This window comes from Phallusia mammillata, chromosome 4, assembly GCF_965637545.1.
Source record: "Phallusia mammillata chromosome 4, kaPhaMamm4.hap1.1, whole genome shotgun sequence".
In the NCBI taxonomy this organism is placed as follows: domain Eukaryota; kingdom Metazoa; phylum Chordata; class Ascidiacea; order Phlebobranchia; family Ascidiidae; genus Phallusia; species Phallusia mammillata.
In genome coordinates this window covers 23,679,107-23,940,760 of record NC_137255.1, presented here as the reverse complement: position 1 = coordinate 23,940,760, position 261,654 = coordinate 23,679,107, and the positions used below count along the sequence as shown (strand labels likewise).

The 261,654-nt window shown below is 37.1% G+C and overlaps 21 protein-coding genes, 2 long non-coding RNA genes, 2 other non-coding genes and 1 pseudogene across 42 annotated transcripts; 12 read left to right on the top strand and 14 right to left on the bottom strand.

Annotated features, from left to right (window-relative positions):
* The first annotated feature begins 16,769 nt into the window (after window positions 1-16,769).
* LOC145223985 (organic cation/carnitine transporter 2-like) lies at window positions 16,770-22,563 on the top strand. Its single transcript, XM_080090399.1, has 9 exons — window positions 16,770-17,043; window positions 17,698-17,800; window positions 18,138-18,226; window positions 18,507-18,610; window positions 19,213-19,367; window positions 20,807-20,975; window positions 21,149-21,744; window positions 21,816-22,001; window positions 22,124-22,563. Exons 1-9 carry the CDS (start codon window positions 16,834-16,836, stop codon window positions 22,282-22,284), a joined length of 1,773 nt encoding a protein of 590 aa, XP_079946525.1. The 5' UTR covers window positions 16,770-16,833; the 3' UTR covers window positions 22,285-22,563.
* A 5,010-nt stretch (window positions 22,564-27,573) lies between these two features.
* LOC145223657 (organic cation transporter protein-like) lies at window positions 27,574-30,260 on the top strand. Its single transcript, XM_080090058.1, has 7 exons — window positions 27,574-27,623; window positions 27,957-28,111; window positions 28,482-28,650; window positions 28,813-29,414; window positions 29,494-29,679; window positions 29,805-29,943; window positions 30,009-30,260. Exons 1-7 carry the CDS (start codon window positions 27,574-27,576, stop codon window positions 30,076-30,078), a joined length of 1,371 nt encoding a protein of 456 aa, XP_079946184.1. The 3' UTR covers window positions 30,079-30,260.
* An 84-nt stretch (window positions 30,261-30,344) lies between these two features.
* On the top strand, window positions 30,345-32,122 carry LOC145223983 (coiled-coil domain-containing protein 152-like). The gene is made up of 6 exons (XM_080090397.1): window positions 30,345-30,467; window positions 30,546-30,720; window positions 30,780-30,947; window positions 31,193-31,320; window positions 31,506-31,601; window positions 31,662-32,122. Exons 1-6 carry the CDS (start codon window positions 30,414-30,416, stop codon window positions 31,842-31,844), a joined length of 804 nt encoding a protein of 267 aa, XP_079946523.1. The 5' UTR covers window positions 30,345-30,413; the 3' UTR covers window positions 31,845-32,122.
* LOC145223984 (DNA polymerase epsilon subunit 4-like) lies at window positions 31,637-32,807 on the bottom strand. Its single transcript, XM_080090398.1, has 3 exons — window positions 32,510-32,807; window positions 31,980-32,064; window positions 31,637-31,916 (listed from the first exon to the last, which is right to left on the bottom strand). The coding sequence occupies exons 1-3, from the start codon at window positions 32,714-32,716 to the stop codon at window positions 31,861-31,863; spliced, it is 348 nt and encodes a 115-aa protein (XP_079946524.1). The 5' UTR covers window positions 32,717-32,807; the 3' UTR covers window positions 31,637-31,860.
* A 322-nt stretch (window positions 32,808-33,129) lies between these two features.
* Window positions 33,130-44,146, top strand: LOC145223982 (NACHT, LRR and PYD domains-containing protein 3-like). 2 transcript variants are annotated; one of them, XM_080090396.1, is made up of 12 exons: window positions 33,130-33,297; window positions 34,454-34,649; window positions 35,354-35,486; window positions 35,556-36,698; window positions 37,159-38,810; window positions 39,107-39,268; window positions 39,585-39,746; window positions 40,075-40,236; window positions 40,450-40,611; window positions 40,785-40,946; window positions 41,263-41,424; window positions 43,395-44,146. In XM_080090396.1, exons 2-12 carry the CDS (start codon window positions 34,464-34,466, stop codon window positions 43,572-43,574), a joined length of 4,266 nt encoding a protein of 1,421 aa, XP_079946522.1. In that variant the 5' UTR covers window positions 33,130-33,297; window positions 34,454-34,463; the 3' UTR covers window positions 43,575-44,146. The 2 variants fall into 2 exon arrangements, with proteins under 2 accessions (XP_079946522.1, XP_079946521.1); XM_080090395.1 differs by having other exon boundaries at window positions 35,354-36,698.
* Window positions 44,147-67,110: 22,964 nt separating this feature from the next.
* Window positions 67,111-67,805, top strand: LOC145225031 (uncharacterized). Its single transcript, XR_013859788.1, has 2 exons — window positions 67,111-67,219; window positions 67,423-67,805. It is a non-coding gene; the product is annotated as an uncharacterized LOC145225031 (long non-coding RNA).
* LOC145225030 (uncharacterized) lies at window positions 67,522-70,208 on the bottom strand. Of its 6 annotated transcripts, none has more exons than XM_080091673.1 (4): window positions 70,161-70,198; window positions 69,267-69,456; window positions 68,936-69,033; window positions 67,522-68,837 (listed from the first exon to the last, which is right to left on the bottom strand). In XM_080091673.1, exons 2-4 carry the CDS (start codon window positions 69,308-69,310, stop codon window positions 68,656-68,658), a joined length of 324 nt encoding a protein of 107 aa, XP_079947799.1. In that variant the 5' UTR covers window positions 69,311-69,456; window positions 70,161-70,198; the 3' UTR covers window positions 67,522-68,655. The 6 variants fall into 6 exon arrangements, with proteins under 6 accessions (XP_079947799.1, XP_079947801.1, XP_079947803.1 ...); XM_080091675.1 differs by having other exon boundaries at window positions 70,175-70,191; XM_080091677.1 differs by having other exon boundaries at window positions 67,522-68,853; window positions 69,267-70,208.
* Window positions 70,209-71,520: 1,312 nt separating this feature from the next.
* LOC145223872 (uncharacterized) lies at window positions 71,521-76,304 on the bottom strand. 2 transcript variants are annotated; one of them, XM_080090274.1, is made up of 3 exons: window positions 74,157-76,304; window positions 73,744-74,095; window positions 71,521-72,859 (listed from the first exon to the last, which is right to left on the bottom strand). In XM_080090274.1, coding segments are annotated over exons 1-3 (585 nt in total). In that variant the 5' UTR covers window positions 74,388-76,304; the 3' UTR covers window positions 71,521-72,857. The 2 variants fall into 2 exon arrangements, with proteins under 2 accessions (XP_079946400.1, XP_079946399.1); XM_080090273.1 differs by lacking the exon at window positions 71,521-72,859 and having other exon boundaries at window positions 73,498-74,095.
* Window positions 76,305-76,376: 72 nt separating this feature from the next.
* Window positions 76,377-83,811, bottom strand: LOC145223871 (toll-interacting protein B-like). Its single transcript, XM_080090271.1, has 7 exons — window positions 83,742-83,811; window positions 83,155-83,328; window positions 82,179-82,361; window positions 80,737-80,889; window positions 79,650-79,764; window positions 79,127-79,212; window positions 76,377-78,069 (listed from the first exon to the last, which is right to left on the bottom strand). Exons 1-7 carry the CDS (start codon window positions 83,796-83,798, stop codon window positions 77,950-77,952), a joined length of 888 nt encoding a protein of 295 aa, XP_079946397.1. The 5' UTR covers window positions 83,799-83,811; the 3' UTR covers window positions 76,377-77,949.
* Window positions 83,812-83,844: 33 nt separating this feature from the next.
* LOC145223873 (tax1-binding protein 3-like) lies at window positions 83,845-85,269 on the bottom strand. The gene is made up of 3 exons (XM_080090275.1): window positions 85,054-85,269; window positions 84,685-84,798; window positions 83,845-84,513 (listed from the first exon to the last, which is right to left on the bottom strand). The coding sequence occupies exons 1-3, from the start codon at window positions 85,093-85,095 to the stop codon at window positions 84,262-84,264; spliced, it is 408 nt and encodes a 135-aa protein (XP_079946401.1). The 5' UTR covers window positions 85,096-85,269; the 3' UTR covers window positions 83,845-84,261.
* Window positions 85,270-85,991: 722 nt separating this feature from the next.
* LOC145223086 (ELAV-like protein 2) lies at window positions 85,992-95,398 on the top strand. Of its 2 annotated transcripts, none has more exons than XM_080089404.1 (10): window positions 85,992-86,843; window positions 86,919-87,081; window positions 87,569-87,757; window positions 87,827-87,930; window positions 88,193-88,346; window positions 88,555-88,795; window positions 90,901-91,404; window positions 92,406-92,601; window positions 93,068-93,193; window positions 93,945-95,398. In XM_080089404.1, exons 2-10 carry the CDS (start codon window positions 86,922-86,924, stop codon window positions 93,984-93,986), a joined length of 1,716 nt encoding a protein of 571 aa, XP_079945530.1. In that variant the 5' UTR covers window positions 85,992-86,843; window positions 86,919-86,921; the 3' UTR covers window positions 93,987-95,398. The 2 variants fall into 2 exon arrangements, with proteins under 2 accessions (XP_079945530.1, XP_079945531.1); XM_080089405.1 differs by lacking the exon at window positions 90,901-91,404 and adding an exon at window positions 89,802-89,855 and having other exon boundaries at window positions 85,995-86,843.
* A 7,939-nt stretch (window positions 95,399-103,337) lies between these two features.
* On the bottom strand, window positions 103,338-107,704 carry LOC145224824 (proton-transporting V-type ATPase complex assembly regulator TMEM9-like). Its single transcript, XM_080091411.1, has 4 exons — window positions 107,541-107,704; window positions 106,705-106,857; window positions 105,121-105,300; window positions 103,338-104,035 (listed from the first exon to the last, which is right to left on the bottom strand). The coding sequence occupies exons 1-4, from the start codon at window positions 107,667-107,669 to the stop codon at window positions 103,916-103,918; spliced, it is 582 nt and encodes a 193-aa protein (XP_079947537.1). The 5' UTR covers window positions 107,670-107,704; the 3' UTR covers window positions 103,338-103,915.
* Window positions 107,705-108,262: 558 nt separating this feature from the next.
* On the top strand, window positions 108,263-116,769 carry LOC145224576 (leucine-rich repeat-containing protein 71-like). Of its 2 annotated transcripts, none has more exons than XM_080091112.1 (13): window positions 108,263-108,439; window positions 108,521-108,615; window positions 108,777-108,932; window positions 109,185-109,276; window positions 109,499-109,635; window positions 109,896-110,042; window positions 110,606-110,765; window positions 111,154-111,327; window positions 112,923-113,088; window positions 114,274-114,297; window positions 114,892-115,110; window positions 115,819-115,940; window positions 116,470-116,769. In XM_080091112.1, exons 2-13 carry the CDS (start codon window positions 108,540-108,542, stop codon window positions 116,593-116,595), a joined length of 1,599 nt encoding a protein of 532 aa, XP_079947238.1. In that variant the 5' UTR covers window positions 108,263-108,439; window positions 108,521-108,539; the 3' UTR covers window positions 116,596-116,769. The 2 variants fall into 2 exon arrangements, with proteins under 2 accessions (XP_079947238.1, XP_079947239.1); XM_080091113.1 differs by having other exon boundaries at window positions 108,264-108,439; window positions 112,923-113,028.
* A 966-nt stretch (window positions 116,770-117,735) lies between these two features.
* LOC145224574 (uncharacterized) lies at window positions 117,736-161,405 on the top strand. 6 transcript variants are annotated; one of them, XM_080091104.1, is made up of 21 exons: window positions 117,766-118,031; window positions 118,466-118,524; window positions 121,791-121,921; window positions 135,796-135,913; window positions 136,341-136,691; window positions 140,025-141,609; window positions 144,046-144,183; window positions 145,955-146,083; window positions 146,410-146,554; window positions 151,626-151,777; window positions 153,799-153,936; window positions 154,546-154,572; window positions 156,093-156,358; window positions 156,957-157,065; window positions 157,603-157,957; window positions 158,183-158,296; window positions 159,060-159,219; window positions 159,547-159,659; window positions 159,998-160,166; window positions 160,541-160,641; window positions 160,940-161,405. In XM_080091104.1, the coding sequence occupies exons 1-21, from the start codon at window positions 117,844-117,846 to the stop codon at window positions 161,036-161,038; spliced, it is 4,647 nt and encodes a 1,548-aa protein (XP_079947230.1). In that variant the 5' UTR covers window positions 117,766-117,843; the 3' UTR covers window positions 161,039-161,405. The 6 variants fall into 6 exon arrangements, with proteins under 6 accessions (XP_079947231.1, XP_079947233.1, XP_079947232.1 ...); XM_080091105.1 differs by lacking the exon at window positions 154,546-154,572 and having other exon boundaries at window positions 117,736-118,031; XM_080091107.1 differs by lacking the exon at window positions 160,541-160,641 and having other exon boundaries at window positions 117,764-118,031.
* Window positions 118,418-120,527, bottom strand: LOC145224575 (alpha-1,2-mannosyltransferase ALG9-like). Its single transcript, XM_080091111.1, has one exon. The coding sequence runs from the start codon at window positions 120,450-120,452 to the stop codon at window positions 118,686-118,688; it is 1,767 nt and encodes a 588-aa protein (XP_079947237.1). The 5' UTR covers window positions 120,453-120,527; the 3' UTR covers window positions 118,418-118,685.
* A 2,186-nt stretch (window positions 161,406-163,591) lies between the features above and the next one.
* On the bottom strand, window positions 163,592-165,411 carry LOC145223354 (uncharacterized). Its single transcript, XR_013859467.1, has 2 exons — window positions 164,957-165,411; window positions 163,592-164,828 (listed from the first exon to the last, which is right to left on the bottom strand). It is a non-coding gene; the product is annotated as an uncharacterized LOC145223354 (long non-coding RNA).
* A 113-nt stretch (window positions 165,412-165,524) lies between these two features.
* On the top strand, window positions 165,525-167,887 carry LOC145223353 (iron-sulfur cluster assembly 1 homolog, mitochondrial-like). Its single transcript, XM_080089767.1, has 4 exons — window positions 165,525-165,818; window positions 165,899-165,952; window positions 166,066-166,171; window positions 167,150-167,887. The coding sequence occupies exons 1-4, from the start codon at window positions 165,738-165,740 to the stop codon at window positions 167,296-167,298; spliced, it is 390 nt and encodes a 129-aa protein (XP_079945893.1). The 5' UTR covers window positions 165,525-165,737; the 3' UTR covers window positions 167,299-167,887.
* A 191-nt stretch (window positions 167,888-168,078) lies between these two features.
* On the bottom strand, window positions 168,079-176,655 carry LOC145223352 (cytosolic carboxypeptidase 6-like). Its single transcript, XM_080089766.1, has 12 exons — window positions 176,514-176,655; window positions 175,746-175,868; window positions 175,560-175,684; window positions 175,211-175,305; window positions 174,673-174,895; window positions 174,076-174,205; window positions 172,444-172,558; window positions 171,662-171,773; window positions 170,391-170,593; window positions 169,405-169,517; window positions 168,998-169,097; window positions 168,079-168,553 (listed from the first exon to the last, which is right to left on the bottom strand). The coding sequence occupies exons 1-12, from the start codon at window positions 176,641-176,643 to the stop codon at window positions 168,409-168,411; spliced, it is 1,614 nt and encodes a 537-aa protein (XP_079945892.1). The 5' UTR covers window positions 176,644-176,655; the 3' UTR covers window positions 168,079-168,408.
* Window positions 176,656-177,086: 431 nt separating this feature from the next.
* LOC145223102 (2-oxoglutarate and iron-dependent oxygenase JMJD4-like) lies at window positions 177,087-180,874 on the top strand. Of its 2 annotated transcripts, XM_080089437.1 has the most exons (7): window positions 177,087-177,436; window positions 177,758-177,895; window positions 177,953-178,087; window positions 178,662-178,902; window positions 179,328-179,480; window positions 180,288-180,626; window positions 180,685-180,874. In XM_080089437.1, the coding sequence occupies exons 1-7, from the start codon at window positions 177,138-177,140 to the stop codon at window positions 180,706-180,708; spliced, it is 1,329 nt and encodes a 442-aa protein (XP_079945563.1). In that variant the 5' UTR covers window positions 177,087-177,137; the 3' UTR covers window positions 180,709-180,874. The 2 variants fall into 2 exon arrangements, with proteins under 2 accessions (XP_079945563.1, XP_079945562.1); XM_080089436.1 differs by having other exon boundaries at window positions 180,288-180,874.
* Window positions 180,787-189,839, bottom strand: LOC145223101 (sodium- and chloride-dependent taurine transporter-like). Of its 2 annotated transcripts, XM_080089434.1 has the most exons (13): window positions 189,606-189,839; window positions 188,965-189,096; window positions 187,372-187,657; window positions 186,776-186,908; window positions 186,082-186,216; window positions 185,569-185,672; window positions 185,079-185,172; window positions 184,669-184,812; window positions 184,218-184,355; window positions 182,918-183,121; window positions 182,228-182,398; window positions 181,449-181,551; window positions 180,787-181,112 (listed from the first exon to the last, which is right to left on the bottom strand). In XM_080089434.1, the coding sequence occupies exons 1-13, from the start codon at window positions 189,736-189,738 to the stop codon at window positions 181,093-181,095; spliced, it is 1,797 nt and encodes a 598-aa protein (XP_079945560.1). In that variant the 5' UTR covers window positions 189,739-189,839; the 3' UTR covers window positions 180,787-181,092. The 2 variants fall into 2 exon arrangements, with proteins under 2 accessions (XP_079945560.1, XP_079945561.1); XM_080089435.1 differs by lacking the exons at window positions 188,965-189,096; window positions 189,606-189,839 and adding an exon at window positions 188,232-188,291.
* An 8,198-nt stretch (window positions 189,840-198,037) lies between these two features.
* LOC145225132 (chromosome transmission fidelity protein 8 homolog) lies at window positions 198,038-199,561 on the bottom strand. The gene has a single exon (XM_080091779.1). It carries the CDS (start codon window positions 199,435-199,437, stop codon window positions 199,060-199,062), a length of 378 nt encoding a protein of 125 aa, XP_079947905.1. The 5' UTR covers window positions 199,438-199,561; the 3' UTR covers window positions 198,038-199,059.
* A 123-nt stretch (window positions 199,562-199,684) lies between these two features.
* Window positions 199,685-203,428, bottom strand: LOC145225131 (uncharacterized). The gene is made up of 6 exons (XM_080091778.1): window positions 203,120-203,428; window positions 202,851-202,934; window positions 202,396-202,659; window positions 201,877-201,979; window positions 201,493-201,620; window positions 199,685-201,053 (listed from the first exon to the last, which is right to left on the bottom strand). Exons 1-6 carry the CDS (start codon window positions 203,355-203,357, stop codon window positions 200,956-200,958), a joined length of 915 nt encoding a protein of 304 aa, XP_079947904.1. The 5' UTR covers window positions 203,358-203,428; the 3' UTR covers window positions 199,685-200,955.
* Window positions 203,429-220,089: 16,661 nt separating this feature from the next.
* On the top strand, window positions 220,090-220,163 carry Trnas-gga (transfer RNA serine (anticodon GGA)). Its single transcript has one exon. It is a non-coding gene; the product is annotated as a tRNA-Ser (tRNA).
* Window positions 220,164-220,444: 281 nt separating this feature from the next.
* Trnas-gga (transfer RNA serine (anticodon GGA)) lies at window positions 220,445-220,518 on the top strand. The gene has a single exon. It is a non-coding gene; the product is annotated as a tRNA-Ser (tRNA).
* Window positions 220,519-245,540: 25,022 nt separating this feature from the next.
* Window positions 245,541-249,739, bottom strand: LOC145223890 (uncharacterized; annotated as a pseudogene). Its single transcript, XR_013859517.1, has 2 exons — window positions 249,644-249,739; window positions 245,541-247,439 (listed from the first exon to the last, which is right to left on the bottom strand). The product of XR_013859517.1 is annotated as an uncharacterized LOC145223890 (transcript).
* Window positions 249,516-250,870, bottom strand: LOC145223891 (uncharacterized). The gene has a single exon (XM_080090297.1). The coding sequence runs from the start codon at window positions 250,838-250,840 to the stop codon at window positions 250,124-250,126; it is 717 nt and encodes a 238-aa protein (XP_079946423.1). The 5' UTR covers window positions 250,841-250,870; the 3' UTR covers window positions 249,516-250,123.
* Window positions 250,871-261,654: the final 10,784 nt, after the last annotated feature.

Genomic DNA, 261,654 nt, shown 5'->3' with positions numbered 1-261,654 from the left:
GTTTCAAACTAACACTTTTCGTAACAAAATTTTGTTTCATCTAACACTTTTCGTAACAAAATTTTGTTCCAACTAACATTTTTTGTAACAAAATTTTGTTCCAAATAACACTTTTCGCAACAAAATTTTGTTCCAACTAACTATTTTTTTGTAACAAAATTTTGTTCCATCTAACAGTTTTCGTAGCAAAATTTTGTTACAGCTAACACTTTTCGCAACAAAATTTTGTTCCAACTAACATTTTTTGTAACAAAATTTTGTTACAGCTAACACTTTTCGCAACAAAATTTTGTTCCAACTAACATTTTTTGTAACAAAATTTTGTTCCAACTAACTATTTTTTTGTAACAAAATTTTGTTCCAGCCAACACTTTTCGTAACAAAATTTTGTTCCAACTAACACTTTTCCGTAACAAATTTTCTTAGAGCTTTAGCTTTTTGCGAGCTAAATTTATTGAAAACCGATGATTTTCGCAACTTAAAGTATGTTTCAAACTAACACTTTTCGTAACAAAATTTTGTTACAGCTAACACTTTTCGTAACAAAAATTTGTTCCAACTAACACTTTTCGTAACAATTTTGTTCCAACTAACACTTTTCCGTAACAAATTTCCTTAGAGCTTTAGCTTTTTGGGAGCTAAATGTATTGAAAACCGGTGATTTTCGCAACTTAAAGTATGTTTCAAACTAACACTTTTCGTAACAAAAATTTGTTCCAACTAACACTTTTTGTAACAATTTTGTTCCAACTAACACTTTTCCGTAACAAATTTCCTTAGAGCTTTAGCTTTTTGGGAGCTAAATGTATTGAAAACCGGTGATTTTCGCAACTTAAAGTATGTTTCAAACTAACACTTTTCGTAACAAAAATTTGTTCCAACTAACACTTTTCGTAACAATTTTGTTCCAACTAACACTTTTCCGTAACAAATTTCCTTAGAGCTTTAGCTTTTTGGGAGCTAAATGTATTGAAAACCGATGATTTTCGCAACTTAAAGTATGTTTCAAACTAACACTTTTCGTAACAAATTTTGTTCCAGCTAACACTTTTCGCAACAAAATTTTGTTCCAGCCAACACTTTTCGTAACAAAATTTTGTTCCAACTAACACTTTTCGTAACAAAATTTTGTTCCAACCAACACTTTTCGTAACAAAATTTTGTTCCAACTAACACTTTTCGTAACAAAATTTTGTTCCAGCCAACACTTTTCGTAACAAAATTTTGTTCCAACTAACACTTTTCGTAACAAAATTTTGTTACAGCTAACACTTTTCGTAACAAAATTTTGTTCCAGCTAACACTTTTCGCAACAAAATTTTGTTCCAGCTAACACTTTTCGTAACAAAATTTTGTTCCATCTGACAGTTTTCCGTAACAAAATTTTGTTCCAACTAACACTTTTCGTAACAAAATTTTGTTCCAGCTAACACTTTTCGTAACAAAATTTTGTTCCATCTAACAGTTTGCCGTAACAAAATTTTGTTCCAACTAACACTTTCCGTAACAAAATTTTGTTCCAGCTAACACTTTTCGTAACAAAATTTTGTTCCAACTAACACTTTTCGTAACAAAATTTTGTTTAAGCTAACATTTTTTGTAACAAAATTTTGTTCCAACTAACAATTTTTGTAACAAAATTTTGTTCCAACTAACACTTTTCGCAACAAAATTTTGTTCCGACTAACTATGTTTTTGTAACAAAATTTTGTTCCAGCTAACACTTGTTGCCTCAAAATTTTGTTCCATCTAACACTTTTCCGTAACAAATTTTCTTAGAGCTTTAGCGTTTTGCGAGCTAAAGTTATTGTAAACCGGCGATTTTCGCAACTTAAAGTATGTTTCAAACTAACACTTTTCGTAACAAAATTTTGTTACAGCTAACACTTTTCGTAACAAAATTTTGTTACAGCTAACACTTTTCGTAACAAAATTTTGTTCCAGCTAACACTTTTCGTAACAATTTTGTTCTATCTAACACTTTTCCGTGACAAAATTTTCTTACGGCTACAGCTTTTTGCGAGCTAAATTTATTAAAACCGATGATTTTCGCAACTTAAAGTATGTTTCAAACTAACCCTTTTGGTAACAAAATTTTGTTCCAACTAACACTTTTCGTAACAAAATTTTGTTCCATCTAACAGTTTTCCGTAACAAAACTTTGTTCCAGTTAACACTTTTCCGTAACAAAATTTTCTTGCAGCTATAGCTTTTTGTGAGCTAAATTTGTTTAAAACCGATGATTTTGAAACTTAAAGTATGTTTCCAGCTAATACTTTCCGCTACAAAATTTTGTTCTAATCAACACTTTTCGCAACAAAATTTTGTTCCAACTATCACTTTTCCGTGACCAAATTTTCTGCTAACAAATACCTTTTCTAACACATTTTAGTTCCAGCTAACACTTTTCGGTAACAAAATTTTGTTCCACCAAATAGTTTTGTAACGTAATTTCTTCCAAATAACAATTTTGTGTCAAAATTTTGTGACAGCTAACACTTTTGGGAACGAAATTCAATTTTTATGGTTTCACCATGTATGTGCAGATTTAAAACACAAAATGTTTAAAATATGCTTAAAACTTATCTTTGTCGCCACCTAATGAACAAAAAAATACGGTAACAAAATTTTTTGTTACACCCAATTTAACGATGTTTTTCTGTTCAAAATTTTTCGTTACGACATACCAGAAATTTTTGTAACTTGGAACAAAATTCGGAACAAAATTTTCGTTCCGAAACGAAATTGTTCAATTTGGAACGAAATTTTGTTACTCGGAACGGTTTCGCTAACGGTATTTCCGAGTTAATGGAAAATTGCATTATGCCCCATTACCTGTTGATTTGTGACATCACAAATGGTATTGAATTGTTCCAGAATAACTCTAGCAACTCAAGTCTGGTCGACAATCGCTTGATAAACACATGCAAATTCGACAACACTACTGATTTATCCACAGCAATTGGAATCCAAGCGTATGGTAAGAAAGCTTTCAGGTTTTAGAATGTAACTTAACTTTTGTCGTGAACAAGGAGTGCAGATCTCAACAAATGCAGTAATGGATTCATAATAGACAGGCTTTTGTGGGTTTCTTAGCATGCATTATTATCGCTGTAGAATTTGTAGGTAAGGCTGGAAAAACGCATAACGGCGGCAATCAGCAATTGATGTGCACAGACTGGAAATTCACGGGAACAGAAATCAGCGCTGTTACTGAGGTAAACTTTGCCACTAAAAGCTTCAACAAAAAATTTGACAAACTGAGTAGAATTTAGGCCCCGTTTGACTACAATAAGTTTTACAGTAATAAAGTAACGCTGTAAGGCGTGGTGCGACTTGTTTCAAATCCAATTTAGGCGCTTTTTTTTTACGGAATCGAATCAATTAAATGTTGTTTCATTTCAGTTTGGAATGATTTGCAACAATGACTGGCAGAAACCATTTTCCGTTTTAATGTTCATGCTCGGACAACTCGTTGGAGGGCTGTTAGGGGGCTTTATGTCAGATAAGTAAGTCAAATGGCTTTCCCTTTTAAACTATGTACAAGTTAGGAAATGTGTATTTCTAGGTTAAAATCAGAGCACAATCTTACAAAAAACAAACTAATATATTTTGCAGAAAACGCATCTTCAGTGTCTATAAAGAGCAATAAAATGGATTAAAATTAGAAAAGGTTAATAGGCTAATATTGCCCTTTGTAGACACTGAAGATCCCTTTAAATAAGCATGTTCCAACTTATGATATATAAAATGAAAGATTGAAATTGTTGCAAGAATGGTAATAGAACAGAAAATGATTCCCAAAATCAATTTACAAGCATTTATGTACAAAGCTATCATGTAATTTAACCAGATGTGGTTCATAGACAAAATGTTATGATTTGGCAGGTTTGGGCGAAAACCGACATTTCTCGTGTTTAGCGTTGGACAGTACATAGCATCTTTCATGAGCAGTTTTACACAGAACTTAACGAGCTACGCAGCAATGATGTTTCTAACTGGATGCGGTGGGCTTGTTAATTACGTTGCAGCGGTTTTGTTGGGTAAGATTACTAAGATTAAGAAAGTACGACCTAAAGTCGTCAAGCTGTTTCAACAAAATTTACATAATTTATTTGGGCAAACTTGCCTGTTTTGTGTCATAAACTCAGAGCCGCTTTTCCCACGCTATTTGTGATAACCTCAAAAATCCCCCCTTTGTTTAACGTTAAGAAACACGGCCTTACACTAAGACTTGTTCTGAGCAATTTTTTATGTCAGAACTTAATCTTCCGTGTTTAATACACAGGTACAGAAGTCGTGGCACCGAATAAACGAAGCTTGGTTTACGTTTATACCACAGTCGGTTACTCCATCGGTTGTATCCTCATTGCTCTTCTGGCTTTTCTCTTTTCGGACTGGCGTTGGTATTTGCGAGCGATTAGCCTTGTGGGTTTTCTGTATATTCCCTACATTTGGTAAGCTATACATGTATCGTTTGTGTGTCTGTACTTGATCAAATGATTGACTTGGATTCACTTCGTACAGCCCGTTTACATGTCCACTTTTAGGTGGTCAGTTGCACCACCGAATATCATGTTAGATAATTTTCGTTCCTAAATTAGGGAAAATCATAATTTAAACTTCTGCCATCCACATACGAAAACACTATGAGTTGATAACCGTGAAAGTTCAATAACGCAGGCTTATAGACGAGTCTCCCCGTTGGCTTTTAGCCGTTGGGAAAAACGACGAAGCCAAAAGGGTTCTAAAGAAAATCGCCAAATGCAACAAAATGCAGTCAAGCGTGTCCGACGACGAGTTTTCCGAATTGCTTGTTGAAACAGACGACTCGATTGGACTGTGGCCGACTTGCAAGTTAATAGCTCGAACCCCAACATTACTGAAACGTCTGGCGATAGTCGGCTTGTCCTGGTATGTTGAGTCTGTATTATCCATTATTTCCACTTTGTTTATTTGTTGGTATGGCCAGTGTTTTCCCAAACGTTTTTGATACTTTAGCCTTCATACCACCCGAAGCTTTGAACAATCAAAGTTTTAATTTGCTTGTTGCATATGGACAAACATGATTTCTTAATGATAAACAAAAGTGATACCACTGATGATGGCATGAATCATGTCTCATTTTCGGTGTATTTAGGTCTTTATTTTCATCATGCAACTTATTAGCAGATCCGTATGTAGTTTTTCAAAGTATTATGTCGTGTTTTAGGTTTACTTGCAGTGGGGCTTACTACACAATCTCATTAGACATTGGATCGCTTAGCGGAAACCGATTCATTAATATACTGCTACTTGGAATAGCAGAATTTGTTGCTACTGGTTTGTTTATCATCGGGTCCAAAAAACTGGGTCATCGAGATTTCTACATGACGTTAATGGGAGGTTCGGCAATCGCGTTGCCGGTTGGACCTCTTTTGAAAATGTGTAAGTTGTGGTTTTTTCTAATGTATGACATCGTATGTGAAGCAAACAAAGATTCTGAACTTTTTCTATCTCTTTAAGCTTATAATTTCATTGATGTTTTTCGTTTTTCGGTTTATACTTTATTTATTGTTAGTCATATAATATTTATTGTAGGCTTGTTTTTATCAAGGTATTACAACATAGGCTTTATGCTTATTTCTTAAGCTAAAAGAAACCTCCGTAAAAATGGAGAACCAGGCGATTTAAACATGCACCTAGCGATATAAATGCGCGCTAACCAATATAAAGGTACACTAAGCGATATTAAAGTGATATTAAGATGCACCAAGCGATCCAAGTGATCCAAGTGATCCAAGCGATCCTGTATGTTTTAGATGCACCGGTGCAACAAAGGTTGTTGTGCTTGATAAGCTTATGTTTTGACATAGAATGCATGGTTATTAAACGCACATTATTGTATTTTTGACAGCGAGTGTAGATGCAATACACGTGGCAGTAGTCATAACTGGGAGGTTACTGGTATCTGCCGCCTTTTCCGTAATATATGTGTACACGGGAGAGCTTTTTCCAACGTCTGTTCGAAATCTTGTCATGGGATATTCATCTGGTCTTGCAAGGGTTGGCAGCATGTTGTCACCTTACGTTATTTATGCAGGTAAGCCTTTCTTAAAACAGATGTGTTCATTTTTTTCGAGAAGTAGACGTTTTCTCAGCATGGAATTTACAGTTGTGGCCTTATTGTCCCCAAAATTTCAAAAACGTTTTTTGTTTTTTCAAATTATTGCTGTTTAATATTTGTTTACATTTTTCATTGTAGAGTTATAGACCTTCTTAAATAGTAGGAGTTGCCAAGGCTTAAGACTGGTATTTGTATTTGGAAGAAAAGGTGTTGATTATATGGCGGTTTTAGTTACGTTTTATTCATTATAGCTCATCAAACCAACAGCATTGCTGTTCCTCTTGGAATGGCAGCTTTCGTATTTTTTACAACAGTCTTGTACGCTTTTCTGCCGAAAACTGAAAAGACTCAACTGCCACAAACTGTACAAGAAGCGGTAGAAATGAAAAGGTAAATTGATGGTGACGTAACAATGATGTTTATTTTGCTACAAACAATTAAGAATGCAAACATTATCAACCAGGTAACGTTACATGTGTCTTTGCAAAACACTGGCTTTTTTGCTACAACAGTGAACATAAGTTAGCATATCCGTCATAACTTATGTCAGGTTTAAAAGTTTTTGTTTACAGAGGCGGGTTTTGTTTCCCTTGCCAACCTAAGAACCGGAAATCAAAAACAACCAAGAAGAATGCTGAAAATACAGTGGAATTGTAACCAAGAAATCAATAGAAGTTTTTTAGTGTAATTTACAAGATGGTACCATAAATTACGCTTGCTACTGCCTAAATCATGCAATCATGGAACTTAAACACTGTAGGCCAAACAGTGCGTAGAGTCTAGTTTATCAGTTTATGACTCCACAAATACGTTAATGCTGCCACAAGACGTTTATCATATCGCTGTTTTTTGTTGCACTTGTCACTTTATAAGAAATTTGTCTTGTAAGATATGCCATTATCCTCATAAAGACGTCTCATGCATGGGACGTCGAAACGTCTATTATTTATTTATGTTAAAAATCTGCTGGAAAAGCAATATTCGTTTTGTGACTCCATCCTTGATTTTTATCATCATGGAATATGTTCCAATAACGCGGAAACGAAAAAATATCCAAGCTTCGTGCCAAGGCAACCTATACCAGTTATAAAACCTTTTGATTTCCTGAAGTACAGAAATGAAAAATACGGGATCCGCTTGAAAATACTATAGTAAATTCAAAAGTATGTCATTCGATTTCAGTAGGATTCCAACCGGTACTCGCAACACAACAAGCCGGTATCTTAATAAAAATGTTTTGATTTGTATTAAGTACATGAAATGACCGAAAGAACAGAAAAAGATTGTTTTTAACCTAACTTGTAGTAGTTATTATGGGGTATACATGCGCCTCATTTACCTCTAGATCTTTGTTTTTTTACGCGGTTCCATTGAATGCTCAAAACGGTCACACACCAGGGCGCCAGTATCAAAACCACTGATGTATTTAAAAACGGTGCAACACAAGGCATTTGTACATTTTCAGCTGCTAGTAGATTTGATTAATTGACGGATCGACTTGCACAAAGGACTGTTCTCGATCTATTGAAACTTTTCCAGCTATTTCTCAAGAAAAAGGTACGTTAAAAAACTGTATGCAAGTCCATCAGAGTTGTATGTCGGACCGATCTTATCAGGATTTAATTTAGTTCGTGATTGAGTTGCAACTGTTTGATTTGGGCCTGACTTTACACTCAGTCTTATTTGTGTCGCAATTTCACCAACTGAATGCCTTAAATAGATGCGTAAGAGCCTAAAAGTATTTCTAGATTTTGCTATGCTTTGTGGAGACAAACATCAGTTTATTTATCAATTTTTGAGTATTCAATTGTAAAATTTTGGACAGTTTTTTAATAACATAAAAAAGTTCGGTTTTAAAGCATTTTGCAAAACCGTAAGCCTGACGTTGAAACAATGATAAAACGTTATATTCGTTGGAAATATTTTGGGTAACCTAAGCTCCACGCTCCAGCAGTTTGCACAGCAATGCAATTAGGGCAGCGCTTTTTCGCCAAAAGGCGACAATCTAATTTGACAGAAGTATGTTAACTCCTTTTGGGGTGTTATTAAAATAACAGTATAAAGCATCGAGCTAATACATGATAGGTTGTTTGTGAATTATGAACCAGTTTTTCTGTCGATAATGCCACGTTGCGGCATTGAACAGGTTGGTAAGGCATATGGCTTTTTAGCTTGCAGCAAACAGGAGTGCGGCAAGGGGCTACATTAGCTCATATGGCCGATCACTCGTCCCCAGCTGCACTGATGCGACCTTGTAGATCTAAAAAAAACAGTGTAGACTGTATGCGGCTTATTTAAAAGTGCCTACATACAAAGTTATTTTAAAAAATCTTACATCTCGACTAGGCATAAACTTTTAAGGCATCACTTTGATCAGGAAAGGTGAATGTGAAGTAGCGAGTACGCATCGTGGGAACAGTAAACACGAATGCTCCATGAGGAACTATTTGCGTATTACACTGCACTTCATATTAGCTGCGTCTATTAATTGTAGCACAAATATTTGAGCGGAAATTATCTGCCGCTGTGAAAAAACACAAATATAACACAGAGCAAATAAAAAACAACTATTCAAAACAATACTGGGCTGTAAGCAGGCTCAAAATGCGAACCTGACTCGTTGTTGAGAAATTTGTTTCAGGCCCGAAGGTTGGATTTAGGCTTTGTCAATTAACTCATTAACATCAGTGCACGTGATTTTTACAGTGTTGAGCAAAATGGAAATTAATAAACCTGATATTGACAACAAAAGACAAACGAAAGTGTACGAAGAACTGGATGTGTTTGGAAAATATCAATTAAGATTAAGTATTTTGATTTTACTATCAACCATTCCTAATGCCTTCATTACTTTTCAATTCTTTGTGATTCATTACACACCACAGTTTTACTGCGATGCCATAAACGGGACCAACTTCGCTTTGGCAGTAAGTTTTGTAGGTTTATTTTGCAAATTCGCTTTTATTTGCCAGTTGTTGAATACTACTTTTAGTTTTGGCGTAATTTTATTTCACAATGAAAATTATCACTGTTTAAACGTTATAAACGTGTTTCAGAATAACTCCACCAATTCAAGTCTGGTCGACAGCCGTTTGGTGAACACATGCAAATTCAACAACAATACTGGTTTAATTTTGGAAAATGGAACTCTTCAGTACGGTAAAATACGATATCGTAGTATTATAGATGTAGCTATGTTTTTAATCAGGTTTTAAAATACACAACAACACTAGATTCAGATACTCTATTTCTATTTGTCTAATGTCAATTTCATAATTGGGCTTGTTGTTTTTATACGTTATTTTGGTTCGATTCAAGCGCTTTAACGTTTGTTTAATACATTTTGTGTCCAATTCAGTTTACTGGGAAACACGTGGTATGAGTTAACACAACTAAAATTTGAAATTGCCTCGGAATGTTTTTTTTGTGATAAACAGAGTGTGCATTTTTTGCTTTGTTGTTTTATTCGTGAACACGGGTCTTCTTGACCTCATCGGTCTTTTCTCGATCAATCAGTTGTCTGCTCAATTTTATAAACATTGAGTTCTGAGTCAGGTCGGGTTTATTGATTTGGTTTCAGGCTTAAAATGAGCCTAATTCGTAATTAATGACTTCACACTCAGTTTCACCAACTTTCGGGTTAAGTTTTAAAACAATCAGATTTGATGTTGGTTTGAGCTTATACTGATGATTTCGGACAGCTTACAATTCTGACTTGTTTCCCTTATTCGCAACTCCAAATAATTGTTATGGTGTACAGAGACGTGACATACAATACTTACGGTCACGGGCTTCTAACTTAAGACACTCACTCTTTAGAATGAAACCCTGTCAAATATCATTCAGCCAAGTTCGTGGTGACATTACAATATTAGTATTTGCAGAAACCGAACAGCAGATGGTTTGCACTGATTGGACGTTCGAGGGGGCAGAAGTCAGCGCGGTTACTGAGGTAAAACTGCATGACTATTACAATGTCAAAATCTAACAAAACTAGTCACATTTGGATGTAAGATGAACGTGACCTGTGATAAAAAGACTGCATCAGAAATGTGTACAACTTGTTTTAAAACCAATAGACCATAACACACTACTTAAGAGCTTAAAACCGACACTTTTGTTGTTCAAGTTCGGAATGATATGCAACAACGAATGGCAAAGACCATTTACCGTTTCAATGCTTATGTTTGGAAAACTCTTTGGAGGGCTGCTAGGTGGATTAATCTCAGACAAGTAAAATAATTAGTTTTTATCATTCAGGTTTTAAATTTTTTTTTTAAATAAGCCAAACCTACATAGCATCACTTGAATGTTTATTGTTTTGACTTCATTATAAACTTGAAAATGTTTTTCGCCGAACTAAAACAAATTTCTTTGACAGGTTTGGAAGAAAACCGACGTTCCTTATATTTAGCGCTTGGCAGTTTTTGTCAAGTTTTGCAACCAGTTTCACACAAACACTGCCAAGTTATGCAGCAATGATGTTTTTAGCTGGATGTGGCGATTTGGTTAACTACATTGCTGCTTTGTTATTAGGTTAGTAAGGTAAAAGCAACGTTCGCTAACTTGGCAATGGCACATGTTTTCAACATCACAGACTTTAACTCGAACAAACTTGGCAGAAAGATTGTGTATACTTCTCAACAGCCGCTGTTTTCATCAACAGTGCCAGTAAAACGTTCATTGTAAACGCCTTTCGATATTCATTTTAAACATAAAAACGTTTTGGGTATAAATTGGTGATCAACGTCGCGAGTTTCAATAGCAACAAATTAACAAACATTTTTATGTCTTTTTTGTGGCAGAATTTGCGGGTAAAATACAAGAAAGTTGTCCCAATAAATTTATTAGCAATTTGATGTGATAAATTGGGAATGCTCTGGGTAAAAATGACACCGAAATGCGTTTTTTATGATACAAATTCTAATTACAGGTACTGAGATGGTGGGACCGAAAAAACGAAGTCTGGTTTACGTTTTCACATCTGTTGGATTCGCCATCGGTTGTACGCTTATTGCCCCATTGGCCTTTTTCATGACACATTGGCGTTGGTATTTAAGGTTGATTGGCCTATTGGGACTTTTGTACATTCCTTACATTTGGTGAGAATTCAATGCACGACTTAATACTAATACGTTATAGGTTAAGTTCTAAGACTTAATTTTTTGGGGGTCACACGAAAATTCGTATTGCTTAAAATTACAATGCGTCAAGATTATAGCAAAGGTCGACAGCGCACAGTAATATTGTGATTGCTCTATTATTCCAATACTACAGGCTTTTAGATGAGTCTCCCCGTTGGCTTTTGGCTGTTGGGAAAAAAGACGAAGCCCAAAAAGTCCTCAAGAAAATCGCCAAGTTTAACAAAATGCAGTCAAACGTGTCCACAGACGACTCTTCCGATTTGCTTGATGAAACAGACGACTCGATTGGACTGTGGCCAACGTGCAAGCTGATAGCTCGAACCCCAACATTACTAAAACGTCTGGCGGTAGTCGGCTTGTCCTGGTAAGCTTTGTCAATAAGTTGAGTGAGTATAATAATGGTTGCTGCCAGCTGATTTCAATATTTATCTAAGGGCGGAAAGATTTATACACATACGGTGTATTTCAGGACACTTGCATTATAACAAACCAAAAACAAGCAACGCAACAGTCCAAATTATGTTGTATGTTATTTTTTATGTTGATCTGCTGCTTACATTCGTGCATGTTTAGCGTTTTCCGTAAACTTTTAAACGCTTCATTAGTTTTTCATTGTGTGTATCGCGTTTCTTTATGTCCAGTGTTATTATTTGGCACATAACCAGCGTTGGATTTCTAATGAGGCTGTGTAGGATTATTGGTTAGACCTAAAAGACAAACATTTTGAAGTGTGTTTTTTATAAGCTTAACATTATCTTTTAATAGGAACTTTTTATCCTAACATTTTCCTTGTAGGGATCTGGTTCTGCCAAAAGGATACATACCATGGCTTTAACGTTTAAACCATGAAGCTTTTAAAAATGTGCGTTTTACTGCGTAAAAACTTTCCTACTTGTTTTTAGGTTAACTTGCAGCGGCGTTTACTACACAACATCATTGGACATTGGATCACTAAGCGGAAATCGTTATGTAAACATGTTGTTTTCTGGATTGGCTGAGCTTGCCGCAACCGGATTATACTTTATCGGGTCACGACGATTTGGTTGTCGAAATTTCTACGTGACTTTAATGGGAATTTTAGTGGTTGTTCTTGCCGTTGGACCGCTTCTTAACATGTGTAAGCAGAAGTGAATTGTGTTTAAGTTTGCAAATATGTTGTCAGCCGGTTCTATCACAAAAGCCATATTTGTCCGCCGGTACTGTTACAAAAAGTCCATTGACAGTAACCAGTAAAGCTAACCGGTTCGCTGCATGATCTCGTAAAATTTTGTGAAACGGTTCTACAGAACCGGTGCGAACCGGCTGAATCCCACCACTGGCCATAATAAGTTTTTCCTACAAAATAATTGACAAAACCCGAAAAAATGCCAAAATAGGGCTGTTGGAAAAACCACTTATACATCAATGGTTAGACTGTACACTTTTGGAGTTTTTTTTTTCATTTTAACCAATGCAAATCTGTACTTTTTGTAGCAAATGTAGGAGGACTGCAGGTGGCCCTTGTAATAGTTGGGAGGTTGGTGGTATCTGCCGCTTTTTCCGTTGTCTACGTATACACGTTGGAACTCTTTCCTACAGCAGTTCGAAATCTTGTCATGGGATACTCATCTGGTCTCGCTAGGGTCGGCAGCATGTTATCACCTTTTATCATTTTTGCAGGTACGGTTTGTGAGCAACTTGTTAGTCACAATTGTGATGTATGTATTTATCGCTAGATGTCGCCTCTGTGTTATGACGTCACGTGTCGTATATATTCGTGCACCGTGTCTTAAACGTGGCAGTCAATACCAGTAACCGCTTGAAGGTGTGTGCGTTCATGACAACAATGAAAATGATTCTTAAACTGTGAATGCATCTACATAGTTTGAGTGTATGCAGGCGGTTAATACATCCTTTTCCAAACTATTTTTACAAATTGATACACAATCGGCATTTTTAAGTAAAAAATATTTCTGCAGCGGTTTCACCACCGTTTCATTTACGTTAGGTCATCAATCCAACAGCGTTGCTGTTCCGCTTGGAATGGCTGCTTTCATTTTCTTCACAACAGTCCTGTACGTTTTTATGCCCCAAACTAAAAAGACCCAGCTGCCTCAAACTGTCCAAGAAGCAGTAGAATTAAAAAGGTGTGTTCATAGTGGCGTAACAATGAGTTTTATTTCTCAAACAGGAAATAAAGAGCAGAGACATTGTTATCTCGAATTATTATTTCTTTCATTCTGCTAAGCTTCAAAAACTAAATTTAAAGGAATGCAAATCATGACTATTTTGAAGCACTCTTTGCGAAGCACTTGTATTTGGATACTGTACTTATGCGGTTAGAAATTTAGTTCTGAAATTTTTGTTTGCAGTGACGGTGTTAGTTTTCTTTGTCAATCATGGAAGCGAACATCAAAGACAGCAAGGAAAAGTGTTGAATCCATTGCCGACTTGTAAACAAGAAACACCAAGCAGTTGTATTAACGATGTACTTTGCAATTGCACATAGCTGCTTAAATAATTAAGAGTAAATCAACTGATTCAATTCAACATGTGACAACGAAAAGCACATTGTCTATGTTGTAAGTGGACCCAATTGACAAATATAAATGTAACTTCAAGAGAAACGCCACAATAGTTACAAAAGTGAGATAAGTGCTTGGACCCGAGACAATACAAATGGCACCTGGGTCTATACACCAGGTATGACGTAATGACGTAATAAAATCCTTTAAAAGTCGACCACTGCTTTAAAAGTCGTATTACCAACTTAATAGCCACATGCGCCAGACTTGCAGTACGCCTATTGTGTACAAACAAAGCAAAAAAACAGGCATTTGTTTTCTTTACATCAGTAATTTTGAACAGCAACATGCAGGCCCTTGGATAAATAAGGGATGTGGCTATCATTGGGAAATAATTGTACGCCCCTGATTTCCATTTACTACCCAGTACGACACATTATTTACGAATAACAAATTAATATTTAGAACCGTTTTGGTGTTTTCCACAAGACGACAGACAATATCCCAAAGCACGCATATGTTGAATGGCTTACTGCCTAAAAAAGAAAAATCTACTAACACCATAACTCACGTCAGTCGTACATTTAGCTAATTGGAATAATCAATGAAAATTCAATGAAACTAAGTTTGAAACTCAGTTCCTAATGAAAAATATTCAAAAATTTACGGCTTCCCGAACTCTCCATAAACTTTAAAAAATCATTAAAAGAGTCCTCCTCTTTAAAAAAAGCTTGGATTAAATTTATACATAAACTTTTGCTCAGGCAGATACATTGTGCAACAAATGCGAAAAACTGATTGTGTGTGCCGACTTAGCGATCTTAGGCAATTTCGTTTTCGACTATACCTCAAACATTTCTACGAAGCCTAATCTATTGTATGCGCAGCCGCCATGAATTGCCATAGTGCAAATCATTTTTACACGAAACAGGCAGTTATTCGTCTCGGCGCTTACTGTTTGGAACAAATATGAATGTTTTGAAGTATAGGATACATGGTGATTTAAAGGGAAAAGTGAAGTCTTTTTTAACTTTTGTCGGCAATATGCTGTTTGGTTTAGGAATAGGGTGCATTGAAATTTGCTCACTTACTTCTCATGATATTAGCCTATAATTAGCACTTTGTCTTGAGGCAGTGGTTTCCAGCCTTTTTGTGGCCAGACACTTTCATATGTCGAAAAGAGTCAAACTTGTTAAAAACCAACAGCAGTTGTGATAAACAAAATCGTATAGCGGCAAAATTTGGTTGTGTCATTGAAAATGTGACATTATTTTCAAACTGCCGGCGCCTAAAGACACTTCATATTTTTCTCCCAGTGACGTTATGTTTAAAAAAACACAGATGGTTAACCGCGCTTATAAAAAAGACGTCTTGTTACAATCGTAGCTAATAAAATGTCAACAATTGAATTCCGTTCTGTGCAATGTAGACAGAAAGGCGTTTTCAATTAAGGCTGATTTCCGACTAATCTTGGGGCCATGTTAGCTTGGTCTAAGAGCATGTTTAACAATTTGGTTATTTCTGCGAAGGCATGTCAAAAAAGCGTCAAAACCCAACCATATTTTTGCCAAATCAAGTACAGGCGTTGTGGGAAGTAACTACTAATAGAAATACATCTTAGTGCAGATATTCAACAAGCGTTGTTGTCGTAGTCAGTGCAAGTTGTCAACTAATTTAAAATTAGTTTTTTATTTAAATAGTGTTTCTTAACATAAGCTGAACATAAAGGTTCTATACCGATGTCATTTTTGGAATTGCTTTTGCGATTAAATGCAAGTTAATCAATTTTCTTTATGTAAGTTACATAGGATAAGTTTTCAACAGAAACTTTTGGGTAATGTTTGTTCTTCGAAATGTAACTTGCCAAGAGATAAACGAGCAAAAAGTTTTTAAAGATTATCGCGTATTAAACCACTGGAAAATTGAAGAAATTTAAAGGTTCATAAACGACATGATGAGAAAATGTGACTTCTGAAATGTCTGTGCAATAAAACGTTGTGTTAGGCCGCGTTCACACAGAGGCACCGTCCCGTGGTTTCGTACCTGGTGTTCATGCCCCGCGCGTTCACACTGAGCAAAAAACGTCGTTCATACTAGACGGTTTTCGCGACTAGGCATCGCGTTTTTTGCTGGTGTGGACGACAGGTTTTGACGTCTGAAGAGAGGTTTCGCGATGAGACAAAAGTGTGGTTTCAAACCTGATGTTGTTGAAAAAACTCACTACTATCGCCAGTTTTATTTGATTTTCGGCAATGGCAGATTAGAGTTTAAATGAACTGTGCAGTTCATGCTTGAAAAAGTTCGTAGACTTTATTTAAATGCATTTCATTTTCATAAAAAGGAATAAACATGGATTTAAGTGGAAGGTTTTCAAGTGTAAATTTATTTTGGATTCTTACTAAACAAAAACGAAGACGTGTACAGCTCAATCAAGACTTCCTTTTTAACTCATTGAGTTACACACATGTAGACCCAATGCAATTTTTTGAAACACCTTCTTATGGCCCTTTGCCGTTGAAATCATGAGATGAACCTCCTCCGCACTCCAAACAATTAATTTTGTGACTTCTTCTTCAGACCATAGTATTCCTCGTTCACTCATTTTAGGCACGCAAACGTACACTTCAGTAACGAAATAGACAGCACTTATTACAAACCAACGTACAAACCGCAGCATTCAGTTTCACGCCTTGCTTCGTTCAGTCACGGTTTTCGAACCTTGCGTCGTTCAGACACGGGTTTCACGACCACGTTTAGGTGCGAAACCACCTCTTTTCGTACCAGGTTTCGGGAGGTGACGTTTCGTTCATACTACCAAAAAGTTTCATTCCTAGTAGCGAAAACCTACCGCGGTGCCCGAGTGTGAACGCAGCCTTAGTTAGTTCAATAAGTGTCGAGTTTTCAATGCGGAATGGTTTCAGGCTTGTGTGTAAATAATGATTTCAAATTGTTTTCATTCAATAAACAATAGTTAATGATGAAATATATTTTTTGCCATACAATAGAGGTATAAGCCAAAAACAGCTATCGAAGACAAATTTGTAAGTCGAGCCTAACATTTTTTGGAGGGTTGACCAGAATGGAAATTGACAAATGCGATACTGACGAAAAAAGACAAACAAGGATATATGAAGAACTGAATGTGTTTGGAAAATATCAATCAAGATTATGCATTTTGTTGCTGCTTTCAACAATTCCTAATGCTTTTACAACGTTTCAATTTCTTGCCATTCATTATACACCACAATTTCGATGCAATGCCGTAAACGGGACCTACTTCGCTCCAGCAGTAAGTTGTATAGATTAATGGATTTTCTACATACTGTGAAGCTGCGTAAAACTTTTGGCACTTTCGGTGCTTGTTTCTTTTGAAAATAACCGTAAGATAATTCAAACAACAGCACACTTAGAAACGACTGGTATGTTGAAGTAAGTTAAACTATAAGCAAACCAGAGTTGTTCGGACCGCGTCAGGGCTTAGATTTTTTTTACAAAGTGGCTTGATCCCGGCCTAACGTTTGTGTCCGTAGTTATTGCCTAGCCAAGTAGCTTGCTGCTGGACTTAATGCCCAACAGCCCTAAGACGGCTTGTTTGAGTTATTATTGTCCATTGTGTATGCATTATATGCTTTATATTCTGTACTTTTTGCAGGCTTTTATGTATAGGTCTGTCAATCAAACTTTTGGTCCTAAACGGGCTTCTCAAAAACGATTCGGGTTTGGGCCGGGTTTCGGGTTTGTACCTTCGGGTTCAGGCGCGGTTTGGGCTGAAGCAACCACCGTTTCTTCGCAAAATCAAGTTGTAATTGTAAATGCTCTAATATTTTGAGTTAACATGCTCTTAACTCGGCCAAATAAGTATGTAGTTTCATCTTTTTTGTATACATATTTAAACATACAAAATACGATGAAAGATTTATTACCGTCCGTGATTTTGTTTCAGAAAAACTCAAGCAAATCCAGTCTGGATGACCGTAGGATGATGAACACTTGTACATTTGGCAACATTACCGGTTTAACCTTAGCAAACAGAACCAAACTTTTCGGTAAGAAGCCCACAGCAGTGTCTTTTATCGTGTATCAAATAGCTTTACAATGGAGCAATGCCTTACATAGCGCAAATTTAATTTGGAAAAATAAACGCATGCTTATACGATTACGACTGTTGAAATTTTGTTCGGAAATTCTTATGCAGGATATAGGGTTGATTTGTTTTCGTGTACTTTCCGCATAGCTTCTTTTGGTATTTTAAAATTGAACCTAAAAGGCTCAAGGAAGGAGAGGGCATGCTGTGGGTCATACTTTGGAATCTCTTGTGCGTTGAGTACAGGGTTTTCGAAACCTTAGCTAGTTCAAAAGTGTGTGTAACTTTATTGTTTGCAGATGATACCACACAGGCACGAATCAAAACCACACAGTTGGTTTGCACTGATTGGACTTTCGAGGGAAAAGAAGTTAGCGCGGTTACAGAGGTAAAAACGTTTGGACGTAATATCAACGTGACCAGTATTATAAATAACGTTATAGAACTGTTTTTGTGACCAAATGAGTTAATGATCCTCTGGCTTTATTTACGTACGCAACGTATCTGCAACATGACGGTAAAGCGAGAGAAAATGTGACATCCGAACGTTAGCGGCACAATACAACACAGAAATTACATTTACCACAAACTACTATGTGCACCTTGTTACAAAATCAGACCCTAATACTATATTAAACAGTCCTAAAACCCTACTTTTGTTGTTTTAGTTCGGAATGATATGCAACAACGAATGGCAGAAACCATTTTCCGTTTCATTGTTCATATTTGGAAAACTCGTTGGAGGTCTAATAGGCGGATTCATTTCAGACAAGTAAATAACATTTTTCTGATAAAACTAATTTTCTTTAAGGCTGTCCGCTAAATGAGTAACATAATTGCAGAAACATTGAACTAGACCAGCGGTTCTCAAACTGGGGTCCGCGGTCCTTTTGGGGTCCGTAAGGCAATTTTGGGGGGACCGCGAAAAGGTTGAAGTAATCCTATAATCTTATTTTGAGTCAGTTTGTGCCACTACATAAGTTTAAATCAAAGTAGAATCAACTGTCTCTAAGGTAAACATTGCTAAACAATAGCCTTTATTTCATAAAACTAACAAAAATGCAATTGTTCGCGCACAATCGTAATTGTTATGCGCAATTTTGCTTAACTAGCTAAAATCCTGCAATCAACTTTCGTTTTTTCTGAAATACACATTTAGGCGTAAGGATCGCGAGACCTCGAAATAATGGCAAAGGGACCGTTTTGAAAAAATAATGAAAAAGTTTGAGAACCTCTGAACTAGACCCATAACTTGTAAAGTGCTGTGCTATACAAAGATCGTCCTAAACCACTTGCGTTTAATGCAAACGAGCTGCGGATAAGCATGCTCAAACGAAGCTTTTTTAAAATTAAAACTTATTTTTGATTTGACAGGTATGGAAGAAAACGGACATTTCTCGTATTTAGCGCTTGGCAGTACTTGGCTACTTTCGCGTCCAGTTTTACACAGAATTTAACGAGCTACGCAGTAATGATGTTTCTGTCTGGATGCGGCGGGCTTGTTAATTTTGTTGCAGCTATGTTGTTAGGTAAGAAATACTGACTCACTATAGTTTTACCGTATTTTACGGACCATAAGGCGCAATCTAAATCCTTTTTTTTCCTCATAAATTGATCGTGCGCCTTATAAGCAGGTGCGCCTAATGTATGGATCAAGTAGTGTTTTATTGCCTAGGCTACACTCAAAACCAATACCGATACTATCATTATATAAATAAGCCACCGTCTTACACAAAAACTACGGTAAATGCAATTACCAACTGTGATATTCAGAGCTTTATGAGCTTTATACGGGACTTTACTGAGCTTTATACGGTAACCCATACTCCTTAAAATACGTTGCGTTCTATAGTCCGGTGCGCCTTATGTATGAACAAAAAACTAATCAAAGCAATTTATTGACAGTGCGCCTTATAATTGGGTGCGCTTTATGGTCCGTAAAATACGGTACTCAACAGTTTCATCGTGGTAATGCCAACCAGAGTTGTAAACGCGCCTGAAATTAAAGCCCGAGCCCGAACCCCAAAGTACAAGCCCGAGCCCGAACCCCAATCCTTTTTGAGAATCCCCGAACAGTTGATTGACAGGTATATACATCGAAGCCACAGGAAAGACAAGGGCAACATACACAATAGACCAGTGGTTCTCAACCAGGGCCCATGGTCCCCCAGGGGGGGGGGGGGGCACAGGTTTAGATACACCCACTACAAATTCCATTTTCTTTTTTAACGCGCATAATTACGTGTGTGCTGCAAATAACTTTATTCCCTAATTTAATCAACTATTTGTCCATATTGAGGTGTTTCACGATTACGGATTCTTGTTTACTCTATTTGAGCTGTTTATAGCCGAAATTGGTACCGAATTCCGACGCGAGTTTGCCATTTTAATTTTTTGAGGGGGCCACAGGTCTTTCAGGGTTACATAAAGTGGGCCATGAAGCCAAACAGTTACTTTTAGGGGGGCACGGTCCACGAAAGGTTGAGAAGCACTGCAATAGACAATTGGTCTTGAACAAGCCGTTTTAGGGCTGTTTGACATTAGGTCGGGTCCAGCTACTGGCTACTTAGCTAGTTAAATTTATTAAAAAAAAAAAAATACAGAGTGTAAAGTCGAGCGCGAATCAAGTCCGTTTTTCCTAAAGAGTCCAAATTAAGTCCGAACAAGGCGCAAATCCAGCGCGAACCCGACCTAAATAGCCCGGCCCGACTTACAATTCTTATGCCAACACATCCTATCAAACCTACGCACATATTGAAATGCAACCTTACTTTAACGCAACCTTAATAACAAATTTGAGTGCATATGCTTACATTTAGTGTTTAGGCTTTACTTTTGCATCAACTACTTAAACACTAATCTGGGCATATATTTCGCAGTCTCGGGTAAGTATCTGCATAGTCACCTGTTGTTTTAACATCCCGACTAGCAGATCAAACCAAACTAACTTTGCAATTATAATTCACAGGCACTGAGGTTGTGTCACCGAACAAACGAAGTTTAGTCTTTTTCGGCAACAGTGTCGGTTACTCTATCGGTTGTATGCTCATTAGCCTCTTGGCTTATCTGGTGTCGGACTGGCGTTGGTTTTTACGTGTCACAAGCGTCGTGGGTCTTCTGTACATACCGTACATTTGGTAAGCTCAAAGTAGTTAAATTTTAAAGCAAAAGGTAATCAGGTAAATTTGTAGATAAAAGGTAAATTTGCGTTTTACAATTTTCTCTGCTCTATATAACTTCACAATGAATCTTCTTCAAGTCATATCGTACACAGTTGTATTTCGATTGCATTTATATTCTATAAACTCAGGCTTTTAGACGAGTCTCCCCGTTGGCTTTTGGCTGTTGGAAGAAACGACGAAGCCCAAAATATCTTCAAGAAAATCGCAACATTGAACAAAACGCAGTCAAGCGTGTACGAAGACGAGTCTTCCGATTTGATTGTTGAAACAGACGACTCGATTGGACTGTGGCCGACTTGCAAGCTGATAGCTCGAACCCCAACATTACTAAAACGTCTGGCGATAGTCGGCTTGTCCTGGTATGTTGAGTCATTCATTTGTTTGTGTTTAGCAGCTTCACCAAATTCTGTTTGGAAGACTTCATGCAATATTAATTTAGCTATCCCCTTGATGGATTTTTCAAAACACAATATTGTCTACAAAGAGAGAGAATTTTCTCCCGTATTAAGGTTTGCTTGCGGTTGCATCTACTACACAATCTCTTTGGATCTTAAGAATTTTGGCGGTAATCGATATGTTACAATGTTGCTTCTCGGCGTAGCTGAGTTTGCTGCGGCCGGTTTGTTTTTTATCGTGTCGCAAAAATGGGGAAATCGTAATTCAAACATGGCTTTTATTGGAGGGGCTGGAGTTCTTATTGCTGTTCGACCACTCTTAAAGATGTGTAAGATGAATTTACCTTTCGAATACGGCCAAAACGACCTTTTTGTGATTAATTGTAAAGTATTTTTATAGCTGGTGTTGTTGCGCTACAGATGGCGGTTGTTATTGTTGGGAGGCTGCTATTAGCTGCCAGTTTTGTTACAATCTACATGCACACGGGAGAGCTATTTCCAACAGCAGTTCGAAATCTTGTCATGGGATATTCGTCCTGTATGGCAAGGGTCGGGAGTATGCTGTCACCTTTTATCATTTATGCAGGTACGCTTTGTCAATTTCCTTCAGTCAAGAATAATCAAGTGGAGGTACATGTTTGAATTGGCCAGTTATAAGCTAAGTACTTTCCTTATGTTCATCAAATACCAACGTAATTTTACTGTTAGGTCACCAAACCAACAGCATTGCTGTTCCATTGGTTATAGCAGCTTTAAGTTTTTTGACAGCAGCTTTGTACCTCTTTCTACCCAAAACTAAAAAGACTCAGCTTCCACAAACTGTTCAAGAAGCAGTAGAAATGAGAAGGTCTGTTGATATCCAAGTTTGAAGTAAATTGTGACAATCATGAATAGTTTAATTGTGTTTTTTTTCAGCGGTCTCAAACTTTCTTGTCAATCAAATAAGTGGAAATCGTCTAAAAAGACCTCTAACATAAGTTTATGATGTCAAACTATTGAAAATGGACGCATAACGGTCTATTTTTTAATTATATTTTCTGTGTGTTAAATTTGGGTGTTTGGAAATTTTACGATGAAAAGGAAAACAGTTTCGGTGCTCTCGGTTGCCTTGTGAAATATACAATAAAATTCTGCTTGCAAAAAGTGTTTGCTTGGTAAAAAATATTCTATTGTTCTTATTCGCTACAACGAAAAAGCGTTTTTTGTTGACAAATAAATAAAATGACTGACTGAACTCAGCAATAGCTGTTTTACGTTCACAAGTTAAAGTTTAACGAATACAAAACTGAATGGTTGAGAACAAAAGATATTTTAAAGCAATGGCAAATTCTGATTTGGATGAAGTAATTTCAGATGTTCTAAAATAGGAAGAGGTGCCATTTTTCTTTTCTTGGCTTTTAATGTTGTTTGCAGATTTATAAAACATGCAACTATTTATCAGATGATTTTTTCACTGGAGGAACGTAATTCGACTTTGGTAAAAGAGCTAAGAGGACAAACTGACAAATTGGGCTATCTTGAAAAGTCGACAAAAAGTCTAAAGGACTCGTATTACCAACCTAACGGCCACATGCGCCTGACTTGTGTGCAAACAATGCAAAAAATAGGCACCAAAAGCGTCACAATATATATGTATATGTATAAATATAGATTATGTGTATGACGTCATTAACAGTTAGGACTGATCTTCAGACTGTTCAGCTCGATCTGTACATCAAGTCAGAAATTAATCTGGGTTGTTCAGGTGCCAATAGATGGGATATATATGAGATAAACCTATTTCTTTCTTTCCGTAATTTTGAAACATAAACATGCAGACGCTTGGCTGTCATAGCGAAATAGTTGTGCACCCCTGCTATCTACTTACTACCCAGCACGAAACTCTATTTACGAATAACAGATGCTTTCTTATTAATAATTAAGAAAAATGTATTATTTTTTCCACAATACGGCAGACAAAATATCCGTTTAAACGCTCGACTGTCTATAGCAGGGGTGGCCAGACCTGCTTCATGCTCGAGCCGCATATTACAAAACTTAGTTTCAAAAGAGTCGCATCACATAAAAATCAAAAACGAATTGATTCACTCACAATGAAGTGTACTCTATCAAATAATGATTATTGTTGTGTGGTGATACTGTGAGTCTCCACCTGGGCTGCAAGGTGTTTGAAATTAGACTGATATGATTAGAAAGTTTTTGTGTTTAGCTTCGTAATGACGTTTGAAGTTACTGGTTTTGTAATGGTTGAGCGAAGCTTAACGGATAAGACATAGGTTTACCTCCATTATCAGCAAATGCAAACTCCACCTCTCATCCTGTTTTATATGTTATATATTCATGTTTATCTTTCTTTTTTTGCAATTGTTTCTCAATGACATTTTCTTGGCTGAACTTTGCAGTTGTTGCTAGATAAGCCACAATACAAATGCAAAATGCTTTTAATGTCAACCCTGACTTACAGCTTCAATCTGACAATATATTTCACTACAATGTACAAGCTGGAACGCCTCTGTACAATAATGTTCTTTTCGGTTTTCGGATTGTTATTGGGTGATAGAATGCAATGTTTTATAATCAGGTTAAACAACTTGATGGGGAAATGCATGTGCAACATAAAAGAACCGCAATCAAAGGCTCAAAGAGCCGTTTGGCCACCCCTGCTCTATAGTTTCAGCGACGACCCACTGGCGCTTATCACATTGTCTTGGGCGTTTGTATGTGGAATGCAACGCATCACCGGGTAGTACGACGATTTTCTGTCATAGCAACGAGCAATTTGTCAGTCGTATAATATGGAGATTCGAAAAGTGACTTTTGGCCAACAAGTATAGCTGCATAAGAAACCAAAATGAGCTTAATTCAGTTTCAGTCAACACAAATGTGCAAATGTTCCATACTTTTTTTGCGTAAATAAGGCAGCAGTGCAAGAGGTTTTCTTACGTGACGTTGGTGATGTAGCGCAGCAACTGTTTTGCCCTGAGAACAATGTTGTGAGGATCGTTTCAGGGGGAAAAAGGCCAATACACAACCAACATCGCAGCACTGTAAACATTGTTGTCTTAACGCAGTGGTTCCCAGCCTTTTTGTAGTACAGACACCTTCATATGTCGTAATGAGTCAAGTTTGTTTACCCCAGAAAAATTTCCCTACAGCAAATAGCCGTATAGCTGTAAACATTGGTTGTGCCATTGAAAATATGATATTATTTTTATTGGTTTCACAGTCGGCGTCCAAAGACACATATCTTAGGCCCAGTGACGTTATGCATCATAAAAACACAACGGCTAATCGCGCTTAGAGAGCAGACATCCTGTAGCAGTCGTAGCAAATAAAATGTACAACAATTGAATTCCGTTCTGTACAAAGCGGTTTTGTAGGCTGATTTCCAGCTAATCTTAGAGCCATATTAGCTTGGTCTAGGCGCATGTTTAACAATTTGGCAATTCCTGTGCAGTAATGTCAAAAAGCGTCAAAACCCAACCATATTTTTGCCAAATTAAGTACAGGCGTTGCGGGAAGTTTACAACTAAAACAAACCTGCCAGAAACATATTATAAATCATATATTTCAACAATCGTTGTTGTCATAGTCAGTGCAAGTTGTCCGAGGTCATTTTTTGAATTGCTTTGCGATTAAATGCAAGTAATTCAATTTTTGTCATGTATAATGGATAAGTTTTCAACGGAAACTTTTGGGTAATGTGTGTTTTCGAAACGTACCAGGAGATAAACGAGCAAACAAGTTTTAACAATTATCGCGTAATAAAACCACTGGAAAATAAAATAAAAGGATCATAAACGGCATGATGAAGTAAGATTAGCGAATTTATGCGAAAATGTGACTCCTGAAATGCGTTGTGTGTGAGTTCAAGAAGTGTCGCCTTTGAGTTTTCCGAGTGGAATGGTTTTCGATTTGTTTGTAAATAATAATTTCCAATAGTTTTCATTCAATGAATGATAGTTGATGATGGGAATATTTTGCAATACAATACAGTGTAAACAGCTATCGAAGACAAATTTATAAGTCGAGTCTAACATTTTTTGGAGCGTTTAGCAAAATGGAAAATGACAAATGTGATGTTCACGAGAAAAGACAAACAAGAGTATATGAAGAACTTAATGTATTTGGAAAATATCAATCAAGATTATGCATTTTGTTGCTGCTTTCAACAATTCCTAATGCTTTTACAACGTTTCAATTTCTTGTTATACATTACACTCCCCAATTTCGATGCAATGCCGTAAACGGAACGTACTTCGCTCTAGCTGTAAGTTGTGTTGATTTATGTTTGCATTTTCTTATTACTGTTAAGCTGCGTAAAACATTTGCCATTTTCGTCATTTTTTTTTCTTTTGAACATAACCTTAACATAATTTAAACAGCAGCACACACAGAAACGACTGGTAGGCTATGTTAAAGTAAGCCTATAGGCAACCCAGAGTTGTTCAGGCCGGGTCCGAGCTAAGGTTTTTTTTAACAAACGAGCTTAATTCGGGCCTGCCTTCTGTGTTCGTAATTAAAAACAAAATTATCTATAGCTAAGTAGCTGATTGCTTGATTAAACCTATTTGCGAATAGCCCTAAAATGGCTTGTTTAAGCTGTTTTTGTCCACTGTGTATCCACATATATGTCTTCTTTATTATATTGTGTAGTATGCTATACATTCTGTACTTTTTGTAGGCATTCATGCATAGGCCTGTCAATTAATTTTTTGGGCCTAAACGGGTTGATCAAATCAATTCGGGTTCGGGCCGGTCTTCGGGCTGATACTTTCGGGTTCAGGCCTGGTTCGTAATCATTTACAACTCTTATAGGCAACCAATGCTTTAATCTTTTGAGTTTTAACATTCTCTCAACTCGGCAAAAAGTATGTAGTGTCATCTTTTGTACACATATGAACACATAAAATATGATAAAAGATTTATTACCGTCCGTGATTTTGTTTTAGAAAAACTTGAGCAAGTCCAGTCTGGTTGACAGTAGGTTGATGAACACTTGTACATTTGGCAACATTACCGGTTTACCCTTAGCAAACAGAACCAAACTTTTTGGTAAGAAACCCACGGCAGTGTCTTTTATCGTACATCAAATAGTTTTTTAATAGAGCGCAATATAGCTACATTTTTAAACATGGGACATTTTTGATTTAAAAAAATAAACCCATGCTTATACGGTTAGGGCTGTTGGGATTGAAATCAGAAATTCTTTTATCAGGGTAAAGGGTTGATTTGTTTTCGTATGCTTTTCGCATACCGGACTTTAGTATTTTAAAGTTGAACCTAAGTTGCTCAAAGAACGGAGGGCAGTCTGTGGGTCATGCTTTGGAATCTCTTGTGCGTTGAGTACAGGGTTTTCGAAACCACAGCTAGTTCAAAAGCATTTACAACTTTATTGGTTGCAGATGAAACCACACAGACACGCTTTAAAATCACACAGTTGGCTTGCACTGATTGGACTTTCGAGGGAACAGAAGTCAACGCAGTTACAGAGGTAAAAACTTCATCACTTAAATCAAACACAAAAATCTTGAAAATTTGTGAAGCAATCGGACGTAAGATGAACTTGACCTGTACTATAAATAACACCACAGAACTGTGTTATGGCCAAATAAGTTAATGTAACTAAGACTCACATTTAGCTAATATTCGAAAGGTGGCGCAAAGAGCACTTTTCACATTTAAAACTATGTATCTCCAAAACTACTTACGGTTAAGACTATTGGGGTCGGAGTAAGGCATTAGAATTTAAAATTCAATAAAACTAGCTAAAGAACTTAGTTAATAATGTAAAAAATTTAAAAACTTATTTCCCAAACCAAACCCTCTTTAGCCGCTAAATAAATATTTCAGCTCTTTACGCCACCTTGTGAAAGTGGGTCTTCCTTGAGGTATGGTGTTAAAAGCTCTACCTATTATCATACGCAATATTTCTGCAACACAACGGAAAAATGACATTGCGAGAGAAAACTTGGTATCCTACCGTTAGTGTCACAATACATCACAGAAATAAGATTCACCACAAACTCTTGTGTTTACCTTGTTCCAAAATCAGACCCTAATACAATAATAAACAGTTTTAAAACGCTACTTTTGTTGTTTAGTTCGGAATGATATGCAACAACGCATGGCAGAAACCATTTTCCGTTTTATTATATATGTTTGGAAAACTCGTTGGAGGTGTGATGGGTGGATTCATTTCTGACAAGTAAATCACATTTTCTGATAAAACTATTTTTTGTTTAAGACTGTCCGCTAAATGAGTTACATTATTCCAGACATATATATTGAACATAATACACTACCGATAATACAAAAAAATGTGCTATACAAAAATCGTCCTAAACCACGTGCGTTAAATGTTAAAGATACTAGTTGCGGATAAGCATACTTAAACGTGTCAGTATAATACCTGATGTCAGTAATACCTAATGTCATTTTAAAAATCTTTCGTTGTTTTGACTTTTCTATGCACTAACTAACCCATATTCACTTACCAACACATCGTTTTTCAAATTAAAACACATTTTTGATGTGGCAGGTATGGAAGAAAACCAACATTTCTTGTATTCAGCGCTTGGCAGTACTTGGTTACTTTCGCGTCCAGTTTTACACAGAACTTATCGAGCTACGCAGTAATGATGTTTCTTTCTGGATGCAGCGGACTTGTTAATTTTAATGCAGCTACGCTGTTAGGTAAGAAATACTGATTCACTATAGTTTTTAGCAGTAGTTCTATCGTGCCTCGTGGTAATGCTGACACATCTTAATTAAACCATACATATATTAAAAAGAAACCTAACTTTAACGAGTGTGCTGACATTTAGAGTTTAGGCTTTTAATTTGCCTTAACACTAAATCTGGGCATATAGTTCGCAGTCACGGGTAATCATCTGCATAGTTACCTGTTGTTTTAACATCCCGACTAGATTGTGACCATAATCCAAGTCCTACCAAACTACTAATACGCAAAAGCTAAACCTTTATATTGTTTAAATTATTTTGAAGCGTTTAAAGCAAATCAAAACAAGTAACTTTACAATAATAATTCTAACTTTACCATAAGGTACTGAAGTTTTGGCACCGAACAAACGAAGTTTAGTCTATTTCGGCAACAATGTCGGTTACTCCATCGGATGTATGATAATTAGCCTCTTGGCTTATCTCGTGTCGGACTGGCGTTGGTTTTTACGCGCCACCAGCGTTGTCGGCCTTCTTTACATACCTTACATTTGGTAAGCTTAATGCTGTTAGCTTTTTGTTCTGATAAACTTCTATATGACCGTTTTTAAAGAACATTTTTTAAATATAACTTCAAGTTAGTCTATTTTGGATAAAAATAAATATTTTTCAATGCACATTGATATGTCGATTTACTTCATACTTTAATAACACAGGATTTTAGATGAGTCTCCCCTTTGGCTTTTGGCTGTTGGAAGAAACGATGAAGCCAAAAAAGTCCTTAAGAAAATCGCGAAGTGCAACAAAATGCAGTCAAGCGTGTCCGAAGACGAGTCTTGCGAATTGCTTGCTGAAACAGACGACTCGACTGGACTGTGGTCGACTTGCAAGCTGATAGCTCGAACCCCAACATTACTAAAACGTCTGGCGATAGTCGGCTTGTCCTGGTATGTTGAGTCATTCATTTGTTTGTGTTTAGCAGCTCCACCAAATTTTGTTTGGAAGACTTCATGCAATATTAATTTAGGTATAGGCCTACCCTTGATGGATTTTTCAAAACACAATATTTGCTACAAAAAGAGAGAATTTTCTCCTGTATTAAGGTTTGCTTGCGGTTGCATCTACTACACAATCTCTCTGGATCTTAAGAATTTTGGAGGAAATCGATATATTACAATGTTGCTTCTCGGAGTAGCTGAGTTTGCTGCGACCGGTTTGTTTTTTATCGTGTCGCAAAAATGGGGAAATCGTAATTCAAACATGGCTTTTATTGGAGGGGCTGGAGTTCTTATTGCTGTTCGACCACTCTTAAAGATGTGTAAGATGAATTTATTTTTCGAATACGGCCAAAATAAACTTTTTGTAAGTTATATAATTGATTGCTGTATTTTTTATAGCTGGTGTTGTTGCGCTACAGATGGCGGTTGTTATTGCTGGAAGGCTGCTATTAGCTGCCAGTTTTGTTACAATCTACATGCACACGGGAGAGCTCTTTCCAACTGCAGTTCGAAATCTTGCCATGGGATATTCGTCCTGTATGGCAAGGGTCGGGAGTATGCTGTCACCTTTCATCATTTATGCAGGTACGCTTAGTAAATTTTCTTCAACATGGTTAATCAAGTTGAGGTACAACGAGTTTGAATTGGCCAGTTATAAGTTATGTACTTTACTTCTAGGTCACCACATACCAACTTATTTTTACTGCTAGGTCACCAAACCAACAGCATCGCTGTTCCATTTGGAATGGCAGCTTTAAGTTTTTTGACAGCAGCCTTGTACCTGTTTCTACCAAAAACTAAAAAGACTCAGCTCCCACAAACTGTTCAAGAAGCAGTAGAAATGAAAAGGTCTGTTGATCTTTAATATTAAATTGAATTATGTCAATCATGAATAGTTTGGCTGTTTTTTTCAGCGGTCTCAAACTTTCTTGTCAATCAAATAAGTGGAAATCGTCTAAAAAGACCTCAAAGACAAGTTTATGATGTCAAACTATTGAAAATGGACGCGCAACGGTCTATTTTTTAATTATATTTTCTGTGTGTTAAATTTGGGTGTTTGGAAATTTTACGATGAAAAGGAAAACAGTTTCGGTGCTCTCGGTTGCCTTGTGAAATATACAATAAAATTCTGCTTGCAAAAAGTGTTTGCTTGGTAAAAAATATTCTATTGTTCTTATTCGCTACAACGAAAAAGCGTTTTTTTGTTGACAAATGAATGAAATGACTGACTGAACATAGCAGTCGCTGTTTTTCGTTCACACTTTAAAGTTTAACAAATACAAAACTGAGTGGTTGAGAAGAAAATATATTTTGAAGCAATGGCAAATTCTGATTTGGATGTAGTAATTTCAGATGTCCTAAAATGGGAAGAGGTGCCATTTTTCTTTTCTTGGCTTTTAATGTTGTTTGCAGATTTATGAAACATGCAAGTTGATGCAACTATTTATCAGATGATTTTTTCTCTGGAGGAACGTAATTCGACTTTGGTAAATGAGCTAAGAGGACAAACTGACAAATTGGGCTATCTTGAAAACTCGACAAAAAATCTAAAAGATGACAACAGCAATTTGACACAAAATGTCAAAGTTTTGCAACAAACTTTGGAGGATCAAATTATGCATAAAGGTCAAGAAATGTTTAATGGTATTTGATATATTGCCCTTTAATGTAATTAATGTGTTTAGATGAAGCTAGATCCCTGAGAGAACAGTTAATAGCTTTGCAAAACCATACAAAGAGAGATAAAGCTGAGCAGAGCAAAAGAATTGAAAACTTGCAGACCTCTTTGACTGATCTTCAAACTGAGCACAGAAAAGAAATTGAAAAATTAAATACAGAACACAAAACTGCAAGTATGTTCCACTATGTACTGTTTTTCAATGTTGTCAATTATGCTTACATAGTTTCGCAGTTTCTCTCAGAACCTCAACAAGGTCAGGTAAAAACTTTTTTTTGACATGCAAGACTCGCATTTAAGAAACTTTGATCTTTGAAATATCCTAAAGGGCAAACAAGATAAAATGGTTAAGAAAATCACCTCTAAAAGTTACAGTTTATGGTCTTGCTAGAACTTGTTTTGTAAAATGCTGAAATATAGGTGAGTTAGTGTCAAAGCAGCATCAGCAATTGATTTTGGACAAGGATAATCAAATTGCAGAAGTAATTAAAAAAAACAAGAATGCAGAAAAAAAGCACGAAAGTGAAATTATCAAACTTCAGATGGAGGTATGCAGGATTTTATTGTAATACATAGTCAAACACACTTTTTAACCTTTATTTTAGCAGTACTATTGGCCTTTCAGTAGTTTTATAATAAATAATTGGCCTTTTGATGTCCAGACAATGTTTTATCAATAACTGTAAAACAGGAGATATATTTTGTTTGAATGAAAATCATGTTTTCAATACAGTATGAAGGAAAACTTTCAGTGTTCCAGGCCAAACAAGCTCGTCTACAAACAACAAAATCAAATCAAAACAGTGTAAACAATGACATTTTCAGAAAGGTAACCTACTATTGTATCCATTTCATAATTACTGCTGAGATATTACCATTTTTATTTTAGAAACTGCAACATGTCCAAGATGAATCAGATCGCCAGATTACACAGTTAAAAAATGAAATAGCATGGTTGAAACAAAATTTAAATGAAGTAGAAATTATTAGACCAACAGTTGTGGGTATCCAACAAAATTCAGGTCCAAAATCATCAGTTCGGCATGGTATTCTTAAGCGAAAGCGGCAATAGACACAGCATGAAGCATTCAATCAATAGCTCCTTCCAAAAATGCATATTCATCCATCATTTCTACAACTGAGTCTACACAAGAATATGAATTAATTACATGTAGAAATTGTTGTGATTCTATACACATATACAAACCAAAATCTTTTTTGTACACTGTTTTTCTTTTTTGTCCTTGTGTTACTCTGTATATTTCTTTGGCCATTGTCTGAACAAAAATTTCCTAAAAAATATGACACAGTAAACTAATGTCTAAAAAACAACATGTTTTTCAAAACAGTTTTTTGACATTAAGAGTTATTATTTATGAGAAACAATAAATAACAGGTAAGCTTAAGTAACAAATTCTATTTTATTTCGTTGAGAAATTTTTATTATCCTAGCTTGCACAAAACTAGTTGTCCCTAAATATCACATGACTATATTCAAGCCACAAACAGGTTTCAAGAACAACATAATTATGTTTTAATTTGTTTACAAACCCTCTCGGTTTTGTACTTACAAACTGCATTACGTTTAGTAACATATTGTTTAGTATGAAACTTCCCAACAAACTGCTTTTTTAGGCAAATAACCCATATTTCCCAAAGTTTTGCATTCTAAGAGTTAAAAAAGACAGTAGGTTTCAAGTTCGACCTTGTTTGTGGCTACTACAGTAGTAGTCCTACCGTAGCTTTTGCAATCAGAAAAACTGACTCTTGACTTGCAATAGTAACATCCTGGTCAGCTTTGATAAGAGTTCTTATCCTAGCAAGAGGCAAACGGGTAAGTTTTTCAGTCTTTTCCGCCTCGCCACTTTCCGTATCTTCAGGTACAGTTTCAGAATTCTCGTTTAAGGATTCCTTGACCTCGGAATCTGTCACTTCCTCTGACATTTCTGTTCTTTGTACGAATTTACGACAATTGATCCAATGAAATAACACTTTGCAAAATTATTGTGTTGGGCATTTTTTCCCGCGAAACTGTTCCGCTTTGTTGCGTATGAATTTTTTTTTTTAGTTTATTTTAGACCAATGATACTATTCATTGTTTGGACACACATCATGTGTAACTTTATTTTATTGTTGTATTAGTGAAATGGTTTGGGTAGTGATTTGGTAAATGTTAAAAGTATAATCAGGCCTGAAATAAAAGTGTTTTATTACTATTTCGATGTATTTTTCCGTAAAGTTGTAGGGAAAGTACCATCACAGAAATCATGTGAGAGAAAATATTTTCTAATCGTTTTTGTAGTGCAGTAAAAGTTTACCATTTCGCAAGCATACAAATACTTACCTTTTTAAATAATAGAAATTGTGTTTTTTTCAGTTGTAGGTAAACTTGCACCTTTGCAACTATTTACTTTGAAATTGCCTTTTGTAATGGGTAGCAATGCACCATATTTTGCACAAGTTTACCTCGACGCAACAAACAAGGCTCCGCTTCATGATAACGGCACGACAAACACATAACACAGGTACGAACACCTAGCGACTGTATATATGCTAAACGTACAATAAGGAAGGAAATAATAGTAAAAAAGCATAGTAGCTGGATCTGGTGGTGACGTAAAATTTTTCGTGTTTGAAATGTCAATTTATGCCGAAGCTAGCAAACTAAAATCAAAAATAATATATTTGAAGGATCATTTGCCATCCTTTTTGCGATACAAGAAAGCCATTTTGTCCTTATTAGGCTGCATCGAAATCACGAGTAATCTGAGCAAATGTTTGTTCGAAACCAATGACGTTGATGATAACGATCGAAAAATAATGAAGTGAAACCGTTGATATATTTAAGTGGAGAACAGATTGAATTTTTGAGTTGATCGAATTGGTCGCTCAAAGAGACTAGTAAAAGCTGCTTAAATAGGCTAACGATAAGGCGACATCAAGTGCTTTATATTATAGGCTAATAATTGTTTTTTTAATGTCTGAAATTGTTTATTAAGCTTTTCGTGAAAGCTAATTATAATATAATTCTATGTTTAACTTATATCGACTAAGGCGATTTACGGTTGGTTCAATTTTCGACCCCTAACGCAAATTTATTTTTTCGGGTTGGTGTAAGCGAATTTGACTAAATTTGCAGTTTGTTTTTGGTAATGTTGAATTTCGGGCGATATCGATTGAAGCAAATAAATATCAACATCAGCATTTCCTTCCTACGAAAATTCTACATCCTGGTTTTGTGTACAATGCACTTACGATATGCCGGAACTAATTAACAGACAACCCCATAAAGCAGACGATTGATTTTAAGCTTTGTTGGTTTAAATCGAAAATGTATTAAAAGAGCAAAAACGTGACAATGCGCGTAAAGACTTTTTTGTGAGGATGGGTTAAGATCGCTCTATTAGCAGAGAAAGGGCTTTGGTCGTTTAAAAATGAATCATTTTCTTTGTGTTCTTACTTTATTCAGCACAAAGATACATTAACAGGAAAAGCCATAAGCGATCATCAGGGAGACTTTCATAATGCTCATTTGTTTCGTTATAGTGTGTTGGTAGCACGACGTCCTTACTGGATTCATACTTATGTCTTTTGAATTAAAACGAAAAGCGGTTCTTGATAACAATCAGGAAATGAAGTTTTTTTTCTTGATCGACTTTACTGGTAAAGTTCTGTTTTCAGTGAATTAGGAATGTCACAAAATCACCAAGAATCTTCAAGTAATATAAGTGATGCTGCACCGCGAACTGGGTTTCAACAACCATCTAGTCAAGCGACGACTTCGCTAACATCTCAGCGACTCGTTGATTCTGCGCCAGAACGAAGATCTTCGATTTTTTCAGGAACCGTTGATGTCGAAAATCGAGCTTATAGTCAGGTAAAGCATTCCGAATATATGTTACACCGAACATTGGCCTGATTTATGACCAATCACGCGACAGGTGTAGGTCATGTGATGTCACAACAAACCCTAACACAATGTTAGCACTTTGAAATAGCTGGTTTCAACTACCACTCCTGCAAAATTTATAGTGGTTTTGGGATCGAAAATATTTGTATTTAGAAATTATTTGGTGTGTTTTGTTATGTCACTTCGTTACTGTGGTTTGAATTATTGCCCTTGATTGTTGAAACACTATATTTCAAATTACCTCCGCCCAATATTGCGGCATAGGCTAGAACAGCGGTTCTCAACCGCGGGCACGAGCCGTATTGTGGGAGCCACGGGTCAAGGCTCGCTAGGAACCACCAAAAGACATTGAGCCATTTTCAACTGGGGCTTAACCCCTTTTTGTAATGCACAGAACTAAGAGTGTGTTGCAAATATCTATCGAATTTGGCTACATCACGGGTGGATGTGCTTTATTCTTGATTTAAGCAACTATTTCCCACTCGATCTTTATGTCCATGTTGAGGGCATCGAGCTTTATTTCTTATAAAATCATTCGACTTGAAGCTGAACTTATAATCAAACTATTTAGAAGCGATTCTGGAACTGAAAGCGTATTTGCGGCCACAAGTTGCATTTTAATTTGAAAACACTGAAGTCGATTACATCAAACGTTTTTTTTTTCTTTTTAGGAAGGGCAACAAGTTGCCCACGTCGAAGGCGGAAGTCCTGGCTCGTCCGGGTCGGTTTACAGCACACCAGCGGTAGCAGCTCACACACATCGCTTCCAAACACCGCGAGAACCAATTCAACATGCCGAACTAGGTGCGCGTTTACCTTGTCCAGTAACAGAAAACTCTTTAAATGACGAAACCATCCCAAAACTGCCACTAGGGGCTCCAACACCGCAAACTGGTCAACCGGTCAATCACGATGTAACAAGGTATGTACCTGGCCATGGGAATCGTCCACAGACGCTGTCAGCTTTCGTTACTGTGAATGAAGAAGTCACATCTATCCAGCCAACAGCGCCCAGTCAAACACAAGGTACTTTAAGACAGGCTGTTATAACATTTGCGCAAAATGGCAAAGGTAATGATACTGCAAGTGGACGTGAATGGTTGCAAACACCAACGGCGTTCGACTGGCTTGAAGAAACCACGCCGAAATCGCCTGCAGTTTCACCTACAGTATCACCAAGGCAGACGCGAAGGCTTCACTTTCAAACTGGTACACCAGAGCACGGAAATACAAGCGTTCAACCGACCAGGCCACCAGAACGCGATTTAACAGAGCAAATATTGCTCAAGCCGCATGCGGCGCCTTTCAGGTCATTTCCAGAGTCCCCAGAACGCAGTGACACAGGTTTGTTATTGCAGTACAGATCAAGTGACAGTCGTGTTGCCAATTCCATTCGTTCAAACGAGGAAACATTGCCAAAATTACTAGGACCATCACATGCCTATTTTCCAGCAGACCAATCAAATGAGCAAGAAAACCGCCAAACCAGATCGGCTATTTCAAATTATCAGACTCAGGGTAATTATTTAAGGCCATCATCTTTACCACCACGGACATCATCATCTAGCTTGCACCAAACAAGGCTTAGTCCATCATCGACGACCCCTTTCCAAGATGAGACCGACCCCAAAGTTCTTGCCACGCCGCGAGAACGTTCTCGCCCCAGAACATCGTCCGAAAATAAAATCGCGGTTAGCCATCAAACACTACAACAACCTGTGTATCTTTCCCAGTCGGCTCCCACAATGCAAAGCTACAACGTGACTTTATCGCATGACTTGGTGCCGCCGTCTCCGCGGGAAACGAAAACGGCGACATACGGACGTGGAACAATACAGGAGCATACTGAACCGAAACTGGTTGCACTGACACAGCACACAGGGTTGCCACAAAGCACACGGGCACAATCTGCCCTTTTCAGCGTGACGCACGGCTCCCATATGTCAGCGAATCCAACCCCTCCAACGTCAGCAAATTTTCGAGAGGAACAAGATATGATTACGCAGGTTGCCAAATGTAAGTCGGTGTTGACGTGTATGAAACAAAGTTAGTTTCTGTGTGTTGAATTTCTGGAAATTGCCTTTCCGATTTGACAAAACCGTTAATGGTCAATTGAGTATCGTTTAAATTTTATTGTGTTGCAAATAGGTTTACTTTAGTGCAGTATTACTTGTTATGGTAAAACGATAGTCTCTAAAATGTACTGGGGGTTAGTTGAGGTTAGGCCTTTATTTGCTTTGTCAAACACGTTTACTACCGCACCACCGCGAGTACTAACAGATGCTGGAGCAAACAACAGTGTCTGCCATGGCGGTCTAGAAACATCCGGGCCCTAACCACCGAACATAATGACAGCTACTACATGTGGTAAAGACAATGACTTTCAAAAAACAACCTTTCAATGACAAAGCAATATTCCACACATGTGTATTGTAACCTTAAAACACTTGTATATAACCAAATGTATTTAATTTAGGTGAAGAACTGAAGGATCTGCTACGAAAAAGAGTCACAGCGATTGCCAGTGAAGAATCGTCCCTTGCCGAGATCTCGCAGAGACCCATAATCCCGGTCAACCTTGCTATAGTTAGCAAACCGCAACAAATCGACGAGGAGTTTCAGGCAGAAGGGCATTTTAAACGCAGAGAAGACTTCGTCAAGGTGTATGAAGTACCAGAAAGCGACATTACATGTGTGGAGATGTTTTCACGGGCGAGGGAAGCAGCAGAAGAAGAGGCCGATCGGAAATTTCAACCCGGCGAAACCAGGGCGAAACAAGAATATGTGAAGAAACATGGAAACACTGTTGGAGTTGTAGGAAGCGCCGGCATAGGAAAAACCACATCTGCGAAGAAGTGGACTCTCGGGGCATTAAGTGGAAGATTGTGTGGAGAAGTAACTTTCATCTTTTATATTACAATCCGATTTATTGACTTCACCAAGCAGATGACTTTCCTGCAGTTTCTTCTTTCCACCATTTTACCGGAATGGACCTGCAGCCCTGAAGAGGAATTCTACATTTGCAACTCCATTTGTAATGATCTTCGCGTCTTGGTGATTTTCGACGGCTTAGATGAGGCTGCCTTTGAGTCATTTTCAAGTTCGGTTTCGCTGCCTTTGCTTCATTCAAAATCGAAAGCGGAGAATTTCCTGAAGCACCTAGCTGCGGGAAACTTGCTTCCACGTGCTCGAAAGATCGTCACTTCGCGACCATCTCAGCTTTACAAGTTGAATCCGGCATACCGACCCAAGTTTATCATTGAGGTCCTTGGACTTACCCGCAGTTCGCAAGATGAACTCGGACGTCAAATATGTGGAAACAAATACGCGAAAATACAGGAAACCTTGGCACGCAACAGCAATTTATTCGCCTACTGTTATGTTCCCGTTAATTTCATATTGACACTCAACTACCTGATGAACTACGATGGTGATATCCAGTTTGTTTCACTCACGCGAGTTCTTGCTTTTAGCTGTGGTCAGTACTCGGTCACTGAGCATCTTAAAGGCGACGAACGCGAGTTGGACAAACTCGCAAAATTGGCTTGGGATGGATTTTTCATGCAAAAGGTGATTTTTGACTTCTTGGAATTCAAACTTGCTGGCATTAAAGAGTGCACGGCTGATGCTTTCCTGAACACGTCAGTCACAAAGCACGTCAATCCAAAGTTAACGATCCTGGATGGGCACAAAATCCGATACTTTTCTCATCTCATCTGGCAAGAGTTTTTCACAGCAGTTTACCTGATGATGATTATGTCTCTGGAGGAATTCAAAATCCACTACACTGAGCTTGCCAAGGACAGATGGGAGGTCGTTGCCAAGTTTTCCTTTGGCATCTGCGACCGTCCAGTCTACCTTGACCTCAAATCAGTAATTTCCTCTTTCAAGCACGAACACCTGAACGCCAAGAAGACGTTGCTGAAGGATCTGATGGCAAACTGCTTGAACCGAACGCGGACAGCAGTGGAACCGGCTTGCAGCTGGGCCCATGAGTCAAATGATGCAGAGATTGCCTCCATTGCCTCCTCATCGCTTCCTGACCGACTCGACCTTCGGTACTCGTCCTTCACCCCAAACGAGGCGGAGAATCTGTCCTTTGTGCTTCAAGATGGCAGGGAAAAGCCGGTATGTCAATTAGAGTCTGTCATTTTATTTAAAGTTTATCATTTTTAAGTTTGAACCAAATAAGTTTTATATTGTGCTAAAATCCCAAAACTGTTCGTGCAGATAATATAGTTAGCTAAAACATAAAATGCGTTTTTGACGGTTTGCGAGTAAAGCAGCTCACTACTCCATCATTTTAAACTAGCGTTAAAAATACACCACTCATTGCCAAAACATGTTGACAAATGAAACGGTTGAGTCTCAGGAAACTGCAGTAACTGGATTCATAAACGTAATAATATTTTTTCTGCAACTAGCTGAGGAACTTGGATCTGTCCGACAGCAAAGTGGATGACTCTGGTTTGACATTGCTGTCCAAATGTGTCCACAATATCGAAGAACTGTTGCTGAGAAGATGCGACATCAGAAGCCGGGGCGCCGACGAACTATCTGGGAAGATAGACGTCCTACAAAAACCGGTAAGAAAGCGGAACGGCACAAACAAATGTAAATTCAATTTGGTAAAAGAAACTTGGCTAATAATAATTATTCAACGAGAAATTACTGCGCCATTGCACACAAAAAATACAAAATGTGAATTCTAACTTTCTACAGCTTTGTCCATGCAAATAGGCGTTTTTGTCGGTTACAAAATCAAAGATTTAAAACACTCTGAATGCGATCACCACCACAACGTACTAAATAGCGGATAACTTTGACCAAAATATTTTGTATTATGTGACTGTGCGTCGCATGGTCGTTTGATCTATTGACGTAAGCAATGTGATTTGTTAGCTGAAGAAACTCGATCTCTCTTTCAACAAGATTGGAGATTCGGGCACAACTTCTCTTGCTCGTTGCGTCCACAACATCGAAGAGCTTGAGCTCGGAGGTTGTGAAGCCGAAAGTCAAGGAGCAGACGAGCTTTCCATTAAGATTGAAGTCTTGGAAAAGCCTGTAAGATTGTTTTTATAAGATACAGGAAGAGAGAAAATATTCTGGTTCCAAAACAGTTTGTTTGCTTTCCCGTGTAGGAACTCGAAGACGATTAGTTTTACGCGTACAGACATTTAACATTAGGCTAATATTGTACTTGTTGTTGTTTATCTTTTACACTCATATTTTGGTTTGAGTTAAGTTTATCTTACACTAAAACATCATCCTAGCTGCACAATTGAGCTAAAACATGTAGTATTATTCTTTCCTTGAGCCTGTTAACTGATCGGCCAGCGCAAACGTCTGGCGAGATACCTTGCAGTTTATTAGATACAAAATCATGTTTTAGCTGAAGAAGCTCGACCTCTCTTACAACAAGATTGGTGATTCAGGAGCAGCTTCATTGGGTCGCAGCATCCACAACACCAAACGGCTGATCCTAAAGGACTGTGAGATCAAGACCAAGGGCGTGGAAGATCTTTCTGTTAAGATCAAAGCCCTGAAAAATCCGGTAAGGCAACGCCTGAGGGCGTAATGCTCGGAATGGGTCTCTGTCGAAGTCGATCATTTCTTATTCATTTTGTTACCTTTTTGAAGATGTTGATGTCAATTTAACTGCCTTACAAGCCCATATAAACTTTACCCAAGCCTGAATAATATATGAGCATCCCAAGCTTGTATTATGTGACTCGCTAAAACGTCAAAAAAAATTTTCTCTGACCAGATGACACAGTTGGATCTCTCGCACAACAAAATTGGCGACTTGGAAGCAACTTCGCTTGCTCTTTGCATCCACAACTTCGAAGAGCTTGTTCTGATTGGATGCGAGATCGGACAGAAAGGAACCGAATTACTTTCCGTCGAAATCAAGACATTACGTCGACCTGTAAGCAATACAATAAACTTCAGTACACAAGGCTGTTCTATATGTGTATTTAACAATCGTTGTTTGCACGCATAGCGCAGTAAAAATAATATACCAGGCCACAGGGGGACGATTTGTGTTTTTATGTTTAAATTATGTTTTAATTTAACGTTATTATTTCTTGTTTGTATCAGTTGAGAAAACTAGATCTCTCCGAAAATAAGATTGGAGATCAAGGCGCGACTTCACTGTCACAAGGTGTCCACAACATCGAGGAGCTGCTGCTTCGTGGATGCGAAATCCGGAGCAAAGGAATGATTCCACTCTCACATGAGATGCGAACTTTGCAAGTACCAGTAAGTGAGCCAAAATGCCGACAGTTTGGTTTTAAAATCTGGCTCCAAAACCAAGGTGACAAAACCCGAACTTGCCAGAAAATTAGCGACAGTATAGCAACTGTGAATAAGTTTAAACATAAAGGGCTTAAATCTGACCTGACTTATATTTGAATATATTTGTGTTGTAACTAATCCTTGATAAATACTTTTGAAGCCAACTTCGGTTTTATTGTTGTTGTTTTTTTAAAAATGGGTACGAGTCGGGTTCAAGGATGATACTTTGGGTTCGGCCTTTTATTTTGAGCCGGTTTACAACTCTAGTGTATTTATTCAGATGAAGAAACTTGATCTTTCACGAAACATGATCTGTGACTTGGGAGCAACATTGCTCTCTCACTGTATTTCTCATATAGAGGAGCTGGAGCTGGACGGATGCGAGATCGGCAACAAGGGAGTGAAGGAGATTGCCAAAAGAATACAGTCCCTTCATCAGCCGGTAAGACTATTTTTAACTTGCTGTCATTCTAAAATCTAAACTATAATAAAAGCCTCATTTTAAAAGACTTGTTATGACTTTAAAATAAAGCAGTGGTTCCCAAACTTTTCAAGCATGCGGCGCATTAACAAACTAAATTTTCTTTTCGTGGCACATTTTGAAGGCCGACCACAAGAAAATTTTGAAATTGCAGTTAATTTTCAACTTTATTCGGGTGAATCAGATTGCTTTCAATGCCGAGTATGAACAAAATGAGCTTTTAAACGCTGTCATGCACGCCCTAATGTTGTAAAAATGTTCTAAAACACCAGGAAATGGGTGCACTACACTTGGAAATCTCTCACGGCGCACTAATGTGCTACGGCGCACAGTTTGAGATTCATTGATAAAGTAAAGTTTTGTTATGAGATAAAATTTAATGAAAAATATGATTTCATGTCGATTAAGTTGCAATGGGATTCCAACCGAAGACCGCTGCATCATAAAACTTTAGCGTGATAGAACAAACTCGATATTTCTTTGATTTCAAATGGAAACAGGCACGGTTTTAATATAGTTACCTAACATCCTGCACTGTATGAATTAAACATATTGATCAAAAAAGGCCAATGCGGAATCTCATTTAAACGAAAAGTACTGTTCTAACTCCTCTTGTGCAAATGATCGGGACTCCGGGCAACGTCTCTTGTGAGCTTGCAGTACTGTAACGTATAATTAAGCGTGATCTTGCTAGCATATCATTTACAGTCACCTACTTTACAACTGTATTTTTTACCTGCAACATACAAAAGTTCTAGGTCAGGGGTGGGCAAACTTTTCAGTGCAAGGGCCGCATTCAAAGGTTTTCAATCTTATCGGGCCGCATAGTATTTCACCAACGGACGCCAATGGCTTGCTTGTTTTTTGTTTTAAAATAACTTGTGTAAAGAATTTGGTTTATATCACACACACACACACACATATATATATATACCATTTTAAGTCGCCTAAAATGCTCAGATTAATAATTTCTAACTTGGTGCATTAGTTTAGCTGAACGGAGCTAACTGTTAAGACGTCATAAACTGTATTGTGACGATTGCGGTGCCTGTTCTTTCGCATTGTTTGCACACAATAAGCGGATAAAAAGCCTGGCGTATGTGGTCACTAGGCTGGTAATCTTTTTTTCCAGTCTCACGAAAGCTGTTTTTAGCTGTTTGAAAATCAAAATATTAGGCAAAATAGTTTTAGTTACGTCACGGCCGCCAGTACATGTATTTTAACATACCTGGCCACGACCGCACAAACTTGTCTCCGCGGCCGCATGTCGCCTTACGGCCGCACGTTGTGTACCCCTGATTTAGCCCAAAATATTAACATAGTATATTTTCAGCTATGTGCAAATACGTTTGTTGTCACTTTAATGATTGTACACACATTGGTTGAAACGCTACAATTGTAATTGTTTAAAAAAAATAAACAAGCATTTGTTTCAACATAGGCTACACCACGTTTTTTTGTTAATAAATTCCTTGCGCTAACATTAAACAATGCGAGCCGCTTTTAATAGCCGTGTTTAAATGTTCGTTTGCAAAGAACTGCAACGACCTAAACTTGATCCAAAGTGACCATGGTTTTGGCGTCAACATTGCAGAGTGGACTGTATTTGAAAACGTAAACCGCTTTTACTTTATCGAACAAAGAAATGGTGTCAAGTGACGATTTGCATAATAACGTGGCAGAAACAACAGGCTAAAGCACGCAAAAAGTATATTTTTAAAACTCTACGCCTGTGCTTATAATTCTATTCAGCGTTGCTTGGTAACTTTCTCTTCAAAGTTTGCGAACATTTGGCGGGCCGCACAAACTCCTTTGCCGGGCCGCATGCGGCCCGCGGGCCGTAGTTTGCCCACCCCTGTTCTAGGTCGATGTCTAAAAATCAATGCGTGCTTGCACACATGATCATTTCAGGCCATTTCGTTTATTGACAGATGGAGCGACTTGACCTTACCTGGAACAATCTGACTGACGAAAGTGCTGAGTCGTTGGCTGGATGCGTCCACAACATCAAGGCACTTTGCGTCAGCGATTGTGGCTTCACCAAAGCCGGGATGAGCCTCATTAAGTCGAAGTCAAGAGGCAAAGACTCAACCAACTACCGCTACATCTGAAGTTAGAATGGGATGCGGTTTGCAACGTCGGTATAAACGTTTCAAAATCTTTACCCATTCAGGCGGTTGGTTTGAACCAATAACCTTCGGGCTTTGCCAATAAGCTAAACAATGCGGTCGGGATCATAAACCGATTATACGCAGGATGTGGTTGAATTGCGTAACATACCTGAATCGACAAACGTCGGTCATGTTCGTGAGGATTTTTTACCAGTCGTCGACGAAGACTTATGTAGGCTGGGGATGAAGGCACGTTTTTCATTGACTACGAACACCTACGAATTGGATACCTCCTTTCCATGTCAATCTCGAAATTTACATTTTTATAACTAATGCTGTTTAACATTTAATACGATCGTTATTTCGATAAGGCAGCTGTGTTAAAAGCGAATGACAAAGTAGGTTATGAACTAAATCGCTTTGGATTTGCAGCTTACAAAATTCTATTGTTTCGCAAAATACTGTCAACGCAAAATAGCGACTTTGAATAGCGGTTAAAGAGTTTCTGTTTTGGGTAAAAAGCTTTATATAAGTGACACTTTAAAAATGTTATGAGAGTGAAGGTACAGCAATGCGAATAAAACTTTATTGCTCAAATCGATCGTTTTAAAACTAATAAGTTAAGTTTCTGGCCTATAAATGGTCAAACATACAGCACCATTCAAAGATCTAGTGGAAGCAAAGAAAAAAAAAACAGAAAAAATTAGATTGTCTTATTAAAGTCAATCATGTAATTGAAACCCCTTAGTCTGTAAACGTTTGGACTCGAGTGCTAAGCACAAGTTTACTGTAATGGGCATATTGCTACACTAATGCAAAATAAAAAGATGAAACATCAACAGACGAACATAAAAAAGACTTAAAACTATGGACACGCAGAAAAAAGATGCCACGCCAAATCAAGACTGCGAAAAAAACTAGAAATAAGTATTTAGAGAGCATTTGAGAAAAGGGGAAATAATCTCATCTGAGCAACTTAAAAAACAATTCAGCTCAAAATTGATAAACATGGGAGCATCAAACATAAATCTAAAGCAACAATTCTAGAAGCCGAAAAAAAAACAGAAAACTGTTTCGGTTTGCAAGCAAATGTGGAGACAAGTAAGAAGGCTAACTACATTTTCGTGCGATATAAAGTTTAAGGCAAAATATTTTTGCAACCAGCTTCCTTAATGAAATTACGCATTTTAGACGTTAAACCGCAGTCCCTAACATCCAGCACATCAACTCTCTTTGCACAGCTTTCAAGAACTTGCCAACAATTTACCAAATCAGGGTTCCCAGAAAGATCAAGGTATTCAATCTGTCAACAAAAACAGTTACCATAAAAGCCGTCTGTACCAAAGATCGTGTCTATTTAATGAGTAAAATTATGTAAAAAAAACCTATGAGACGTTAACGGTATTTATGTAGCAAAAACGAAACTCTTACGTATTTAATTGTACTGCAAAGCATTCTAATGCCAACCCTTTGGATGTTACATTGTTGAAGAAGCAAACGTTCAATCTTGTTTATGCATTTAGCCAGTGAAGCTGCGCCCGGGTTTCCAAACTGGTTACAGGAGAGGTCAAGTGTCTTTTGCTGTTAAGAAAAAACAAACAAACAATAAAAACTTTGCAAAGGTATAAGCTTTTCTAAAATAACTTACTTAGGAAATTTATTGAAATGCTAACGGTTAGAGCTATTTGGTTTAGAAAATAGTATGTAATTACAATGACATTGTAATTAAACCTGAAGTAAACCTTATTCCAACAACCGCTTTTTGAGGTGTTGAGTACCATCTCCAATAACGTGGAGGAAAACAGATATAGTGGTTTTATTTAAATGGGGGACATAAATAAATTGTGCTTAAAACTGCTTCGTTTTTTATAACATTTTTTAACTTAAATTGCAAAGTTTTAATAGCAAATTGTGTGTCTGAGAGAAGCCGGGTAGGTATAGGAGTCATTCTGTTTTTAATCTGCACGATCAAACATTTTTAAAGCTAAAAACAAGCATACAGGTATTTATTATTTGCCAATAGCTATGACATTTATGTCTGCTGTTTGGTTTGACACGTCTGTACTACAAGGCTTATTCGTAAATAAGTGAAGCTTGGTAAAGTAGAATGTTGGGCAAGCTAATAACAGGTATACAAACCACTGAGCCGAAAATACCACTTTACTGGCCAAAACATAATTACCTTTCTAACTAACAGCCTTATTTTGCTAGAGAGTTCGTTAACTCCTTTGCTTCCGATCTCACATCCCCACAGAATCAGCTCGAGAGTTTTGTGAACACATTGAGCAAGAAAAGTGGCGCCTTCATTTCTTATCTTGTTGCGAGAGAGGTCGAGTTTTCCCACCTGTTAAACATTGACCCAAGTAAGTTATCAGTGTTTTTATGTAAGCTATTTGAGTTTTTTTTCGTGTCGTTTGAAAGAAAAGTTTTGTATGAAACTTTTTTGCAAAAAAAATGTATATACAAGATGTCGTGGCAATCCTTTGATCATTTCGGATAATTCCTCAGTTCCTTTAACTCCGATCCCACAGTTGGCCAACAGCAAACTCTCAACGTTGTGAACACAACGAGCCACAGCCGCTGCACCAGAATCTCCAATAAGATTGTTTGAAAGATCAAGGGTTGAAATCTGAACACAAAGTGGCTTAAAATACAAAAAATGACCCATGAAAGTAGTGTTTGTGGCTGTTGTTTTACTCTAAAAGCAATAGTAGATGCATAGGCCCATAAAAATAAATACTTGTGTTATGTCTTTGACAGAACTTGCCAGCAGAACACATGGATTTACAGCTGTTTAAAACATTTTCGCAAATGCTTATGAGCTCATAAGGTAATATTCGATTGCTTTTAATGAAAGTGCTTTTAGATCAGGCAAGTGTGCACGTTTGCACTAAAAACTAGCCTATTAGTAAGTCCACACGTTAAAATTATGAAAAGGGATGTTCTTAAAAGCAAGACTCATGTCAACATAGGCTAGCTTAACGCACTACTAACCCATTGCATCCTGTCAGCACAAAGCACGAAAGTAATGTTTTCGATATCAATAAGAAGATAATTGCTCTTTGGCATTTTAGCAGGCAGCAAACGGGATACAGTCGAAGTAAGTTTTGCGCAATTAGCTTCTCGAGCCCAGCTGCAAACCCTTTTGATGGTACTTGCTTTGTGACAAAAAACATCTGCAATAAAGAGATTCTCCAAAACTGATATTCGGGCGACCAATTTTTCTACAGAACTACCGGGAATTACTAAATCGAGTTCTCTAAATACTGAAGGATCCGCAATACCAAAGGCAAACTTTGCAACCACTTCCCATCTGCTGTTTTCAAGTTGCCTACAATGTTCCTGAAACTTATTTTTGGGCATGATCATCATAAGATATACTGCGGCAAAAAATTCTTGCCAGATAAGGTGAGAAAAGTATTTGTATTTGTGTCCATCCAATATCGTCAACATGAGATTTGCTTGCATTGCAACAGACGTGTTTAGAAAGGCGTCGGCTGTGGAAGTTTTGATACCAGCTTCTTCTAGGTGATTTATTTTAAAAACTAACCGTTTTTTGAGAAACCCATCCCATGCCAGTTTTGACAACTTTTCCAGTTCACACTTTTCACCTTTGAGGTGTTCGGTCTGTGCGTATTTTACGCACGTGTATGACAGAATCCGTGTCATTGAGACGTTGTAAATGCCTCCACTGTTAGACATCAAATAGTTGAGTGTTAATATACAGTTGACAGGAACATAACAGTATGCCAACAAATTGTTATTCTGTATTAGTCTTTCCCGAATTTTATGGTATCTTTTGCTACATATCTGACGTCCGAGTTCATCCCGTGATCTTGGAGTTAAACCAAGTATTTGGACAATAAAACTGGGTCGGTATGATGAATGTAGCTTGTATAGTTGAGATGGTCGTGATGTAAATATCTTTCGAGCACGTGGAAGCAAGTTTCCCCCTGATAAATGTTTAAGAAAATATTCTGGTTTTGATTTTGAATAAATTAATGGTTGGGGAACTGAACGAGAAAACGTCTTAAATGCTGCCTCATCCAAACCGTCGAAAATCAACAAAACGTTCGGATCATTGCAAATGACGCTGAGTATATTTTTTACTTCGTCGTTAGTACAAGTCCATTCTGGCAGAACCGTAGAAATAAGCAACTGTAGAAGTGTCATTTTTTGTGAAAAATCAATCAACCTGATCACAATGTAAAATATAAATGATATGTTTCCACACAACTGTCCATCTAACGCTTGGAGTGCCCACTTTTTTGCTGAGGTGGTTTTTCCGATTCCAGCTTGTCCAACCACACCAACTACATTTCCATGTTTTTCTGTGTGGTTTTGTATGTTTTGTTGATTCTTTTTACTAAATGTTTTTTCTGCCTTAGTTCTAGCGGACATTTTCGCACGAGAAAACATTTCTTCCCCGGTAATGTCACTTTCTGGTCTTTCGTAAATTTTTCCAAGTTCCTCTCTGCGGTGATAATGTCCTTCTGCTTGATATTCGTCATTAAGTTGTTGTGGTTTGCTAACTATGGAAAGGTTAACTGGTTCTATACGACGCTGGGTCAAAGCTGCAAGTGATGAAGCTTCTTTTGCAACAGTTTCAACTCTCACTTTCAGCAGGGTCTTTAATTCCTTGCCTTAAAAAGCAAAAAAAAATACGATAAAGAGATGCAAACCTTGTAACGGATCTGTATGATGTTCCAATAAACAAACAAAAATGTCAGTTGGGATCAAGCCCAGGCATTCCGAATAATACTCAGGTTTTGAAGCCTTTTGCAAATGCATGAATATTAACTGACAGATAATAAGCTACATCAGCCAAAAAACTTTATAATACCGACACTATACATAAAAACCTATGTCAAAAACAAAACAGTTTCGTAAATGTATTGAGACTGTTTAATGCAATTGTGCTCATACGAACATTTTTCGGTTTCGGCGATTCGTGAGATTGGGTTTACAGGTGGTTCTGTATCAATCGCCGGTGTGGGTGTAGATGGTGTTAATGGATCGGTGCATGTTGGTTCAGTTTTCTCTCTCGCTACAAATGGTGCAGGTGGCTGTGTTAAAGGTAGTAGTTGGTCGTTCGACTGGTTGCGGACTGTTGGTGGTTGATGTGATGTGGGCAGGGTTTCATCCAATGACTTTGGTGAGGTTTCTTTCTGCAAATTAACTGGTGCAGGTGGTTGTGTTGAAGTGTTAGGTTGTTCGTTCGTAATCTGAACAGTTTGCCGTTGCTCAACAAGGGTATAATAGTTGTGTTGGTGAAATTCTACTGGTGCGTTGTACACTGGCCCAGTTGTGTTTGTGATTGTGTCTCCAAACCGCGGCGCGTCTACTTTCTCCTGCAAATAAAAACAGTGAAGTTGGAAACACACCGCTATTGTTACAGCAAAAATCTCACCATGGTAATATATTGGTTTTGATTTTGACCAACTGGGGACAATTGGTTTGGAGGTGATCTCGGTACAAGTTCACCCGATCCGTGGGGTTGGACAGATTGGGGCTGTGCATCTCCGCCTGATCCAAGGGGTGATGTGGATGAAGGCACAAGTTCATCCTGTTGTTCTGGTAAATCATATTGAGGTACATCGTCATCCGGTCTTCCAGGACAATTGGTTTGGGGTTCCGTATCGCTCATGATTGATGCATAACAAGCTTGTTGAAAATGCTATTGTAACACACACAGTTGTCTTTTGTAACGTTTGGAGCGTATGCCCCACCAGTTCTGACTTTTTTAGAGTTAAACAAATTTAAATGAAAAAAGTATCAAAAACGCTGAAAACAGATCGTGAAAAACTTATTAATTTAATTTAAAATTCTTCAAAAATGTCTTCCAAGCAAGCAAGGATTAAGTCACGTACACCATCAATAAACTTTAACTGTAGGATCTGCCGATTGTGCAATATCAAACCTGAACCTTGATACAATCTTACAATTACGAAAAAGGCCCTCGGATTAAGTATTTGGACTTTATCCTTAATCATGTCACGTAGGCACAACCGCTTTTCCACATAAGGCTCTGGGCGTTGGGTTTGCTAATATTTACAAACCATCACATGCAATAACAGAAAGTCAACTATTCATAGGTCCTGTAAACGCTGTTTGACCTTGCACTTACATCACTGACAAACGCCCGTCAACGTTTATACTTCTCGGACAAATTCATTCTAGGAAGATTTTTTTAGAAAAATTGAAAGGACAAATGGTATAATTTTTTAGAGAGTTACCTTTTGACACTTTTTTGGAGCAAGAAAGTAAAATATTTGTCGCACAGAATCAAACTTGTTTGTTGAAAAAAATCACTTACAAAATCACCAGGAGAGAATTAAATGCCCACGCAACAAATATTGCAGTTAATCTCGAAATCGAACTTTTCCCCCGTCTTTGTTGACAGGTTTTAAGCAAAGAGTGTTTTACGCGTTTGGAACAAACAACAGAAACACTGAAACTTGAATAAATACATAATTTCAACTCATTGAAAAAAGTTTTTAGGTTTTTTAAAGGTCAAACTATAATCAAAATCTTCATTTATCACGACTGTGGATAGAGTTAAACAAAAACTGCAGCTAAAAATTGTTTCAGCCATATTGTGCAATAAGGTTAGAGATTTCGTAACGTAGGGATACAAACTTAAGTGCCATGTTGTACTTTGTCCGGATACGAAATAATAAACATTATCAAAATGCAATCACGACTGCAGCAAACAAGCGGATAACGATGTTTGTCAAAGAATAGGACAATAGGACCCGAGTCACGTAGGCACAGACAAGCATTAGGCTATGACATCACAATTATAACTTTCCCATTTAAAACAAGCATGTATTCTTTCAAAGCATTAATGCATTTATTTTCTAAAACATACAGAGTTGTGCCGCAACACTGGCTTTCACAACAAAATAATTGTTTACTAGACCAAGGGAATTATTACATCACATTCGGTGGGGTACTTGCAAACTGCTGTATGGCCTGACGGTTAAAAACCGCTGCTGGTTATCATTGTTACGTATACTATACGTCGTATAGTATAGCAACTTATTGAGAGATTTGCCGCCTGTTGCACGCCCCTAAACTAAAGTAAAACATAGCATTTTAAGATCGCTTTTGTGTAAGAAAACCTGAAACAAGCAGGGGGATCACTTTAGGGTTTAGGCTAATTATGTTTTGTTTTTTTTTTGATAAAAATTAAGCCCCTGGTTCAAAGTGGGTCCCAGGTAGCCGACTGTGATTGGATTTGTAAATGTTTTCAAAGAGTTTGGCTTTTTGACTAATTTGTAAGGTTTGATTGCGTGAGTAACTGGATGGTGGCTAAAGCATCTTCTTACAAGAAACACAAGTTTAGTCTTTTGTTATGCAGTTTGCCAAGATAAGTAGATACCAACAAGACGTTCCGGTGCCATAAGTTTTATTCAGTCGTTGCATACAGTCGAACCAAGGTTGTAATTCGGACCCGGTTTTCGATTTGTAGTCGGTTAATCCAAATCTCGGGCCCAGAGTTGTAAGTCAGACCGGGTACGGGTTCGGGCCGGGTTCAGGCTTGATTGGGGCCTGGCGTTTCACTCTGTGTCATTATTTTTTGAATAAATTTAACTAGCTGAGTAGCCGGTTGTAAGAACCGACCTATTCTCAAACAGCCCTAAAACGCCTTGTTCAAGACCAATTTTGTATTGTGTTTGTTGTCTTGGTGTTTTCCTGAGGATTTAGCTGTTTAAGCCCATCTTAGGTCGTAGCCTAACAAAGAACAGAGATAATACAAAAGTTTTTTATGACGAGACCTAAGCGACAGTACGAGTGAGACACAAAAAACTGGAATTATAGCGCCCACTTATGGTGGCATTTATCGAGATTATTTAAATTAAAATTGACCCTTTGACTATCTGCCTAAAATGGACAATAGAAGCTGGTAATTTGTTTCAAAGAAGGCCCAAATCGGTTAAAGGTAGCCTGTAACTTTTTTCAAAAAAGTTTGTTTGCAGATGGCGTCGTCCAAATTCGTTAAACTTTTAGAAATTCGTTTACCAATCAACTTTTCTAAAGAATATTACACGTTGTATTTTACCGATTATGCACAAAAGCTGGAATGTAAAAACGTTTTCAAACGCAAAATTCTGAGAACATTGATATTGCATTTAGACCCTAAATTTTAGAGGCTCAATAACCACTGGCCCCAATGAACGGATCAACTCCTAATTAACTAAGTTAAACAAGGGTGTTGTTAACAATCTTGGTGTGTCCACAGCCACGTTAATGGCATCCGAACACGTTTTAACTTGCTATAGTTTCAGTCAGGAACTTGGCCGAATGGTTCCATGCGCATTACTCACATACAGACACAGTGGCGGCTCGTGCATAAAATTTGTGGGGGTGCTGCCCCCACAAATTTTAGCCTTTACTGAACATATATAAGTTGGCAATATATTGAAAAGCTACATTTCTAGTTTTCTAGCCATTTGTTTAGTGCAGGGGTGCACAACCTGCGGCCGTACGGCCGCATGCGGCCGAATAGACGATTTTGTGCGGCCGTGAACATGTTTATTAAAATATATGCACTGGCGGCCGTGACGTAAAAACAACTCTTTTGCTAAATATTCTGACTTTCAAACTGCACTAAATAGATTTTGTAAGACTGAAAAAGACATTACCAGCCTAGAAACCCCGTGCATCACACTTTATATACGCCTATTGTATGCAAACAATGCAAATAAACAGTCACCTCTTGCGTCACAATATAGATTATGACGTCATAAACAGCTCAGACCAGTCGTCAGACTGTTTAGCTTAATTTGTGGATCAAGTTCAGGGCTTTTTGGACGCCATTAGATGGTTTATGTATGTGGGACAAGCCCTATTTTCACATAATACATTTAAAAACAAAAACAAGCAGGTAATTGGCGGCCGTTGGTGAAATAAAGATCTGCGATGCGGCCGTCTTTCCAAAAAGGTTGTGCACCCCTGGTTTAGTGTATAAAAACAAGTAATACAAATCTTAATTAGCAACTCCATTGTGACGTAAGTTTTGTTACGCAATAATGTACACGAGTGTAAACAGCAGAGGGCATCATTTGTGTATTTTGTTTACTCGCACAGCGACGGGCCAAACACAATAACGTTCAGTAATAATGTGAAAAACACACGTGGCACAGCCTCGAAACGAAGCGGTTGTAAATACGGTAAAACACAACAGAACAATAGAAAAAAAGTAATAGAAAAAATACATATAAATGAGTCGAAAAGGTCGAAGTATTTCAGTTCGACAACAAAAATTGTCATGTTTCATTTAAGTAAATTTAGTCACAGTCAGCGTTTTCAACATATTCTATGACACTTTACAGATTATTGTCACACAAAAAAACTAGACATACAGCTTTTTATTGGTATCATAACTAACAAATTTAACAACCACATTACATTGGTTTCAGAACTTGTTCATTTAAACATCTTTCTTGAATTTTTGTGTACAGACTATTAATTGTATTTTAGTTTCTTAACTGCTATAATTGCTGCTTGCTGGCAAATAGCTTATAATTTCTTTTTTAAGTGCAAAACGCCTTCAAGCTTTAAAATTTACAACACTCTCACTTAAATTTAAACCATATTATTAAATCTTGTGCTTCCTTTTTCCAACCAAAATGAATCATGAAGTTATAGTTGGGACATGATAATTGATAGCTTCTTCCTTAATCCCAAATGATAACTAAGAAACTGTTTTTCTATTTAGTACTAGCACTGCAAGTGCAAGTCTTTTGGAAATATTGGTGTTCCTCAGAAAAAATTGGCATCTTTTTCAGTGTTAAAAAGAACTGTTTTGCCTTAGAAGGAATCATGGAAACAGCAAAAAGGATTTTTCATCCTAGTAATTTAACTTGTCAAAACATCATCTCTGGATTAATTATTTTCAAAGTAATCATGAACATCAGATCTACAGAAACATTTTCATTTGAGTAACTAGCTTTTCTTTGTCAACAATAGGATGTGCTTGGTGTCACTACTATCTTGTCTGTAGAATGTTCATTCTTAAGAAACACTTCCTGTGAAGCAATTTAGCAGCTACTGTTTAGATTAGACAAACAGTACATGTCCATTATATCAATACACATGATTGCACTTGGTTGCAAATACTGTCCACATGGTGTGTTAAGAAATCCACACTTTAAATTGTCTTCACTCTTTTTTTGTCTTCATTTCAAAATTCCTGTTACTTGCAGTTGTTTGTTCTGCATTTGATATTGCCTGAATTTCAGTAAGGCATTTAATTTCACAGTCACAAATATAACTTTTCTTTGGTAGCATTATAGGAACTAAAACTGAGTATTTCTTGTTGTTGCTTATTCCTGCATGACATTGGAGTAACAGATGTTTTGTCCCATACTTTCATAAATCTTTTTAATTCAGTTATTTATTATAAAGGTTAATTGTGACTTTTAAAGGTGTTAGATACACTTATTTATTTTAATGATAACTGTAAAAACTGAAACCCACTTACAGTCATCTTAAAAAGTCACCACTAACAGTCAAACAATAAATTTAATGATAGCAAAATAGTTATTGGGTCTAGTGTACAATCGTACGTACATAGGTTAATGACGTCACAAAATCATGAAATTACGTCACAACATAGTTTAGGTCATATGATGACGTCATGCAAAATTTTGCGTATCTATGACGTCATTAACCCTGTTTTTAAAAACATCAAAAAAATTGACGTCACTGATGCGAAGCCTTGCCAACCACTGTTGCAATAAGGTCGAAATAAACTACCGAACAAAAGTTAGGTACAACACCAAATTACAAATTAGTGTTGATAAACCAACAAGAGAGCTAGCATTAGACTAAATTGATAAAAAACGACATTATAAGTTGAAATTAGTGCAAAATAATACTTAATTCCACAAATGCTCACAATAATTAACATTACAATCAACAATATTGACCAAAAAATAATTACGAATCATAATGTTTCTATGGCGTGAGGAATTATGACGATATTGGGTTCCTTCACACATCAATGAGTTTCATTTTTTAATGTATTAACACAACAGGGGATTACCAACACACAACAAAAGAAAAAGTAAACGATATGAGGGAATGTTTGAGAGCCTACATCTCGGCTTTGCGACGAGCTAGCTACAAGCGGGAGCCATCGCAAGAAACCTTAGGGCCCCTACCGTCGATTGATGCACCCCCGGTAGATATGCCACCGGAGGGCGCTGCACAGTGCCCCCTCTCCCAAAGGACCTTTTTTAAAAATGGTAATTGTGACGTCACAAAGTCATTTTTTGGAATTCGAAGTCGGCAAAGACGGTAAAAAGTAGATACAAGCCTCAAGAAGGCTGATGAGCAATTTCAAGTCGATCGCTTGATTACTTTTCTCTCAGCAGACAATTTAGTTGAGGCATGTCGGCCTTGTGTAGAGTCGTACGTACCCGTTTGTTACCAAGTGTAGAATCGTACGTAAAAACGGTCATCTTTGAGAGCCTACATCTCGGCTTTGCGACGAGCTAGCTACAAGCGGGAGCCATCGCAAGAAACCTTAGGGCCCCTACCGTCGATTGATGCACCCCCGGTAGATATGCCACCGGAGGGCGCTGCACAGTGCCCCCTCTCCCAAAGGACCTTTTTTAAAAATGGTAATTGTGACGTCACAAAGTCATTTTTTGGAATTCGAAGTCGGCAAAGACGGTAAAAAGTAGATACAAGCCTCAAGAAGGCTGATGAGCAATTTCAAGTCGATCGCTTGATTACTTTTCTCTCAGCAGACAATTTAGTTGAGGCATGTCGGCCTTGTGTAGAGTCGTACGTACCCGTTTGTTACCAAGTGTAGAATCGTACGTAAAAACGGTCATCTTTGAGAGCCTACATCTCGGCTTTGCGACGAGCTAGCTACAAGCGGGAGCCATCGCAAGAAACCTTAGGGCCCCTACCGTCGATTGATGCACCCCCGGTAGATATGCCACCGGAGGGCGCTGCACAGTGCCCCCTCTCCCAAAGGACCTTTTTTAAAAATGGTAATTGTGACGTCACAAAGTCATTTTTTGGAATTCGAAGTCGGCAAAGACGGTAAAAAGTAGATACAAGCCTCAAGAAGGCTGATGAGCAATTTCAAGTCGATCGCTTGATTACTTTTCTCTCAGCAGACAATTTAGTTGAGGCATGTCGGCCTTGTGTAGAGTCGTACGTACCCGTTTGTTACCAAGTGTAGAATCGTACGTAAAAACGGTCATCTTTGAGAGCCTACATCTCGGCTTTGCGACGAGCTAGCTACAAGCGGGAGCCATCGCAAGAAACCTTAGGGCCCCTACCGTCGATTGATGCACCCCCGGTAGATATGCCACCGGAGGGCGCTGCACAGTGCCCCCTCTCCCAAAGGACCTTTTTTAAAAATGGTAATTGTGACGTCACAAAGTCATTTTTTGGAATTCGAAGTCGGCAAAGACGGTAAAAAGTAGATACAAGCCTCAAGAAGGCTGATGAGCAATTTCAAGTCGATCGCTTGATTACTTTTCTCTCAGCAGACAATTTAGTTGAGGCATGTCGGCCTTGTGTAGAGTCGTACGTACCCGTTTGTTACCAAGTGTAGAATCGTACGTAAAAACGGTCATCTTTGAGAGCCTACATCTCGGCTTTGCGACGAGCTAGCTACAAGCGGGAGCCATCGCAAGAAACCTTAGGGCCCCTACCGTCGATTGATGCACCCCCGGTAGATATGCCACCGGAGGGCGCTGCACAGTGCCCCCTCTCCCAAAGGACCTTTTTTAAAAATGGTAATTGTGACGTCACAAAGTCATTTTTTGGAATTCGAAGTCGGCAAAGACGGTAAAAAGTAGATACAAGCCTCAAGAAGGCTGATGAGCAATTTCAAGTCGATCGCTTGATTACTTTTCTCTCAGCAGACAATTTAGTTGAGGCATGTCGGCCTTGTGTAGAGTCGTACGTACCCGTTTGTTACCAAGTGTAGAATCGTACGTAAAAACGGTCATCTTTGAGAGCCTACATCTCGGCTTTGCGACGAGCTAGCTACAAGCGGGAGCCATCGCAAGAAACCTTAGGGCCCCTACCGTCGATTGATGCACCCCCGGTAGATATGCCACCGGAGGGCGCTGCACAGTGCCCCCTCTCCCAAAGGACCTTTTTTAAAAATGGTAATTGTGACGTCACAAAGTCATTTTTTGGAATTCGAAGTCGGCAAAGACGGTAAAAAGTAGATACAAGCCTCAAGAAGGCTGATGAGCAATTTCAAGTCGATCGCTTGATTACTTTTCTCTCAGCAGACAATTTAGTTGAGGCATGTCGGCCTTGTGTAGAGTCGTACGTACCCGTTTGTTACCAAGTGTAGAATCGTACGTAAAAACGGTCATCTTTGAGAGCCTACATCTCGGCTTTGCGACGAGCTAGCTACAAGCGGGAGCCATCGCAAGAAACCTTAGGGCCCCTACCGTCGATTGATGCACCCCCGGTAGATATGCCACCGGAGGGCGCTGCACAGTGCCCCCTCTCCCAAAGGACCTTTTTTAAAAATGGTAATTGTGACGTCACAAAGTCATTTTTTGGAATTCGAAGTCGGCAAAGACGGTAAAAAGTAGATACAAGCCTCAAGAAGGCTGATGAGCAATTTCAAGTCGATCGCTTGATTACTTTTCTCTCAGCAGACAATTTAGTTGAGGCATGTCGGCCTTGTGTAGAGTCGTACGTACCCGTTTGTTACCAAGTGTAGAATCGTACGTAAAAACGGTCATCTTTGAGAGCCTACATCTCGGCTTTGCGACGAGCTAGCTACAAGCGGGAGCCATCGCAAGAAACCTTAGGGCCCCTACCGTCGATTGATGCACCCCCGGTAGATATGCCACCGGAGGGCGCTGCACAGTGCCCCCTCTCCCAAAGGACCTTTTTTAAAAATGGTAATTGTGACGTCACAAAGTCATTTTTTGGAATTCGAAGTCGGCAAAGACGGTAAAAAGTAGATACAAGCCTCAAGAAGGCTGATGAGCAATTTCAAGTCGATCGCTTGATTACTTTTCTCTCAGCAGACAATTTAGTTGAGGCATGTCGGCCTTGTGTAGAGTCGTACGTACCCGTTTGTTACCAAGTGTAGAATCGTACGTAAAAACGGTCATCTTTGAGAGCCTACATCTCGGCTTTGCGACGAGCTAGCTACAAGCGGGAGCCATCGCAAGAAACCTTAGGGCCCCTACCGTCGATTGATGCACCCCCGGTAGATATGCCACCGGAGGGCGCTGCACAGTGCCCCCTCTCCCAAAGGACCTTTTTTAAAAATGGTAATTGTGACGTCACAAAGTCATTTTTTGGAATTCGAAGTCGGCAAAGACGGTAAAAAGTAGATACAAGCCTCAAGAAGGCTGATGAGCAATTTCAAGTCGATCGCTTGATTACTTTTCTCTCAGCAGACAATTTAGTTGAGGCATGTCGGCCTTGTGTAGAGTCGTACGTACCCGTTTGTTACCAAGTGTAGAATCGTACGTAAAAACGGTCATCTTTGAGAGCCTACATCTCGGCTTTGCGACGAGCTAGCTACAAGCGGGAGCCATCGCAAGAAACCTTAGGGCCCCTACCGTCGATTGATGCACCCCCGGTAGATATGCCACCGGAGGGCGCTGCACAGTGCCCCCTCTCCCAAAGGACCTTTTTTAAAAATGGTAATTGTGACGTCACAAAGTCATTTTTTGGAATTCGAAGTCGGCAAAGACGGTAAAAAGTAGATACAAGCCTCAAGAAGGCTGATGAGCAATTTCAAGTCGATCGCTTGATTACTTTTCTCTCAGCAGACAATTTAGTTGAGGCATGTCGGCCTTGTGTAGAGTCGTACGTACCCGTTTGTTACCAAGTGTAGAATCGTACGTAAAAACGGTCATCTTTGAGAGCCTACATCTCGGCTTTGCGACGAGCTAGCTACAAGCGGGAGCCATCGCAAGAAACCTTAGGGCCCCTACCGTCGATTGATGCACCCCCGGTAGATATGCCACCGGAGGGCGCTGCACAGTGCCCCCTCTCCCAAAGGACCTTTTTTAAAAATGGTAATTGTGACGTCACAAAGTCATTTTTTGGAATTCGAAGTCGGCAAAGACGGTAAAAAGTAGATACAAGCCTCAAGAAGGCTGATGAGCAATTTCAAGTCGATCGCTTGATTACTTTTCTCTCAGCAGACAATTTAGTTGAGGCATGTCGGCCTTGTGTAGAGTCGTACGTACCCGTTTGTTACCAAGTGTAGAATCGTACGTAAAAACGGTCATCTTTGAGAGCCTACATCTCGGCTTTGCGACGAGCTAGCTACAAGCGGGAGCCATCGCAAGAAACCTTAGGGCCCCTACCGTCGATTGATGCACCCCCGGTAGATATGCCACCGGAGGGCGCTGCACAGTGCCCCCTCTCCCAAAGGACCTTTTTTAAAAATGGTAATTGTGACGTCACAAAGTCATTTTTTGGAATTCGAAGTCGGCAAAGACGGTAAAAAGTAGATACAAGCCTCAAGAAGGCTGATGAGCAATTTCAAGTCGATCGCTTGATTACTTTTCTCTCAGCAGACAATTTAGTTGAGGCATGTCGGCCTTGTGTAGAGTCGTACGTACCCGTTTGTTACCAAGTGTAGAATCGTACGTAAAAACGGTCATCTTTGAGAGCCTACATCTCGGCTTTGCGACGAGCTAGCTACAAGCGGGAGCCATCGCAAGAAACCTTAGGGCCCCTACCGTCGATTGATGCACCCCCGGTAGATATGCCACCGGAGGGCGCTGCACAGTGCCCCCTCTCCCAAAGGACCTTTTTTAAAAATGGTAATTGTGACGTCACAAAGTCATTTTTTGGAATTCGAAGTCGGCAAAGACGGTAAAAAGTAGATACAAGCCTCAAGAAGGCTGATGAGCAATTTCAAGTCGATCGCTTGATTACTTTTCTCTCAGCAGACAATTTAGTTGAGGCATGTCGGCCTTGTGTAGAGTCGTACGTACCCGTTTGTTACCAAGTGTAGAATCGTACGTAAAAACGGTCATCTTTGAGAGCCTACATCTCGGCTTTGCGACGAGCTAGCTACAAGCGGGAGCCATCGCAAGAAACCTTAGGGCCCCTACCGTCGATTGATGCACCCCCGGTAGATATGCCACCGGAGGGCGCTGCACAGTGCCCCCTCTCCCAAAGGACCTTTTTTAAAAATGGTAATTGTGACGTCACAAAGTCATTTTTTGGAATTCGAAGTCGGCAAAGACGGTAAAAAGTAGATACAAGCCTCAAGAAGGCTGATGAGCAATTTCAAGTCGATCGCTTGATTACTTTTCTCTCAGCAGACAATTTAGTTGAGGCATGTCGGCCTTGTGTAGAGTCGTACGTACCCGTTTGTTACCAAGTGTAGAATCGTACGTAAAAACGGTCATCTTTGAGAGCCTACATCTCGGCTTTGCGACGAGCTAGCTACAAGCGGGAGCCATCGCAAGAAACCTTAGGGCCCCTACCGTCGATTGATGCACCCCCGGTAGATATGCCACCGGAGGGCGCTGCACAGTGCCCCCTCTCCCAAAGGACCTTTTTTAAAAATGGTAATTGTGACGTCACAAAGTCATTTTTTGGAATTCGAAGTCGGCAAAGACGGTAAAAAGTAGATACAAGCCTCAAGAAGGCTGATGAGCAATTTCAAGTCGATCGCTTGATTACTTTTCTCTCAGCAGACAATTTAGTTGAGGCATGTCGGCCTTGTGTAGAGTCGTACGTACCCGTTTGTTACCAAGTGTAGAATCGTACGTAAAAACGGTCATCTTTGAGAGCCTACATCTCGGCTTTGCGACGAGCTAGCTACAAGCGGGAGCCATCGCAAGAAACCTTAGGGCCCCTACCGTCGATTGATGCACCCCCGGTAGATATGCCACCGGAGGGCGCTGCACAGTGCCCCCTCTCCCAAAGGACCTTTTTTAAAAATGGTAATTGTGACGTCACAAAGTCATTTTTTGGAATTCGAAGTCGGCAAAGACGGTAAAAAGTAGATACAAGCCTCAAGAAGGCTGATGAGCAATTTCAAGTCGATCGCTTGATTACTTTTCTCTCAGCAGACAATTTAGTTGAGGCATGTCGGCCTTGTGTAGAGTCGTACGTACCCGTTTGTTACCAAGTGTAGAATCGTACGTAAAAACGGTCATCTTTGAGAGCCTACATCTCGGCTTTGCGACGAGCTAGCTACAAGCGGGAGCCATCGCAAGAAACCTTAGGGCCCCTACCGTCGATTGATGCACCCCCGGTAGATATGCCACCGGAGGGCGCTGCACAGTGCCCCCTCTCCCAAAGGACCTTTTTTAAAAATGGTAATTGTGACGTCACAAAGTCATTTTTTGGAATTCGAAGTCGGCAAAGACGGTAAAAAGTAGATACAAGCCTCAAGAAGGCTGATGAGCAATTTCAAGTCGATCGCTTGATTACTTTTCTCTCAGCAGACAATTTAGTTGAGGCATGTCGGCCTTGTGTAGAGTCGTACGTACCCGTTTGTTACCAAGTGTAGAATCGTACGTAAAAACGGTCATCTTTGAGAGCCTACATCTCGGCTTTGCGACGAGCTAGCTACAAGCGGGAGCCATCGCAAGAAACCTTAGGGCCCCTACCGTCGATTGATGCACCCCCGGTAGATATGCCACCGGAGGGCGCTGCACAGTGCCCCCTCTCCCAAAGGACCTTTTTTAAAAATGGTAATTGTGACGTCACAAAGTCATTTTTTGGAATTCGAAGTCGGCAAAGACGGTAAAAAGTAGATACAAGCCTCAAGAAGGCTGATGAGCAATTTCAAGTCGATCGCTTGATTACTTTTCTCTCAGCAGACAATTTAGTTGAGGCATGTCGGCCTTGTGTAGAGTCGTACGTACCCGTTTGTTACCAAGTGTAGAATCGTACGTAAAAACGGTCATCTTTGAGAGCCTACATCTCGGCTTTGCGACGAGCTAGCTACAAGCGGGAGCCATCGCAAGAAACCTTAGGGCCCCTACCGTCGATTGATGCACCCCCGGTAGATATGCCACCGGAGGGCGCTGCACAGTGCCCCCTCTCCCAAAGGACCTTTTTTAAAAATGGTAATTGTGACGTCACAAAGTCATTTTTTGGAATTCGAAGTCGGCAAAGACGGTAAAAAGTAGATACAAGCCTCAAGAAGGCTGATGAGCAATTTCAAGTCGATCGCTTGATTACTTTTCTCTCAGCAGACAATTTAGTTGAGGCATGTCGGCCTTGTGTAGAGTCGTACGTACCCGTTTGTTACCAAGTGTAGAATCGTACGTAAAAACGGTCATCTTTGAGAGCCTACATCTCGGCTTTGCGACGAGCTAGCTACAAGCGGGAGCCATCGCAAGAAACCTTAGGGCCCCTACCGTCGATTGATGCACCCCCGGTAGATATGCCACCGGAGGGCGCTGCACAGTGCCCCCTCTCCCAAAGGACCTTTTTTAAAAATGGTAATTGTGACGTCACAAAGTCATTTTTTGGAATTCGAAGTCGGCAAAGACGGTAAAAAGTAGATACAAGCCTCAAGAAGGCTGATGAGCAATTTCAAGTCGATCGCTTGATTACTTTTCTCTCAGCAGACAATTTAGTTGAGGCATGTCGGCCTTGTGTAGAGTCGTACGTACCCGTTTGTTACCAAGTGTAGAATCGTACGTAAAAACGGTCATCTTTGAGAGCCTACATCTCGGCTTTGCGACGAGCTAGCTACAAGCGGGAGCCATCGCAAGAAACCTTAGGGCCCCTACCGTCGATTGATGCACCCCCGGTAGATATGCCACCGGAGGGCGCTGCACAGTGCCCCCTCTCCCAAAGGACCTTTTTTAAAAATGGTAATTGTGACGTCACAAAGTCATTTTTTGGAATTCGAAGTCGGCAAAGACGGTAAAAAGTAGATACAAGCCTCAAGAAGGCTGATGAGCAATTTCAAGTCGATCGCTTGATTACTTTTCTCTCAGCAGACAATTTAGTTGAGGCATGTCGGCCTTGTGTAGAGTCGTACGTACCCGTTTGTTACCAAGTGTAGAATCGTACGTAAAAACGGTCATCTTTGAGAGCCTACATCTCGGCTTTGCGACGAGCTAGCTACAAGCGGGAGCCATCGCAAGAAACCTTAGGGCCCCTACCGTCGATTGATGCACCCCCGGTAGATATGCCACCGGAGGGCGCTGCACAGTGCCCCCTCTCCCAAAGGACCTTTTTTAAAAATGGTAATTGTGACGTCACAAAGTCATTTTTTGGAATTCGAAGTCGGCAAAGACGGTAAAAAGTAGATACAAGCCTCAAGAAGGCTGATGAGCAATTTCAAGTCGATCGCTTGATTACTTTTCTCTCAGCAGACAATTTAGTTGAGGCATGTCGGCCTTGTGTAGAGTCGTACGTACCCGTTTGTTACCAAGTGTAGAATCGTACGTAAAAACGGTCATCTTTGAGAGCCTACATCTCGGCTTTGCGACGAGCTAGCTACAAGCGGGAGCCATCGCAAGAAACCTTAGGGCCCCTACCGTCGATTGATGCACCCCCGGTAGATATGCCACCGGAGGGCGCTGCACAGTGCCCCCTCTCCCAAAGGACCTTTTTTAAAAATGGTAATTGTGACGTCACAAAGTCATTTTTTGGAATTCGAAGTCGGCAAAGACGGTAAAAAGTAGATACAAGCCTCAAGAAGGCTGATGAGCAATTTCAAGTCGATCGCTTGATTACTTTTCTCTCAGCAGACAATTTAGTTGAGGCATGTCGGCCTTGTGTAGAGTCGTACGTACCCGTTTGTTACCAAGTGTAGAATCGTACGTAAAAACGGTCATCTTTGAGAGCCTACATCTCGGCTTTGCGACGAGCTAGCTACAAGCGGGAGCCATCGCAAGAAACCTTAGGGCCCCTACCGTCGATTGATGCACCCCCGGTAGATATGCCACCGGAGGGCGCTGCACAGTGCCCCCTCTCCCAAAGGACCTTTTTTAAAAATGGTAATTGTGACGTCACAAAGTCATTTTTTGGAATTCGAAGTCGGCAAAGACGGTAAAAAGTAGATACAAGCCTCAAGAAGGCTGATGAGCAATTTCAAGTCGATCGCTTGATTACTTTTCTCTCAGCAGACAATTTAGTTGAGGCATGTCGGCCTTGTGTAGAGTCGTACGTACCCGTTTGTTACCAAGTGTAGAATCGTACGTAAAAACGGTCATCTTTGAGAGCCTACATCTCGGCTTTGCGACGAGCTAGCTACAAGCGGGAGCCATCGCAAGAAACCTTAGGGCCCCTACCGTCGATTGATGCACCCCCGGTAGATATGCCACCGGAGGGCGCTGCACAGTGCCCCCTCTCCCAAAGGACCTTTTTTAAAAATGGTAATTGTGACGTCACAAAGTCATTTTTTGGAATTCGAAGTCGGCAAAGACGGTAAAAAGTAGATACAAGCCTCAAGAAGGCTGATGAGCAATTTCAAGTCGATCGCTTGATTACTTTTCTCTCAGCAGACAATTTAGTTGAGGCATGTCGGCCTTGTGTAGAGTCGTACGTACCCGTTTGTTACCAAGTGTAGAATCGTACGTAAAAACGGTCATCTTTGAGAGCCTACATCTCGGCTTTGCGACGAGCTAGCTACAAGCGGGAGCCATCGCAAGAAACCTTAGGGCCCCTACCGTCGATTGATGCACCCCCGGTAGATATGCCACCGGAGGGCGCTGCACAGTGCCCCCTCTCCCAAAGGACCTTTTTTAAAAATGGTAATTGTGACGTCACAAAGTCATTTTTTGGAATTCGAAGTCGGCAAAGACGGTAAAAAGTAGATACAAGCCTCAAGAAGGCTGATGAGCAATTTCAAGTCGATCGCTTGATTACTTTTCTCTCAGCAGACAATTTAGTTGAGGCATGTCGGCCTTGTGTAGAGTGCGCACCCTTTGGGCTTACGTATTTTGGAGCAGCTTCACAATTTTTTGTTGGTTTTGGCAAACGGCAAATTTACAAGTCACATGCGAAAACAAGGGCGAATGACTGGTAAAAACGTGCAGTAAACAGCGAAAAAACGGTCACTTGATAAGTTCGGGGCTGTGATCCTGTATGGTAAGGGATTTTTAAAAAACTTTTAAAAAAAGATTTAAAAAACAGCAGACGAGTGCGATCGTAAGATGACGCCAATACATCTTGGATTGTCCTTGAAAATTATCGTGTTTTGTGTAAGTAACATACATAACATAATTTCGTTTGGAGTATCACAAACATCACAGTTCATTCTAATAATTGATTAACAATGCAGTTAAAAAGACACTATATGGTCGTTTTTTATTTGGTCGTAGAAATTGTTGGAAAGTTTTGAATCTGATTTACCGCACATCATACTCGTAATGCACCTAACTCGATATGTGAAGACGACGATGTACAGCACATTCTTTTCTATCGGTATCCACAAGGTGCTGCCTCCTTTTTTCGCGCTTCCTGTCTATCTTTTATGTTTTGCTACGTTACTGTTTTTTTTGCAACAAGCAAGTTAAGTGATTAAAAACAAAACGCTGTTGGGACGACACATAGTTTTTCTCCTAACGATATGAGTTACACAGTAGCACAATTTGACGATGAAATGGCCTGCATGAATTAATAGATCTTCTAAATATTGCTTTCTTTTATAAATAAACCTTCAAAGATGGCTGATTTTGCGTTCGATGCTAGCTTAGGGAACAACTGGTTTCTTTAAAAGGCCGATATGCCACAAACAAATTAGCTGCTTTGTGAAAATTACCTCAGTAATCAACTTGAATTGTTTACAAGATTTCTTGGTGACTTACTCTGGTTTTACCGCCTTTTCCAACTTTGTTTGTTGCAAGAAAAAGTGATTAAACAGATAACTTTTTAAAAAACTTCCTTATTAAACTAGTGGCAGAGTTGTAAGTAGGGTCTGACTTTAAAGGCCGGGTTCGGGTCTTGTTTGGGTTTCGTGAAAAACGGGCTTGATTCGGGCCTGACTTTGCACTTGTATCGGCATTTTTTTCAATATGCTTAGCGAGCTAAGTAGCCAGCTGCTGGTCCTGACCTAATGTCAAACAGCCCTAAAACCCTATGTTCAAGACCCATTGTATTTTGGTCTTTTGGTTGTCTTTTTTTGAAGCTTTAATGCAGGCGTGTCCAACTCGAAAGCACTGCCGTGCCAATTTAGGTTTTAAAATATACACGCCCGCCAACGTTTGGTAGGCCTACTTTTTTCAAACCATGTCTTAAACGTCTTAACGGTAGAAAAAATATGTTGTCAAACGCGAGTAATGAGTAAACGTTTTTATGATACTCCAGAAACCTTTTATAACATACCATGTCGCTTAAGGCGCAGAATCCATCACATGGAATATAATACGACAGCATAAAGGCCCAGAATTATCCAGAATTCGACAGTTTCAAGCGCCTAAAGGTGGACGGATGAAGTCTAAAAACGACCAATTTATTTAGTGGATTTGTGTAACCTTGATACTGATCATCTTTACTGAAGTTAGAATAAAGGCCAAAAAGAATCAATAGAAAAATATTAATTGTGTGACAAATCCTAATGTTTACCATCTGAATGTCCAAAAATTGCGTGCCATTTAAAATGCTCTGCGTGCCACTTTTGGCACGCGTACCACGTGTTGGACACCCCTGCTTTAATATATACGCTTGTTAATAAAACTTTCCGGCCTAAACGGGCTTCCCAAAAACGATTCGGGTTCGGCCGAGTTTCCTGCTGCTACTTTCGGGTCGGGCTCCAGTTTCAGGCCCATTTGCAACTCTGTGATGTAGCTTTCTCTGTTGACAAATTTTCCGTGAGGTATTTGAGAAAAAAAAAACGATTGAGTCATCATCATCCTAATGAACATGTCTTTGTTTGATAACTTTTTTTGTATTTTCACATTTTCGTATTTATAGTGCAGCATTTTTGGGTATTTTAAGTATCTTTTGCTTTCAAAAACGCTCAGATGTGAGCAGTAATGTTTAAAACTTGTTTAAGTTCAATTTGTTACTGTACCTTAAATGTGTTTTCCATTTTATTTCCCCCTTTTTACCACAGTGGTTTGTAAGGGGGCGCATGAGTGACGTCAAGTTTTTTAGTGCGGTTAAAAACAGGGTTAATGACGTCATAGATACGCAAAATTTTGCATGACGTCATCATATGACCTAAACTATGTTGTGACGTAATTTCATGATTTTGTGACGTCATTAACCTATGTACGTACAATTGTACACTAGACCCTAGTTATTTAACTGCACTCACTGTCGAACTTAAAAACACAGTACACGGGTTTGGCTTTGGAGCTCACTGACGCGAAGCAGACAACACAACTAGCGCTACGTCACGCGAGGGGCTGCGCGGGGCTCCTCTAAAATACGCAATCTACGCAATCTACGCAATCTACGCAAACTACGCAATCTACTTAAATCTACTTAAATCTACGCGAGCCACAGCCCCCTCTCGCCTATTTCGCCCGGCATGTAGCTTTTCCAAGTGCGCATGCGCACAACTGAAAACGTCATGAAACGTCACGAAACTGGAGCTGCAGCTCCGCCATAGATAACTTATTATTATTATTATGGTAAGCACTTTTTTCCAAGGAATGCAGCCTGACTACCATGAATAAAAATGTACGCATTATGACGTCACATACCGTTGTAAACAAACTGGCGCCAGTTTGTGTTCTTGGTTTTAGGTAGGTAAGTTATATTGTGTACGCTCTCAAAAGGAGTTTGAGGTACTTATTAAACATTAAATGCGTATAAACACTCCCATATAAAAGATTCAATGTTAGGGTTGATTCTGATGAAGTTTTGCTCCTACTCGTGAACTTCACTGTCCTGTTTTTTTAATATATGTACTCGAACTATTTTATTCAACATCGAATTTTTAACACAGTTGGGAGACCCAGCCATATTGCGACTTAAATGACTAACAAAACGGAACTGTTCTCCCTTTTTAAATGGAAACTTTTTCTGAGAAATGAAGACCACAAAGCTGTGCAAATGCCTTTTTATTTTTGGTATAAACTCCACCCAGAACCTACTACACCATACACAATGTTTTGATCATGCATTAATATCCTAACATAAAACACAGTTTACTGGCTAGTTTGAAGCAAACATGTTTGCGATTTTCTTAAAAAAGCATTTAATCATACAATTGTAATTACAGAAGCCATATTTTTGTTTTAAACAAAAAAAATCCATGTTTCACATTCTCTTTCACATTTCTGTTTTGTAACATTTTACTGTTTGTGCCAGTGCATTGCAAAAGGCTGTTTTATTCATAAATTAAACACACATAAAATATGAGTCCTTTAGTTATATGGAGTACAAGCCTGTGACTGTCATTAAAAAGGCAAATTAGGTAATCATATTGATTTTGAAATTGTATTGTAAATGAATCAATAAACAAACATCAGTTTTTCAAAAACTTCAGAAAGAAAATAAGGAATATTTATTTTTATTACAATATTAAACTGAAAGTATACAATTTGATTGAAATAGGTACAGTAAAATTTGACCGTAGTGAGAAGGTTTTTACCAACAAAAATACCAAAAACACATTTGCTGAAAGATGTGGCAGGTTTGTCAATTAGAACAAAAACCTCAAGTTATTGGTATATTTAGCTCCTGATGTTAATTAAACCTTAACTGAGTCTTCCTCACAAAATGTAAAAATAACCCAATAGTACCAAGAAAAAAATCTGCACTCAGCATGCATAAAAACAGCTTCCATTATATAAACTATCTTCAAATGTCATTTGTGGTAAATATCATACAAGAAAAAAAAAATGTTTGTACTACTGTATTCGACAACCAAGTTCTAATTGGTTGGAGAAATGATTAATTTATCAATGGGTAATAACCAACACCCAGACAATATGTAATCTTTATTCTGACTGCCTGTAGAATGTAGACCAGTGGTTCTTAACCTTTTTTTCTTTTTTTTGCACCCCCCTGGGTTTCTTAATTATATAGAATAGATCTAACCAACCTTAATGATTCAGCATCCCCGCACCCCCTAGGAACAGTTCTCACACCCCTTGGGGGTACGAGAACCCTTGGTTAAGAACCCCTGATGTAGACATTGCTAAAGAAATACTAAACCTTTTCAACAAAAATAAAACTACCATGGCAACAGATTTACATATTGTATGAGCAATAAATTTTGTACATTGGAAGAAAATTTAGTATAGCCATATACACTGCAAAAATACCTGCGCACAATTATCAGCCCGATAACACAGGCGTGCATGCTGGAGATTTTATGTGAGAGTGGGTTGCACAGAAAGAAAGTGTACTGCAAGTCTGCAACCAACAAAATCTGTATTAGAAAATAGAAAAAAAATGTTTTTAAGTATTTCTAGAAGTTGCACTTTTTTCAGTCATAAACACCATGCACTCACTGGATGACAATAGTAACTGACCAAATTTCTTGTTGATGCTATCATCTTGTGTAAACACCACCTCATTGCAAGAAGCATCTTTTACTTGTTTATGAGATCTGTTTATAAATTCAGAATCAATATTGATGTAAAAACCTGAACTTTCTAAATTAGTAAAATTAGTAACTAAAAGTTAAGTTTTTATGAGGAACACAGTATGTACTATTTTGAGTGAGTATTCATTTTTTAAGGCAAGGGTGTTTTTTCTGTTAACTTGTGAAGTTTCTGTTATTTATGTCTGTTCTTAATCTGACACAAAAAATATGTTTGTGTTCTGCCATCTGATACCTACCTCACACTTATTGGTTGATTTCTTGTCCCTGATTTCAACACCATTTTGTTGCTTTTGTAATTGGCAGGCAAAATTGTTAAAGTTGAGCAATATGTTCCCAATGGTGATGGTCATGGCATGTCAGTCAGGAAAAAAGGTTTCGCCCATCAGAACCATATGCTTTCACCAGTGGCTGACTTGATGCTGTAGACTTAAAGGGCACATGACCTGTATTATACTATTTTAGTATACTATAAAATATTTTAAAATTTTAGTAAACTATAGTACAGTGTAGCTGTGGGTGACACTAAAACGCTGAATGGGCGGGACGTCGCGGAAACCGCTCAATATCGGGTAAATTGCTGACGGTTAGTGCTATTAGGGTTAGGTTGAGGTTTTATAATAGTATATGAATCAAAAAATGTCCCTGCCTAAAACTTATTCAACTATTTCCTGACATTAGGCAAAAATGCTATGGCGGGACGTCGCGGGAGATGGCGGGACGTTTCGGGCGCGGAATGTAGTGTTCGGCGGAATTTTTTTTAATGATTTTCTATTACAAAACCTTATCCCAACCTTAATAGCTCCAACCGTCAGCAATTTAACCCGATATTTAGCGGTTTTCGCGACGTCCCGCCCATTCAGCGTTTTAGTGTCACCCGTAGCTGTTCTTTATAGGCTACAGTCTTTCTAAAAAAACAAACAAAAATACATTGTGTGATATTAAACAGGTTGCAGACGATGTTCGCGACTTTGCGCAAAATAAATTACAATTAAAAATGTTATCCGTAAAGTTTTTTTAACAAAAATAGTTGGTGCAGACTGCAGACTACATGTCACATTATAACAAGAAGCAACAAAACCGGTATCACCACGCGCCAAATTGAAACCAACTACCATGACGGAAACAATCACCTGGCTATAGTTACCGTAGTCAGGCTGCATTCCTTGGAAAAAAGTGCTTACCTATTATTATTTTTTTAAATAATACAAAATTTTTATTAATTTTGATAAAATGTCGATTAATGCCATAAAAGTTATTCTTAGTATACACTGATCAAACATAAAAACTATCTGTAAAGATTGTTTTGTATAACAACTTGGAAAAGGAATGTCAAGTAAAAATACTGGGGGTGCTGCAGCTCCGCAGCCCCCTCGCACGAGCCGACCATGTACAGACATAAAAAAACCTCGTCCCCGGGAGTGTCCTGGGTAAAACATAAGAACTCACAACAGACGAAGTTAAATACCGATAGATATGACGTAAAGAGCACAATCGTTTAAATTAGCAGTGAGACTGGGATCGGGTCAAAAACAAAGTTCATAGGTTGAGTTTGTGGGTGGTTTTATCATAAAACCACCTAAACGCTGTCAGCATAAACCGACAGCAGCATTTTTTAAACTGTTTTTACGGGGTTCGAACCCAGGACGCTTTTGATGAAGTTTTTTTTTCCGTCTGTACATGGGTCAAGCGCGCCGGACCATTCGGCCATTTTACATAGGCATGGTCTTTAATGCTCTTTGCTCCATCCATCGGCATTTAGCAAAGTTATCTGTTGTGGGTTTTTAAGTTTGTGCAATTCCCACAGTTTGTAGTCTAGGCCTACTGTCTGCAACTTACTTTTTATGCAATGGTTTCATGCTTCTATTTTCAATTCATCCGGCTTTGAATTAAACACATAGATGGAAACATACATAACCTTCACTAAACTTAACGATTTCTCAAAATTTTACGTCACTGATGACGTCAGACTAGTTCGATGTTTGGTTAGATTCTCTCAAATACGCGATTAATACTTTGAATTGCGTTAACAGCGGAAATAAGACCGAAACACACATACACAAAGCCGAGAACAATAAAAGTGGAACACATGTAACAAAAACACAACACAACAACTAACTGGTGAAGAACGAAAATAAAGTGCAAGAAAGACCCATGCCTGAAACTCGCAACAAAACACAAAGAATTTAGATTATTAGGGTGGTTCTAGAAATTTCGGAACAATGTTTACTCAACCGAGGGTAGCGAAAAACTTAATTAAACAAATAATGTTTTTTGTCATATGTTACAAATAATATATTTGACGTCTACTTGTTTTGCGTTGGATACGAACCAGTATTGTTGGATTTTATTTGTTAAGAAAGCAAAACACAATAGGACTGATTGCTTGTTAATGTGCAGCCCTATAGATTGGCAGTAGCATCTTTTTCCCACGAAAAAATGCTGACGAAAGTGTTTTGGAAAAAGCAAAAACAGTCAGCCACAAGAACTAAAAGAATAACACTATATCAGTGATATCTGGTAAAGACATGAGCATTTGTCGAAACGGTTAAACAATACAACACGCCAACGTCTATTTAGACCGATATATTTTCTGAATAAGACAGTTCTTATTATGTGATTTACTATTGTACAGTATTGTTATAACTCTAACATGCTTGTGAGGCAATTGATTTAAATTCAGTAAAATAGGTTTGTGTGAAACGAAAGCTCAACTGGACAAAGTAAAAATACCTCACCAGGCCTTTTTATACAACACATTAGGAAACAATTTCGAACCCAATTCACATTCAGCCAGAAAACCCAAAAGCTAGATAGACTTAAAAAATAATTAAGTAAAAAATTGGGTCAAAACTAGTGGCTCTCAGCGTGGGGGAATAACCTCATAGAGGTAATTTTAAAATTTTAATTCGAAAGAGTCTTCCTTCTGTGACGTCATAGTTTGCAAATTTTTGAAAACAATCTAATTACAATTTATGTTGTCGAATATGTTGTTTTGTTGATGGAAGTGATTGTCTTAATTTTTTGTCAGTGTTTAAAGGTACTTGTGAAACAGCAAACTGCGGTAATGCAGAAAAAAAATGTGCATTTTAAAGTGGAAATTAATGCGTTAAAAGCTTAAGAAGAAAAATGGTTATGTTTTTGTTTCACTTACAGAGTGTTGCGGTGCAAAAAATGAAGGTGCTGATTGGAGAACAGTTTGTTACAAAGTCCAAATAAAATGCACTGCACCAAAACCCGACCAAACATAAAAAATAAATGACATTTTGTAATGTAACTGGTCATTACAGAGTGTCTTGAGTGTTATTAAACCGTTACGAAATACATGTTTGTATAATTTCAAATAGCTTAACCTCTAAAGTTTTAGTTATTTACATATTTAGGAAGCAAAAAATAATACACTTTATACAGAAACATTAGGTCATAATTCGAGCATTGCGTTTTTTATAAATCGTTTTAACACGACTATAGGCAGATAAGTTCACAGATATCGCAGTAGTTTGTAAGACCTAAAATGCTGTATTTGAGCAATAGCTGTTTCAATAGCAAGTCAAGAAAAAAAACAAGAAAAGTTCAATCACTTTGCCACTTTTTCCAATTATCAAGCCATATATCGATGTTTTCAGCGGTTACCTACCATTGCTAAATACAGGTACAGACTAAATGAAAGTCTTAAGTATGTTTTAAACAGTTGCATATGAATTTCCGAGCTTTATTGCATCTCCAGCAGTGAATTAATTGCGGCATCTTTATTACCCCGACTGGCCTCAAGCACGGTCTTAACGACCTCCTCGTCAGCGGTAGGAAACATCTCTTTTAATTGTTTTACGTCCTGGTAAAACAATATAAATTGAACCTCAAATACAATATGATATAACTCATAATGAAAATTTAACTTTTTTTTTCTTGAGTTGGACGCATAATAAATTTAAATTTATACCAGATATGTTTAGCTAAGATAAATGCATTCATACTGGGATCAGCCCTGAAACGTCTATGCAGCCCAACGGTCACGGCATACTATATAAATCATAATATACTAGGTTAATAAAGCTGTCATAACAAATCAAGCCGGTCACCCCAGTATCCCATATGGTCCGAAAAGACTCTTGTCGTAGGTTCGAATCCCACAACAAGATTTTTTCAGCCTATACGCCTTGCCAGACGGGAACGCTTAGTGACCGTCTAATTCGCTATGACGCCTTTGTTGAGCCTGGCGTACTATGGCCACATTTGTTTAAATAAAATATATTGAGCAGTTATTAAAATTAGAGATGTGCTGAATTGGCTTAATTAGGTAAGGCTGAAACCGAATATTCGCAAGTATTGCCGAATAAATTCGTCGGAACCGAATCATTTATGACTTCACGCTTTTGACATGAAAATGTGGGTTTTTCTAATAGACGTGTTTTGTAGGTTTAAGGTTGTCGGTCTGCAAAACAATTACAAACTTTTTGTCAGCCTCATAAATAATAAAGTACAATTTTTATTACCGGGTCGATACTAGAGTAATAAAATAACAAAGTGTTATTTGTTCAGAGTTCTGCCTGGGCATCGCCAACATTTACGTTCCGAATGTACCGAGAAGGGTAGATGATTTCGATACCACATCCCAAGCAAATTTTAGCATACAAATATTAAACAACTGAAACATGTTTAAAAACGAAACAGTCTTCTAAAACTATTCAGGATTAATGCAATTGGGTTCATACGAACATTTTTCACTTTTAGCGGTTCGTGAGGTCGTTGGGGTTACGGTAGGCCAAACTGCACTGGGAGAACTCGAAGCACCAGGCCACGTTGAACAGTGAGGTTGTTCCTCATCAATCGCCGCTGTGTGTGCAGAGGGTGTTGATACATCTATACGTTTTGGTTCCGTCTTTTCTCTTTCGACAAGTGGTACAGGTGGTTGTGTTGAAGTAGGAGGTTGTTCGTTCGTTAGCTGAACTGTTTGTCTTTGTTGAACAAGGGTGTAATAGTTGTGTTGATGAAGCTCTACTGGTCCGTGGTACACTGGCCCAGTTGTGTTGGTTATTGTGTCTCCGAAATGCGGTGCTTCTACTCTCTCCTGCAAATAAAATAGGTAAAGTTGGAAACACACTGCTATTTTTCTACAGCAAAAATCTCACCATGTTAATAACTTGGTGTTGATTATTTTGACCGACTGGGGATAATTGGTTTGGAGTTGATCGCGATAGGCCTACCACTCCACCCGATCCGTTGGGTTGGACATGTTGGAGCTGTGCATTTCCGGCCGGCACAAGGGGTGATGTGGGTAAGGGCAGAAGTTCACCCTGTTGTGGGCGTACAACGTCATCCGGTATTTGAGGAAAATTGGATTGGGGTTCGCCGTCACTCATGTTTTTTTTGCATGAAGCTCGTAGGAAAGAACAGTCTTGTACAGATGAACTTAGTCTTTTCAAGCAATTGGGGCGGGTGCCCCGTCATGTTTGAACTTGCTGTTTGCAAGTTTAAACATGTACTGCAATAAAAGAAATACGCTGAAAGCACATAACAAGACAGTTACTACCATTGTTCGGCCGAATGGCACAACTCTTGGGGCACATTAACTGACTGCCATTGTTTAACTTTCCCCTTTTATTGCAAAAACTTTATGGTCTCCAAACAAGCAGTGATGTCATGTTATGTTTTGGTTCTTGTTGGCAAATATTCAAGTACTAAATCACAAGCATAACGAGGTCATTGCCGCCCATTACCAGGAAATAAAAATAACACCAGTCCAGAGCTTGAGCAAGCATGACACGAAGGCACAATTGCTTTCCTAATATGGCTACAAGCCTTCGTTTATTTTTTTTATTTTTTCCTAAAGTCAACTATAGAAATAACTTTTTAACACATTCCCATTTACTGTACAACATACAACTTACACTAGTATAACTCCATTTTCAGTTTTGTCATACCATGGTATTTTCGTTTTTCAAAAAAAAATCTCTTTAATTTTGCTAAATAATAAAATTAATACTAAACTACTGGAAATGCAACAGACACGCAAAAAAACCTTCAAAAAATTAACGTTACCGATTATAGTGCCAATAAAGTGTTTGATATCTAGTTGCCGGAGTCCGTACGTACAATTAAGTGCGAAACCGGGCTGAACTTAATCTTTTAAATAAAAGCTCGAATTAGGCCCAAAGGTTAGATTAACCAATGTCAAAAAGTCTTGATTCGTATACTACCTATCATGGCTATAACTGCGTTAACAAAAACTTACCGCCCAAACAACTTAACAAAATTAGCCAAAAGCTTTTCCCTGCATGTTGCACTTTTTCATACACAAAGGGTACTTCATGCACTATACCATGTTTTACTTTACCTGTCTAGGTTTAGGACCATCTTAGTACCGGTCGTCGTTTTGCAAACAACTGGGCCGATGTGAAAGTTATTTTATCGTAACGAAGCCGATGGGAACTTACGAGACGGATTATAGCGCCCACCGATGGAGGTTTTGTTGGAGGTGCAAATTTATATCTTTTTGTATTGTGATTTTTTTAATTTTGTGTCAGCTAAAAGATATGGTCTGAAAAAGTTTGGTCGGAATTACGTTGAAGCAAAAATAAATGATGGCTCCTTTGTTTCTGCCCAACTTGTAGCCCACAATATAGAAGTTGGTTATTTGTTTTAAAGACTCGAAAGGTAAGAATACAATATAAACAAATCTAGCAAACAGGCTTTCGAGTTGCCTAGAATATACAGACAAACACCACAAAACAATACATAAACTGCGCGCATTTACATTTGTGCAAGAAAAGTCAAATTATGGAGCTAATATATGCCAGTGTTGGAAGTAACGACTTACAAGTCTTTTGGAAAAAATCACACTAGATTTTTGGCGCAATTAAGCATGCATACGGGCGTTTTGAGAAAAATAATTCAGCAATAAGGGGGTTAAGAACCACAGGCTGTTATCAATATCTTGTACCCCCAAATCCACAGATTTAAAAGAGTCAGTTGATGACCTGAGTTAGTTTGTGACCATATCATGGTACACAAAACGTTTCAAATAATCAGTTTTTGTTGTCATCCATTTACGTCCAAACCGCGAATGATTAACTAAAATAATTGGAGACAGAGAAAGGCTTTAGACACACTTTGTCCACATTCAATGTCCTGTCACTAGCTGAATTGATGAGCCTTCAACTAAGTGGGAACAGAGTGTAGCCTACTCTTTACAGCTTACTTATTATGTAATAGTTCCATCCTTCCAGTTTCAATTTATTCTTTTTTCTAAACTACTACTTAACATTGATGGAAACATACATACGCATACTAACCTTCACTATACTTACGATTTCTTAAACTCCCTTGCGTCACTGATGACGTCAGATAAGTACGATGTTTTGTTAGATTCTCTCAAATACGCGATTAATACTTGAAATTGCGTTAACAGCGGAATTAAGACCGAAACACACAACACAACGCCGAGAACAATAAAAGTGGAACACACGTAACAAAAGCAGAAACACAACACAACAAACAAGTGGTGAAGAACGAAAAGTAAAGTGCAAGAAAGACTCACGCCTGAAACTCGCACCAAACAAAGAATTTATTATTAGGGTTATTATAGAAATTCCTGAACATTGTTTAGAACAAAAATGCTCAACCGGGGGGGCGTTGAAGCAAAACACAATAGGACTGATTAATTGTTCATGTGCAGCCCTATGAAAAGGCAGTAGAATGGTTTTGCGCACAAAAATGTGGAGTAAACGAAAGTGTTTTGGGAAAAGAAAAAACAGTCAGCTCAAAAACAATAACACTATATCAGTGATATCTGGTAAAGACATGAGCATTTGTCGAAACGGTTAAACAATACAACACGCCAACGTCTATTTAGACCGATATATTTCTGAATAAGACAGTTCTTATTATGTGTTTTACTATAGTACAGTATTGTTATAACTCTAACATGCTTGTGAGGCAATTGATTTAAATTCAGTAAAATTAGTTTGTGTGAAACGAAAGCTCAACTGGACAAAGTAAAAATACCTCACCAGGCCTTTTCATACAACACATTAGGAAACAATTTCGAACCCAATTCACATTCAACCAGAAAACCCAAAAGCTAGATAGGCTTAAAAAATAATTAAGTAAAAAATTGGGTCAAAACTAGTGGCTCTCAGCATGGGGGAATAACCTCATAGAGGTAATGCAAATTTTTGAAAACAATCTAATTACAATTTATGTTGTTGATTTTTTGTTTTGTTGATAGAAGTGATTGTCTTAATTTTTGTCAGTGTTTAAAAGTACTTGTAAAACAGCACAACTGCGGTAATGCAGAAAACAAATGTGCATTTTAAAGTGGAAATTAGTGCGTTAAAAGTTTGAAAATAAAAATTATTACGTTTATGTTTTACTTACAGGGTTCTGCGGTGCAAAAAATGACGGCGCCGATTGGAACAGTTTGTTACAAAGTCCAAATAAAATGCACTACGTCAAAACCCGACCAAACATCAAAAATAAATGACATTTTGTAATGTAACTGGTCATTACAAAGTGTCTTTGAGTGTTATTAAACCGTTACTAAATACATGTTTGTATAATGTCAAATAACTTAACCTCTAAAGTTTTAGTTATTTACATATTTAGGAAGCAAAAAGTAAGACACTTTATACAGCAACATTGGGTCAAAATTTGAGCATTGCGTAAAATCGTTTTAACACGACTATAGGCAGATAAGTTAACATATACAGCATTAGTTAAAGACTTAAAATGCTGTATTTGAGTAATAGCTATTTCAATAGCAAGTCAAGAAAACACAAGAAAAGTTCAATAGTTTGCCACTTTTTCCAATTATCAAGCCATATATCCATGTTTTCAGCGGTTACCTACCATTGCTGAATACAAGTATAGACTAAATGAAAGTCTTAGGGTTGTGTTTTAAACAGTTGCATATGAATTTAAGCTTTATTGCATCTCCAGCAGTGAATTGATAGCGGCATCTTTATTACCCCGACTGGCCTCAAGCACCGTCTTAACGACGTCTTCGTCAACGGTAGGAAACATTTCTTTTAACTGTTTTACGTCCTGTTAAACAATATAAAGTGAACTTCAAATGCACTATGTTATATCTCATTATGAAAATTTAACACTTGAGTTGGACACCTAAAAAATGTAATTTATACCACATATGTTTAGCAAAAATGAAAACATTCATACTGGGATCAGCCCTGAAGCGTCCATGCAGACCAACGATCACAACATACTTGCAAATAAATCATAGTAGGACAGGCCCATTAATCAAATCAAGTCGGTCTCCCTATTATCCCATATGGCTCGGAAAGACTCCTTTCGTAGGTTCGAATCCGATCGCATGATTTTTCTAGCCTACGCTTTGCCAAATGGGAATGTTTAGTGATCGTGATCGCTGACTCGGTATGACGCCTTCATTGGGCCTGGCGTACTATGGCCACATTTATTTAAATGTAATAAATTGAGTGCTGAATTGGCTTAATTTAGTTTGGCTGAAACCGAATATGCGGCAGTTTTGCCGAATAAATTCGTCCAAATCAACCGAATCATTTATGACTTCATGCAAAGTCGTACTCCGCGCTTTTGACAAGAAAACATAAGTTTTTCTAATGGACATGTTTTGTAGGTTTAAGGTTGTCAGTCTGGGCTGGGAAAAACGATAATGTTTTTAAAATCATAATCGTTAACGCGATTTTGGTTATGGCGTCGTTAGAAAGATTGTTAGCACCTTATTTTTATGCTTGAAATTGGTGTTTAAAATTTGGTTTCGGCAGAATCGCAACAAAATATTTTTGGATTCGGCAAACCGAATATCCTACACATCACTAATACAAAGGTACTCAACCTTTGTGATCACCAAAAGCAAAAAATTTGAACACAGTTATTTAAGATTTTAAACCATAATCAACTTAATACATTAAAAACCAAACTAAAATAACTTAACATTTTTCTGAAGTAAAAACTAGATTTATATGGGTTTCAAAAATGCAGAGGAGCTGTTAGGATGAAATGTGTTACAGTTCGTTGATGTAAAAACATCACATCATTCATAGAGATGACTACAAACACCTAACCTACAATTACATCTTAGTGTATGAAACTCAGGTCTTACCTCTTCTGTGAAAAGTGGCCCTTGTGGTTGAGGTGGTTGCTGCTGCTGGGGAGGAATTCCTCCTGGAGGGTAATAAACTGGCATTCCTAATGCAAAGGTAATTTTGGGTGGTGGGTAAAAAAAAGTGTTTTTTTTTTCAAGTAATACAGTAGAACTTTGTTAATCCAGACCTATTTGGAATAAACATTTGTCTAGATTAGGCAAAGATTCAGATTAACCGATGTTGATCAGTTAAAGTCTTACCACATTACAATTGACAAATCATCCGTACCTCGAGATTTGTCATAAATAAGCAAAAATTCGGATTAACTGATCCGATTTAACTGAGCTTAACTGTATTTAAGAGCCAGAATGGTATAAAAATGTACAAGGTATAAAAATCAGCAAATCTATGTTTCTCCCCCTAGTATAATTGATTTGTGTATTGTATGTTAGTCCAAAAGATAAATATAAAACATTTAACCTTTGAGAGTAACATGTATGGCAATAAATTCAATGTCACATCATAAAAATTCATTGTTACCTGCCGAAGGATAAACAGTTGTAGCTCCTGGTACCCCAATGGGTGCAACAATTGGATACCCAGGTTGGGGGTACATGAGGGGCATCCCTGTCGAAGGAACTGTTTGTTGAACTCTCTGAAAAAGTGATAAAATGGCAATAAAATATGGAAAACCAGCTTTATAGTTAATTTCAGTGGAGTATGCTACGCAAAAGGTACATGAAGGAACAATGGTCATAAAGTATAGTTCTGTTGGTTTTCCAAAGTCTATATATTGCTTCTTTTGGCAACTTACTTAACATTTAAGTACAAATTGATAAGAGCTTCACAACGCCAGAAATTCTAATAACATTAGAACTTACACCAGGCAAGTTTGCTGATGGTTAGGGCTATTAGGGTTGGGTGAGGTTTCATAATATTAATACCAATAACTTTAACCTAAAAACTCAGTTCCTAACCCTAACCCAATCTTACTGTAAATCTAAATAAATGTGTTTTTTGCGCCATCTATCGGTTATATTTAGTAAATATTTCTGTGGTGAGTTTTCATGTAAGTTGCTCCACCCACAACACAGAAGAAATAAGCTGTATTGATTCAGGCTTCATCAAAAAACCTAATCACCTATAAATGTACATGTGGTGATACATTCATTGTGTCTGACCATTTAAATATAATCAAATATTTAAATCAGTGACCCCAAACAAAAGCAAAAACCATGTCTTAAAATTTTTCCTCCTGTAGGATGTACTGCCCACATTTAAAAACACTGGTCCACAACATGCACTGACACTACTTTTAAAGGAAGTTGATTTTTCTATGTTATATTATTCAGTTAGAAGAAATCCAGTGCGACTGATATAAGCAGAGTTATACAGCATAGCAAAATGCTTAGATGAAATACAAGTCACTTTTTTTTAATTATCTGGATAGTATATTTCTCATTAACAATGACAGTAACCACCAACCTCCTTTCACTACAAACTGAGTCATGCAATACTTAGATTATTTTTTTTTAAAATTCCCATTTAAAAAGTGTTAAGGAGGTGGTGAGTTAACAAATTGAGAAGCCCATTTATTGCTTTGTAAGTGACAACCTTTATAGCTTACCTTTTTAGATAACATCATATGAATTGATCCCTCAAGATCTACACCCAATTTTCCAGTAAGCGGCCACCAATCGTCAACCTGCTCTCCATGTTTTACAGCATCCGGTAGGGTTATATCTGTCCAGGCTATTCGAACATCAGTTTGTAATGATTTCTGCAATGAAAAAAAGGTGTTGCTTGACATGACTGATTGAAAAAGGGGTATTTGTGTGTGACAATCATCAAGTATTTAAATAAGTCCAAATAACTACAGCGGACATCTGTTGATCTGGATCTTTGCCTGATTCGGACAAAACTGTAGGCACACGCCATTTGTAATATGGTAAGGTTTAAACTAATCGACATAACTTGAACTTTGCTTAATCATGACAATTTTTTTGTGGGTCAGGATTAACTGAGGGGTCAAAATGGGTCAGGATTAACAGAGGTTTACTGTGTATACATTAATTTTAAACTAAACAAAATAGAAATAATGCAAAGACAGCATACCTACATTGTAATTATTCTTATAATTGTATCGCTTCAAACCATGTCATAAATTATTCAACACGATAAGACAATGTGGAAATGCAGGTTAGATCAGGTTCATTGGCATCACAATACAAGCCCAAGTTAACAAATCCGTTTTCAGCATTTGCATAGTTTGGAAGGGCAAAGAGAATTTGTTTTTAACAGACCTAAATATAGACTAAAGCATTTTTGACCATTTTTTACATTTTAATAAACCTTACTCAAAAGACATTTTACAAAACATAAAACATGTGCTTAGGAACACTATACATGGACTTAAAAAGTAATTTGATCATAAACATTACTGCCAGAGTACTGGTGTATATAGAATACATTGTTCAGACGTTTCGACAATCTCTGTTGTCATCATCAGTGCAGGTTGTCAATCAAACTGTATTCTATATACACCAGTACTCTGGCAGTAATGTTTATGATCAAATAAAACATGTGGCTGTGCATAAAAAAACGTTTGGGCCAGGTCTAGGTTTGCATACAATATTAAAGCCTCTAGGTTTGCATACAATATTAAACAGTAAATGGTAACACTAAATAATTACAAACCACCAAAACTGGGTAGAGCTACTAACACCATAACGAGAATCTACCCCCCACATTTGATTGGTTATATCTCCAAAAATGCTCACGGTTAGGGCTATTAGGGTCAGGGTAAGGTATTAGCACTTAAAATTCAATAAAACTAACCCAAAAAATTAGTTACTAATGCAAAAATTTTATGTAATTATTTCCCAACCCAACCCATTTATAGCCGCTAAATAAAAATTCAGCTCTTTACGCCCCCTTGTGAAAGCGATGTTCGGATTCTCGTTATGGTGTTAGTAGCTCTACCCCAAAACTGACACTACAATCAGTACATGCAAGGAGCTTAAGATTGATAATAACATTTACATACTATTAATTCTTGGATCAACTTACTTCATCCATTATTTCAACATAAATAGTTTCAATTGGTTCATTCCAGGCAACAGAAACCGGTTTTGTCCAGTGGGGGTTTTTTGCTCCGTTTTGATCTGTGTCCGTCTCCACCATGGTGTGGTTGACTCGAATTCGACAATACGGGTCCATTTTCACAAGTCCATAGTTCTTGTTCAGTTTTGCCTGATTGTAAAACACAAAAAATATTGAGTTGGATGAATTATGAAATGATTTTTTTTTAATATAATAATTTTGTTTGCACGTGTATGGATAGTGAACACACTGCCACTGTTCCAATTAATAGGCAAAATCAGTGCTTTACAATTTTTTGGTTGTTAAATTTTACAATTGAAAACAACCAAAAGACAGATCAATCAAATACAAAACATTTTTTAGGTACCATGTTAAAGACCACTAACATATAGAATACATAGACCAGTGGTTCCCAACCAGGGCCCATGGCCCCCCAGTGTTCTGGGGGCCACGGGCGTAGATTCACAAAAAACACCCACTAAAAGTCATTTTCACTTTACCTTTATTCCCGAATTTAATCGACTATTTCACATACTATTTGTCTCTAGTGAGGTTTATCACGCTCATTTACTCTATTAGACCTGTTACTCTATTAGAAATTTATACCGCATTCCAACGCGAGATTGCTATCTACATTTTAAGGGGGCCACAGGTCCTACATGGTAACTTGAAAGGGGCCACGAGGCCAAAAAGTTACTTTAAGGGGGCCATGGTCCACGAAAGGTTGGGAACCACTGACATAGACCATTAAGCAAGATTAACAATATTCTTATTAACCATTGTGCAACTACAAAACTGGTATGGATGAGCTGAGATGAGCCAGAACACAAGTACTCAGTACCGAGCATCGCTATTTTTGATGCTCGGTGCTCGGCCGAGCAGTTGCACAAACATTTGCAGTTTTGGCCTATCCCTAAAAACTAGCATACACATGATTTTGTACCTCAATGACAGAGATAAATAGGCGTTCTGTCACCATAACAGGTTGCATTCTTTGCTTTTGGATTTCTCTAGCTGCGAGTTGTTGAGCCATCTGTGCATCACGATCCATCTGACTTGAGGCGCCCCCTGGGGTTTCAACATTTAGAAATTCCTGAGGCAACTCACCCAACATTACCTGTAGAAAAATATGTCTATTTCAGTCTAATAAATAAACTTTGCATGATAGGTAACAGGAATCTGGATAATAGCAATTGTAATTTACCAAGGTTTTTCTTGCAATAACCAGAAAATGAAATTATCATGAATCGTCTGTTAAAGAAATTGTATTGCATAGTGTTAAGGTTTATATCAGTTTGATCTTAGTGACACACAAAAATTTTGTTCTGACACAAAAGCCAATGTGTGACAATTTTTAGTTAACTGCTGATCTCGAGATTATGAATTTTACACTGGTCGTTTTTAAAGGTAATTTCACAGAATTTTTGCCATATTTTTGCACAAAGTAAGAGATAAGTTTATAATGGTAAGTATATATATGGTATTACCACAAAGAGATTATGCTGAATCACAAAAGATTTTTTTACTTACAGCCCCTCTGCTTGTTTCTTTTAATCCAGTTTCTGCTTGCGTTGGAGCTTCTGCCATTTTTAATGATAGTATTATCCCTATGCCCTAAAATGCATTACACAAACTGGAAAACACATGCTAATATAAGAAAATAATTCACAGATTACAAAAAGCACCGCATACTGTAAAACGCACCAAAAAAGCACAGCAAAAATGCATGCACCATGATTGACAATATTTGGTATCTGAACAAAATAAGTGCACTTGCAAAAATTTATATGAAGAACAACACTAGAAATACTGTATTTTCCCAAAAACTTTATGTAACCATGCGACATTTTAAAGTGAAAAAATGCAATCAATGTACACACTTAAACGTACATAATAATATTGAAACCTATGTTATTTATGTTAAATTTAGACACTGCTACTCACATCTGAAGTACAGAACCACTAGGTTGTCATTTTTGTTCTCACCACAAACAGCATCATTAAGCAGCACAATTTGAAAATAACACTTTTTGTGATAAACTATAGCAGTTTATATGTATTCCTGTTGCCTGTATTGGTCCTTTGGCATTGAATGCGACTCCTCAACTAGTTCTGCATTTGCAAGACTTGCTCTGGTAACCTTTAGTCTTACGATTCGCTGGTTTTTAATCAGTTTCTTTTTCGCTTGTTTCTGTGTTGCCATAGTTACATCATAACCGTTGACCTGAAGTATTTTGTCACCAACTTTCAAGCCACATTTGTCTGCGGGTCCATCAGGGCAAACTCGGGTCACAAATATGCCCTTAAATAGAACATAATCTTTAAAGCCTTATTACAATTGATGTTAAGTTTACAAATCGGCTGACTTTAAGTATTAGGAATTCGATTTTTTTATAAAGTACCAACAGTTTTAGCTTTATTACATATACCGATAATAGTAACTTAAAAATGGTTCATTATAATTTATACACACCGAATCATTTGGAACAAATGGATTTCTACTGGCATCCTGGTCAATTCCGCCACCAATAGCAAATCCAAGAATAAGATTTCCATCTTGAACATCTTTGACTATTTCAATGCATTCCTAAAAACAGTTCAATAATACGGTAATTTCTTAAAACGAAACCAAACATTTGTCAAATTGCTTTTGATGCATGGGCATGGGATATTATATACCACAAAAATACATATTGAAAAACAAGGAATAGAACAACATATAATTATTGAGAGAATATTAAGGAGAAGTTGCTGAATAACAATAAGAAATAATTACACAAAACAAACGTTCCAACAACATTTGTACAGCGGTTATGCTTATTTCGAAGTATTCAAAACTTACGCATAGTACTTCGCTTTCAAACGTGTTCACGTAGTCAGCCATGTCTAAAATCTGAAACAGCTTTTGTAAAGTTGATGTTAGTGTAACAAAGATTTCAGAAAGTCTATTCAACGCCCGGAAAAGGCGTATCTAACTCTATATTGTTGTATTCTTTGCTGTCTTGTATGAAAATTTATTGAGAATGAGATCACAAGGTTCAATCTTTAGCGCCATCAAAATATGTGCGGAAGTATAAAATTATAATGTGTTTTTTTCATCGAAATCAATGGACACATTAGATCGAAAGTAGTTATTCTTTTACGAAGAACAGAAAAAATAAATACGATGTCCTTCCGTATTGTTGTAAGCCGCCGTTTCTTACAGTGGATAACTTTTGCGAACAATATAAACATGCGCAATTACGATTTCAGTAAAATGTTGATCATCGAAGTGATATTGTATCAATACTTATTCATGTACATAACTTTCACAAACCGATGTGCAGGCCGTTTTGGTCTCATTAACTTCTTTGTGAACAAAATCGCTTTGCAAGTTTGCTAAATCATGTAGCCGAAGTCGATTTCCTAAACTATAAGTAGCAGAACAGATTGTAACTTTTGATTGTGAACGGTTGCAGTTTGGATTATTTTAATTGCATGCTTCCTGGATCACGAAGGTGACGTAAGGTATCGATCATTTGCTTAGTGTTTCTTTAAATATTTTTACATATATTTCAAACCGTTTTTCTTTAAAAAAAATAAATTTATTTTCTTTTAATGCAAAACAAAAAGTATAAAACATTTTACGTTTTTTTTTAATATTTGTTTTTGACAACTAACTAACTGTATACGTGTAAAACAACTTTGTTTATAATTTTATTTGGCGGAGCACTGTTTTCTTTTTTCTGCTGGATTTCCGCATGTCTTTCCTTTTTGGCTGCCGGCTGCAGCGCATAACATTACTCATTTCGTGAACAATGAAGGGCTTTCGTTTCCATATTGGGAGCAGTTTGGTAGCTTTAAAAGAATTTTAGTTCACGTTGATCTTAGTTTTAAGAGTTATTAAGTCCAATTTTAATTCTGTATTGTTGCAAGTTGCTTTGCCACAAAATGTCGATTCATTGCAAGCCTTTTATGTAGTTATGTTGTATAATCAAATGTGATAACAACCGCTTTTTTGAAAACCACGTGGTCCAGCTTAACTATGCATCATTTGTAGTTAGTTTGTGAACGTTAATGTAGTTTAAATTGTTTTAATGTTTAGTTGCTTTTACATTGTGTTCCAGTATGGATAGTATGGCAGCTGCACACCCGAGACTAGTTTTTTTCAAGTTTGATTGCACACTTGAGACTTTTTAGGTTTGCGACACCTGGTGTGTTTGTTCTCTATAAAAAAAATTTTCGCCTTTTAAATTTTCGTTTTACATTAGTTAACCAGTGGCGCAATTTGAGAGTTATTTTGAGATTTTGTTAAAAAAATGTAAATCGGTTAGCTTTTTCTTGATGTGGTGCACACTTAATTAACTGGTTCGTGCACACTTGCACACCTGAAAATTCTTCGTGCACACCCGAGATCTTGGCGAAATGTGCCATAAAATCCAATGTGGATTGTGTTAGTATTTGTTAAAAATAACCGTTTGCTTTCTTGCAAAAAGAGATTTTAAAACTGCGTTTTTGTGCATGAAGTTACAGATTTTAGGTTTCCTATCTGGTTCTATGTCTGAAAAATTTGATTTTTGTATTGTTGCATTTCAATTTTTGTATTACTATTATCATTAAGCATCATTCAAGGTCACAAAGAAACCAAACTCGGTGCGTTACAGTGCATGATTACTATTTTCAACACATATCATATCGTTAAATATATTGAACCATCTATTTTGTCAGAAAATGAACAGCATGTCTTTATGCGGCACTGGTTCTTTGGTCGACTCATTGAACATGAACAATGTGAGCAATCATGTTTTGTCAATGTCTTCAATGCCATCGACAGCAAGTTCAAGTCTGCTTGCAAACTCAAATGATTCACCTTCATCTTCGTACACCACAAGTATGTAACAAAACCTAGTGGCAATTTTATGTGAAAAATACATTCTTAACTATATTTACCATGTTATTTTTAAGTAAACAACAAGACAAATTTTCAGTATGTGCAGGCATGGTAAATTGATTGACAGGTTTCTATCCAATTGACACGGTGAACGTCATTCAGACTAAAGTGTGCAGGAGCATAGGATCTTAATTACTTTATTAACAAACAATTAAACCCCCATATCCAGTGGTGGGATTCAGCCGTTTCGCGCCGTTTTTTTAGAACCATCTCACAAAATTTTATGAGATCAGCGAACCAGTTAGCATTACTGGTTACTGTCAATGGAAAATGACTTTTTGTACCAGAACCGGCTAAAAAATATGACATTTGTGATAGAACCGACTGACAAAAAATGTGAATCCCACTGCTGCCTATATCACTGTACACTATCTGTGTTTTACATCAAATTGATAGCCTGGTTTTTAGTAGTATTACTTCTTTGCAGGCCTAAATAATGCCAGTAACGTAAACAACAATGTTTCCAACACAAATTTAAACACGTCTTTGGAAGAATCAAAAACCAATCTTATTATAAACTACCTTCCACAAGCAATGACACAGGAAGATTTGAGAAACCTGTTTGGGTCGATTGGTGAACTGGAATCATGTAAACTTATTAGAGACAAACTTACTGGTGGGTATATGCCAATGAAATGATAATTAATTTAAACCTAAAAAATGAACTATAATATTTTGATTGCAGGTCAAAGTTTGGGATATGGTTTTGTTAATTATGTTAAGGCCATTGATGCAGAAAAGGCAATTAACACTCTGAATGCTCTGAGAATGCAGCAAAAGACAATCAAGGTATGTGTCGAATTTGAGCCAAAGCAAAAGCAAGCTTAATATACCTATTTAAAAATTCAGCATGAACTATCAGTGTACTTAAAAACAAAAAAGGTCTTTAGTATGGCAATGTCCTGAGAGATATGCTAGCTAGGTTGAAATTATTTTTGTCAGTTTTATATGGGAAATGTACACATTAAATTTATCACATGCATAATATCCAAGTTACTCTATAGTAGCTACTCTGAAAGCCTGTCCATATATATGATTTTATTTATTGTAGGTATCCTTTGCAAGACCAAGCACTCCTCTGATAAAAGATGCAAACTTGTATGTGAGCGGTTTGCCCAAGACCATGACGCAGGAAGATCTTCAAAGAATATTTCAGCCGTATGGCAGAATTATCACTTCCCGTATCCTTGTAGATCCAAGTACAGGTGTGCATTCTTCCTTTCTGTACTATCCTGCAGTCCTTCATAGATTAGTTTAAATAAAATGCTTATTCAAGTAGAATATAGCCCAATAGGACTAAAACCGGGTAAATTTTTAACAACAACACCTTAAAGTTTGAATCCTTTTTGATACACTGGCAGATGGAAGTGACCTTTTTAATTGACACCTGATTGTAATCATTGTTTTGTACAGGAATGTCCCGTGGTGTTGGTTTTGTGCGTTACGACAAGCGACCAGAGGCTGAAAATGCCATCACAAGTCTGAATGGAACAATTCCTGTTGGTGCTAAAGACCCGATTACTGTAAAATTTGCAAACAATCCATCGCAAAAGAATCAGCAAGTGCTCCAGTCATTATACGCTGTAGCTTCACCTACCCGCAGACTGAGTAGTACTGCCGGTGGTACGCTTTACCACCAAGCCAGAAATTTCAGGTATGTTGACCATTTTACCACAATTTGGTTTTATGTTTTTTATATCATGTGCAAGTGATATGTAGCAAACTTGATTTTATGGCTTAAGATCACGTTTTGAGTAATGGAAGTTTATGTCATAGTTAGGTCTAATAAAAAAATCTTATGCTGTTCTTAAAACATGGGCTATAGCTAAAGTCCTTTGAAACACAGAAACCAAATCATTATACAAAATATTTATATTTAATGTAACTTAACATTAGATAGGAAATTGTTTGGAAAAATTATTTACATTCTGTGTACAGGATTTAATATTGGTTAACAACTCAGAAAGGTTCATTGCAAATTTCCTGTGAGTATAGAACTTTAGACGCTAATAATAACACTGTAGAAGGCACTAATAATGAAAGAATTGCTTGGAATGGTTTTGCTTGGGTGTTTTAATTCTATCATACTCATACAGCTATTGACGAAACATGTATGAGTCATGTGTGTAGTTTCATATTAACATTTTTCACAGACAATGTTCCATTAATTATGACATGTCTCTAGTTTCAGTTGGTACTGGGTATGTCTCGTACATACAATCCTAGTTCCTGCTTTTTCTAATTGGTGTTGATAACCAAAAACTTTGAAATTGCACTTTGGGACAAGTGATACTGTTATCTCAATAATTCATACATTTTCGCATGCAACAGTTTGAATTGCTTAATTCATGCAACAGTTGGAACTGCCTAATTCTTGCATGATTATGGCCCCATTTCAACAATTATTCAAAAGTCTGAATCTCAAAAAATGAAACGTTTTCTTTGACCTATGTTTCTTCAAGTCAAGTGAACCCCAAATATTTTTAAATTTTTCGTTTTTTGTTGTAGTAAATATCTATTGCAGCAGGTTGTATATAAGAAGTACTTATGTATGGTCCAGTATTTTACATAAAAAAAAAACGCTTAAAGTGTATATATATAAAGCAATTTATCTTAGGAATTTTTTTGTGCAAGCTAGATTATGTATTGTGCCTTTGCAGAACTGGTGTCAACGATTTACTTTCTAATGTAAACATGGGCCTTGGTGTCAAAAGGTATTGGTTTGCATTTGAATCTGTTGCTACTTGTATGTTCACAACAATGTTTTCGTTGTGGTTTGATGTTGATTTCGTTAATTTTCACACCACATCACATTTTGAGAAAACTATCACTGTTACTTGTTGTTTTTTTCACACAATGTTGTTTTATTGTTGTATTTTTTGGTGTTGTAAACTCGCTTTACACACAAAACATTGGCAAGTTAAAGTTTTTAATGAGCAAGAAAATTTTAAAAGCCTAAATCCAATGCTTTTATGCTAAAGATTTTACAGAAAACACCCATTTGTTGAGCAGCATTTATTTGAAAATATTGTTTTTTATCCCTTTTTATCAATTTTTGTTAGTTAAAGATCAGTTTACATTTATTTCCAATCAGTTTAAGCTCTAAGTTGGACAATCCATTCTTTGTTACCCATTCTGGTTCAGAAAAGTTTCTTTCCGTTTGACTTCTATGTTTCTTGGATGAGTTGCAATCACAACATTTTTGTTTCTGGTCACAAAGTAGTAATGCTCTGCTTTTTTAAAAATGCAGTTGAAGTCTTGCCTGCGTTAGCCAAATTGATGATTGTTGCTTGAAGTTGTCTAAAATTGACGTCCAGAGGAAAACCTGTGCTCTCTCCTAAACATCTGGTACCCATTTTTGGATCGAACAAAGTCGCTTATCTTTAATTATTGATGTTCTCCTTGTGCAGTCTTTCTCAAGCCCTGTTTGGGTAAAACAGAATTCTGATTCCTGGATTTATGTTTATGTAGATGCTCATTGTGACAGTTTAATTAACATTAGAAACCACCAATAGTTCATTGAAACACATACACAGAAAGTTTTTAGATTAATTCTTAGGATTCAACCACCACTTTTGGCCTCTGGGAACATTTCTAGCATATTTCCCGGCCTTGTAGATTGGGTTTTAATTGGCTTTTTGTGGAACATACCTGCATATAGATCCATAAAGTCAGCCTGGGATATAATCTGTTTTCTATAGTATCAAATAGTGTTTAAAATTTATTATATAAATTAATTGTTCAATTAATTCCAATCAGAACGCGTCCTTATCCTGAAGTCAGAGCTGCGTCCTTAGTGGCTGCTCCAAGTGGATTTCAAGCAGCCGCAGCAGCCCCAACTTTGCAAATTGCCCAACCTGCCGATTATGCTTTGGCACCTGCCCAAGTCTTGCAGACCAACTTGACTGCTGTGGACCCACTTTCTGGCATGCCAGGTGTAGCAGCTTATCCATTTCAAATCCCAGCTGCCAGTGCCCTTGCCACTATACCACGATCAAACTCCTATGCACAGTTGGTTCCAGCCGGCACTGAATTTTCCATGTCTGCTCTCGGTGGCCTTACCTCTCTCACAGCCTTACCTGTCCAACAAGCGGCACCTCGCCAAGCTGCACCTGCTGTGACACCCGCCAATGTTTTAACATCAATCCCCACAACAGCTGCCACTGCCACCAGCGTGCCGGCAATTGCCGATGTTGCCACTACTTTACCAGAGACTGCCACGCCTGAGGTCCAAACTGCCACATCATCTGACGCTTCCTCATGGTTAGTCTAGTGTTAGCAATCATTTGGTTACCAGGCAGATTAAATTAGGGCCCTTTTAATTGCATTTTAAGTCAATAAACCTTTGCCATTGATAGGTTTAAAAAAACCTAACATGTGTGTTTCAGGTTTTAAGTTGCATTGTAAATATATATTTTTTACATATTCTTATTATTTCAAGAATTGCATTTCTTTTCTTTTTTGGATAACCATAATCCTGATTCATTGCAGTGTATTTAATTTATATCAGCCATTACAGACCAAAACAGCAAGAAAGCAATTTTGTTAGTTTGTGCATGCTGGTTGCCCCTGAACAACCAGAGGAAAACTTTTTTGACAAAGAAAAAGGCGTGATGGTATTTTTTGCCTTGCCTTGGTTTTGTGTTGGAATGAAAACATAACGCAACTTTGAAATGAAATTCTCTTTCTATTTTTAAGTTGGTTCAAACTATTTCTGCAGTCCATTGGTAGTATGTTATTTTACTGCACAAAATAATTATTGTGCTGTTTAAGGTCAGTTTGATCAGTTTTGCATGACATTCAGCCTTGTGCTATTATGCATGTTTTGCTGTGGTGTGCGTGCAGTATTTTTATCTGTTTGCATGTAAAACTGGTAAAAAAGTTTTTGTTTAGTATGTAACCACTGCTCCAATCATAATTATTTTTTTTATTTTTTTGCCTAACCAGAGCATTAGGCAACTAATCTTTTCAATCATATGATTTTTTTCTAAAGTTTTGTTTTTAATTTAATTTATTTTCTATAAAAAACCTCATGAACGACTCACTATATAATATATGTACAAAAAAGCTAAAAACTATCCACTTTTTTGGCAAATGTGTTTTTTTTCTTTAATTTTTTTATTTAAAAATGTTTTGACTAGGTAATTCCAAGCAAAAAATATTGCAAACATAAACCCATTAGTTTCATTAATACTTTGGTAATTGCAACTGCTATTGTTATGTTAATCAAAGCAGCCAAATCTGACTTTATAACCTAACAACAGGTATTCACCTTTATCACCTGATCTGCTTACCAGTATGGGAATGCCAGGTGCCGCGACATCGGCATCTTCGTCATCTGTCATTGGCCAGGCGGCAAACTTTGGCATTTGCATTTTTGTGTACAATCTTGCACCTGAAACTGATGAGAGCATCTTGTGGCAATTGTTTGGGCCTTTCGGGGCTGTTAACTGTGTAAAGGTAAGTAGGCATTTTACATGTTGAGTTAAGTTTATTTCGTTGGATGAAACAAATCATAGCAGCACAATTGCCCTGAACTATTCACCAAGCCAGAAATAGCTGCACAATATTGAGACGTTATAAAGCTTGACAAATTTGCATAATTGGTGGATGGATGGTAAATGCACTACAGATACACCATTACAACAAGAAAATTATAGTTGTGTACTGTAAAAATTATTTATGTGCTGGTTGAAACTGTTTTTCTTGTCTTTACTGAATATGATAATGCATCTGTGAAATGACTGATGCATCTGCAGGCTTTTAAATATTTCAATTTTCATTTGTGTGTTATGCACATAAGGCTATGTAAACCGTTCTGATTCTACTGTTGTAAAGTTTTCTAATGTATGAATTTAGGCTTTTGCTATGTTTTCCAGGCCAACATGTATTTTCAAAGCTGTTTATTTAATCTTTTTACACATAGGTGATTCGGGACTTTCAGACACAAAAATGCAAAGGCTATGGGTTCGTTACCATGACGAATTATGAGGAGGCTTTTTTGGCAGTTTGTCACCTGAATGGCTATAAACTGGGTGACAGAGTATTACAGGTTAGTTGAAAGTTTACTAAAAACAAAATTGCTAATGTTGTAGAATGACTTAAAACATTTTATTACACGGATGTTTTGACATTTGTTTACTGATGATGACAATTGTTTTTGTCAAAGCGTCAGTGTAATAAAATGTCTACATTTTATTTTGTTTGAAATTGCTGCAAGCTTTTAATTTCTAAATTAACCCAATGTTGTGTGCTGATAAATGTTAAGAATGGTTTGTACATAAGCTTTAATAAGTATGTGTAATCCAATTTTAAGATTTGATTGGCTACTACATTTTTGAAATTATTACAATAGTATGTATTACATTTCTCGTGTAAAGGGTTTCAGAAACATGCAATTCTTTTAGCCTAGGAAATGGCCCATACCAAAGTCTACCTGAAACAAAAGTTGTTACGTGATACAGTCTCTTGGACGCCATTTTGGGTTAAAAATAACACAGCCAGTATAGGGAAAAACACATATAAAAACTGGAGAACTTTAACACAAGATTGATGGCCAAATTGTTAGTACGCCAAAGTTTCATTTAATTGGCAAATAAAATTGAAACAAAAACATGGATATACAATACAAATGTTGCAGTCCCTGTTGTTTGTAGAGGGGTGACATGTGAAATCAATGCCTATGCTCATATTCATGTACTTTTTTTTGTTCTTCAACAATACTGGGTTTATTTTACTGTTATTTTTTTTAAATGTTACAAGTTTCAAGAAGCTCTTGCACAATTATTCTACCTTAATTCCAGGTTTCATTTAAGACCACTCGACAGGTGAAGTTTTTGCATTAACCGCTCAAGCCCAGAAGCATTCGACGTATCCAGCCCCAGTACAAAACCTTACGGCAAAGTTCCTTTTCATTTCTCGTTTTCCCCACTTAAGTTGGCGTCGCCTGCCTGTGTGTTATTAGTTATCGTGAACAAGTGGCTTACTAACGTAGCCGAATTGGTCATTAACTCGTGAAGCATGCAGCCGTTTGTTTTTCATTTGTGAATTTCCGTTATTTGTTGTGTTTTCATTCAACAAAGTCGCATCCGTTCCGCAAATCGATAAACCGGCGCCACGCTAAAGGTTATAGCCATCACTAAAATACCCATTTCAGTGCTGAAACAGTCTGAAAAAGTAATATTTTTCGGTTTCTATCCCTCATTTTTGTTCTTTTATCGACTAATCAGTTAAACGATGTGTTCCACGTGCACCAAGTGCATTTTAATTTCTTAATTCACCCACATAGCATAAGTTCCAGTGTTAATTTCGCAACACCGATGTGATAGTAACATACCAGTGCCGCAATGTGCGCCATTTTAGAATACCCAAAAGCTCCAGTTTTATAAAGAACTTTTACTGAAGAAAATACAACACCAAATACGTAAACACACTTCACAGCACAACCATGGCGCGTTTAGTAGTTGTAACGGCATTTTTGCGTTTCGTTCCCTTTTTTCAACGCATTTTTGCCACTTTTTCGAGCCTTGTTAAAACAACGCTTTACCGTGCAATAAGCAAGCCGTATAGTTGCCACGACCATGAGTCCAAACACATGCATACTGTGCATTGCATTTTCTGTTTATATTTTTAATTCGGTTTGTCAACCCTGTTCGGCGACGTACTTTCAGCCCCAACCGTACCGAGCACTCTTGCCGTACCTGTCCTATGAGATTGAATTCAAAACCCTGTGCCTGCCAAGCATTGTGACTGCAACTTAGCACCGCGTAGTAGCCTATTGATCGATTTAGACACAAAACGCTATTTATTTTGTACTTGCCTTGAAAAAAGCCTGCCTATGTTTGTATATTTTGCCCCATTAGCCCATGGCTTTCGATCTTTTTGGTTCTTGTTGCTTTTTTGGTCAGACATACTACCCCTTGTTCTGAGATTTTTTGTTTCATTATTTTTCCCTTCGTTTGCCTCCATTCCTGATTTATGCCTTGCGAGTTGCTGTGCCCAACGCAATATTAAACTTACAATTATTTTAAACATTAAAAATGAACCATACGCCACAAGACAGAATTCAAATTCTAAACCGTGCTGCCACCTTCAATATAAAAAGCAAAAGCAAAACCAACCATGATTATTATCCCTATTATTACGATTGTGTTACGTTGTGGGTCGTTTATGTTGTTCTTGAGTTTTGTGTTTATGGGCCGGTTGCTTTTGATGCAGCCGCGCCAGAATTCGTATTAAAGCTTTTTGTTGTACCTGGTATGGCCACGGTTTTAGTTTTGTTCTTGCTTTTTCAGTTTTGTTGATTTTTGGTTAAACCATTTTCCACCACCACCATCCTAAGTTAAGTCGCAACGCAGTTCATTGTGCCTCCCACGCTAAAGCCGGAAACAGAAGCCTATTGTAGCGAGCTCGCGGCCCCGAACGAGGTCGTGTGACTTAACCGGAAATGACGTAGCTGCGTGGTTTCCCATAGTCCTTTGTTTGGCAAGGACAGACAGCCTGCAGCACCTCTTTATCGCTGCACCAAGTCTGCCTTAGGGATCGATTGAAACAGTCACACTTTTTGTCACCCATGTCTAGCGACACAGCTAGATCACACGAACATAGTTTTTGCACTGAACCTTGTACATTAAAATGATATAAGCATATAGGAAAATGTCCTCGGGATTAGGTACAAAATATACACAAAATAGCCGCATGTCTTGATTTCAAACAAGTTTTGTTTGTTAAGTTTTTCAAAATGTTTATTTTTGCGAGCAAAAGCCATCACTGTGTTAAAATATCGATGCATTTTGTATTTGCGATTTGTCTGTTCCAACGGATGCACTAAACAAAGGCGACGTTGTCCTTCTTAAATTAAAACTGGTTGTTCGAATAGGTTTCTAATATAACATGGGTGTTGTCATGTATTTTGAAAAGGTATGCTTAAATATTAGGTCAGTATTCGCTTGCCTTGTTCTAAGCCGTATATAGACCCCTGTGCCAATATTTCATCACCTATCCTAATTACAATCAACAGCGCCGGTAGCATGTTGTGTTTTCACATGAGCAAAGGGAAAATCCAACGTACAATGTTGTTTCATTGATTTCGGCTGTGCACGGTACAACGCTGAGTAAAAACTGGTACGAAAACCAACAAAGTGTATTTTCCCTCTCAAGTATAACAAGCCTCAGAGACGCGATAAATAATTAATTTTGCCAAAAGCTGGTTTTTCAGCGATCGATGTGTCCGTGAGCAGTGCCGGAGAAATAACGTTCCGCTGATCGATAAGAACCTCACCGAAGGGCGGTTAACTGGATTATTACCCCTGCAGCCATGATCGTGACGTTCATGTGTCAGATAAGATGTTTCATCGGCATTTTACACAGCTTAGGTTTCTGGCAAGAAACTGAATTACGTCAAACTATCCAACCCCTGAACTTACCATAAAAGGTACGAAAACTTTGGGGACTTTTCATGAGTAGGAGGCTGGACTTAAAAATTTAGGTCTTGATTTTGTTTCTCTTTTGTTAGGTTTCCAGTTTACCCGCATCCAAATGATCTTTTACTTAACAAACGAACGGCTTTTTCATAAACTATAGCCCCATATTTTCATCACTAAAAAGGAGGACACATTCCCGACAAAGAATATTAATTAATTATTAACAGTTACTTTTGCGCACGAGAAAATGAAGGCACAAGATATTTGACGAATTTCACGCAGTCAATTATTATTGTCCAATTTGGATGAAGTATAGCCTATAACTTACTATAAATTGTGAATTTCAATTAACAATGACCACAACTCGCACTGTTTGGACGGTTTTAAATGCACAATTGTTAATTAGGTATTTACTAAATAGTAAATTCAAAACGGAGGACATTTGGGTATTTTTTATTGTCCTAGGACAGTGGTTCTCAACCGGGGGTCCGCAAAGCGTTTTCAGGGGGTCCGGGGGGTTTCAGGGGGCGATTAGCTTGACAATACCAACAGGGGTCCACAAAGGCAAAAAGGTTGAGAACCACTGTCCTAGGAGGACAACTTGTTTTTTGTTAAAAAAGAGGACATGTCCTCCAAAAAGAGGACGTGTGGCCTATCATAAACTATGTTGCAAACAGCGCAGTCCAAAGTAAAGACCTACTTACAATTAACTTGGAAATCCAGGCTTTGGGTTGTTTATAGCTACGGGCCGATCTAATATCAGAGCTGACCTTTCTTCCTTATCATTCCCAATGGCTAGCTATTTATTGCGTAATACGTCAACATTCGAAAATAAACTAAACCAACGTGACAATGCACTTTGTAGAACGCCAAATAAAGGAGCATTGTTACGTTGCCGGTATGTTGAACACTAGAGAGGATCTATTATTGCCATGACTTTCATGTTTATTTGTTGAAGACCACCAAAGGACGTAAAATTTTCTAATTTTAGTGTTTTATGTAGATTGTTACAACTGTATCTATATAAAGTTGGAAGAAATGATAACAAAGTGGCGAGAATTGGAAGGTTTGACCCTCAATTACCAAGGACGTTTCTTTTTTATATCAGATAGGAGAGAATGTTGTTTGAGATTGCTACAACAGCGTTTGATCGGTTTCCATTATTTATTTAAAGCAGAACCTAATGCAAATAAAGAAAGTTGCCTGTTATATTAAAAACTACTCTTTGCTTCCAGCTTGTGGATAAAATAATTCGTTAAAGTTGCATTGCATTCATTAACTCTATCAAAAAGTACTGTATAAAAAGATTTTTGTAAATTCTTCCACAGTTTTTGTATAAATATAGTATCATGTTTTGGCTTTGTTTGTATTTGCGCCAAATACTAAAAAAGTAAACACTTCATCCAAAATGATATTTTACTTTCCCTAAACGAAAAGCAAATCAAATTTACACCCGAATAATAACCTAAACATTCAGTCAGTGGTTCTGGACAAAAAAATGAATGATTGAAACTACGTATATCGAGTATGACGTTACAAAACCATGGCGTCATGAGACTGAAAGATCATAATGCCAGTATACCCCTAAAAATTTCAAGTAACCCATTGGTTAGTAGTTATTCACAGGTTAAGAACCACTGCATTAAGCTATGATTTTTTAAACTACGTGTAATTTTCTGACCAATAATCTACTACACATAGCTGTGTTTCTTTCCATGTACGGTCGAATGCGACACGATGTTTCGAAACGCATCACGGGACATTTCGCTTACCAGGCTGTTATTTGCATGAGAAAACAGCCAGCTGAGCGAGCTGTCACGCGCAACGTACAAATTGTGCTGCAACAACAACCAAAATTTGGGTGGGCTTTTGGTGGCAGAATTGTAATCTGGTCCGAAAATGGGCCAAAACCCAATAGTACAAGCCCGAAACCTGGCTCGAAACCGGATAGGCCAAAAAGTTGGTGAAACTACGGTACCAATTAAGCCCAAAAAGCTTTCAATATTTAGTTTTAACTTTTATCACTCATATACAATATGATTTAACGCAATATGCTCTCAAACTCAGCGTTACCAATTTTTATACCACCTGATAAAATGGCCCACCCTAACTTTTTCAACAACTAATTAACAATAATGACAAAATAACCTAACCATCACATTGGGCCCTGCAGCAAGAGCATCATTCCTGCCATCTGGGTCTTTCAGCCCAAAATCTGGCTAATCGGACACGTACAGTTTGCTTATTAATTGATTTGAAAACGATAGCGCGCCTTTTCTCACACACGAAAATGATAATCGACGATAAGTAATCAACACTCGCCTTGTTCTTGGTGAGTTCTTCACATGAAGTTTATCTCTTGTCGTCGCACCGCACAAGGAGACGCCACGAGAACTGATCAACTCGTCAGACACTCCCTTGCTAACACAGCAAAAACGAACGCCCTCCACGGGGCTCACACAGCCACAAACCATTGTCAGGGCTGTTGCAAAACACTGCGCAATAATTTTTCTCGCTGTGATTTGAAATGAAAGTCTGATATATGCCGAATATAAGTAGAATTTGACCGGCTTGTGCAATGGCAAACCTTACAGCTATAGATATAGCACTTTTTACAAAACTGCTAAACCTTGCAGTATTGTGGCAACACGTGCACATCTTAAATTATAACTTAATTGTTTTATAACGTCTCCACACCCATTCTGTTTGAATAAGATACTTATAATGATATCAAGGCGAAATATATAGGTCTCACAATCAAGTTTAATGATCGTCAAACCCATTTAGTATAAGTCTCTTTTGCAAAATACACCAACCTGTTCTTGTTCTCAGCATACGAAGCTAGTGCACCGTTGTGTCCTTAGTATGTAGGGAGTGGTGTTTTCACTGTAAGATTTATCAGTGAATCGCTTGCGTCTCTCGGAAAAGGAGGCGCTCCGTGCGACCGCAAGATCTATGGTTCGCGCAAAAATGCCACTGCCCAACTTTCGCACGATCTTGAAATCATTTGGTTGTCTCTTAGCACACCGTGTACCGCTCACCGAATCTTGGGGCTTCAGGCTACGTTTCACTTATCTTTACGCCAGCCATGTATAATACCCGTTCTCATAGATTTAAATATATCAAGTTTTTCTTTCTTATGCCATTTTACCAAGCTGGTGTAGAGTTATACAAATGACTCGGTGTTTTAGTTTGCTCATGTTAAGTTCTTCTACTAACGAGTAATTTGTACATAACTTTATCCCAGTTGAACGAAAAACCTAACTCATACTAAATATATGTACCCTGTTGGAAGAAACGTTTGTTACTCCATTTTGTAATCATTCACTTTTTGTTCAATTAAAGATTAGGACGGATTTACTGCAAAATGTTAAGGTCTGTGTCCACAGTAATCCGATTTATGGTTAATTTAAAGAGGTATTTGCAATCGCTTACAAAACTTTTCCATTTCGTGACAGCGTAATTGCCACGTCTGCAAATGTTTGCGGTGTTTAAGACGTGCAAAATAATACCGACGAAAAAGGTCTAATTATTTAATACCAGCAGCAGACAATCGTTAAACTTTATAGCCACAGTGTTAAACTTACAAAAAAACTAAGATCAATATTTATAACTTTGTATCTGTCATGCCTGTTAAATTTGCGCCGGACTATTTACAGTTATTTTTGCATGTTTTAAACATAAGACTAAACCCAAAAACTTACCTTTTTTGATGGTCAGCTGTGTTGTCTAATGGATCAGCTATGTTGTCTCCAGCAAAAATGCAAATATCAGAGATTTAAGATCGCTAGACTCAATCCCTTGCCCGATGCCTCACGGGCATTGTCGGTTACATTTCGACCAGCCGATTCTCGTGATAATAATTCTGCTGGTCGCAGTTTTAGGCCTGATGCGCCATTGCACAACCGAACCTTCTTACGAGACCGCAACATTCCTTCGCATTTTGCCTTAGATCTTGCATAAACGTTACGCAAGAACGTATGCTTGCATAATCTATAGCGGCTCTCTGAGTTCAATCATGTTAATATTTTTTTAGCACCCAGAACTAAATCAATTGCATACGAATATATATATATATATATATATTGGTTAGCTTGGACCACTTGTGGTTTTCCTTAACTTAGTGTTTCGCAAAACTTTATGCTTGAGGCAACCTTATACAACATACACATTTTGCAGATTATAACATACAAAATAAAGTTAACTTCCAATTTTAATGTAATGCATCAGAAGACTTTTTGCAAAAAGCGTGAGTAATAGCTGTGTGCTGCAAAACAAATATTTTTCGCGGTTCACTTGTCCATCTCTCACCGCGCACTGGTGTATACAGCTGCAATCCGGTAAAAACTGTCATAATCACCCAATCAAAACGTAAGTGGCTATTTTGTAGTAGTGGCTACATATTACATAGTTTATTGTTCGTTACAATAAAAAACCTGTATTTTACTTACGATTTGCCTTACCTTTTCATCCTTGGGCCAACGTACAATTTGTCCAGCGTGTTTCTCGAGCCTCCGCCACAAAAACTTGTACGCAACACGGCTTAAACTTGTCTGGCATTGCTTGCAAAGGGCAACCCAAGGCCAGGTAGATATGACTCATCAAGCCCAGGGCCTCGCGTATTTATACGACTCAACCAGACAGGATCGCCGGTCGATTACGGCTTAGATTGAGGCGTCGAAAGCGCGTTTACGTAAAAATGTTTATTTACGCAATTTCGCTACGTAGGTCATCTAGACTTTTCCGGGAAACAGCACCGCATTTGCCGTTTTGGCATGGCACCCACATATGGGATTTGGTCTTTGAAATAGCTCTCTCCCCTTGCCAATGTTTTGTTGTCGATGAAATCCGCGATACGAAAGCGTCTTACAACAATATACAACGCTTCTGCGTCACAGCGCTCCTCTATTCGTCGCAAAATGTTTAGACGAGCCTGAAATGTCGCAATTGAATTAGTCGCGTCGACTTTGAATATTCAAGAGGCCATTATTTCTGCAAAAATTTGGAGCACCGGCGTCTTGTGGGCTAACCATGTCAATTGAGCACTAAATTTGTTCTATTTTTGCTTTATTTGACGTTACCAGGTTTTACTCGGTTTCATGGCCCCTAACGATAGTAGCAAATGACATAAAAAAAATCACAGTAAATTTCCCAAACGTATCGTTTCGTAAATCAAACGAAATAGATAAAACTAATTGCAAAACTTTTTGCTGTGGATAAATATTCCAAACTCCCCTTCTAACAATGCATTTGCGTGCCCTAAACGCACGTTTTTAATTAATTTGTTTTGTGTATAAAGTAAAATCAAACATAGGGCGTAAATCTAACAGTGCTCATTGTGTCTTCTGTAATACTCAAAGACATTGTATATCAAGATATATGACGAATTTGAGCGTTGCTTGATACTTTTGCTCCCACACATTTCCGAAATCCGCTTGTCCTTCAGCTCTTTGACGTGTCGTTAACATGGCAACCTAAATTTAACCTTGACGTGGAAACAATGTACTTTCAAGGTCACACAATCTGCTGTTTGCACAGGCCGCCAACATTGTTCCGCCTACGTTACTCCCAAGCAGAAAAACTAAATCGTATCATATTGACGTCAATTTGTCATCGTAACGTACAAAGAACACTATGGCTGATGCTGTCAATGCGAGGGTCGTACACGCGACTATTCAGTCAAGATTACCGTTGTGAATGGTATCTTACGGCAATCGGCTTAGAATTAATGTCTCAAAGTAGGTTTAAACCCTTTGGACGCGATCTTATTTTTACATCCCAGACCGAGCAAAGCTCAACACACCAGTATCGCTACATTTAGCCCGTAAAAGTCGCGCCAAACCAGTCTGGTTTCGGATAGAGAATTATGGACTTTGTAAGCAAGGTGAACAAGTAAAATTAAACAAGATACTTCAAATATTTGACGCAGGAGTTGTGATTTTATATGTTATCTACGTAACAGAGACGCCTAAAGGAAATTTATGTCACAATAATAATGCAAAGAGTGAACTTATACGAAAGGAATGGGGGGAAATACGAAAGGTAAACTCGATATTAAAAAAAAAAATGTTTGTAGATGCTATGAAATTTGAGGAAGTTCTACATAACTACGAACAGTAAGCAAAAATAACAACAACAAGACTTATTGTAAAATTTCCTGCTCTGCCGCCTCAACCAAGCTGTATAAATATGAATTTGAATCGCAAACAAAGCGATTCCTCCTCTTCACGCAAGTCATCGCTGAACTCAAGCAAACAAAATGGAATGAAACCGATCACCTTCAAATCGTAAGTGAACTTCGTTTAAAAAATGGGAGTTTGTAAGTCCTTGTAAAATTTTGAGCTTTTTGTGCAGCAGTTTATACTCGTTAGGATGGCTAAATACGGTGGTGGAATTCAAACTTTTTCTGAGTCGGTTCTATCACAATAGTCATATTTTTAAGCGGGTTCTGTCACAAAAAGTCCATTGACAGTAACCAGTAAAACTGGTCCAGAAATATGCGTTGCGCAGCCTTCCTGGGTTACAGCAGCCTGTTATTTCTGTTTTTATGTTCATGGACGTTTTTTATGACAATCATTTAACCCAACTCACCGACATTCCACCTAATCCATTATTATAGGGTTGTATTGGTTGCTAGTGTTTGTACCAGCAGTTTACAAGTCATCTATAGCTTAAATATGATGAAATATTAATGTAGCCATTAATAGGATGTACCAACAAAATTAGGTGTACACGTTTGACATCTACCAGGTTCGGGAAAAACACCAAAAACAATTTCACTTTTACGGAGTTTATTTCAATGGTGATGATACAATTTTACAAAACAACAAACGAATGTTAAAATCGACGAAAAATATGCGAAAAAACGGCAGTACTGCATTTTAACTTTAACTCCACAATTCGAAGCATATTAATAGGCTGAAGTGAAGAGTTGATAACTGTGATGGTAAATTATTACAAGGGGCGGTTGTTATAGAGCTGGTAACATTTTCGCATATGTGTGCATAAAAAAAACTATGTCACGAAAAAGTGGCTAAGTATTTAGTACAAACTGATAAATATTGCACATAATCGAAAAAAAATCTGTAAGCCAGTCTCAAAGTTAAAAAAATCGCTAAAGAATACCGGCAAAAGAGTCATTTTTAATTTGATTTGAGCACCTGCGAAATTAAAAGCTTGGATTTTAAACCAAGTATCTTGAATACACTGGCTGTGAAGACATATTAAACCAGAACAACATTTGGAAGTAACCGTGCCTCATTAAAGCTATAGAGAACACACAGGTAGCAGGATCACTTTGAGGGTTGGAGAATCGGCTTGACGCATCAGACTAAGTTTCTTCGTGTTGCTGGTCAGTGAAGAATCTCTTGCCGTTCGAATACACTTGACCTTTGTTCCTTAACTTGTCGTTTCCATTTGGCTTGCACCAAGTTGACCCGCTGAAACACTGATTGACCAGCCGAGCGTCCATCCTACCAAAATGATTTCAGGTTATTAGAGAGCAGTGCTTAAGCCTTAAGGCGCGCTTCTGCGAAAGTTGTTTAATTACGTTGGGGATAATAAACACGTAAATTTTATTGCTTGGGTGTCTACTTAATGATGCGACGTTTGTATTTATGTTAAACTAACTTTATGTCAGCGGTACAAAACAAAGCGACTCAGAAAGTGATGGACCAAAACATACAATATTTTCAAAGCATAAATTGCAAATACAGTAAACCTCGGTTAATCCGATCTTCACCTAATTTAGACAAAACTTGAGGTACAAATGATTTGTAATGTGGTAAGGCTTTAACTAACGACATCGGTTAATCCAGATCTTGCCTATTTTAAACAATGTTTTAGTCCAAACGGGTACGGATTTACCAAGGTTTACTGTACAATCAAAGCTACAAAATCGTAGGTTTGGGTAATTTACTAAATAACGGTAAACCCGTTTTTATTGCTAATGTAAAGTATCCCTTTAAACTAGGGATGGGCCGAGCCGAGCCAGAACCCGAGTACTCGGTACCGAGCATCGCTGTCTTTGATGCCGAGCAGTTGCACAAACTGACCCGAGCATTAAATTTGCATATACATGCCCTGCTAACATACGTAACTACCCAACTAGTGTTTTAAAGGGTGTCTATGAACAAAAACGAATGATTTTTCAAATGTATTAGATGGTGGAAAAACGCGTACTTTGTGGGCATGTACAGCTCAGTAAAACACCGCCGGTGACGTAAGAGACATTGTAGAGGTTAAACGTAGAAAGGGGATTTTTGTGACGTCATAATGCACCGAGCATTAAAGTGAGATGCTCGGTGCTCGACCAAACAGAACATTTGCAGTTTTGCCACATCCCTACTTTAAACTAAAAAACACACAATATTAACCTAAAGTATATCCAAATGGTTTACAATAGATTCGTCAAGCACGATGGTAACCACACAGGAAGGTCAAAGACTTTTAAATCTCCTCATAGCTAAAAATAGCAAATATTCTTGGGCACTTTCGTATTGCGACAAAATCAAAAGCTATGTTTAGACTGAATGTGGAAATAAGCAAACACCCTTACTAATGACATGCGATCGGTATCTCTTCCTGTAGTGGATGACATTTCGGTAGCATCGTCTTGCAGTAGCTGCTGCTGGCCTTCCTTGCCACCAAACTTATTTATAATTGGGTCAATGATCATCATAAATCCCATGTATAAGACAAGCAGTCCAAGAACAATTAGGAAAATGTACACAACAACCTGTACAGATACAAAAATCAGCATATGATGCCCTTGACTTGGTTTATTGTTGTTTAAGGTACTATATATATTCTGTATTAGGGTTTTAAATTTTCGGAAAATAAAAATATGCAAATTGGCAAGCATAATAGATTAAGTGAATGGTTGACCAGAGGATGTTACTTCATTAATTTGATAAGGTGGCACCCTAAATGCAGTACCCTATTACAGACAAATCCATTTGATACCATATTAATCATAAATTCAAACCTTGGCTATTTGTTAAGAAAATCGTTCCTATAATTGCATAATCTGCCTAATTGCACATGAAAGCTTAGAAATTGATGATTCGTTTCTACTTAAACACATCTATAGATGTTAAGTTTGGATTGTAAATTTGTAACAAAATCAACAAAAAATAATAATAATAATTGGTATGTAACTGGCAAAACATATCAAACAGCATTTTTTTTCAATTATTGTTTAACACATGTTGACGGGGTTGCAGAAAGTTTACACTGTGCCTGATGAAACTGTTGGTAGATTTTCTGGGTCAGTTGCAAACTTATTGAAAAAGCTGGGGCACAATTAGATTAAGTATATAAACATTTCAAAAGTCGCAAAGCTTTTAATTCAAACTTTTCCTGGATAATTCATACTTCCAAGTTTATTTGTGATCAAGATAAGCAAGGTAAACATACCAGGTGACAAAAAGATTCAGTCGGACTCAGGATGTTTATCTTTGTCAGCCATGTTGGAAAATAAACAGGAAAAGTTTGTTGATATTACACAGGAAATAGTATAACAACAGAACTTGTAAAGTGACTATAGATGAATAAAGTTGCTTTCAAGTTTAGTTTAAATGCATTACTGGACAGGAAATAATGTTTACATGGCAGGGCATCAGTAAACGCATCTTGCGGTTCAGATTTGTGTAAAAAAAGCACATAAACTGGAGGTTTTTATGGAAAACACCAGTACTACACTGTGCTTAGCATTTGGACTCACTTTAAAACAAGAGGAACATAATTTAGAGTGACAGGCATGTGTGTTATCTTTTATCACAACCATGTTAAGTGCTGTTTACAAGGTTTTTCAATTTCAAATAGTACTTGCCAAAAACACATTAGTGTAAGTCTTGTTGTGGCAAATTCAATCTGAATTACAATGTACAAGACTCATGTATCAACACCAAGCCTAATATTATGTTGTACCCAAACTGCCAAAGTTTGTATATATATATATACAGACAAATCCGGCAGATCACATTACCGATTTGTCAACTTCTTTATGTTATCAATTAAACTATGTGTTTAACTAGGCAATTTCTTAACAAGCAGGTATGGTTACAATTTACAGTTTTACTTAAATGATCAAGCTACTATTTATGTCTATATCTACTGTATCGTTTATGAAAAGTTGTACCTGCATGGTTTTGGTGCTTCTGACTTCATACTTGCAGTCACACAGATAACAGTATGGATCAATATCTTCTTCTTTAATAGATGTGCCAATCAGCCTTGGTACAACCACACTTAAACAGTTGCAATCATCATGAAGAGTGTTATTCTTGTATACCTGTTTAAACTTGGAAGATGATTTACGTTGTAACTATTTGTGTGTGATTTTATGTTGTAAATTGTTTGTCACCTCAGCGCTATATCTTATGAATTTCATCTTGTAATACACTGGCCTAAACCTTGAGTATAGCCTAAAATATAAACTATATATTTCATTGAAATTGGAGGTCTTTAAAACTCAAAATCTTAGTGCAGTTCACTATGTTGTAATCCTTAACTTTGCAATGTTGAATTTAGACTTGCAATATTCACCATTATTACATTTTTGGCATTTACATTGGGCAAAAATGATCACAACAATATGATGTCAAAATTTGTTGTAAACAGCAATTTGCCAGTGTGCAGAACATGGCAGTTTCCGACGAGATCTTGTGCGTGCAGGACCAACATGTCCGGCGTGCGCGCGTGCACGACCCGTAAGTTCGCGTGCAAGGCCAATTTCAGCAGGCACAAAACAAGTAAAATAAGTCAAGGCAGTACAATTAAATGCCTTTCGTGCGAAATTTCCGCGTGCAACCCTCCTAAAAATGGCGTTTTTTTCAAAATAATCGTGCGTGCAGCTGCCACACTCTGCAGACTGGGCAATTTGTAACACAATAAAATAATTTGCAAAAGTCAATCATTTAATATTGTAATTAACAAATTATTTAAACAGAATGTAGATCAAGCATAACATTTTACCCTTGCTGATACGTTGTGGTATGACGAACATGTGCATTTGCATCTTAAGTCTTCATATTGTACTGCTTGAGTAGACAATATAACAGCAAACAGGGTTAAAACAGAAAGATACACAATCTTAATGTCCATTATAAAACCTTAATAATAATAAAAAACATTTATGCAAATAACCTTTACAGTGCAAAAACTTTACACTAATCACAATTCACAACAAGGTTACCAACGTTACAGACATTTCTGCACTATCTTTGCAGCATTCTGTCAACTTTCCAATGAGCTTTTATTCCTGAACTAATAGTGTTCCGTTGAGACAGATGTTAAAGGCAAACATTACACAAATTGTGGTTTAATAAACTCTAGTTACTGAAAAATCTCGCATTGTAAACATTTGTTTTTTACGCTCATCGGACATTTTCACTAATCGTTGTCGATAAACAAAATCAAGTGACAAACAATTTTTCCGGGTCGCTAGTGTGGAGATTTCCTTTTTATCAAAAAATTGCTTTAAGCCTATCAGTTAAATAATTTTACTAATAGGGTATAGTACTTAAATATTTACAATGACCATATTTAAGTAATATTTGTGTTGCGTCATTAACAAACAACATGTCATGATAGGAACAGCAAACTTTATATTGTAATATTAATGTCATAAAATTATATTTAAAAGAAAAATACTACGTTGAAATTCGCTTTGCAGCACTTTACCTAGTAATAAATTAAGGTTGGCATAAACAACTTACAATTGTGACCGCGTTACTATAACAACGCGTTGTTGCTGGATGAGACGTAGTGCCCGCTGTTCGGTTCCAGAGAAGGTTTTGTGCGTTTTGAAAAGTATTGCCAAAGAGCAAAACGAATGTACTGAAGCACTAATTGTTTACAAAACCTGCTTCTGAGTAAGTTAACTTTAGATGTTCTGTTTAACTGCACGCAGAAGAAATTCGGAAACTGATGTAAAATGCATTTTCTTTTTTCAGTGTTGCGAAAAAGATAAGGATGGGTAAGAGAGTGGAAAAAGCTCTTCGAGGGGGAGCGCCAACATCTGCTTCATCAAGGGCTGGTGATGATTGCTGTAAGTTGATTTAATGAGCAGGACTTTTTAGTTAATGGGCAGGAGTGAGTTTAGTTTTGTTCATACCACAAGAGAATTTCTTAACAGTATAGTCATCTTTTTGGTTCTTTTTCTCATAAATTTTCAATATTTATGATCTATCATATTCTATGTTGTTTTAGCCACACCAGAGCCGTACACATGTACTGGAAACTTTTCTGACGACTTCACTGAATTATGGCAAAGAGCTGGATTGGACAAAGTATTTATTCCAGTTGTGCGACCAAGAGGCAAACGACCTGGAACTCCCACTGTAGATGATGCTAAAACCACTGCTGGTATGTTCCTTTCCTAGTTTTACTTCAAACATGTGTATATAAATATATACACAACTTATTTCATACATGTATATGCATTACACTATTTTAGATGCCAACTTTGCTTTGTTGTAACAAACTGTGGAGTTTGTTTACCAGTTATCATCTGTCCTGTAGCTGTATGAGTAGATTAAAAACACAACATATATTTAAAACAAAGTTGAACAGTGACAAAAAAACAAAAATCTATTTGTTATGACTTTGTGTAAACAGAGGAAGAACACAGTGAACCAGCGGAGGAGGAACCTCTACCAACAAGCTATACTCTGGTTGACAACTTATTTATCAAGCGACCAAGCATTCAGGTGCATTCATTCAAAAATCAACTGGTAGCTAAAAACTCACTGTGAAATTGCAATACATTTCTGCACTATAATTGTCGGTGACAATGTACAATGTAGCTATATCAGTCACTTAGCAATGTCACAACTGTAAAATTTCTTCTTGAGGTTTTTGCTGTAATGAATACAATGTTTTGTGAATATTGAAAGTTTTTGTCACACTTGATTTGTACTTTCATGATGCAGGTTGAATTTGATGTGGAAGAAACAAAACAGCTGCAAATCAACCATGCAAAGGAAATATTTATTCGAAGTTGGAGACTTGAAGAGAAAGTTGTCAATGTTTTAAAGCAGTGTGGTCTAGACCGGTTGCAGTGTATTAAGTAAGCAAATTGCTGTGACTATCTGCCAGTTGTGTGCTTATCTTTTCAATTTTATTTTATTTTAAAGCAATAATTGCATATCTCGCTAGCAAATTCCCTTTTTTGCAAACTTTTAATAACATTACCTACATACTAATCTTAATTTTTTTTAACCATCACTTTAAAGCTGTTTGGCCTATTAAACCTACTTATTGTATATGCACTACACATACAAGCAGATTGGGCTTACACTTTTGTGTACCATTTACTTTATATTTTAGCCTTTGGAATGTGGGACTTACAGAACATGCTCTTAAGTCACTCGCTGGCTTCCTACCAAACCTTACCAATCTGAAGACTTTGGTTCTTGATGGAAATCCACTCCCTGAAACGGAACCATACCACTACCTCATTGCAGAGGACTGCACGTAAGCGATTGTTAATTTTTTTACGCAACATTACTAAACAGAAACATAGCTGATTTAGTTTTTAGGGCCACATAAACTGATTCCACCAATGTCTTACCCCCAGTTGTGTTTATCCAAGTGCCAACCTCACTTCTTGTGAGTCCCAGTCAAATAACGCCAGGAATGATTTTGTACTCGCAGCGTGACTAGCTCTAATTCACCAATTGAATGCTCCACTATTATTTGCTCCATAATGCTTCAACGCTGCGCAGCTATTTCCGGCTTGGTGATTTTTACTAATTTACCTGAATTTAAGTGCTATTATATCCTACCTCAGTAAATGGTTTTGTACAGGACTGCCCAAAGTTTTGCATGTGAGCCAAGGTCTTTAATCATGCTTTCAAAGCTCTTCAAGGGATCCTTAGCTTTCAATACCACAGCATCACTAAGCTATAATATATGTGCTTTTTCGCCAAAATGAAGTTTTTTTTATACTAGGATATTTTCCAAATCTGACCCTTTTTAAAGATTTAGTAGAGTTTACAAATTTGGTAATATGACTCTCTGTTGAAAAATTTTTGTAGGCTACAGCATCTTTCTCTGAGAAACAACAAAATCACAGACATTGGTGCAAAGCAGATCTCCCAATGCCTTGGACAGAATGGTTCACAAAACCGGTGCCTTACCACTCTCAATCTCAGCTATAATCACATCGCTGATGAAGGAGCTAAGCACCTGGCTCAGGTTTGTGTATAATTTTATTTTATTTTTATTTTTTATATTTTAACTATTTTAGGAAGAATATACATGACATGTCCAACTGTTAAGAATATGTCACTAGACCTGGACAAAATATGTAACTGCTTAAAAATGTTGCCAGATTTTACAGAAGGAACACTTTTATTGCAGACATCTGTCTATAATATACAGTTTTGTTTTTAGTCTATTCAAAATCAGTAGTGTGATCAGTCTACGATGAGCTGTAAGATTTTTTTTTCAGATTGAGCTGTAGATATAAGTCTGGTGCAATATAACCCAAAAGAATATAATCCAAAAGAAAAAAAATTTGACATGTCCAACTTAAATAGTAGAACAAGCATATTGACAACCACTGTTTTTATTTTCTTGCCAGGGTTTAAGAATGAACAGAGTTCTTCTTTCTTTATCCCTGGCATCCAACCACATCAGTGATCCTGGATGTACAGCTTTATGTGGTGTCCTGCAGAGGTTTCCTCTCACCCATGAAGAGGTCGTGCAGAGGAGGAAACTCATGTCACAACAGGGATATTTTGGACGTGGAAGTTCGGTAAGACACTATAACACAGCAAATGGTTAAGCCAGTGGTTCCCAAACTTTTTAATTTTTGACCGAGATATTTAGTCACAAGTTTTTAAATTGCCGCATGCTGCTAAATTTTAAAAGTACTTACAATTACATGGTCACAACCGATTTTCACATTTTTTTTTGTCATATGGTTCCACAAGTTAGAATAGCTCCATGACCTTAAACGTTTAGTCCACTATTTCGGAATTACAGGGCTAGGGTTTGGTTTCCAGCCTTTAAAGTTACAAGAGCTTTTGTTTGATTTGTAAAAAATGAATAATCTCCAGAACTGCAAACCAAAATAAGTATGTCTTATACACCAATATCAAATATCCACAATGCTTCAGGTATGACATGATTTTTTTTCACGAATAAAGAGGTGTTTTGGATAGGAGACCTCGCAGGGGTTAAGCAAGGTGACCGTTAGGTTTAAACACACTCGATTTTTATGGGAATTACCAACCTTCTTGTTGTCGTTAAGTCATAAAATCCTTGTGTAATAATGGCTGCTTTTATTGAGTTTCGTTTTGCCTTCTTAATGGTTAGGATGCATTGCCATTTAATGATACTCAGTGGAGTAGGTGCTAGAAGTGTTTTTCGTAAACTAACCATTTGTCTGGTAAAAAAGCAATTTTAGCCTTTGCAGTGATAATGATTTTGCCTGTGGCAACAACCAGGTTACAAAAATCATTGGCAAATGTTGGACCTTATGTAAATTAACACACTGCTTCCTCGACTTACAGGTCTAGTGTGGGCTGTTTTTGTTATTTCCGACCGGATAAGCAAACAAAAATGCTTTAAGCTTAAAAGATCAAAGCAATTATTTGACGTTTAGTATTGCTTTTTGAATATGCAGCCATCTCTAAATTGTAAGTGTAAGGTACAGGATAATTTGCTTTAATGTGTTGAAGTTTGAAACATGTGGAAACATTATCGCCGTTTGTTTTTTACCACATGGTCACTTCGTAAAACCTTTCACAAGGCGGTCGGATAATGTCAGTTAAACGACGTAGGAATAATCGAGGAAGCAATTTGGCTCAAAGTTATAAGTGGGCCCGAAATCGGAACCAGAACCTTGTCTGAAACCGAATGATCAAGTCTACAACCTGCCCGTTTCTAAAAATATTTTTTGAAATAAAACCCGTATTAGGCCCAAAAGTTTGTGAAATTGCGGCAGAAATAATGCCGAGTGTGCAGCAGGGCCCGAATCAAACCCGTTTTATTGAAATTTTGCCCTGAAACTAGCCCGAAATGCCCAAACCGACTTACAACTCAGCACGGTATTGTGTAAACCAGGGGTCGGCAACCTTATTTGCACTGCGGACCGGTTTTTAACCTGAAATTTGATAACGGATCGACCTTCAAAGAAATTCAAGTATTCAGTAATAAAAACGTTTAAATTAGTTTATCATCCCCGGATGCACAAGGAAAATGTTTTGAAGCATATAACCTGGAAATTATACGGCCCGGTAACGAACTCCTCGCGGACCGGCACTGGGACGCGGCCCGGCGGTTGCCGACCACTGGTGTAAACCAGTGCCCAGCTATTCATGCAAGTCAAACCTTCAAAAACTTTAGGCACCAGGCTCGAGGCGGGGTGACTCAAAGGACCGGCCGGGAAGTAACAGGAGTGGATCTCAAATGGCTGCTCGGGCCAGCCGTGGATCTTCCAAAAAGAAGGACGGTAAGAAGGGCGAAGTAGCAGATAAAACAGCAAAGAAAGACGAACGTGGCAAAAAAGGAGGTTAGAGAGAGTGGCAGTGGTAGACGCAATCAGTGGGTTTAATTTAACCTGTTAGGTGTGAGGCTTTGGAGTAGCTCATCAATAAACTATTAGCGTGCGGTTGAATTCGAAATTGTTTGATGTGACGTAGGAGTAGCAGCGTAGAATCGCAATTTTAACGACTTTGAACGGATGTTCTGTTCTCATTCTTTATTTTAACTCTTAATAGATTTTAGAAAATAAATTAGTGTTTTTTAATACTAATCGCCCTCACCTTAGAAATTGTGTCAAGTTATATTTACCGTACAACAGTGGTTCTCAACATGTGGTACGCCGGAGCTTTACAGATGGTACGCAAGTATCTTTCTGTTAAACTCATTTTCAGTAAGATCTAAAACTGTAAATCAACTGACCCAACTGATCAGCCCTGGTTTGGGGCGAAACTCGTGTTTTGGACAATATTTTCATTTTACTATCAACTTTCTTGGTTTCACTAGTATGCTAGCTGGGTAAAAATATAGGCCTATCCCTTGGTCTACCCTTTCAAACGGTATTAGGATGGTACGCACCATAAAAAGTCGCTAGGTGGTACGCGACCAGTTTAAGATTAAAAAACACTGACCTAATGCATTGAAATAACCTCTTAAGTGTTGAGAACCTTTGGGTAAGAGTGTAGAATTGTATAGAATCTATCATGTAATTTTTCTTTCCGATGTATTTGTAATTTCATAAGCATCTTAGCAGTAGTTTGCAGTCTATAGATTAAACTGTAGTATAGTTGCAGTTAAAAAACTGGCAAAATAACTATTTTTCTGTTTGTCGTTTTTTAGTTGTGTAGAATCTTGTTTAGAAATACGCAGTATTCTGATTTTGTTACAATGCAACGATCAGTTGCTAAAAACGTTGTAAAAGGTATTGCTAGATGCATTTTTTATCGGCTCTTTATATTAAAAATCTTAAATCAGCACTAAACTTCAAAAGTGTTGTAAGAAACGACTAAAAAAAAGTTCACAAAAATATTAAACTTACTAAACTAAATCATAATTAAAATTTACCCGAGTTTCGAAACATAACTGTATTTTTTGGAACTGTTTTAGAGATTTTTTAGATTGTAGTGTTAGTGTTTTTTACTTCATGTAGTTTTTTTGCTAACTAACATGCTTTTTGCTTTGTTTTGCTTTTCGATCGCGATCGCCATCTGCAAAGAACTCAACAAAATCGCTTCCAAGCGTAAGTCGCTGTTTGTTTTTGTTGTGTTTGTATCTAGTTGCTTTTTAGTGCGCTTTCATGTTGCAATGTTTTATCGGTGTGTGCAGAAATTTTGATTTTACGACGATACATGCGAATCCGGCTAATCGCATAATCCATTTAATTGCCTGTGGATCAAAGATCTCAACAATGCCTTTTGTTAAATCTTTTTCTGTTAATTGCATAAAATGGCTTGACAATATGGTTTTGCGATTACCCAAATTTGTATGTACACGTATTTCTAATGCTAATTAATTAAAAAACGTGCTTTTAAGTATATTTTAATTAACCATGAAGACCTGATGATAGTTAATCATCAATTTATTTACATTTTGGTTATTTTAACAAAAAGTCCAATTTGGACTGGCCATTAGATACAACACAGTTTGGACATAACTGCCAAAAAATAACATTTTAACATATATTTTGTCGAAATTAACTAAATGACACAACAGTTTTGGACACCAGCGGTTAAAGTTACTTAACCGTACTACCGTACCAACGTTTTAAATACTTGACCATGGCACCTCAAAACACTTTAGCATGGCTCTTCAAAAAATCAAAATCTATTTAAAGTGTCGGTCACCAGCGAAGCACCAAAGGGGGGCAAAGGCAAGAAGTCTGGGGGTGCAAAGGAGGGCGGGAAACGTCTCGCAACTCAAAACAACGCAACTGAGGTAGATGCTTCAGACCTTCCAGAGTTCGTCCACCCACTTCTCGACCCCAACACTGAACACACGGAAGGGAAAGTGTTTGTTCCTGGCTGCATGACTCTTGTCAATCTAAACCTGTCAAGTAACTTGATTTTTTTCTACTATGCAAACTAAGGTTTATGTTGCTCTAAATAAGGAAACGGGTTTCCAAAGAAGCAGAATCAGTCGATAAAACTATATTTAGAGTTATACTTAAAAAAGACAGTATCCTTCCTGTTAGAGTTAGAGGGTCATGAGATACCGCTCAATCAATCGATTCCAAGGTTTATGTTAAACGTTGATGAAAAGAAAAATGACAGATAATTTTTGTGATATCGAAATCGAATTGCGAACGTGACCACAGACGCTGCTATCATTATCATCTGTACAAATCGATTTGTGAAACGTTTGCATTGCAAAATATTTACTGCACAAACTCTATATTCCAAAATATGAAACAAAAACGCTAACATTTTGGTGGCAAATGCACAATTTAAAACCATTTGTGAAAAAACCTTCAATTAATGGTTTTTGCTGCCTATACAATTTCTTTTACCGCTTTGTCTGCAAAATTGTAAAACACACTTGTCACAAGGGAAACAGCTTACAGAATAATAGTCCATACTGAGCAACGCCATTTTTGGTGCTGATTAAAAGGCTCAGTTACGACAAAAATATATTTAAAACACCTTGTTTTTCAATTGTCATATTATTGCTTCTCCGGGTATCGAGTATTATCATTAGATGTTTGACCTAATCAGTTGTAGTATAAAGGCCTAACCGACGTTAAGTGTGTTTATTTGTGTTGAAGGGAATAGAATCGGAGCTGTTGGAATGAAATCAATGCTGACAGCCATCCAATACCAAGTTACAAGACGCCGCATGTTGCTAGACAGTCCTGTAGCACCTGGCCTGTTAAAGGTCTTTCTCCAGGTAAATTTTCTGCATTTTTTCTGGATTCCACGACGGGTTGTTGCTGCGATTGGTGATTAGAAATCCACTAAATTGAGAAACACAGCTACATAAGCATCACTTCACTTAAGTGCATTCCTTCAATCTGGAACACAACTTTGCCACTTGCTTCCCCAAACTTTCCAAGGGTCGAGTCCTTAGTCTACATGTAGACATAAAAAAACTAATACAGTCAAACTTCGATACTATGCCACCCTTTGGGACCGAGAGAAAGTGGCATAATAGCGAGGGTTGTTTGTAAACATAGCCTTGTGACATGACAATGTACTGTAATGCCACGTTGTGTTGTACTACTCTAATTTATTACAGTACAGTATAATTTATTACAAAAATACGGATAGATCGTGCCTAGAACAAACAAGATCTGTTAGTTTTGCCGTGACACAAGCACAGAACGGCGTACAAACCATCGGACACCAAGGTTTATGGAACCTTGAATTGTATCCAGTATTCCTCTATGAAAGGTAAATTAAGTTGTAATTATTTGTAGAAAAATCTGGTTCCAGACGAGCACCCCATCTACGTAGCGATACAAGATACCATGTTAACTCGCGATCCAACTTACAAACCTGAGGAAAAATCACCAGAAGAAGACGCCCAATCTGTTGTGGGATGAACCAAATTTACCTGAACCAACTTACCAGTAGATTCAGAGCCTGTCGATTTTTCCAATGCTACCTTTACGCATTTGCGTATATAAGGGTGATCTTTTCATTATTTTCACTGTGCTTAAGCAGCTTTTTATGTGCGACGCGTTAAGCTGTAAAATAAATATTTCGCGCTTTTTGGAGGCCACTTTTGAAAAACTTCGATCATTACAAAGGTCCCACAAGACGTTTGTTTAAGTCAGTATCAAACGCGGTTATTTTAAAAACTAAAAATCTGTCGTCGTCTAACATGTACCACATATGATACACAATTCTCTAAATAACTTTTCGACAATTCAAAAAAATGAAATTATAATCTCTAGCCTACTTTGTAGCGTATATAGGGAGATAAATACGAAATCCACCTAAAAACTTTACAATAGGGTTGCCATATTTTATGATACACAATCGCTGACAAAATTTATCTCGGTTGCGTTAACCCAGTTGTTCTCAACTTTTTCGTTATTTTTGTCTAAACGGTCCCTATTTCGCGTGCTCGCGGTCCGTAAGCCTGAATGTGTATTTCAGAAAAACGAAAGTTGATTGCAGAATTTTAGCTAGTTTTGCAAAATTGCGCATAACAATGATTCAAATCTGACATCACAGACAAGACAAAAACATTACAATTGTGCGCGAACAATTGCATTTTTGTTAGTTTTCATGCAATAAAGCCTATTGTTTAGCAATGGAGACGGTTTACTAGAAACCTCGTTGGTACATTAACCTATCTTTTTTTTCTTAAATTCCTGACTTTTAAGTACATTTTAACATTTCTCCCTGACGCAGATTTGAACACTAAATTCACTGACATGTCAGGGAAAATCCTGACGTATGGCAACCCTACTTTACAATCAACTTTTTTTGTACAAATGTAGTAAAAGGGCTGATTGAATACGTTTTATATCCATTTCTAGAATACAACGATTGTCTGTGCATTATTGCATTTCAATGAGACAATGCGATGACAAAGGATTATCGCATAATAATGCCCCGCAATGCTTATTGCATTAGTGTTGGCTGAGGCATGGCACAATTGGTGGTAAGACGGTCCACTGCTTGGCCAGGTAAATTAATTACGCCTACTTTTACGCGGAATAACAACAGAAGCATTTAACTGCCTGAAACAGTCGCCCTGCCTACTAGCTTAAGCAAGAACTAAGGAGCAAAAACGTAAGAATACACTTGAAGTGAATGATTGCTAGTATACACTGAAGTGAATGAATGCCAGCAAAATGTCGCTAGATTCAAGTCGTGAGGCAGTTTATAAACGGGCGTCTGCATTGCGAGAAAGGTGGAACACTTTGGCTGAAAAAGATGAAAGTAAGCCTTCTGACACGGAATTACGTTTGGCTGGAATACCTGCAAGAGAAAAAGAGATGATAGAAACAAAGAACCAATGCCTAAGGTACGTTGCCAAATTTTGTCGTTTGCAACAATTTTCACATGGGTTTTGTCTGTGGCCTACTTCTAACTCGATGCTTGGCACAAAATGATTTACTTTAGGCTTCGTCAATTAGGGTAGGAGATCTTTATGGCAAATAATAGCTTAAATATGCCTTATTAAGTTGTAACGTGCGTTCAGATCTACGTTTTAGTAACTTAGGCTTGGAAATATGGTTTACCGCAACTGCTAAACCAAGCAAACCGCAAGATTTAGTTTTTGGAATGCTTAACTGTTCACAGTACAGTGCTACTGCTAATTCAAATTTAAAGTAGATTCATGAGTTAAGAAGCTTGTCGGTTTATCTGAAAACAGATGACAGTAAATTGTGTGACTAAAAAGCACATCCATACACTAACAACATTTATTATAGCAGCTACATTTATTGTATGTTACAGGATTGACGAAGACCTGAAGATACTTCAGTCTCAAGCAAACGCCATTCAAGAACAAATCGGTAAGCAACTAGTTTCTGGCACTTGTACACATATATAATGAAACAAAAGAAAAACATTGATTGATACCGGAAAACATAAACCGTCTTAAATTGCACCAAATCGGCCTTTGGCAGAACAATTGAAACTACGCGTTCGTAAAAAAGGTTGTACCGTTGCAGTTTCAATTTGAGCGCTTTTTCTTGAACTTTTTGGTCTTTGAACGCAACAGTTGATACTTTCCAAATGTGTTGCGCTCCCAAAAGAAGTAAGGAACGAAAAAAGCACGAAAAAATCTAGAAGTCGAATTGTGTGCGCTCAAAAAGTTTACTTCTTCAACAACTGACCAACGAGAGGTATCGTTACCAAACAAAGGCTCTCGTCGCGTTGCCAGTCCGTTGTTAAAATCAATCAGAAAATGACAAGAATCAATTGGCACATATCTCGTTTTCTCCTCCAAGTTTTGATCATTAAAGTTGGTTCTTACTGCTGTTGTACCCTCAGCCCCCGGGGCAGCAAAGTACTGGGGTAACTGGCCCCTAAATTCCGATTCAATAAACTGGAGCTTAAAGTTTTCTGGAAGGAAAAAGCTTGATGGAAAGCGGTGCCATTCTTTGCCTATACATACATTAATAGTCCTTCCAGTAGAATCTATTTTACTTGCAAGTTGGTGCATTTTAGGGTACAAGTCCATGGAACCGTGATAACCCTGGAAGACAGCAAATGAACGTGACAAGGACAGAAGTGCAAATATTACAAGTGTTGCAACTGTCATCCACTGTTCAGTCAAGTACTTGCGAAGCCCAATCACACAGTAGAGTTTCTGTACTGTAGCAATGCAGAGGGCAGCAGCTAAGCATATGAGAGGATATACAGGAAAGAGGAACCTTTCCTCTTTGTGTGGTCTTGTGAAGAAAATGCCAAACCAAATTAGAAGTGTTGATAAAGTGAACACAAGTAGTAATGTAGGAGGCTGATAGCCCTTAAATTTTGATTTAATGATCATTTCTGATATTGGAATAACTATGAATGAAAGTAGTGCTAAGATAAAGACAATGTTAAAGTTTAGGAAGCCATTTATCATGTAGTATGAGAATGGTTCAACTCCGTAAATATCTGGTCCATGCGTGGAAAAGACATTGTACAGGAGAATGTTTATGGAAGCAAAAACTGTCTTTGCATAGTAGTAGCTGTCAATTATAACACATGGCAATTGCATAGTGATCAAAGCAATTGCACACCACTTGAAAAAGAAGAAATATTTTTGTCTCCTGATTACAATATCAACAGCCAAAGGAATACCGAGAGCAACTGAAAATGGCCATGCAAGTATAGCACCAGCAGCAACTGCAAGTAAAGCATGATTTAGGTTTCCTTTCATCCAAGAACCAAAAAACAAGAGTGTCATATACATACAAAAAGAACTGGGCAAAAATGCTGTTGCCGAAATAAACATACCGCTTCCAAACAGCAAAAAGCCTAGAACTAACCTTGCGACATTGTTACCAAATCGCAAAGAGACACCTTCAAAGAACTGGACCTCACACAAAGTGCAAGTTAATCCCAAAATCATCCTGATAAAGTAAAAAGTTAGAAGTTTGTTGTTAAGAAATCCCATGTGAATCCATGTCAGCATATAGTGCAGGTAAATGTATCCCCATGATCGAATTGCATAAGTTGGAGAATATTCCCATGTTTGAAATCCTTCACCAGTAATAAGATGGTGCAGAGGCTCCCAGTAGTTGTACGTCTCATCACAGTCTGTGATATTATTTAGCAAGGCAGAACAAAGATTGGCTGACATTAAAAGCCTGAAAGCTGTATTTGATTCTGGCAGCCATACTTCCGATGTTTTTGAGCTCGATTTTTCACTTTCATCATCAGAACTGACAGTTTCATCAGTTTCTTTCTGGGGAGCAGTCTTCAGATAAATTCCTTTTCGATGCTTCATTTTGCCCAAGACAAATTGGACAGTCAATGGCTACATTTGTTAGTTAAGTCTAGACATTGGGTTAAAATAAAATCAGTTTTAGTTTTGGTGAAGATACATTTAACCAGATACAGAACAAAAGGCAACAAAAATTGTTTTAATGCAACTTAAATATGTCTGTGACTCTATGCAGTTATGCAGGAGCCTAAAATAGGAATTTTAAAACTTAAAACTTTTTTCATTTCTAGTTCAGGCTGAAAACATTATTTATGTAAGTTCCAGTTCAAGTTTACGGAGTAAGCATATAAAATGTTCTACAAGCAAAAGCAACGTTGCATGCAAGCACAAACTTTTAACTTCAAGATACACTGCCAGGTGGACGTGCTTTTGGGGGTTACGTAAAGTTGTTTACAACTTTTACTTGTACCACAGACGACAAACATTTCGTTTTGTTGGCAAATAGCAAAAGCGTTTATACTTGCGGAAGCTAATACTGTAAACACATGATTTTAGTCTTATAATGACTGCTTCTGGAGGGGCTCCTCTAAAATACGCAATCTACGCAATCTACGCAATCTACGCAAATCTAAAAATGTTGACGGTTAGGGCTTTTAGGGTCTGGGTGAGGGTTTATAATAAAATTAACACTATAATTTAGTTTTAGATGTCCAGTTTGGGCTTAATATTCTCATATGTGTTGAGAGTGGTACTAAACACTGTATGGTACCCATGTTAACACTTGTAGAGAAAATTAGACCTGAAACGCATCTGAAATTAAATTATAAAGTTAATTGTATCACAAACCGTCACCCTGACCCTAATAGCACTAACCGTCAACATCTTAGTTAGTTTTTGTTAGTAGATTGCGTATAGCTTGCGTAGATTGCGTAGATTGCGTAGATTGCGTATTTTAGAGTGGCCCCTTCTGGAGTCTGGACAGTCAATTCAGATTGGCGAAAAAACAAAAAATATTGCAATTTGTTTCCGCTAAGTGGTGTTAGTAAGCAACTTTATACCATTCGTGTTGAGTTTGGTTCGCATGAAATCCTTTCAGAAGTGCATCGTTGTTAAACAACCATACGTAAAGACTATGATACAACTAACAACATTTTGCAATTGCCAGGTAAATTGGTTGTCGTGTTCAGATATCCACTTAAAAAAAACGTTTTCTAATTTTAATATGTAAGGAAAAAGACATGATTTGTCCTAGATTATTCCTTGTTTCAAAACTGTTGTGAGCTAAGCCGTCGCTATGCGAGCTTTAATTTGATCGTGTGGTTAAAACTGTGGGATAGTGAAAATTTCACTTACTCACAAAAATGATTACGCCCATATCAATTCGTTACAATACTACCGCAGGTGTCCGCACTAACACACCTGCCCGAACCGGCAATGCACACCGTCTCAAGTCGGTCGAGCGAAAAGCCTCCGTGACGAAAAAGGTGACGTCATCGGCACGTGACGAGCTCGAACAAAGGCTGCGTATGCAGGTAAACTTTTGTTTTTCTCTGTCCGCGGTTGAACCCCGAACACGTGCCACAAAAGGCCCAAGGGAAGTAAGAAGGTTTGTGTCTGGCCCAAAATCGGTCAAAACCTGTCGTGAGGCGAAAGCAGTTCGTTGCGCCGGCTTTCTGGTTCGAGAGGTGTCATAGGGTGAAGGACAAAAGGAGGATTTTGTAACCGACACCTCAGTTCCACTGTTGACCGGCCAACCATAGCGTTGTTTTGCGGTAAGTTAATGACTGGTTATTCGAGGGAAGCGTGGCAAAGTTTGCTACCAGTAGAAGCAGTCATAGTACAGAAACGGCATCAATCAGTTTTATTCCCTTACAAAAAATCCGTTAATATTGATTATAATTCGCGTTGTGATTGGTGAGACCGTTGGTAGAGAAGTTCTTTTAAAATTTGCCTTTGCATTAGTCATGACCGACACGCAATACATAGGTAAAGGCAGTATTACAGTAGTCTACGGAACACGTTTGCAATTGCTTTTTAAAGCGTTTAGCGTGCTAAACATACGTTGCAGTCACAACAACTGTTGCGATTCAGTTCAGTCGCGCTTCTACTGAACAGCGTCTTGTGCCTGTGTTAAAAGCGTCTTTAATGTGTACTGGCACGCAAAACTAATGCTCAAAAATCAGATAAACCCAGCACAGAACCGAAATTGGAGTAGCCCGCAATTAATAGAGTTGTCGTTCTAACTCAAACGTTACTACTAAATTATTGACCTATTTATTAATGTTATATATTTTTGTCGAAACCATTGGATGATAAGATGACCACGTTATATGTTTTGTCTGACATTTGTTTAAAAACCCAAACGCTCAGCTCACATAATACATGGTTTCATGACAAACACTATACAATCAATTGATTAAAAAGCTTTAACTGAATGTCAAATCAAATGATTGTTGGAGGCTCATAAGGCAAATGTGATGAACGATTGTTGATCAAATCAACCATCCCAACAGAACTGTGAATATTGGAACAAGCATCTGTCAGCACGTTGTTTTAAATGCGCTTTAATTTGATTTTCGATCCATCATCATTTGTTTCGTCGCAATATAAACAATGACGAAATTTGCTGATTAATTAAGGGCTAAGACGAAAACAGCATACGCATTGTAAGGAAACTGTTGTGTAATTTGTTAGTTTTTCACCAGACTGGAATATTTTTGACGAAACGTTGCTTTTACGTCATATTGTAGAGCCATACGTGAAATACACTGTTGTTTGTTGTCATTAAACGCGACACACCTAAATTAATTGTAAACATTCGGAAATGTAGTTTGGGGTAATTGACGCCTGTTTCAGCTAAATCGAAACTTAAAAAAATCTAAAACTCCGGCCAAAGGTAAAAACAGTAATAAAAATTCAACTGACGAAAAAGCGTCGTTTGGTATCCCCATAAATGGGCAAAAAAGGACTATATAACATTTCTGAAAGATAATTGGTCATTGAGTCAGGGGTCGTGAGATAACCGGCGGAAGCAAAACGACGTGATATTGAAGGTAATGGCGTTTAAAGCAGGTGGATAAATCCCTTTTGTGATCTCTCTTAGCGGGAATTCTCTTGTCCATTCTCCACGGGGACACACGGTGGGCGCCAATTACGAATCAGACGCAACGGTCTGTGTGGAATGCGGTCGGTATTTTCTGTGTTTTCGTGCAACATGATATCACCACAGAGAAAAAGAGTAGATTACCTGAAATTGCGTCATGACAAGAACCCGATAAAGCGAAAAACTGTCTTTCGAAACATCGAACCTTTTTTCTATGAGGTCAAATTATACGGGAAAAGGCAAGACATGAAAATGCCAAGCAATTTAGTAGGAATAAACAGTATCACTCCCAATTGGGTAACCAATTGGAGACTCCATTTAGACAACAGAAAGGGTAATGAAGAAGAATGGGTCCCTTGCCAAGGTCAAAAACTCACAAAGGGTATCGCTGTGAAGCAATTTGTTTTACGATGTTTTGATAAGTTCAAATGAAATTTTTCTCGTATCTATTGAAGAAATTGGATCCTCTACAAATACTCAAGTTTATTTATGCGTTAATATTTTATTACTGACATTACATGGTGCTCCCGACTAGAGTTTTGGTATTGTTCTCAAATTTTACTGTTTCTGATAAGAATATTTAACGTAGTCAACGTTTAAACCCCGCGCGCAGCTGTGTTTGTGTCAAATCGAGGTTTAAATTACTTGCTTACATTCGGAAGTATCAGCGTTTTACGTTTCGATTACTTTTTCTTAATGCTGTAAAACAGAATTTCAACCGGGCGTTTCTAAAGATCCTCCCCGAAATCCTTGTCCAAACAAAACTGTTATCCTGTAACTACCAAACGAGGTCTCTGTTTATCCCTGGGGATCACTTTCATTCTGTCGCTATATTAAACGACCGACTCACAATGCTGGTCGCATTGGCGCTGCAAAATACGCAGAACTGGCGCCTAATCGGACTTGTTTAGTTGCTGGGCAAAATGCGTAATGAATTGAGGTTGCATGTTTAGTAAATTACATTCAGTCGTTGCCACCTAGAGCCGAATATGGTTTCATGTTCTCACGATGCTTAAGATGCCTATAGGAAGGGGAGCTAGAACTGTCTGGAAAACTGCCATGTACCGTTCAGGTCTTCAGGATGTTGAAGCGACCGTAATGTTATAAAAGATTTTCGGATGATTGGAAATGCAGCTGCTTTTTAACCCGAATAAGACTGACCTTAGTCCGTCGCGAAACCTGACACCAAGTGCTGTTTGAAAAGGAAGTATTAGTTTTATTTTCAGTAAGAAGGCCGATGTGTTAGTAAAGTTCATGAGAAAAAGGTGCAGAGATGTAAAAAACAAGCATTTTCCGTGTTTAATCGATAATGGAGGTGTAGGTTAGCAAAAGTTTAATGTCTCCTGCAAAAACCGCCAGTTTTACATAGTTCATCCAAATCAAAGTGTGCAAATTCGAGGAATTGTGCATTAATGAAATGTTATACGTGACTTGAACGACATTTAAAATGGTTATGATAAATTTTGTCAAGCTTGTGATATATAGATTGATTGAAACAAACATTTACGTATCGGTTAGATCTTAAATTCCGTTCCCAGCAGAGCAAACAAAAGTCAGTTTTTGCGCCGTCGAAGTTAAAACTTAAAACCCTCCTCACCTTCAAAGGCCAACAACAGGGTTGTAAAATCGCGTCTTGGTCCCATAACAAGCCAAGACCAAGGCAAATGTTTGTCGTTCCACAAACGAGCAAGGCCAGGCCGTTCTACTGTTCTGTTTTCGAATTAGTTCTGCTCTTTCGCCCATTGTTTAACAATCTGCTGCGTTCAGATTACCTAATTAGTGAAAGCAAGGGACAGAAAAAAGAACGTTATAAATGTCTCTTGACAAGTGAACTAAAAGTCTGCAATACACATAGCTTTGTATTGTTGGTAGTTATTGTTTTTAGTTTGTGACGTCGAAAATTCACAGAACGAATTTTGTTCCAGAATAGGTTTAAACTTTAAACACCAAAGCATAGTGCCTAAGAGTTGAGACTTGTGATTTAAAGAAGATACTGAACGAAGTTTTAACACAAGTGAACGACGAACGGTAAGTGTACTGCGTATTCTATTTTACTCCATTTGCAATTAGTTGTACAATAAACATTATCAGACTTTTTAATTTTCAGGTTAATTAGCTATTCTAGAGTCTGGGAATGCACTCTTGCGTGCAGAATTTTTTTTGCAAAATTGACGAAACTGTATTCTTATGAGCATAATCACCGGTTGACAGTAATTTCCACAAGCATAAATTGTTCAAAAGAATTGTGTGAAACCTCGTTAAAGTGTAGAATCACAATTTGCTATTCAGCCATGTCCTTTGCTGGAACTATCGGACATGATTTGTTGGAACAAATGATTTTAATCCAGTCTTGGCCCGAACGCAGTGTGCGACTTCCTTTGCTGTGACGATAATGGGGTCATGACCTTAGAGATGTCTACGTTACAGAAGCCATTGTGCACATTTAATGTCATGCCCCGTCTGTGACCAATTCTCCATCTTGATTTACTAGGTTATAACCTTGCGTTTTGCATATTTGTTTTTGCCGAATGGCGACATAGCTATTTATTAAAACTTGCAAGAGTTCGAATTTTCGAGAGATGTAATGTTTTTTGAACACAGAAAAAACGGAACTTTCAAACCGTAGACCAGGGGTGTCCAACACAATGGCACGCGTGCCAAAAGTGGCACGCAGAGCATTTGAAAATGGCACGCAATTTTTGGACATTCAGATGGTAAACATTAGGATTTGTCACGCAATTATTATGTTTCTATTGATTCTTTTTGGCCTTTATTCTAACTTCAGTAAAGATGATCAGTATCAAGGTTACACAAATCCACTAAATAAATTGGTCGTTTTTAGACTCGATCCGTCTACTTTTAGGCGCTTGAAACTGTCGAATTCTGGATAATTCCGGGCCTTTATGCTGTCGTATTATATTCCATGTTATGGATTCTGCCCTTTAAGCGACATGGTATGTTATAAAAGGTTTCTGGAATATCATAAACAAGTTTACTCCGTACTCGCGTTTGACAACATATTTTTTTCTACCGTTAAGACGTTTAAGACATGGTTTGGAAAAAGTAGGTTGGCACGCGAGTATATTTTAAAACCTAGATTGGCACGGCGGTGCTTTCGAGTTGGACACCCCTGCCGTAGACCCACCCGTGATACTCATTATTTAGAACTATCGACGCAAAGTGATAATCTGTGTGTAACTTGTTTGGGTAGATGACTTAAATGAAATGTGTGGTACATCAAACCACTTGTTATAACTGTACATAAAAATGCAAGTAAATCACGAACATCCCGTTTGTGCTCATTTGCTCCCAAAAACGTTAATACATGCATATGCACGCTTGTGCAATTTGTAACAGCGCCCACAGAGATTGTTTAGCCCTGCACTAATCCAATACCTTGGTTTCTAATCACGTAACATCCCTTCATATTGTCCTCCACCCGTGGTTTTTTACTGTTTATTTGACCCCACCGGTTCGATACAGCCGTCGCTCTCGAATAGGAATCTTAAGCACTTGGACTTCTTTGTAAATGTTAGCACAACGCCAGTGGAATATTTTTCTGGCGAAACAGAGAATGGATTTGCTCGGTTTGGTATTGTTGACTATGTATAGTGCTCGAGTGAGGTGAAATTCTTGCCTAACCAGCAGCTAAGGCAACAAGTACATTGTATCTTGTAGCGGTCATTGCAGTTTGCCAGTAGAAGTCTCTTTTAGGTTTTTGTTTTAAAGCAATATTTTAGTCAATTGTTGTTTTTGTGTTGTGGAAAATAAATTATACACTATAGCTGCGCAGTATAACGGTGTGCCTTTTACGCAATGTCAATAACATCCTTGGAAAATTTGCACCGCTAATATATGAAAGCCTATGCTTCTAATAAACGTACATTAGTATGTAGGAAGTACAATGACGTTGTTAATCGCGTCATAAACTGATAGATCATATTTAACTGCCTGCTGATTGTTTGATGGAATAGTGTTCTGTGTTTTCATATTTCTCCTAAGTGAAATCTGTTTAGTTTGGTGAAAGAAATTACTACAAAACAATCACCAAGCCAGAAATAGATAAGTGAATTGTGACGTCATAAAACAATAACAGTTGAGGGGCGTATCAAGGTTAAATGTGCTGCAACTAGACCAGCAGCAAAAGTATTTTTATGCCAAAATAGTCGCAATAATTGCATTGACTTAGTCTGTAAAAGGTTACTGTGACCTTCAGTGAAAAGGAATAGTCAATATACTTCGTGATTCTTTAGAACAGTCAAAGTTTACACAGAACTGCAAATCGATGCCAATTGTAACGTTTCTTGTCGTCACGTGTCATTGCACCGCACTTGTCCAGTCAAAGTCCTTTGTGTTTTGCTCCAGTCTACAAATTCGTGTCATACTATGTCAAAACATTATCAAAGCTGTCAGGTAAATTATATATCTGGCGCTTTTTTCATTTAAAAGTCTTATATTGGTCGTGTAGTTACCCTGAGCTATATCACTTAAAACATGTGTCGAGAAACTGTATTGTTTACGCACGACAAGTTTTAGTCACTCAACTGGTAAATTTTACCTTTTGATAATATTTAGTCTCCATACATTTTCTTTTAAGTCATGGAGCGTGTAATAATATGTTCTGTATTTCTGACTAGAATTTCAATGTGACAGCAATATTCTATTTGCCGCTGGTAAAAAAGTTTGAATATTCTTTTTAATCGGCCTCAGCTTAGCCATATAAATCGTGTTGTCCTGTTAAAAGTAGCAACTGTGTTATATATTTAGTGACTACTAGTTTGGTATAATTTTTTAGTGACTTTTCGTTTAATACATGTATAACTTGGTAGGATTTAAGTGGGTTTACTACACTCTTTAAGCAGTCAAAAATAACACAGTTTTTATCGTTTAGCCTACATTACACCCGAAAAAACGTTTAGTGAAATCTCTTTAATTCAACATTTGGTTAACATAAACTACATAATCTAGTCAACATATTTTTGAACAATAACCGCGCTTAACTGAATAAAGCTTCTTCGTAAACTCACATAACGATTTTGCGTTTGGAGTTTGTCACCTTGACCAGTCGCTGCTTGTCAATTAAGGAAACGATTACGGCTGCAAAACCTCGTCTAGTTCTAATTATCTAATCAGTGATTTCCTTGCAGGAGCCAAGTCCTTCAGGTTGCGCGTTGAAACTGACAGTTAAATGTTGAGCTGCAGTTGCTAGCAAAGCTACTAAAGCAGTTAGAATGAGGCAGTTCAGGAAAGGACGGTTATTGGAAGTCTCTGTTGGAAACAATTTGTTGACATTCAGAGCAAGTTTGTTGAATTGATTGTTAGTGTGCAAAGTTTTTTTTTGTTACAAACTGTTTTTTACACTTTTATGGACCACCTTTGTTAAATTCAAGGCCACTTTTGAAACGTGTTTACTGGTTAAGGGCCGGTAGATTACTGATTCTATTTCAAATGTATGAATCACTTTGGAATTTCTACATTCTCGACGAACGCTTGTTAATAAGTTAAATTTACTATGTGGCAACTAGTTGCTTTAACCTTATTTACACAACGTGTCGACAATTGTTCAGTTCAGGCAAAGCTGCATGTTGAATAGGGCCAATTATTTTTAGTGGCACAGCCTTCTACTAAAAGGTCTGTCGTATAACAGTATCTGTGTGCTAGCAGAGGTGATAATAGTGAAGTTGTGTAGTCAAACAGATAAAGCTTTAAATTCCTATTAGTCAGCTTCAAATAAAGGCACAGCCTATGTGAAATACACTTTGTGACGCAAGGTCAGTGAAACATAACCGTTCTTGGTCACTGAGTTTAGAATAGCTCGCTCAAGGTTCTTATCATAATCGGCGCGTGGATTCTATGTTGATTTTTGTCTCTGGAATTTCAAGGGCCTGAAATTCCTGCTTTGCGCCTGTGGTTTTGCAAGAAGTTTTAAAGGCGAGAGAAGAGTTGCTTGGAGTGTGATAAGGAGAGACAAATATTGACAAAACAGCCATTTTCAGCTTAAGATTGCGCTATCCGCAAAGGCTAGGTTTGGTTAAAGGCATCAGCGTTTGTTGTTTGGATTTTTTCAACGTCAGCAAAAATATTCCTAGCATTTGGCATCACTGATGATGACATGACCATTTGTCTAAACCTATGAGAACAAATTATGTTCTTTTTTCGTACATTATTGCCAGCAAGTTTGTCACTAGACTTCCTGACACATTTGTGTACAGTATTCCGAAAAAAAAAACTTAGCTGTTTGGACGTCTTATTGGTTGTTTGGTATTTGAAAACAGTATGTGATTCTTCACCTATTTTTAGCTAACACAGCCATTTGTGATTTAGGATTTTCACTGGCACTCTACGTTTGTAATTGGGTCAAATAGTAACCCCAAACCATTAAGCATAAGCGCACGAAAGTTTTATTCATATGGGTGTAAGCATCAGCAGACAGTTGTGGGTCTCAATAGCTCATCTTGACATACATGGTCACTGCGGAACGAAAACTTTCCTTTCAACGACTACTTCGGCGAGAGGCGGATGTCCAACCCCAAAATTCCGAACCCCTTGTTATCAAAGCCTGCTACTAAAACGCCCATTTGCCCTGTAATGCTGCCATAACTTGTGTGAGGGTTTCAGCATAGCTGTGGTTACATTACGCAATATTTTGAAATTTGTAGAACTAGAAGTTTAGACACCAATATGCACGTATCATGCTTTTGGCGACAAATTAGCTGATAGTGAGATTTTTTTTAAAGCTTTTTGTTGCATTTAAATAAACCAGTGGTTCTCAAACCTTTTTTTATTTTTTTGAAAACGGTCCCTTTGCCAATATTTCGATGGCTCGCGGTCCTTAAGCCTAAATGTGTATTTCAGAAAAGCGAAATTTGATTGCCCTTCTTTTTGCCAGTTAAACCAAATTGCGCAAAACAATGATCCAAAGACAGTTTGTGACGTCACAGACAGGCAAAAAACATTACGATTGTGCGCGAACAATTGAGTTTTCTTAGTTGACATGCAATAAAGGCTATTGTTTAGCAATGAAGACAGTCGATTCTCAATTCCACTTTGATTTGAACTGATTCAGTGACACAAACTGACACCATAAAGGTTATAGAATTACTTCAACCTTTTCGCGGTCCCCCCAAAATTGCCTCACGCACCCCAAAAGGACCGCGGACTCCAGTTTGAGAACCGCTGAAATAAACGAAGAAAGAGGGCATTTAATAAATTTACTTAGATGTAAATAGATTGGCATTTTCAGCCTTTAAACTTGACAGCGCAAGAATTTATTTTTATTGCTAAGCCATAGAAATCATGGCAGCGTGACCACTAAACAATTCGATGAAAAGTCGTAAATCAGATTGAAGACTGTCAAGCGTGGCAATGTTAGTTTAGAGGTGTAGTTTTCGTGAGACTGCCTCATAGCTTTAGGTGCCATAACACATGTCTTAAGCAACAGAAAACATTCCAACGAATTTTTGTTTTGTGGCGTAGGCTATGTGTTTTAGGTTCTGGTCAAACTGTCAGGGACGATGGTCGTTTAATTTAAACAATTCAATTTATAAATTTGAGTGTGCATTTGAAGGTCGCATTCATCCAGCTTTATTGGGCTGCAAATTTGAACAGAGCCATGAAATTTTACTCCATGGGACTTATTATATGGTTTGGGTTGGCATTGCTTCGATCATGCCCTGCGTGTGAATTCTAGGAATTTTGGCGCCACAACTGTGATAACAGTGCGCAAAACATGCATAAATCAGTGTTTAATATTGTGAAAGCTTATGGTTAACCGTGGGCCACTGAAATGATCCCGCCCAGTCAGCAGTTTTCGATTGCTCAGTAAATCCTTTTTAGCTTATAACACGAAACAATACTTTAGCAATACGGTCTTTATATTTGCATTAGAGTAGCGATATTTTTTTGCGTTTGTTGTGCTTATCATCCCGCAATTCAGTCAGTCCTTCTGCCGTGAATTTGCAAGGCACTTCATCCAACATTTTATTTTTTTGGTTGCAGCGACAGCTTAAAAACGGGCATGCCCAAAAAGTGCCATCGGTGTATAAACTCTTTTTCGCTTTCTTTTTAGAGTTAAGCCGCAGATAAAACGTTTGACATTCAAAAAAACAACTGGTGTCACTTTATGACGATTTCGCACTTGTGAAACGATACCTTGTCACTTACCAACCTTGTGCCTGTACGAAATGTACGAAAACTCAATGGCCCAACCTACACATTTAAAAACGCAGACACGAATGCAAAGTACGTAAAGAATGCTCCGTAAATATAACGCTATGCCCCCTGCATAGTTAAACAAGTGATTTAGTAGTTAGGGGAGGTGAGGAGGGCAATAAAGTCGTCCGTTAAAATGATAGTGTCTCGACGTCGACCCTAGAGCACAGCATTGCCGTCTTCCGTTATTTGCACTTTGTATTTGATTAACACACACAAGAAAAGCGGAGGCGACTTGAGGCTGGAAATCCCAGCTATTTTGTTTGTTCAGTTTTCTCAGCCGGGTAAAGTGCTCAAAGTGCACGTTGTTGATCAGATGTTTGTGGTTGTGCCGTTTTGTAGGTTAGTGTTGTTTTGTATGGCAGACCAATACACGTTTTAAGTGGAGTGAATGGAATACTACACAGGTGTTTATACAAAGCAAAAAAAAACGTAATTAACATCTGTTGAGGAATATAGCGGCCGAAAGACGTAAAAGCGACGTGGCTTTTTGTTGTGTTCATTATTGGACACGAACAAATACGCGTATAGTGCAATATAAAACGTGACTTTAAACTGGCAAAGGAAAAATTGTTTCTGGCAGAAAAAAAATCACTCGCAGGGCTAATCAGAATTGCTTTTGAACATTCATTAATTAAAATACAGCGTATAAATGTTTTGGTTCTTTGAACAAAATTGACTGACACAAATTAAACATTGTTGCGCCTAAAAAATACGGTTAGCAATTTGTATGTAGTTTTTAAGACAACATAAACAAATTTTGAGACTTCCTTAAGCAAAGATCATATTGCCGCAATTCTTATACGTGTGGGTTACTGTGTTTTCATTTGTCCTATTAAATTCGTTTTTTTCACAATGGCGCAATTACGTTACATTAGAATTAAGGCAGAGTATGTAGCGTGCGTTATTAGACTGTTTTGGGTCTTTGGATTTGTTTTTATACAGTATTTGATAATATGGTTGATTACGGCCAGATTTTTCATCGGCGAAATAGTGAAGTGAAACTGTTACATTACATCGTTTTTCATTCGTGTTTGCTTCGGCGATTCTAACCTTTTTTTCCGTAGTCGTTACACTAGTTTAACCGCTTTCACTTTGCAGTCGTTATTTGATTTCACGTACTGGGAAATTTTGGAAGATTCCACAGTAAAGGTTACTGCGATGCCCGAAGATAAATTATGCTGATCAGGTTTCCGTTTAGCGCAAGTCAGATTTGTGTTAACTAATAACCTTTTTCGGTTCTATATATAAACAATAAAGCGTTTTTTTACATAAATGTATTTGAAATATTTTTGGCGGATCTGGTAATTTAGGATTTTTGTATGCTGTAGTCAATTTTTTTCAATATGTCTGATCTCGACAAAACGTACTTGCAATTTATTTTGAAAGTGTTCTTCAATGTACACCCAAAAATGCAAACTTTGCGTTGTGTGAGCTAGCACTGTCGTAACATTTTGTTAACATTCAAAATCCAAATGTCAAGAAAAAGGTTTGAACTTCACAAATGACCTTCAAACCCCAGTTGAACTTAAGTAACGAAAACAAACGGCAACAACAACCACCCTGTGAACGCTAATTTCATTGTTCCAATAACAACAGTTAATTTGTAATTGTTCCCCTTGCACATTGTTGTAGGGTTCATTTGCCCGGTCTCACAGTCTAAGCTTGTTATAATCGTGGTATTATCCGTTCCCGGCTGCGAGCGCCCTATGCTAATGAACTATGCACGTTGTAATTTAATCTACCAGCTTCTCTTTGGCTGCGTCTGTAGTCCTTGTGGTCATTGAGATCGGTTCGCTTGCTCAATGTTACTACATCTTGTTACACTGATCTGTTACATGGTTTTGTGTGCATTTTATGTAGACTATAAGATGACTTGTAAACATAATGAGATTGAGTGAAAGTTCAATAACTTTAAAGTTGCCTTGCGGAGGTTACAATGAGCAGTGTAATGCGGGTTTTTAATATGTATTGTGCAATCAACTGCTAAGAAAGTGTTGTTTTTGAGGGCTAAATTAGGTGAGTCTGCGTATAATTAATCATTGAATCCAATTTGTGCGTTTGAATCGTTTCAAAAATAGTTTGCTATACGTTGCTCAAAATGAAATTAGAAGATTGGCTGCATCAAGTTGCTGGTTAGGAAGCCTGCACAAGTTTGCAAATTTGTGTAAAAAAATGATTTAAAAAAAAATCTTAAAAATGATTTTAAATGTTTTAAAGTAAGTCAATATTGTAACCCAGTCTCGTTGTGGTAAGTTCAAGAAATAATACTAAGTGGGAAATTTGGGAAACTGTGAGAAAAAGTAGCATATCGCAGTAAAGAAATCATCCATAATTTATGGAATGTCGAGCATCGGAATATATGCACATGTATAGACTGCAAGATATGCAAATCTTAAACAAGTGCAGGTTTTCTGTATTGTATGCCACTGTTGCGTTTGAAACCAACATGTACGTTACAGTCAGGTGTGTGTTGTTTATTTCAAATGCACATGTCGGCAGTATAAAAGTTGACGTTACTCAGTATTTGCAAGCACAGTGGTTAAAAATTTTCGATAATTTCCTAATTGGTCATGTGTTTGTTAGTTACCTACTTCGGCAAATGTTTGAAATGTGCATATTGCATTACAAGCCAGAACCTAACGAACTAAAATTGTTGTTTGTGGGTTTTAGGATTATATCTAAACTTGAATAGTTCACTTCATGTGCTTCGGCACGTAAGCAGTGGCGTTTACACTTCCAACTAATATCTTGATGTTTTATGATCTTGCAATTTGCATTCAAATATTTCCAAACTTGTTTGAACAACGATTTCTGTGTTATTTTGTTTACCATACAAGTATACGAGATTTTTATCAGTCATTTTTGCCCTTAACCAGATGGCGACGGTAGATAAGGCGATAGGGCACTGTATGTATTAAAGGAAAACATCTTGTTTTGTGTCTTCATAAACAAACAAAGCATGAACTCGAAACAGGTAAGTGTGGGGATTTCCCCTTCTGGTTATTATCTCTATCTAACGTACAAAGTTGCTCGCTTTAGCAAATGCAACCCGAGTTTTCTGCAGCGCTTAATTTGAAGAGTTATAACTCAATGCTATGATTAATAAGAGTCAATTTTAAGAAACTAAAGTTTGCAAACCTATACTGCTTAGTAATATTAGACAGGGCTAAGATAGTTTGTTGAGAATATAGTATATCTAATGTTAGACAGGGCTAAGATAGTTTGTTGAGAATATAATACACCTGATATTGTTTACGGCTGTGTAAGTTTGGTTTGAGTATTACGTTTAAGGATAAAAGCAAAAACTGATTTCGATTTCTTTATTGTCCCAATGGGGTACTTCATTTCGCAATAGGTGGCGACATTTTACAAGTCAACGTTACCAAATCGACGAATTGAATCGTTAGGCGGCCCTAGGAGGTCTTTGTTTCTCAGTTTTATTCTCTGTGGTAAAAATCAGTTTAGTATTGATCGGTAGGACGCATTTTCCCCCTGGGGCCACCGGCAAAATATCCCAACGCAAATGATCAGGCCTGAAATGTACTGGGCCAAACCGGTTGCTGCTGCTTGTGAGCAAACTCGCGTTACAAACAAGGTTAAATTTAGCTAAACTGATATTTGTTAGCTAATAATATAACTAAAGCAAGTGTATTTAAGATGTTGTGGCCAAAATAGTTACTAATAGGAAGGTAAATGTGGTCAGAAATCTTTCGAAAACAGCGATGTTTGTGACTGAGAAAATGGGTGAACTCCTGTTACGTGAGATTTAAGCAAGATATGTTCCGTAGTTCAGTGTATTTGACCTGTAAAGTTTATTTAACAGATCAATACTCGCCTCAAAAGTTACCAAAGAGCTTGAAAAATGAATGTTAATTGTTAACCAAAAAGTTAAAAACACCACTTCATACCACACATTTTTTCAGGCATGGTCATTACAGTTTGTCCACTCCAGACAAATTGCACGTACGAACCTGTTAAAACTGAAACGTATATTATCCGATTGCCCCGGCACTAAACCACAATGACATCATAATATTTATGGGACGGTTTATAGTAAGGAATATTTTACGCAGTATTTTTTGTGTTTAGGACGTCCTAGCGAAGATCAGTCCACGGTATATGCTGCAATATAAGATCGACCTTGCGCTACAGAAAATCTACCAAGACGACATGGATGAGCAGGCAGAAGGCAACGAAGCGTATCCAGGTAATCACGAAAACAGATTCAGCATGTTTTGGGAAGTGGAAATACGGTTTGGGGATTTTTGTTCTTTTTTTGGAAACTGTTGTTGTTCGTACGGATGTTACAATTGGAACAGTTACAGTTTTTTTTATGGGGTTTAAACTCTAATCAAATAAGGTGCGACTTATAGGTTTGTTTAATTAGGACTTGTTTGAATTAGAAAGTAATTTTAGTTTATCACGTATTCTTTTATGTAAGAGAATATTGGGAGTGACAAAAAGTGTGGCATTAGACATATTGATGGATGCATTGTTCCCAATGATTCTAATACACACGCGTTAGGTTTTCAGTCAGCATTCCACGTCTGGCATTTAAGGAAACCTTTTCCATTCAGCAAGTCATGTGCACTTAAACCGTCAACTTGAACGTCCTCCACTTTTACGTTATCCAGACGCGAACACTGTCGAACGGGAACTTACAAGTTCCAACAATAGCGACGCCGAAGACGAAATAGCTCAAGGTTCACAAACACACGTCACACGTACGTCATCCAGAAACTCCAGCGTGACGTCATCGTCTTCGAGCAGCGACAGCGAAGACTCCGCGGCGCCGCAAACGGAAATGGACACAAAAGTTGATTTCTTGGAAACCTCAGATCAAAATGACGTAGACGATATGCAACCAATCGTGGTAGATGACGTCACTGAGGCTACGTCACCGCCTGTGCCGAAACCCCGCAAGAGGCAAGCTTCGAAGGAGCTGTTTCTTGAAAGTTCGGAAACGGAGACTGCCTTCAGCGACGGTGAGTTGAATTGATTTTATTTCGTTTGGTGAAATAAAACATAACGACACCACTGCACAAGTTTAAACAATCACCAAGCCGGAAATAGCTCATGCGCAACGTTGCTTCTTTATGGAGCGTGAAATAGTCGAGTGTACAACCCATGGTAGATCGCACCGACGGATCGCAAAAAATATACTGTGCTGTTGATATTTTGTGGTTCAGGGTTTTTTGCACGAGACCACAAGTTCTGCGTGGACGATTTTTTGGTCTTTGTTCATGGTTTTTTGAAGTCTGGGTTTCTGACTCCTGACTAAACCTGTGAAGGTGCAATACCATATTCGGTTACGAATATTCTATTCTTGAGATTGGTGTTTTATTACTCAACCGTAAATAAACGCATGAAGGCGGTTCGATTGATGCCTTTTTCGTTGCGTTTTGCACCGTTTTTACAAATAATAACAATACTAAGGTTTAGTATAAAGCACAATAAATTATAGGAGGCCAATTATTTTGTGTTGAATAAAACAACGTAACAAGTGGTAGATTATAATATTTAGATGGTTTAGAATCGAAGACAAGTTTTGTTTACGTACCGGTTACTGTGCGATTTTATCAATCGCCCATAATTGTCACACGTCACTTCAACGAAACACGTTGGCCCGGTGCGACTAGAACAGATTGTTGTCACGTGGGGTTAAGGGTTTATGACGCATGACCTGTCCAACTCAGGCCAGATAGACCTCGATCATAGTTAGATTTGGTGTTGTATACGCGTGTATCTCATTGACGTTTCGTAAACATTTTGTTTTTACCTGATTGGATGTAACGAAGGAGGTTATGGTCCGATAGTGTAGTAAAGGAGACGGTTTGTAATACTACTTGTTCATCAGGATAAAGGGTATTAAGCGCATAGCACCATACACATGACAGAAAGAAAGTGCATAAAATAAACGCAATAGTATATAGATAATTAAAAAGAGAAATAACGTTATTGACGTTAGCCGCAAATTGGTTTACTGTATGTTTTTAAGTGTGACAAGTGGATTTAATTGTGCATTGAGGCGAATTCGACCCATAGAAAACGCATTCAGAGCAATATTCTAATAAAAAACAACAACTGTTTTTGTTGAGGGACTTAAAAATGTGCTAAACAGACGGTTGGCATAAAATATTAAGCAAAACCAACTAAGATCGGTTGCTCACGGCCAGTAATTTGCCTAAAATGTGTATCGCGATATAATCAAACTGTGCTTTCTGCTTGACAAGTGAATAGAACTCAATCCTAGCACAAATCTGACCTAACGATCTTGTTTACATTTTAAGAGGTCGTCATTCGGTCGTTCGGTCAAGTTGTTTCGAGACGAGGGCGGTGACAAAGCTCGTTATTGGTGACGCAAAAAAACGGTAAAGAGCCCAATTGCGGCCAATATTGCAATTGCCAGCGCTTTTGACAATCCGTAACCATTGCATGGTGACTAAAATTAGATTGGGCACGCTTGGAAACTACTTTATTGCCCATGTAGGTGTTGAGAATATTTTAGATTGACTTCTGAGACAGGTTTATCTCAATTGAACTTTCCTACTGCTTTAATGAATGACGCTTAGTTGAGGAAGTCAGAAAGGCACAAAGCAGAATAAAAGGCAGGTTGAAACAGTTAAACGGATTTTAGTTATACTTGATTGATATCTTATTAAAGTTCACCAGACAGATTTAATTTGCGCGTGCCACATGTAAACTTATGATCGTTTGTTTGCTTAAAAGTTGTAAACCAAATGTTGATTTGTTGTAAAATGTTAACTGATATCAAATCCACATCAAAGTCAAATAAAGAGAAAACATTGAACCTAAGTTTAGGCCATAGTGCTATACTGTAACCAATCAATAACCTTGAATATGAGTTTTAATAACTTCAATACAGTCATCCGTCGTTTTGTTTTAGACATGTGTTTCACCTCAGTAAAACATTTTCGGCACCTTATTTAAATACGTTTGTCATGTAGCGTATTATTTCTATAAGTTCAGTGTCCAAGTGTAAATGTAATCAATCAGTATATACCCATAAACTTTAATTCGTCCAGCGTTTTGCTTTTGATAAATATTTTACTGATCATCAGCCACTTTGATACCTTATTCAAATAGAATTAACATGTTGTGTAGTGTTTCTATGGCATACCGGCTTTCATGTCGCATGTCACACGTGCCCTATATGTCGAAAATGTGTTAAGTGTGCACACACGATTGTACATCAGATTTACACGTTGGTCAGATGTAATTGATCTGGGTTCCAGCATTCGCACTACAGGAAGTTATTACTCGAATATTGCTGACTTGGCAAGATTTGCAAAACGATGATATTGCCTAATCAGGTTTTAGCTTTAGAGTCAATAGTATACTATTATAGTGCAGAGCTACTCAAACTTTCTTGCTCTGCGACCCCATTTTAAAACAGAAATTTCTACGCGACCCCTTGATGGGTATGATGTAAAGAAATACTTCTATTTTATATATATACCATCTAATGGCGCCTAAAAAGCCTGAATTAGTTTCTAACTTGATACACAGATTGACAGTCTCAGTTTTTATGACGTCATAATCTATATTGTGACGCTTGTGGTATCTGCTTTTTCGCATTGTTTGCACACAATAGGCATAAAAAAGTCTGACGCATACGGCTAATAGGCTGGTAATACTCTTTTAAGTTCTACAAAATGTGTTTAGAGCAGTTTGCATACACGGGAATTATGTTTAATCAATAAATGTACGCACGTATACCATTTATTGTGACTGACATAATAACCCATGATTCGCGACCCCAAAATTATATTACGCGACCCCAATTGGGGTCGCGACCCACAGTTTGAGAAGCCCTGTTATAGTGCATGGCTTGGTAACTTTGCTCAGAGGTAACAGGAAACGCTGAAGGTGTATAATGTACTTTTAGACAATTGGATTTTATTGCAGCTTCTCAGCAAAACGTTTATCAGAGTTGTGATGCAGTTGTATAAGTCATGTAACTTATTTAGGCGTTTTTATTTACACTGTGGATAAAGTGGTAACTCACCGAAGTTTCAATAGGCCGAAATATTCCTGCAGAATAAGCTCATTTTTGTGTGTTGCCTTTGGCATAGGTTGCAAAATAACCCATTTAAACGTTATATTCAGTAGCAACGTCAGCGATGTTATTTAAGTTTGCATTAACTTAGCGCTGAGAAAATGTTAAATAAACTCAATATGGCAACTTTTACTAGCATGAAACTCATGTTTACTGGTCACACGCCACTGGAAACGAATCTGACTCGACGTTTTGTACAAAATTGCTTTCTATAGTTCGTGTTGTTGTTTTCGCTCAGATCAAGGCTGCCCTGAAACAAACGGTTTTAATACACAAGCGACAATCCAGACCGAACCTGAACTTGAACCTGAACTGATCGAAGATGCCATGACGTCACCAGCGGATTCGGCATCGATTTTGGAACGTAATGGATTTGAGGTGCACGCAAACCAATTAGGGGACGCCGAACAAGACGACGCATCGAATTTCGACCACGAAGCCGTCGTTGAAAGTGCAGCGGATACGCAAGAAGGCCAAACAAACACGAACCCGGGTGAAAGTCAAACATCAGAAGAAGATCACGCTCTTGAACATCCTGTGTCAAAACACGAAGAACTTATTGGCAGTGACGCAGATCAGAAGGACATTGACGGTGACATTGTTAGCTCGAAAGCTGATAGCAGCAGCAGCAGTAGCAGTAGCGAATCTGGGGATAGCATTTCTTCGGTGGATGAGTTGGACGATACCCGACAGTCTTATACCTATCAGGTTAACCTGGATGAGAGCGGTGAAATTGATACGGATGTCAGCGCTATTCTTACGGATGTTGTGAACGGTGTAGATAAAGTTAGGGAAAGCGAAGAACTGTCTAATCAAAATTTTGACTTGGAAGAATCAACACAAATTGACGGTTTGCAAACAGAAGAAAGAGTTTCCCCTTTAGCCTTAACAACATTAGTGCAAGAGGCAAAAACTGAACACATTTCTATAGTAACCGATTTAGGGAATACAACAGAATCTGTGGAACAAGATGACAACCCCCCAGCACCCTTGATCGTTCTCGAAAACAATCAGGAATATATTGAATCTGTCCCGCAAGAAAAAGTACCAGAACCGGCCGCTTTTGTGCTCGAAGATAACAAGGACTTTCCCGCTGCGGTTGAAGAAAGCGCCACGCGGTCAACAGACGAAGAACAGGTGGACAACGACGAACTATCTTCAAGCATCAGCAGTGTTAACAGTAGCGAGGCTGGAGACAGTGAACCGAACGAGCTTACAATAGATCCAGAAACAACAAGCGATCATAAAGAACCAGCACCAAGGGTTGAATCTATTGTTACGACTTCAGATCACGCTGAGACTCTAGCTCGCGTTGTTGTAATTGATGGAATTAACGAGGCCGTGGCAGTCAATCCTAGATCGTCGTCGACAACTGGTGCTAACAGCGACCCTGAAGAATCCAGGTTTAAGGTGACAGAACAAGGTTACGACATAGTGACGTCGGGAGACACGGAAGAAATGCAATCTGCGTCTCTTGAGCCTGACACCGAGCAGACGAAGCCTATTGAAATCGGGGCATCGACACAGGAAGTGTCAAACGACCAAGCTCTATTCAGTGCTGAGGCGAAGAGAAACGCGTCAACCAGCAGTGAGAGTTCCAGTAGCAGTGAAAGCGTAAGCACCGACGAACACGAAGCCTTTTTGGATCAGGTCGACACGGAAGAAGTGTTTGAGCCCTTGGCAGAACACGCTAAGGAAAGTGCGAAGCCAGTTTCGGAGGAGGCATCTGTTCCTGAAGACAAGGAGGATACACAAGAGGCTGATAAAGAAGAAGAGATGAGGATCATCGAACGCACAGGCCTGATTAATCGGGATGAACAGACGTAAGTGAGATAACTTATGCTAACAACTGTGGTTTGAAGACGATTTCATTAAGAGAGGTTACTTTAACCAGAGTGCATGACCGCAGGAAATTAAACTAGGTGTTTGCAGTTTTTTAACCGTTGACTTTCTGCTAGGTAGAGATCAAATTATACCGACATAATTATCTGAAAAGGTTTCTACCTTACTGTAAAATTATCAAGTTTTAAAACAGAAAAATATTCGTTGTGATGCATCAAATATTCAATAACATGTTTTTAAAATGATTCAGAAAATTAAAACAAAAGTAATTCAGTTTTATCAAAAAACTTTAGTTCGTGCCAAGACCACAATAATGTATGGTATCTTTATGGCCTTATTTGATTGACGTCGCAGCATCTAAGAAGTGTTATCAAAACACCTTTAAGTGCGTTCCTCGGATTTTATTGTGGCGCAAAAAGAGCTGTATTTGTTTTGACAAGCACCCTTTAAACTGGTTCTCAGCAAATCGTAATGCCCCAACCGCGCGTAAAGCAAAGGCGGGTTCGCGAGCTAGTTATGTGCAATGAAACGTGGCGAATTCCTTTCTTAAAATGTACAAGTTAAGTTTATATTGGAATTGCGTTGCTCGACTTTTCAGAATTGGTAAATCGTTTTCCAGCAGTTTTCAGTGGTTAAGGTATTTGGGGGTCAAATTACTACTTCGTTAAACTAAAAACATTTTTTGGAATTCGGCTCATAACGTACCATTCTAATTTATGTAGAAAACACTTGCAGAATGGTAACGCAGTATAATGAACGAATCAAGCCTAAACTATTGTATCCCAAAATGTTGTCATTTGTGATTGGTAATTATAAAAACTAAAATTAAAATTATTTATGTATAAATCTATGAACTTAAAAGTGGTTAAAGCCGAAATATGTGCAAAAAGGGTGTCTTGTAATTGACTTCACCTACGAAATGAAACTAGCTTATATCACGTTACAACCACATTGTAACAAACTGTTGCCGATACATTCTGGTCCCAGCTGTTGCAATCCTTCCCACCTGTAGAGCAACAATAACCAATAGGCGAAGCACGTGCTTTGGCAAGGAATTCTGCTCTCAGTTTGTAGCCTTGTAACCCGGCACCCATGTCGTGTTATGGCTTGTTTCGCGACTTTCTAAGGACTAAGTTACGTTAATTAGCGTGGCTTCCACCTTTCATTACAGTAACCGGTCTTTCATCGATTTGTCCTGCCGGGGTTGACAATAAAATGTCACTGAAGTTGAGATGAGTTTATTTCGCTTGGTGAAAGAAAATATAGCAACACAATAAAACTGAAACAATCACAGACCTTCAAATAGCTGTCCAACGTTAAAACGTTATGAAGCGCTATAAATTGGATGGCACAATTGGTGGATAATGGCCAACTTCGCTGCAGCTATACACAATAACATTAAAATACATTTAGTAGTGACGTCATTTTGTTTGTGACGTTGTATTACCTGTGATGCAATTGCGGTTGTCCCCAGTTGCATCACAGGTACAACATGGCAAAATGCTGAAAACGCCAAATATGCTTTTGTATGCATGAACATTCATAAACGTTTATAAATCGCAATTTTAAATCTTTCTCGGACATTTTTTTTCGTCACAACTGTGATGTCAGACATGACGTAATTAATTAACATTTCCCGCCGAGTTCTGTCTGATAGAATTGATCGGTGTTCCCTGGTGAATCGATCGAGTTTTGTCCCTGACAAGTTTGTGCGAACTTTCGCGCCGTAATGTCAGCTTGACATCATCAACCACAAGTTGTAAGCACAGCGCCTGTTCAGTTTATTGTCTGCAGTTTTAAGCCTTTCATGCCACCACCAGCTGATTGCCTTAAATTGCGTCCAGGCGGCCTGCTATCAAAGTATACTCAAATTTTTCGTGTTTTTGGACATGTGCAGCGCCTGTTCAGTTTAATGTCTAGAGTTTTAAGCCCTTCATTACCTCAAATTGCGTTTAGAATGCTTGCACTCAATGTGCACCGTATCTTTTGTGTGTTGTGGGCACACGCTGCTTTAATGCAAAATAAGGGACCATTGTGGACAAGTTAAATTTCACCGCACTCCAGTTTTACGTGCAGTCTATGATCCTTGTGTACAACCCTTTTTTTAGATACACGTTGCTTGGTAAATTAACAAGGAAAGGAACTAGCTACAACCGTTTTGCCCACCTGATGCTTACATATATTGCAAGAAAAGCTTTGCGACCGTTTTTAGCCCCTCTGCTCATGATACAAAAGCTATTTACCATTACCTGGTTATTGTTATAATACATACCTGGTTATTGATTCAGATCAAGTATTAGTTTTTGTGTCTAAAATCGTATTGTCTAAACTAAAGACTAGAGTTGTTGTTTGGGGTTTGAAGGGATAACATACGTATATGGAGCACATGTATATACGATTTGTTGTTTTTATTTTAGAGAGGATCAGACCAAAGCCGGATACAGCGCAGCGCACAGTCAACGCAACACTGACGCCACCAAGTGGTTTGGAGAACCGAAGCCAAAAGACAAAGTTTGGCTGAAACCGAAAGGAAAAGTTGATGACGATGCCGAGGCGTAAGTTGTTTTTGACTGTTGTATCTAATTTTTTTTAGTACACCTTCTGCGCCTGTGGCGACATTTTTATGACTTGTGTTGGAAAGAAACGACACAGATTCAAAAGTAACCGTTTGGTCGTCCCTGGTTTAGACGGGGTGGGGCTCTATAGTCTGTTATGACATTTTATTGATGCCGCAAATATTTCCAAAACGCCAGGAGGAGGGCGCTAGCGGTCTGTTTATGAAATCCCTGTTGTAGAGCACATCCTCGAATCTATACATCACGGCGTTAGTATACTTTCTCTCCGTTGGTTAACCACGTGCTGATGCTACAGAGTTTTTACAGATTCTGCTTTTTTCCAAATCCTATTTTTCAATCTTTAGCAACTTTTAATGGACTAATCACTTATAAATGACAAAGCAATTGTAAAGGTGCTAAAACGAATATATATTCTACAAGTATTTTTGTAATTTAGCTGAATTTTTTTGCAAACACTAAACGTATGTTTCAGCCTTCATACCTTTTAACACGGCACCGTATTAACTATGCGCTTTTCGTGCGCGTATGACTGGCGTTGTTTTGGCTTTGCGGTGACGATTGGCCGAGTTGGAAGGTTAAAATCGGTTTGACGTGATAGCCTGAAGGAAAATACGCGGCCTGGAGTCTTGCGTTTGTGTGGCGATGTGCGTTTTGTCGTAAAGCCCACACATTGATAATTAATATTACCAAACCTCTTGATGGTTTATTGTATTCAGTGAAGAGGATTGTAAACAAGTTACGTTTTATCGTCCACTACCTATCTGATAGTTGTTAGTAACTATAGCCCTACATACAAAAGGCCCCGTATTCTCACATCTTGTTTTCTTAATAACTGTTGAAGTTTATAACTTTGCAGTTAGTTTACTCAAGAAGTCATAAATCGCATATACTTCCATAATCTTACATAAATGATTTGTGGAGTTTTATGGTGTTTGTATATGTGGTCCATGCCTTTGTCAAGGACTTGCGTTGGTTTGTGGTCTGATTCACAATTCAGATTAGCCAGTCACCTGTGGCATTCACAGAACCGAGCTGACAAATCCTATTACCGCGACAACAAACTGGATCCGAACTTGACAAATAATCCACCTGTCACATCGCTTGCTGCAAACTTACGTGATACGAACGTTTCACATTAAGTGATTCATTCTTAACCTATACACCCACGAATGTTGATCCGATATGAGCTTCAAATCCTGTCACAGTGACGTCATAAGCCGCTGTAACGAGTTAGTTTTGATGTGCCGACCTTCCGACGATTTGCGACGGGTTATTCGGAGGCGGAACGCAAATTGCCCGACGGTCCAATGAGCGTAAATTGTTTCCACGAGAAATAATAGCCCGGTTAAAATGTGGTTCCGTTAAAGACTATTTCCGCATCATTGCGAACCACCTAAACATGCCAAACCGTAGTGTGCTTTCTGTACAGTTTTGGGGTTAATCCGCTGTATTTGTGACGTAATGAGGTATGACGTCACTTACATGTTCGTGCAGTAACTGTGCAACGTATTTGTTACAGCTTGGATGCAACTTTGTGACGTTACTCGAACATGGCTACCATCTTAGTCAGATGTTTTCACATTTTTTTCACACAAACGGTTTGCAAACTTCACAGACTTATATATACCCGCAAACCCTGTCCAGGTTTCCCCTTGGAATTTAATTTACTCCTACGTCCGTTTGAGAGCCTACGGTGTAAATGCTTTGATATTGTCCCGTTTGCTAAGTTTCAGTTGTTGTCGATTTTCAGTGAACGCCGCAAAGTGATCAAGGCAATGACTCGCAAACACAATCCCAACATTGTTCCCAAGTGGAAACCCCCACCTGAGAAAGATTTTAAAGACAACCTTGATGAACACCAGAAGGAAAGTCTGCGAAAGTAAGAGGAAAATTGAACGATATAACAAAATCAGAGGGTGCTATGTTTAGGACCCAAAGTCGGTCTGAACCTGAAATTGTTTGGGTCCAATGTAGGCAAGAACCTCTCTCGAAAACTCGAAACTTACCATACTGACTTTCATCCCTATTTAAAAAAGTTTGTGAACGTTTAACCAACAACATTTATTCATTAGTTCTCCACACAATTTCCTACGTGAATTATTTTTGCACAAACCCTAAATGTCAGTATACAAATCCCGGACCAAACAACACCAACCAATGTGAAAGGTTGGAACTGATAAGTATACATTATTTCTTATCATTCAGATACGAAGAACGTCGTCGAAACCGTATCGAAAGCGAAGGGGACCCGGTTCGACTGCGAGCCGAATCTTTCGAATCTTTTGCCGGTTCTCAAACATCCGAATCCTCATCAACGTCGGCGCTCGACAAACAAGAACCCAAAGATCAGGTAACATCATATTCTCTTCACTTTCAAATCGATTTGACATGGCGAATACAAAGGTTAAGGTTCATCATGAATATACTCTAAGTTAAAAAGTTTTAAATGATTGTTACATTCCCTCACAATTTGGTCATAAAAAAGTAGTTCAAACTAGAGTAGTAATGGAGCCCGAATTTAGTGCCCAAAACCCGCCCTGAACCAATTTTTGAAAAGTAAAATTTCGACTGAAAGTTTTTTGACCAAAAAATTACTGTACAAATTAGGCCGAGGGTAAAGTCATAGCCAAATCAATCCCGTTTAATTCAAACTTAACCCCATAAACTCGGTCCGAAACGCCCGGTCCAGACCGATTCCCGTGTCGAATAAAGGGTGTATAAATTAAGGCTTGGACCCATTGACCCCAGGTGAACGAGCGGTTCACACAAAAACTCTAAAAAACGTTTTTTAAGCTGTGTATGTAAGCTATTTACTGAAACCGCAATCCTGATGTTTTAAACTTTAATGTTTGGTGCAATGTAGCGGGTTGAAAAGATGTTTAATTCTGCTTGATTCAATAGGCAGTAGTTGTTTTCGATGCTTTTCTAGCTCTACCCGCAGTAACGTTGGCTGCCTTAGTCTAGCCTTATTGGCCTTGCATTGCTAGCAAAAGTCCCAAAGGCCCGTTGATTACAAATAACCCTTTGAAGAGTCGCATCGTGCCATCAAGACGTATGTCATTATCCCCGTCCAAACCCTCTCCCCGAAGACTCCATTACTAACATGCGTGTCGTCGCATCAGTTTACTGTCTACTTGTCAGCTAGGAAAGTTGAACGTGATATAGTGAGGATTGAGATACAATGAACACCTGTGCTAATAGGTGGTACAGATTCAGGTAACTGCTACAAATGATGTGAATCGTAATAGGAGCAAGTACTGCACGGGAAATAAATAAATGATAAATCTGTGATGCTTGGCTGCGTATAGAGAGACATGTGCGTGGGCAAAAAAACTGGAAAAAGTTTGTACTTTTTTGTGTGGCTGTTTGGTTGGTATTAGATGCTAGAGTTTGTGAACCTGAATGGCTAAACAGCAACAAAACATTTGATTATTTATGCTAGTGGTTTTGATAAATGAAGTTTACGTTTTGCTTTAAACGAGTTGTAGAGAAAATCGATAAAGATAAGCTTTACAAAAAAGAGAAGTTTTTTGAATACATTAGGTTGTTAAAGATGATTTTTGTGTGTAAAACTTGAGGGGGTAAACCAGGGGTTCTTAACCAGGGTTACGTGTACCCCTTGGAAGCACTAAAGCAGGGGGTACGACATGCAGGGTGAGATCCTACCGTATTTAGGCATATTTGTAAAGAATGCGTTACAAGTTACTTTGTTATATGTCTAAAACGGGAACGGGTTGATTTTGTAGTACTTACAATACTGTTTTAATGCATGCATCCAACACGCAAGTTATAAATAGCTATTATTATGGGTCCCCTTCCCTGAAGGGGACACATATTGTTTTTGTCCGTATTTTTTTTTCTTTTCTTTTTTCTTTTTTTCTTTTTTTCTTTTTTCTGTCTAACGCTGGTTTGTGAGACGCATTTGGTCAAGAAAGAGTGCTTCAAATTTATTCAAATTTGGACATATGTTAGATATTAATCCAAACTTGGTCCACCTGAAGTTTGACCCCAAATTACCCAGCGGTTCACCCACAGGCCCCCGAAACGTAAAATTTTTAACGCTGGTTTGTAACGCTCGTTCAGTGAAGAAAGCGTGCTTCAAATTTATTGAAATTTGGACATATGTTAGATATTAATCCAAACTTGGTCCACCAGAAGTTTGACCCCAAATTACCCAGCGGTTCACCCACAGGCCCCCGAAACGTAAAATTTTTAACGCTGGTTTGTAACGCTCGTTTAGTAAAGAAAGAGTGCTTCAAATTTATTGAAATTTGGACATATGTTAGATATAAATCTGAACTTGGTCCACCTGAAGTTTGACCCCGAATGACCCAGCGACACACCCACAGGCCCCCGAAACGTAAATGTGTCTAACGCTCATTTGGTCAAGAAAGACAGTGTAGGCAGAAGTCCCAAGAGAGTACGTTTACGAATAATAGGGCAGAGCGGGAGGGCTCAGCTTGACGTTGGACAGACGTTTTACGAGACGTCGTTTCGGTGATTAGAAATCAGCTGTTTTGCAGAGCAATGCTATGTCGTTTTATTAAGTTATCACTCACATTTTCAGTTTTGGCAAAGGTTTCACACATATGACGCGATTTAAACCTAATAAGCGTGCTTCGGTTTCGTATATGTCAAGCAAAACTTTTTTAAACAAACTAAATATGAAAAAATAAACTTGACTTTTTTGCAAGATAAAAGTTTTTTTTAAATGCTCAGTGTCAGGTTGGCCGCTGCATGACCACGGGTTACTTAAGGTCAATTAGTAGGTATTACTAACACAGTTCAGAACTTTCTTTCGCCATAACGTAGCGTTTTTTTTTTGAATCAAATACTCAAGGCATGTATATATTAGGTCAAACGGTGTTGTTGAACACCAAGGACGGCGTGCTATTGAAAACGGTGTCAAAAGGTCAAACAGTCGTTTGGTGTGTACACCCTAAAGGTTACTACAGGTCAATGGTACTCGTTTGCGAAACAAAGTTAAATGAAAAACTCGTTTTGCGAAACAAAGTTAAATGAAAAGTTATATATACACTTGCAGCAAATCGTTTTTAATTGTCTGTAACACAACTGTTACAGCTTTCTAGAAAAAAATTGTGTTTAAAACCCGACCTTGGACGACAATATCTGGGTCAAAGCAAGAGATTAAATTGAAAGTATTTGTTTCGTTCTTTTTTATTGTTTTTGTAATTATACGACAATAATAGTGCAAAAAAATACAAAAATTTTTTTTTTATTGTTGGGTTAATGCTTTCTAAAAATTTGTTCTTGAGAATTAAAAAATCACCGCAACATTTGTTTACCGTAAATCCGCAAAAACACGCATGTGGGGACCCATTAGTTTTTGTTTACAAAAACAACCATATGTGTAGATCAAATGATATGTATAGTAAATTGGTAAATATCGTATAGAATATATAAAATGGAAGTATATCAGAAAGCCACCATTCTAGTTAAAATTATGTTAATTCCAATTATTACGATTTTATTAACTTCCGTCGGCTATTTTAGACCGGGGGTACGAGAAAATTTTATGAAAGCCCAAAGGGCACAAGCGCTAAAAAGGTTAAGAAACACTGGGGTAAAGCAAGGCCTAACTTTGTTTTTATTGCAAACGGCTCTTGTCTCGAGTCGACGCATGTGGTACTGGAATAAATTAAAGCCTGTAACGCCCGAACAGACACGGGCACAGTAATTTGCAAGCACATGAGAGATCTTGTTTCGCCTCAAGCCCTAAACGCCGACCGCTGCCAGTTTTTCGCCAATAGTTCGTCACTCCACGCCCAGCCTTTACAGAAAACACAGCGTTTCAGCGCAGCTTTATAAGGTACAGAATTTCTTCGGCAAAGGCGAGGCATCTTCACCAAGATATAGTGATTATCTTTCGGGCGACGCTTGAAGCAGTAATTAGACTCTGTGTGCAAAGTGGCAGGGCATTGAAAATCGACCGCAACCGCCTTGTTTCGGATATACCGAGTTTCAGGCACTTCTGTAGGTTTGTTTAGATAGCCTTCTACGCTTGCGGTCTGCGGACAAGGGATTATTATCGTCGGAAAGTTGTTTTGTTTACAGACAGCCCTCTCGAGACACAAGTTATACTCGCGGCGATAATTTCTGCCTCTACTTCTCCACTGAAGGGCATGGAATATTTTATGGCGGTTTGCCTTACAAGCATGACACCTGCAAAAACTAGGCTGTGTGGTTTTCTATACTGTTTTCGAGTTACTATCAGCTTTAGCTAGAGCAGTAAGCAATTATTCGATTATCCGAACCCTGTTGCGCACCGTATTGTTATTATAATGTTGAACCTTCAGGTACTAGGTGCTATTGTTTCTTGATTGATATGTTACTAGATGGGCATTTCTTAAAAGCCATAGCCGTAGTGTTTGTCAGCTTATAAAAAGATATCAAGGACCGATGAGTGATTATAGGTTTTTCATTATTATGCAGCTGAATTAAAACCCGGTTAAATTCGGTTAACTAGGCCGTCTACAACTGGTTTTGAAATTTTCTAACCATTAGGGCTTTCAGCCAATTAAAAACGTTAAACAGTTTTTGAATACACGAGCTTATAGGTTTAGGAACACAAGCAGCCTAGTAGTGATTAAGCTGTAGATTTCATGGAATCAGCGTGTCAAGAGAGTAAAGATTAATATAACCGATCAGGTGTAACTTGTTTTGAGGCAAAACGCCTGAATGAATTCCGTTGAAAATGCTTTTCGTAGTTTCCCCTGAACCGCAGCGCCTGAACAACTTGTCTTATGGTGACCGCTGGTGCGATAAGCTGAAAAACAGTCCGGTCTAATCATTGGCCTTCACAATACGAAAATTTTTCCCTATTCAGCGAATTTTAGGGTTGCTGACGTAAATGTTGACTATGCCGTCATTGTCACAATTTTATATTTTCAAGTTAGATATCCAAAACGAACTCTCGAAAATCATGTTGTAGAAGTTTGTCACAGATCTTGTGACCAAAAAAAGCAACTACCCAACCTTTCCAAATGTTTACCCGCATGCAACAGTGTAAGTTCATGGTCATGTTGTCAGCCACAGAGTAAATCATTGACATATCCGATTTGGTAACCGAAGGCAAAGGGTTACCTACGAACACAAGTGTAAGAAACGGACAGCTTAAAATTTGGCCAAATTTTTCTAAATCGAAGTAGCTTATTATGTTATTTAAGGTGTCGAGAATTCAAGTACATATTAGGTAAAGGAAAATGCTTAAGAGTAATGTAATTGAGGTCATGTTATCAGACAAACATTTTTAACAACGATAATAGACAAGAAGTTGTAGTTAGTTAAAATATTACACTTTTGAGATCGTTGATCCTTTGCAGTTCTTCATAGCTGCTGCTTTTTAAAACATCGCCTACTGTATTTATCCCATAAACACATTTTGTGTTTTTTATTTTCAGCCTGAAACTAAGGTAGTCGGAAATTCCGAGATTGTGTTTGAACCAGTCGTCCACAGCAAGGACGCTATTAGTGTGTGGGAAAGTCGTCTCAGCAACAAGTTCGAGAAGGAAAATACGGAAAAGAAACGATTGTCAGTGGGAAAACAACGAAGGTAACTCAAAACATATGATATTACCGTAACTAATATCGAACTTTAATAAGTTTCGAAGTAAGTAAAAAATCGATCTTAAACAACTTTGAAAGCCGTAATCAGACATTTCCTTTTTAGAAGATGTTTGTGTTGTTTTTTCTTTCTTGTCTGTTACTCCTAATATAAAACGGTTCAGTATTTTCAAATTGACACACATGTTGGATAGGCATCTAAAGTTATGCACTGCATCGTTTGACGCTATAGTTGACTCACGGACACAGCCACAAAACGTGATAATGGTATGTCGAAAGTTGCAATAAGGTCACAATGCTATAAAAACGGGCTTACGAAGTCGCTGTGCCATAATAAACGACTTCCAAACATTTGGTCTAACATTTTTCACATTACGAATTTCGCAGTTTCATGGAACGGTAACGGAATGTTCAGTTGTTTGCTGTGATAATACGCTGGTTAGTTTTAACGTCTTGTGAGGCTTCTTATGCGAGAAAGTGCAGATATATGCGAATGAAAACTTTGACATGTTACCGTTCCATGAAAACTTTTTTTTTTTTTTTTTTTTTTTCAATATCTCGAAAAATCATCTGGTTTTTGCTTCGACATGAAAATGAACACTGCCGATCTTATCACAATGAACAGGCCAAAAGTAAATTGACCTTAAATTTTAAATTTTAAATTGCTTTTTCGTTAACGACCAACATGCTGTTTTATGGGAATATGTTTTTATTGAAACAAATGTTTGAAAGCTTTTTTTGACATTTTATAAACCACAAAAAACTGTTTGACTTCACTTTTCCCTTAAGTGGCCCCCTGTAGGCAGACACATGTATATCTTATGAAGGTTGATTGCTGTGTTTGACCTTACACTCATGCTGTTGGTCACATAGCGTTATTTGCCTCTTTTTGACAAAAAAACTATTCACTCAACATCGTTGAACACGTGCTCTGATAAGTTTGTATTTGCTTTTGTTTTAGAAAGTGTAAATAAAGTTTTAAAAGTTCACTAAATTTGTAGCTAGTAAATTTAATTATAAGTTGATAAATGTATGATATGTTTAACTCCTGTAAGTACAGTAAAATGAAACTTTTAAGAGTGGTTTTAGACCTTGTCGTATTACACTTTAAGCGGGTTACAGCCAGTTTTAACGACTTTATTTGGACTTCATCATCTTAGAAGGCAAGGCTTTGAGCTTTGAGCGATATAAACATCCGTGTATATGGACGCTTACAATTAGAAGCTTGGTTTAAATGTACATATTTGTGCTTTGTGCATCAAAGAAACATTTGTAATGTTAAACCAACGGCTGTAACATGTAACGAAAAAATATTGCCTAAAAACATTAATGTTATTGCGGGCTTAATAGAAGTAGTGACACAGAAGCAGTAAAAACAAAATTGTATTTCCTTTTGCAGCACACTTGTTACAAGTTGTAAACCCATAAACTAGTTAAAAGATTATAATTTGTAACTTTAGTGTGACGGATAAGCTCGCTTTTGGTGACAAAAATCACCACAATGGTGTTATAGCGGTGTCATGCACACCTGTGTTATGTCATCAAGCCCTAAAACGTGAAATAAGTCTTCAAATGAGCTCAAAAGCTAATATTTCGCGGCACACTTAATGACTTCTGGCGGTCCGAAGTTTGAGAACTTCTTGTATAAGCCCCAATTTTTTGCACATTTGCGTTGTTTGTGAATGGGTTGCAATGAAACAGAATATGAAAATGTCAATACAGTATTTAAAGACTAGATTTTTCGTGCCTTGCCATATGGGAATGCTTGGGAGACCGGCTATCGGTATCACGCCTTTAATAGGACTGGCGTACTATGATTCAGTGTATTTAAAATATTAAATTTCCATTGTACTAATTGATACCTTGCCTTTAGATACTGAATATGCCGCATATGCGAAATATATATGTCTTGAATTCATAAGGATGAATGACTTGCTGTTTTAAAGAATTTTGAATCGAAAAATATCACAGTTAAAGAATTACGTCACCAAAAACATTTTTCTCATCCAGAGCTGAGTGGGAGGCAAAGCGGCGCGAACGAAGCGAGTCCATCTCTAGTGTGACGTCGTCGAGCAGTGTGATGTCAGATTTGCCTGCGAGCGAAAATATCATACGCGAATCGCTCGGTGTGTCGAATGTACGAAACAGGTAAGACTCAGACATGCTATACTGCGTGAGTGGTGGCTGTCTTGCTGTGCGATTTTGTGGTGTATTTTTTAGTTGTTGGTGGTATACGCCATATTTTAGGACGTCATTTTACCTGTTCTCTACATGGAATTCGTTTAAGTTTAAGTAAATCTTATCATATGATTGCTGAACTTTGGTTCTCTTATTCCATGAAAAACCCATTACACCTATATTCGAAGCGTAAACCCATTAACCGTATTTTAGTCTAAAAAATATGTCACGTTTATATCATCACGTTATAGGAAGAGAAATTAGACATTTTTAAATTATACTATTTTATAGCTTTAATATTAAAGTTAAGTAGCGTTATAGCTGTGAAATAGATTTTGATCAAACGATAATTTTTTTTGCCAAATCACAACAAAATTTCCTTTTAATGGAAATTCCCTCCGCTTGATAACCCCTTCATTAAGCTTATCAAAAGCATTTATTACTTTCATAAACCATGTTTGCATAGCCCTTATGATTTAGTCAAATTTGGTGAACTTATAGAGTGGATTTGTTAAACATATGTTAAGAACCACTGCGCCGTGTACGTATTCGTTTGTAACGTTTTGTTCGTGTTCACAGGACACCTCCAAATGAGATAGAAAACAGGTACAAACACAAACAAACAATAATAATTCTGTTGCCAGACTGCAAAGAATTAGTTTCACCTTAAACTGTAGCAATCTAAATTGCCGAACAGTTTAAGATATTTATCATGCAAACTGCACAATTTCATAACATGCCCACCTTCCATGTCATGTTCAGGTTTTGCCAAAAGTTAAAGCAATGCTTGTTGGTTTTTTCTGCAGAATTTTTACAGACCAAAACAATACAAAACTTTTAGTTTATAATTTTGCATTGAAAATTATAAACTTTGCAAATTCATTTGATTGCATCTGTCACTTTCGACCATGTGTAACTTTGAACTGGAAAAAGAATTAGCTTAATCAGAAACAAAACTTTCACAGAGCTTCACTATAATGAATGCATTCTACTGCAATCACATGTATAACTATATACAAGCTTTTTGGTAGTCTTGTCTGTGACCAAGGTATTTTATGCTACTCTCAAAGAAACGACCTTACAATGACATTCTCTTCTATGAGTTTATAAAAGCGAAATGCATATTGATTTTTTAACAATAAAACATAGCGACTGATTTTAAAATTTTACTTTGTTGTTTACTTCTATTGGTTGATTACAGTAAATAATATTTTTTTTGCTGAAAACATTTTACAAAAAATAAAATTATCTCGATCAATAAATTAATATCCAAAGCAACTGAATTTGGAGAGCTGGTGCTTGCAATGAAGTGCACAATAACATTGGCCTTGGATCTTGTGCGACATATTTAGAGATATTGCCAACAGAATCCATTTATGCAATGTTTTTCGATGACTAAAAAAGAACCAACTCAAAAATTATCCCTATACCCTTTCATTTTTCCATGCATGTCGCATCTTCCGTAGCACATTGAAAATTCAACACCATGTTCGGCATTACGCGTATGACGTCATCCTATGCGATTGACGTCATACCCCAGACACCGACTGACAACTTGTGCTTGACATTCGCGCCCACGCTGTTACTTAACGCTGACATCCAAAATTGGCTTTGGGCTATTCAAATCTACATCCGCCTCCACATTAAATGATTGACATCCAATGTACGATGATCTTAGTGCTGCAAAAGGTTAAATGCACATCGAATGTATTCCTAATGCGTTGTGCAAAGAGATTGATGCAAAAATCTGTCCATTTTACGCAACAATGATAACAAAAGATTTCATATCAATATCTTCCCGTTTATAAACCAATTTGGGACGTATATGATCAACCTAATAGCAAACAACTAAACATGTTCTTTGATGTTTTCCATCACCAAACAATACACAGACCAGGAAAAATAGCAAACAGCATATTAGCCTTGTGCTCTCAAGGTTTCGTGTTCTAATCCCATCCCAACCACGTGGTTTCCTGTGCAAGAAACTTTACCGAAACAAACATACGGAACTTTATTACGTATACAGTTCTAATTAAGCATGTAATCTAACAAATGTTTTGTTATTTCATGGGCATGCTTTTTTAGTTTGTAAACCTTGCAACGATACATAATTCCCCGGTTTTCAGGTGGAAAGATATGGAGCACAGCACAAAGAAACAACCACCTGCAGTTTCTCCAAAACCGCCGACGTCCAGACGAACTCAATCCTTTACGGTAAAGTCCGCGTCGCCATACAGAAGTTTTGGGCGAATTTCAAACTCTCCTAAGCCCGAACCCGTCAACAGTCACGTGACATTTACGCAGTCGCGCCCAGGAGAGAGTCAGATCGACCGAGAGATAAGGGAGGCTGCGGAGCGCGAGGAGATGTGGAGAACGGAGAAGAAGAGAAGCGGTAAGATGCAGCGCGACTTTGGCTTTATTTGGAGCCCTAATTTCGCAGCTTGTTAAAATTTTGTTTCAAATTAAAAAAAGACATGAATATCGAGATTCAAACCTAGTGATTAAATTTTCAAAAAAGGGGAGTAATTTTACCGTTCTTTTTCCTCGTTTTGTAAATACATAACAATGTAAAGATGTAAAAAGAATATTTTTAAGTTTGAGTTAATGCTTTCTACCATTTTGTAAGTGAGAATCTAAAAATGTCCCACAATTTTATACCGTAACCAACTCACATAAACGCGTGTGTTGGTCTCATTCGTTTCTGCTTGCAATAACAATCATGTTAGTAGGCCAAATGGTGTTTCCAGTAAATCGGTAGGATATAGAATAAAAGAAATAGAAAATCTATAGGAAAGCCACCTTTCTAATTACGATGTACCTTGTGTCACTTAAGGTAGCATAGGGTGCACACTTTATTATTCCAACAAGGCATTCAAATAACTCAAACTGCTACAACGCGTTGTAACCTGTAATCTGATCTTTTTTTCATACCTCCTTCGTCATAACTATACGTCACGCGGGTTTATGACATCAGACACAAATTGTTGCAGAGTCATCAGATCAAGAGCCAGCAAGGTCACCGACTCCCAACCAAACCCCTAATGAAGAAATTTCACAACATCCAGCCGAGCAACCTGTCTCGCATACCACACATAGCGGGTAAATATATTACGTGTTATTGGAGAGCGCTCTCGGCCATTATGAAATAGCGCGTCTTCTGTCTGTTGTATATGTGAAATAAATAAGCGGTTAGGTTTTGTAAAGTGAAGATGGCTGTTGGATTTTAACACGCAGTTGCCTCTGGCGTTTTTTGAGTTCGCATTCCTGTTATGTGTTTGGTTTTTGGAAATGCATAATGACTGAACGCTTTTAAATAAGTTATGCTTTATAGAAATAGGTCTTTTAATACTTACATATGTGGTTAATAAACATAATCTCTTACTATATAAGCTATTGCTGCCAGGCATGATTTTAAGTTTATAGAGCTCTTCTGGTAATTGTAGTTTTCTTCCGATGTTTCGAACTCCCATACAGGCCGCCTTCATCGGGGTAAATAACACTGAATGCGCCTAGTACAGTGCACGAAAATCTTACTAAATCTACAGATAAAATATTTTAATACTATAGTTCTGTCTCATTTTTCTTGGATAACCATGTTGCACTCTTTTATTGTGTGCACTTTTATTATGACATCAGAAACAACGATGAGGTTGTCGTCGCCAAAAAAGTGCCCGTTGAAGAAGCCCTTGTAACGCCGATCAAAGTTCGCTCTCAAACTATGCCCAACCTTGACTTGAACGTCCTGAACCACGTGGTCCCTGACGATGAGGACGACAAGAGGCCGACGGTCGACACCGACGCGGCCGACACAGGTGCCGATTCTGGCATCGAATGCAACGTCACAAACGCTGTGACGCGCTCTGACGTGGCATCGCCGTCATCAGAGGAGGGACAGTATCCGAACAGCTCGGTAGCGCCACACAGCGGCCACGATGAAGATTACGCGTCATCGGAGCTCTCTGCTACGTCACAAGATTCCCACGTTTCAAAGGTATATCACATACTTATTTCCGCAGGATCATGTGAATCTGTAAAAACATTTCGTGAGTCCGTGACCAACTCACAACGTACAAAAATATTTTTCAACTTCATGACGTTTTCTTGACTATTTTTTTGTTAAAAAATCAACGAATGGTTGTGCTGAGGCAAAAACAATGCGAGAAGAAATAAAGCTATAATACCTCCCAACACATTAAATACAACGTTTGTTTCAAAGGAGCAACCTTCCTCAGTAAGAAGTCCCCGGGCTCTACCCACTGTGCTCTCACCTAAAGGTTGGAATCCAAAACCACAAATGATCAGCCCAGTTTCACCTTTACCATCATCCGAGGTACGTTCCCTGTTGTTTGCGTTTTTGTTTGAAAAATAATGTAATGGCTTGCACGTGCATATTAATGTATTTACACTACACACAATGCACACTTCGTTTTGAAAGAATGTGATTCTCGTTTAAATAAGTAAACGTGTCAAATTGAAGTTTTCATATTTTCTAAAAAAAATGCTTAGTCAAGATTGCTTTCACAATTTTAGGCACGGTAGCAACGTACTGTTAATTTTTAAAAAGGCTACAAGCAATAAGTTTATCTAAATTTTAGATCTGTTTACACAATTAGCACATAAAGAAAAAATAACGTGTAGGGCGGGAAACTTGGCCGAATGGCCTGGCGCGCCTGACCCATATACAAAACCTGATCGGGTTTCGTCCCCGGGAGTATCCTGGGTTCGAATCCCGTGAACGACAAAGGGCAATTTTCAGTTCTCGGACTGCCGCCTGATTGTCGAAAAATACAATGAAAAAAACGTGTAGTTGAATTTTACCTTCCAAAGCGACAGATTCGTCAGAGTTACTGCTCATCAGCCCGAACCCAGTTATTATTTGAGTTGATGAAATTACGACACAAATGGGATCAAGCATAAAGTCAGACCCGAATTAAGCCCGTTTTTGTTAAACTTAAACCCTATAACCTAACCCGAAAACGGCCCGACAACTTTGCCAAGTGAAAAGAGAAAAAAAATCAATAACTTGTCTTGTGTTAAAGCCTTGGCTTTTGGTACTTAGTACAGTTACCTCAAATCTACTTATTTTAATGCAGAGGTCGTTTGTTGTGAACAACCACAACAATCAAAGTTTCCCACCACCACCCGCCTCTATTACGAACGGACACTCAGAGCAGGAAGAAGAAGAGAAAAAAGATTCGGTTCCTGAACTAAGCTCCCAGAAGCAGGAAGAATCGGATCCAACTTCTCCAGGAGGTTAGGAATATTTGTTGTAATCAAAAGGGACTGTGTTCGGTTTTTTTGTAAGCTACTGCACGAAAGAATCAACCCAGTACCCCAAGTTCTAACTAATATAAAGCAAGTAATGTTTGGTTACTGGTGGTAAAATGTCCATGGGACGTTAATGTGTATTACATTGATTGAGAAGTGCTGGTATAACATAGGCACTTTGTCAAAAGTTTGTTTTACCAATGATCCAAACACCAAAACCGTTTAAAACCGAAAGAAATGTGAAAATACGTTAACCAGCATTCATTGTTAAAAAAACATTGCGTCTAAATCATTTGCAATATTTTTTCATAGGAAGCAAAACCACGATGGTTGTGACTCGCCAGCGTTCCGGTCCATCGTTTGAAATCCTGTCGAGCAAAAGTCGTCTACAAACTATAATGGAACTGGAAATAAAAGAAGCGGCTGTAAGTTCAAGTTTCAAACGCTGTGCAAAACTTGTGATGATATTTATTGTACCACTCGGTTCCACCCTGTTCTTATCAAACAATTAAAAGAAATCAATCTCGTTTTACATGACATACTTTCATCCAATAGGTCATTGCTGCCAATACTCGGTTATATTTACATGTACTTATAGCATTTGAACGCCCAATGTAGCGGAAACAAAGTCCAAACTAAGCCCAAAAGTACAGAAAAGACAAGTTCTTTTGTAATAAAATGCATACTATGTGTGCATTGAACTAGGACCATTTGATATCAAACGTTTACTAACTTAGTTAAAATATAACTAAAATGGTTTTAGAAACGAGAAGAAGAGTGGAAAAACAAGCAGCAACTTGTCGAAAGTCGTTCTGTCGAAGGATCACCGGCGCCAACTCCAACTCCCACATCACCTGTAGTTCAAAAGAGAGAACCACCTAAAACTCCACCAGTTGTGCACAGGAGACCAGTGAAAGTTTTACCAAACGGAGGCAAGTTTTCTATGTATTAGGAAAAAAGCATAGTTTGTTGAGTACTACAGCCATTAACCTATGTTGGCATCAGATTAGCGCTGAAAAGGTTCTAAATAATCCCAAAGGAATGCAGGGCAGAATTATACAGGTATAAAACAGTTACCACTAAAAGAGTTTGGCGACATGTGCAAGCCTATTTCTGTTTCAAAATATTATGAAACAAGTTTAACGATTGGTTCTGTTTTTTTGTGTGAAAGGAAGGCGGAGATATATTGGGAACTCTTCCCAAAAGTTTAAATCCTTTTCAATTCTACCCAACTTTACATTTGTCCGCTTTTCGTGTGTCAGTATATATTTACAGAAAGAAATATAAAATAAAATGCATTCTACAGACGTAAACGAAAAATTGGAGGCCCAGAAACAAAAGGAGCTTTCTGACTCTGCCACCAAACCAATTGTGACAAGCTCCACTGCCGAATATAAAAAGAAATCTGTAAGTTTTGCGCCCTTGCCTTGTTGAAACACAGACAATTTGTACATAACGAATTTTTGTAGCAATCGCACAGTTTTTTAATCAGTACAAAATCATTATGAATTTCAGTTTAGGTTTGGGCCTAAACAGTTCGTTAATAGTTTCCTACATATACTACAATTTTCACCAATTGATCATACTGAATGGCCTGAAATGTTTTGTTGGGGTAACATAGGAGCCGATTTTGGCCGTAAATTAGACAAAAATTGTATGACCAATGTTGTACATTGCTTTGTAACACTGTATTTTTTCAAATCAGGTGGTCTTAGCAAATCGGGTTCATCGGCGAAAAAGTAACCTGGCAATGCAATGGGAAGCTGGAAAGTTTAAAAATCACGAAGAAGAAGAAGAAGAATGAAAAGTTTCTCAACTTCCCAAACCCAAAAACACTAAGATAAAAGAGTGAACAGGCCGAAATCTGCATACTGACAGAATCGCTCCTGGCGTGGTTTGAATCCAATGTATTTTATCCGCTACTTTATAATCCGGCCGCAGTTCCGAAGTTTTTTTTTGCCGCATCGAAGCTTGTACATTTTTCGCGCTTTTGCAAACGTTGTTTCGCCTACATTTTGTGCTGCAAGCTTTTTGTCCGCTATCGAGCCGCATGCAGTAACACCTGGCGAGTTTCGTCTATCTTTCGACTTCTATGATGTCTGTATTCAGAATAGCTTATTTCCTTGTCAATGTACATACGCGTCAAATAAATATAAAAGTTTTGAACAAAATGGTGTGTTTGAATATATTTTATTCATCTGTATGCAATGTAGCTAAAACATGACCCAAGGACTCCCAACAGTTCAAAATATTATAGTAACCGGCATGACTATTTCAACCTGCCTAAGTGGTGAAGCTGACATAATCGCTTGTGTCTGTACAACTTTAAATATTTTCAGACTTTTGGCCGCTTGGGATGAACCACGTACAAACAATTTTATTTTAATATAGGGATCATGGATTAAAAAGTTTTGTGGTCACTACAGAAACGTTGTTGCCAAACTAAAAAAAAACGCCAAACTCGAAAACGGGAAAAAGCTCAGGGCAACATGTAACAAAATTCGCTATGTAGGCTAACCTTGAAACTTTCGCATCGTTACTTTTTATCAAAACATAAATATCTTTCTTATGGAAGTCGAGTGATGGCGATAAAGTTTAAAACTAGACTAGGCCTAACGGGTATAAACCAGTTGATGATATAAGCTATTGCTGCCAGGCATAATGTATGACCAAGTATTGCTCATCCAGCAGTTTTATTGTAAACAATTGACGTTTCGACGTCCTATACAAGACGCCTTCATCAGGAACCCCAAATATTCTCACCCCAAATAGCCCTAACCGTCAGCATATTTCCAAAATGTAATCTATTTCGCATATGGGGCTTTTTTAACCAATCACAGGTATCGTTTTCACCGCCGCTTCGTCAGTCCAAACCAATCAGAGAACACTTTGCCTTTGACCAATCACAGGACACGATGCGTGACAACTGACAACCATGCAATCAACTTATTTTAAATTTTAAGTTCCGTTTCGCAGGTGCAGCTTTTTTATTAGCATTGCTTAGAGTTATGCCAGTTTAAGCATATGTATGTAGTTTTAATGGTAATAGCATTGTTTATAGTGATGCCAGTGTAAGCGTACTATGCGTGTAGTTTTAATAGTAATGGTAATTAAATTTAAAAAAACTGAACTTTAGTTGTTGTGTAGGCAAAACCATAGACTTTTAAAGTTGCAGCTAAAACTAAAAAAATAGAAGCACAACATTTCGTAGAAGCACTTGCTGGATTGGTAGTAACAAAAGAAAGAACCGAAATGTTTTTTGGAGGAAAAAACTTCAGCAGAAGAATAGTCAAATTGGCTTGGATAGAGTGGACAGTCTTTCTGCAGATGTGAAATCTCTGATACAAGCTGGAATTCCAAGTTGTCTTTGTACCAGCAAAAATTTATCCAAATCTGACCTTGAATTTTTGTCAAAAAATTGGTTTGGTCAACCAATCTGACGACTGGGGGTTGGTCCAAATTTTGACCGTGTATCAAGCCAAATTGGGGACAGCTATGTCAATGAAATTAATTATTTGAGCCCTAATTTATACCGATTTAATTTCCAATAAATGTGTATCAAACATTTTCTAGTCCTAAAAAATTCCAACATAAAACCAGTGCAATTAAATTCAACACTCTATGCCTTGTATCTATAAATGTTTAAGTCAAACTTAACAACGAGGCAACTTAACAAATGCAATCAAATAGGACCAAGTTGCTTGTAGCAGATAAAGAAGTGCAGTTGCCAACAACCACTCTTATCCAAAGCACACTATTTCAGGATTGAATGCTGTATCATTGTAGGACATTTATTGTTGCCGCATGGAAGTATGCTTAAGCCTCAGCATTTTCGACGATGTTTGTGTCATGATTAATTTGATCATGAACATATCATAACTCAATAGAACAATCTTCACAAGAGATTGTATATATTTATGTATCATTTCTGAAAAAAAGAACCTCTACATTGCCAAAACTATCAAACTTCGGAAAGGATAGACTACAGAAAAAGTCTGGCTGACCTGACACAAGCATTTCAAAATTTATGTTTAATGTATAATTGGGGTCTTAAAAAAGTTATTTCAGATTGACGCAGTGCATTCCAGTGTGTCAGATTGACACAGTTCATTCCAAAAATGTTTTAATCTGTATGTATTGTCTCAAAAGATTATGAAAAGTATTGTTACATTTTAAAGATCTGTTAACTTGTGAAACTAATATGTGCAACTTGTTTCATATTGGTGATAAAATGTGATTAATGTTTGTTTAATAAAAATGAAATGGTTTTGGATATTTGTGGAAAGAAAAGACAACAAATTAAAATTGACTGCTTGCTTATGGTTAAACACTATGCCTGCCTTTTTTAAAGTCATCATTATGCTTGCCATTTTCCAGTTTATTAATTACACATATACGACCACAAGACTCACGAAGGCAGTGCAATTCGGGAGGCTTATACAGGACACTTTAACGGATACACTGCAGAAAATGAAAAATTTGGTGTACTGGGTAAATTGGTAGTGAACAAAAAGGTTTTTCAGGCCTAAATTTTTTTAATGACAACAAGGTCAAGGCAACCAGTAGTTTTGACACCAATATAAACAACACTAGTTTTTGACAAGGATATTAATGTGAGGTTTCCAACATGTTTATACAATCATACTATACCAAAATCTAAAATAGAATGATGGTATTTCATTTTGTTATTTCCAACTATTGACCACGAAAGCTTTCGTTTACACATTTTAAATATATATCTTTTACAGAACCTCAGGATTTGATACATGTGTTTTGCCCCACCATAACTTAAATGAGTGCTTTTTGGAAGGAGGTGCATAGGCAATTATTGTTCTGTACTTGCCAAAAACAATTTTAGGACAGATTGGAGAGGTCAACAAATCAACTGACATGGGCCTATATGCTATTAAAAAAACTAAATGCAAAAAATAGCACCCACAAACACTTGGTTACAAGAAAATAACACAGCATTTGAACTGGGTATTTGTATAATCCAAAGGTTGTTAACAACAAAAGATGTCAACTCATTACAGAATTGATAGTACACTGCAAAAAATAATGGCTCACTATTGAGCCATAAGGACCAACCTTTAACTGTACTGACTCATTTTTCCCTTATTTTTTGACTGGAAATGAGCCGAAACCATTTTTAATTTTCAGCCAACAAACTTTTAGTGTGAAAGTAGAAACATGGCTCATTACAAGCCGATACTGGATTGATATAAGCCATGTTTAAAAAGATTTTAAAAATGGGCCATTCCAAACCATTTTTGGCTTGAATTCAGCCTTTTTTATTTTTTGGCTTCATAGCTAGCTAATTTTTTTTGCAGTGTAAGATTATACTGCTGATCACTGTAAACATTTTGGAAGTTTAAGCAGTATGTTGATTTCAGATATTTATGTCATTTAAAGTATGGTAAGTGATGGTGATTATAGGTCTCTATAGCCTTACAGCCTTTTAAAAGTAGCTTTAAATATAAAAGACCAGCCCTCATTGTTGCCATTACATGCAAGCATTGCATTTTAGTAAACATGAACACTTCTATCTTGCTGCTTGCTTTATCCGCGCTGTTGTTTTCACGATGCGATGGTATCTAAATCAAAATTGCATATATTTCTCTGAATGTAGCCTGTGTGCTGCTGTGCAAAATATCAGTAATTTTACAAAGAGAAAAATATAATCAGTCTAGTTTATTGCAATACATTATATACTGGTCATTACCTGCACTTTTGTACTGAATGCTTCCATTTTCGCCATATTTTCAAAATAAAATATTATTTTGACTTGAAAAAGCAGTGACGACCTTACAACATCAAAAATACGCAAAGTAAACCACTACGCAACGGCCTACGTGACGTAACGAAAGTCCGCAAAAATCCGTCCCTCTGATTGGTTAAAAAAGCCCCATATGCGAAATAGATTACATTTTGGAAATATGCTAACCGTCAACATCGCAGCCAATGTCGCACACACAAAAGTTAACAGCTAATTATTTGCAGGTTTGCTGTCACGTGTCAGAAAGTATTTACATGTTGGCCACAGTGGTCACAACGGGCCTCTTCGGGTTTCTTCGAATTTACTTAGCTTAAACCAGTTATATTGTGATGTATGCATTTGATAAAAACATGCTCATAAAACATTGCTATGCCGTTGTGACATAACTTAATTGTGCATTGTAAACTGCCATAGTCAGCATAAAAAAATCAGAAGCCAGGCCCAGGGACAAATACATTACAGTGCTTATAGTGGTCTGGATTAATAGATTTTTTTTCACCATTGTGAATTTTTTTTCGTCACGCTCTCAGTCAAGAAGTCAAGAGTCAACAACAACAAAAACAAACAGCTGCAATTTGGTATTGCTTCAACAGTAAAATTCTAAATTAATTAGCAGTTAGCAACAATCGAGCGCTTGGTTGTTGGTTTAAGATGTTTTAGTCAGATTTGAGTTCCGACGTAAAAAAATCGTATTTTTATCTGACTAACCAAAAACTTCAAGGTCGTAATGGCTTCAAGGACAATTGGGGCCACTGTACGGGCGGTAAAAGGACGAAGATTTGTGCCCACAAAACAAGCATTGGTGTTGGTTAGTGTCAACTTTTTTGTTAATGTGTTATGGGTACCTTATTTATTTCACATATATTTTTCATGTTTTTTGTTTGTTAGACCCAAGCTGCTGTCAAACGGGTTAAAGAACTTATGACAGAACACCCCGAAGCAGTAAGTATGAATTGAGATCAAATTTAGCAATAAATCTGTTTAAAATATTAATGTTTTTGACAAAAGGCTATTTTTTCAATGTAAAAGCCCGTGTATTTGATTACTTTCTATAGGTTGCTTTAAAAGTTGGTGTGAAACAAAGGGGATGTAATGGAATGTCATACACACTTGATTTTGCCACTTCTAAAGCAAAGTTCGATGAAGAAGTTCTACAAGATGGTATATTGATTAATTTTGTTTGTTATTTTGTATCTTTAGTCGAGCACTTTCCAACTGTTAAGTTGAGTTTTTGCGTGGTGAAAGAAGACCTATTGATATAATAGCACTAAAACAATCACTAAGCCAGAAATAGCTGTGCGCTGGGAAAATGTGATGAAGCACAAAACAGTGAAGGGCACAATTGGTGAAAAATGGCTGAACGCACTGCAGCCAACCTTGTTTTATCGGGTGCATCTAAAATATACAGGATCGCTTGGTGCATTATTAACACAGCTTGGTGCACCTTTGTAACACTTGGTGCACCTTTATATGGCTTGGATCACATTTATATCGCTTGGTGCACCTTTATATCGCTTGGTTAACATTTATATTGCTTGGTGCACATTTATATCACTTGATTCACCCTTATATTGCTTGGTGCACCTTTACGCCATTTGGCGTAATTTTATATCGCTAGGTAAAGGTGCACGTAGCATTATACAGGTGTACCAAGCAAGACAAATTGAACCGAGAGATGTAAAGTTGTACCGGCCAAAATAGGTGCACCAAGTGGAATAAACATGCAACAAGCGACATAAGGTGCACCAAGCGATATAAAGGTGCCTCATATGATATAAAGGTTCATCATGCGATATAAGGGTGAACCAAGCGATATAAATGTGCACCATGCTATATTAAGATGCACCAAGTAATACCAAGGGGCACCAAAGGATATTAATGTGCACCAAGCGATCCTGTATATTTTAGATGCACCGTGTTTTATCTTTTATCTCAGTAAAGCTGTAAAATGGGGTTTTGTAATTGTTCTGTGAGGTGACCCCTAATGGCTACTGCTGCGGTTTTTAACCTTGTGGCCCCATGTACATTTTTTTGTCTTTGTAAATCAACCTTGAATGGTGTTAAGACCTCTACACAACCATATTGTGTGATTTGATTCTGGGACTTGCAACAACAAATATATGTTTTGCCTGTGTTTAGGTGTGAAGGTCATCATTGATTCCAAGGCACAAATGACATTGCTCGGGACTGAAATGGATTTTGTAACTGACAAACTCTCGAGTGAATTTGTTTTTAATAATCCAAACATCAAAGGGACTTGTGGTTGTGGAGAAAGTTTCAGTTTATAACACATTTCTTACCTTTGTTAATTATTTATACTTTATATCTACATGCTGACTGTTTTATTTTAAATGCCAACTGTTGCTTTTTGCATTCAAAAATATGTGGTTTTTGGCAAAGCAGCAGCATATGTTGCAATTTGATCAAAATGTTGAAAGCAATGTGGTGATCAGTTACAAAAATCTGCACTGTTTATGCTCACACCACAGTTGAACAATGTAGAGTCATTCTTCCATTAGAACACTGTGGATCACCCTAACTTGGTGTTTTTTGAAAAATGTAACCTGGAAAGTTTTGCAATATATATATAAAAACCCATACAGTGATTGCAACTTGAACTGCTGTACTTACAAATGAGATTAAATTAGTAATGCACTAAATGAGGCGTTTGCTGGTGTTTTGCAAATATTAAACATACAAAAATATGACATTGTTTAACTTTTACACAATATAAACTATTACAGCTTGCACTGTTATTTGATTGTGTTTTGGAGGGAAAACATGGTTAACTTTGGTTGTAAATTAAAAGGTATTTAAATTGTCAATTGCTGTGTTGTTTTGCATTGATGTTTAAAAAAAATATTGGCTTTGGTTTGATACATGACTTTTAAAAGACCAAATTTTAAAACATAGTGGTACTCATAATCAGAATCTTAAAACTGATGTAAAAAGTGTTGTTAACGGTTTAAAATCACTGGCCAGAGATAGTGTCAGTTTAACACAATTCTTAATTCTGTTTTATTTATTTTTAATATCTTGATGCTTACTGCTGCTTTTTGGATACAAAGTTGACTTACGACCCCAAAAGAGCTTACTTTATTCTCAAAATCTAAAACATGTTGATTGTACATTTATATAAATTCAGATTTATTAGACTTCAAAACATCTATTAACAAATTCACTCGTTTAACTTGGGCATAGGAAAAACATTGAACACGTGGTGTTTGAATATACCTGCTTTTGCTTGTGAGTAAAATTACCAAACAAAGAAGCCACAGTTTTTCACAGGCAAACTACGCTTATATTTGAACTTACGTACGTCATAAAACACAAAAAATACAGCGGCAACACAAAGGGGTAACATTCAACTGTCAGTGTCAATCAAAAACTTCGTCACTTTAGAAGCGATAATCGCGGCTCTTAGGTTTTGGGACCGGTGATAAAGCAGAAGATCTTGAATTTCCATTCCCGTTGCTGGACGATGAGCTGGTGGCTGAAACCCGATTGCTTTTGCGTTTGGACAGCGAAGTCTTTTCTTTTTCCCTTTAAGTAAAGCGTTATTAAAACAAACCCTACATGTTTCATGTGCTGTAATGAAGTGGCTCTTAATCCCTGGGAAATTTGACATATTCAAGGGGGTAATTACTAATTATATCATAGTTGTTTTGGCTTAATGTCTTAGTTTGCAACAGATCATTTGAAATTGGGCCTTTCAACTTTAGAGGTGATATTCGCAGAGCTGAAGAGTATGTTTCCAAACCACATTTACAAATTGAAGTAAATTCCTCCCCGGTTGTGAACCACTGTAGTAGTGTGTGTTGTAGAAATCATGAAAATTTAAAAGCCAAAAAATTATTTTCAATTAGGAAAACAAAATGGTCTACAGTCGATTTGCAGTAGTTAACTTACTTTCTATCAAACAGAGATTGCCACATTCATAATCAAACACAAAGTTTTATGGCGATGTTTGTAACATGTGCTACTTACTTAAACTGAGCTCCTGCAGCTGTTGGTTTGGGCACCATCTGTGGACTTAACTTGTAATAGTCAGCAAATGTTTTGGCAAGATTGCGTCCGATTCTTGTGTCTGGTAGCATTACAATTCGTTAAGGTTTAATAAAAGTTAATTTCCAAAACACAATCGAATTCTGCTTTTGTGGTTTTAACTTAATGAGCTTAAAAGCGCGTGGCAGGCATGTGAGCTTACCTAAGAGGCATTCCATGCCATTTGGAGTATAAAATAATGTGTTTTTAAATTTGTAATTTTACAGTCGGCACCAATGCTATATGGCCTACTTTAAAAATTCTGGTACATTTTGGTAATAAACCGCCTAGATTAGCTTGTATGGCACCATATTCTACATGTCTGGTCGCAAGTTAGCAAATAAGGATACATGTTTCTTCCGTGTATGGAATGGGATTCGCAGAAAGTCCATTGAAGTAATTGTAAAACGAAACTTCAAGTGTGTAGCAATACGAAGACTCGTCTAGAATTCCACCTAAAAATCTGCAAGGAAAATTGATAAATCAACTGTCAGTTCATGTAAAGCTAACGTTTATTTGAGCGGACTTTATATAAAGTATGCTAAGATCACCAAAGGGTTAACGCAACCGTGTGTTCTTAAGGTTGTGGGTTCTAATCCCATCTCGGTCACTTATGTTCCCTGAGCAAGCGACATTGCTTCATCTCAGAGAGGAACTGATGGTTTGAAATAAATTTAAGATCACCAATTAAACAGGCTAAAAAAATTAATAAAAAATGATCCATAGTACTTGTAATAAAAAAAACGGCAATCTTACGGCGGACTTGTTGTGCTGCCCAGCCGAGGATTAAAAAAAGCATATTTTAAAATCAACGGTTTTAAATCGAAGGATATTTTTTGGGGGAATTACCCACAATATAGCAACTGTCCCACGTATAAAGAAGCGTTGGAAAAAGAGGAAAACAGTATGAAACATTCCTCTGTATTTATAACCGTACATAGAGACCTTGTCATTTCAACATAAGAAACGAAGCTATTTCAGACGTTTTAATGGTGTTTCGTGTGAATTCGTCCTAGACTTACAATGTTGTTGGGCGGAAAACAACATTATTTGTAATAGACTGTATTCTAAAAAAACAATGCTTATACAGAAATCGTACTGAACCTACAAACGCTCATGGATTTCTATTTAAAAGGAACTCAAGATGCCATTATATGGGCGAAATCGATTTTTATACATTGCATTGCATTACGAAAAAGTTGCTGATCCATTCATTTGTCTGCTGTAAAACATTGAGCATCAATTTCACTCGTAAAAAAAACTTTGAAACCATCCTCAAATTTTCATGTTGGGCAGAAACCCCAAAACACTTTAAGTCAACTGTTATTATACTTACCGTCGTCCAGTCCCAGCCTTGACCACATCCCGGTTAAACGCGGTATTTGCAAAACTGAAATCCTCCGCATTGTTGCACATTAAACGAGGGAACACCGCTTGCCTCTGGAACCGATCTTCGTCATCATAAATATTTCCGTACATGAAACAATTGCTGAGCGTCGAATGAGCGTGAATGTCCACATAGAAATCAATATCCAACCACTATAGAAATATTAAATTATTATGTTTTTTGGTGCGACGCGTCAGATTGGAAAATCTACTAACACCATACTTCACGGCAAACCCACATTTAGCTAAATTCCAATAGTTGGCGCTAACAATTATTTAAAACAATTTATCTTCAAAATACTGAATTTTTTTGGCTTGGGGTAGGGCTTTGGTTCCCAACCTTTATCGACAAATTCCCCAATAGACTGCATAGTTAATGAAAAAACATACAAAGATCATTTAAAATATTTTTTAATGAACTTCACAGATCATATTTTTTGTTTCAAAATTCCCCTTTTGGAGCGCGTTTATTGTACAAGAACGTACGTAAAAATATTTTTTTGGAAATAAGAAGAGTACGGTAGACTCGGGTATAAAATTATATCCGTGGGCAAACAATATTAAATTTACGGCGTACCACCCAATCTCATTAATGTAAAAATCAATTTTGGCGTTGTCGAAGTTGTGTAATCAGGCAAGTTGAGTCAACGCAACGACATATGCGCATTGCTGTGTGTATTTGATCGGTGTCTCAAGTAGCTATGTTGTGTATTGAGCTACTAAGCAACGTGGGTTTGATCGGAATGAAGGATTTGTTTGCGTTGAGGGCAAACGCGCATTTTAACTGGGATTCTGAATTCTTGCTGCAAAAGCATAATGGCGTGTTTCAGAAATGTGCAGCCTTTAACACTGGCGAGCCAAATAAAATTAACAAAATTGGACCGCGGAACATACCTCTATACAGGCTAACAGAAACTTACTATACTTAATTGCATATATAACACGCTTACATTGAAAATTCGCAAGTGATTCTATCATTATTACGTTGTACAAATTAATCTGGACAAAAAGACTCAAGCAGGGCATTGATATATGACTTGCTAACAGTACATTGAAATAGCTAGGCAGCTCACACTTCAATAAATTCCAAACGCCTACGCGGGCCGCACTACTATTTTTTTAAAGAGCCAAATTTGCCCCGCGGTCTGCAGGTTGCACAAAAAGGGCCATTTGATTCGTGTTACTTGTATTTTGGCTTAGAGTGAATTTTTTTGTGCTTACCGGATTGGAATGTAAATTCATCAGATACTGTTTGGTGGCGTGCAAAGTCGGATGAGCCCAGGGCGAAGGGTCCTGCCAGTGACGATTGAGGTCAAATCCCATGAGCGAACATCTGCGCACACGAAATCAAAGTTACATAGGGAGAGAAAACCTAGAATCTCGCAATATGTACAAATTTGATTGACAAATTAAGTCAAACGTAACACACATACATGAAGATTCGGTAATGTTTTCAAACAGTTGCTTGGTCGATTCGTAATGTGGTTAATTCGTTAATGTAGTTCCAAAGCAGTTTCTTGGTCACTGTGAACCAGTTCTTATGTGGTTAATGCCCAGTTGTTACATCAAACAGGTTTGTTAAGGCATGACTTTCAAGCTTGTTACTTCCAACAAACTGCAGTATCGTAAGGTGGCTACATTAGCCCATACGGCCGGTCACTTGACACCAGCTGCACTGATGAGACCTTTATAGGTCGAACTGTCAACGGCCAACAGCTTACTTAATAAAGTTCTCATTTTGGAAATTTTATCTGGTGACATCAACAACCGTTTTAGTCAATGTTTTGATTCAGACACAGTAATGCACATTTGTGTTGTTGTAATAATATTAAGACAGTAAGCTACAACTGAACATGACAACTACCTTTTCATTAAGGAAAGTTGCATTTCTCTTAAAAAATGATAAGACATGGCTTCCAAATCTAGCCGTCTGGTAAATATCAAACTTGTTTAATTTCGGGCATTGAGCAAATACATTTCAGTCAGCACTATACACAAGTTACCTGTAGTTTCCCAAATAAACTCCATCAGGGTTCAGCATAGGAACAACTTTAAAAACGATGTTGTCACGCAGCACTCGCGCGATTGGATGATTGCTGATCAAAAAATCGATGAAACCTAAAAAATGCTATATATTTTAAACACATAAACTATTTAGTTGTCAGTTCCTTGGCATCATATCGTATTGCAAAGTTACAAAATAAATGCTTTAACCATATGAGCAAGATACAGTAACTATTGCATCTATTTTATTTTCATATTCTAGTCCCAAAATAAGTTTTACCAAAGTAATGTGTTCAGATAAACATGTTTTGTATGCGTTTGAAAGACATTAACGTTTTTGCAATTCTTAGATAAAAAAAATGCAAAACGTTATGATAAAAATTGCACTAGCTGTAAAACGACTTAGCATTCCAAAATGTGTTCTAAATTAATGGTTATTAAAGTTGGTCTACTAGGGATATTAGCAACAATAAAGGGGGCGCTGGAATAAATTTTGGCAGTAAATGATGCAGCTACAGGAAAATTCGGTCGCAAATCTCCTTAAGCGCCCAACAAAATCCGGTGAAATGTTTCTGTAATATTTACCCCTTCTGACATAAAATACAAAGTTAAAAAACTGGCGCCTGCGATTTAATGACTGACTTGTTGCTGTATTGTTTGGGCACAACGTGGTGTTTGTTTTCGGCATAACATAACGTGGTGCTAACTCGTTTACAAAAACGAAACTCATTGCTGACAGCAATCACAAAACCAACTAACACCGACTCAAGCTGTATTCTCTTCTCCATTATTCAGTCGTGTACCCGAGTTTTGATGCGATATACACTTGGAAATAAACCACTACACAAATAACCCGATAACCGCTAATTACGATTTTCTAAAAACCCGAACCCGAATCGAGCCAGTAAAAACGCACTCTGTATTATATTTTGTGTACATACACTTTTTTTCAGAACGGCGCACTGAAGAATACGCTAGTTAACAGTTATAGGGCGTGTCAAAAGGAACGAATTTAAAGGTGTAACACAGTGGTTCCCAAACTATGCGCCGCGGCACACTGGTGTGCCACCAGATGTCATTAGGTGTGCCGCAAAAAATATAGAAATTAAAATCAATCAAGGAGAGTAGTAGTACCAGGTGCTTAGACCACTAGGACAACATGCTCCACGTCTCTGAGATGTTCAACTAGGCTATTTAACTATGAAAGTGACCTGTATAGCGGCTTTATGGCCTCATAGTTAGTGTCTTTGCCAGCTAAAAAAAATATTCAAATGTTCGAAGTGCGCCAAATAATTTTTGTTTTTTCTAAAATGCGCCTTAAAAGAAAAAAGTTTGGGAACCACTGGTGTAACCGTGTAACACAATGCAAGGCCAAAGTTTTTAGAGGTTAATAAGGCTACGTAGAATTATAGATGATGGGTAGAATGAAAATTAAAATAAATTGGATTTGAACCGGCTTTGACCGGGAAATTTGCCCGACTCGGAACAAAACCCGAACCCGAAAATATACTTTTTTAAACCTGAACCGATCCCGAATCCCTAAAAACAAAACAACGTGGACCCAAATTTAAACCCATATGACAAGTGGTTCGATTCCCTGGCTACAAGTATTCCAATTTATTTTATCCTACCTTGTACGATGTGTGAAGCAGGGGATTCCCCCGGATGAACGCGTCCGGTCACGAAAACCACTTTTCGCTTTTCGTCCTCGCAAAAGTTTTCCGGTGACGTAATTGTGAGTAGATCCAAGCGGCGCTGTTGCTGCGATTACCAACAGAGCAGTTAATTTAGAACATAAAGTGTAAAATGTTAGTATTTACTTTTAAGGCCTTCTTTTTACTATTGACTAACTGACTTCGGTTTTGCTGATAAATACCATCATAATAATTTTTTATGGAGTTTAAAAACAATCTTTTAATATTTTGAAGGTAATTACCTTTGTTTCTACCTACCATGTCACATTTTTAGCCCCAAGTTGGTTGTTTATGACCATTTCAGCATGATCACAAAATATTTATGTTTGTCAGTGTGTTTATCTTGCAACTACATGGTATCAATTAGTATCCCCCAAAAGGTCATCAAATCACAGTGACAGAAAAAAATTAACAGTTGAACTAAACCCTTATTTTAAAACAATATGACATATTTAAACAAAAGTACTAAAAATATATCACTCAGTTAACTCATGAAGACAAAAGAACTATCTATAGATACTTTCATATACTTACCACTGTTAAAGTCAATAGTTCCCGCTTAAAGAAGTTAAGTTGTTTCTTCTCTATCCTATCTAAATGGACTTGTAGTCTGGTGTAGGTGTATGGATAGGAATAAGCAAAATAATAAACTTCATTTTCATCTGCTCGGTCAAAACAAAATGCAAACGACATGACATAGTTTTTTCTGTGATCTGGGCATCTATAATAGTAGACTGTCTTTGATGGAATTCGTTGCCTGCAAAACAAGTTTGATAATTTACTTCCTTTACCTTTCATTTTCTTTTTGTTGAGAATATTATAACACTATCATAAGGTATATATTGTGGCATGATAAAATACATAAATGTGATCAGATATGTTTTGGAACCAGTTGCTGAATGCTGTATTGTATTTATGCACTGTCCGATATCCACCTTGTAATTTGGTTGAGCAAAATAAGGTACGATAAGGCAAATATATAGCCAAGTAGAATACTTCAACACCATGAAGAGTACATATGTATATATAGTTGTTTAAATGCAATCACATGCAGATGCTAACATGAACTCACCACTTTGGTCTGCTAGTTGACTTCACAACTGGTGACATGCCTTCTCGATACAAGCTTTTTGTTTTGCTAAAGTTGACCACATTGAATATGACTCTCTACAAAATCAATATTATGTTATATATATCTTAACAAGTTTTGATGGGGTTTGTTTTGTGCAATACCAGTTTCTTTCAAATATGTCGATGACCACTATGTTATCACATTATAAGGTTTTACAAATTAAATTCACTTACCACTTTTGGTGTCGAGTTAAAATGGTATTTGTGTTTATATAACCAATATGAGTATTATACAAATTCATAAGAAAGAAAGTAAAAGACTTCTGGAGTCCCCTTAGAGCTTAGATTACCTGGTCTGCTTTAACATTTTCCACAGTGAAATAAAACCAGACACGAAATCTTGGGTTGCAGGTATCTGGTCTCACAAACAAGTCATACTCATGCTCAGTGATGTAATCCACCCTTCCCAGGTTTCCTAAACAACAGATGCTGTCATAACCCACCGAACCTAGACTAATGTGTAGAAGAATCCTTACCACTTTCAAAACAGGCATCGAAAATGAGATGGCCTTTCTTAGGTTTTCCTGTATATCCCGGAGGGTAAACCAAATGTTTATTTACATTTCCCACTACAGCATCATCACCACTATCTGAGCTTCCTGCAAATAAGTAAAAGTTTGTTGCCATGACCATATGCTTGGTTTTATATTCATATTTGGGTCATAGCCTTTACTTCTTGACAGTTTTAATACATCTAGAGTCAGTGGTGGGATTCAAATGTTTTGTCAGCCGGTTCTATCACTAACGTCATGTTTTTTAGCCAGATCTTTTACAAAAAGTCCATTGACAGTAACCAGTAATACCAACCGGTTCACTGATCTCATAAAATTTTGTAAGCAATTCTATAAAATCGGTGTGAACCGGCTGAATCCCACCACTGTCTAAAGTTCTAATAATGACTATAAGTTGTGTTGAACATTGGTCAGCAGTTAAATACATGTGCTATTGCAGGTCCTGAAGATAATATTGTGCTTGTTTACTAAATTAGGGACCAAGACATATGGGGTTTTAATTATGTAAAGTAGTCTTTACCTAGGGAAATACAGGTCAAGCAAAATTTAATGGATGGCATAATAGTACTGTTTGTTTAAGTACACAAACAAACTACTTCATGTTTCAAAAAGTTGATTAATTAATTCAGCAAAATATCTTCACAAAGAGTAATTGTCTCTGAACAACCTATTAATTATTAATTATCTAAAAAATTGTCAATATAGAATCAAAATGAAAATTGTTCATTTTACCTGAATCTGCTCTCTTTGCATCCCCCATCATCAGGCTGAAGCCATTTCCAACCACTTTGAACTCATTTATTACCTTACTATACCTGTACTTACTTACACAAATATACACTAGCTGAACCAACACATACATAATTAAAAGTAAGCCAAAAAACTGATTCCAAAACATGCATGTTCCATGGAATGAGATAAGTGTTCATTAAAATTAAACCAATTTAGTCAACATTTGAAAAATCAGAATTAACATTGAGAAAACACTTAACCGTTTATGTTGCTTTTAAATTCTATTCTGTTAGTCATTGCATCTAAAAAGCCTGCAAATTACAACTTTAAGTTTAACTCTGGAGTTCTTTGCAAATCGCGTCCATCACAACCGGTAAACTTGTAATCCAGACCAACAGAGGATGCGGGTTGAGTATTTTATTTCCGTGAGGAGATAACAAAACAACAATCTATGCTCTCTTGCCTCATCTTGCTTTCATAAGGTGAAACGTTTAATCCAGATTACTACGTTTTTATGGGCAAATCTTACACATAAAAATAAACATTCAACACCAAACGTATATTTGTGGGGGTTTCCCTTTTATTCGAGATCGAGAAACTTGCGTTGTTAACTTTTTGCAAAATATGATTAGTAATGATAATTTAGTTAATGCTCTATCAATAATTTTGTCTGAAGAACCATTTAATCAGTCTTACCAACAGCCTTCAGCATCGCTAACTGATTTTATCAAAACTCCAGTTACGTCAATCTCATATTACACGTTTTTTGAAAACAACCTTGTCCCGAATCGGCCATGTTTGTTCGGAGATTGGATGACATGTGAATGGAAGAGCAGGACAGAATGGGTCGACGAAAGTAAACCAAAGTTTGATTTTCTTTCTAAAACATTTGGAGCTGCTCAAGTCCCTGTTGCAAACTGCAGGTGTGATTAACACTTATGAACCAGTCTGTTTATATGAAATATTTCATGAAATTAACTTAATTTGTGTCTAACTGTCACCAACTTGTGATGTTTCGACTAAAGTTTTCTAGATTTAGCTTCTTAGTTTGTTTTATTGGCAAGTGATAATGCTTGTATATTTTTAATGACATTTGCTGAACAAAACACTGAATGATAGAAGTACAGAAAGCTTTATTGGTAGTTTGATTGCCCATCATACTGTTCATACATTTGCGATTAGTTGTCTACAATATGTTTTTTTTTAAGTGTGATAAATCATGTATACTTTTCCACTTTTTGCAGAAAATCGGAGTATGGATCCCAACCAAAACAAACCTGGACCGTTGAACAATTTATTACCTATTGGAAAAACTATTGTCATGCGGAAAAAGAAACATGTAACACAGAATGTCACTATTTAAAGGATTGGCATTTTACTAGGTAAGTTTTGATTTGACATTAAGGTCAGCCAATGTTAGCATTCACAAATACCTTCAGTGATTTTCCAGACTACCAGGCATATTTTACTCCCACATTTTTCTCATCTGATTGGCTTAATGAGGCTTGTGATGCAAAATGTTTTGATTGTGATGAGGATTTTCGGTTTGTTTATATGGGACCGAAAGGATCATGGTGAGTATGATGTATTAACACTACCTTCCAGTATTAAAAAAAAATGTTTCTCAAAAGTTATCTTATTTCTACTTTCCATTTTTTTAAACCAAAAACTGATTTGAGTGTACTTCGCTGAATGAAATAAGAAATATAATGACACATTTGTCTCTGTATAAACTCCAAGCCAGAAATAACTATGGGCTGTTTGAGCATTATGTTATAAAATCCAAAAAATATAAGGTATTGTTGGTTGTTTGTTGCCAAACATGTTGCAGCTATACTGCAGTCTGCATGTTTCCGATGTAGTTCTTTCATGTTTTTAAATTCATTTTTGGTCGTATGATAAATGCCACATGTGCAGGAGGTGGAAATGTAGAAATTAAAATCAAAGTTACTAATTTTAAAATCATGTTATATTTGAAAACCAAAGCCAAAGCAATTAAAATGCATTTTACTGTTCAAGTTTAAACTACCCATGTATGTTTACTTATGTATTTGATGTGTAGTTTTGTATGTTTTTTTGCAATCTTTTTTTTTAACTTTTGTGTATTGCTGTATGTTTTGCAACACTTTATATTGGAATTTTTTCTAGGACTCCCTTTCATGCTGACGTCTACAGATCCTTCAGTTGGTCAGCTAATATTTGTGGTCGCAAAAAGTGGATATTCTGTAGATGTGGATTTGAGGAAAAACATAGAGATAAATTTGGCAATCTGCCCTTTGATGTGACGGAGATTAGTAAAGAACATCCAGATGGTTTTATTGAAATTTTTCAGGAGGCTGGTGAGGTTATATTTGTACCTTCTGGTTGGCACCACCAAGTCCATAATCTTGTAAGTGTTGATATTCTTAAGGGACTTTTACAGCAAAAATTCTTTTATACCTATGTGACCTGTGTATAACATTGCTTCCTCAGTACACAAGAAGATGAACAGAATCAATGCATTTTGATCAAAGTGGATAGGCCTCATAATTTATTTTTGCTTGTTAAATATAACTGAAGATGAAACTAAACAAATATATATTGACAGCCTTTGTGTTCAATATTTTTGTATTTGCGTATTGTTAGTTAAATATGCAGTGTTTGTTTTATTTTTCACTATACTGTACTGTGTTTGTTGAGTTGAGCTTGTTTTGCAATTTAAAATATTTGTAGCAGCTCAATTTTGCTTAAATATTCACTAAGACAATAAAGTTGTATTTTACATGAATTAGACATCTAATAATTGTTCATTTTAACACACCTTTGGGTCTATAGGAGAACACCATTTCTATTAACCACAATTGGATCAATGGATCCAACTTGAAAAGGGTTTGGTGTTTCTTGCAAAATGAGCTTGCTGCAGTGGAAAAGGAAATTGATGATTGTAAAAGTGGAATGACAGATGAACAGTGGACAAATCAATGTCAGGTAATAAAACTTACATGTCACTTTATTGTACTATTAAGTGTTTCTCATATTTTGTCTGTTATCTTAGTTGATCACCATTTGCCAATTACATCGTTTTTATGAATTGTTGCATAGACATTTCAATGTCATTGGATTCATCAACAGTGCAGTGTATCGAACTAGCTTAAAAATGTCTGCATTTGACTGTATTTACTTCTTACAACAGTGGTTTTCAACTGCTGGTCCATGGACCACTATTGATCCATGATGTTTTTTTGGCTGGTCCACAGGTCATTAATTATTTTTAAATTGGAAATAGGCTGGTTGCATATATTTCATTAAATATTCAGTAATCCAAGTTATTGGCGATTTGTTGTTTTCTGTCAGTTCCTTGATATCACTTCTTAAAATTAAATTCTGTATTGATATTAAATGTTTCGAGCCAATATGCCTGTTGTGGATGTTTTCTGTATTATCACTTAACAATGCACTGGTCCATGATACTCATTTAACTAAAATGGTATTCCATCGATTGAAACAAGTTGAGAATTACTACCATAGAAGCTTTTTTGCAGTTTTGTTTGTAATCAAGTTGCTTTTTTCAGTCTATCCTTTTTAAGCCACAAAAATAGCAGAACCCTGGGTGTAATTTGTAATCAAATCTACCACACTCTTTTTACATTTTCGTGACATTTGTTTGACCCTCTTATTTTGTGTAAAATTGTACTTGTAGTATGGTATGGTAGTCTTAAAATTTTGAAGCTCTACATTTACACCACAACTTTTCATGTACACTACATTAAGTTCTATTTTTGTGCTTTTTGACAGATGCTGATGAGAGCTAATACTGGTATGAATTTCGCAGACTTTTTAAAGCTTCTTGAAACTATTACACATGCCCGCTTGGACCAAATCAGGAAAAAGTTGGATTTAAAAAATATATTACAAATGGACGACATACAGAATCGAACAGCCATTCAACCCAGTGTACATGACTGCCTAGAAACGCTTGTAAAACTCCAACAAGCCTTAGCTGGTATTGAAGGAGATAAAAAAGCATTTCCTAAACATGTCAACCATATTGTGTTTGACTTATGCGCCATTTTGCCGGTGATTGTGGACTGGCTGGAAAAAGACAAGATATCTTCAGCCCAACTTACATCTCGGGTAAAACAATTAACTTTAAACATAACATTTACACTAAAGTCTATCACTAACTTTTTAGGCTGAATTTGTACCTGTAAACTGATTGCTGACAGGGTTAATGAAAGTGTATGGGCCTGGCAGTTACTATTATTCTACTACTACATGTGTTGTACTGATTGACTGACGCGTACAGAGAATATTGTATTCCTTGAAAAAAGCTCCAAGACACTTTGGTACCAAACGGCTCTGAATATACGACAATTGCATAACCCAAGATACACTTGAATATTTTTTTAACTTGCCAGAATTGAAAACTGGCCAGCAAAAAGGGTGAGTACAGTGTATGTAAGGTAGCCTACATCTCTTATAAGCGAAAAAAAGTCACAGGTTTCAATGATAAATCGAAACGAATATGATGTGCATGGTGATTAGAAGAAAAACGACAATGGATTCTACACAGTTTTCGAGGAGTGGTCACGGCTGGACGCTAGACATCTTCAGTTTTTTCTGCAACGTAAACGAGGATGGTATCAGAATGTTAAAGACAGAACTTTATTACCAAGTATTGCTCATCCAGCAGTTTTATAATAAAACTGCTGGATGAGCAATACTTGGTCATACATTATGCCTGGCAGCAATAGCTTATTTCAAGAACTTTATTAGTTTAAAAATTCAAGTTTGAAGTTACAGAATGCACCAAGTTACTGCATGTTTCTCCAACGAAAAAAACTCCATCACGCATGTACAATACTTCTTAATTTTAATTAGCATAAAGCAAATACTTCAGTAAAAGAAGCATTTGGTAGGTTTTGTTCCCATGTAAACAAAATTCAATCAGCTTACCATTAAGTGGGACTTCGGCACAATCTTGCATTTCAATTTGTTTAAACTTCTCCGGCAGTTTCGCCTCCAAATGTGCCGGCAATCGTTTAACCTCCGCCCATCTCTAAAGAATAATATTTTTGAGTCAGACTAACGAAATATAAAGATCACAATATTATATAGTTCTCAGTTCTGTGTGGGCTCGAGTCTTCTTCGCATGAAGGATTTGTCGTACCGTATATGAGAACATTTTTATAGCTAGTTCTCATTAAATCAAGAGGTAGGTTACAACCTTTGTTTTGCCGAAGTGTTTCATAACTTCTCCACGCTACGCAAGCAGCTATTCCGGCTTGATAAATATTACGACGCAAATGTGCTGTTACAATCCATTTTACCAAGCGAAATAAACTTAACTTAACGCAGCAACCCAGTGTGTCTGTGTATGTCCGTACACTATAGATTATTTGGCATGTAGGCTACACTTCCCGTTTCCTTCACAACGGAAAACGACACTACATCATGTTTTTCAGAAGTCAAATATTCAGCAAAAGAGCTTTAATTGATGTACAGCCATAGGACATCAAAATTTCAATAAACTACTGAGCGGCTGCACTTGCTCACTGTTCAACCCTGGTTTAAAAACAATTAAGTTTATATCGGTTTCTGATTTGGTTTTGTTCTAGTGAAGATTCCTTTTGATGTAAAACTCAGGTTTTACCGAAGTTCAAATGACTCTCTTCTTTTCTGTGTGTGTTCAGTTACGGAAAGTCGTGATGCAATTTCGCAATGTTTAATCTTACCTCGGAAATAGTGCCTTCGGCTTTCCAAAACCGGTAGATGGCGTATGTGGGAATCCATTGAAGAGCGCTAAGCACCAGCAGCCAGCAAAGGGCTTGGGCCCACAGGGGATAGGTATAAGTACGGTTGTAGGTCAGTGGTTCATACATCACTAAGCTGTAAATGAGAATTGCCTGAAATAGAAAAGCGTTTTTTTTTTCGAAAACTGAATCGTAATTTGTGTTGTTACAAACTGTTGAAGTAATAAGTATGATATAAATATGGGTTATTTTAGCAGTAGGCTAAACTTATTTTTTGCCAGTTACCCACATAAACACTTTTTATACAGTTAAACTAATTGCATAATTATACTTTTTTAGGTTTTGAGGCATTACTAATACAATAAAACACCGAGTTAGTCAAAACCATATGGTATGGTTATAGAATATAGTTTGTGCCTAGTCTGTAGGCTATAGTTAATTCCTTATTCAAATAGAATGCAGTAACATTCAGGGTAGGTCATAGGACATGCTGTCAATAGGCTTTTAGTAACAAAAAATCAAATTGTAGTTTGTTTTCCCATCATATCATGCAAGAATTACGTTTGCATTACTACACCGTTTTAAATCTTGATGCTAGGTATATGACTGCCGCTTAGGTGTACAGTTTTCCAGTCAAACATCACCGTTACAAACGTTTTACGCTCCACTTACCGTTACCATTGTGGGCGCAACACAAGCCCAGGCGAACTTGAACCAAGGGACAGGTCTGAATCCGAGCATCTGACATACGTGATCCCAGAATTTGCCGGGCGTGTACAGCCAACTCATAGTGACGCATTCGCAAATTCCGATGAAGAAAAGCACCCAACCGGCCGCCGCGTAATTGTCGTACATGTTAAAGATGTAAACGCCTCCCTGTTGTAATGAAATTCATTGTAGCCTAAGTTAGATCAGTGGTATAGAACTGTCTCACGAAATTTTATGAGATAAGCGTAGGCTACTGGTTATAGCATTACTGGTTACTGTCAATCGACGTTTTGTCACAGAACCGGCAAAAAATATGACTTTTTGTGATAGAACCAGCTGAAAAATTGAATCCCACCACTGGTTAGATATACGTTTTTCGACATCTATAGCATACTAGGTTTTCAGTGACCAGTAAAAACCTTCCAGGTGACTATGTTAACGTACCAAACTCCTGTCAACTGCCAATGTCTTGAGTCGGTGTCAATTATTTGGTCCAAACCGGGACTGAGGCCGTGCAGCCCAATTTATCGTGGTTTTTACATATGTTATCGCGGGTTAAGTCTTATCACACTTGGTCGATAAGACGCTAACAGTTCTAAGGATATGGTAAGACCTTTGACCACCGGAATGCTCCATTCGATAATCTAATCATACCCTGTGGCTAGAGGCTGTCGTAGACGTTATGCGTCTTGGGAAAAGCTTTTGAGCCTTTTTCCGATACGTTGACCCCTAAATTTGACAATTTATTTCAAAAACTTTAATTTGCTGGATTGTTAAAAATGGTTTAAACTTTAAAACGATGATAATAGAAAATAAATATAGTGTTGTTGCGATACATATTGCACAAACTGAATGCAGACGCCCGGAATCAAAACGTCGGATGAGTTAAGTTATATATAGTTGTGTGTTAAGCAACGAGCAAGTTAAAGTTAAGAAATATTTAAGCCGCTTTTGTTGAAATAAAACCAACTAAGGCAAGATCTAGGCTATATATCAACACATCTTCATGATCTACATAAGATTTTGTGGGTTGATTCATTGGATTTGAGCAAATACTGAACTTGGAAACAGCTATTTACCCACAAAGAGATAACTCGACATTTACAAGGGGTGATTACATTTTTCAGGTTCCATAGTTGGTAATTTATCTGTTTTATCTTTTTTGAAAAGGAGAAATATGAAAGTCCTGTGGTTGTTCTCAGGCGTAACGATAACAGAAAAGTTTTTTTGAAAAAAAACACTGGAGAAGAGTAAAGTTACTAACCTGGGTGATCATCAGAAGCCCAACAAGGAATTGAACAAAACACAAAATTGCGATAAAAATTTCTCTTCGCCACGGGCGAGAGAAGAACCTCGGCTTCAAGTCGACAATCGCAGTTATGATGCTCTCCTGGCCGATAAACTGAAATCAAAAACACGACATGAAAAAAACTATAAAAGTGCATTCATATAAGTTTGTTGTGGTTGTCTCTGAAGTCTTGAAACCACCAGAGAACGAACTTTCCACGTGACGTACTCATCTGATTGTGACGTCACATATGTGTGGAATAAGGGTCGCGTGGTAAAAAAATACTTTTAAATACGTTTACAAACCGAAGTTGTAATAAACCACGATTTTAGAGCCACGGGATTGGACCCAACGCCCTACGATCTTTTTACTATTTGCATACTGGCGGATGTTACGCATATAATCTGCAGTTAATGTTTCCACTCACTTCACTGTCCAAACCAAGAAGAAAGATCATGATGAAAAATAGAATTCCCCACAATTGCGGTAATGGCATAAGTGCTATGGCACGGGGATAGGTGATGAAAACCAGGCCTGGTCCTGATTCTGCCACCTGATCAATCGTCGTGTTCTGCAATTACATAACACAACGCTTTAAGTTATGTCAAAGTATTGCGAGGGCGGTTGCCAGCAAAATATGTGTCTACGTCATACGTAGTGGTCCCGAAACGATCCTATTTAGGTTTTGATTGTTGTATTAGGCAAACGCCCGAAGAACGAAGAACAACGAAAAAAGTCATGCATTCAGAATCATGCACATGACATATTTTAACTAAAAAGATGTGCTCTTTCAAATTACAATGTTTCTTAAGCAAAATATATATGTAAAAATTAAACCTGTTCTTTGGCCATGAATCCAAGCACAGTGAAAACAGAGAATCCAGCAAAGAAACTGGTACCACTGTTCAGGAACGAAAATACGATGGTGTCCCTGTAACACATACAAAAATGTACCACATACTTATATAAGAGTTATCCATGCAGCGTTAACCATATGCGTCGCTTGATTTTGTAAGAAAAACATATAGATTTTGACTTTATATTGCAGTTTCTTTATTCCTTATACGACCTAACATTGCTGTAACAATATTTCCAGACCAACTGACATTGTAAATCCATTTGTAACGCAGTAAATTGTTTTTCTGCTCACAGCTAAGTGGTGCCAATTACATGGAATGACTTTTGGTCAAAACGCTGAATATTGCTGATCGGTGTGGCAGCAATAAACTTGAACGTTTCAAAGCTATCTTATTTTGCAGATTAGAAAACATAATTGCGCATATTAATGGTCGTTTGAAAAAGTTTGGGCACAATTGTTCCGTCGTACCTGTATATGTTGTGGTGGAAAACATTGTAACTGCCCATGGTGACCATGATTCCATTGCACAATGAATATGAATAGAAGACTTGGGTGGCTGCATCAGCCCATACCTGTGAGTATAGCATGGTAAATGTTTTAAAGCAAAATAATTGTGGCAACACAAAACTCGGCGTCACAACCTAAAAAATGGCAAAAATTAACTGAAAATCTAGTTAATCCTAAAGTTTTGATTACAAACCAAGCTGACAGGGAACTTGTGTACAACTACCTTGCTTTGATGACAATATTGACTCCACACTACAACGTATATTCTGACAGGTTGTTTGTTTTTCAGACTAGTTTTTAAGTCCGTGTCTATAATGTTTAAAGTCTAAATTCGTTTCAAGAAAAAAAAGTTTTTGATGTCATTGATTATATAATATACTATAACAGCTAGAATTAGGAACTGCTGTATTGCATTATAAATCGATGACAAAAAGTTTGCTTATCTTCTGTCTAGTTGAAGTGTTTTTCTATTACCTGTGCGCTCTGCAGTTTCGTGATGTTCGGTTTCAAATAGTAGACGATTCCATCGTAGGCTCCGTCCAAGGTGACTCCACGAACGAACAAGACAAGCAACATGAGCAGTGGGAATGATGCCGTAAAGTATATGATCTGACGAAAAACACAAGCTTGTTGTACAACTGCACTTAAAAAAAAAACACAGAAAACAAGTAACATCAGTTTCCTCCAAATCCCAACCTATAAGCTTTCTGCGTTTATTGGTGGCATACAACGCTCTCGAAATTTCGGAAAGGACTACCCAAACAAAAATCGAAATAAGCGTTTAAATCAGTTCAACCAGAGTTGAAGTACAATACAGTTTCAATTGCAAATATGTAGCTTGGTATGTATACAGGTCCGATTTGAGTCCGTTTATTCAAAACTCAAGTTCGAACCCGTTCAGGTTCCGATTCGAAAAGTCCGAACCCGGTTTACATGAAGAAACTAGTGAAGTTGCAATTAGAGCAAGACTCTATCGAGTGTTTAACAATCTTAGTTATCTATCTTATTTAGATTTTCTATTTCAGCGCTTTTAAGTATCTTTTATTCTACTTATTAAACAATTACGACATCTCGGTCCCTAATAATGTGACCAAAGCAGTATGGACATGTCAAGATATTTGCATGTACTTAAAAAAGTCCAATGCAATATACAAGTGTAGTCGTTTACCTTGCTAGTCCATTCTATGCCTTTCCAAATGCAGAAGTAGACGACAAGCCACGAGACTATGAGACAAACAAGAAGATCCCACTTAATTGATCCGAGTTCATGAACTCCCTTCGACACATCCAAGACTCCACGTCTGATTAAAGAAAAGCTTGCTTTATATTTGTTGTAATGTTTGATAAAACGCCAAAAAAATTCGAGTTATTCTCCATAATATTCTACATAGTAGATACTAAACCTTAGAAAGATCATTTATAATTGGGTCTTTTATTAACTTCCACGGTTATATTGCCAGCTTAAGTGTCTATTTACAAATCAAATGTTCAAATTAAAAGAAATTCCTCCCCTTAAGTTTTAAAATTCCTTGAGAGGAACTCGTCCCCGTTTGGGAACCACTGGTGTAAAGTGTTAAGATGTTGTAACTTGTGCTGCCGAATTCGGAAAAGTTATGTATTAGTGCGTGAGTGCAAAACGAGTGCTGAAAAAACTCTATTTGAATACGCGAAAACTCGCGAAAAAACAAGTTTATTGATCCACGATCGCTTGGACCTGATCCCACAAACCTCTGTTTTCGATTCCCGTCAAACGTTACTACTTACTCCCAAAATTCCACGACTGACGAAACCTTGGGCTGTTCAGCAACACTTGAAACATTTGCAGCCACGGCACTCGTTACTGTAGACGAGATGTTACCAATGTAGGTGCTGGCATTCATACTTGGTGAAGAGTAACGAAAGCAGTTTGGCGTATTCCATGGATTATCACATGTCGACCAGGGCAGTACAGCGTTAAAACAAGCTCCAATGTATCGGACCGACCAAGCAAGTAGAGCCATGTAGTAGGTATGAAGGTTGATGCTGATTGTGAGGGACGCCAACCCAATGCCTGTGGGAAAGAAATACGATTATTTTACTCCCTGTGCTGTGTGAAATACCTGAACGAATGGTGCAGAACCACTGCTTATAACGATATCTGGCCATTGTCACCACGAACAAATTTTATCTAAGTTAGGTCATCTTTAGGATGTAAATTATTTTAAGAATCTATGCACATGGTTTTAGATCAGGGTTATTCAACGGGGGCGATATCGCCCCCCAGGGGGCGATTACGTCTACCGAAGGGGCGATGGTGACAATTTTGAAAGTTAGGGGGCGATTTTACTACAAAGGGGGGCGATTTCAACATTACTGATTGTATAAATATGTACAAGAACTGTGAGACTCAGCTAACTTTAACTTACAAGCAGATATAATTCGTGTTGCAAACAAACACCAGTGATAAGGGACGCATCAGCTTAAACATGCTGCTATTTAAATACATTGTGTTTACTGGTGATTGTTTGTACGTTTTGTGATCCCGAGAGCAAGGTTGGGCATTTAATTTGCCACACGGGACACTTTATTGAGGCTATGTATGGTGACGGGCCATACTTTTTTAATACAACGGTAATGAGCTTTACCTCAAACTTGTTTCGCTTTCACACTTCTTACAACCGCTTCCTTAACTGCGAAGTATTTGTATCATTTAGGATTCTCCTCTACAGAGTAATGGACCACTGTTTTCAACAAAAAAGGCGATTATTTGCGCATAATCGTAACATTGTTTTGTCTATGATGTAATAAATTTTAACAAATCTTGGATGCGTTAGTTAGAAGAATTGCGGTAAAATGGACCTTGCGTGTTGTAGTAGCAATTAAATTAAGTTTTAGCTGTTAACTGAAGCTTTCGTGTTGCTGGATGAATCTAACCGCCCACGTCTGCTCAAAAAGCAGAACTTTTGTACAAATAACAATCTCATAGGGGGGCGATTTGGAGACAATTCCTTAATAAGGGGGCGATTGAGCCAAAAAGGTTGAAGACCCCTGTTTTAGATTGTAATGCAAACGCCGAATATAGGTATACTTGTTTAAGCCGATGATACCAGTGTGCTAAAAGTAATACTGAAGTATGCTTCTTTTTTGCAATAAAAGCCAGGTTATAACATATATTTGAGCAGTACACATGTAGACATTAAAAAATCTCATTCAAATAGAATCTGTTCAGAACAAATGGATTTACAACAAAGCACCGACTGAAATAAGTGATCATCAAGCCTATCATTTTGTTAAGAGTAATTCTATGCAAACCACTATTGGTGCTTTAAAAACAGACAAAACAACATAACAATAATGCAGAATTATTTCCGCTATTACCTCGCATTATTGGCATCATCCCCCATGCTTTCGACACTCCAGTACTGGTAAACTGTCCCACGGCGACCTCGAGGAAAAATATGGGTATGGCCGCTCCCACGAGAAAAATAACGTAGGGTATCAGGAAAGCTCCTGAAAGATTAAACAAAAATGCTTACTAGAACAACGCCCCCAAAAATTGCCACACCCCTTATCGTCACCATGTGTTTAAATCTGGAGCTATTCTAATGAGTCCTAATAATGAAAAAAATTCAAACATGTAAAATTGTGTGACCCACAGATAAGTTTGGTACTGCTACTTTGGTAGTTTAAAACTATTAGTTGTGACAATATTTGTAAAGATTATTAATTATGTTGTGCCAATCAGTTATTTGTCGACTAACCAAACAAAATTACAGACTAAAAATTGAGCCTAATACAGTAGAATCATTTTAATTTATTTTTCGTTGTGCAATTTAGAAAAAAATATAAAACGATAAATAGCCCGGTTGTAAACCCCAGTACAGGGTTAAAATCCCCTTGACGCTATTTAAGACATTCGCTTTTCAAAATATCCTACTAACTTTATTTAAGGATTCAATTTCAGTGTCTGCTACTGTACACATTCAGTCATAATTTACAACGGTGTGTACTTTACTTACCCCCGCCGTTCTTGTAACAGAGATAAGGGAATCTCCAAACATTTCCAAGCCCGATTGAACCTCCCGCTACATTGAAAACAAAGTCGAATTTTTTCTTCCAGGTTGCCCGCACCGGTGCTTCATCCTCGCCCATTCTTATGCTACCTCGTCGCAAAAACAAAGCAGAATACGAAAGCTAAAACCGACAACAAAGCCCTGAAAAAAAAACGCAAACATTTTCCTGCACGTTTCTGCTAATCATGGTCACTGAAGAAAAAAACAAACAGTGGCATAGAAAATAACCCCGTGGTGTTAGAAACAGCCGCTTAAAAACAAAACGAGTAAGAAATAACATAAACTCGGATTCTGTACGCGATTTAATAGCAAGAGGCACTGTTATAGCTTTTCTATCAAAATCATTTCTCTATATATGACACCCTTGCAATTTTGTGCATTGATCGAGCTACTTTCACAGTCCGTGATTAGTGTAGGCCTACCTAAATGTCCAAACCCTAATCGTAAACTGGAAAAGAATGTCCTAATATCGCATCAAGTTTTTAAATTTCACGAGCACAATGAGTAGAATTTAATGTGAATTAACCACTATCGTTTAACCATCAAACTATCCTTCGTCGTGACAATGCGCTTGCAAATGCTAAATGATTTAACCTGCTAAATTAATCGTTAATCAGCTAAATTAATCATTAGTTTATGGTAAAATACACTCATATGTTTTCAGTTCTTGGTCTATCCACTGATCAATATTGTTATCATGACTAGTGATTGATGAATTTTGTTGTTATGACTGCGCACAACAGTTTCAAATCCAGACAGTAGTTTCATTGCAACAATACAAAACCGTTAAATTTGACTGTCGAACAATAAATAGATGACCACTTAAAAACTGAAGTTATAAGTTCGAATCTCATTAAAGGTGAGATCAACATGAATTCATAACTGGGATCAGCCCTAAAACGTCTATGTAGACCGGTGATCACGACACACTACTGGTCAACCTGGCGATCCCCTACGACGAAGCTGACATGTACGAGGCAAGCAACGGTGCCTGTGATTCGACTTTCGACGGGCCACTATTAAGTCTGTGTAGCTCAGTTTGCAGAGCGCGAGTCCCGAAAATACTCCTGTCGTTGGTTCGAATCCCACCGTAGGCTAAATGTTTCCAGCCTAAGCCTTGTCATATGGGACAGCTTGGTGACCGACTGAAATGTCACAACGCATTCGGCTCATTTAGAGTGGATCTTCCCAAGAGTCTTGCTTTCACATATGTAGTTGAATGTGACAATTTTGGTTTGTTTACAAATATTTTATGAATTTAATCTTGAACGTGAGTGGGTCCTTTTTTATGTTACAATAACTCCTGGAAGCAACCCAAGCAGTTACGTCCGAGTAAAAATGAAAACCCCCCAAAAAGCTCCTACTTCCCACACAACTACCTAAAGTTTGGCATAAAAACAAGGCACAAAAGCAAAACATACAGCTTTAAAACAATTTTAATCATTCTGCCTGTTTTCACCTTTGACCAAAACCGATGTCTTGTGGCACAAAGGTGTCGTCACCAAGCAGCCGAATTCATATTAGTTGCCTAGCGACCAACATATGTTTGCGATGCGTTACCGCTTGACATACTCAAATTTACACGCCGAAATCAACACAAACCAAAGACCTTGATATCATATATTTCGGGTTCATACAAAGACCTTGAACTTGATGTCGTTAATCAGTAAGCTTGTATTAAATATGAATCAGTGTCTTGCAAGGTCTTATACGTTTCTCTTGATTTTAAAAACGGTCTCATCAAAAATTTGATCTATTGCTATCTCAAAAACGCTTGGGCATATGGAACAACACACTTGATTAAAGCGAAACAAATGTTGGGGAGGTGACTCTTTTCGTCTTTTACAAGCTTGCAAAACTCTCATTTTGAAAATAACAAAATAAAGATTGAAATATTCTCTTTAACTGGTGTAGCGCTTAAATATACAAGTTTTTGTTTTCTGGACCTTACACTATTGACAAAACTTTCTTCATGCTAACAGTAAGGAACTTATACTGCACCGATGAAGATATGTTTACTTTTATGTGTTTACTACTTCCTATACATGCGTCGAAAGCATCAATGAGTTTTGTTTATCAGTGCTCTTTACCCATTTCCCCCTGAAAGACTTTTTTATAGCCCATGCTGCAATAAAGCAATGACCCCTCCCAAATTTTTATACCGAGAAACTTTAATTCATCAAATGTTAATATTAATTGCCAAAAACGACTCGCTGACTTGTAAGGCGAAGTCAAGATATATTTATCTCCATGCAGAGACATAAAATGAATATGTAAAGCGTTTGGCGGTCCCGTCGCACCACAGTTTGGAAAATCACGTGTTTGGCAAAAACACGCCCTTCGCCTTAGCCAGGGGTTCCCAAACTTTTTTGGTCTGTGGCCCAAATGTCTATATTTAATAGCGATTCGTGGCCCACCATGTGCTGTAAATTTGGGCACAAAAAAACTCAAAAACAGGCGAAATGGTTTCTAGCAATTTATTTTAATGAGATACATGCTCCTGAAATTTGGCTACAAGATTCTAAATTCTTTGCAAAAATTACGTTTTTCAGAACAAAGAACATAATATACGGTATAACAAAACATAAGAATCTGTTCAAATGGCTCTGTGGCCCATTGAAAATGTTTTGGTGGCCTAGTACTGGGCCGTGGCCCACAGTTTGGGAACCACTGGCCCAAGCGTTAGGAAAGCAAACAGTGTTGGCCAACATACTATTTGGCTCCTCCCAAAATTTTCGGCTACCTATGCCATGCACTTCTGCTATCACACGAACACATACAGTTTTTTAGCCGATTTGTGGGAAGATTTGTGGGAAGAAAAATGTTCATAACCGGTTTGCTGATCTCATAAAATTTCGTGAGACCGTTCTATAAAACCTACGAACCGGCTGAATCCCACCACAGCTAACAACCCTTTATGGAGTATGTATACAGACATGTTCATGGTCACACACACCTATTTCCTCTGTATTGAGTATGTTCGTACCCAGGTTTAACAGCTTAACCTGCGACGCGGTTTGTAACGGAAAGCATTCGACGTTTACGATAATTTGTCATGTTTACGGTCGCATACGCATAATTCCTGTGTGGGGGGTATTTCGGGACCAAGTTTAAATAAAACGACCTAATTCAAACCTGATTTGCACACTTGGCCTATTTGTGCTGCAGTTTCAACTTTTGGGTCCAATTCCTGCATTGTCCTAAACCAGGGGTGTGCAACATTTCATCAATACATTTATTTTCTAAAACATACAAAGTTTCGCTACAACACTGGCTTTCATAACAAAATAATTGTTTACTAGACAATGGGAATTATTACGTCACGTTCGGTGAAGTATTTGCATTTTGCAAACGTTTGTATCGCCCGCGGGTCGCCTGTTGCACACCTCTGTTCTAAACAATTTGGATTCGAGGATGTTAGGTCCTCTTACCGCTCTGACCAAACCAGTCTAACAAAAAACTTCGTAAAAATGCCAATCAATTTTCATTCTATTTCGTCATGTGCTTGGGAATACACATGTTCCACGAGCAGAGAGTTGGAAACGGGCCCGAAATTCGAGTCCGAACCCGTTTCGAACCCAAAAATACAAGCCCGAAGCCCGACCCAAATCTTTTTTGAGAAGTCAGTTTTGACCCGAAAGTTTGATTCATAGGGCTAGAATAAAGAAGCCATATACATAATTGACAATGGTCGACAGTAAGTTTAACTCCAGGAACTTGCTACTTAGCTATATATTTGTTTTAACTTACGGACAGAGGATATGAACATGAAGTCAGGCCCGAATCAAGCCCGTTCGTTAAAAAATTTCGAACGCGTCCTGAACAGTCCGATCCGACTTACAACGCTCAAATTCCCATTCATCTTTTTTTAATTGAGACGAAACAAAATTGATGTAATTTAAGCTACTACAGACACTACGTTGCCACGCTACCGCTAAAACAAATAAAGGTATCCGCTGGAACTGTGACGTCACAGATCTTCATCAGGCCATATTTGTCAGGCCGACATACAAACAGTGTCCATTAAGTTTCATAGTCTAACAATGAACGTCAACTTGTTTACAAAACACTGAAAACTGACCCATTTGTTGAAGATAGGGTTTTGTACCATCCATCAAGAGTTAAGTCTATTTTTCTTGACTAGGCTAGCATATTTCTGAAACCAGTAAGGTTTTTCCGAAACAATACACAAGACAAGAGTTTTGCCCAATTCCAGGACTGACTACTTGGGTCAGTTAAGTTGCGTTTCTTGATCTCACTTGAATTATGCATGGCACGAGGCTACTCGCATATCGCCAAAAATCCTAAATCACTAATGGTACGCATAAACAGGTTGAGAACCACTGAGAAAGACTGAATAACACTAGACAACAGACTATGAAAGTCATTCTTTGACAGTAGTACTTGTACCTAACTTTTTAACGGTCCTTCTTATGTACGTTTTGTTTAACCGATAGTCCGAACTGTTTTTGCGGATTAAAACTGAAAACTAATGCTGACACCATTTACGATTAACCAATCAAAAGCAACTAGCAACTTAAGCATAGTACTGTTCCTTACAGCCACGTGGTTAAGCTCAAAATGACTTGACAGCCTGTTCAATGGGCCACTTTAAGTCACATCGGATCTTTCCCTGTTCTAAATCGGTCACGGTGGGGAACTTGGGATAACTGAACGAGAAATCTTTGAACGATCGCATTGTAACATGCCGGCCTTCCTTTAACTGTGGTCACACATGAGTAAATTCACGACAGCTGGGAGATTTTTAATCCCGAGCAACTGGAAAATTGAGATAGGTGACCATTTTAACACTAACAACTTAATTAAGGGGCCAAAATTGAACAACATTTTGCAGTCTTACTTATCACCAAAAACATATGTATGAACGTGAAACAACTTTACTGGAAATGTATTTTTCGTACCGGTAACCATCTTTTCAGGGTAACTGAAAGTGACGATTGCGTATTACACAACTTGTAAAGTTAACGTCATGCTGTACTATTACTGTAGTATGGTGGTATCATATTTTGTGTGCTGCATGGGTGGAACTAAATTTACCACTTTAGGGATATTTTTTGAAACCGGGTTTTGGAAGTTTTGCAATCCAAATGACCGTAATGTCTTACACGGATCTATAACGTTGCTTGCCACAACGCACATTGGGCGCTTTCGCTTTAAACCAGTGGTTCTCAAAGTATGGGTCGCGACCCAAACATGGGTCGCGCATGATCGAAAAATGGGTCGCGCTATGGTGATTCAATTCTGCCCAAACGGACTATTACAGCAAGTAAACACAAAGGAATTTGCTCAATGCAGTAGTAAAGTCACCTCACGCAACCACGTTGTAGATTAAAATGAACCAATCATTACCACATACAGACAACAACCTTCCAACTTTACACGGGAAATAACAGGACGTTCATCATGCGAAACTGAACATGGGGATGTAACAGTTAGCGTTTAAGGCTGAGTTAGTATTCGTACAAGGAAACATTGATAGATTTGGGATTCACTTCTATTAATGATCATGGTGCTGCAAAGCCGCAATGAACGAATCGAGCTCTTTAAGCCTGCAGCCATTTTGACATGGCCAGACTGCTATAAGCGCGACGACGTGACCTCGAAATTGCGGTCCGCCTCGTTATCGAACAGCACAGTAAAAAGTCGAATCACAGACCTTTCACTGAATATAAAACTTCAAGTGGTCTCCCGAATGAAAAATAGAGCCGTGCATTGAAAATATTATCAGCGAAAATATTATATCAATCACATTAAATAAACAAATCATTTTTTCACAGTACTGTGTACTGACTGTTTGTGTCTTTTTCTATTTCATGCATATCAGAAAAAAATACCATGTTTTGATGTTTGAGGCTTGGGTCGTGAGATGTTCATAAAACTCAGATTTGGGTCGCGGACAAAAAAGTTTGAGAACCACTGCTTTAAACAAATACTGCAGGAACACGAAAGTTGCCGCTCGCGTAAAGGAACTGTGGAACTACAGCACCCCATATTTGTAAATGGTAATGCAATACGATTAGTCATTTTTTTCGTAACTTCTATTTGTTTTATTTGTGATCTGTGAGTTAACTTCAATATCTCAGTTCAGATTGAACACTGTGGCCTCGACACTGCCAAACAGGTGGCGAAAAAGAGAGAGCATCGCCCTCCGATTGTCAAAAAAGAAAGAGAAAGAGCACCGGCGCTCTGACAAAGGAAGGGAGGGAACTGTTGCTTTGCTGGAGAGGTGGCATTGTCGTTGCCAGTGTGCCGATTTCTAATCTAAACAATCGCGCAAATTATAACAGAAAAGTTACATAAAACAGTAGAAGTTTGATTTCAATTGTTTAGTGTTTAGTACGTAATACCCTTTTGATTTTGCTGTTTTAGGTTTAATTAATTTTCCAAATATATTACCCAATTTTTCGTTACCTCTGTTTGTTTCCTATTTTTAAAATATCAAAACAAAGGTCTTAAATTTTACTAAGTAACTAATCCAGAAACAGTAGGGAACATCTAATAACTTTCCTTTTGTGTCGTAAAAATCGTGTTACAGGCGGAAAATGCGTTACCATATTTCATCATGGGTCATTCGATCTCTTTCTCTATTCATAACACCGGATGGGCCACCACAACAGCTCACGTGGTAACAATTAACAAAAGACAGACCCAGTTTGTGTGAAAAATCCAACCGAGACCTAAGAACAGACCTACTTTCAAAACGAGGTTTGCCATGTTAAAATCTTTTTGCGGCGGTTTCAGTTAAAATTTTCAAAACATGTAGGCGTATCTGGTTTGCTTGCTTTCTTACGTTGTTTGTCACTAGGACGTGTAATTACCATTCTTGTATGGTGTATATTAGATTTAAAAATAAAACCACGTATTCCTTGTTTTAATCCTTGTTAAATCCTTGCTCAAAATCCTTGTTTCAACACTTTTGAAGTATTTTCTTGCTCTTTCCATTTTAGTCATTTTTGGGACGTTTTAGCATTTGTTTGTGGTTCTTACATTGGCCACACTATAATAACTCGTACATAATGTACAGTATGAAATGAATTTTATTAAGGCAATACAGTAAGTTGCTTTTTTGGTACACCACAGTCAAAAACACAAAGTTCTGACAAAATGCTGTCAAGTTATGATAAAACAAAATAAGCGCTTTCTTTTTTAAAGTTGATCTCGCCTAGTTTTATTCTACTTCAAACGGATATAGGCTTCTAACGCGGTTTTAAATACAGATCGACGCTTTGGGACGACGCCCCATTTGAAATCTATGATTTAATTAACCACAATGATATGGACATGCGCGTCGTCCGAAGAGAGGAAAGAGTTTGATGCTAAAGAATACACAATAAAGCGCACGACAGGAGTCGCATAAAGGAACTGTAAAGACCTACTTTAACCGATTTCTGGCTATCGTTGAGAGTTTGATGATAGATACATCCTCCTAATGAATGGTAGGCGCCCCCAATCAACAAAAGATTTGTCAACGTCCAGTTTACTTTAATGTAAAGTAGGTTAAAGGTCGACACGGGACTTAATGCTGATTCTTTTAAGCAAGAGAACACTTTCTTTTCTATGGTCAGATTTGTTGCAGAAAACTTTTTGTATTTGGTTTTGGACTGTTGTTTGTGGTGCAACACTTAAAAAAGCGTTCTTTTTGTCAAGGATAGCAGTACGGTGGTATTGCGTTGAACGTACCAGGTACCTCGTTACGAAGAGCGTACCGTACCAATGCTGTCAAAAATCGAAACGTACCGTACTTGAGGTGCTTGAGGTACGGTACGCAAAATCGTCATAAATTTTATGAGATTAAAATACTTTATATAACTAACTTAAGAATCAATTACAAATGCCGAGTTAATCTCTGTTATAGTCATTAAGCGGGTTTTAATAACAGGCCTACAGTGCAAGTGACGTCATCAACTTTTTTGAACCCTCTTATGATACAATGACATTGTGATGAAATTATTTAAATGCAAGTTCCAGGCAATTTCAATATTATCTGCAAATTGTAACGTTCAAAAATGTCCGTTTAATCAACATTTATAATGTACGGTCAACGGTGGTACGCTCCGGTGGAGGAACGTACAATCGAACCGTACCCGTACCTCTGCTTTTTTGCGTGACGTACATTTTGAATATTTTTTTTTGTGCGCAGCTAAACACAGTCACCGTGAAATGGATCACTATCGCGACCTAGCGGTAATTAAATGAACGCGGATTTTCCCACCACAAACTGCGCATTTTTCTACAAATACAAACAATGGCTAAATGAGCCACAACAATTTTCAAGCACTCACTAACACTTTAGACGTTGGACACCGAAAGGGTATAATTCAGCCCTACCTAAGGTACCCTGTTCCAAAAACTGCAAATTGCACCACTTTGATGTATTTGGTATGAAACCTTGCAAAGAATACTTCATAGCAGTGTTTTTCAACGTTTCTGTAGTAACATATGTCTTTCATCGCATGTCTATTTAAATAAATATCAAATAAAAATTGTAATCCGCAAAAGCAAAATAGAAACAGATGTCTTTCGTTAATTCTGCCAACAGCTTACTTAATTTTATGTGAAACTTGTTTTCTTTAAATTGAATAATGAAAAACTAAATAAGGATTGAAACACCTATTTTTTTTAAAAGAAGAGGGTGTAGTATATACTTCTAAACTTTATTGAACTTAAAAATGCATTTTAAGGGCTTAGAGAAAAAATCCATGTACTATTTGAGCTCCACAAACCCTATGGTGGAAACCACTGCTCAATGAATAACAATCTTTACGTTTACTGCTAATACAGAGAAAAATTAAGACAAATATAGAAAAACTTTCTTAATCATTTTTAGATTTTTACCAAAACTGATAACAGGTTTAGGTGAACTTAAAATGACAATTATATGGACATGTGTGTATAAAAGTAAACATTGGCTTACTGAATTACACCATTTCATGCCTTCATTAATCACATGACATTAGTTACCAAATGAGATGAGTAACACTTATCATATTTACTGGGTATTTTTAGTAAAATAATACAAATAGCAAATTTTTAAACAAGCTAAAAAATTAACATAGTTAAACACATAACATGTGGCACGTGAAATCAAGTTACAGATACAAAAAGTAGAGAAGATAAATAAGAACAAAATTATAGTACAAGATATATAACTAATTACAAGGTTGATGACTTGCACAAACACCTTGGCGGTTCTTGTGTTTTATGCATAAATATTCAACACATAATGGAGGGTTTAAAATATATAAATCTATTTCAAAGCTCTCAATTTGTTGTCAGAAAATATTCATTGAATTGTGGGCTTAATACCAGTTTAATAATACAGTCACCATGTTTAGCAAACATTATGCTGTTACGAAATACACAAATACACATATATATGTCAGCTTTTCTTTGACACATGAATAATAATTGGTTTGGGTCTTGTTGTAAAAACCAGCTTGGTTTTAATAACAGCTTGTATATTGTACCGATTTTCTGCAGAATCTTCATCATTCAATTCATTTCCGTTTTTAGATTTGTTATTTTCATTTGAGATGCCTTTTACCAAAACAGCAAATGGTTTTTCCAAGCTAACCACTTTTCCGTACAGAATATGGTGACCAATTATCAGTAACGGGACTCCATTCTTGTTAAAATGTAGGTCACCAATGTTGTTTCCAGCCAACCCATTTGCATATCTGGACTGTAGCTCTCCTTGCATCTCAATTATAGTCCATTCTTCTGTATCACTTCGCTTTTTTATGACAATTTGCACCATTTTTAAAACTGTTTAGTTCAGTATGTTTTGACAAAGAGAGTTTCAGAATTTAGCTTTTAGCATTTGTATCTTACAATATCTTAATTATACAAATTATTTTTTACTTTTTGTAATGCATAATGCCTAAACTAAAAATGTGTCGTTGAAACAAAACTGTTCTTGATTATGGTTAATACGTGCTTCAATTAACAAATAATAGATTTGATTCACAGTTTATTTCCTCTCATAAACAATACTTGCAAAGTTGCACATTACTGTGTACTACTAAAATGCAAATTAATATACAGTTTAATGTAAAGATAGGATTAGGATATAGCATCAGTTTATGAATCTATCAGTCTCAAATGGCAAAATGAATGTTGATCAGCGTCTTTGGTTTTGCTGATTTGCATTACAAAATAACATGCATATTATTTACATTAAGCCCCCACCACCTTGGGTCGTACAGGCTGCTTAGATATGAGTTGTGAACGTATAAATGATATCCAGGATATTACGGTAAATACGAATACTTAAATATTGGTAATGGTTCTCGACTTCTCGTATCGTTATTTATCAAAGAAACAAAACACAGGCGGAAGGGTATTCCCCTTAATTTCCCGCTATTCTGGGCCCACTAGGTGGCGCAATAATTATGTTGCTTTTAATTCTTGTGTGGCTTGTCGGCTGCATTTTTACTATATTGTAAGAACTGTAGACTGAAAATTTGATTTTTCACCCTATATTAGACATGTGAGTTATATGTTTTTGACATGTTGTCTACTCTATATCACGAATCTAAACAGATATATTAATTGTTAAATTTTGACATCAAAATCAACTTCAGGAATATTTATTTCCGAAGCCATTAACCGAAACACAAAACAGGTAAAGGAAGTCTGTGCACGCCTGATGCTATAGGCCATTAGTAAGTCTTCGTGGGATGTTGGCCTTTTATCCGACGTGTTTTTGCATTTAGTCCTTCGTTGCATGGATTTTAATGGTTTTGACCTACGCGAACAAACTGTAAATATGTTTTTGCGAACGAACAAAGTCTGGTACAAATGTACGTAATTTTACAACCGAGAAGGGTCATGCCCTTTTTTGTAACCTTTTTTTCAATTAGGCAAGATTCTTAATGTGCTGCGTAACACCTAAAAATTAAACTAATTTTTAAGTTAACTTCTTTAGAAAAAAATGCATTGATAGCAATCTCATATCCGTCGGCGTTATCATGCACATTTAACAAATAAACGAAATAAGGCTATAGTAGGCTAATGTACCGAAAATTATTGCACAGAATCGGTTTTTTTTTTCAAGATTCGGTTTCGGCCGAAACCTTCAAAGCGTAAAACTACCTTTTGTAGCCTAATTACGAATCATAAAATTTTTTAATCTGCGCATAACTAAATTTGACTTCGCGCGGTCAACAAGTGATTTGATTGATTCGGCGATTTAACTCAAATGTGTTCGGATTCGGTCCGACCTTATAGCTGATTCGGTGACTCACTAAGTTAAACACAATAACAAACACAATAATTATGGATCAATGGATATGTAGGAAACACTGTGGTTGATAGGATTGGCTGGTGATACTGTGCTGGCGTAGGTGACCGGTTCTAACTTGGATCCGTTTTCTGGAACAAAATTCTTTCGTTAATACACAGGGTATTTTGAACTATAGTTGTGGTTATAACCACAATGTCAAAAAATGGCCGCAGTAAATTTTAAACACACTGATTTATCACTTATAAAAAAAACTCACCAAGCTCTCTTTGGCACTTAATTTGCCTTTTAACAGTTACTGTATTTTAAACATTTTGAAAATGTTATAATTTATCATGATCCCGAAGTTAAAAATCTTCATATTGCGCAAATTGTGTCTAGCTTAATTTTACAAATTCCTAGTTTTTTTTCTGACAGTTACAAAATTTCCTAGTTTTAGTCTGCGAACATTTTATCCATTTAGATAATTTGTTCGCCTTTCATGTATTTTTTATGTTAAGGTTTGACTTGTTTAGCTTACAAGTAAATTGGACACTGTGTTTTTGGTTGTGCCATATCTCGCCTATTTACCTGTTATGTATTCGTATTCATGTTGTTGATTTCCTGGCAATGGTACTTCGTAACACGGTTTCACAGTTTCTTGCTGTTGACCAGCTGTTACATGTTGGGTGTACATCGGAGGATCAACTCCTATTTTCCTACAAAAGCAACAAGTAAATTGGCATTTTTGTGCAATACAACTGGGTGTTTGTTTTAAAATTTAAACTGAGTTATTTATACCACCTTCAACTTAGGTAGGCTACAAATACGGTGCACGGTCACACAAAGCAACAAAATCAGTTACATCCAAAACTTTGCAACTAATAGTTTTAAATAGCGTAATTTGATTATTGTGTAAATTATACGTAAAAGTAAACAACAGAAAGTTTTTCTGCTTAATTATGTTCTGCTTACTTTTTCTTGTTGTCCCGATAACACTTTCCAATGATCAAAAAACATATTAACAGGAAAACAGACAACCCCGCGATGACGCCAATAAAGTAATATGATTTCAAACCTGGCGTAAAAAGGTATCTAATGTGAATCAATAAACTTATGCAGTATTTATGACTTTTTTATTTCGTCATGTAATTAGTAACACTGTATTTAAAATAAACTTTTTAAAAAAACATACAGCTTTACAGAGACGTTAGTAATGAAAAAAATATTGTCATTGTGTTGTATAAATGTCTCGACATGACCGTGTTTTTTCTTGAATATGTGACAAGCCAACACAGAGCATGACGCTTAAAGTCAATTACGTTTTTAGTAAAACTACTCTAGCATAAATCTTCATACAAAAGCATCACAAACAATAAACTATTACAAAAGGTAATTAACTAATTATAGAAAACACTGAAACACACGACTCCAGCTCTGCAAGTTGCGCCAAATATCTATAATTTATAATTGTGTCACAATGACGTCACTCACCTTTGTTGCGTTTAGTGACGCTTGATAATTGATTGGTAGTGACGTCATTCACGAAGCTTGTTGTCGGTACGTATGACGTAGTGGCTGCATTTATGTGTTTCGTGGTTTTTGTCACCGGTGTTGCTGTTGACGTTTTGGTTTTTGTTGCTGCTGTTGATGTCAAATAAGTTGTTGTTTGTGTTGTAGTTTTTGTCGTTGTCGTTGGTGTTGTTGTTGGTAGTGTCGTTGTTGAAGGATTTATTTTTCCTCTAGTTGGAAACAGCACTGAAACATGATAAATTACTAATTAATTTCAAGCTGTCTAAGCATTACAAACTTGTGTGTACAGCACATAGCTTGTTTTACCGTAATTGGAAAACGAATAAAACCGAACGTTAATGTTTCGTGTCCTCTTTATTTACAAAAAATGCCTAATTAAAGTTAAATTGCGTATAGTGCGTATAGTGTTGAGTTACCTGAAAAGGGTGAGTTTGTGGGAAAGATAAAAGACCATGTCCTGTTGTTGCTGAAAACCAGTTGTCGTTTTTGGCGTTTAATATCTGAAACATACATAAAGTTATACCCTAGTATTACATACTCATAAAACTGCTGGAGAAGCAATACTCGTTTATTATGTCTTTAATTGCAGCAAAAGCTTATTTATATAAAGTTAGCTTGATTTAAGGAACAGAAAAATACCACATCCTTTGCTAAAACTTGGGTTATTAACTTGCATATAACTTACCCTGAAAAGGTTGAATGCTTTTGACCCAAAACTTAAGAAGCGATTTTGCTTCAGAGTCAGCAAGCTTATCTTCGTTTGACCAACTTTTGGTTTTCGCTTTAGCAAATGTTGTGGGAAAGTTGCCTTTAAAATGATACTCGCGTTTCTGTCTTGCCAACCACTTGATGTCATGGGGGGCATGCGAAGTAATACTAACACAGAAAATGCTCAACAGACAGAAAGCAATGTATTTCAGCATGTTGGCACTTTAGGACAAAAGCGTTGTGTGAAAGTCTTTTCAAAACAAACAACTTGAATAGATCCAAGCTTGTTCACCTTAAAAAAGTAAACAACATCTCATCATTGCCAAATATTTTCCTTTTGTTGCATCATTAAACCACATTTACACTCGTAGTGTAAGACAATCAGAAAATTTTAAGTCCAACACTTAATATGACACGTGAAAATTTGTTTGATAAAAAATAAGTTCAAAATGAGCTGATAGCATTGTCGACCACATCCTCATTTTGTCATACAATCCTAAAGCAGTGGTTCTCAATAGTGATGCACCGAACCCGTATCAAAAGGTTTTGGGCCGAAACCCAATATTCGGCCACAAGCACAAACAATTTGGGCCGAATCAGGTGGAACGTAAAATCCCCTTGTTTTCAACTAAACCTTGTGTCGTTGATGCGAGTGAACTAGTTTATGGCACATGCATTTACAATGCGTATGCTTAACTTAACTTCTAATATTTTGCAGACACTCGTATTTTTTAGACGCAGCAATTAGTTAGTTTCTGACGTTTCATATTGGCGATGTTTACTGGTTTGGTATAGATTTCATACAATTAAAACAAATAAAAAAAATTCATGGGAAAACGGCGTATAGAAACATGGGAAAACCGCATATTCGGCCGAAATGTTTCGGCCAACCGAAACTTCGGTGTATCACTAGTTCTCAACTCTAATTTCTAAATTATATGCAACTTATTCCAGTTTAACACGTCCACGGACCATCAGCTGAGAACCACTGCTCGAAAGCGTCATAGTTGCATTCTTGAAACCAAACTTACGATCTTCTGCTCTTATTATTACTGACTAAATATCTGGCCTTATTTATTGAACTGGTACTTAGAATAACGCACGAGAATCGTTTAATACAACGTTCCTTTTCATTTTTATCCAGTTTACCATCCTTATGGTCTTGTTTGGACAATACAACTCTTAACTTGAGTCCGTTACCGTTATAAAACACCCGCTTCCTGTGTCAGCGCTGCAAATAGCGTATTCGGGTATTTTCACACTGTTCGAGTCGCGTTTGACCGCGTATGGTCCTTTGTTGCTTCTCTGGGGCTCAGATCGTGGCGTGACTAATAACAAGAAAGTAGTCAAAGGCTAATGTGCGTTTCTAAAGTCTAGGATAGATCATATTACCAACTATGATATTGCATAGCACAACCTTGTCGCTATGAAGGCCGAGTCGTCTGAAGATCCGTCTTAACTGTTTATGACGTCATCGTATATATTATGATGCTAGCTGCAAACGGTTATTAAGCTGCTAATATTCTTTCCAGTCCCGCAAAATCTGTTTAGAGCAGTTTTGAAATCCAATTATTTAACAATTTAACGTACATGTTCACGGCCGCAGGTTGTGCACTCCTGGCCATAGCACCATGCCCCAGCCAAATCAAAACCACGCCTCATAAAAATGTAATGATAGTGGTTAATATGTTTGCAACAACTTTTAGAGTTTCAAATTTGCGACGTGCCAACTATGAAATCATTCTAGTAAAAAACTTTTAGCATGTTGAAGAAATTTGACGTTAATTTTACAACCGAAATCTACAATGGTAAAAATGAGAAAAAAATGGTTCAGGAACGTCTAAGGTCCAGATGAATCATAAACCTATCATAGCCCAATTAGGGCAAGAAAGTGCCAGACTGGTCTTGGGCGCCTGGCCCGTAGGATTGTTATGGAATGTTTGTTTTGTAGCGTTGCCTGCAATTGTTGTTTTTGCCAAGTCTGTGGCTGTAAAAAAACTTTTTGCATAGCCTAAGGCAATTGCAGAAAGTTAATGACAAATGACCAAAACTATTTCACTGGCAACACTGTTTCTAGCCAATTTTTACACCAATCTACACAAATAAACACAAAATGAACAACATCTTTATATTTCCATTAGGTTTGCACGGAAATATACGCGGAACTCAAATGAACTTAAGATATGTATGTAGCCTGTCTAGAAGTGAAAATGGAGTAATTGGACCAAAACGAAACCTTCACTCCACTTTGAAAAACTAATTGTTAGGTTTTGCAAACAAATAACACATTTTAATCTCTTGTTGAGTCCAACGCACTTACTCCCACTTTACACGTATTTAGAATAATTCATTACAATAATATTACCACAAGAGTGTTGTTTGTTTGAATTACAAATATTTTGATAACTGGTATATGGTTAAACAGATACGCAAAGTACATTAAAAACTATATGTTCTGTTGCTCATTTCCACAATGCATGTTGTGCAAATTAAAAGCCACTAACGATTAAATGACAAACAACAAACAAACACCAAAACGCATAATAACAGATATAGCCCTATACCAATCAAAACAGGTAAGATAATCTAATGAATATTAAAAAAACAAATTTATTGTATGAAACTACGACCGTGATTTAGCATTTTTATACATTTACAAGCAATTTTATTTAAACTGTAATCCTCTGTAAAAGTAATTTTGTTCTGCTTAAGTATGTAAAGTTAAAGGTTTTGCTCGTATTTCTTTTATCAAGACAATGCACAAAAACGACACAACCAAAAAAACTGACACAAACAAAAATTCTTATGTTGACAAACACTTCATTAGAGTTTTATTTCCCCTTCTTTTCCACCACAGCATAAACATCACCTCCACTTTCACCATCATTTTCATCTTTACTTTTGCTTTGTTTGTTTTTATTATGATTTTCTTTGAAAACCACTGCATACACTTCTTGGCTTTCTTCTTGGTTTTCATTCAGATCACACGAAGCATTGTTGCAATTCCGTCCTTGGTTTTCGTATTCATTTGTTACTTTGACTTCTTCTACAGAAGCATACACTGTTGCTTTGTTCTGGTTTACAATGTAGTTGTAGGCATGATCTTCTTCATTTGATTGATTTAAGGTGTTATTGTAGGTGTGGTATCCACCTATGTTAGCCGCATGGTCCTGGGCCTCTATTATATCATCTTTGTTGGAAACATTGACAGTTTCTTTACCATCCGTAGTTTCTTCGATCACAACATTTCCGTACGTTGGTGATTTCAAACCTAGTGGCTGGGTGATTTTCGTTTCATCTTTAATGTACAAAAATACAAAACATTTTAATGTGGTGTAAAGATTGAGACTAGTATGTAAGATGAAGTTTAGGCCTGAAAAATGTATTGTATTTGACTTTTTGTCATTTGTTTGGTTTAGAAAAGATATCACGTGTTTCACATACAGTCTTACTTATTTCAGCGTATTCCCGTTTTTCATCCTTATCCTGTGTCACCGATCTGTAACATATTAAAGTAAATAAAATAACAGTTTAGAATCAATTTTGTAACACAGATCTTACCCTCTACGTTTACGATAGATCAAAGTTACTAAAACTCCAACGATAATAACTACGCATCCAGCAATAGAAGGAAGCACAATAACAAGCGATGAAGAACTTGCTTCTTCTGAAAAATGAAATGTTTCTTTACATAAGAACTAAATGCCAGAACAAGTAAAAATACTGGTCCTTTTAAGCAGGCTTGTTTGGGAATACTCCTTTACATTTGACCTAATTTACTTTCAATACAACTGTGATTTTTCCTTTGAATTCGAGTACATGAACGATTTATAACAATAGGAGAGATATAGTTTGTTTTGTGTAGTTCACGAACATTGTAGTGACTCAAATGTGATTACTTAACGAGTGTCTGTGTTTTTTTTTAGACGGATCATGCACTGATTCTGTTAAGTTTGATTTGTCATTTAATAATTCAGCCGGTACATAGTTATTCGATTTATAGTAAAAATTCCCAACAAAGATCATTCTTACTTTATTTGTTGTAAATCACCTAGTACAGCAAAAACACAGGAAATCACAAAAACTATTCGAAAAACAGGAAAGCAGTGGTTACTTTCAATCTTATGTAAGTTTTTTAAGTCTCAACATCAGGAATTTGGGTTACGTAAATTTAGAGCAGTTCCACCGATGTTACTCTACCTGATAAAGCTTCCTTTGTTGCACCGTGGATGCTTTGTGTAGATCTTGACCGCTCCATGTGAGTCGTTTCTGTTTTAAATTCGTGTTTTTAAGCAAGAAAACGACATTTTTTATTTTTTGGGGGGTAATGTCTCTGATAACCATATTTGAACGGTAGTCCTTATAACAGCATCTGTTCGACATCAGATGTCGTTTTTGCCCAGATGGCCTAATTCCTTAACAAGGGCCATTTGTAGGCTGCTGTTATCCCTCCCGGCCCACCAAAGATTACCATCAAGGTGCCCCTTTGTACTGGCTGCTTTCAATCTACTTGGCGACAACAACAATTCAGACGCAACCGACTGGATAACCACCCAGTGGAAAAAGAGATGGGGAAACACCACCACCTAACTTCATTACATCTGCCCCGACCCACCGAACAAACAATCAGGGTTCGGTCTGCTTTGGCGGGGCTGAACACCCTGCAAACAGGGATGGTCGCGTTAGATCGTCCATGCACAAGAGGGGCCCGGCTACTTCTGACCACGTCATATTACGGTGTCCGACATACCGTCCACCATGTGGAAAGAGCGGTCTGGCGGCATTTGAACGGCAATAACAACGTTCAACACAAAGTATAATATTTATTTACAGCTTCAATTTGCGTCCCACCTTGTTTTCGTCGACTGGTTCCACCTACGTATCTCCCTCAATCGTGTTTTACTGTCATTGCGCCAAACCCATACTCTGGTGAGCTCTCGACACATAACGCTTTATAATACAGTGTAGCTACAGCAGAGTTGCAAGTCGGGCCGGGCTTTACGGGCCGGGTTCGGGTTCGGACCGGGTTCGGGCCGGGTTTGGGCTTAGGTATTTGTGAAAAAACGGGCTTAAAACGGGCCTGACTTTACGTTCCGTGTCCGCCATTTTTTTTAGCAATTCTCTGGCTTTGGCCTAATGCCCACCCTCCTCTAAAACGTATTGTTTGCCCAATTGTCTACTATTGTTCATTGTGTTTGTTGTCTTTCTCTTTTTTCTTTCTCATCCTTTGTAAGGCTTTCGTGGATAGGCCTGTCAATCAAAATTTCGGGCCTAAACAGGCTTTGCAAAAACGTTTCGGGTTCGGGCTGGGCTTCGGGCTTATACTTTCGGGTTCGGGCTCAGATTTTGGGCCCGCTTGCAACTCTGAGCTGCAGCGCGTTTACTTATGTTCCACCAATTGTGTTCTCTACTGTTTTGCCCTCCATAACGTTTCGACGTTGAGCAGCTATATACAGCTCGGTCTTTCATCAAGCAAAATAAACTCAATTCAACTTCAAAAATATCTTACCTTGATGTTTCAAGCTGGTGGCTATTTTGGGCGTCGTTTTGACTGTAGCGTGTGATATCGTAGTGTGAAAAGTCTGACGTGCAGTTTCTGTGGTTTCCATGCGAGAGGTTGACTTCGTTGTTACTACACAATTTGTTTTGTTTTTACAAAAAAAATTATGAGGCCTTAAAACACTATGAAAAGTTATTGATACGAAGGAAAATCGTTGCCTTTTCAAAATATTGTGATAAAAATTGTACAACTGCGTAGTCACAAGTATAAAGGAAATAAATAACACAAACAGTGCAGTTTCACATAATTTCGATCGATGTACTCCTATTGAACATGACCAATGTACTTCTTGTCATATGGTGCTTAGTTTTATTGTCCTGAGATGGTTTGATTAATATGTTAAAAAATACCTGGAAGATTTCTTTGACAAATGTATCTTGCAGGTGATAACACACATCCAATATCAATCCACATTAAAGCAGGCCTAATTTCGTCATGCCATCCCATTGTCACACAATTCTCATTTCCACCTCCACCATTGTTTGGTTCCCCATCTTTCCACTGTCCCACGTCAACATTCGTTCCATCAGTCCATTTAAAGTTGTTTGTACCTTTGATTCGTGTCGCTCCAATAAAAAACGAATATGGAGATGTAAGATCTTTGAAATAATTTTGAATTATTTTTTTTACAAAATCTATCTTGTTTACTGCAATGCTTTTTTCCTGGTAGTTAGAAATAGAAAATGATATTTATTTGAGGGAAACATTATGGGCTTGTCAGCCTACATTGACGAAATTAACACGTAAAGTACAAGTGAAAACAAAACACTACAAACAAGATGTCAAATTTTGTAATCCACCAACTGTTAGATTGTTTTTGTCACAAATGAGATTTGTGTTGCTTTTATGTAAAGAGAACATTACGGTGATGTTGTTTTCAGCAAACACAAACTTTTGATTTACCTCGCAGATTTCCAATTTTGTTTAACAGAAAAGCGTGTAGTTCAGGTGTTTTAACATTTGCAACTGTAGCATCTTTAGCAACACATCCAGCTTGAGCTCGAGCATATGAATTGACAGATTTTGCTTTTTCAATGTAGTACTCGTGTCGTTCAAATGAGTACCAAGTTTGTGCATTGACAAGTTGCACAATAAAGAAAACATTAAACCATAAAGTTGTCATTCTGTCGCAATACCTGTATGCTACCAAAATTCTACCCGGAGCACTGTCAGCATCTTTGTGGTGCAAAGTACATCACAGCACAACTTAAAATAATGTTACGACAACTTGCTATTTTTCTGACAAAAGTTCTTTAAGTATTAGACAAAATATGTCTATAAACCCGTCTCAATCTTCTTGTAGATTCTGCCTTTTATAGTCTTTCCATGTTTGATCTTCGTATTCAGCATTAAAAATCGAACGAGGCGTGAAACTTTCCTTTAGGATTTTGCAACGTAGTAGTTACGTCATTACTATACAGGAAATTTTGTGTTATTGTTGTGCATGACGTTTGTGCCAATGTGTTTTTATAACTATTTGGAATGGATGAAACGAAGTTTCACAAAAGGAAATCGCTTTCTTACAAATCAATTATAACTTATTGCTTTCACCTTAGTCAAATATGAAAAGTTGCTTGCTATTTTGTTAGTTGCGTGCCAGGTTGGGTTTATGAATGGAAAGGCCAAACTAAAACGAGCGAAAACAGAGGCTAAACTGAAGGCTTACTATGCCAACTTATCAGGGGCGGCTCGTGCGAGGGGGCTGCGGAGCTGCAGCACCCCCAGTATTTTTACTTGACATTCCTATTCCAAGTTGTTATACAAAACAATCTTTACATATAGTTTTTATGTTTGATCAGTGTATACTAAGAATAACTTTTATGGCATTAATCGGCATTTATTAAAACAAAATTAGTAAAAATTTTGTATTATTTAAAAAAAATCAAAATAATGATAAGTTATCTATGGCGGAGCTGCAGCTCCAGTTTCGTGACGTTTCATGACGTTTTCAGTTGTGCGCATGCGCACTTGGAAAAGCTACATGCCGGGCGTAATAGGCGAGAGGGGGCTGTGGCTCGCGCAGCCCCTCCCGTGACGTAGCGCTAGTTGTGTGGTCTGCTTCGCGTCAGTGAGCTCCAAAGCCAAACCCGTGTACTGTGTTTTTAAGTTCGACAGTGAGTGCAGTTAAATAATTATTTTGCTATCATTAAATTTATTGTTTGACTGTTAGTCGTGACTTTTTAAGATGACTGTAAGTGAGTTTCAGTTTTTACAGTTATCATTGAATTAAAAAAGTGTATCTAACACCTTGAAACAGAAAAAAAGGTCATCTAACACCTTTAAAAGTCACAATTAAGCTTTATAATAATTAACTGAATTAAAAAGATTTGTGAAAGTATGGGACAAAACATCTGCTACTCCAATGTCATGCAGGAATAAGCAACAACAAGAAATACTCAGTTTTAGTTCCTATAATGCTACCAAAGAAAAATTAAATTTGTGACTGTGAAGTTAAATGCCTCACTGAAATTCAGGCAATATCAAATGCAGAACAAACAACTGCAAGCAACAGGAATTTTGAAATGAAGACAAAAAAAAGAGTGAAGACAATTTAAAGTGTGGATTTCTTAACACACCATGTGGACAGTATTTGCAATCAAGTGCAATCATGTGTATTGATATAATGGACATGTACTGTTTGTCTAACCAGTAGCTGCTAAATTGCTTCACAGGAAGTGTTTCTTAAGAATGAACATTCTACAGGGGAGATAGCAGTGACCACCAAACACATCCTATTGTTGACAAAGAAAAGCTAGTTACTCAAATGAAAATGTTTCTGTAGATCTGATGTTTATGATTACTTTGAAAATAATTAATCTAGAGATGATGTTTTGACAAATTAAATTACTAGGATGAAAAATCCTTTTTTGCTCTTTCCATGATTTCTTCAAAGGCAAAACAGTTCTTTATAACACTGAAAAAGATGCCAATTTTTCTGAGGAACACCAATATTTCCAAAAGACTTGCACTTGCAGTGCTAGCTCTAAATAGAAAAAAGTTTCTTAACTGTCATTTGGAAATCAAGGAAAAAGCTATCAATTATCATGCCCAAACTATAACTTCATAATTCATTTTGGTTGGAAAAAGGAAACACAAGATTTAAAAATATGGTTTAAATTTAAGTGAGAGTGTTGTAAATTTTAAAGCTTGAAGGCGTTTTGCACTTTTTATAATAAGTGTTTTATAAGCTATTTGCCAGCAAGCAGCAATTATAGCAGTTAAGAAACTAAAATACAATTAATAGTCTGTACACAAAAATTCAAGAAAGATGTTTAAATGAACAAGTTCTGAAACCAATGTAATGTGGTTGTTAAATTTGTTAGTTATGATACCAATAAAAAGCTGTATGGCTAGTTTTTTTGTGTGACAATAATCTGTGAAGTGTCATAGAATATGTTGAAAACGCTGACTGTGACTAAATTTACTTAAATGAAACATGACAATTTTTGTTGTCGAACTGAAATACTTCGACCTTTTTCGACTCATTTATATCTATTTTTTCTATATTCCTGTTGTGTTTTACCGTATTTACAACCGCTTCGTTTCGAAGCTGTGCCACGTGTGTTTTTGTTTTTCACATTATTACTGAACGTTATTGTGTTTGGCCCGTCGCTGTGCAAGTAAACAAAATACACAAATGATGCCGTCTGCTGTTTACACTCGTGTACATTATTGCGTAACAAAAATTACGTCACAATGGAGTTGCTAGTTAAGATTTGTATTACTTGTTTTTCTACACAAAACAAATGGCTAGAAAACTAGAAATGTAGCTTTTCAATATATTGCCAACTTATATATGTTCAGTAAAGGCTAAAATTTGTGGGGGCAGCACCCCCACAAATTTTAGGCACGAGCCGCCACTGCAACTTATAATCCCTCCCATGTAATGTTATGGTATCTGTTACAAGACATTGTTTCTGTAACGTTAAATATATTGTCGTTTAATGCTTGCAAGTGTAGTTGATAACTTACTACTTTTGTGTAATATCGCAACCACCAAAATGACTGCGTGGTTTGCACTTCCTAGTGAATCCTGGGTTAATGAAGTGGACTGTATTGTTCCCGACTTCAAAACATTTAATTGTTTCCCTTGTGTACAATGTTTTACATAAATGAATATTTTTCTATTTATAACTAGTAATCATGCTAAATGCAAGCAATTACCAGCGACATCTTTTGAATCAAACAGTATTTACAGCTGACGCACATTTAGTGCTAAGTATGCAGAACGTTTTATCCAAACAATGCTTGTTTAAACACAATTCCTCGTTCACATTGATTTGGTAATTCGCACGCTTAGTAGAAACACGTACCACGGGAAACCCCACGGAGTACTGTAAATGTAGTAAAGTTACCCTACCCAAGTGAAAAAAGAAACAAACAAATGAACGTTGGGACAAACTTTCAAAAAGCGGTAGTAGATCGGCGAATATGCAACCACAACGCTTCAGTGTATCGTTTTGTTTGCAAACATATGGACACAGATAAAAATTAACCACTCAAACAAAAGTGAAATTGTCAAAACGAATGGGTAAAAACAGTTTATAAAATTGTTTGAACCAGCCTGAAAAAATTGCATTTCACATTTCAAAGTGGTTTAAGTTTTGTTGAGTTGATTTATGCATCTTAGTTTTTATATTCATTTGCAATCTTTAATTTCGTTGTAACATAATTTGCTGCTTGGTTTTGGTTTACAATGTAATTGTAGGTATGGTTTTCTGCACTGACATCTGTCATGTTATTGTAGATGTGGCTTGCTTTGTTCATGTTCTCCGTGTTATTATAGATGTGGCTTGTTCCCTTTGGTTGGACCATGTCTATGTTGACATGAGCGTCTTCCACTTGGCATTCTGAAACTTTCTTCTTCTTGTCATCTTTTCTTACATGTAGGGTATTTTGGTACGTAGGTGCATTGTTGACATTGCAAACTGCTTTGTGGGTAAGGTTAGTTTCACCTTTAAACCAAACAAAAAGTCAGTATCTTGACTCGAATATCAATTTTATTCCAGTATCCCTTTGAGGAAGTATTTGGTATAGTAGTGAATATACTTGTATAAATTCTACTCAGTGCTAGCTGCTTTAATACAAAATGCTTTTCATTTTACCTTTTAAGTGATTGTTAAAGGAAGTATCAACCAGGACTTACCTATTTCTGCGTAATCATGCTTTGGCTGTGTTGTCTTCTTTGTAAATCTGTGTTACATTATATTAAAAATTAATCACAAGTTATATTTAAATCACAGCTAAATCGAAATACCTTCTGCGGTAAATGAGAAATATCGCAACTCCAATGACAACAATCACACATCCACTGATGGACAGCAATACAAAAACAAGCATTGATGAGCTGGTTTCATCTGTTTCATGCAAGAAGGTTGAGTTTTGGTACATAGCTTTGCACATGTGGCCGAAAAATTACTTATAAAACAACGTTAAGTAAAATAAATCTTTGCAATCTTTTGCGTTTATCTTCATGAAGATAGATGGAGGCATTATTCCTAGAAACAAAAAATTAAGTTCCAATCACGATAAATTTACATCAAACCTGCACTACCTGATTTAATGTCCCTTGTTGTACCTTGGATGCTTTGTGTGGGTTCTGACTACTTTGAATTATTTGTCTCTGCTAAGCCATTGAAGTTAAATTGTGAAACAAGCAAACGACAATCCAATTTTAAGTTGCAATGTACAAAATAAAACTTACTTTGAATTTTTTGGTTGGTTGTTAATTCAGGTTTCCTTGCACTTGCTATGGTTATGTCGGTGTTATGAATTTGCGTGGATTGCAGAGTTGTTGTGATGGATGTGGTTGTTGCTATAAAATGTTTAATCTTTATGAAAACAAACGGTCCCCCAAATTTCTCCGAAACGGTCCCCAAATTTCTCCAGCGGTTTCCCAAAATTTGCGCTTGCAACTACAGTAGAACTACTACAACTACAGTACTTGCGGTCTCTTAAAACTACTTAGCGGTCACCCAAACCAAACCTTAAAAAAAACCTGCCATTGAGTTTTGTTGGACTATATGTATTGCGTCGAATTGCTGTTTTGGATTTGATAACTTTAGAACATTGGAAGGTAACTGATTTTAAACTTTTTGTCATTAATAGACCAAAGACTAATTGTATAAAACCTCTGATGTGTTACCAATGTCCAGGAATGTTGGCTTTACAAGGTAACCCTCATTTTTCAATCTGCAAAAACCCAGGCTCAAATCTTGGTAAGCGTTATTTCGGGCATGCAATTAATTCATTGTGTCATTTTTTCTAAATGTATGTTTTCTTTTTAGACAACCGTGTTCGATCATGCTTGAACCGTGTCCGATCCTGCTTGAAACGTGTTTGTACGTGATTGAAACGTGTTTTAACATGCTTTATAGTGCGCGAACTTGTCCCTGTTTTATTGATTTGCACTTGTTTTGTCCTTGACCGTGACGTTATTCGTCTCATACGTACGTGTGCTGAATACATACACGGGTATACAGAAACTTGACTATTTCTAGTGTGACGGATACCCTAATTCTCGATGTTATAGTCTTATTTCTTGCATAACATGTCTGCAATACCTGGAAGGTTTCTTTGACAAATGTATCTTGCGGGTGATGCACATCCGAAATCAATCCACTTTAAAGCAGGCCTAATTTCTCCATGCCAACCCATGGTTACACAATTTTCATTTCCAAAACCACCATTGTTCGGTTCCCCATCCCTCCACTCTCCCACATCGGCACTTGTTCCGTCAGTCCATGTAAAATTATTTGTACCTTCGATTCGTGTCGCTCCAATATAAAACGAGTATGGAAATCCCAGGTCTTTAAAAATGAAGTTTGAAGTTTAATATTTCTATAGAATATATGTTATGCACTGCATTGCTTTTATACAACAAGAAAGTTAAGTTTTATTATCTTAGCTTCAAAAAAAAGTTGTTAAGTTGTAATTATTTAATGTATTAACTTAAAAAGTGTTTTTTCACATCAACTTTCCCGGTGGTTAGAAAATGATATTTACTGCAGGGAAACATTTTGGGCTTATCAGCATACTTTAACCAAATTAACACGTAAAAGACATGTCCAAACAAAACGTTACTGACGAGATGTCAAATTTTGAAATCCATGCACTTACTGTTAAATTGTTTTGTCACAGTTAAGAATCGTGTAGCTTTTATGCTAAGATAACGTTATAGTGATATTGTTGTTTTTAGCAACCACAAACATGTAATTGGAAGCTACCTTTTAGAATTCCGATTTTGTCCAACAGAAAGTCGTGTAGTTCGGCTGTTTTTACATTTGCAACTGTAGCATTTTTCGCAGCACAAGCATTTTGAGCTTGATCATATGAATTGACAGATTTCGTTTTTTCTATGTAGTATTCATGCATTTCAAATGAGTACCAAGTTTGTGCATTGACAAGTTGCACAAGAAAGAGAACATTTAACCATAGAACTAGCATTCTGTGGTAAAAACTGTAATCTGCAAATATGCGAACTGTTTCAACCTTCGGTACTGCCAACATCATGGTGGCGCAATGTGCTTCACATTATAGCTTATAGATACAACATAACGTCAAATTTGTAACAAACATTTCTTCCTTGAAAGGCAAAGTTATAAAAAAGAGTTAAAGCTCTTAATTATCTTCAATTCTTATATCGATTTTTCTTTACCTCTCTTTTAATGTTTCTGGTATAATGTGCGCATGCAGGCGTCGCATTAGTCAACTTAGGCAAACTTTACTACAGATATAGAGTCTACGTCACTACAATACAGGAAACTTTGTGTTATCTTTGTTTATGACGTCTATGGTAATGTGTTATCATATCTCTTTGGAATTCGAAACAACATCCTATTTTTTCGTGTATAAGAAAACATCTACAAACCTCTCTAATACATTTTTGCTTTTTTGGTTTCTGTCTTTTATTCTTAGTTTCTAATTGTTAGGATTTATGAATGGGAAGGTCGTAATGAAACGCACAAAAACTCATGTAACTTTTAATCTGTGCATTGTGAAATAAAGTCGTTACATAGTAGTATTTCTATACGGTATATCTGTGCAATATTTGTCAAGTAACGTGCCCACGTTGATACTGCGATTTGAAACGCCACAAATTTAATACATTGCAACATGTGACCTTTTCGATACTCCGTTTACTTGGCCCTGTTTCTGATGATTATCGTCTTAGAGATAAAGTTCGGTGAATATGTTACAACATACGCAGTCTTTCATATGACTCACTTGAGAACATTCTTATCTCCTGAATACTTTTTAAAAACTGATGATTTTGTTCTAATCTAATTGTCTTGTGTGTCGTACAGCACACCTTGCTTTCGTATTATACGATTTGACGCGCCTTTAATCTGGCAACCGCCAAAAATTCCAAATGATTTGAGCAATCAATGATGGGGTAAATCAGTCGACACTTTTAGGCTTTCAAGACATTTATTTTTATACCATGTGCACAATATCTTACAGAAACAAATAATTTTGTTATAATTGACAGAGACTTAACAACAATTCTTAAATGAAATTAATATATGTATTGAATGCATGCACAGCAAATTCTTTTTAACTTAAACCTACTTTTATAGCTCAAGCTCATTTAGCCAATACAGAAACTCTGTTGATTTCTTTATAAACAAAAACAACCCTTGTTTTGACGCCGTTTCTCGTTTATACTGATTTTGTTTTTTTGCACTCCAATAGAGTACGGGTTCCCCCGGATAAGAACCCCTTGGTTAAAGGCAGTAAAGTCATTAACTACACAAGTTAAAAGAAACAAACAAAACAAACGAACGAACACGTTAGAAAAAATGCGGATAGATCTGCACATATGTGCACAACGCTTTCAAGTGTTGTTACGCCAGCAAAAAAATAGCATAAAAGAACAAACAAACAAAGTGAAAGGTACACAAACAAATGTTAAAGGGCCATCAAAAAAGAATTACAGCTAAATTCATTTAAACTAAAATATATAATTAACCAATTTTTTTAAACGGTTTACGTTTTTAATAAGTCGATTTATACATCTTAGTTTTCATAGTCATTTGTAATCTTGACATCTTGTGTTTTAGCATAATATGCTGTTTGGTTGTCGTTTGCAATGTAACAGTAGGCATGGTTTTCTGCATTAACCGTCTTTATGTTGGTATGAGCGTCTTCCCCTTGCCATTCGGAAATTTTATCATCTTTGTTGTCGGGTTTTGTCTTTAAGGCATTTTCATACGGAGGTGCATTGTTGGAATAACAACCTGCATTAGGGTCGTGGTTGATTTCATCTTACAAAGAAACGAATGTATTTGAGAAATTAAATCCAAAAGCAATTTTAAAAAGTCAAAAAGAGTAAGACATATAGTATATTTTGAGCATATTTTTGCGGCAGTAACTAATATTGTAGATACTTTAAATAATTATTATCCATTGATGGCTGCTTTAATGGATTATGCGTTTGTGTTTTACCTTTCGCGTAAGTGATAAAGAAACTATGATGCAAAACATACCAATTTCCGCATATTCACGCTTTTGTTGTTTTGCCTTCTTTTTCAATCTGCAAAATAAACTACAAGTAATTTTTACAATATATAACTAAATATGTATTTACCTTTTGCGGTAGACGAGAAATATTGCAATTCCTGTGAAAACAACAATCCATCCACTGATGGACGGCAATACAGTTACAATCAATGAGGAGCTGATATCTGAAGTAACGTTTTTTGTTTGTTATTCATTTATTCATAGTTTTGACTGTTATTATTCAAGTCTTTGTCTACATTTAAAGTTATTTTAAAGCAAGTATGTATTAGTACTGCAAATACATGTGTACTATTGTTTGCAATCTGATCATCTTAAATATTGCAGTCATTTAAGTATGACTTGATGTACATAGAAACACACAACATGATAACAAAGTATTAAATCTGTAAACCAGACAAATGTACATTAAACTTGCACTACCTAATGTAACATCTGTTGGTGTACTGTTGACACTTTGTGTAGGTTAGACTGAATTATGAATAAAATGTTTGTTTTTTTCTGTAGTAATATAGTGAAACAAGCAAATGTTCAGTTTCAAGCTCTTTTGTTTATGTTAAAACTTACCTTCCTTTTTCTTGCCAGTTGTTATTTCTGGTATCCTTCCAATTGTCGTGGTTGAGGTGATGGTGTTATAAGCTTGTGTGGCATCTAGAGTTGTTGTTGTTGGTAATGATGTTGTTGTTGATGGGGATGTTGTTGTTGCTATTAAAACGGTTTGTCGTTATGAAAGAAAACGGGCTTTAGGAATTTCCGCAAGGGAATACTTAAAAACGTGTACATAACCACAAAAATTGCCTTCCGATGTTGTACACATATCGTTGCGTACGAACATTGTTGCACCATAAATGAAACAGTGGATTCCCAGCAGTTTAGGCAATATGTTTTTAGGGCTGTACATTTTCTGGGTATTGCCGGGCGAACCAATGCGTCGTATTTGTTGCAATGTTAAACCGTAGTTGTCGTTGTATATTTTGCATGATATATTAAGCAATACCTGGAAGATCTCGTTGACAAATGTATCTTGCAGGTGATGAACATACAATATCAATCCATTTTAAGGCTGGCCACCTCTCTCCAGACCATCCCATTGTCACACAATTCTCATTTCCACTGCCAGCATTATTTGGTTCCCCATCCTTCCACTGTCCTACATCAACACTTGTTCCATCAGTCCATTTGAAGTTATTTATGCTATTGATTTTTGTCGCTCCAATGAAAAACGAGTAGGGCCAAGCAAGATCTTTTAAAACAAAGTTTGGAAGTTAATATTTATGCAAGAATAGACTTAAGATTTATTATATTCCTTTATTTGTTGGTAATACAACAATATGTTTGGGAATGCAAATATTTGCTTTAATCAGCATGGTTTGCTGAAATTGACACAAGTAATACACGCCAAAACTGCATGATTTCAAACAAGTTGTCAATATTTTCCTTTTACTAATGTTATTTACTGCAACCCTTGAAATATAATTAAATTTTACCTTTCAGATTTCCGATTTTGTCTACCAGAAAGGAATGTAGTTTGGCTGTTTTAACATTTGTTATTGAAGCATTTTTCGCAACACATTCTGCTTGAGCTCGGGCATATGAATTGACCGATTCCGCTTTTTCGATGTAGTATTCTTGTCGTTCGAATGAATACCAAGTTTGTGCGTTGATAAGTTGCACAATGAAAATTAAATTAAACCATTTAATTGTCATTTTGTAGTCTAAACTGTAATCTGGAAACTATTTATTTGCTCAAATGTTCATCTTAACTGATACTGGTCAATCTGGCGATCCCCTACTACGAAGCTGACATGTGCAGCATACGAGGCAGGCAACGGTGCTTGTGATTCGACTTTCGGCGGATTCTCCACTGAGCCTGTGTAGCTCAGTTGGTAGAGCACGAGTCCGGGAAAGACTCCTGTCGTGGGTTCGAATCCCACCGCAGGCTAGATTTTTCTAGCCTACGCCTTGCCATATGGTGGTGAATGCTTGGTGACCGGCTGATTCGGTGTGGCGCCTTCGGTGGGCCTGGCGTACTGTGATTTACATATGAGTGTGCCGTGATCGCTGGTCTGCATCGACGCTTCAGGGCTGATCCCAGTTATGAATTTATGTTCATCTTAACTGATACTGGTCAATCTGGCGATCCCGTACTACGAAGCTGACATGTGCAGCATACGAGGCAGGCAACGGTGCTTGTGATTCGACTTTCGGCGGATTCTCCACTGAGCCTGTGTAGCTCAGTTGGTAGAGCGCGAGTCCCGGATAGACTCCTGCCGTGGGTTCGAATCCCACCTCAGGCTAGATTTTTCTAGCCTACGCCTTGCCATATGGTGGTGAATGCTTGGTGACCGGCTGATTCGGTGTGGCGCCTTCGGTGGGCCTGGCGTACTGTGATATGCCGAATTTTGCGATTTTTTTTATCTAGGCTCGTTTATTTCAATACATGTTACAACCTCAATAAGCATCTTTAGTTACATTATTTTACACGTACCAGGAACGTTTTGATTACAGATAAGTTGATATTTGAGTCGCAGTTTAGATTCGTCTAGTATTTATACAAGCTTATTACGGACAGTCACGTAATATAGTTTTATGTTATAGTATTGATTTATCAAGTCGAAAAAAAAACAATAAACGAATAAACAAAGGATTGTAAAATTTACCCTTCAGGTTTCCGATTTTGTCGACCAGAAAATCGTTTAGTTCAGCTGTTTTAACATTTGCGACTGTGGCATTTTTAGCAGCACATCCAGCCTGAGCTTGAGCGTATGATCCAACGTAACTCGTTTTTTCGATGTAGTACTCATTTCTTTCAAGTGAATACCAAGTTTGTGCATTGACAAGTTGCACAAGAAAGATCACATTTAACCACAGAACTGTCATTTTGTAGTTAAAACTGTAATCTGCAAAAAAATGACTGTTAGCATCATTGTGGTGGAAAGTGCCTCACAGCATAGCTCAGATACAACGTAACGTCAAATTATAGCAATGTCCTCTTACTAATATGATAAGCGCATGAATGTGTCGTATCCATCAACACTAACTGCATGAGATGTAAAGCCACCTGAAGGATCTTACAAGGCATAGATGTTACGTCATTATTGTAGACGACTTTTGTGTTGCTTTTGTACATGACGTCTTCGGCAATGTGTTTATTCATTTATATTATATCCAATAATGTCTTGTTAAACTATGGGTCAGTTTTGATTACAACAATCGATACTATCACTAAACAATCAACTTTGTCAATCTTTTAAGACAGTGTGATCGATTCATTAGGCTTGAAACCATATGCCAGTTGTCCAAACTATGCGAAATCTTCTTGACAGTGATAAGATGTTACTGTTCTATTTCGCGCTTTAAATCGTTACACATTTTACGTTTTTTGCGCTTATTCTACACTGGTTCATCTTAATATACCTTTCATATATTTAAAATCACCGTGTAGCTCAGAATTGTATTGATTTATTTGCATTCTGCTCGATATAAAGTACAGAAACCCTAATCAGGGTCGATATCAGTTTGTTTTATAAATTTACACTAATTCTGTTTTCTGTGTTGGAAAGCAAAGGTATTCATTACTATTAAAGGTATACAATTACCTGCGATATATCTTAAGTGCGTATGACGCATCAGCATGTCTTTCCTTCTCTTCAGTTGTTTGTGGTATAAGATAGGGTGATTGGTATTGTTTTACGCGTACTGAACACAAAAGGCCTAAGATAATAAACATTGCTTCAGCTTTTTGAAGCAAACGTTTATTATCTTAGGCCTTGTGATTGTGTGACGCATACCATTGTGTTTTGTCAACTATACTGTCGCAAGGTTTGGTATTGCTTAACTTCAAAAGATTAGGGGGATGGATTATTCGTGAATGCAATTTAGTTTTGAGGTATCAATTCTTTGTATCATCCTTGTTTTCTCATTAATTTAGCCACTTTTTCCTGACGATGCATCAGCACCTTGTTGCTGGTATAGGGGAGAAAAATCTAAGTAAGATCGGGTTTTAACCGTTACTTGAACTGTGTGAGGAGCACTCATCCATATCTTTATCCTCATAATACTTTTAAAACGACATTTTACTATTCAGGATAGTTGCTACTATACGTTTGCATTTATCTTTTAAACTTTTTTCATAGTACAATTTTTAGATTTTGAAATGGGCAATCGACTGCTGCACTTGCTTCTTGTCGTCCACTCACACCTGATTGTATATTTTGCCAAAGGCTGCCTTTTTACTTCAGGCATTGTCCAAGTCCTGTAATATTGCCTTACCACTATAAACAAAATGGAAACACAACAGACTGGTTTTACTCAAGGACTTCTTGTTGTGATGAAACCAATAAAATATATATAGGCACGTATTGTGTTTAACGATGACACCTCAAAACAAACACTCATAACTACCCAAAACCGTTGTTAAGATGACGCTTAGAGAATGGCTTTCATTACGTGATTTTCACACACGATTTTTGACCAATGAGCATTCGCCAATTTGCTGACGGTCAAAAACTTACGTTAGACTGACACAAAGAAAACCGAACAGCATGTAAGTGAAAGAGGTTATAAAACACACAAATTTGTAAGCGATGAGTACAGACAACCTAATAAAGAGTGAAAAATGTCAATTAATAAAGTGTGAAAATGTCCATTTCACCTCAAATCAACAATTGAAATATAGTTCATACGTTACAGGTACAGAGAGAAATTACGGCTTTAGTAAAATCACTTAATAGCAGATAATTAAATTGCGTGAAAAATCTTGTTTTTGCCGATAACATTTGGCTTAGGTCCTAAAGTTTGGTTTTGCAGAACGTTTAGGAAATGTTTGCAAAATATTTTCTGAGGCATCTAAAGTAAAATACTAGTTGTTCAAAGACGTGAAATTTGATCTATATGTTTTCTATACACTAGCTTTATTTCGTTTTAACTAACGTCCGCTTATCTTCGGCACCACAATTATATTTAGGATGATCCTGTTTGTTTTGCATCTCCATCATTATCTTTCTTATCATCCTTATCAACTACTGGGTACATTTCTTGGCTATCATCTTGGTTTTCAGGGAGGTCATACAATACTTCGTTCTGTTCATCTGCTCTTCCTTCGTTATCATATTTATTTTTGGTCTTGGTATCATTTACTGCTGCATCTTTTTCTGGTTTGTCACGGTTTACAATGTTATTGTAGGCATGATCTTCTTTATTGAGACTCGCAGTGTTATTGCAGGTGTGACTCGCTGGATTAACGGCGTTATTTTTCAAATGAACCTGTTCTATTTGGTCATTGGTGTCGCTGGAGACATCCTCTTTTGGACTAATTGCTTCACCAGTTGGGTTCATTTCATCTAAAAAAATGAAGTGTAAATTCATTGAAAAGCCACACAACTTAAGAAGAAGTTAAATTTGCCTTAGTAAAAAGCGAAATATATTTTTCAGGACCACAATGCTTGGGGAAATGCAATGAAAGTCTATAACAGTGGTTCTTAACCGGTGGGAAATTTCCCACTAGTGGGAAATTTAATGTTTTCGAAAGGGAAATTATGTAAGCTTGAAAAGAGCAAACTCGCGCTCGAGGGTCGAATCCGGCTTTGAATTAACCATTGAAAGTTACTTTACTAAAAATTTTCTGCAACAACATGTAAGATTAATTTCACCAAGGTTTACAAGACACATACAAATGCAAAGGGCGTTTGTTACATCACAGACAAGACTAAAACCATCAATGACTTTGCTATTGTGCGCGAATAGAAGCCTTTCCTTTGTTAATTGTGATGCAATAAATGAATAATGCAAGCAGAGCAGACTCTTCAGTACTCCAAAAAGTTTAATCTTACACAGAAGCACTATTTAAACTAAATGAGATTGTAGTATACCTTTAGGGTCCAGACCAAATCGCTCCACAAAATTATTTTATTTAAAAAATATTTTTTTGTTAACGTAGGGCACAAAACATGATTTTTAAAATAACTTCGAGGGGGAAATTCGAAGTTGGTGATTGACGTTAGTGGGAAACCACACCAAAAAGGTTAAGAACCACTGGTCTATAACTACTACCGTTTTCGCCGCATTGATTTTACACTGGAATCAGTTACTGAGTTGTGTATGTTGACAGGGGTCTATTACAACGTCTTGGTTAAGTTACGATGTAGCAGATCTTCCCAAAAAGTTACTATGAATTTTTTTTTATCTCCAAACCAACACAAAAAACATTTTGTTCAAAAATTCCCACAAAAAGCTTGCTTATACCTTTAAATTCCGTTGTAGATCTGAAAAAACAAGCGATTGTTTAAACAAGAAACACAAATCGTTTTCCTGATGGTAAGTTTTACCTTTTGCCTTTGCAGCAAATGTAAGTTACAACTCCTACGGCAACAACAACACAACCAGTTAAAGATGTGACTACAGCAATCAGCAATGTGTTGTTTTCTTGTTCTGAAACAACAGTTTAACAACAGTTAATTGTGATTTTTTAATAATACTATTTACGTTTAATAAATTTAAATTGATGTAGATTTCCTTGTGATCATGCAAAATAAATAAACTTTGGTGTGCACTTTCCAGGAAAGAGAGTGGCCTGTTTTGGTAACATAACAAAGCTAAAAAGTTGTTAGATAAACGTAAAATATGAGCCAAGGTATTAAATTTCAGTAACAGCTAGTTGTTTGAACAAATTACGGACTATTATATAGCGTCTGATGTGAAACTGCTTTTGTTTCAGGGTGATTCTTGAAACGAGTGTGTCAATTTTTGAAGCACCTAATACATGTAAAAAAATGTACCAGAACGAAAAAAAAATGAACAAGTCAGAATTAAATAGTCAATATCGACTTGTAATTTAGTTGCAAATGTTTAACGTACTTGCATTAGTTGTTACCTTGCATTGCATTAGTTGTCGGTTTCCTAACATGTGTTGTGGACGAACTTTCAACGTGGGGCGTCCATGTAGTTTCCGTAATTGCTTAAAAAGCAAACAACTAATTGTTACTTTGTTTCATGTGTAAAATAAAAACGATTTTTGCTAACGTTTTTTGGGGCGCAAAAATACTTTTTAAATACTGTAAAAAATATGTACTTTGAAGTTTTCTTTGGCAAATGTATCTTGCAGCATAAGTGCACGGCACATCATACCACTGATACCCCGTTATTGCACCATTCCAGTTCATAGATACACAATGCTCTGCTTCTAAATTGTTTGGTTCTCCACCATACCACTGTGTTACATAAACACTTGTCCCATCTGTCCATTGAAATTTGAGTGTGGTTAAGTTTCTTGTTGCCCCAATATAAATTGAGTACGGCCTACCTGCAACATAGCAAGAAAAAACTAAATGTGATTTTCTGATATTTTTTCAAGTGTTTCTTCTTGCACCAATAGAAATTGAGTACAAAAAAACTATAGGCTCATGTGAGAAACCAATCAACTACAAAATTAACGCGGATAAAAAACTGCCGTTAAATCTTAAAAAGGTTGATTTGTTGGTTTTTGATTCAAGAGTGCTTTGTTGGATGGATAAAATACAACAAAGCGTGTGTAAATCTAAGATCGATCGCCAAAAACTTTTTTTTTAAATTTGAGATCGCTACCAACGAACTTTTAAAAAAGGCCTACACCTGTCACCTGTCAAAGAGTTTCGGTCAATCTTGCTAACTAAGAAGTTTTGAATTTCAGTTGTTTTAACATTTGCTACTGTAGCATTTCTTGCAGCACATCCAGATTCAGCAGCGGTATATGAATTGGCATATGGTGTGTAAATAACGAGATATTCATATCCATTAAATGAATGCCAGGTTTGTGCGATTGCAAGTTGCACAATAAAAATGAAAACGATTTCTATTGGTTTTGTTTTCATCTGCACATAAAAGCAAAGTGGTCACTAATGTTATTGAATAACTATCAGCAAATTTACGCAATGGTTATTTCGTAGTGTGAGCTAAAAAAAAACCACAACAAATTTCGAAGTATGATTTTGTACAGCTCTTGTTGGCGTGTTTCGGGTTGCGTTACATTACGACTTAGTTGTGTGTAAAGTCCGCAATAAAGGGTCAAAGCGTAGATGGATTTAATTTTTGTTTTGAAGTTACAGTATTGGCCAAGATTTCTGTTATTTTAGAAATTTAGAGAAACAAGTAGACCACTTTTTCACACATTACAGTAAAATAATTTTTAATACAACTTAAATTGCGTTTAAGTTACGATGTGCTACTAAGGTTACCAGTACAGAAGACTGCCTTTTTCTTTTCTCTGGAACGTATTTGTAATAAGAAAGCTACTTTTTTTGCTACGATTACTAAGGGTACCATTTTTCCTTTATGACAACGCTATATTGTTATATTGTTACTAAAAAAATAGTTTTCTAAAATTTTTATTTACGATAAATCATTCATTTATATTTGTACTGTTTCATACAATTAGAGAAACAACAAGCAGTTGAGAAGAAACCATTAAACTCTGGAAAGTGCATTTCACCTCAAAGATCTACTAATCAAACTGCCGGAGACAACAAACAAACGGCGTCAATATATCTTGTGTTAGGATTGTTTTTTGATGCATGAGTTTTATCCGCCTACTATAACCAATACACGTAGGTACCGCAAATCATCACAGCAACACTGTCGCATGTTTGGTGTTGCGTTGAGAGGCTTAATATGATAGGGAATGTATATATATATACAGTTTTTACTAAAAAAGATCAAATGAAAAAATGAAAACCTGCAGAAATGTTTTTATAAAATGTAAAACGCTGAATTTTGTATATTACTGACACAAAACGTTAAAGGCGTCATTTGTCATTTTCAATATGCTTTTGCTGAAATAAAGTCGATTACCTGTGGATCCAATGAAACCAAACAAAAAATTGCAAAAATCTGTACCTCAGTTTCCCACAAACTACCCACACTTACTAACTGTTTTAAAGTAAAAATCTTTGATTTCCCAATGCACTAGGACTGTTCAAAAGCTCACGATAGTTGATACCGAAACAACACCACATATCAAAATCAAGACATTTATTGGTTAAAAGTGATTATTCACCAAAGAAAAACAGCAATAAAGTTTTAAACTTCGCATGTAATTCATCTCTGTTGTGGTATATGGAAAAACCTTACAAACAACTCTGCCATAATAAAACAATTTTCAGGCTAAAGTCGTTGCCATAACTGCATTACTTCGTATGATATTATTGGTTGTCAATATTACGAAAATTATACACTTTGTTAAAACTAAGCATATGTGGAAAGTAATTATTGTTGATTAGAAAATATTACACATCGATGGTTCACTAGCGACATGTAGCGTCAAATAGATTTCAAATAGATTTAGAAATAACCATGCTAATAAAAATCAAATTCTTCGTACGTGCGTATATAGAAGTTTTCAACAAATTAAAGAATCAACGTAACGACAACACTAAGTGAAGGTGTTTCGTGATTTTCATCAAACAATAAAACACATCAGGTATCACAGATATATATTGTAAAACAATTTATATGCAGGATGTTAATGAACTAAATAACATCCGATTACAGTTTTATTTCTTTTTTTTTTCCACAACAGCGTAAACATTTTCCGCTTCATCTTTACGACTATCTTCAGGATGATCTTGATTGTTGTGCTTCTGGATTCCTTTCTTTTCCTTGACAACCGCAGCATACATTTCTTGATATTCATCTTGGTTTTCTGGGAGGTCATGCGAAACTTCGTTTTGTTGATATTCCTTCTGGTTTTCATATTCATTTGTAATCTCGACTTCATCTGTTGTATCATATATTGCTACTTCGTTCCGTTTTACAATGTAATGGTAGGTATGGTTTTCTTCATTGAGATGTACAGTGTTATTGTAGGTGTGGTTTGCTGTAGCATCATGGGTTTCTGCAGATTCGGAATGCTCTTTTGTGACTTTAGAAACAGCTTCAACCTCGTTTGCAGACACGGTCTTAGTTTTTTCCATTGGGTTTGTGTTGACTGGGGAACATGCCTGACCGGTAAGGTTGGTTTCATCTGTGGAAACAAATGCATTTGACAAATGGACATGCTTCAAAAACCAGTAGACACTTGTTGTGAAAATGTTTAGCTCAAAACAAGTTCAACCCTAAACCTGTATCCAATGTGCTTTTTGTGTATGAAACGCTATTATTTATTATTATCGGTATATAATAAAGGGGGCAAAATTGGGAAAAATGTGCTTGGAGGCGACAGTAACGCTTGTAAATCATAGGAAATAGTTAAATGTATAGTTGTTTATGTTGCAGTTTTTGATTAGATTGTTATAAATGATATTAGTTTACACAGCTTTATTGACAATAGATTTTTAGTTCAACATATATACTTTTGAAAACTTTTACTTAGCGAAAATAAACAATAACCTAGTGAAGATTTATTCTTACCAATTTCTGCATATTCTGGCTTTAGTTTTATTTGGGCTTGAGATCTGTAATAAATAAACAATCGTTAATCAGGTTTAACTCACGTTTTGCCACACTCCAGTTATTACCGTTTGCGCTTGCGCCAAATCAGAAACATTACAATTCCTGCAGCAAGGATAACAGAAGCAGTAATCGATATAATCACGGCAATCATCAGGGTGTTGTTTTCTTGATCTACAACAAAATTTGAACTTTTGTATTAAAGCATTTTGCGTGTGAAGTTTAATAACATGGGTTGCACTTTTATTAACAACAAAGTAAACCAATACGAATACCTTGTAACAACGCAAATCTTGTAACCGCGATCTTGTAAAAGTACAATATTTTCATAATGAAATAAAAACACCACAGCGCTGCTTAATGTCAATCGTAACAACCAACGAGGCGTGAGTAATAACATTGAGCATGTGGTATATTTGAGCTGTTATTTTAAATCTTTGGACTTCTTTTAGCAATGTTTCATTCCAACATTAAGATGCATCACCGTTTTCCCGCTTATTTCACCAAAGGCCACCAGTATCTCCATGTTTATGTTTTACAATTTGTGATTTCGAAACAAATCAATGTTTATCTCATATTATCCCATCTACTAGGGCCTACAACTTTCAGAATGTTTTCCAACTTAATCCGTAGTTTGATCTAAATGAATTCGCGATCAGTCTTAACTGTTTAAAACACCACCATTTATATTCTTACACAGTGTTTATTTTGCATTGTTTCATCAACGTATAAAGAGTCCTGCGCGAATGGCCGCTAGACTGGTAATATATCTTTTTCGCCCTACATAATCTATTTGGACCCGTATAAAAAACATATATTCAGAAATAGATGTTTTTTAAACCAACTGCCGTCAAAACATATACTTTATTGTACATGTGCATCGCCATAAAAACTTATTTTTGTAGTTGCCTGTTGTGCACCCCGGTTCTAAAACAACAAGACAAATTATCGTAATAGCAATCCTGTCAAAGACTTTTACCCCATCTCTATGCGTAGTTAAATTAATGTTTATTTTCTTGGATACGCTATTATAGCAATATCTCATACATAAAATGTCTGACATCTAATGAGAAAACTATTCACAAAAATAACATGTTAATGATGCATTATTCACGTTTTTTTACGTTTGGATGCCCATATGCGGTCTAGTTTTTACCTTGCATTGTTACGGTCGTCGTAATTTCGTCCTGGGTAGAAAACAATGCTCTTGTTGTCTGTTGCGTTGAACTTGAGATATATTTGACAGATGTTTTATCAAAAGAATGCGTCTTTTCTGTTACATATAACTTTTTATAAGCATATATGTATGTTAAAATATCTCAAAAATAAAAATAAGTAGTAGCATACAAATAGTACTTACGGTTTGTATGTTTAATAACATTTTATTCCAAACGAATGCAAAGACTAACTTTTTACCTTGTATTCCAGTAGTTGTCGCTTTTGTACTGTGGGTGCTAGAAAACATTGTAGTGTGATCGGTTTCAATCGTATTTTGAATTGTTGTAGTAGGCAAAATGGTCGTTGCTGAAAAAATCAAACATACTCAGTTTACATTAATTTACAAACAATTTTGTTATATTTGATCTGGTCAAAACAATTATAAATGTTTTCATATTTACAGTTATTTACATTTTACGGCATGACATTTGAGATTCCTCTTCAAATATGTTTGTATACAATGAAGAAACTATTTACTTGGAAGTATTCTTTGGCAAATATATCTTGCAGGGTATGAGCATGTAACATCATACCACTTATAATTTGTGATTGCACCATGCCAGTTCATTGTTACACAATGCTCTCGTTCGGGTTGGTTTGGTTCTCCGACATTCCACTGTGTTACATTAACACTTGTTCCATCTGTCCATTGAAACTCTCGTGTGGTTAAATTTCTCTTCGCACCGATAAAAATTGAGTACGGATTACCTGCGCCATAGCAAGAAAAACAAACAAAATGTGATTTGCTGGTATTTCAGTAAAAAACTATTCCGCTAACGTGGCCTCAATAGGCCAATACGAATTGATAACATTATGCGTGACTGACCAAACGGTTAGAAAATGTTAACTCTAGAAAGAATAACTAAAAAGTTCATTGGAGAATTAAAGTGATGTAAATTACATGTTAAATATCAAATCGCTTTGTTACGAGACAACTTTGATGAAACACCTGTCAAAGAATCCTTGTCTATTTTGCTCACTAAAAAGTTTTGAATTTCATTTGTTTTAGCATTTGCTACTGTAGCATTTCTTTTAGCAGCACACCCAGCTTCAGCTTCAGCATATGAATTGACATACGGTGTGTAAACAACGAGATATTCATATGCGTTGAACGAATACCAGGTTTGTGCATTTGCGAGTTGGACGAGAAAAATAAAAACGATTCCCAGGAGTGTCATTTCCATCTGCATACAAAACAATTCGCAAAACCAAGTTTGTTTGCTTATTTTCAAAGTAAATGCTCTAAAACCTAACGTCCTTGATTTGTCATTTTGTTACGAATAGTATGGACTATTTGGTTACAGAAACACATATAGTTATATACTTCATTCTACCGCTTTTTGTTGGCATGTTGCAGAGACTAGATTTTAAACACATCTGTTTCACTGACTGAATCTGAATTCCTTTATCTCTTTTTTCTAAGGTACCGACTTCACACGTAGCGGCGTTGCACTTTGAAAGTCATCTAAACTAATATTATTAACTACATGATCACATAATGTGGGTGGAACATGGTTGTTGCAAAGGAAACTGTGTGTTTGTTTAGTGTGTGATGCCTCTGTGACAATGTTGTTGTTCTAAGTCATGTGATGAGCTACCAACTTCTGCGTATATCTTAGAAGTTGCCTAGGGGTCAGAACTTTGAGGCCATTTGCAATTCGGTTATACTAACGGTTCATTGTATTGTCTTGCTTCAGATGACTGTTGGAAACAAATTTTAGTTAGCTACGTTTTGGCTAAAAAGATAAATTTATCCTTACGTTTTTGGTAAAAATCCGTGCAAAAGATTTGCACATTCAATAATTGATGTTATAAAGCTTTTAATACATGCTATATAACGAAAGATAAAAACTACAAGAACAAATAAACATGAAAGAAAATACATCGTATAGTACGCAACGTAGCTTTTTGAATAATGTTATTCATCAAAAAGTTGCTTCTCTACTTTACTAGTAACATTAATTGTTGGTGTGATGTCACGGTGTATTGAGATGTCTATGACGCAGTAACATTATTAAAAAAGCGACAGAAACTGACATAAACTTCCCTGTTTTGGAATAGAAGCATGAGAGGACGCGAAAAACCTGCGCACAAGTCTTATAAAAAGTATAGTCTGAAACCAACTTCGAAAGTTCTGCACAGCAGTAAAGACAAAATCCCTGGCTACAAGCTTTATTAGGTGAAAAGAATACTATAAAGCAGTGGTTCCCAAACTATGGTACGCGTACCACTAGTGGTACGCGAAGGTCTCCAAGGCGGTACGCGAGCAACTTATTAAGTTCACACAAAGCGATCTTTATTTCACACAAGTTTTAATTCACACAAATTACGTAGAGCGTGAAATTTCACACTATATTTCCTACTAAATTCTAATTCATTGGTGTATTGCCGCATTGAACTGTTAAGCAAGGTTTCTTTGTGACGAAATAGATTTATTATGACGTAATGAATCTGTTATTACGACGTAATAAGTCCTTAAAGTCAGTTTTTGTAATAAGCTACTAGTTGTGTTGACAGTAGCACTGTAGCGAGGGCGGTAAAAGTTTGACTAAGTTTTGTTTAATATTTACGAGCCTTTGGTTACTGAAGGCCAAAGTTACTAAGGTAAAGTTAGTTAGTAAAGTTTAGTAACATTTTTATTCATTAAATTCTAACATGATTGTAGGTGGTACGAGAACGCTGCATGAACCAAAAAAATGGTACGCGAGTAGATAAAGTTTGGGAACCACTGCTATAAAGTATAAAGTATCTGTCAAAGAGTCCATGTCCATTTTGCTTGTTATGAAGTTTTTAATTACATTGTTTTACCATTTGCTACTGTGACACTTTTACTGACACGTCCATCTTGTACTTGAGTATGTGAATTGACGATTTTTGTGTAAACGACGAGATATTCATATCCATTGAACGAACACTAGGTTTGTGTAGGTCGTGGACAAAAAAAGATCAAGAACCGCTGATCTAATAGCCAACTTTCACCAGTTTTTAGTTACAAACAACGTTTATATTTTCATGTTAAATATTATTATTAATACCACGACGAAATAAAGTACACTATAATAATGAATAGTAAACTATGTGAATATGCAAACAATACAATAGTACGTTAGTAGGAAAGAAATTTGCACATTGTCATTGCAAACAGTTTCCCATGGGCGTTTTACGGAATATTGTTTCTTAAGTTAGTTTTCATAGGCATTTACGTTTACACTGTAATTGTAGGCATCAGTGTGATCATCTTTAGTGTGATTCGTAGTGTTACCATAGGTGTGACTTGGCTCGTTTGGCTTACTGATGTTGCAGTAGGTTTGACTTGTGTTTGTTGGAACTACAGTGGTAGTGATATCGCAAACGCCGTCTGTTTGAGTGATGTTTTTTGGAGAAATTATTTCCATCCTGTAGTTATCCTTTGTAAGGTTTTCGTTTACAACGTTTTCGTAAGTTGGTGCTTTGATGTCATAGTCAGCAGCTGCTTGACCGTTAAGATTTGCTTCATCTTAAAAACATAAAAATGTTAGAGGCAAAATTTCGTCTATACAAGGAAATCCGATCAACTGTGTTGTTTGGAATTTGTACAAGCGCTTAAAATACAGCGGTTGTTTTCTGCTTCAAGTTTCGAAAACTTTTGTTAGCATTCAAACTTTTGTAAGCTTTTGTTGTAGTGAGTTTAGTAGACGATCGATCATTATTTGTGCAAGGTGATTTTTCAGGAATGCTCTGTTTAAACAAACACAAAATTCAGACTAGGTTCGTTTTTTTCACAAACATGTAATATAGCTCAGTGGTTCCCAACCAGGGGGGAATTTTGTAATTTGTAGGGGGGATTTGTGTAACAATATTAATCTCTTACTGGTTGTCTGTGCTATGTGTTATTGCATTTGCCATATATGAGCTAAGAAAAAGAAAGTCCTCATATAATATTAGTTTAATTTCTGTTCTAAGAATTACATAAAAATGTTAATGTAAACGATATTTTAGCAAGCTAAATTTGAAAGGGGAATTAGATTTGAATATCGACTAAAAGGGTGCAAGGGACAAAAAAAGTTGGGAACCAATAATTCCCATGATGACAGTAATTTGTACCGATTTCCACATGTTCTTTCTTCCTTTCGCGTTGTGTCTCCGATCTGCAAAATACGACCAATTGTAAATCGAGAAAATGCGAGTTTTGACAAACTGCACGTATTACTTTTTTCGCTTCTTATAAACACAAAGTAGTGCAGCTCCTATAGCAACTGCCACACAACCAGTGACAGACGTGATCACAGCTATCAGTAACGAGCTTTCTCTTTGATCTGAAACAAACAAATACGTAATATTCGATAAAACTTTTCCTAGAAGTCAAATATTTTATTTGCCGGTATTAATTTTTTTACCTGGTTCGGAAGTTGTAACATATATGGAAATATGCTTAGATGATGTTTCTTCAGCTGGATGCGTCTTCTCTGTCACGTCTTGTGCATGTAAAAATAGTTTTAAGGTAAACTGAAAAATCATTGTTTCATTTTATGCGCTTCTTTGACTCGTTTATAGTTTCTTGGCCAAGCTCCCACTTTCTTACCGTGGACATAACTAGCAAGTGGTGTAGTTTGATGCGCAAGACTTGTGGTTATGATTGGTGTGGTTGGGAATGTGGTCGTTGCTGAAAAAAAAACATTCATTTTATACAAGTCTATGTTTTAAGTTTCCAGATCTACAGTTACTCCATTCAATGATTTTTGATTTCGTTTGGTTGACTTTCGTGATATTTACGCACTTAATTTTGCATGTTTTGCATCAACAAATATTAAACATACTATGTAGCCTACTTGGAAGTTTTCTTTGACAAATATATCTTGCACTGTAAATGCAAGGAATTTCAAACCACTTGTATCCTGTGATTGCACCATGCCAGATCATTGTCACACAATGCTCTGTTTCTGGTTTGTTTGGTTCTCCACCATACCACTGTGTAACATCAACACTTGTTCCATCTGTCCATTGAAACTCCCGTGTGGTTAAATTTCTCTTCGCACCGATGAAAACTGAGTACGGATTACCTGCAACATAGCAAGAAAAACCAAAATGTGATTTGCTGATATTTTTGAAAGGAAACTATTGCGCTAAGGCAACTGGGGTCCGTGGTCATTTAGGGGTCCGTGGGGCAATTTTGCATAACTAGCTAAAATCCTGCAATCAACTTTCGTTTTTTGATGAAATACCATTTAGGCTTAAGGACCGCGAGCCCTCCAAATAATGGCAAAGGGGCCGTTTTGAAAAAAATATGAAAAAGTTTGGGAACCACTGCACTAAGGTGATGCCAAATTCGAAAATACGAATTGATAACATTATGCGTGACTGACCAAACGGTTAGCAAACGTAAACTCTAGAACAGTGGTTCCCAACCTTTTATTGACGCGACCCAAATACTTCCCCAAATTTTATTTTGTGGTCTCTCGCGACCCATGGATATATATTCTTACTATTTTGGTTGTATTTTTGTCTGTAAATCAGGAAAGTTTTTTGTTTTATCGACCAAACATTACCATTAGCCCGAACTTGAGAGCTGGTTCAAAGCATAATCAGGCAGACAACGTTCATCAGTGAGCTAATACATTCTTTATGACGTCACAAACAGAATTACCCATTATCACATCATGTTGTCACAACATTAATATTAGGCAACAATTTAAAGTCTTGGGAAATAAAATAATAACGCTACGAAACGAAGTCAAATAGTAAATGTTCTTGTCACAAAAACAGGCGACCCAACTTTGGGACACTGCTTTAGAACAAGGGTTCTTAACCTTTATTCTATGCTGCACCCCCTTTTTGCTCACCTTCTGTAATTGCTTAAATAACAAAACTATTGTAATTAAATTTCCCGGCACCCCCTAAAAACAGTTCTAGTAACCCTTTGGGGTGCATGTACCCCAGGTTGAAAACCTCTGCATTAAAAAGAATAACCAAAAAAATTATAAAATGTTAAACAACAAATCGCTTTGTTACAAGACAACTTTAAAGAAACACCTGTCAAAAAGTCCTTGTCTATCTTGTTCACTAAGAAGTTTTGAATTTCATTTGTTTTAACGTTTGCCACTGTGGCATATCTTTTAGCACATCCAGCTTCAGCATCGGCATATGAATTGACATACGGTGTGTAAACAACGAGATATTCATATCCGTTGAACGAATACCAGGTTTTCTATAGGCGTTTTACAGAGTATTGTTTCTTAAGTTAGTTTGCATCCGCATTTGCAATGTAATTGTATGCATGATCATCTTTATTAATTTTTGCCATGTTACTACAGGTGTAACTTGGCTCGTTTAGCTTATTGGTGTTGTGGTAGGTTGATTTTGAGTGTCGTTTTTTCGGGAAATTATTTCCATCTGCTGTTATCCTTTGTGAGGTTTTCGTTTCCAGCGTTTTCGTATGCTGGTGCTTTGATGTGATAGTCAGCTGTTCGACGAGTAAGATTTGTTTCATCTTAAAAACATAAAAAGTAGAGGCAAAAATGCGTCCATAAAAGGAAATGCGACAATTGTATAGTTTGTAATTTATACAAGCGCTTAAAAAACTACCTTTTGTTTTCTGCTGTAAATTTCGTAAACTTTTGTTAACATTTAAACTTTTTTAAAGTTTTGTTGCAGTGAGTTTAGTAGACAATCCATCATTATTTGTGAAAGGAACTTTTTCAGGTATGCGCTTTGGATACAACGTTTTTAAACACACAAACAAAAGCAGACTAGATTTCGTTTTTTTCACAAACAAATAATACAGTTTAATTTCCATGCTGGCTGTAATTTGTACCGATTTCCGCATATTCTTTCTTTGTGTTGGGTTGTGCCTCCGATCTGCAAAATACGACCAATCAAAAAACGTGAAATATACAAGTTTTGACAATCTGCACTTATTACCTTTTTCGCTTCTGACAACATAAAGTAGTGCAGCTCCTATAGCAACTGCTGCCACACAACCAGTGATAGACGTGATCACAGCTATCAGTAATGAGCCTTCTCTTTGATCTAAAACAAACAAATACTGACATGTTTTCAAATGTTAAGTTCCGATGAAGCCTTTTCTAAAAAAAATTTTATTGTATTTTTCGACAATCAGGTGGTAGTCCGAGAACTGAAAATTGTCCTTTGTCGTTCACGGGGTTCGAACCAAGGATACTCTCGTGGACGAATCCCGATCAGGTGTATGTAGGTCAGGCGCGCCATGTCATTCGGCCAAGTTCCCGTCCAGAATTTTATTTGCCGGTATTATTTGTTTTACCTGATTCGGATTGCGGAGTTGTAACATATGTGTAAATATGATGTTCGTCAGCTAGATACGTCTTCTCTGTCACGTCTTGTGCATGTAAAAAAATGTTTTGAAGGTAAATTGAAAAATCAATTTTTCATATTTTACTCTCTTTTGACTCATCTGTAATTTCTTTGTCAAGCTCTCGCTTTCTTACCGTAAATATAGCCGGCAGGAAGTGGAGTATTTTGATGCGTAAGACTTGTCGTTTTTATTGGTGTGGTTGGGAAAACGGTCGTTGCTAGAATAATAAAACCATTGATTTGATACAAATCTCTTTTTTAAGTTTGTAGATATATTTTATGCGATATCTGTGTTTCACTCCTTTCAATATTAATTGATTTAGTTTGGTTAACTTTTGTGATATTTACACACTTAGTTTTGCATGTTCTTTCTTCATACAAAACATAACAAATATGTACTTGGAAGTTTCCTTTGACAAATGTATCTTGCATTATATCTGCAAGGAACATCAAACCACTTGTAACCCTTGATTGCTCCTTCAAAGTTTAAAGTTACACAATACTCATTTCCATTGTGGTTGTTTGGTTCTCCAGCATGCCACTGTGCCACATTAACACTTGTTCCATCTTTCCATTGAAACTGGTCTTTGGTTTGAATTCTCGTCGCACCAATAAAAATGGAGTACGGTTTACCTGCAACATTACAACAACGTAAACAGTGATTTGTTGGTATTTATTTTATAGATTATTGTACTAAGGCAGTCCCTAATAGGCCAATGCAAATTGACATTAACGTTATGCGTGATTAACCAAACGGTTTGGCAAATTTAACCCCCACTTGGAATAACTAAAAAATTCCATTCGAGAGTAGAGTGATGTGAATGCAATGTTAAATATCGAATCGCTTTGTTGCAAGACAAACTTTGAGAAACACCTGTCAAAAAACCCTTGCCTATCTTGCTCACTAAGAAGTTCTGAAGTTCAGTTGTTTTTACATTTGCTACTGTGGCACTTCTTGCTGCACATCGTGCTTCGGCTTCATCATATGAACCAACAAATGGCGAGTAAACAACGAGATATTCATATTCTTTGAACGAATGCCAGGATTGTGCCTTTGCAAGTTGCACAATAAACACACAAACGATTCCTATATGTTTTATTGCCATCTGCACATAAAATCGAAGTGGTCACTGGTGTTATTAAGTGATTAAATTATATATCAGCAAATTTGCGCAATGGTTATTTCGTAGTGTGAACTGAAACCCCTACAACAAACTTCGCAGAATGCTTTTCATACAGCTCTTTTTGAACGAATGCCAGGATTGTGCCTTTGCAAGTTGCACAATAAGCACACAAACGATTCCTATATGTTTTATTGCCATCTGCACATAAAATCGAAGTGGTCACTGGTGTTATTAAGTGATTAAATTATATATCAGCAAATTTGCGCAATGGTTATTTCGTAGTGTGAACTGAAACCCCTACAACAAACTTCGCAGAATGCTTTTCATACAGCTCTTTATGTGTTTCAGGCTGGGTTATACCGATACTCAATTGTGTGTAACGTTCCGCAATAAAGGGTCAACGCGTAAATGCTTTCAATTTGTTGAAGTTACAAGATTTCTGTTAACTTCGAACAATAAGTAGACAACTTTTCGACACATTTAACATGTGCTATTTCGGTTACCAATACAGAACACTGTTTTGTCCTTTCTCCATAAACGTATTTGTAACAAGAAAATTACTTTTCTTACGTCGATTAATAAGAGCACCACTTTCCTGTTTGTCAACTCTATAACGTTACTAAATAATAATAAAACTAGTTTCCTAATATTTTCTGTGATTTTTTATGATAAATCATTCATTTATATTATTACTAACTTAAATTAAATTTGTTTCGTACAAATAGCGAAACAACAAATAGTTGAAACGAAATTATTAAACTTTTAGCTGGAAAATGCATTTCACCTCAAAGATCTGCTATTCACCCGGCCGAGAAACTACAAACAAACTCCGTCAACATATCTTGTGTTAGGATTGTTTTTGATGCATAAGTTTCATCCGCCTACTATAACCAATACACGTAGGTGCCGCAAATCATCACAGCAACAATAACACGTGTTTGGTGTTACTTTCCAAGGCATAATATGATGGGGAATATATACATATAGCGTTTACTAAACAAGATCCAATAAAACATGAAAGTTGAAACGTTTTTATGTTATGTAAAACGCTGAATTTTGTATATTACTGACACAAAACGTTAAAAGCGTCATTTGTCATTTTCAACATAATTTTCCTGAAATAAAGTCGATTACGTGTGCATCCAATGAAACCAAACAAAAATTGGCCAAAATCTGTATCTTAGTTACCCACAAATTACCCACACTTACTAACTGTTTCTAAGTAAAAATCTTAGTCTTTTCCAATACACTGCGAATGTTCAAATGCTACCGACAGTTGATACCGAAACAACGGCACATATAAAATCAAACATTTATTGTTGAAAGTGATTATTCACCAAAGAAAAAAGACACCAAAAAAGTTTTAACTTCGCATGTAATTTATCTGTCTTGTGGTTTGGGAAAATCTTACAAACAAATTCGTCATACTGAAACAATTTTCAGACAAAAGTCGTTGCCATAACTGCATTACTTCTTTCGATAATTTTGAATGTCAAAAAAGGAAATGTAAACAGTTTTGTTAGAACTAAGCTGATGTGGAATATGCATATTGTTTATTAGAAAATGCTACACATCATTGGTTCACTAGCGACATGTAGTGTCAAATAGATTCGAAATAAATTTAAGGGACTTGAGAAGAAAAAAACATGCTAATGTACTGAATAAACATCCAAATTCTTCGTACGTGCGAACATAAAAGTTTTCAACAAAGCAAAGAATCAATGTGAACACAACACAAAATTTAAGTGAAAGTTTTCAGTGATTTGTGATTTGATAAATGCATTTAAGTTGTGATTAAAACTGATTAAAATTTTATGCATATTAATTCATATATACAGGATGTTTATGAACTAAATAACAGCCGATTACAGTTTTATTTCTTCTTTTTTTCCACAACAGCGTAAACATTTCCCTCTTCATCTTCACCACTATCTTCAGGCTGATGTTGATTGTTTTGTTTCTGGATTTCCTTCGTTTTCTTGACAACCACAGCATACACTACTTGACCTTCAACTTGGTTTTCAGGGAGGTCATACGAAGCTTCGATTTGTTGATATTCCTTCTGGTTCTCATATTCATTTGTAATCTCGATATCATCTGTTGTATCATAAATTGCAGCTTCATTTCGGTTAACAATGCAGTTGTAGGCATGGTTTTCTTCATTGAGATGTACAGTGTTATTGTAGGTGTGGTTGGCTGTAGCATCATGGGTTCCTGCTGATTCTAAATGCTCTTTTGTGACTTTAGAAACAGCCTCAACGTCCATTGCAGACACGTTCTTAGTTTTTTCCGTTGGGTTTGTGTTAATTGCTGGTATACATGTCTTACCGATAAGTTTGGTTTCATCTGTGGAAACAAATGCATTTAAAACAGACAAGCTTTGAAAACCACTGGAGACTGTTTTAAAAACGTTTAGATCCAAAACTGGTTAGGACCTTTGCCAAATGTATTTTTGCATTTTAAGCGCGGTTATCATTATCAGGATATAATTCGTAAAGGACCAAATTTTGCAACACGGATCCATATCCATACCATAAAACTATTTATTTATCACACCATCAACAACAATAACCCCATGAAGATTTATTCTCACCGATTTCAGCATACTCGTTCTTCTGGTTGATTTGCCTTTGAGATCTGTAATAAACAGACAATTGTAAGAACGGGAAATCAAGTGGTATGCCAGACTTTAATCATTACCTTTTGCGCTTGCGCCAAATAAGAAACACTACAATTCCTGTAGCAAGGATAACACAGCCAGTAACCGATGTACTCACAGCAATTATCAGTTGTTTCCTTGATCTAAGACAACAAAAGTTGAATCAAAGCTTTTGTATCAAAGCATTTAGCGTGTGAAGTTTATTATCACGTGTCGCACTTCCATTAACATCAAAGTAAACCAATACGATTACTTGTAACAACGCAAATCTTGTAAGTTATGATAACGTACTATAAAAATACGATAGAGTTTTCTAATGTCAATTGTAACAACCAACGAGGCGTGAGTAATAACATTGAGCATGTGGTACCATGTATATTTGAGCTGTTATTTTAAATCTACGGACTTCTTTTAGTAATTTTTCATTCCAACATTAAGATGCATCACCGTTTTCCCGCTTATTTCACCAGAGGCCACCAGTATCTCCATGTTTATGTTTTACAATTTTTGATTTAGAAACAAATAAATGTTTATGTTATATTATCCCATCTACTAGGGCCTATACATTTCAGAATGTTTTCCAACTTAACCCGTAGTTTAAAGCTAAATGAATTCGCGATCAGTCTCAACTGTTTGAATCACACCATCTGTATTCTTACACAGTGTTTATTTTGCACTGTTTTATCAACGTATAAAGAGTCCTGCGCGAATGGCCAATAGACTGGTAATATATCTTTTCCGCCCCACATAATCTTTTAGGGCCCGTTTAAAAAAACCCATATATATAACAATAGATGTTTAATAAACTCACGCCCGACACTACATATCATTTAATGTACATGTAGTTGGCCACGTAAACCGATTTTTGTGGCCACCCGTTGTGCACCCCGATTCTAAAACAACAAGCTAAATTATCGCAATAGCAATACTGTAAAAGACATTTACCCACTCTCTATTCGTAGTTTAATCAATGTTTCTTTTTTTGGATACGCTATTATTTCAGTATATCATACATAAAATATTTGACATTTCATGAGAAACTTATTGACACTAATAACACGTTAATGATACACTATTCCCTTTTTTATGTTGGATAACCATATGCGGTATAGTTTTTACCTTCCACGATATCGGTAATTTCGTCATGAGTAAAAAAACATGCTCTTGCTGTCTTTTGCGTTGAACTTGGGATATATTTGACAGATGTTTCATCATAAGTATGCGTATGATCTGTTACATCATATTTTTGTAGGCATATACATAACCAAAATAATAACAATAATTAGTAGCATACAAATAGTAGTTACGGTTTGTATTTTCAATGATATTTTTTTGCAAACAAATGTAAAGACTAACTTTTTACCTTGTATTCCAATAGTTGTCGCTTTTGTACTGTGGGTGCTACGTAACACTGTAGTGTAATCGGTTTCAACCGTTGTTTGAATTATTGCAGTCGGAAAGATGGTCGTTGCTGGGGTTAAACGCATGATATTGGTGATTACTGCTGAATTATAAAATAAACAAATCTGTAGTAAATTTATTTACTTGGAAGTTTTCGTTGGCAAATGTATCTTGCATTGTAACTAAGTTACAAGGAACATCAAACCACTTATATCCCAGGATTGCTCCGACATGGTTTAAAGTGACACATTTCTCATTTTCATTATTGTTGTTCGGTTCTCCAGGATGCCACTCTGTTACATCGACAGTTGTTCCATCTGTCCATTGAAACTCGAGTGTGGTGGCGTTTCTCCTTGCACCAATAAAAATTGAGTATGGTTGTCCTGTTTCCAAAAATCCATAGTCATTGGAATGAACCGACTAACTACGAAATCAACATGGACGATAAAAGTGCCGTTAAATCTCAGAATGTTTGATTTATTTGTTTTTTATTAAAGAGTGCTATGTTCAATGCATAAAATTCAACAAAAGCGAGTGTCGATCTTTAAAGATCGCTAATAAATAATAAGCCACTCTACCAACGAAGTTTTAAGAAACACCTGTCAAAGAGTTCAGGTCTATCTTCCTCACTAAGAAGTTTTGAATTTCACTCGTTTTAACATTTGCTACTGCAGCGCTCCTTGCACCACATCCAGACTCGGCTTCAGCATATGATCTAACATATGGCGTGTAAACAATTAGATATTCAAATTCGTTGAACGAATGCCAGGTTTGTGCATTTGCAAGTTGGAAAATAAAAGTAAAAACGATTCCCGGGACTGTCATTTCCATCTGCATACAAAACAATTCACAAAAACAAGTTTACTTGCTTGTTTTTCGAAGTAAATGGTTCATAACTTAACGCTCAATCCAAACACCATAATATGGTATTGATATCCTGCTTTTAGGACTAAAAGAAAGCTTGAACCCATGATTTAATCACAACGCGTAGTAAGCGTACCTAACTGTGCTTCAAAAGCCTTTTTACTCGCATCTTGCTGAGAATAGATATTAAACACATCTGTTTCACTGTGGTACTGACTGAATCTGGATTCCTTCAACTCCTTTTTTCTGAGGTACTGACTTTATACGTAGATGCGTTGCACTTTAAAAGTCATCTAAACTAATATTATCAACTACACGATCACATAATGTGAGTGGAACATGACTATTGTAAAGGAAACTGCGTGGTTGCTTAGTGTGGGCTGTCTCTGCGACAATGGTGTTGTTTTAAGTCATATGTTTCAAGCTTTCGTTTTTGGCTAAAAAGGGAAATTAATACTTCCTTTTTAATAAAATCCCATACAAAAGACTTGCACACTTGTTTGATTTTATGAAGCTTTTTATACATGCTATATAACAAAAAGGAGAACAACCACAACTGAATGAATAAACATGAAACTAAATGCATCGCATAGGTTTATCTGTGTACAGACGTTGTGTTTTTTCGCTGGCTGAACACCAGATTTTTTGCAAAAATTTGCACAAATACGCAAAGGGTTTATGAAAAGTAATAAAGTCTGAGAACAACTTTGAGTTCTGCACATCAGTAAAGCCAAAAATCCCTGACTACAAACTTGATTAGGTGATGAGAATAGCTGAAAGTATACCTGAAGTGAAAACATATTCATATTTGTTAAACGAATACCAGGTTTCTGCGTTTGCAAGTTGCACAATAAGCAATAATAACTATTCCACATTAGTTTTATTTCCATCTTCCTGCAGGACGATTTAAAAAACATTTTGTCCTTGTAAGCAAACTTCACATTTGTGTGTTGCCATGTGAAGTAAGGTGGAGTATGTTACCCTACTATATTGATTACTGTGGATAACAAGTATGGTTGGATTATGACTTCAATCCAACTCAAATACGTTGGCTGGAGGCGTAACATGAGTTGCTATGAATCAGGCGCCAAACGTATCTGCTATTGCAAAATGTATACGTCATGCAACAGAGGAAATTGTGTGTTGGTTTTGTGTGTGACGTCCTACACTAATTGTGTCGCATGCATTTTGTAATTACTAGAAATTCAAACGTTTTATGTCGAACTCGTGCGTTGGCATTTTGCAAAACAATAATTAGAACCGAGAATTTTATCAATTTAACAAGCACCGTCCATTAGGCACTTTCTGGACGTGGCAATTTACGTTTACAGATTGGATCAATAAGATTTTAGTTACAGCAAGGTTTATATTTTGAATGATCAACATTTTATTCAGTGCCTTATTTACACGAAGACGAAATTACATGCACTATAATTATGAATAGTAAACAAAGTGAGCATATGAACAATATGCTACTAGGTCAGAAATATAAGTTTCTTGGTATCTATGAGTGATGGTAACAGTGCATATTGTCATGGCAAACATTCAGTTTCTGTATTGTTATCTTTGCAACAATATCAACTGAAATACGCTGGCGCTGATTAATAACTCCACATAAATAAAATCAATCTCCTTTAGGCAAAAAAAACGAGGTTTTCTATAACCGTTTTACAAAGTATTGTTTCTTAAGTTAGTTTTCATACGCATTTGCAATATAATTGTATGCATGATCATCTTCATTAATTTCTGCCATGTTACTATAGGTGTAACGTGGCTCGTTTAGCTTATTGATGTTGTAGTAGGTTTGACTTTAAATGACGTTTTTTGGGGAAATTATTTCCATCCTGCTATTATCCTTAGTGAGGTTTTCGTTTCCAACGTTTTCGTATGCTGGTGCTTTGATGTAATAGTCAGCTGCTTGACGGCTAAGATTTGTTTCATCTTAAAAACATAAAAAGTAGAGGCAAAAATTCGTCCATAAAAGGAAATGCGACAATTGTACAGCGACTGTTCAAAAGTTCCCGAGAGTTAATACCGAAACAACAGCACATATCAAAATCAAGACATTTATTCGTAAAAAGTGATTATTCACCAAAGAAACAAAACAGCAAAACAGCTTTAAACTTCGCATGTAATTCATCTCTGTTGTAGCATTTGCAAAAACTTTACAAATGATTCTGTCATACTAAAACCATTTTTTTTTCACGGGGTTCGAACCCAGGACTCTCCCGGGGACGAATCCCGATCAGGTTTTTTATGTCTGTATATGGGTCAGGCGCGCCAGACCGTTCGACCAAGTTCCTGCCCAATTATTGTTGATTTTTTTTTTGCAATATTTTATTGAATTATATACGAATAAGACACAAAATGGAAAGACGGAGAATAAAAATAGCACCAATCAAAAAAGCGACAAGATGGGCTAAAGGCCCGCCCACTTTACCTTAAAGGTCGCAAGTCTATTATTCTTCAATGCACTTACATATTCTGAGGTTTTAACCGACTTAAACAATGAAATAAACAAGCACAGCGTGGGCAAAGTTCCTCCATACTTACAACGGTATATGACAAACCGCGCGCATAACAGTAAACAATTTAACAAATCATCATCAAGGTGAGTTCCAAAAATAAGAGTTACAGGGTTAATTCGCAAGGAAAATAAAAGTTTTGCTGAAATCCAAGACGTTACGTCTTCCCAGTAACTTTTAACATGTTCACAATGATAAAATAAGTGCGATACAGTTTCGGGGCCCTTATAGACAGAAAACGCATTGGTCAGAATCAGTTTTTCCAAAGGAGTGGAGTGCTTCGTTTGTTACAATGGCACGCAGGTTTAGCTTTATTTGAAAGGAACGCAATTTGGTTTCGAATGTAGAGTGATAAACTTTTAAATACAGCTTTTCCCAAGGGGTGGTATTTGGTGCGAGGTTCAAGTCCCGTTCCCACTTTTTTTGTTGCTTTTCTGGGCAAACCGTTACATATTGCTTTATTTTGTTGTAGAGCGCCTTCGGTGTTTTATACTCCTGAAACATTTCTAGACATTCATTAATTAAGTTAAGGTTGTTTTTGGAAATGTCATCAGTATGGTCCCATTCGGGAGGGAGGGCGGCAACCATTTTAATGAAAATTTTAAAGTCGGTGTTATTCGGGGTAAATTTGTATTTATCTGCCAATTGGTCGTACTTATAATATTCCCCCTCAGAATTAAGTAAATCGGAATAATCAAGTATTCCTGCATTTATAAGAGGCTTTAAATAAAAAGTTTTTGACCTAAGTCTGACAGATTTTGAGGCCCACAGTGCTCTACTGTGCGTTTTAGGTGAATGAACTACATGAGTAATACTTCTGATGTCTGTAATTATTTTCCTTACCGTTTGTAAGGGGATAATTTGTGCACATTGTTTCGAGGAAGTTGGTAAGTTGCCTCGAACCCATGACTCTAGTTCCATTAGGGACAACGCATTTTTTTCTAAATGTTTCCATGGGGCTTCGTATTCGACGTCAAGAAGTTTTAAAACCCATTTAAGATTTAAGGACAAAATGTAGGTCTCGACGTCCAACATATTTGCACCTCCATTATCAACGTTTGCGATAAGAGTGTTACGTTTTATTCTTTCCCACCTCGAGCCCCATACAAACTGGAATAATTTTGTTTTAGTTTTTGTAAAAATATATTCGGAAGGGTTATTGGCAAAACACTAATTTTGTAAATTAGCGTCGGAATTACAAGGCTTTTCAAAATGCATATGCGTCCCAAAAGAGTTAACCCGCGAGACGACCATATGTTTAAAATTGCGCTGATTTTACCAATCATGTTACCAAAATTTAGAGAAAACAATTGTTTCCTATCTTTAATCGGAATTTCGACACCCAGATATCGAAACGACGTGTTTGGCCAAGCTAATCCTTTATCAGCGTATGGTTTTTCTTCGGATAGTCGCTTTGGACATATAAAAAATGCAAGGGATTTTCCCATGTTAAGTTTACATCCGGACATTTCCCCAAACATATCAAGTACACGAAATACCCGATCAAAGTCAGTTTGGTCGCCTCTGAGGAAAATTAAAGTGTCATCCGCAAGCAGAGACACTTTAAATTCCTTATTTTTCAGTTTTATCCCTTGAAAGGTATCTTGGCGCAGGGCCTCAGCCAGACATTCGATGCATAGTAAAAATAATGTTGGTGATAATGGGTCACCTTGTCTCACGCCTCGTTCGATTCTAAAAGCCTTCGATAAAAAATTGTTGTTAGTTATTTTGCATGTAGGTCGGGAATAGCAGCATTTGATCCATCTTTTTAGTTTGTTACCAAACCCAAACGCATTTAGTGCAGAAGCAATGTAATCCCAACTAATTGTGTCGAACGCTTTGTAAATGTCGAGGCTAAGTACCGCCCCTGGAACTTCATAAAAATCGCAGGAATCTATAATGTCAAACAAGACACGAAGATTATCGCCGATGTACCTACCCTTCATAAAGCCGTTTTGATCTGGCTTAATCAAGTGCTTTATATGTTTTCTGATTCTATTGTTTATCACTTTAGACATAATTTTGTAGTCAGTGTTTAATAACGAAATGGGTCGATAATTAGTCGTTAATAAGGGGTCTTTGTGAGGTTTAGGTATAAGGGTCAAAACCCCTTGAGCCTGACTCTGGCTAAAATGACCAATTCCCTCAGTATAGTTCCAAGCTTCACAAAATATAGATGTAATATCTGGCCAGAAGCATTGATAAAACTCGGCCGGTAATCCGTCGAGGCCGGGTGATTTATTTTTAGGCATTGTGTTAATGGCAAACTTAATCTCATCTTTGGAGATGGGGTCTTCGCTTGTTTCGGTCTCGTACGCGTTTAATTTTGGGAGGTTCAGGTTTGCCAAATAAGAGTCGATTTGTGACTGCGGACATTTAGGGTCGCGTCTTTTGTATAGGTCTTCATAAAATCGCGAAAGCTCTGTTAATATCGACTTTTGGTCTGTATATACTTGGTCACCGTTTTTTAGACGGTTAATCGATTTTTTTACAACATGGCGTTTTTCTAAATTAAGAAAATATTTCGTGTTTTTTTCGCCTTTTTCGGCCCAAAGAGTTCTACTTCTGATTATCGCCCCTTTTGTTTTGTTTTCCACAAGTCCATCCAAACTACTTTTTAATTGTGTTAATTTAACTGGAGCGTTTGGATCAAGAGGAGAACCGTTGGTTCGACTAATTTTCTCCTCGAGCGCTTCTATATTTCGCTTCAGTTCATTCTGGCGAGCAGTGTTTTCTTTTTTAAGTCTCGCACTGAATTCAATCGAGACGCCGCGAAGTACCGCTTTAAGGGCATCCCACCTAACGTGGGGATTCACGTGATTAGCCGGGTTGGTTATTATGTAATCCTTTATCGTTTTTTTCATTAGTTCAATGTATTGTTTATTATCTAACAGACGCGTGTTGAGCTTCCAGTAGCCTTTGCCGTGTACATTAGTCGCCACATTTAAAGTCATGGTCACAATTTTGTGATCAGACATAATACCTGTAACAATATTAGCGCTCGTAACATTGGTTAATAACGATTTTGAGGTTAAAAAGAAATCAATACGGGTCGCCACCATTGGATTTGTTTGAATCCTCGAGTACTTTCTCGCATCGCCGTGCCGATGTCTAAATACATCATATAGCTCAAGTGTACTCATATATGCCTGCACAGTGGCTCGCGAATTTTTGTTTGCATGCGGGGGCCCACGATTTTTGTCCAAAGTTGAATTTAAGATAACATTAAAGTCCCCTCCTACAATCATGTCGCCGTCAGCAGCTGATATTAGACGGGTAAAAAAAATATTAAAAAAGTCCGGATTGTCGTTGTTCGGTCCGTAAATATTTGCTATCGTTAAATTTCTATTTCCGATTTTAACCGAAATAATCAAAAACCTCCCGTTCGGATCAGCTGCCTGTTCAATCACTGAATATGTTAGGTTTTTGGAAAATAATATGGCCACACCCTTGCTACGATTTGTACCGTGTGCCCAAACGATTTCTCCACCCCATTCCATCTGCCAAAGTTTTTCATCTTTATGAGAACAATGAGTTTCCTGTATTAGGGAGATATGATATTTTTTATCTCTAATGTACTTAAAGATTGATTTTCGTTTAGGTGGGTCACGGATTCCAGCAACGTTAAAAGAAGCGACAGTGATAGACATTAGGAAAAAAAATCAGGAATTAAATACACAAACAGTCTAGCTCTTATATCCGTTCCACCCCTGGGTCCATGTCCCATTCATATTCGAACCCGCATGAGCATCTATATGGTTTGCTCGGTTCGATGCATTCAGCCGATTTTTTCCCACAACTACAGTGAATCAATTTATATTTACACAGATAATTAGAGCACTCTTTGCTCATTGTAAGATGTGGGACAGGATTGATAGTTTTACACACACATGCAATAGAATACCTTTCGCACTGTATGCATTCGAATAGATTTCCCTCCGTGGTAAACTCCGGTTGAAACTGCTTGCAGCAGGGCATCCATCGCATGAGCGATTGACATTTTGGACAGTTAATTGTCTTTTCCTTCATCGGTACCAATATAGATGTTTCTTCGTCGCAACAAGCCTTTACAATACTGAAGTCATTCTTGCATTTGTAACAAAAGAAATGCGTTGAATCTGGGGCCAAGAAACTCTCGGTATGACATTCAGGACATATGAGTGAAATCGGTGTTTCGCATAAACTTTGCGACTTGCTGTTAGGCTAGATTTCTGGACTTGTTCTAAATCTCTTTTTAAGATTGGTTTTCTGAAGGTTCGGGTTATTATCTTAAGACCTCGGGGAGAGATGCCCTGTGGTAGTTGGAGCTTCGATGTTGGTGTAGTTTTCGTGGTTGTGTTGTTTATCTTTCCCCGCCTGTAATCCAACGCATGGGAAGGTCTTATCAGGATCGGCCTCCACGCGCGAGTGGCGCAGGTGAACTGGTCCTGATAAGGTTTGACCCAGTTTCATTCGTCTCTCTTCCGTGATTTCTTCTCTGTGCATTAGTTTTGTTTTGCAGTTGTGGGTTATCATTTTTCCGTTTAGAACAATTGACTTGTTTGTGTCCTGCCTCACCACAATATTTACACGTAAATTGTTGTCCATGATAGGTTACGTAGAACTCGTAGCCATGAATTGTGATATAGCTCGGGATTGGGTTTACTGATATATCTGATTTATTCATGGATGCTATACGCATACCTGAAAGTAGTCCTTCCTTGTCCTTCCTGTGGGTCATTTTTTTAACTTCCCCATACCGTTGACTCAGTGCCTCAGCAATTACTTCATTATTAAAGGGAATAGGAACCCATCCAATACCAACATTGATAATGTCACTTTCGTAAAGTCGAATACTTTTTATATACTCTACTTCAGCGAGCTTGTTTTGCAGTTCCAAGACGTTCTGTCTAGTTGTGCAGGTCACATCGACCTGCGTTCCTTTCATTTCCGCAATTCCCAGAACTTTTTTGATTGGAAAATCTATCTCCTTTAATAATTTCCATAAATCCTCACGTTTAAGCATTCTATCAGCTTTGAAACTTAAACAGTTTGGCCTTCTTAGCGCACTCCCCGCGCTCTTCACCGTCGCTTGTGCATAACTCTCACTCGCCTTCTCCATTTAGATGCGCACTCTACGAGTGTCTGACTTAGAATTATTGTTGATTAGAAAATACTGCACATCGATGGTTTACTAACGACATCTAGCGCCAAACAAATTGAAAATAATTTAGTAGACGTGAGAAAAAACAACGTGATAATGTATAGATGAAAATCCAAATTCTTCGTACTTGCGTATATAGAAGTTTTCAACAAAGCAAAGAATCAATGTGAACACAGCACAAAATTTAAGTGAGAGTTTTCAGTAATTTTCACGAAACCATTAAACTCATAAGGTGTTAGAGATACAATGTAAAACAAACCAATAACAAACATATGTATATATTTATGGTACATTATCCGTATTAGTTCATATGCAGGATGTTAATGAACTAATAACTAACATCCGATTACAGTTTCATTTCTTCTTTTTTTCCACAACAGCATAAACATCTCCCTCTTCATCTTCAAGATCAGTTTCAGGTTGATCTTGCTTGTTTTGCTTCTGGATTCCTTTCGTTTTCTTGACCACCACAGCATACGTTTCTTGATATTCATTATGGCTTTCAGGGAGGTCATAGTAAACTTCGTTTTGTTGATTTTCTGTTTGGTTTTCATATTCATTTGTAATCTCGACATCATCTGTTGTATCATACATTGTAGCTTCATTTCGGTTAACAATGTAATTGTAGGCATGGTTTTCTTCATTGAGATGTACAGTGTTAATGTAGGTGTGGCTTGCTTCGTCAAGGTCTGTTGCAGAATCGTGGGTTTGAGCAGATTCTAATTGCTGTATTTTGACTTTGGAAACTGATATAACATCGTTTGCAGACATGTTGGTGCTTTTTTTCTTTGGGTTTTTAATTGCTTGGAAACCGGCATGACCAGTTAGGTTGGTTTCATCTGGGGAAACAAATACGTTCGAAACAGACATGCCTCGAAAACCACTGCGTTTGCATGTCAAGCGCTATTATCATCATCGGGATATAATTAGTAAAGCGGCCTAATTTGGGTTATAGTGACTTTAACCTATACAGCTTTATTTGCAATAATTTTTTGTTTGAACATATATTTTGGGAAATGCTTTACTTATCGAGAATAAACAACAAGATTCATTCTTACCAATTTCTGCATATTCGTTTTTCTGTTTTGTTTGGGCCTCGGTCCTGTAATTATCAAATAATCGAAAAAACAGAAGCTCAAGATCGCCATACAACAGTTATTACCTTTTGTGCTTTCGCCAAAAAAGGAACATTACAATTCCTGTCCCAAGAATGATGCAACCGGCGACCGATGTGACCACAGTTACCAGCAGAGAGTTACTTCCTTCATCTTTAGTAAAAGTTTTGTATCAAGGCATTTTCGCACATGTACTTTAATGTAGTGATGCACCGAAGTTTCGGTTGGTCGAAACATTTCGGGCGCATATATTGTTTTCCAATGTTTTAAATACGGCCCAAACTTTTTAAAAATTCGACCGAATTTTTTTTTTACTTTTTATTTGGATGAAATTATTGCCTAAACTTTCATTTCGTCAATACGAAATATCATAAATTAACTAATTGTTGTATCTATAAAATACGAGCCACGTTGTTTGCAAAATACTACAAGTTAAGTTGAGCTTCTGCATTGTGAAAGTGATGATGTGATTTTGGTTTGTCATAGTTCAGTGCACACGTAACAGCAACACAAGTATCAGTTGAAAACATCCTTAGAAACAAGAATTTTACTTTTTTAGGCGGGTTCGGTGCATCACTGATTTATTGTAGCATATGTGTTGCACTTTTATTGAGATCAATGTTTATCAATACGATTACTTTCTCACGCAAATTTGTAACCTTTAAGTACAATATTTCCTAATGTGCTTTGGTAACACGGCGTCTTTACCAGGCATGTAGAAAAACATTAGGCATGTTGCCCCATATTTATTTTAGCCGCTAGTTTAGATGTACGCACTTTATGAGACATTACTGCATTTGCACTTTGCAGTCAATAAGTTAATTTCTTGCATCATTAATCAAGTCAAAAGGTCACACTTATATGTATTTATAAATACAGTTCGACGATGTTTCTTAAACCAGATAGTCATTTATGCCATATCTTACACTAACTTTTATGAATAAAATAACATTACGTTTTATGTGTTATTCAAAATAAACGCGCTTATAAGGCGACAACGACAAAGCGAGAAAAAGGCAAAACGCACACTTTGATAAACACGAATGTAAACATGCAAAAGAGGTCGCCACATGTTAATGTTACAAAAGTATTACCTTGCATTGAACTAGTTGTTGGATAAGAAAGAGTAGTGGAAAAGGTTTTTGTTGTGTGGAACGCAAAACTTGAAGTATATTTGTAGGATGTTTCATTAAATGGTTGTTTCATTTCTGTCTCATTTTGTTCACAAAAAACAATAAAACATGTTTGAGTAATATTTCTATTCGATTCCAGATGAATAATATTCTAAATATTCAGACGGTTTATATAGTTTTCATTAGGTGTGTTTACTTCCTTAAAGATTTTAAGACAACAACTTACCCTGCATTACAGTGGTTGCCGTTGTACCATGGGTGGTAGATGGTTTTGTAGCAGGATCGGTTGGTCTTGCTGTCTGCACTGTTGTAGTCTTTGAGAAGGTCGTTGCTACGGAGCGAAAACGACGCTTTTATTTTAATTATTTATTTACAAACGCTACAAACAAAAAAATTTCACTTCGTTGCAAGTTTACCACTATTTTATTTGCATTTTCGCTTTTTTCACACGAAGTTAAAAAAAGAAAACACATTATTTACTTGGAAGTTTTCTTTGGCAAATGTATCTTGCATTGTAATGGCATGGAACATCAAACCACTTGTATCCCGTTAGACCACCGGGCCAGTTCATTGTTACACATTTTTCATTTTTGTTGTTTGGCTCTCTAACATTCCACTGTGTTACATCGACGCTTGTTCCATCAGTCCATTGAAATTCGTCTGTGTTTGCGTTTCTCTTTGCACCAATATAAATTGAGTACGGAAAACCTGCAACTTAGTAAGAAAAACCAAAATATGATTTTCTCTAATTTCAATAAAAAACTATTTCGCCAACGTGATCCCGAATATGGAAATACAAATTCATTACAATATGCATGAATGACCAACCGGTTAGCAAATGTTATCTCTGGAAAAATTACTAAAAAAATTGAATTACAGTGATCTAACTGAAATTTTAAATATCAAACCTTTTAAAAAATCCTCGTCTATCTTGCTTACTAAAAAGTTTTGAGTTTCATTTGTTTTTACATTTGCTACTGTGGCACTTCTTGTAGCACATCCAGTCTTGGCTTGAGCATATGAATTCACAAACGGTGTGTAAACAATGAGATATTCATATTCGTTGAACGCATACCAGGTTTGTGCATTTGCAAGCTGAACAACAAAAATAAAAGCGATTCCTACGAGTATCATTTCCATCTGAATACAAAACCATTCACAAAAGTTTGCTTGTTTATTTTTCAAAGTAAATGCTCTAACTCCTAAGGTCCTTGATTTGTCATTTTATTAAGTATACTATCGATTTCGGACATTTCCTAAGGCACAAAATACGTCTGCATATTTTAATTATATTGTATATTTACCAAACAAACACGCATGAACAATGAGATACCATTAACTGCAATTTTATGATTAGATATGTCACATCGCAACAATACCTAAGATATGTGGTATTTTGTGTCAAGTAAGCATTTGTACAAGTTTGTTATGTTGGACAAGGGATCGGGAGGTTAGATATATTGGTGCGACAGGAATTTAAAGTTGAAGTTAAAGTAATATTTTATTACGAAAGCTGCAGTTTCAACATTTTTCGAATCATATTTTGAGCTGCCCAAATCCATACACCACCTGATAGTTCTAACACAATTTTTGTTGCGATTGGTTGACCTGCAACTTACAACGACTTCAGTGTGTTTAAACACTTGTATCAGAAATCAAATTTTTGTTTTAATTTTACATTTTTACCGCAACAAATGCTTTATCTGTGCACCCTCGAACTCAGTGGTTTGTAGGATTGTGAGTTTGTTACCTCCATTGTGACATCACAACACACATGAACAATAAAACTTATGGTGCTTTGTTTCAAGTATTGTACACCAGAATTTTTTTCGCTTTGTTACGTTGGCTGCCACAGTTCAGGACTTTTTTGGGATTTAAAGACTGTGAAGGCTGATTAAAATTCTTTCCCAAAAGCGAAACTATAATAACGTATAATGCAGGAAGCGAAAAACATATCAAGACTAATTTATGGGGGGTCCGCGGACCAATAAAATTTATAAAAGGGGTCCGTGATTACAAAAAGTTTGGGAAGCAATGTTGGAATTAAAACGCTCAATCCAAACAACCCAAAATATGATAATTATACCCCGCATTCAGGATTAAAAGATGTTTGAAACCAATGCATTAAACAGAACGCGTAGTAAGCCTACTTTACTGTACCTCAAAAGCCTGTCAGCTGACTCACACACTATACAATAAATTACTAAAATATGAACAAATAAGAATTATTTGGTTACAGAATATATAGCGTTATATTTTACATTCTGTCGCTTTTTGTTAGCACATTACAGAGACTAGATTTGAAACACATCTGTTTCACTGTGGTACTATATGAATCTGAATTCCTTTAACTGTATAGGTGCGTTGCACCATAAAAGTCATCTAAAATAACATTATTAACTACATGATCACATAATATGGATTTTACATGGCTGTTGTAAAGGAAACTGTGTGTTTGTTTAGTGTGAGATGTCACTATGACAATGTTGTTGTTTTGAGTCATGTGTTTTAAGCTATCAGTTTGGTCAAACGTGGAAATTAATCCTTACCTTTAGGATAAAAACCTATACACAACACTGGCACATTCAATAAATTGATATTAAAATGCTTTTTATACGAACTATGTAGCAAAAGGAGAAGAACCACAATTAAGTGAATAAACATGAATTATCCTGTGTACAAACGTTATGTTTTTTCGTTGGCTGAATTTTTTACAAAAGTTGCACAAATACGCACAAGGTTTATGAAAGGTAACAAAGTCTGAAAACAGCTTCGAGTTCTGCACAAGAGTAAAGCCAAAAACCTCTCGCTACAAACCTTATTAGTTCAAGAAAAGACCTAAAAGTATAACTAGCGTGGAAACAACTAGATGTTCATATTTGTTAAATGAATACCATAGGTTTCTGCGTTTGCAAATAGCACAATAAAAATAAAAACTATTTATTTCAGTTTTATTTCCATCTTCCTGCCGGACGATTTCAAAAACTTTTTTGTCCTTGTAAACAAACATCATATTTGTGTGTTGCCATGTGAAGTGAGGTGAAATATGTTACCCTGGTATATTGAATACTGTGAATAACAAGTATAGTGGGATTATGACTTCAATCCCACTCAAGTACGTTGGCTGGGGGCGCAACATGAGTTGCTATGAGTCAGACGCCAAACCTAACTGCTTATTGCGAAACAACTTATCACATCATGCAACAGAGGAAATTGTGTGTTGTTTTTGTGCGTGACGTCTATATGGCAGGTGTTTTTCTATTCCTCGCAAAAGATTCTTGGTATGTGTTCAATTTGACGAGAGTTTTGACACTGCTGTTCCACATAACACCGACATTTTCCTTAAAATTGCTTTCATGCATGCATTTTGCAAATTCTAGAGATTCAAATATTTTATGTCGAACTCGTGCGTTGGCATTTTGCAAAACAGTAACTAGAACCAACAAAATTATCAATTTAATACGCGCAGTCCATTAGGCACTTGATTGAACGTGGCAATTCGCGTTTACAGATTGAGTTAATAACTTTTTATATTCACCAACCAAACAAAGAATACTTAGTAATGTTTCGTATCTGTCGTCTGTGTTAATAAGTTTTCACGCTGCTCTGAGAGTCAAAACCCGTTTTGTTAGACGATGGATCGAAATTTTGTTGTCCCAGATGTCTTATAGTTTTGTAAAGTTATTCCACAGAAAAAACCATTTCACCTAATCATTACATCTTAATAGTATAAGTAGACGAAATAACATGCACTATGCACTTACTAGTAAACTATATGAACATGAAAACAACACAACAGTATATGTTAGTAGGACAAAAATATAAGTTTTCTAGCATATAATCTCGTATGGATATGAGTTTCTCTTACTAAAGTACATTAAATTCAATTAATTATTATTGGTTATGGATGTCCTTGTTTTCAACTGAGGAAAAGTTTGGTGTTAGTTTTCTACTCCTTGACGTTTGCCAACGTTCGGAGTAGTGTCGTCCGCTGCAGCATACATGTGTTTCATGAACGTGTAGTAAATCGGTATTTTTGGAAATAAAACACATTATATCGATTTTCAGGTAAGCGCAGCTTACCGATCATCTTATGGTCTTGTTTTGTTTGTAATTCAGATCTGATATTAAAGATATGAACCAGTGTTTCTCAACCTTTTTCTTGTACCGCCCCTTTACGTGTTCGTTATTTATGCCCCCTCAAAACTAACAAAAATAAATACGATTTTGTTTCGAAAACAATATCAATGCGACAATTAAAAGCCGAATGTTTAACAAGCTATCTTTTAGCACTTATTCATAAATATTCTAATGGTTAATTCAACATGATGCCACTAACTACAGACAGTGCTGATTGCTTTTAGCTTGGTACATGTGACGGGCCAAAACTGCAATTGTTTTGTTTGGTCGACCACCGAGAATCTCACGTTGAAGCCGGGTGTATTGTGACGTCACAAACGTTTCCAATTTCATGTTTTTACTTGCCACCTTTTTAGTCACCAGGGCCGTATTTAAGATGTATAGGTTCTTTCTGAATAACACGTAAGGAAAGCCAACGCCAAGTGACACCAACGTTTTTTAGGTAACCAACTACAATTGAGGGTGTTAACACTGTTAGACTTTTTGAAAACAGTCACTTTAATTATCGGGGACCCTACTTCTGTACGTCAGCAGTAAACCAATCACACTTTCAATTGTGATGTCAGAAAAACCGTTTATGACTTGCCTTTCACATTATTGTGTAATAAGCAAAAAATCAATTCGTAGTGTGGTTTTGTAATGATTGTCTATCGAAGGGGTCACTAAACCTTTTTCACTGCGGGCCGAATAACATTATAAATATCTTGCGAGGGCCACATACTACAAGCCCTAACGCGCGTCTTTCCGGGACCAACAAAACAGCAATGTTTGCAACTGTCAAACAGTAAAATTGTTTTGAAATATGTAGAATCTCTTCTACAGGCAAATTTTATTTATTCTTTCACAATTAAGAATAGAAAGCCGTTTGTTCGCGCACAATAATAAGGGCATTGATAGTTTTTGTTTGGTCTGTGATAAAACAAACAACTATTGGATCATTTTGTGCGTTCTGTTAAACTAGCTGACTTAGTGCTACATGTTGTTACAGAAATACTTTTCCAGTACATTAACGTTTAACTCGAGCTTTATGTTTTCCAAGATATATGTTAAGACCAAACACTCTCGCAGGCCGGATGAAATGGGGTCGTAGTTTGCCGTAGTTTGGTGACCCCCGGTCTAACGGCTCAGTTAATGCGGCCGAGCGCCGAGCATCACAAATTGCGATGTGCGATGCTCGGTACCAAGTACACGGGTTCTAGCTCGGTTCGACTAAGCACAAGGCGATTGCTACCTGCAAATTTTGCTATCAAAGCGCAGACAAGCCCCGAGAAATGACGCTTTGTGATTTGTATAAAATGCAATGTGACATCACCTTCAAAAACACGCAGAAAACAAAGTACACAATACAGTGAATACTTTGTCAGATCTACTTTTACTGGTCGCAGATGGAAGAGATATGACAAAAATGACTTTGACGTTTTGTTTCGTTTTACCTAATTTATCTTCGCCCCCCAATCGCCCAATTATTCTCCAGTGCCCCCTTAGTAAGAGCAAACGCCCCCCGTTGAGAACTACTGAAATAAACGAATAGATGAAAGCATTTGCTTGTGTGTGCTTTTTTCCCCTGTTTCTAGTTTACGCCAGTACACTTTACGCCAGTCTGTTTTTATTTTCTGTGACGTAACAAAGCGCATTCCGTAGAAATCTCAAACGTAACATGCGTATAGTGTCATTGATAGTGGTGCAATTTTATGCATACCACGTTGTAGTTTCTTTCTGTGATGTAAGCAGCAGTTTACTGGTCGCAGATGATGGTTCATGTATTTGGTTTAGAAATATTTATGTGCTAACAATATACTGTATCATGTGCAGCTAATTAAGCATGAATGGTAACAGTAATAAAATGCTGAAAAATTTTTGTGCGTCAAAGTGGCTGTAATTCAGTCCTGGACTCCTCACAAGTTGGTACGTAATTTGAGCGTGCAAATTGTAATTGTTAAATGTCGTAATGATGGTTGTCTATGGGTTAAGAGGTATTGACTTTCTTAACGTGACATATTTCTTAGTGTAAGTATATCGGATAAACAACAACGGTATAGAAATAGCATGTTATGTCATACTAAGATTTAGTGCTAGGAAGATATAACGTTTACATTGTGTTAATACGAACGGTTCAATGTACTGTATTGCTTCAGGTAACTTAAACGTAACAAATGTTAGGTGGCTTAACTTCAGCTAAATAGCGGTAAAAATCATGTTGCTTGTTTGGTTAAACTGGACACAAACAAATTGCTCATTTATTGATTTATATTGTACAGCTTTCATGCTGAATAACAAAAAACAAGAAAATCCACAACAACAAACGCTAAAAACAAGTGTTTACGATTTTAATTTCATCACCCACAGACAGTACAATGTGATTTGTAAAAAAACGTTTCTTTTCAATGCAGTTAGTTCAGTTAACTCTCGTAGCCTAGTTTTCATATGCATTTACATGCTTTGCCGCATTGTTTCGGTGTTTAATGTGGTCGTTGGCATGATCTTCTCCAGTGAGGTCTCCAATGTTGTTATATGCGTGACTTTGTTCGTTTGTATTCACAATGTTGTTGTAAGTGTGGATTGCATCACTTGGTATTGTAGTATTAATTTCGGCATAACCGTCTTCTTTGCGCGATTCAGTTTCATCGGAAACTTTCTCAAACTGGATCTCGTCATTTGCAGGTTTTCCGTTTACGATGTTTCCATATGTTGGGACTTTGTTAGAATGACAAACTTCACCTTTCAAACAACACAGCACTTCAACAAAAGATGTTTCAATGATATGTAGAACTTGTACAATATAATACCATCACCAAAAAGTAGTATACACATGGCATTGTTAATATTTGTGGTGACATGAGCTCTATAAATATTATGACTTGATATTATGCCTGGCAGCAATAGCTTATATTGAGGTATTGAGTTACTTTTAGGAACCATTGCGTAGCTTTTATGAACAGCTTGTGCACCCATAATTATCGTAACGAAACCTAATGGTTTGCTCAGTATTATGTCATACCAATTTCTGCGTATTCGTGTTTACGTCTATTGTTCTGCGATTGAGATCTGCGAATACAATGTTTTAAAATTAATCGTTAGAAATGTTTATGCGTTTATAAAACCGTAGTTGTTACCTATTTCGTCTTCGGCAAATACAAAAGATCGCAATCCCCATGGCAACAATAACGCAACTAGTGACAGATGTGACCACTGCAATTAGTAGTAAGTTACTGCTTTGATCTGAAAAATCAAACACTCACAATTTGATGGGGCATCTCCTGTTTCTTTTCAAAAAAATAGGACAGTTCGTGAATTCTAATTCAGATGTAATGACAAACGCGTTTATACTCAAAAACGTTAAAATCCGAAATTAGATGTGTTAGAAAATGGTTGCGTCGTCATCTGAATTAATAAGCTATTACAATCACGGGTAGTTTTTAATTCCACCTGTTTTGATTTCCGAAGTTGTTGTGTCGTTAAATGATAATTGATGCGTAGTCTTTATCGCGTCATGTTCATCTGAATAATTTAGTTTTATATTTTTATTATTTTGGTAATAAAAATAAGAAAAATGCTGGTAACATTTTTATGGTTTCATTTTGTTGTGGACGCATGTTAGGTCTTTTTTGCTATGCTTGACTTTTGATATTTCTTACCGTCTTTTGATGTTATGAATACTGTAGCAGTTTTGTGTGTTGAAGTTTCTTCAGTTGTTCCAAAGATTGCAGTTGCTTAAAAAATCAAACAAATATTTTACTACAGTTTTTGGTGTGTTTAGAAACCATACAACAAAAAATCACGTGACGATTTTCTTTGACAAATGTATCTTGCATTGTAATGGCAAGGAACATCAAACCACTTATATCCCGTGATTGCACGCTTCCAGTTCATTGTTACACAATGCGCTATTTCTGGTTGGTTTGGTTCTTTACCATACCATTGTGTCACATCAACACTTGTTCCATCAGTCCATTGAAACTCGAGTGTGGTTAAGTTTCTTCTTGCCCCAATATAAATTGAGTATGGTTCATCTGCATACAAAACCGCGTTTATCGCAAGCTCAACGTCTGATTTATTAATGAAAGTTGCACGTCTCACAACAGTTAAATCTAAAATCCAGACAGAACGAGCAGTTAAATCTACAATCCATATAGAAATACGAATATCGGTACATATAAATGGCAACTACAAACTTCACTGCATGATAAATACCACTGAAAGCTCCTGTCAAGTTGATCTTGCTCACTAAGAAGTTTTGAATTTCAGTTGTTTTAACATTTGCCACTGTGGCATTTCTCGCAGCACATCCAGCTTCAGCATCGGCATATGAATTGACATATGGAGAGTAAACAACGAGATATTCAAATTCATTAAATGAATGCCAGGTTTGTGCATTTGCAAGTTG

Bases quoted from the DNA above. Each gene is read 5' to 3' on its own strand.
- LOC145223985 (XM_080090399.1), top strand. From the start codon at position 16,834: ATGGAAATTGACAAATGCGATACTGACGAAAAAAGACAAACAAGGATA. The intron at 17,801-18,137 runs GTAAGAAGCCCA...TATTGTTTGCAG, and splicing joins AAACAGAACCAAACTTTTCG to ATGATACCACACAGGCACGA. The intron at 22,002-22,123 runs GTACGCTTTGTC...TTTTACTGTTAG, and splicing joins ACCTTTTATCATTTATGCAG to GTCACCAAACCAACAGCATT.
- LOC145223657 (XM_080090058.1), top strand. From the start codon at position 27,574: ATGTTTGGAAAACTCGTTGGAGGTGTGATGGGTGGATTCATTTCTGAC. The intron at 29,415-29,493 runs GTAAGATGAATT...TATTTTTTATAG, and splicing joins TCGACCACTCTTAAAGATGT to CTGGTGTTGTTGCGCTACAG. The intron at 29,944-30,008 runs GTCTGTTGATCT...TGTTTTTTTCAG, and splicing joins GAAGCAGTAGAAATGAAAAG to CGGTCTCAAACTTTCTTGTC.
- LOC145223983 (XM_080090397.1), top strand. From the start codon at position 30,414: ATGGCAAATTCTGATTTGGATGTAGTAATTTCAGATGTCCTAAAATGG. The intron at 30,468-30,545 runs GTGCCATTTTTC...ACTATTTATCAG, and splicing joins ATGTCCTAAAATGGGAAGAG to ATGATTTTTTCTCTGGAGGA. The intron at 31,321-31,505 runs GTATGCAGGATT...TTTTCAATACAG, and splicing joins TTATCAAACTTCAGATGGAG to TATGAAGGAAAACTTTCAGT.
- LOC145223984 (XM_080090398.1), bottom strand. From the start codon at position 32,716: ATGTCAGAGGAAGTGACAGATTCCGAGGTCAAGGAATCCTTAAACGAG. The intron at 32,065-32,509 runs GTAGGACTACTA...CATATTTTTTAG, and splicing joins TTCTGATTGCAAAAGCTACG to GAAATTTTTGTTCAGACAAT. The intron at 31,917-31,979 runs GTTTGTATATGT...ATTCTTGTGTAG, and splicing joins AGTGTACAAAAAAGATTTTG to ACTCAGTTGTAGAAATGATG.
- LOC145223982 (XM_080090395.1), top strand. From the start codon at position 34,464: ATGTCACAAAATCACCAAGAATCTTCAAGTAATATAAGTGATGCTGCA. The intron at 39,269-39,584 runs GTAAGAAAGCGG...GTGATTTGTTAG, and splicing joins TAGACGTCCTACAAAAACCG to CTGAAGAAACTCGATCTCTC. The intron at 39,747-40,074 runs GTAAGATTGTTT...ATCATGTTTTAG, and splicing joins TTGAAGTCTTGGAAAAGCCT to CTGAAGAAGCTCGACCTCTC.
- LOC145225030 (XM_080091672.1), bottom strand. From the start codon at position 69,310: ATGGTGTTGAAATCAGGGACAAGAAATCAACCAATAAGTGTGAG. The intron at 69,034-69,266 runs GTAGGTATCAGA...ATTTATAAACAG, and splicing joins AATCAACCAATAAGTGTGAG to ATCTCATAAACAAGTAAAAG. The intron at 68,838-68,935 runs GTGAGTGCATGG...TGTTGGTTGCAG, and splicing joins TCAGTTACTATTGTCATCCA to ACTTGCAGTACACTTTCTTT.
- LOC145223872 (XM_080090273.1), bottom strand. From the start codon at position 74,387: ATGAGTGACGGCGAACCCCAATCCAATTTTCCTCAAATACCGGATGAC. The intron at 74,096-74,156 runs GTGAGATTTTTG...TTTTATTTGCAG, and splicing joins AACACCAAGTTATTAACATG to GAGAGAGTAGAAGCACCGCA.
- LOC145223871 (XM_080090271.1), bottom strand. From the start codon at position 83,798: ATGGCAGAAGCTCCAACGCAAGCAGAAACTGGATTAAAAGAAACAAGC. The intron at 82,362-83,154 runs GTACAAAATCAT...TTTTACAATCAG, and splicing joins TATTTATCTCTGTCATTGAG to GCAAAACTGAACAAGAACTA. The intron at 78,070-79,126 runs GTAAGACCTGAG...ATTGTTTAACAG, and splicing joins GGCCACTTTTCACAGAAGAG to GACGTAAAACAGTTAAAAGA.
- LOC145223873 (XM_080090275.1), bottom strand. From the start codon at position 85,095: ATGGCTGACTACGTGAACACGTTTGAAAGCGAAGTACTATGC. The intron at 84,799-85,053 runs GTAAGTTTTGAA...AACTGTTTTTAG, and splicing joins TTGAAAGCGAAGTACTATGC to GAATGCATTGAAATAGTCAA. The intron at 84,514-84,684 runs GTGTGTATAAAT...GTTCTATTTAAG, and splicing joins CATTTGTTCCAAATGATTCG to GGCATATTTGTGACCCGAGT.
- LOC145223086 (XM_080089404.1), top strand. From the start codon at position 86,922: ATGAACAGCATGTCTTTATGCGGCACTGGTTCTTTGGTCGACTCATTG. The intron at 87,931-88,192 runs GTATGTGTCGAA...TATTTATTGTAG, and splicing joins TGCAGCAAAAGACAATCAAG to GTATCCTTTGCAAGACCAAG. The intron at 88,796-90,900 runs GTATGTTGACCA...AATTCCAATCAG, and splicing joins CACCAAGCCAGAAATTTCAG to AACGCGTCCTTATCCTGAAG.
- LOC145224824 (XM_080091411.1), bottom strand. From the start codon at position 107,669: ATGGACATTAAGATTGTGTATCTTTCTGTTTTAACCCTGTTTGCTGTT. The intron at 105,301-106,704 runs GTACAACTTTTC...GTATCTGTACAG, and splicing joins GAAGCACCAAAACCATGCAG to GTTGTTGTGTACATTTTCCT. The intron at 104,036-105,120 runs GTAAGGGTGTTT...TCATTTTGGTAG, and splicing joins ATACCGATCGCATGTCATTA to GATGGACGCTCGGCTGGTCA.
- LOC145224576 (XM_080091112.1), top strand. From the start codon at position 108,540: ATGGGTAAGAGAGTGGAAAAAGCTCTTCGAGGGGGAGCGCCAACATCT. The intron at 111,328-112,922 runs GTAAGACACTAT...CAAAAACTTTAG, and splicing joins ATTTTGGACGTGGAAGTTCG to GCACCAGGCTCGAGGCGGGG. The intron at 115,111-115,818 runs GTAACTTGATTT...TTTGTGTTGAAG, and splicing joins TGTCAATCTAAACCTGTCAA to GGAATAGAATCGGAGCTGTT.
- LOC145224574 (XM_080091104.1), top strand. From the start codon at position 117,844: ATGAATGCCAGCAAAATGTCGCTAGATTCAAGTCGTGAGGCAGTTTAT. The intron at 118,032-118,465 runs GTACGTTGCCAA...TGTATGTTACAG, and splicing joins ACAAAGAACCAATGCCTAAG to GATTGACGAAGACCTGAAGA. The intron at 151,778-153,798 runs GTAACTCAAAAC...TTTCTCATCCAG, and splicing joins TCAGTGGGAAAACAACGAAG to AGCTGAGTGGGAGGCAAAGC.
- LOC145224575 (XM_080091111.1), bottom strand. From the start codon at position 120,452: ATGAAGCATCGAAAAGGAATTTATCTGAAGACTGCTCCCCAGAAAGAA.
- LOC145223353 (XM_080089767.1), top strand. From the start codon at position 165,738: ATGGCTTCAAGGACAATTGGGGCCACTGTACGGGCGGTAAAAGGACGA. The intron at 165,953-166,065 runs GTAAGTATGAAT...TACTTTCTATAG, and splicing joins TGACAGAACACCCCGAAGCA to GTTGCTTTAAAAGTTGGTGT. The intron at 166,172-167,149 runs GTATATTGATTA...GCCTGTGTTTAG, and splicing joins TGAAGAAGTTCTACAAGATG to GTGTGAAGGTCATCATTGAT.
- LOC145223352 (XM_080089766.1), bottom strand. From the start codon at position 176,643: ATGTATGTGTTGGTTCAGCTAGTGTATATTTGTGTAAGTAAGTACAGG. The intron at 175,869-176,513 runs GTAAAATGAACA...ACTTATTTGCAG, and splicing joins TGCAAAGAGAGCAGATTCAG to GAAGCTCAGATAGTGGTGAT. The intron at 168,554-168,997 runs GTAAGTAGCACA...CTTTACTTAAAG, and splicing joins GCTGCAGGAGCTCAGTTTAA to GGAAAAAGAAAAGACTTCGC.
- LOC145223102 (XM_080089436.1), top strand. From the start codon at position 177,138: ATGATTAGTAATGATAATTTAGTTAATGCTCTATCAATAATTTTGTCT. The intron at 178,088-178,661 runs GTGAGTATGATG...AATTTTTTCTAG, and splicing joins ATGGGACCGAAAGGATCATG to GACTCCCTTTCATGCTGACG. The intron at 178,903-179,327 runs GTAAGTGTTGAT...TTGGGTCTATAG, and splicing joins ACCACCAAGTCCATAATCTT to GAGAACACCATTTCTATTAA.
- LOC145223101 (XM_080089434.1), bottom strand. From the start codon at position 189,738: ATGGGCGAGGATGAAGCACCGGTGCGGGCAACCTGGAAGAAAAAATTC. The intron at 185,173-185,568 runs GTACGACGGAAC...TATGTGTTACAG, and splicing joins TTCCACCACAACATATACAG to GGACACCATCGTATTTTCGT. The intron at 181,113-181,448 runs GTAAGCTGATTG...TTTACGTTGCAG, and splicing joins TGCCGAAGTCCCACTTAATG to AAAAAACTGAAGATGTCTAG.
- LOC145225132 (XM_080091779.1), bottom strand. From the start codon at position 199,437: ATGGTGCAAATTGTCATAAAAAAGCGAAGTGATACAGAAGAATGGACT.
- LOC145225131 (XM_080091778.1), bottom strand. From the start codon at position 203,357: ATGCTGAAATACATTGCTTTCTGTCTGTTGAGCATTTTCTGTGTTAGT. The intron at 201,980-202,395 runs GTGAGTGACGTC...TTTTTACGCCAG, and splicing joins CGTCACTAAACGCAACAAAG to GTTTGAAATCATATTACTTT. The intron at 201,621-201,876 runs GTAAGCAGAACA...TTGCTTTTGTAG, and splicing joins TATCGGGACAACAAGAAAAA to GAAAATAGGAGTTGATCCTC.
- LOC145223891 (XM_080090297.1), bottom strand. From the start codon at position 250,840: ATGGAGAAGGCGAGTGAGAGTTATGCACAAGCGACGGTGAAGAGCGCG.